The sequence below is a fragment of the Oncorhynchus keta genome, chromosome 14 (genome assembly GCF_023373465.1).
Source record: "Oncorhynchus keta strain PuntledgeMale-10-30-2019 chromosome 14, Oket_V2, whole genome shotgun sequence".
Classification (NCBI taxonomy): domain Eukaryota; kingdom Metazoa; phylum Chordata; class Actinopteri; order Salmoniformes; family Salmonidae; genus Oncorhynchus; species Oncorhynchus keta.
The window spans coordinates 28,605,080-28,893,437 of NC_068434.1; the positions used below are offsets into that span (position 1 = coordinate 28,605,080).

A 288,358-nucleotide genomic window follows, 5' to 3' on the forward strand; every position below is an offset into this window, starting at 1 on the left:
CTGTGATAGCAAAACAGTCCTGTAGTTTAGCATCTGCTTCGTCTGACCACTTTTTTTAGACCGAGACACTGGTTCTTCCTGCTTTCATTTTTGCTTGTAAGCAGGAATCAAGAGGATAGAATTATGGTCAGATTTGCCAAATGGATGGCAAGAGAGAGCTTTGTACACGTCTCTGTATGTGAAGTAAAGGTGGTCTAGAATGTTTTTCCCTCTGGTTGCACATTTAACATGGACAGTAGCAGGATTGGACAGTAGCGGGTATTTTATGTACCATCACTTTGCAAAGCAAAAATAAATGGTTGGGCATTCTAAACAAATGTATTTCAGGTATTTGTTGTTCTATAGTATATATGCATATTCATGGTGAAATGTTAAAAATTGCATTTATCGTCATAGTCACAGTAAATGATAAAACAGCACATTAAGAGATGGCCTCTATCACAACAGTAACTGCTTAGTACATCCGTGGTGAGGTTAACTTGAACATTCATGTAAGAAGGATCCTGTTTTGAAGTAGGCTAGCATCTGCCATTGAGTAGATGGTACAGTAATCTTTCTGCCCCTTCTGCCCAGGACAAAGATGTGGGGAGGGAGTGTTGGTGGTGCTGTGAAGATAGCCGTCTCCTGGAGTGTATCTTTAATTAGGTCCCAGTGGGTCTTAGTGTAATCCACCATGCTGATTAGAATATAAGCATTAACTTGTCTCAGATATAAAATATATAGCTCTGGAAAATTCATATTGGAGATTTCTATTGAAAGCAAAACAGCACTGTTTCTTTTCGAATCGTGTTTTTGGATTAAGAAAAATTCTCTTATGTTCCCTTCAGGAAAATCCATCTGACTTTTAATCCATGCCTGGGTGCCTCCACCACTGAACTCCCATTGTTAGTGTGGTATGAATGACACATTTGATACAAGTATAGGATCACCAGGATTAGTTAAACCAAGGCATTTATTAAATACAGAGCTTCATCAGAACACCCTCCCCACTTCTTCCTTGATTCTCTGTCCTTCCTTAAAGGCATCACTAAACATGTTCACACTAGTCTTCCCACTGCTGTGAAATAAATTGTTACAGTAACTCAATATGAAGTGAAATAGAGTAGAAAGCCCTGAATTCACTTGCACTGACAGTGCTGTTTAATTCCATCTTGTGCCAGCCTGACATTTCTGCTGCCACTAAATATTTAACATGTATACCTGTTTCATTTGCATCCGGTAATGAGGTGGGAAACAGCGCCCAACTGGTCAAGCCACTGTTATCCTACTGTGCCCGTGCTCCGCATGAACCACGTGGCCTACGGTGAACCAACAGAAATCTTTAGTAAGGTAAAGAAGTAGAGCGAAAGACAGGCAGAGTGTTTGTACAGTACCTCAGCATTCTGGTACCAAAGAGTTCCAGAATGGTTCTTCGGCTGTCCCAATAGGAGAACCCTTTTTGGTTTCAGGTTGAAGAACCCTTTTGGGTTCATTGTAGAACCCTCTGTGGAAAGAGTTCTACGTGGAACCAATGGGTTGTTCAAAGGGTTCTCCTATGGGGAAAACCCTTTTAGGTTCTAGATAGCACCTTTTTTTCTAAGAGTGTATCATCCTAAACTGACCTCTACTCTAACACCATACCTGCTTCTGCCAACATGCCAGCCTGTAACTTAGGACGCATTTCTTCATCAGTGGAGTGCCGAAAAACACAGTCACAAGAGAGGGGGTTAAATGTGATTGCTCTAAATGTTATCACATCTTTATAATGCAATATATATTCATGATCTGGCAGTCCAGGAGGGCAGATGCCAGAATTATGTTCAGTAATTCAAATGGTTTCCCTCGAATGGTATCATCTGAGTATCCCTTTGCAGGTATTTCAAAAACTGATATTTATCTGTGTTATTTGTTTAATATATTTTGTAGGGGTGATGGTATGTGTAATTGTAATTGTAGATTTTGTGAAATAGGATACATTTGTAAGGGAAACATTGGTAAACACAAATCATACAATAGCTGTTTAGCCAGGTATGGCAATATGTATTTTATCTCTAAACTCCTCTGGGGCATCTAAATCACGAGGGCCATGCTCCCTCTCCAGAGGTGGTTAATCAAAGGTGCTTTGTTTGCCTTGTGCTTTTTAATTATTATTATTTATTTTTTACTTTTATTTAACTAGGCAAGTCAGTTAAAAACAAATTCTAATTTACTTATTTACTGCCTTGTTCAGGGGCAGAACGACAGATGTTTGTTTACCTTTTCAGTTTGGGTATTTTATCCAGCAACCTTTCGTTTACTGGTCTAACGCTCTAACCACAAGGCTACCTATCGACCCCAAAATGTGATGCATACCAAAGCCATGGTGCTTTGTAGGAATAAAATTATTCAAAATAATGAACTGCATTCTCTTTACTCTGTCAAGACTTTGTAGGACTATATCAATTTCAAAAGGAATCATCTATCAGGGACCAGCGTGAAGAAACTTTACAAATTAATTTCCCTTGTGAGACACTTCTTGGCAGGATTTCTGTTCTGTTCTGTTTTTTTTCTACACTCTTGGAAAAAAAGACCTAGATGGAACCATGTAGGGTTCTTTGGTTTGTCCCCATAGGGGAACCGTTTTTGGTTCTAGGTAGAACCCTTTGCAGACCCTCTATGTAGGTTTCTTCATAGAACCCCCCGCATATTGTTCTACCTAGAACCCTCTATGAATGGTTCTACCAAGAATAATTTTATCACCAATAGGTTATGGCTAGAACCCTTTATGAAGGGTTCTACCGAGAACCATTTTGTCATGACTTCCGCCGAAGTTGGCGTTCGGAGGTCGAAGTCGCCGACCTTCTAGCCATCACTGATCCACTTTTCATTTTCCATTGGTTTTGTCTTGTTTTCCATCACACCTGGTTCCAATTCCATCAATTACATGTTGTGTATTTAAACCTCTGTTCTCCCCCATGTCCTTGTCCGTAATTGTTTCTTATAGTGCTTGTGCATGGTATGCTGGTATTACCGTGTTTTGTTTGACCCATTTATTTGTATTGTTCTGTTGGTTTATGGATATTAAACAAAACCATTGTAAATCAGTTTTCGCTCTCCTGAGCCTGACTTCTCTGCCGCCAGTACGCAACTCACTACAGAATTACAGACCAAAACTATAGAGTCAGCAGGAGCAGGTACTCCGGGTATAGGGGTGGAGGAGCACATCCGGGAGCACGCAGCAATGCTCCACCATCTTGGCACCGCCATGGACCGCGTTGTCCAGACAATGGACCGCTGGGAGAGACAGGGAGTTCTTCCAGCACCTCCACCAGCACAACCCGGGGTCTCCCCTGAGCACCCCTCTTCCTCCTGGTCCCAGGAATATGACGGGAAGGCTGCGAACTGCCAGGGGTTCCTTCTACAATTGGACCTATACCTGGCCACTGTCCACGCGGCTCCGTCGGGCCGTGAGAGGGTGTCCGCCCTCGTCTCGTGCCCACTCTAGGGTGGTCCATCTAAGGCAGGAGACGAGGAGTGTCCAGATGTTCGCCCTGGAGTTTAGGACCCTGGCTGGATGGAACGACAGGGCCCTGATCGACCATTACCACTGCAGTCTGCGCAAGGACGTCCGTCGGGAGTTGGCCTGCAGAGACACCACCCTCACATTCGACCAGTTGGTGGACCTGTCCATCCGGCTGGACAACCTGTTGGCTACCTGCGGACATTCAGATCGGGGTCTGGTGGTTTCATCCACCCGCACCCCCTCTCCGATACCCATGGAGCTGGGAGGGGCGGTGCACAGGGACCTCGGAGGGGGTTCCAGCTCGTAAACCATCCGTGGCCGCAGAGGTCACACTGCCGGTTGGTGACGGGTTGGTTCCTCTGGGGATCGAGGCAACAGGCAGGGCGCTCTGGCATCACCCCAGGTGAGCCGGCACCATTCTCACCCAGGGCCCCCTGTTGCACATATGTTTGTGTATATCACTTTCCCTGAGTTTTCCACGCATTCCCAGCATAAGGAGCTCGTCGATTCAGGCACGGCTGGGAATTTTATTGACAGACCATTAGCCCATAGTTTAGGGATCCCCAATATTCCCGTGGCTGTGCCCTTCCCCGTTCACGCCTTAGATAGTCGACCATTAGGGTCAGGGTTGATTTGGGAGGTCACCGCTCCTCTGGGCATGGTGACGCAGGGGGGTCACAAGGAGAGAATTAGTCTCTTCCTTATTGATTCTCCTGCGTTTCCCGTGGTGTTGGGCCTACCCTGGTTAGCTTGTCATAGCCCCACTGTTTCTTGGCCACAGAGGGCTCTCACGGGGTGGTCGCGAGAGTGCTCGGGGAAGTGTTTAGGGGTTTCCGTTGGTGCTACTATGGTGGACAGTCCAGACCAGGTCTCCACCGTGTGCATTCCCCCTGAATATGCCGATTTGGCTCCTGCCTTCTTCAAAAACAAGGCGACTTAATTACCACTCCTTCGACGGGGCGATTGTGAGATAAATCTCCTGGTAGATGCTGCATTTCCCAGGTGTCACGTGTATCCCCTCTCACAGGCGGAGATGGAGGCTATGGAAACATATGTCTCTGAATCCCTGCATCAGGGGTACATTCTGTCCTCCACTTCACCCGCCTGCTCGAGTTTCTTTTTTGTGAAGATGAAGGAGGGAGGTCTGAGCACATGTATTGACTATCGGGGTCTGAATCAGATCACTGTGAGGTATAGTTATCCACTATCTCTCATAGCCACAACGATTGAGTCAATGCACGGGGCGCGCTTCTTCACCAAACTAGATCTCAGGAGCGCTTACAACCTGATATCCGGGAGGGAGATGAGTGGCAGACGGCTCTCAGTACCACCTCAGAGCACTATGAGTACCTCGTCATGCCGTACGGGTTGATGAATGCTCAGTCTTCCAAGCCTTTGTAGACAAGATTTTTAGGGACCTGCACGGGCAGAGTGTAGTGGTGTATCTTGATATACTCCACTACACGCGCCGAGCATGTGTCTCTGGTGCGCAAGGTGCTTGGTCGCCTGTTGGAGCATGACCTGTACCTCAAGGCTGAGAAATGACTGTTCTTCCAACAGTCCGTCTCCTTCCAAGGGTATCGTTCTGTTGATGGAGAATGACCGCATTTCAGCCGTTCGTAATTGGCCCAATCATACCACGGTAAAGGAGTGGCAGCGGTTCTTAGGGTTTGCCAACTACTACCGGAGGCTTATCCGGGGTTTTGGTCAGGTAGTGGCTCCCATTACCTCACTGCTGAAGGGGGCCCGGTACTCTTGCAGTGGTCAGCTGAGGCGGACAGGGCTTTTGGTCACCTGAGGGCCCTGTTTATCTCGGCTTCCGTGCTGGCCCATCCGGATCCCTCTTTGGCGTTCATAGTGGAAGTGGACGCATCCGAGGCTGGTATAGGAGCTGTGCTCTCTCAGCGCTCAGGTATGGCTTGAGGGGGCTAGACACCCTTTTCTCATCTGGACTGACCACCGCAATCTGAAGTACATCCAGGTACCAAGGAGACTGAACCCTCGCCAGGCAGGGTGGGCCATGTTTTTCACCCGGTTTGTGTTTACCCTTTCCTACAGACCAGGCTCCCAGAACGTGAAGGCAGACACATTGTCCCGGCTGCATGACACAGAAGAGTGGCCCATGGATCCCACTCCCCTCCTCCTGCCTGGTGGCGCTGGTAGTGTGGGAGATGGACACGGACATTGAGCAGGCGTTACGTGCAGAGCCCGCTCCCGTCCAGTGTCCCGCTGGGCGTCTGTACGTCCCGTCTGCTGTTCGTGACCGGTTGATCTATTGGGCCCACACGTCACCCTCCTCTGGTCATCCTGGGATCGGTCAGACAGTTTGAGTGGGAGGTAGTGGTGGCCTACCTTGGCTAAGGACGTGAGGGTTTATTTTTCCTCCTGCTCGGTGTGCGCCCAGTGTAAGGCTCCTAGGCACCTGCCCAGAGGTAAGCTACACCCCTTATCTGTTCCACAGCAGCATTGGTCGCACCTGTCGGTGGATTTTCTGACTGATCTTCCACTCACACAGGATAACACCGCAATCCTGGTTGTTGTGGATCGTTTCTCTAAGTCCTGTTGTCTCCTCCCTCTGCCCAATATCCCTACGGACCTACAGACTGCTGAGGACTTGTTTACACACGTCTTCCGGCACTACGGGCTGCCTCAGGATATAGTGTCTGATCGGGGTCCTCAGTTCACGTCTAGGGTCTGGAAGGCGTTCATGGAACGTCTGGGGGTTTCGGTCAGCCTTACTTCAGGGTTTCACCCCGAGAGTAGTGGGCAGGTGGAGAGAGTGAACCAGCATGTGGGCAGGTTTCTGCGGTCGTATTGCCAGGACCGGCCGGGGGAGTGGGCTTAGTTCTTGCCCTGCACGGAGATGGCACAGAACTCGCTTCCCCACTCCTCCACTAACCTCTCTCCCTTCCAGTGCGTACTGGGGTACCGGCCGGTTCTGGCACCTTGGAATCAGAGTCAGACCAAGGTTCCTGCTGTGGACGACTGGTTCAGGCCCGCGAAGGAGACATGGGAAGCTGTTCGTGTTCCCCTTCAGCAGGTCATGAGTGAGGCACCGGGGGACCGGGTATGGCTCTCGACCCGAAACCTGCCCCTCCGCATGCCCTGCCGGAAGCTGGGTCCGCGGTTTGTGGGGCCATTTAAAGTCCTGAGGTTTGTTGTAGTTTACAGCTTCCACCCGATTACCGAAATTAACCCCTCGTTCCATGTGTCTCGCCTCAGGCCGGTGGTGGCTGGCCCGCACAAGGAGTCTAAGGTGCGGGAGGTTCCTCCGCCCCCTCTGGACATCGGGAGGGCCCCGGCGTACTCTGTTCGCTCCATACTGATTCCATCAATTACATGTTGTGATTTAACCCTCTGTTGACCCCCATGTTCTTGTCCGTAATTGTTTCTTGTAGTGCTTGTGCACGGTATGCTGCTATTACCGGGTTTTGTTTGAATCATTTATTTGTATTGTTCTGTTGACAATGGTTTATGAATATTAAACGACACCATTGTAAATCAGTTTTCGCTCTCCTGAGCCTGACTTGTCTGCCGCCAGTACGCACCTCACTACACATTTTATCTTTGAAGGGTTCTTCCTAGAACCGTCTATGAACGGTTCCACTAGCCTTATTAGCCTTTAAAATTGAATGATTTGTGAAAATAATTACATATATCATGAGGCCTTTGTCTGAGGGCCTAGTTATACACTTACACAGTGGTGTTAGTAAATTCCTAGTTTACATACCACATCAGACCTGGAAGTCATTTTATGCTGGCTTGCAAAGTGATGTGTAATTCCTATTGGAATCCAGAATCCAGGATATCCAACAAGTGGGATTTTTTTATCACCTGCAACCTGCATTCAGAATGACTGATGTCACAGGAAGGCCATAAAGATCATCAAGGACAACAAGGCCTGTTCACCCTGCTATCATCCAGAAGGCGAGGTCAGTACAGGTGCATCAAAGCAGGGACCGAGAGACTGAAAAACAGCTTCTATCTCAAGGCCATCAGACTGTTAAACAGCCACCACTAACATTGAGTGGCTGCTGCCAACATACTGACTCAACTCCAGCCATTTTAATAATGGAAAAATTGATGTAAAAATGTATCACTAGCCACTTTAAACAATGCCACTTAATATAATGTTTACATACCCTACATTACTCATCTCATATGTATATACTGTACTCTATACCATCTACTGCCTCTTGCCTATGCCGTTCTGTACCATCACTCATTCATATTTTTTTTAATGTACATATTCTTATTCATTCCTTTACACTTGTTAAATTAAATGTAAATGTAACTTGTGTGTATAAGGTAGTTGTTGTAGAATTGTTAGGTTAGATTACTCGTTGGTTATTACTGCATTGTCGGAACCAGAAGCACAAGCATTTCGCTACACTCGCATTAACATCTGCTAACCATGTGTATGTAACAAATAAAATTGGATTTGATTTGATTTGCCTGGGTAGGGATAATTTAATACTGAGACGACCTCAATCATCTAACCTGGAACAACCATCCCAATAACGGGTGCAATAAGTCGTTTAACTACTAACAGATTGGATTAGTGTAGAAAAATGTAGTTTATTTTTATTTTTGTGTAGCATAACATTAATCAACGTACATGTACATGGAAAAACACGGATATTAAAACAAACTGAAAATCACCCTGCAATAGAGTTTGTTGGGAAAGATGGCTCTATGTGGAACCCTTCTTGCCTTCCAAAGACCCTTCTTGCCTTCTTGCATCCCACATGTATTTTTGCCTTCCAAAGAATGATTAAAGAACCCTTTCTTCCAAAAACGGTTCTTCAGATGGAAAAAAACAGTTCATGGTAGAACCCTATCCCTCCACAAATAACCCTTTTGGAACCCTTTTCTCTCAGTGTACCAAATGAAGTGCCGTGGCGTTGTCGTTCTCTACTGTACATTCCTCTCCAGCAGTGGAGCGTGGAGATTCCTACCTCCTCTCAGTGGATTTGTATTGCTTTAACAATATGTCTCAGATATGTCAAGGGAAATTAAACCTTTATCAAAACCAAAGCTGACTGTCTTAGAGAAGCAGAGAAACATCAAAGACGTGAGATTGTGCAGGTAGGGCTGGTTGAAGTGGGGGCTCTTCTTCTTGCTTGTTAATTCTCACTATAAGTGTTTTGTTAAACATATAAAACACGTAGATTAATCACTGAGAATGTTGTCCAGTCTTGGGCCTCCAGTGGGACTGCGTGTCCTGAGCTCTACTGTTGCCAGATTGTCATGTTCACGTTAACAACGCTTATCGCCATGCGTCTGACATTTGTAGTGACGGCTGTATTGATACACAATCCAAAGTGTAATTAATAACTGCAACATGCTCAAAGGGGTATTCAATGTCTGCTTTTTTATTTGTACGCATCTACCAATCGGTGCCCTTCGTTGGAAAACCTCCCTGGTCTTTGTGGTTGAATCGGTGTTCGAAATTCACTGCTCAACTGAGGGACCTTCCAGATAATTGTATGTGTGGGGTACAGAGATGAGGTAGTCATTCAAAAATGATGTTAAACACCATCATTGCAAACACAGTCCATGCAACGTATAATGTTACTTGTTAAGCACATTTTTACTCCTGAACTTTTTTAGGTTTGCCATAAAAAAAAGGGATTGAATACTTATTGACTCAAGACAGTTCGGCTTTTCATTTTTGAAAAACACGATTCCACTTTGACATTATGGTGTATTGTGTGTAGGCCAGTGACAAATAATCTCAACATAATTCATTTGAAATTCAGGCTGCAACACAACAAAATGTGAGAAAAGTCAAGGGGTGTGAATACTTGCTGAAGGCACTCTGCCTGTTTGTCTTATCTTGTTTCTCCTTCCAAATCGGTCACATATCGTCTTTACCTAACATCTCACAGACTGTCCCTCTCTAAGAACACTGTCAGAAACAGAACACTATAGGATCGGACAGCAGCATGGAATGGCAGTTGATCAGTATGACACATTGGGCAAATGTCAACAGTTGATCAAGTAGAGAATGAACCCCCCCTTAATCACAATATTAATCACGCCAAATCATACCTTTTGTTTTCTGTTAATAAGAATGACTCTGCCACACACTCAGTCAGACCTTCTGTTTATTTCTTTAGTTTCCCAGTTATTGTCTTTTTTTAAGTAAGCGTGTTGGAATGAAAACAGTGCACTCCATACAGGAGACATGGACTATTGTTGACACATTTTAGCTTCCCTCCCATTGTCCTCAGCAAAAACTTTCTATTATTTCAATAAGCACTTGGTTTTAATACATTATTGATCTTTGGGTTGAACTAAGGGGCATTGCATTAGAACAAGGATTCTAAAGCCCATCATCGCATGACACTCATGTACTTGTGAAAAATTATACCAATTATGAAATCAACCAACAACTCCCTCAAAAAGGAATCAATTGTCACAATGGAAAGCATTTTGTCCCACAATACTATTGGCTTTGTGGTTACACAGAAGAAGTGGGTGTTGGTTGTTTAATGACTTCCAAATACCAATTTCTCTTTTATTTTTTTAACTTCCATTACTATTCACAATACCCTTGCTTTGGATTTGGTCTGCTCCCACACAAAGCAGAGCAATGAGGAAGCATGATGGTATGTTAAGACTGTATTTTTACTCCACATAGTGTTTGAAATTGATTTGAATAAAGCCTACTGCCGGTAGGTGGTATGTTTTGTCACTGGTTATGAAATTGCCACACCAGGAATTTGCCTGCATGTACTGTACCTTCTAGTATTATAGCAATGTAACAAGTATTTTGAAGGGAAAATGACTGATGAGACAGTAGATCAGGATTGTCCACTTGTGAGACATAGACCAGCTCCTAGACCAGCCCCTTACCAACAAGCACAGCTAAAGTCAAGGTGATTAACTATAATCTGTATCATGACAAAAGGAATGGATTTATTAATTCATATTTTTCAAGTGCTTCTGAAGGGGAGTGATGCCACGAGCTGAGGAAAGGGAGGCGTTTTGAGGCTCCTGTGATGTGGTGGGGGTGGGTGGTGCATGGGGGCTGAGTGCTTGTGAGGTCAAGTGCAAGTTATGTCTTTGACAATAGCTGCCTGGCTGAATTTCCATTTCACAGCGCTCAATCTTGCAGTCCCCTCATGCAGAAACCTTTAACTCAATGCCTATAAATGCAGGGAACCAAGGCTTACTGTTTACTCCAGCACCAGCAGGCTAACTTCTATGATAGTATTTGCTGTAATCAATGTGCATTAACATTGGGTTGGTATGTTAGTGAGGTTTACCATTTACATTTTTTTTAAAGCTAATATGGTTTTCTGTCCATGTTTGAAATAGATGCTTTATTTTGTGAATCTCTTACTGAAATAAATAACCACTATTTTTTAGGGTGCAACAGGGGAAACAATGGGGGGAAACAGGCGAGTGTCTAAAAGATGCAACAGGGGAAAAAATTGAGGGAAACAGGCGAGTGTCTTTGGGGGGACAAGTGCCTTGACGGGCGTGTGAAATCTGAGCAAAATAAATGAAGTGGGGATGGTATTACAGTGTGTTACAGTGGAGAGTGACAAGCCATTCCTCCCATGAAGCAGTTGAGCTGGTATTAAGCAGACAAGACATCCCACTCAGTCAGTTATGGGCCCAGGAATAATGAAGGAACAGGCCGGCGGAGCAAGACGACTCGCCCTAGTCAGCCAAGTGGAGAATTTAATTTTGTGCAGGTTTCTCTGCTGCCAAGCATTTCCCCATCGGAGGTTCACTGGTGCTCGGGTGAACAAGGACAACCCAGTGCACTCTGAGTCCCCCTGGTATTGACAGAGATGGGTGATGGGGTTGGTGGTAGTGGTGGAGGGGGGTGGGTGGGTGGGTGGGTGCTAGACTGTCAGAGTAGGGGTTGGATTTTTTTGGGAGAGTAGGGCAGTTAAAGAGGCGAGAGCGATGACAAACACTGTTCAGAGAAGGACTAAGAAAGAGATCACTTGTGTTTAAAAATTGCCAGAGTATAGATTTTATTATAAAATAAAAGACAGTGAAATGGGTCTTGTAATATCTAACACAATCCACTAATATAACCCTCATATGCACAATACCAGTCAAAGGTTTTAGAACACCTACTCATTCAAGGGTTTTTCTTTACTTTTACTATTTTCTACATTGTAGAATAATAGTGAAGACATCAAAATTATGACATAACAAATATGGAATCAGATAGTGACAAAAAAAGTGTTAAACGAATCAAAATATATTTTATATTTGAGATTCTTCAAATAGCCACCCTTTGCCTGGATGACAACTTGTGTATATGAACCCCTTATTGGAGTATCCTTCCCGTATGTTTGTTCCTTCTGTTATACAGCAATCCAACTACTTGCAATCAAATTAGGCCTACCGGTAAACTAATTGGTCCCGTTAAACCCTTCTGACGAGAAAGAGCGACTCACCAAGGGTGACCAATCTTGCCTTTAAAAATGTATTGTTAAAACCTCTCTGGGGTAGGGGGCAGTATTTTGACATCCGGATGAAAAGCGTGCCCAAAGTAAACTGCCTGTTACTCAGGCCTAGAAGCTAAGATATGCATGTAATTGGTAGATGTAGATAGAAAACACTCTAAAGTTTCTAAAACTGTTAAGACTATGTTTGTGAGTATAACAGAACTGATATGGCAGACGAAACCCCGAGGACAAACCATCACAAAAAAAAAAATAATAGCTTTCCACTATTTTCAATGGCTAGTACTATAAGTAGAAGCCCAAGTCCTCCCAAATTGCAGTTCCTAGGGATTCCACTAGATGTCAACAGTCTTTAGAAAGAGTTTCAGGATGGTTTTTGGAAAAATTACCCAGAAATGGTAGTTTTTCTAGGTGGCTCCTAGGTGGCTGTAGTGTTTCCAAGCGAGTGGAGGAAAGCGCGTTCTTTCTTATTTATCTCCAGTAATGAACATACTATTCTCCATCTTAAATTGTATAGTTTATTTGCATATTAGGATACCTAAGGTTTGATTATAAACGTTGTTTGACTTGTTTGGAAAAGTTTATTAGTAACGTTTGGGATTCATTTTGTATGCATTTTGATGTATGGAAACTGAGTGGATTATTGATCAAGCGCGCCAGCTAAACTGAGTTTTTATGGATATAAAGAAGGACGTTATCGAACAAAATGACCATTTGTGATGTAACTGGGACCTTTTGGAGTGCCAACAGAAGAAGATCATCAAAGGTAAGGCATTTTTTATATCGCTATTTCTGACATTTGTGTCGCACCTGCCTGGTTGAAATATGATTTTCATGTGTTTGTATGCGGGTTGCTGTCCTCAGGTAATCGCATGGTTTTCTTTCGCCGTAAAGCCTTTTTGAAATCTGACACAGCGGCTGGATTAACAAGAAGTTACGCTTTATTTTTGATGTATAACACATATATTTTCAAGAATGTTAAATATTTTAATTTAGTATTTTTGAATTTCACGCATTGCAATTTCACTGGATGTTGGCCAGGTGGGACGCTACCGTCCCACGTACTCTAGAGGTTTTAACAGTGCCAGGTTTGATTTTGACCAGTCTCTGTAACACTGGAACTGATCTGTAAACTTTAGGTGCGTCCAGTGAAATGCATAGTAACTGAATACAGACTTACTCTTCTAATACAAGGCACTATTGTCTTTCTTACATGCCCTTAATCTGACCCAGAGTCTTCTGGTAACATGACCGTATGCCTGTTCCAGAGGATGTCAGATGATTGTCAACAACATTGCCAACTGATGCTTCCGGCCTCTGCTCTGCCCCTGTATTCAAGTTTCCATGTCCTGAAGCCAGCCAACGTGCTTTGTGTTCACCACACCCAAGTGCACTTTTGCAGATGTGCAAGGTCTGCAGCACATTGGCCTTGCAGACATGCTGATTAAGCTAGTGTTGTCCTAACACAGAGGAGTAGAAGTTCAGCTTATTCACCTGCTCTGTGGCACTCAAATTAACCTGGATCATCTCTGGCTTCGGCCTGGTCTGCACTGCAGGTCAGGGGAGGGTTACCCCCAGGGCATAATGCCACATGGCACTAAAGGCTTTCTCTACATGTCATTGGGAATCCACATTGCTTGATTATAGATAAGCTTACCACTTACTCAAACTCAACCCAGTTTGAGGAGGTGATAAAAATCTTATTTTTGATGTCCTCTTAACTGATTAAGTATGATGAGGGGTTATTTATCCGATTAACCACAAGCAAAGAGATGAGGTGGTGATGGTGCATTTCCGCTGCTATTATTGAAATCACATTCAGAACGGTCCACTGATACCTCTAAGAATGAACGGGAACCTACATGGAGGTGGGATATGTCCATACAATCACTATGCCACAGAGATAAATGGTGTGCAAGCTAATCCAAGGTCTATGGCTGTAAAACCTGCTAAGGGTTCAGGTTCTTAAAGTGGAAGTAATTGCAGAAGTGCACGCTCCATTAAAAACAACTGTTTAATACAATAATAATTCAATTAAAAAGCCCTTGTAGCAGCTGCCATGGATGATTTGTATCAACTGAACATTTTATTTTTCAGCATGAAGAAAACTGTATCACCAATTGTCAACATCAATACTATAATAATAATATTTGGTGGGTGCTAATATTAGTCCTATTTCACACATGTACAAGTGTGTACTATACTCGCAGTTTGACATTTATTGGGATGAGTCTTGTTCTGTAGACAGATCTGAGCATTTTCTGCCAGATGGACTAGCTGCAAAGTCAAAATTGGCTTTATTGTAGAAATGCAAGTTTAGGGTTAGGCAATAGAGTTAGCAGTGTGGTTGAGGTTAGGGTTAAAATCAGACTGTATGACTTTGTGGCTGTGCCAGCTGGTGACCACTCTGCAAACTTATTCCAGAACAAGATTAATTATGAAATACGCTAACCTGCATTATACCCATGTGTGAAGTGGAATTACATTTTTTTTTTAAATTTTTTAATCATATTTCCCTGAGACAACCTCAGAGAGTGGGGTCCCGGCCAGGGTGTGCCATTATCAACAGCGACCCTAGAGCAACTAGGGTTAAGTGACTTGCTCAAGGACATATTGACTGGTTTTTCACAATGTCGGGCAGGTATTTGAACTAGCAGTCTTTTGTTTACCGACCTAACACTCAAATTGGTAGGCTAACTGCCACCCCTGGCTGCTAGAGAGTTTCTAAAAGTAATAATAATAATAATAATTTTTATTGTGTAATTTCAATAGACAATAATGTATTGAAAGAACAATAATAACCATACGAATAACATCCCATTCATATTAATATCCCCAAAAGAAATAGTTTACAAACTTAAATGCAAGCCAGTTAAGTTATAATACCCGATATTGGCACGGGTGTTGTTAGGCAAACCGTGTCACTATATACACCAAACACTGGCTTTGAGGGCATTATCACTTTTATACAACAGGTTACCAACATCTTCCACTAATGATTGACATATTTTCATTAAAAACGTTATTTTGATGAATTTATTTATACTACTGTATTTCATGCTTCCACAAGATATCGTCCCAACACAAATCTAGGGTTGCTACGCAAGCCGGCTGGTCGTTTGTTCTATCAGTTGGGTTTGCTAGAACTACGACCCAGTTATTCAGTCTTTTTGTTCTGTATCTATGGACGCAACCCAGTTGTTAGTTCTAAATGTTCCATTGCCATACTGGCTGGCAATGTTCTTATCCCTTGCTTGCTAGCAAGCCAACTACAGTTGCCTATCTGTCTCGTCCCAACTCCCGATTCCCGACACGTTCATTACTATTGGACAGCTGGAGATCACATTTGAATATTGAAACAATGTTGCAAATGTCGAAGAGACAGACAGCAAGGTTTATACAAACCTCCGCTGTTGAAAACTTGATGTTAGTCTAAAAGAAATGTGAGATAATGTCTAGATGCAAATTTTTATGTATTTCACACACTTTTTCATGATATCCAACTGCAATCCAATTAAGATCTTTACCGATTGCTGCAACTCCCCAACGGGCTCAGGAGAGGCAAAGGTCAAGTCATCCGAAACATGACCCACCAAACCACGCTTCTTAACACCCACCGGAAGCCAGCTGGCTCAATGTGTGAGAAGAAACACCATTCAACTGATGACCGAAGTCAGCCTGCAGGAGCCCAGCCCGTCACAAGAAGTCGCTAGAGCGCGATGAGCCAAGTAAAGCCCCACCGGCTAAACCCTCCCCTAACACGGACGACGCAGGGCCAATTGTGCATCACCCTATGGGACTACTGGTCACGGCCGGTTATGACAAAGCCTGGGATCGAACCCGGGTCTGTAGTGATGCCTGAAGCACTGCAATGCAGTGCCTTAGACGACTGCGACATTCTGTAGGCCCGTCTAGATGCTTTTTATAGTGGAGATCAAGTATATAAATTGCTTGGCTGGGCTCATGAGACAGTGGATTGCGCAGTCAGACGAAACAGAGTAAATAGGCATTTTTACGTCATAGATTTAGCCGGTGGAATAGACACTGGCTGAAATGCACTTTTAACCAATCAGCATTCAATATTAGACCTACCCATTGTAAAAAATGTAAATATCCAACGTAATTGGTCCTAAGTTCCATTAAAAGTACTTGTGTATATTTGTTGAATCCGTCAAACATGCCTTCCCAACTTCTGTGTATGTAGACAAAGGATCATCCAATTAGTTATTTGCTCAAAGCAAAGCTTCCCCTGTGTACTCTAGCATATGCAGTGATGTTGAATTGCATGCTCTAACATAAAGTCATGCTGGGCACATACATATCACCTCTGACTCTTTACCCGGACTCTGATCCTTAGTACGGTCACCAGATGTGGCCACTTGCCTCCAGCCAGCCCTGCCAGCTCATTTGCTTTCCATTAAGAAACTGAACAGTGAAGCTCCTACTCAGCATTGTAGGACTACACCAAGATAAAAGGATAAGAGTATAACGATGGCTGAAATGGTAGCAATTTCCAAATTTAACGCTGACAGCAAATTAATCTCTATCCAGTTAAATTAACAACTATAATCTACATTATATTTCACATTTACGGTATTATAACACCATTATACAAGCTTGTCATGAGTATAATAATAAAGATATTCAACATGTTTTACAAATAGATCACTTCTGTATGAGGCCTTCAAAGCTTTGTTGGCATGTTCAGAAAATCTTATTATGGCATTTGTTTATGTTTCCCAAGCGCTAGCTAGCCACCTAAATATGTTTGTAAGTATGTTCCCATGAATGTTAATACCACAGATATAACTTTACTCGTGAATTGAGGAAATTAATAGGTGAATAACTATCACAGAAAGTCAAAGAGAGACACTAAATGCTGGTGTTTCATCCATACAGTTTTACAATTAGGAGCACAGTACCCTTTCAATTGGGAAACATGAGAGGTTATGCCACTTGTTTGCATGCAAGCCCATTCTTCATATCTATAAGACAGCATTGTATTTTCCTCTTGCTGGGTGCTGATTGAGCAAAAGGAGCACATTACTTCTAGTCTTTGGTTTATTGTGTTCAGCAAATTAATAAATGGGGAGCGCACTGGAAAAAATAGATATGAAAATGTGTACTTTGCATTATTAAAAAGCATATTCTCTAAAGGTTACAAGCAGCTATTGTAGCAGTACAATCTGTGAAATGTAATTAAAGAGAGTGTGTGAGAAGAGTGCAGATAACATTACTGGCTCCCTCTCATAACATTTGAGCTTTCCCCCAGAAACTTATTCTCTGGGAACAAATTTTCCATGACATATTGTATTTCTGAATAGCTATCATGAGGCTACCTGTGAATTATACAGGGTTTGCTATATAGCAAATTCACAGATTACATTTTGGACATGCAGATATCTCATATTTTCTGTGATTTATTAATTCAAGCAAGACAAAACGTACAACATCACTTACAATTGCATTTGTCAGTGTCCCATGGATGCTTGTGTGGATGGAATAATTATACAAATGGAGAAGAGAATGGAATGTTAGGATGGACATATTCATGAATGGAATACTGTAAAATGAATAGAAGAATGTAATCATGGGTATTTCTAAGAGAAGTTCTGACTCTCACTACATGTATTTTAATAAAGATGTTAGTAACCGTCTTCATGTAAAGCCTGTGTGTATAATTCATTATGATGCTGTTATAACACCATGTTCATCCTACTGTCCCTAATGTCCTTTAAGTATGTCTTTTGGCCACTCCTGAACTGCATACAATTCTTTATATCACTGTGTGATGCCAAGCAACTATTCAAAGTGGATAGATTGGTGAATGTACTATAGAAAATGTTGATTTTTTTTCTCACTGGTCTACACACAATACTTTATAATGTCAAAGTGGAATTCTGTTTTTCCAAATGTTTCCAAATTAATACAAAATTAAAAGATTACATGTCTTGAGTCAATAAGTATTCAACTCCTTTGTTATGGTAAGCCTCAATAAGTTCAGAAGTACAAATGTGCTTAGTCAAATCAAATCAAGCGTTATTTGTCACGTGCCGAATACAACAGTGCTTACAAGTCCTTAACCAACAATGCAACAAAAAAAAGAAGTGATAAAAGTAACAAATAATTAAAGAGCAGCAGTAAAATAACAATAGCGAGGCTATATACAGGGGGTACAGAGTCAGTGTGCGGGGGCACCGGTTAGTCTATGTAATTGAGGTAATATGTACATGTAGAGTTATTAAAGTGACTATGCATAGATAATAAACAGAGAGTAGCAGCAGCATAAAAGGCAGGGCGGGTGGCAATGCAAATAGTCTGGGTAGCCATTTGCTTAGATGTTTAGGAGTCTTATGGCTTGGGGGTAAAAGCTGTCTCGAAGCCTCTTGGACCTAGACCTGGCGCTCCGGTAGCAGAGAAAGCAGTCTATGACTAGGGTGGCTGGAGTCTTTAACCATTTTTAGAGCCTTCCTCTGACACGGCCTAGTATAGAGGTCCTGGATGGGAGGAAGCTTGGCCCCAGTGATGTACTGGGCCGTACGCATTACACTCTGTAGTGCATTGCGGTTGGTGGCCGAGCAGTTGCCATACCAGGCAGTGATGCAACCAGTAAGGATGCTCTTAATGGTGCAGCTGTAGAACCTTTTGAGCATCTGAGGACCAAAGTCAAATCTTTTCAGTCTCCTGGGAGGGAATATGTTTTGTTGTGCCCTCTTCACAACTGTCTCGGTGTGCTTGGACCATGTTAGTTTGTTGGTGATGAGGACACCAAGGAACTTGAAGCTCTCAACCTGCTCTTCTACTACAGCCCCGTCGATAATAATGGGGGTGTGCTCGGTCCTCCTTTTCCTGTAGTCCACAATCATAATAACTCACATAATAAGTTGCATGGACTCACTTTGTGTGCAATAATAGTGTTTAACTATGACGACCTCATCTCTGTAACCACACATACAATTATCTGTAATGTCCCTCAGTCGAGCAGTGAATTTCAAACACATATTCGCCTACAAAGACCAAGGAGGTTTTCCAATGCCTCGCAAAGAAGGGCACCTACATTATTGGTAGATGGGTAAAAAAAGGCAGACATTGAATATCTCTTTCAGCATGGTGAATTTATTAATTACACTTTGGATGGTGTATCAATACATCCAGTCCCTACAAAGATACAGGCGTCCTTCGTGACTCAGATGCCAGAGAGGAAGGCCAATGGTGACTTTAAAACAATTACATAGTTTAATGGGGGTGATAGGAGAGGATGGATCAACAACATTGTAGTTACTCCACAATACTAACCTAATTGACAGAGTGAATAGAAGGAAGCCTGTACAGAATACAAATATTGCAAAACATGCATCCTGTTTGCAAAAAGGCACTAAAATAATACTGCAAAATACGTGGCAAAGCAATTCACTTTTTTTGTGCTGGGGAGTTTTTCAGGATAAAAAAGAAACGGAATGGAGCACAGTCAAAATCCTAGCAGAGAACCTGCTTCAGTCTGCTTTCAACCAGACACTGGGAATTGAAGTCACGTTTAAGTAGGACAATAACCTAAAACACAAGGCAAAATCTACACTGGAGCTGCTTAGCAAGAAGACAGTGAATGTTCCTGAGTGGCCGAGTTACATTTGTGACTTACAGTGCCTTTCGGAATTTATTCAGACCCCTTGACTTTTTCCACATTTTGTTATGTTACAGCCTTATTCTAAAACTGATTAAATATATGTTTTTACCATCAATCTACACACAATATCTCAAGGATGATCAATGGAGACAGGATGCACCTGAGCTCAATTTCAAGTCTCATAAGCAAAGGGTCTGAATACTTATGTAAATAAGGTATTTCTGTCTAAAAACATGTTTTCGCTTGGTCATTATGAGGTATTGTGTTAAGATTTCTGAGGATTTTTTTTATTTAATCCATTTTAGAATAAGGCTGTAATGTAACACAAAACATGTGGAAAAAGTTAAGGGGTCTGAATACTTTAGGAAGGCACTGTAAATCCGCTTGAAAATATATGATAAGACTTGCAAATAGTTGTCTAGCAATACATTTACATTTACATTTAAGTCATTTAGCAGACGCTCTTATCCAGAGCGACTTACAAATTGGTGCATTCACCTTATGACATCCAGTGGAACAGCCACTTTACAATAGTGCATCTAAATCTTTTAGGGGGGGTGAGAAGGATAACTTATCCTATCCTAGGTATTCCTTAAAGAGGTGGGGTTTCAGGTGTCTCCGGAAGGTGGTGATTGACTCCGCTGTCCTGGCGTCGTGAGGGAGTTTGTTCCACCATTGGGGGGCCAGAGCAGCGAATAGTTTTGACTGGGCTGAGCGGGAACTGTACTTCCTCAGTGGTAGGGAGGCGAGCAGGCCAGAGGTGGATGAACGCAGTGCCCTTGTTTGGGTGTAGGGCCTGATCAGAGCCTGGAGGTACTGAGGTGCCGTTCCCCTCACAGCTCCGTAGGCAAGCACCATGGTCTTGTAGCAGATGCGAGCTTCAACTGGAAGCCAGTGGAGAGAGCGGAGGAGCGGGGTGACGTGAGAGAACTTGGGAAGGTTGAACACCAGACGGGCTGCGGCGTTCTGGATGAGTTGTAGGGGTTTAATGGCACAGGCAGGGAGCCCAGCCAACAGCGAGTTGCAGTAATCCAGACGGGAGATGACAAGTGCCTGGATTAGGACCTGCGCCGCTTCCTGTGTGAGGCAGGGTCGTACTCTGCGGATGTTGTAGAGCATGAACCTACAGGAACGGGCCACCGCCTTGATGTTAGTTGAGAACGACAGGGTGTTGTCCAGGATCACGCCAAGGTTCTTAGCGCTCTGGGAGGAGGACACAATGGAGTTGTCAACCGTGATGGCGAGATCATGGAACGGGCAGTCCTTCCCGGGAGGAAGAGCAGCTCCGTCTTGCCGAGGTTCAGCTTGAGGTGGTGATCCGTCATCCACACTGATATGTCTGCCAGACATGCAGAGATGCGATTCGCCACCTGGTCATCAGAAGGGGGAAAGGAGAAGATTAATTGTGTGTCGTCTGCATAGCAATGATAGGAGAGACCATGTGAGGTTATGACAGAGCCAAGTGACTTGGTGTATAGCGAGAATAGGAGAGGGCCTAGAACAGAGCCCTGGGGGACACCAGTGGTGAGAGCGCGTGGTGAGGAGACAGATTCTCGCCACGCCACCTGGTAGGAGCGACCTGTCAGGTAGGACGCAATCAAGCGTGGGCCGCGCCGGAGATGCCCAACTCGGAGAGGGTGGAGAGGAGGATCTGATGGTTCACAGTATCGAAGGCAGCCGATAGGTCTAGAAGGATGAGAGCAGAGGAGAGAGAGTTAGCTTTAGCAGTGCGGAGCGCCTCCGTGATACAGAGAAGAGCAGTCTCAGTTGAATGACTAGTCTTGAAACCTGACTGATTTGGATCAAGAAGGTCATTCTGAGAGAGATAGCGGGAGAGCTGGCCAAGGACGGCACGTTCAAGAGTTTTGGAGAGAAAAGAAAGAAGGGATACTGGTCTGTAGTTGTTGACATCGGAGGGATCGAGTGTAGGTTTTTTCAGAAGGGGTGCAACTCTCGCTCTCTTGAAGACGGAAGGGACGTAGCCAGCGGTCAGGGATGAGTTGATGAGCGAGGTGAGGTAAGGGAGAAGGTCTCCGGAAATGGTCTGGAGAAGAGAGGAGGGGATAGGGTCAAGCGGGCAGGTTGTTGGGCGGCCGGCCGTCACAAGACGCGAGATTTCATCTGGAGAGAGAGGAGAGAAAGAGGTCAGAGCACAGGGTAGGGCAGTGTGAGCAGAACCAGCGGTGCCTTTTGACTTAGCAAACGAGGATCGGATGTCGTCGACCTTCTTTTCAAAATGGTTGACGAAGTCATCTGCAGAGAGGGAGGAGGGGGGAGGGGGAGGAGGATTCAGGAGGGAGGAGAAGGTGGCAAAGAGCTTCCTAGGGTTAGAGGCAGATGCTTGGAATTTAGAGTGGTAGAAAGTGGCTTTAGCAGCAGAGACAGAGGAGGAAAATGTAGAGAGGAGGGAGTGAAAGGATGCCAGGTCCGCAGGGAGGTGAGTTTTCCTCCATTTCCGCTCGGCTGCCCGGAGCCCTGTTCTGTGAGCTCGCAATGAGTCGTCGAGCCACGGAGCGGGAGGGGAGGACCGAGCCGGCCTGGAGGATAGGGGACATAGAGAGTCAAAGGATGCAGAAAGGGAGGAGAGGAGGGTTGAGGAGGCAGAATCAGGAGATAGGTTGGAGAAGGTTTGAGCAGAGGGAAGAGATGATAGGATGGAAGAGGAGAGAGTAGCGGGGGAGAGAGAGCGAAGGTTGGGACGGCGCGATACCATCCGAGTAGGGGCAGTGTGGGAAGTGTTGGATGAGAGCGAGAGGGAAAAGGATACAAGGTAGTGGTCGGAGACTTGGAGGGGAGTTGCAATGAGGTTAGTGGAAGAACAGCATCTAGTAAAGATGAGGTTGAGCGTATTGCCTGCCTTGTGAGTAGGGGGAAGGTGAGAGGGTGAGGTCAAAAGAGGAGAGGAGTGGAAAGAAGGAGGCAGAGAGGAATGAGTCAAAGGTAGACGTGGGGAGGTTAAAGTCGCCCAGAACTGTGAGAGGTGAGCCGTCCTCAGGAAAGGAGCTTATCAAGGCATCAAGCTCATTGATGAACTCTCCGAGGGAACCTGGAGGGCGATAAATGATAAGGATGTTAAGCTTGAAAGGGCTGGTAACTGTGACAGCATGGAATTCAAAGGAGGCGACAGACAGATGGGTAAGGGGAGAAAGAGAGAATGACCACTTGGGAGAGATGAGGATCCCGGTGCCACCACCCCGCTGACCAGAAGCTCTCGGGGTGTGCGAGAACACGTGGGCGGACGAGGAGAGAGCAGTAGGAGTAGCAGTGTTATCTGTGGTGATCCATGTTTCTGTCAGTGCCAAGAAGTCGAAGGACTGGAGGGAGGCATAGGCTGAGATGAACTCTGCCTTGTTGGCCGCAGATCGGCAGTTCCAGAGGCTACCGGAGACCTGGAACTCCACGTGGGTCGTGCGCGCTGGGACCACCAGATTAGACAGACACATAGTTGACAGGCTACAGAAGAGGCTACGCTAATGCGAGGAGATTGGAATGACAAGTGGACTACACGTCGCGAATGTTCAGAAAGTTAAGCTTACGTAGCAAGAATCTTATTGACTAAAATGATTAAAATGATACAGCAATGATCAACAACCAATTTGACAGAGCTTGAAGAATTTTGAATATAGTAACGAGCAAATATTGTACAATCCAGATGTGCAAAGCTCTTAGAGACTTACCCAGAAAGATACACAGCTGTAATCACTGCCAAAGGTGATTCTAACATGTATTGACTCAGGGGTGTGAATACTTATGTAAATTAGATATTTCTCTATTTCATTTTCGATACATTTGAAAATACAACAAAAAAAAAACATGTTTTCACTTTGTAATTATGGGGTAATGTGTGTAGATCAGTGAGAGAAATAATATATTTCATCCATTTTGAATTTAGGCTGTAACACAACAAACTGTAGAATAAGTCAAGGGGTATGAATACTTTCTGAAGGCACTGTATGAACACTTTTATCTAGAGGTTATCCTCAAGCAGTAACGTTCTGACAGCAGTAGGATGCACTGCAATCAAATACAAATAGCATTATGACCCAAATACCATCATTTCCATGCACCTCCTTTCCTTGATAAGCCTCCCCATATTTTAAAAGCTCATCTTCATGAAACACAGTGATAATAGGAGGCAACTGGGCCAAAAGTGGAGGAAAAGGTAAAATTATTAATTAACCTTATTAAAAGCAACCTTGTAGAATCGGACACGTGCTGGAGAGCACATAATGAGACCTGATCCGTTTGAAATGAAACCACGGTTACCCGAACACTGCGAGAAACCTGAGTAGGGTGACAATCATGGAGTGATACTGCAAACTTGTTAATAACAAGAAAATTAGAAGGGGCTCATGCAAAGAAAGCAGATTAATTTAGCTGGAGTCCAACCCGCACAAATTGCAAAGTTGTGAATATGTTCTCAGATAATGAGCCTTCCTACTTGTCAGCTCACTTGTCATTTTCTGTAATTAATGTTAAGGAAGACTCCTTCCTGATGGTTCGTATTACTCATGTACCAAGAAAATTTCTTTGGAGAAATAATTTACATTTATTATCATCAGTCTGTTTGTGTGGTTTATTCCACACCGGAGTAATTTATTGCAGCACCATTTCGCTTGCCTTGATTAGTCACTCGTCAGACTGAGATGTTATTTTTTTCTTCAGATGTCTGGGTCGGGGAAAATGTAAAGTGTTGCAGCATCACGTGTGTTCCTAGATGCTTTATCTTCCTCCTGCCCCCCCCCCCCTCTCTTTGGGACACACACACATATACATTGTCTTGCACCCACCACTCTGTGCGAATGTAGTGTTATTGTTTCTTCCAAAGACGCACTTCATTTCAGAATAGTCCCAATAATCAGTCTTGTGAAATTGCAGGTTTGCAGGATATAAATACAGCTCCGAGAGTAGATTATGAAACAAAGCTTTGCAAAACTATCATCCCCTAATTGATCATTAACCTGCTGGAATGATTGACTCTGGATTACATGAATACTGCTAGCTATAAATAACACAGCACACTGTCAGTATAAATGACTGAGGAGAGAGGAGAGGTAAATAGGTTATGGCCAGGCACAGTTGAGCACAGGTGATGAGGCATGGCTAAGATCTACATTTAGAATACTATTGATAATTATAACGGTCTGTTCCTTTTATAACGTTGAATAAAATCAATGTTTTGTTGTGTTACTTTCAGAATACATTTGGTCACCATGGACGGTACCTGAGGTAAATCCATAATGGACTAAATATTGGACTAACAAACACAGACAAAACTAAACCAACGATTTACATTGAAGGCTGAATCACATCACATAATCATATACCACAGTAACATATTTCTACTTTTCTTTAGACTATAGTTTTAACGGGTCATTTGTAAGGGGGAATGTATCTATTCCCCTGTGTTTTACTGTGGTGCAGAAAAAAAATGAGTGCTCCCACTCTGCTGTAACCATAACTCAAATAATATCCATCAGAGACATATATTTAAATCAGCCTTGCTTTGATTCTAAGCTTTGCTTTGCTTTGTGTCGTTAAATTTACAAGCCTACTTCTTAAATGTATTATTCATTGAAGCATGTAAATAATGCATGCTTGGTTCATAGTAAATTAACCCTTTACCTTACCAGGGGTACAGGAGTCATTGTTTTGAAAGGCAATTATGTCATTTAATTAATGCTGTAATTAATACTGTAATTAGCTTAAATACCCTGAAACTGGTGCCACCACTAAGCTGTCTTAATTAAACAGATTGAAAGGTTTTATATATTTTTTTGCACAGTCAGTTTACGTGCAGTATAGTAAAATACTGTGGTTCACTAAACATGTATGTAGACCTACAGTATGCAGTAGAGTCAATTGTACCTGTCTGCATCTCACTCTATCTTTTGACAACATGCAACCAAACTTAAACTATGCAAAAAAATCCCCATATTTGATTGTTCAAGCCAGGCAATTACCAGAATTAGTGTATTCAAGCCTTATTCAAGTATGAAATAATTATGCAGCTTGATGGACACCCGCAATCAATCTGATTCTATGACTCCTTTAGGGTCACAGGCATGAGATCTATCACCACGAACTCAGTTTGTAGTTAAAAAAGAATCAAGGAAAATACATAAAGTTTCAGAACTTTCAAAATAAAGGCCTGGTGCTGTATAGTAGAAGACAGTGTAGTCCAGTATTTTATTACTTGGGGGCAGCAGTGGAGCAGGGAGACAGCTAATCCACTAGTGGAGGTTTTTATCCTTGCCCAACCTGACAGTGATAGAAAGTGTTTTCCCCAAACTAGAAAAATAGTTGAGAGAAGATGAAATAGCGGAGTGGTCAGTGAATACTGAAGGATTTCCAACCCACTATACTCCACTACCAGAGTTATCCTTGTATTCATAGCTTGTGAGCCTCCATACACCTTATATTGTACACATATGTCAGAATCGCATATAAGGAGCTCTCTTATAATTCCTTAGAATGTGTAGGTTCTCCCTTTTAAAACTATGCTAAATCTTTCAGACCGGCTTAAATTAACATTGGGAGAATATGCTAACTCAGTAGCAGATTAGCGTTTTCATCATGAACCTTGTTCTGGAGACAGTTTTGCAGAGTGGTCACTAGCTGGCACAGCCATAAAGCCATAAAATCAGGTTTAAAATCAAACCCTAACCTTAGCCCTAACTTTAACCGCACTGCTAACCATGAAGCCCTAAGCTTAAATGATGACAAAAAATGTACAATATAGCCAATTATGACTTTGCAGCTGGCCCATCTAGCGGAAATCACTCAGTTCTGCCTCAAGTAGAAGACTCACCCCAATAAACATCAACCTGCAACTCAGTAGGCCATATCAGACTATTAAAATGGTTGTTGTCTTTTTGCCTTTTGTTGTTACTAAAGAATTTAAAATTGCATTATTACTCTGCAGATATTTGAATATCTTTAGGTCAGTCTAATATGTGCATAAACATACAGAAATAAAGCATTAAACACTGTGCTCTGGTGCACAAAAAAATACATATTATATAAACTTGTTCTGTTTACATAAAAAAACAACTCGCCATCGCTGGGTTACCAATTCCTTCTATTTGGTTGCAAGGGATTTTATCAATGTCATTAGAACATTCATTGAACTAAGTGAGGAATCCATCAAAGCTGACAGCAAGCTGTAGACTAATGCCTGTTAGGCTATAATATTTTTTAATATGATTTTTATTTCACTTAATTTCATCTTCTCTTAACGGAGGTCCCAAGTCAGTAGAGAGCTGCTCAGAGCAGGGAGTTTATTTGTGATCTGCCCCCTACAGTTCCCAGTTACACTATGTCCCCCAACACAAAAACTCAATGTCAGGGCCGAGCCAGAGGATGGTTCTTGTTCACTTTGTACAGTGCCTTCAGAAAGTTTCACACCCCTTAACTCTTTCCACATTTTGTTGTGTTAGAGCCTGAATTTAAAATGGATTAATCTGAATGTGTTGGTCACCGGCCTACACACAATAGCCCATAATTACAAATTAAAAATGAAAAACTGAAATGTCTTGAGTCAATAAGTATTCAACCCCTTTGTTGTTGCAAGCCTAAATAATTCAGGAGTAAAACTTTGCTGAACAAGTCACATAATAGGTTGCATGGATTCACTCTGTGTGCAATAATAGTGTTTGACATGATGTTTGTGTGTGTACCACACACATAAAATTATATGTAAGGTCCCTCAGTCAACACAGATTCAACTACAAAGACCAGGGAGGTTTTAAAATGCCTTGCAAAGAAGGGCACCTACAATGTACATGTAGGTGTACAGGTTGAGAGATATTTGAGTAATCAAGGTGACAGACATTGACACAATCAATGCCACCTTGCACAATCTTGCCTGCATCTAGCTGATCTATGATGTAATCATTAGTCCAATAGTTGCAAAAGAAAGTTTCTATTAGACAAATTCAGGTAGATGGGAAAAAGAACACAGACACTGGACAGAGGAACTCTGCCTAGAAGGCCAGCAACAGTCAACATCAACAGTGATGAGGTGACTCCGGGATGCTGGCATTTAAGGCAGAGTTCATCTGTCCAGTGCCCATCTTAATCTTTTAATTTTATTGGCCAGTCTGAGATATGGCTTTTTCTTTGCAACTGCCTAGAAGGCCAGCATCCCGGTGTCACCACTTCCCTGTTGACGTTGAACCAGTCTTTTGTGGGTACTATGTAATGAAGCTGCCAGCTGAAGAGTTGTGTGGCATCTGTTTCTCAAACTAGACACTCTAATGTACTTGTCCTCTTGCTCAGTTATGCACCCGGGCCTCCCACTCCTCTTTCTATTCTGGTTAGAGCCAGTCTGCACTGTTCTGTGAAGGGAGTACTGCACAGCGTTGTACGAGATCTTCAGTTTCTTGGCAATTTCTCGCATGCAATAGCCTTAATTTTTCAGAACAAGAATAGACTGACGAGTTTCAGACTAAAGTTATTTGTTTCTGGCCATTTTGAGCCTGTAATCGAACCCACAAATGCTGATGATCCAGATACTCAACTAGTCTAAAGAATGGCAGTTTTATTTCTTCTTTAATCAGACAACAGGTTTCAGCTGTGCTAACATAATTGCAAAAGGGTTATCTAGTGAAAAATTGCCTTTTAAATTCTAAACTTAGATTCGCTAACACAACATGCCATTGGAACACAGGAGTGATGGTTGCTGAAAATGGGCCTCTGTACGCCTATGTAGATATTCCATTAAAAATCAGCCGATTCCAGCTACAATAATCATTTACAACATTAACAATGTCTCCACTGTCACGAACCCCGCCAAAGATGGTGCCTCTTCCTGTTCGGGCGGCGCTCGGCGGTCGTCGTCACCGGCCTACTAGCTGCCATCGATTCCCTTTCCTTTTGTTTCTGTTAGTTGGGTCTAATTGGTTACACTTGTTTTGAGTTTAGTTTTGTTTGTAGGCTATTTAAGGGCGCTAGGCCCGCTTGTCACGAATCTCGCTGAATATGGTGCCTCTTCCTGTTTGGGCGGCGCTCGGCGGTCGTCGTCGCCGGCAGATTAGCTGCCATCGATTCCCTTTCCGTTTGCTTCTGTTTATTGGGTTTAATTGGGTACACCTGTTTTGAGTAATTGTTTGTAGGCTATTTAAGGGCACTAGGCATGCTGGGTATTTGTGCGGGCTTGTTCTCTGTTATTTGGTGTAGGTGTATTAGTGTGATCTATATTTTTCCAGACAGTTTTAGTCCTTTGTATTTTGGACGGGTTGTTTCATGCGCCCTTGTGTTTCGCATGTCCGTTTTTCCGCTGTCATTGGAATAAAAGATCCAGGTACGGAATTACCTGCTCTCTGCGCTTGACTCCTCCACCCACCATTCATAGAAGTCATAACATACACTTTATTTCTGATCAATTTGATGTTATTTTAATGGACAAAAAATGTGCCTTTCTTAAAAAAAAAATGATATTTCTATGTGACCCAAACTTTTGAACGGTATATATTTGAGTATATATGTATTTTTTTTAAACATAATTCCTGTTTATGTCCTTTGTTGTTTGTTGGGGTAATTGCTTGTTTGTTTGCTGTTGTGTGTCTACCAAAACCAAGTAGTGGGCTGAAGTGGGATGTATGTGGGAGGTGTGGTGGGGAGTCTGTGGGAGGTGTGGTGAGGAATCTAGGGGAGGTGTGGTGGGGAGTCTGTGGGAGGTGTGGTGGGGAATCTAGGGGAGGTGTGGTGGGGAGTCTGGGGGAGGTGTCGTGGGGAGTCTGTGGTAGGTGTGGTGGGGAATCTGGGGGAGGTGTGGTGGGGAGTCTGGGGGAGGTGTAGTGGGGAGTCTGTGGGAGGCGTGGTGGGGAATCTGGGGGAGGTGTGGTGGGGAGTCTGGGGGAGGTGTGGTGGGGAGTCTGTGGGAGGTGTGGTGGGGAATCTGGGGGAGGTGTAGTGGGGAGTCTGGGGGAGGTGTAGTGGGGAGTCTGGGGGAGGTGTAGTGGGGAGTCTGGGGGAGGTGTGGTGGGGAGTCTGGGGGAGGTGTGGTGGGGAGTCTGTGGGAGGTGTGGTGGGGAATCTGGGGGAGGTGTGGTGGGGAGTCTGGGGGAGGTGTAGTGGGGAGTCTGGGGGAGGTGTGGTGGGGAGTCTGGGGGAGGTGTGGTGGAGAGTCTGGGGGAGGTGTGGTGGGGAGTCTGGGGGAGGTGTGGTGGGGTTTCTGGGGGAGGTGTGGTGGAGAGTCTGGGGGACCATGAACCTTTATCACCCACTTTCCTATTGTAGGATGTTTCTTTGTAACGGCTGTTAATTGTATAACATGCCTACAACTTTTTTTAAAGTGACTTCAAAAATAAATAAAGGTATTTGATACAAAAGTGGTTGTAGGCTATATTCAGAAAATATATATTTGTTCAAATAATGAGGACTTAACTTTTGTGTGGGATAGTGATGGACAAATGCTAAGCATGCAGCATACTGGGTGACAGTTTTATATCTCCACATTCTGCTTTGGAACTGTGCTTCCATGCACTCTAAATTAAAAAGTAGATCAGTGGGTTTCAATTTTGCGCTGACATAAACCTAAAACCTCCCTTCAGCAGTTGCCCCTGTTGTTACATTTCTTATCTCCTGAAACAACCAGACACCGTACTGAAATTGCCTGAAACATAACGAAACAAATGAAATGGAAATTAATTTCTCGCAACAGGATTATCTGCCCCTGTGACTTTTATTTTTCCTTGTTGTTTACTTGTATAAGAAGGAGAAAGATCATTTTACAATTAATAGTAGAGAGGTTTCAGGACTCCTTCTATAATCATTAGATGACATCTTCAAGAAATACCCTTAAAATATCCTAACCTCGGGTTTCAATGATCTTGATCCTGGATATATTAATGGATGAGTTAATGGCCTGCAGAAATCCTTTAATTTATGCCAAAGAAGAATTAATGGATTTGCTTTTTAAAATGACCAGACAGGCATTTCCATTGAGCTTATTTGAGAAATCAAATGATCATATCTCTTTGAATGGGCCTTCTGAAGCCATTTTTCACACCGTCTCATGGGAATAGTTCTGACATTCATTACATGACTCTTGCTTTATTGTGGCCTGGTAGTACATGCTATTACAAAGGAGGATAATCATTTTCGAGCCCACAGTGAAGGGGACGACCATGAATAATAACTTGGGATAAAAAAAAAACAAATCAAACATTCAGCAAGTAACCCAATGTAAATACAAATGAAATGCCATAATGGAAGGTATAATTAAAAATCCAGGACTTTTGTAAGATGGGGAACCACAATTATTCTTCCTGTAGCCTATTCCTTTTCGTGATTATAAGGATAGAAACTATGCTCCCACATGTGTTGTTGATATTGATGGGAAAGAGTGAGAAACTACCACAGTATAAAATACAACGATCCATTCCAAATGAACAGCTTTCTCCTCTTTTTTTCTTTAGTAGGTAGCCAGGAAAACTGGACAGGGTGACGGTGTGATGAGAAATATGATCATTCTGTTGCACGTTAATTTCATCTCCTGTTGGTTCTGCAATATGACTTATTATTCGTAACTAATTAAATCCCTGTTTTACCGAGTATCACCCTGTGTATCAAATAATCATCTTCACTCCTGGTCAAATTAGCTCTATTCTTACTCCCACACACTGGTTAAGTATATCATAACATTTCCTTGGAATTGTAATGGGTGTGAAATTATATGGAGATATGTATGACAGTACATAGGCTCATTTTTCAAAGTGCCCTGTGACGATGAAGTCATCCGTATATACTTGAGGGAGACACTTTTTTTTAAAGAGACCACCTTTTCCTGCCACCTAATGTTGTACTCAACCCAGGGTTTCTTATTGGTATTATAAGTGAACTTGAGCCCCCCCTGTCAAATAGCAGTGCAACACTGGCAGTTATTTGGGGTTTGTTTGTAATTTTTCAAGGCGCTTTGTCAGGCAGGCACAGTGATATTAGTGCGAGTGCACAAAATCCCCAGATTGGTGTCAGGCACAATTAATGTCCCCAGGTAGCAACTACATTAGTCTTATGAACTCAAGTCGCAGTGGGGAATGCTAATGGTGGAGGTGCCGTAGGGCATTAGGAGAGAGTTCAGAGAAAGCCCCCACATTTCCCCTTCTACTTGACCAACACCCCCAACATTGTGCGACCAAGTTCAGCATTTCAGTGAGATGATGTTGAACAGCAATCGGAATGTAAGGAGTTCACATACAGTACAATGAACCGAGCTCACACATACAGTGCAATGAACCGAGCTCAAACATACAGTACAATGAACCGAGCTCACACATACAGTACAATGAACCGAGCTCACACATACAGTGCAATGAACCGAGCTCAAACATACAGTACAATGAACCGAGCTCACACATACAGTACAATGAACCGAGCTCACACATACAGTACAATGAACCGAGCTCAAACATACAGTACAATGAACCGAGCTCAAACATACAGTACAATGAACCGAGCTCACACATACAGTACAATGAACCGAGCTCAAACATACAGTACAATGAACCGAGCTCACACATACAGTACAATGAACCGAGCAACATACAACCGAACCGCTCACACATACAGTACAATGAACCGAGCTCACAATGAACCGAGCTCACACATACAGTGCAATGAACCGAGCTCAAACATACAGTACAATGAACCGAGCTCACACATACAGTACAATGAACCGAGCTCACACATACAGTGCAATGAACCGAGCTCAAACATACAGTACAATGAACCGAGCTCACACATACAGTACAATGAACCGAGCTCACACATACAGTGCAATGAACCGAGCTCAAACATACAGTACAATGAACCGAGCTCAAACATACAGTACAATGAACCGAGCTCAAACATACAGTACAATGAACCGAGCTCACACATACAGTGCAATGAACCGAGCTCACACATACAGTACAATGAACCGAGCTCAAACATACAGTACAATGAACCGAGCTCACACATACAGTGCAATGAACCGAACTCACACATACAGTACAATGAACCGAGCTCACACATACAGTGCATTTGTAAATTATTCAGACCCCTTCCCTTCGACCACATTTTGTTACGTTACAGCCTTATTAAAAAATGTATTAAATAATAATTTTTCCTCATCAACACACAGAGCTCCGAGACAGGATTGTGTCGAGGCAGAGATCTGGGGAAGGGTACCAAAAAATGTCTGCAGCATTGAAGGTCCCCAAGAACACAGTGACCTCCATCATTCTTAAATGGAAGAAGTTTGGAACCATCAAGACTCTTCCTAGATCTGGCTGGCTGGCCAAATTGAACAATCGTGGGAGAAGGGCCTTGGTCAGGGAGGTGAACGGAGCAAATTACAGAGAAATCCTTGATGAAAACCTGCTCCAAAATGCTCAGGACCTCACTTGGGTGATGGTTCACCTTCCAACAGGACAATGACCCTAAGCACACAGCCAAGACAAGGCAGGAGTGGCTTCGGAACAAGTCTCTGAATGTCATTGAGTGGCCCAGCCAGAGCCTGGACTTGAACCCGATCGAACATCTCTGGAGAGACCTGAAAATAGCTGTGCAGTGACGCTCTCCATCCAACCTGACAGCGGTTGAGAGGATCTGCAGAGAACAATGGGAGAAACTCCCAAATACAGGTGTGCCAAGCTTGTGGTGTCATACCCAAGAAGACTTGAGGCTTTAATCGCTGCCAAAGGTACTTCAACAAAGTACTGAGTAATGGGTCTGAAAACTTGTGTAAATGTGATATTTCAATTAGTTATGTTTCATACATTTTCAAAACTTTCTAAAAACATGTTTTTGCTTAGTCACTATGGGTATTGTGTGTAGATTGCTGAGCGGAAAAAAAACATAAATTTCATACATTTTAGAATACATCTGTAAAGTAACAAAATGTGCAAAAGGTCAAGGGGTCTGGATACTTTCCAAATGCACTGTATATTGTGCATAATTAAAGTGGTTTTGGTGTTATGAAAGCCAATGATACAATTCAACCAATGCTTCAAATAACAGCTATTCCTCAAAATCTCACATTTTATCCAAATTTCCCCTAATCAAGTCAATAATGCCCTCATGGCCTCTCTCTAAACACTGTATGATTTCATCCAATGGCATGTTCTTGTAAAAGCCTAAATCTATTTTCCATGCGCTTTAAGTGAGAAAGACCTTCATGCGGTTAATCAGTGTCAGGTTTCATAACATGTCAGGTTCCATCGCTATGGTTTCCAATCCCACTTGGGCACATGACTTTCCACAATTCACTGACAATTCCCACGCTGACCTTGCTCGTGTAGCCATATCCACTGGTAGAGCTGATCTAACAGGCCTACAGCTGCGCTAGCTAGCCCCAAGGGTGAGGCATGTTTCCCTGCACTGTGCCCGCTCTAGCATGTATGTATTTAGGACGGCTCATAACTACATATATATCACAGCTCAATAAAATGATGTTGCCTGCAATCGTACATGTCAATTCTGTGTCACGCAGCCTATGAAGCATAAAAAAGAGACTGAAGTGGTCTCAGATAAAGCAATTAAAGTGTGAGCTGACAGAAAGCAGAGCAAAATAGTGAGGACAGTAGAAACTCAGTAGTTTGGGAGACTGAGCCACAACATCAACCTCCATTCCTAGATGAAAAATGTATCCCTGCAAAGTCACTGCAAACCCAAAGAAGTCACACTGCACTTATTCAAACCCTTTATTATATTATCAATTACACATTATAAATATACTCCAGACGATTTTGTTTTCTGCGGCTTACTCCATCATATTGTTCAGTCATCACTCAAGCTGAGGCCCACACCTTGGGCTCCCTCTCACCGTTGCTGCGTGGAACGCAGTGCCTGCTTTATAGCTAGTGGCAGTAATTGCACTTATGTTTGACAGTCCTTTGTTTGGATAAACCCCACAGCTGGCTTTATTTCAACTCCTACTGTAACCATACAATTGCAGTCAGCCAGCTTTTAACATCCTTTTAAAAAGTGGTTATGGTTGGTATGGCTTTGAGTTGCTGTGGTAGTTTGTTCCACTCTGCAAATCAAATCAAATCAAATCTAATCTAATTTTATTTGCCACATACACATGGTTAGCAGATGTTAATGCGAGTGTAGCGAAATGCTTGTGCTTCTAGTTCCGACAATGCAGTGATAACCAACAAGTAATCTAACTAACAATTCCAAAACTCCTGTCTTATACACAGTGTAAGGGGATAAAGAATATGTACATAAGGATATATGAATGAGTGATGGTACAGAGCAGCATACAGTAGATGGTATCGAGTACAGTATATACATATGAGATGAGTATGTAGACAAAGTAAACAAAGTGGCATAGTTAAAGTGGCTAGTGATACATGTATTACATAAGGATGCAGTCGATGATGTAGAGTACAGTATATACGTATGCATATGAGATGAATAATGTAGGGTAAGTAACATTATATAAGGTAGCATTGTTTAAAGTGGCTAGTGATATATTTGCATCATTTCCCATCAATTCCCATTATTAAAGTGGCTGGAGTTGGGTCAGTGTCAATGACAGTGTGTTGGCAGCAGCCACTCAATGTTCGTGGTGGCTGTTTAACAGTCTGATGGCCTTGAGATAGAAGCTGTTTTTCAGTCTCTCGGTCCCAGCTTTGATGCACCTGTACTGACCTCGCCTTCTGGATGATAGCGGGGTGAACAGGCAGTGGTTTGGGTGGTTGATGTCCTTGATGATCTTTATGGCCTTCCTGTAACATCGGGTGATGTAGGTGTCCTGGAGGGCAGGTATTTGGCCCCCGGTGATGCGTTGTGCAGACCTCACTACCCTCTGGAGAGCCTTACGGTTGAGGGCGGAGCAGTTGCCGTACCAGGCGGTGATACAGCCCGCCAGGATGCTCTCGATTGTGCATCTGTAGAAGTTTGTGAGTGCTTTTGGTGACAAGCCGAATTTCTTCAGCCTCCTGAGGTTGAAGAGGCGCTGCTGCGCCTTCTTCACGACGCTGTCAGTGTGAGTGGACCAATTCAGTTTGTCTGTGATGTGTATGCCGAGGAACTTAAAACTTGCTACCCTCTCCACTCACAAAGCCGATATATAAAAATGTGTTCTTACCAGATAGACTCTAATATTTAATACAAAAGTGAATGTTAGCCTATCTGGTATTATGCTGGTAGACATATCTAACAAATGAAAAATATGTAGGTGTATAGGTACCTGTATATTGGGGGCTGAGTCTGTGATCATTCTGTGGACCAGACCAAGTTGAATTAAAACTATTTTGTTGTCCACAGATAGCCAGCCCAGCTGCTTAAAATGCTCGACCTCCAGATGAGTGTGAGGGCGGAGTTTAAATACAATTCTTACAAGCTTGTTTTGGCTGGTCTGTAGCTTATTCTTTAGATGTTTGGGGCTGCTGGTGAAGCAAGATGTGCAGGCATAATCAAAGTGACACTGGACTAGAGCACAGGCCAGTCTTTAGGGTGTCTATAGCTAGGTTTATATCCAATTGGCAACAGATTTTCATGTGAATATTCAAAAATCTGCAAAAACACAGAATGCACATTTTCCATTAAATTGACTTGTTGTGATAAATATGTAGTGTACATAAACATTTATTTTGCAGATAAATTCCCATGTACTGAATAGAAAATACAAGTTAAATGTTTTTCCATTGCATTTTCAACTCTAGGTCTACTGATGGTTTAGTCACAAAAAGTGTTGTGTACATTAGGTACAGTATATGTGACAGTTTAGTGTGAACCTCTTTTTACTCCAGCCAACACAGGATGTATTGTTCTCCAGCACACAACCCCAGCACAGAAGACCAGGACAGGTAAGTATGCTCAAGGTAAGTTTTATTTTAAATTCATGGGTTAACATGGACTGGACACCAGTTCCCCACCTACCACAGCAAACTGCACGATTTCCCGGAGTGTGTCGACACAATAGAGTATCCCCTCAGGTAGGTTACATTCCCCTTGACTGCCTCAGGTATATATTGCACATGCAAAAGTGACACATTGCAACACAATGCACATTGAATTATTCTGATATGGTACAGCAGCAATATGGTGAAAGGCACTACAAATCTCACTCCACTACACACTGATAATTATTCTGATATGGCACTGCAACAAGACAGTTATTCTAAGGAAAGGCACTGCAAACAATATGGTGAAAGGCACTAGAATCTTGCTCTGGTATTGCACACAATATAGGACCCACCCTTGGCTCTGCTCTACTCTGCCAGCCCCTCTAACAGACTTTAGTGTTATCTCTAGTGTTATGGGACAAATAGGGAGGGGGAAAGAAAAACAAGACAACATATAGAAAGGTTGGGGATAGGTTCTCGATTTATAGGGCCTAACGAGAACCATATCCCCACAAAATAAAATAAATGTCTCTGTATGGCGATATCCAGATCCGCACAGCTCCCTGTCCAGGAACGCGCCCGGTCTGAGACTCTGCTTGGCGACGTCACCGTTGGCCCCGCCTCCGGTGCTAAATGAAAGGAAGGCAGATGGCAGGGAAACCTACAATAGTGGCTTTCAATGACGTGCCAAAACGGCCCAGAGAGAGAAAGAGTAGTGTAAGGGGAACACAGGAAGAATCACGTACCTTACTTGGTGAAGCTAACGCTCCTAGATGTGCGTTGTACCAAAGCCTCTCTTAGTCCTCTTCTCTCAGATCACCCTTCAGCTCAACAGCGCCTGTTCATCGTTAGGGCAGCTGCCCACTTCCTCACTCGAATTTGCCAGTAAGACTTCCCGCAGACACTGTCCAGTGCGATCACCGCAAACACCCAAGCAGACAAGACATGGAAACTTCCATAGGGGACAGATCCCCACGGAGAGACATTCTCTGCTCAACTCCCAGCCCCAAACACAACAAAACACAGGGCTTTTAAAGGGCATTACAGCTAATCCCCAGTTACCTGATTGATTAGCTAACTCGCCGCAGGTCCGACTGATCACACCAGCCCCTCCACCCACTTATCAACCAATCCATCTTGTTAACTCTCCCCCTTTCTCTATAGTCGTCCTGACTATACTGAACTAGCTAACGGCATCCGGTACCTAAGTGGGGGCCGTCAGTTCTACGGACTGGCCCACCTCCCTCCCGATCTCTGGGCCCCACCACCTCACCTCTAGCATCCTGAACCCTTGGGGGAGCAGCGGGCTCTTCTCTGGCAGGCTCCGGCAGGCTACGGTTGCCATTGGGGGGATAGTTTACCCTGATCACGTCTTCAGAAGTTCTACAGGAGCACCCGATCATCAGTCATCAATGGAAGGTCCTTCGTCCGCTTGTCCTACTGCTGTTTGTCTCACTACTGCTGATGTCGGGTCCTTTCCTCGACCTGAATGTAGGCCTGTGTTAGCTGGTCATAGTGCCTCACCCTTCCATCTAGGTACATCTGCAGCATCGGGGCCTCCACACCTGAAATCACATCAACAGGAAGATGGGCATGCCTGCCACACATTACAAAGAGTGGGGTAAGCCAGGTGCTGCAATGTTCAGTGTTGTTGTATGCCTGGAGAAGCATTAGTATCTGCTCTGGCCAATGCATCTGCTCATCTTACTACAGAGACCCAAGAAGAGATAACAATGTTTGATTAAACTGCTCACAGACCCTGTTTCCCTGGGGGCGGTAGGGAGTGATTCGAATCTTGGCACAACCATATAACTGGCAGAACTGGGCTACAAGTGTGGATTCCAAAAGCTGCCCCCCGATCGGACAAAATCCTCTCAGGACAACCCCAGTATTGCACAACTGCTGACCAGAGGTCTTTTACAGTGGTCTCTGCAGTCTGGTATTTTGTGGGAACAGCCCACCCATATCTAGAAAACAGATCTGTCATGATGAGCAGGTAAGGGTAAGTTTCACTAGGCCAACCCAGGGATAGATAGTCAATTGCCAAAATCTCCAATGGGTAACTGGTAGTGATTGGCTCAAGGGGTGCGCTTACCTCTGGTCCCGGTTTCCTCTGCACACACTGGAGGCACTCAGTAATCCAATGTCTTACATCATCTCCTAGCCGGGGCCAGTAGAATCCCTGCCTCAAAGCGAGTTTGGTAGACCGGCAAGTGTCCAATTGAGGTGTGGTATCTCTCCCACAAGTTTTTGGTTGGAGTGTTAGGCACCAGGATCTGCCACCTCCAGGTATCCTCAACTTCATCCTGGACTCTCTGGCCAAAAATACCATCCTGTAGGGCTAAATTCTCTCCACTATCGCCTCCGCCTCTCCTCCACCATGAAATAATAGTCTTTGGAAGAGCTCCCTCCAATAACTCTGGCCCACAGCAACTTCTCACTTCTAGCTGGGATCCCATTGGGGTCCCTCAAGGACAGGCGTGCTGTACCTGGTTCCCCCTCAGGCTCATCGCTCTGCATGACTTGTCTGCTGACAGTGAAAGCACTCCTTCCTGGCAGCTTCCCCAAAGGTGGTGTTGAACCCAGTGACATCCTGGGAGACTCTTTGGAACAGCTCCTTCCAGTATTGGGCTATAACGTTCATCCCAAGGATTCCTTGGTCTGCCCCCAGACAGTCATCCTTGACAATCCCAACCCCCTTGGCTGGAACTTGCACTCCTGCCACAACAAAATCCACGACCGCATGGCCGACATAGGGGATGTGTAGGCCATTGGCTGCCTTCAACGTGAGCCAGTGGAGGTCTGAAGAATCCCTCAAAGGGAGATGGCCAAGCCACTTTTGAAAAAAACTGATACATGGTCCCTTTACTTGGGAACCTGTATCCAACATGCATGGTGTGCTTCTCTGGTATTGGCACGTGCGCGCTAGCCAACAGCTTGCAGATACAGTGCGAGTATAGCCTACATAATGAGATTATTATGGACAAAAGTGTGAGATTCTTATTTTTTTGTCAAATGGCAGCCAAGCGTCACTCACCATGTTAACAGAATAAGACCCTCAATATTTCACCAACATGTGAAGTTAACCATGATTTACACGACATGGCCAAAAGTATGTGGACACCCCTTCGAATTACTGTATTCGGGTATTTCAGCCACACCTGTTTCTGACAGGTGTATAAAATCGAGCACACAGCCATGCAATCTCCATAAAGAAACACTGGCAGTAGAATGCCCCGTACTGAATGACTTTCAACTTGGCACCGTCATAAGATGCCACCATTCCAACAAGTCAGTTAGTCAAATTTCTGCCCTGCTATAGCTTCCTGGGTTAACTGTACAATAAGTGCTGTTATTGTGAAGTGGAAACATCTAGGAGCAACAACAACTCAGCCGCGAAGTGGTAGGCCACACAAGCTCACAGAACGGGACCGCCGAGTGCTGGACTACCCCCACCCCAGTAAATTCCAAACTGTCCCTTACCTGAGACTAACTCAAACTGTTTGTTTACATAATCTCTCTGCATTAAGATATTTTGTGGGTAGTCAAAATCTAAAATTACAGATAGCAATTTACCTGAGAACAGCAATGAAACAGGAATATGTGTAGCTAGATTGATCTCAGAAGATTCAAGAGATCCAAGGCTGTTTTGATGAAAAACAAGTATAAGCATGGGATCATAATACTGATGCTATATGATTGGCGACTTTACGGGGAGAGTTTTTTGGATGTACCTGTAGCATATAGATCATTGAAGGGCAAAGGAAAAGCAGGTTGACATTTATTGTAATGAATCTTGCCCTGGAGGCAGAACTGTTTCCACTCAATGTGCCAGTTGCAAAAAAATTGCTAGTGTGAAAATTTATGAAAACAAAAATGTGCTTTTTGCTCTTAATGTAAGGTTAGGGTTAGCAGTGTGGTTAAGGTTAGGATTAGGTTTAAAATCTGATTGTATGTATTTGTGGCTGTACCAGCTAGCACTCCAGAACAAAAACATCAACCCACAAAGGAAAATTATAGGTAGACTCTAATGATGATACTGATATGATCTACCGGTTCTTGTTCTGTCTCAAGTATTTTTGAGAGACCTCGTTGTGACTTTCTGTGACATTCTCTACTGTAGGTGTATAGATGTTTGCTCATTCAGTCACATACCAAAGTCTTCTACACCCAGAGAGTAAAGGAAAATGATTCCGGTGGAACCCGATGGTAAAGCAGGGATGGTGTGCTGGAGAATTATAGCTGTGGGAGAAATGAGATGTGCTTTCAGCCCCCAGGCAGAGGAAAATCAAAATAAATACTTTAAATGGAGTGTAGAATTCATATCCCTAAGTCACATCCAATATATAACTCTTAGACAATGTGTCTAGTATACATGGTGGTTTACACTTTGTGTTCATGTTTTGTGTATTTTTGCCATGACTGATACTTTTTGTTTTGGTTGCACATTAAAGCATTCACTTTTATCACAAAATGGCTTGCTGCATCTGATGGATGTCTTTTCCCTTGATTACTATGGTAACATTTAATAATTGAAGAACACAGCCTTCACTGAATGCAACATTTAACATGCACTGGGCTTTTAGAGAGCACTTTGACTCTTATTGTTCCTCAACTACTATGGACATTGGGCCAAATGTACTGATACAATGACTAGTGAGTAATTGACAGTAAAAAAAAATATCAGAGGAAGAAGTGTCTGGTTATGTCATGTTTGTGAGCAAAGTTTGGAAAATGGTGACTCACAGAAACAAGTTCTGGCTCCTTTGTCCACTCTGACACTGTTATTTAAGATGGCCAACAACCGCAGCCTTTTATGGATCAGATAGCATCCCACTGCTCACATGTTTGATTTTACGACCTTCCTATGAATGAGCCAAACAAGTGTTCCCATTGATTTGCACATTAAACATATTAGTAATAAAACAACATCCTGCAGCAAACCAATTGTAAAATCAATTGTAATTGGTACCAACATATTATGAGTGCTTGGTCTGCAGTCTTATTGTCTCTGTAACTGACCACTAAAATCCTGGATGTTTTCACAATAAATGTGATAAATATTGATGACAATGTCAAATAAATGTATGGGTGTAATTCTGAGAGCCTAAATATAAATTGAATAAAATCTGAAAAGGCACTCGTAGATAAAACAGTGTTTTTTTAAATCAACAGAGCTGGTACATTCGACATACATGTATTACAACTGATATTGATCTGAGGAAAATTTGATTTTTTTTAAAGGGAGAAATGTTATCCCCACATTCATCATATGGGAGATTCACAAGGGTGGTGCTACACACTATAAGGGTCTAAAACCACTGTTTATTTCCTCTGCCATCAACAAGGCCCCAGCCCTTCCCCCATGACTAGACATCTGAAGCAGTGGAGGATGAGGACATGCTGGGGGGAGAGGAGGGGTTGATGAGACAGGGTATGGGGAGAAGGAGGAAAAATCTAAATGTTTGGTCTATATTGGTTCCAGTCCTCACTGCATCAGAGCGGATAATGAAAATGCATCACATTCCAAATAGTTATGATTGGGCTTTTCAAGATAATTGTCTACGTGGAGTTTCCATCTGTTCTTCTCCAAAGCTTTTTAATGTTAGGATGAGATTGGGCTCAACTGAGCTTGGCAAACCACACGTACTACCTTGGATATCCATATTGCTCTGTAATGTCTATCACAAATCAGTCAGCTCCAACTGCATGTGGCCCATGAGCCCAAGGTAAACCAACATTATCACCACAGAGACCAATCATCGGAAACGGCCCTGGAAATAATGCAATCTTCATTTAACCCATTATTTTATTACGGAGGCTCCTCAAGAGTAACAACATACATTTGGACGATAAGGAAAACATTTTATCACCATTTAATTTGACTGCATTTTATTTCACCTTTATTTAACTAGCTAGGCCAGTTGAGAACAAGTTCTCATTTACAACTGTGACCTGGTCAAGATAAAGCAAAGCAGTACGACTAAAAACAACAACACAGAGAACACATAAACAAATGTACAGTCAATAACGCAATAGAAAAGAAAAATAGAAAAATCTATGTACAGTGTGTGCAAATGTAGAAGAGTAGGGAGGTAAAGGCAATAAATTGGCCATAGAGGCAAAATAATTACAATTTAGCAATAATACTGGAGTTATAGATGTGCAGATGATGATGTGCAAGTAGAGATACTGGGGTGAAAAGGAGCAAGACGGTAAGTAATAATATGGGGATGAGGTAGTCAGGTGTGCTGTTTACAGATTGGCTGTGTACAGGTACAGTGATCAGTAAGCTGCTCTGACGGCTGATGGTTAAAGTTAGAGAGGGAGATATAAGACTCCAGCTTCAGAGATTTTGGCAATTTGTTCCAGTTATTGGCAGCAGAGAACTGGAAGGAAAGGTGGCCAAAGGAAGTGTTGGCTTTAGGGATAACCATTGAAATATACCTGCTGGAGCACGTGCTACGCGTGTGGGGGGGGGTTGCTATGGTGACCAGTGGGCTGAAGTAAGGCAGGGCCTTACCTAGCAAAGACTTATAGATGACCTGGAGCCAGTGATTTTGGCGACTGATTTGTAGTGAGGGCCAGCCAACGAGAGAATACCGGTCGCAGTGGTGGGTAGTAACTGGGGCTTTGGTGACAAAACGGATGGCACTGTGATAGACTACATCCAGTTTGCTGAGTAGAGTGTTGGGGCTATTTTGTAAATGACATGGCTGAAGTCAAGAATCGGTAGGATAGTCAGATTTCCCAGTGTATATTTGGCAGCATGAGTGAAGGAGGCTTTGTCTGCAAAATAGGAAGCCATTTCTAGATTTAATTTTGGACTGGAGATGCTTAATGTGAGTCTGGAAGGAGAGTTTACAGTCTAACCAGACATCTAGGTATTTGTAGTTGTCCACATATTCTAAGTCAGAACCGTCCAGAGTAGTGATGCTAGTCGGGCAGGAGGGTGCGGGCAGCAATCGGTTGAAGAGCATTCATTTAGTTTTACTAGCATTTAAAAGCAGCTGGAGGCCACAGAAGGAGCGTTGTGTGGCGTTGAAGCTCATCTGGAGATTTGTTGGCACAGTTTCCAAAGAAGGACCCGATGTATACAGAATGGTGTCGTCTGCGTAGAGGTGGATCAGAGAATCGCCAGCAGCAAGACCAACATCATTGATATATACAGAGAAAAGAGTCCGCCCGAGAATTGAACCCTGAGGCACCCCCATAGAGACTGCCAGAGGTCTGGACAACAGGCCCTCCGATTTGACACACTGAACTCTGTCTGAGAAGTAGTTGGTGAACCAGACGAGGCAGTCATTTGAGAAGCCAAGGCTTTTGAGTCTGCCGATAAGAATGCGGTGATTGACAGAGTTGAAAGCCTTGGCCAGGTCGATGAAGATGGCTGCACAGTACTGTCTTTTATCAATGGCGCTTATGATATAGGGTAGCCTAGTGGTTAGAGCGTTGGACTAGTAACCGGAAGGTTGCGAGTTCAAACCCCCGAGCTGACAAGGTACAAATCTGTCGTTCTGCCCCTGAACAGGCAGTTAACCTACTGTTCCCAGGCCGTCATTGAAAATAAGAATGTGTTCTTAAATGACTTGCCTGGTTAAATAAAGGTAAAATAAAATAAAAATAGTTTAGGACCTTGAGCGTGGATGAGGTGCACCCATGACCAGCTCAGAAACCAGATTGCATAGTGGAGAGGTGGGATTCAAAATGGTCGGTGATCTGTTTGTTAACATTGCTTTCGAAGATTTTCGAAAGGCAGGGCAGGATGGATACAGTTCTATAACAGTTTGGGTCTAGAGTGTCTCCCCCTTTGAAGAGGGGGATGACCACGGCAGCTTTCCAATCTTTGGGGATCTCAGACGATACGAGGATATCAATAGAGATAACTGTCCACAGAGAAAGTTGTGAGAGAGTCTCCTGTCCCCTTGCCCTCTATTTTCTGTGGTCTCTGTCTGCCATGGTGTGGGATCATTTTAACCTGTGGAGCAGAGGAATAACATGGGGCAGAGGAATAAGCTTGCTGCCATCCTGGAGGCTTTGAGTGATTTATAACTCTGTGCACAAAGGACCAGCTTCACACAGCCTAGTCATTTACAAGTGGGCAGTAGTGAAATCAAAGCCGGAGAGAGGTCTTCCACTGTCCTGCCACCACACCTGCTTCCAGGCTCAGAGAGCTCAGGGAGCCAGCCTGGCCTTTTTTGTTCTCCAAACTCCCGGGAAAGCATTCAAGCCTCTGCTTTCATTTAGATCATTCAACGAGGAGATTGAGCACATCCGACAACAATCTTTGTCTCAGACCACAAAAAGAGCAGAATGGACAATTGATACAGTCAACATAAGGCCTAAACGAGTTGGCTGCTTATAGATTACAATCCTTAGGATGCAAATTGAGCCATCACGTACGATTAAATCCTAAAATACACACTTGAAACTCTGAATTTATGCAAGTCTGCCAAAACATTATTTACCCAAATGTTTTTGAGATAAAAATGACTACAAAGAAATGTCCATTTCAAATTCTCATAACTCCATCCAATAATGAACCACGGTGTAATTATGTCTGGAGAAACAGAGCAGCATCATTATCCAGAAATCAATGTGTTGATTGCTTCATTATGTTTGTCGATGCTTTGGATCAGTGGACTGCACAGCGGAACATGTGAACCCTTTATACGAAGGACCATATCTCTCCGTTTTGGAAATATTGGTGATATGGTGTATTTCTAGATGTATATTTCTAGTCATCCAAAGTCTTGCTATTCTGTACAGACTATAAATAGACAACATGTACAAGACATCCCCATGTCAGTTGACAACTCTGAACAGTGAACTTATGATAAGATACAAAATCAGTAATCATCTGTATACGGTTCTTCGGTTGAAGGGTTCATGTGAGGTTAGAGGTAGGCTTGAAAAACAAAAGGTGTCTTGCCTGAATTACTACAGACCTGTAGCGCTCACCTCTGTCATCATGAAACCTTCGAGCACATGGTACTGTCCCATCTCAAAACCATCACTGACACCTCCCTCCACCCACTACAGTTTGCCTATAGAGCAAACAGGACGACGCTGTCAACATCCTCAAATACCTCGATAACCCAAAGACATCCAAGGATATTGTTTGTGGATTTTAGCTCTGAGTTCAATACCATCATCCCAAAACTGCTGCAAGACAAACTCTCCCAGCTGAACGTGTCTAACTCCATCTGTCAGTGGATCACTGACTTCCTGACCAACTGGACGCAACATGTGAAGCTGGGAAAACACCTTTTGGACTCTTTATCCCTCAGCACTGGAGCGCCACAAGGATGCTTGCTCTCACCTCTACTCACTCTACACCAATGACTCCACCTCCAACAACGCAACGCATCTGTCAAACTAATCAGGTTTGCAGATGACACCAACCTGGTCGGTCAGTAATGAGTCCATGTACCGTGGAGAGGTTGACCGCCTGGTGACCTGGTGCAGTCCCAACAACCTGGAACTCAACACAGACAAAACCGTGGAGATGGTGGTTATAACTTCAGAAAACTCCTCCACCATCTCTCCCCCTTGAGAGTGATGGCATTGCTGTTAGCATGGCTGAATCATTAAAATCCTGGGGACCATTGTCTCCCACAAACTCAAGTGGGAAGTTGACATAACAGCAGTCACCAAGAAGGCGGATGTACTTCTTACAGCAGCTGAAATATCTCCAAATCTCCAAGTTAATCCTGATCCGGTTTTACGCATCAAGTGTTGAGTCCATCCTCACCTCCTCCATCATCATCTGGTTTGGGTCTGCCTGCTCAATGGGCAGACTGCAATGCATTGTCCGGTTTACAGAGTGGGTCATCGAGGGTGTAGGAAAGATTATCGTCAACCCCTCCCACCCCTGTCACCCCCTCTTCCAAAATTATCCTTTGGCAAGTGGTTCAGGTCAATCATGACAAGACTTCCCGCCACCTGAACAGTTTCTTTTCCCGTGCTGTGGGCCTCACCAACTGGCCATCTGGTCCCTAGAGACTAAATAACTATGCACTCTATGCTACACACTGCATCAAGCCATCTCTGAACTGTACACAAAATAACTGCATAAGTGCATCTCTCTGCACTTAGATGTATTCATTCTAGTAGTAGTATTTATTGGGATCCCCAATTAGCCACTGCCATGGCAGCAGCTGCTCTTCCTGGGAGCCAAACAGGAAACAAAACAACAACAAAAAATACATAATATACATAACACTACATAATATACATAATGTAAAATAATATACATAATACTACATAATATACATCATATAAAATAATACCTTTCCGGCTCGCCCAAGCCAACAATTTGTGCAAGGCCACCCACCATATCAACTGTATATCCACAATATATTTGTATATCCACTGCTCATCCTCTTATAGCTCTATGCTCACTCTACCCAGTTGTGTATAATATACAGTACCAGTCAAAAGTTTGGACACATCTACTAATTCAAATAGTTACTATTTTCTACATTGTAGAATAATAGTGAAGACATCAAAACAACGAAATAACACACATGGAATCACGTAGTAACCAAAACAGTGTTAAACAAAACAAAATATGCATTTGAGTGTCAAGCCCTGACCGTAGATCGCTTTGTATGTTTCTATTTTTGTTTGGTCAGGGTGTGATTTGGGTGGGCATTCTATGATTGTATGTCTAGGTTTTTGTATTTCTATGTTTCGGCCGGGTATGGTTCTCAATCAGGGACAGCTGTCTTTCGTTGTCTCTGATTGGGAATCATACTAAGCCACCTTAGGTTGTGGGTAGCTCAGAGGACCAATGTTTTTTCCATGGTACCACTTTAAGGTACTTAACAAAACAAGGTTGTGGGTAGTTAATTTCTGTTTAGTGTTATTCACCTTGCAGGACTGTTTCAGTTTACCTTTTTGTTGTTTTGTTTATTCAGTGTTCAGTGCAATTATTAAAGATGAACACATACCCTGCTGCATTTTGGTCCGATGATTCCTCTTAATGACAGCCACCATTGCCTTAATGACAGCTTTGCACACTCTTGGCAACCAGATTCACCTGGAATGCTTTTCCAACAGTCTTGAAGTTCCCACATATGCTGAGCACTTGTTGGCTGCTTTTCCTTCACTCTGCGGTCCAACTCATCCCAAACCATCTCAGTTGGGTTGAGGTCGGGTGATTGTGGAGGCCAGGTCATCTGATTCAGCACTCTGTCACTCTCCTTCTTGGTCAAATAGACCTTACACAGCCTGAAGGTGCTTTGGATCATTGTCCTGTTGAAAAACAAATGATAGTCCCACTACCAGCGAATTCCTACTTCTTATTGGTGTCCTATAGTAGTGGTTTCTTTACAGCAATTGGACGATGAAGGCCTGATTCATGCAGTCTCCTCTGAACAGTTGATGTTGAGATGTGTCTGTCTCTTGAACTCTGTGAAGCATTTATTTAGGCTGCAATTTCTGGCTGGCAACTAATAAACGTATCCCCTCCTCAGATGTAACTGGGTCTTCCTTTCCTGTGGCGGTCCTCGTGAGAGCCAGTTTCATCATAGCGCTTGATGGTTTTTGCGACTGCACTTCAAGAAACTTTCAAAGTCCTTGACATTTTCCTTATTGACTGACCTTCATGTCTTAAAGTAATGATGGAATGTCATCACTTTGCTTATTTCAGCTGTTCTTGCCATAATATGAACTTGGTCTTTTACCAAATAGAGCTACTTATATTCTGTATACCACCCCTACCTTGTCACAACACAACTGATTGGCTCAAACGCATTAAGAAGGAAAGAAATTCCACAAATTAATTTTTAACAAGACACACCTGTTAATTGAAATCCATTCCAGGTGACTACCTCATGAAGCTGGTTGACAAAATGCCAAGAGTGTGCAAAGCTGTCATCAAGGCAAAAGGTTGCTACTTTGAAGAATCTCAAATACAAAATAAATTTTGATTTGCTTCACACTTTTTTGTTTACTACATGATTCCATATGTGATATTTCATGGTTTTGATGTCTTCATTATTAGTCTACAATGTAGAAAATAGTCAATATAAAGAAAACCCTTAAATGAGTAGGTGTGTACAAACTTTTGACTGGTACTGTATGTCTACTTTCTTTAAACTCCGCTGTCTGTATTATGTCTCTAAATGTTGTCAATCACTAGCAGCAGCATATCACCAAGTACAATTCAGAGTATAAAGGTGATTCTGATCAGTATTAGATAGTATCAGTGTAAAATCATATTATCTGAAGTGTTTTAAAGCCCATAGCTTTCACAAATGTTGGTGCTTGGTTTTATTGGCAATGTCAAGTATGCAATGTCATATTATATAAACTGTAAATCAAAGGGGTACACACTTCTTGTTCCTTAAAATGACACCAGAGGATGTGAGGCAACATTTACTTTACCTCAACCAGCCTCAAACACCCATCCTGCTATTTGCTCCATGTGCAATGTTGATGGAGATAGATACATCACAGTCTCAACTGGACTAAATGTTGATGGATGTCAGCCGGGGGACTGGTAGATTGGAGAATGAGACCGGATGTGTGACATTTACTTACATGGAGCGCTCGCCAGCAAGCAGCAGTGTGAATTAAATAGCACACCTGTCTGCCCATCGACATCCCAGGTTTATGGAAAAATCTTCCTTTCATTTGTAATATCAGCACACCATTTTGTACCATCTGTGGTTTTATTTGTTCAGCCGACTGAAAAGAACGGACTTATGTTTTGGTTGATATTATATCAAACTGATTTTGACCATTGATTTTCTTAAAATGGTATAATAAACAGCACGCTAGGAAATAGACTCGACTCACATATGACAATCATAACTACTTTGGGTCTTTATAGCACAGATCTTGTTTGGTGGCATATCTCAATCAGACTCCAGCTCCCAGAGACACTATTGATTTCCATCAGTACGTCACTATGTCATTGGAGCATGCCAACAAAAATGTACCAGATAAAACAAGACATGCTGTACCTTATAACCATTCCCCCTTTCAGTCACTGGTTTTTCCAATATACTGTGCCATGGCAGTCAAGCAACATGGATTTTTTCCCCCTAAAAGGAATGGTGAAAAATGAGAAAGAGCAGGTAGGAGAAGGAGGTGATGGATTGCAAGACCATCAATTTGGAAGAGCAGTCTCTTCTCAGCCAAGCAAGTCACTGAAATGTACATTATTAATCTTATGTAATAATCTACGGCATAGACAAAAGCTGGGCAAACCTTTTGGAAATTGTAATCCTCTCTTCTCCAAACACATGCAGGTGGATATGAATATCTTATGTAAATAACAGCCTCTCCTCACTTTATTTCCTCTTAGGTTAAAATGTCCTGCTTTTGTCTCTGTAATGATATTTGTTTCATCAGGTCCTGCAGAAATGTGTTGATGAAGAAAATCCATTGTGCCCGCTAACAATGAAAAATGTATATATATATATTTGTTTTTTACATCTCTCGTCTCTCTTGCTCTCTCTTCTCCTACTCTCACCCTCTCTCTCTCTCTCTCTCTCTCTCTCTCTCTCTCTCTCTCTCTCTCTCTCTCTCTCTCTCTCTCTCTCTCTCTCTCACTCTCTCTCACTATTTCTTATTCTGTGACATATTTAAATGTTAATAACCATTAATAACCAACCTTGACACCATATCTACCAAGCTCCAAGTTTAACAGAAAATATTTAATCTGAAGAATTTCATTACATGATCATGGCAGAAGCTGAAGGCTGATGGTACTAGATAGAGGGGAAGCAGAGAGAGAGAGAGAGAGAGAGAGAGAGAGAGAGAGGGAAGAGAGAGAGAGAGAGAGAGAGAGAGAGAAGAGAGAGAGAGAGAGAGAGAGAGAGAGAGAGAGAGAGAGAGAGAGAGAGAGAGAGAGAGAGAGAGAGAGAGAGAGAGAGAGAGAGAGAGAGAGAGAGAGAGAGAGAGAGAGAGAGAGAGCAGAGAGAGAGAGAGAGAGAGGGGGAAGCAGAGAGAGAGAGAGGAAGCAGAGAGAGGGAGAGGGGAAGCAGAGAGAGAGAGAGAGAGAGAGAGAGAGAGAGAGAGAGAGAGAGAGAGAGAGAAGCAGAGAGAGAGAGAGGAAGCAGAGAGAGAGAGAGGGAGCAGGGAAGCAGAGAGAGAGAGAAGAGAGAGAGAGAGAGAGAGAGAGAGAGAGAGAGAGAGAGAGCAGAGGAAGCAGAGAGAGAGAGAGAGAGAGAGAGAGGGGGGAAGCAGAGAGAGGGAGAGAGGGGAAGCAGAGAGAGAGAGGGAAAGCAGAGAGAGAGAGAGAGAGAGAGAGAGAGAGAGAGGGGAAGCAGAGAGAGAGAGAGAGGAGAGAGGGGGAAGCAGAGAGAGAGAGAGAGAAGCAGAGAGGGGGGAAAGCAGAGAGAGAGAGAGAGAGAGGAAGCAGAGAGAGAGAGGGGAAGCAGAGAGAGAGAGAGGGAGAGAGAGGGAAAGCAGAGAGAGAGAGAGAGAGAGAGAGGGAGAGAGAGAGAGAGAGAGAGAGGGGGAGCAGAGAGAGAGAGAGGGAGAGAGAGGGGAAGCAGAGAGAGAGAGAGAGAGAGAGGGGAAGCAGAGAGAGAGAGAGAGAGAGGGGAGCAGAGGGAGAGAGAGAGAGAGAGAGAGAGAGGGAAGAGAGAGAGAGAGAGAGGGAAGCAGAGAGAGAGATAGAGAGGGGAAGCAGAGAGAGAGAGAGAGAGGGAAGCAGAGAGAGAGAGAGAGAGGAAGCAGAGAGAGAGAGAGAGAGAGAGAGAGAGAGAGAGAGAGAGAGAGAGAGAGAGAGAGAGAGAGAGAGAGAGAGAGGGGGAAGGAGAGAGAGAGAGAGAGAGAGAGAGAGAGAGAGAGAGAGAGAGAGAGAGAGAGAGAGAGAGAGGAAGCAGAGAGAGAGAGAGAGAGAGAGAGAGAGAGGGGAAGCAGAGAGAGAGAGAGAGAGAGAGAGAGAGTAAGAATTGGCAAGGAGAGGATACATGAAAAAATTAATCAGAGAAGGAGATTGTTTGATTGGATCGTTGTGCATTGAGCAACGTAAAGGGAGAGAGTTGGAGGGAAGGCAGAGAGAGAGAAATAAAGAATGGGCAAGGAGAGGATACATGAAAAAATATATTCAGAGAAGGAGATTCCTTAATTGAATCGTTGTGCATTGAGCAACGTAAAGGAGGCATATAGACTCTTGCCTCTTCCTCTTTTTGAGTAGAAAATGATTAAATGTTTTATATTGTGCTATACAGCTGAAAGGAGAGCGTAGAAACCCCTCACACCCTCAGTGCTTTTGACTGCATTCCAAATATTAACTCCTTTTTAAGGCCATTAAAAGATTATCTCTGATTTAACGAATTGTCTGTTCAGAGCATTAGCAACCGACTGTTCCCAAAACCCCCAGAACACCATTCTCCCTTCCTGGCCCTATTATCTCATCCACCAGCCCTATTTCGTTGAATGAATATGAATATGCAATAAATGTAATTTTGAACACTATTTTCATCTGCTCCTGTAATCACAAAAAATGCCAGTGTAATTTGTTTCTAATTACTTGCTTTAATTGTTGTAGTAATCATTTTAATTACCCAAATGCGCAGACATTAGACGCTAAAAGGAAAATAATCTGCTTGTACCTCCTACTGTGTCTCTCATTCTCCAGAGTTTGATATCTAGATTTTGACATGGTCTGCCTCACACACAAAGACGGGGCGACAGGGGGTGCAGTGTGTGGACGTTTGATGACACATGAGAGGGGCTGTGAGTATAGGGAGACAGAGGGAAAGAGACAAACAGACGGGACATGGCTTACATTGTAGCATCTCTGCAATCTGCTGTGTGGAAATGTGCATGCCCGAAAAGCCATTAAGTTAAAATATACCCTTATTGTACCTTTCTGGGACTGGCGCCATACAAATGCTTATTGCATGTGCTTATAGCTCAGTCTAGCAGATGGTAAATCATGAAATGTTATGAAATTATTGTGCCAGTGAGGTGTTTTGAAAAGGACCAGCTGTGAGGGAGATGGGACATTATAAACACTCACAGGTGTTCTGTCTTTCCCCACCGCCAGCCACACCATAAAAAATTAAATTACAAATAAACCAGCAAATGTTGTAATCTCCTTCATAGACACAGTACTTACAGGAGAAACTGCTTAAACTAAGCAAAGAATTACATTTTAATTTTGCATCAAATATTTATCGAGGCTAAGAAAATTCATAGTGGGGCCCACTCATCTGCCAAGTTTTGGAAATTGCGGAAATGTACATAGCACTGGCATCTCGGTTATATGGATGAAGATCCATCAGGGATAGCACTAATGGGCACTTCACCCAAGCACATATGGACAAGTACACCTAATAAGAGGGACGTGGTCAGTGCCAAACACCACAACAAGCTTGTGTTTCTCATTAAGATTTTATTCCTACCGTAGTATTTAATTAACCATGCCAGCAGAGGGACCAAGGAATATGGACCCACTGTTGCTGTTGCCATCTTCCAAGTCTACAGAATATAATATAAACTGGAAGCCTCCTGGTACTTTCTCTTACAAGCTGAACATTATCCCTGCACTTGTTGCTCTGAAACCGGTAAGTTCTTGGCAACCCTGAGACATACTTATAGCCCTGCAGCTGCCCTATGGTCAAAACCAATGTCAAACGCTGGAACTAGAGGTAGATTCTGTGCGAGGGTAATGGAAAATACCATGCAAGCTATTAAAGGTTTAGATTTCTAGTTTACACTGATTGATCAATAGTCAGGTCTATCTTATTCAATGTATTTTGTCCTCCCAGCTAATATTCAAAGAAGTATTTTGAAGGGGCACTTGGGTAACACCTTAATGAACCCTGTCATAAGACATTAGCATGACAGCTGGGAAAAATCACTTGGATCTTCAAGCACATGCAGGGAATGTTAAAAAAACAACTATAATGTGATAGTATGACCTGTAGGCCTGTATGTACATTATGCACAGTTGGAGGAACAGGGGAAAACTAAAACAGCTCTAGAAAAAATGTCATGTGGCCAAATGGAAGATGAAATGTGTTGATCTGAGAGTAATATATGTGGTGCTATGAGCGAAGACTGACTTTGTGCTGATGTGTGACATTCAGCTCTGCTGCAGAGAAGATTGTAATGGTGTAATTGATAAGAATACAAGGTGTACCACAGGGCGTGTTTGCAACCCTTGTAAATATAGTAAGGACACCATAAACATCTGCTTCAAAGTGTGCCCTAACAACTGGATGTCATTTGGAATTTATATGTTGCAGGATTCTTCCCCCTTCCAGTTTGTCAAATAAAAATGTCCTTTTTATGGGTATGTATTAGTTGTGTATGACAGGATTCTGTGCTAACATATTCAAATGAGATGCATGTGTATTCTGTTTCTGAGAATGTCAGTGCTTGAACACAGGGGCTGTGCTGCAAGGGAGGCTGGGATACTCATGCATATTCAAATCCACTGCTGGACATGGCTGCCCTAAATATGCAAGGAGCGTGCAGTGGTTTGTTTTCCATGTTTATCCAGTACCTCCAGCGCATTCTGATAAAGCCCCTCTAAGGCATGTATTTCATGTTAGCTGTAGCACCCCCCCGCCTGGTATTGTAGCCCTAGTGGAGTGGTGCCAGGAAAATAACCTCTCCCTCAACGTCAACAAAATGAATGAACTGATCGTGGACTTCAGGAGACAACAGAGGGAGCACGCCCCCATCCACATCAACAGGGCCGCCCTCCAGGACATCTACAGCGCCTGGTGTTACAGGAAGGCCAAGCAGATCATCAAGGACCTCAGCCACCCGAGCCACAGACTGTTTACCCTTTTAGAAGGCGGAGACAGTAGTACACGTGCATCAAAGCTGGGACCGAGAGACTGAAAAACAGCGATCTCCAGGCCATCAGTCTGTTAAATAGTCACCGCTACCTTAGCCTCCGCCCACGTTCCTGCCCTGACCTTTAGTCACTGTTACTAGCCAGCTACTCAACCCTGCACTTTAGAGACTGCTGCCCTATGTACATAGAGTCATTGAACCCTGGTCACTTTAATAATGTTTACATACTACTGTATTTTACCTTATATGTGTATATTGTATTCTAGTCAAGGCTCGTCCTATATAACTACTGCTGCACACATTTGCTATTCATATACTGTCCATAATGTCTATACACACAATCATATACATAAATATATATATTTATATTCTAATATGTCTATATTTGTTCATTCATTTTTGTTTTTCTTCTGGATTTGTGTGTATTGTTTTGTATTGTTAGGTATCACTGCACTGTTGGAGTTAGCAACATAAGCATTTTGCTACACCCTCGTCAACATCTTCACAATATGTGTCCGCTACCAATACATGTGATTTCATTAGCAAACCACGAAGAGAGCATTATCAATGGATTGTATCCCAAATTAGGTTTAATTGCAGCAATATATCATGCACTCTCTCGCCGGCATTTACAAGCACAGGACCAATAGAAAAACTCAGATTCTAGCTGCCATCTGAAATCAAGGCAAGAATTAAACAAAGACCAAACAACAGAGGACATTCTTAAAGTAACACACAAACACGGAAGTTATGGTTCATTTAATCGCATCCACCTATTTTTATTATGAAAGGGAAAACAAGGATGTGTTTATTATTTCAATAAATATACGGGGCTTAAATTAGAAATACTATAAAAGACTGTGTGGTTTATCCTGCGGAAGAGAAAAGTAGGTCCTGCTGCTTGTTTATGGCGCTCTAAACCCAAGCTGCTTCTCCATCTCTACAATGCCTCACCAGGAGAATCTCATTATGACCTGTAATGACAAATTCACCCTTTCCAATTATTTGCTGCCATTTCAATGCTATCTTGTGGGGAGAGAGTGTTGTTTGTGCTATAAAATATAAAACAGGCAAGGTAGTGCAGTGATGGTGATATTCTCTGGTAATGGCGGCATTGCAGACAAATGAAACCAGGCACACAGGAGAACTACACTGGCATTGCAGACAAATGAAACCAGGCACACAGGAGAACTACACTGGCATTGCAGACAAATGAAACCAGGCACACAGGAGAACTACACTGGCATTGCAGACAAATGAAACCAGGCACACAGGAGAACTACACTGGCATTGCAGACAAATGAAACCAGGCACACAGGAGAACTACACTGGCATTGCAGACAAATGAAACCAGGCACACAGGAGAACTACACTGGCATTGCATAAGTTGTTGCAGGTATTTTCTAATATGTCCTCCTCTGTATGGGTCAGAGATAGTTTGATGTTCTGAAACTGGTTACTTAAAATGTGTAGCAAAAGGAATGGAACGTTGTTGCTTTTGAATCCTTACTAAAAAGACTAACAAGAGGAACTAACTGAATATGATATTCAAGCATGCAGAATATGGTAATCAAATGTGCTTGAAAATTACCTCAAACTCATCAACAAGCGCATTTTAATGAAATAACATCCTTAGATGAACACTGGGAGAGAGTCAAACGTGAGCAATGGCTTTTCAGGGTAGTTTGAATTTTTAATTGCCTGTCGGGAGAATATTAGATAAAGCTTGATTAGAAATAAATTGAAGATCTCTGCTGAATGCATCTGCTGATCAAATTATTCAAAGAGACTGTGAGGGAGGGCCATCCATAAAATAGACCCAGAAGAGAAGGACATTTGATTGATTCAACATACTTCTTTTTTTTTACTTCTTTTAACTCGTTCATACTGTGAGAGTTAATATATTGTATTTTAAATGGTATTTTCAAGTATACAGTGCATTCGGAAAGTATTTAGACCCCATGCATTTTCCACATTTTATTACGTTACAGCCTTATTCTAAATAAAAAATTAATCCTCAGCAATCCGCAAACAATACACCATAATGACAAAGCAAAAACAGGTTTTTAGAATATTAAAAATGTTTAAAACATAAAAGATAGAAATACCTTATTTACATAAGTCTTCAGAACCTTTGCTATGAGACTCGAAATTGAGTTCAGGTGCATCCTGTTTCCATTGATCATCCTTGAGATGCTTCTACAAGTGGATTAGAGTCCACCTGTGGTAAATTCAATTGACTGGAAATTATTTGGAAAGGCACACACCTGTCTATATAAAGTCTCAAAGTTGACAGTGCATGTCAAAGCAAAAACCAAGCCATGAGGTTGAAGGAATTGTTCGTAGACCTCCGAGACAGGATTGTGTCGAGGCACATATCTGGGGAAGGGTACCAAAAAAGATCTGCAGCATTGAAGGTCCCCAAGAACACAGTGCCCTTCATCATTCTTAAATGGAGTAAGTTTGGAACCACTAAGACTGTTCTTAGAGCTGGCCGTCCGGCCAAGCTGAGCAATTGGGGGAGAAGGGGCTTGCTCAGGGTGGAACACGATGGTCACGCTGCCAGAGCTCTAGAGTTTCTCTGTGGAGATGGGAGAATATTCCAGAAGGATAACAATCTCTGCAGCATTCCACCAATCAGGCCTTTATGGTAGTGTGGCCAGATGGAATTCACTTCTCAGTAAAAGGCACATGACAGCCTGCTTGGATCATGCCTAAAGGAATCTAAAGACTCTCAGACCATGAGAAACAAGATTCTCTGGTCTGATGAAACCAAGACTCTTGAACTCTTAGGTCTGAATACAAGTGTCACATCTGAAAGAAACCTGCCACCATTCCTATGGTGAAGCATGATGGTGGCAGCATCATGCTGTGGGGATGTTTTTCAGGGGCAGGGACTGAGAGACTAGCCAGTATTGAGACAAAGAACAGAGCAAAGTACAGAAAGATCCTTAAAATCAAAACCTGCTCCAGATCGCTCAGGACCTCAGACTGGGGTGAAGGTTCACCTTCCAACAGGAAAACGACCCTAAGCACACAGCCAAGACAACGCAGCCAAGACAATGTCCTTGTTTGGCCCAGCCAGAGTCCGGACTTGAACCCGATCCAACAGTTTGAACTACTAATTTTGAAAATTACTCTCTCCAGAAACAAGTCTCTCACTGTTGCCGCCTGCTACCGACCCCAGTCAGCTCCCAGCTGTGCCCTGGACACCATTTGTGAATTGATCGCCCCCCATCTAGCTTCAGAGTTTGTTCTGTTAGGTGACCTAAACTGGGATATGCTTAACACCCCGGCAGTCCTACAATCTAAGCTAGATGCCCTCAATCTCACTCAAATCATCAAGGAACCCACCAGGTACAACCCTAACTCTGTAAACAAGGGCACCCTCATAGACGTCATCCTGACCAACTGGCCCTCCAAATATACCTCCGCTGTCTTCAACCAGGATCTCAGCGATCACTGCCTCATCGCCTGTATCCGCCACGGAGCCGCAGTCAAACGACCACCCCTCATCACTGTCAAATGCTCCCTAAAACACTTCTGTGAGCAGGCCTTTCTAATCGACCTGGCCCGGGTATCCTGGAAGGACATTGACCTCATCCCGTCAGTTGAGGATGCATGGTCATTCTTTAAAAGTAACTTCCTCACCATTTTAGATAAGCATGCTCCGTTCAAAAAATGCAGAACCAAGAACAGATACAGCCCTTGGTTCACTCCAGACCTGACTGCCCTCATCCTGTGGCGGACTGCAACAGCATCGAATAGCCCCCGTGATATGCAACTGTTCAGGGAAGTCAGGAACCAATACACGCAGTCAGTCAGGAAAGCTAAGGCCAGCTTCTTCAGGCAGAAGTTTGCATCCTGTAGCTCCAACTCCAAAAAGTTCTGGGACACTGTGAAGTCCATGGAGAACAAGAGCACCTCCTCCCAGCTGCCCACTGCACTGAGGCTAGGAAACACGGTCTCCACCGATAAATCCATGATTATCGAAAACTTCAATAAGCACTTCTCAACGGCTGGCCATGCCTTCCGCCTGGCTACTCCAACCTCGGCCAACAGCTCCACCCCCCCCCGTAGTTCCTCACCCAAGCCTCTCCAGGCTCTCCTTTACCCAAATCCAGATAGCAGATGTTCTGAAAGAGCTGCAAAACCTGGACCCGTACAAATCAGCTGGGCTTGACAATCTGGACCCGCTATTTCTGAAACTATCTGCCGCCATTGTCGCAACCCCTATTACCAGCCTGTTCAACCTCTCTTTCATATCGTCTGAGATCCCCAAGGATTGGAAAGCTGCCGCAGTCATCCCCCTCTTCAAAGGGGAGACACCCTGGACCCAAACTGCTATAGACCTATATCCATCCTGCCCTGCCTATCTAAGGTCTTCGAAAGCCAAGTCAACAAACAGGTCACTGACCATCTCGAATCCCACCGTACCTTCTCCGCTGTGCAATCTGGTTTCCGAGCCGGTCACGGGTGCACCTCAGCCACACTCAAGGTACTAAACGATATCATAACCGCCATCAATAAAAGACAGTACTGTGCAGCCGTCTTCATCGACCTCGCCAAGGCTTTCGACTCTGTCAATCACCATATTCTTATCGGCAGACTCAACAGCCTCGGTTTTTCGGATGACTGCCTTGCCTGGTTCACCAATTACTTTGCAGACAAAGTTCAGTGTGTCAAATCGGAGGGCATGCTGTCCGGTCCTCTGGCAGTCTCTATGGGGGTGCCACAGGGTTCAATTCTCGGGCCGACTCTTTTCTCTGTATATATCAATGATGTTGCTCTTGCTGCGGGCGATTCCCTGATCCACCTCTACGCAGACGACACCATTCTATATACTTTCGGCCCGTCATTGGACACTGTGCTATCAAACCTCCAAACGAGCTTCAATGCCATACAGCACTCCTTCCGTGGCCTCCAACTGCTCTTAAACGCGAGTAAAACCAAATGCATGCTTTTCAACCGATCGCTGCCTGCACCCGCATGCCCGACTAGCATCACCACCCTGGATGGTTCCGACCTTGAATATGTGGACATCTATAAGTACCTAGGTGTCTGGCTAGACTGCAAACTCTCCTTCCAGACTCACATCAAACATCTCCAATCGAAAATCAAATCAAGAGTCGGCTTTCTATTCCGCAACAAAGCCTCCTTCACTCACACTGCCAAGCTTACCCTAGTAAAACTGACTATCCTACCGATCCTCGACTTCGGCGATGTCATCTACAAAATCACTTCCAACACTCTACTCAGCAAACTGGATGCAGTCTATCACAGTGCCATCCGTTTTGTCACTAAAGCACCTTATACCACCCACCACTGCGACTTGTATGCTCTAGTCGGCTGGCCCTCACTACATATTCGTCGCCAGACCCACTGGCTCCAGGTCATCTACAAGTCCATGCTAGGTAAAGCTCCGCCTTATCTCAGTTCACTGGTCACGATGGCAACACCCATCCGTAGCACGCGCTCCAGCAGGTGTATCTCACTGATCATCCCTAAAGCCAACACCTCATTTGGCCGCCTTTCGTTCCAGTACTCTGCTGCCTGTGACTGGAACTAATTGCAAAAATCGCTGAAGTTGGAGACTTTTATCTCCCTCACCAACTTCAAACATCAGCTATCCGAGCAGCTAACCGATCGCTGCAGCTGTACATAGTCTATAGGTAAATAGCTCACCCATTTTCACCTACCTCATTCCCATACTGTTTTTATACTGTTTTTATTTATTTACTTTTCTGCTCTTTTGCACACCAATATCTCTACCTGTACATGACCATCTGATCATTTATCACTCCAGTGTTAATCTGCAAAATTGTATTATTCGCCTACCTCCTCATGCCTTTTGCACACATTGTATATAGACTGCCCATTTTTTCTACTGTGTTATTGACTTGCTAATTGTTTACTCCATGTGTAACTCTGTGTTGTCTGTTCACACTGCTATGCTTTATCTTGGCCAGGTCGCAGTTGCAAATGAGAACTTGTTCTCAACTAGCCTACCTGGTTAAATAAAGGTGAAATAAATTAAATAAATAAAAATCTCTGGAGAGACTTGAAAATAGCTGTGCAGCAATGCTCCCCATCCAACCTGACAGGGCTTGAGAGGATCTGCAGAGAAGAATGTGAGAAACTTCCAAAATACAGCTGTGCCAAGCTTGTCATACCCAAGAAGACTCGAGGCTGTAATTGTTTTGAAAAAACTGTTTTTGCCTTGTCATTATGGGGTATTGGGTGTCGATTGATGAGGGGGGGGGGGGATTATTTAATCAATTTAACATGTGGAAAAAGTCAAGGGGTCTGAATCATTTCCTGAAGTCACTGTACGGAATGTGTGTTACAAAAGTTGTTTTCTTTTGACAAACAAACACATATAATGAGACAGACAGACAGACAGACAGACAGACAGACAGACAGACAGACAGACAGACAGACAGACAGACAGACAGACAGACAGACAGACAGACAGACAGACAGACAGACAGACAGACAGACAGACAGACAGACAGACAGACAGACAGACGTGAACATCTGTCAAAGTGCAGGAGCTAGCCTGCTGGTACTCCCTTCTTATGTCTCCCTCATGTATGATTTTGACCTCTGACTCTTCCTCCTAATTTATTTTACGTGTCTGTTGTCATCATTGGTTCCTTGGCGCCGTTAGCACCCAATTAAACTTAAAGGTCTACAGGAGGAATTGGATAGAAAAATTATTTGAGCCCCTAATTATGTAATTTCCACCTCTGCCTCACATAAATTCAAGCTACATTTTTAATGGCCTTTATTACTTGTTCAGCAATTTATACATTTCCCTGGAAAAATTAGAGTCACCCTGCTTTTTCTACAAATCTCCCCATTCTGGAGCAGTCTAATGTTTCCAGGTGACCTTTGGACTGCAGGTCTGATTTATTAGCCAACAGCGTTTTTGACTGCTGGAAACATCCCAGTACATAGAACACTTTCCTTCGTGTAACGTTACTGTGTATGCAATTTCTTCTATTTTATGATAAAAAAATGTGAGGAAATTTTACACCACCACCGTACCAACCTCACATTATAAGGAGGCATCATTGATGTGGATCAGCTCTGATTATGTTGGAATTATCGCCAATCCCAACATCATCCAACTTCCCCAAACAAACTAAAACACAAAAACACACTCCACCACTTTTAAGGAGCCTTAACTTATTTATATCAGAATAGGTATGGCTTTATATAAAATATTTAAATAAAAGCCAAAAGGAACAAAAGGTCATCTATGTGAAATAACTCGTTCTAGATAACATCACCGTGACAGGCAGGTCAAGGGTCGGCAGACGGCAGAGCATGTTCAGTGGGGTGTGTAAAATAGAGGACACGGGACGCTGAGCTCAGCTCAACTGACCAGACACAGAGAAGGCTCCCTTCTAACCGGACAGAGTCCACAGGAAACAAAACATTTAAACAATGCAGAAATAAAGCACAACCAGACAGAGTAAACTATTTCTATCCACAAGTTGAGTTGATAGCTGGTGAGAGACACAGGGGAAGTGTTATTAAACACTGTATTTAAGGCAGCTCATGAATGACATTTGTGCTAATAATTGTGGGTGCAAAGCTGTGACATAAGCACTTGAATATACAGTACCAGTAAAACAATAAGTATAGGCCAACGTATGTGCATGTGTGAACAAGAGATAATGTTTCTGTGCGTCAGACTTTTTTGTGATAACATAGATTAGACAAACAAAAAAAACACAACATTGGGCCAAGACAACACAGTGCACAGATGATGATATTCTATCACAGTGGACACATATTGACTGGGACTCTGAAAGTAGTCACTCACTCATCAGTGTACGGCAGGCTGATTGAGTTGCCAGCAGCCAGTAAATGAGGCTTCCATCCACTGTGGGTCGAAATGAACTGCACTCTTTTCAGACCTTGTTGTTTGGCCAGCAGAAATACATTTTAAACCCAGGAGGATTCCAAATAAGTTTATTGAAAGAGAGAGAGAGGGAGAGAGAGAACAAAAGAAGGAACTAGCACAAAGAGAACAGACATGGCTAAAGTATAGGCCTGTTCTCCCCATTCGGGACAGTAGATTGTATGTTTTATAGGGGTATTATATGTTGATTAGGTCTATTACTACAATAGTATTCAACAATACTGCATATTTTGAAATCCACCCACAACAATGTTTAAGAGCAATAGGATAATGTTGTATTGGAATAGGACAATGTTGTATTGGTCCCGGTGGGATCATGGTAAATATATAACCAGGTATGTGGACACCCCATCAAATTAGTGGATTCGGCTATTTCAGCCACACAAGTTGCTGACAGGTGTATAAAATCGAGCACAGAGCCATGCAGTCTACATAGACAAACATTGAAAGTAGCATGGCCTTACTGAAGAGATCAGTGAAATTCAACGTGGTACTGGCATAGGATAACACCTTTCCAACAAGTCAGTTTGTGAAATGTAAAACATTTCATTGCTGTTATTGTGAGTTGGAAACATCTAGGAGCAACAATGGCTCAGCCGTAAAGTGGTAGACCACACAAGCTCACAGAACAGGACTGCCGAGTGCTGAAGCGCATAGCACGTAAAAATCTTCTGTCCTCAGTTGCAACACTCACTACCGAGTTCCAAACTGCCTCTGAAAGCAACTTCAGCACAAGAACTGTTCGTCAGGAGCTTCAAGAAATGGGTTTCATGGCCGAGCAGCCGCACACAAGCTTAAGTTCACCATGCGCAATGCCAAGTGTAAGCTGGAGTGGTGTAAGGCTTGCCGCCAATGTACTCTGGAACAGCGGAAACGCATTCTCTGGAGTGATGAATCGTAATTCACCATATGGCAGTCTGACGGATGAATCTGGGTTTGGCAGATGCCAGGAGAAAGTTACCTTCCCGAATGCATAGTGCCAACTGTAAAGTTTAGTGGATGAGGAATAATTGTCTGGGGCTGATTTTCATCATTCGGGCTAGGCCCTTTAGTTCCAGTAAAGGGAAATCTTAACACTTCGGCATATAATGACATTCTAGACAATTCTGTGCTTCCAACTTTGTTGCAAAAGTTTGTGGCTAGCCCCTTTCCTGTTCCAGCATGACAATGCCTTTGTGCACAAAGCGAGGTCCATACAGAAATGGTTTGTCAAGATCGGTGTGGAAGAACTTGACTGGCCTGCACAGAGCCCTGACCTCAACCCCATCAAACACCTTTGGGATAAATTGGAATGCCGACTGCGAGCCAGGCAATCGCCCAACATCAGTGCCTGACATCTCTAATCTCCATATTAATGCCCATGATTTTGGAATGAGATGTTCGACGAGCAGGTGTCCACATACTTTTAGTAATTTAGTGTATCTCTTCAAGTATCTCTTCAAAGATCCAAATACCAGTTTAATATCACTCCTTTTTGGTGTGAAAGTGTATTATGATGTTATCAATGTTATCACCATGCAGCCTGGTTGAGTATCCAACATGTTTACATTCCCGTCCAAGCCTCTCCTCCTCAATACAGACGTATATGCTGATGGTCGAAGAAGGACAGAAAGCATGCAGTTAATTATGGCTAATGAAAGCTCGTTTGAGCGGAGAAGGAGGGGTGTACATTAGGGGAGGGAGTCAAGCAGCTTGAACCAGGTTCCACGCACAATTTGTTTGAACCTGGGTCCTCCTCACACTCTGCATGTTAATTTACCTTGGGGCTGCACCGCCTGTTTTTAAATATCCTTAATTGACTTAAGAGCTCATCAGCGTGCTTCGTCTTCATTAGGTTAATGAAAAGGCCCCATGTTTATCTTTTTATAACAGATTGTGGAAATGGCATAATCTAATTGGTTACTTCCACTTTCTGAAGAATTGACTTTCCCTGACACGTGCCATTGCAACCATTCGAATGCTATGTGTTTGTGTATGTCTGTCTGTGTCAGGGGAGAGATGGGGTTAGGAATTAGAATAAGCCCATTTAGCCTTTGGCATGAAAGTATGTTACACTTCTCTAATTGACAGTGTGAACTAACAAGAACATAATGGTAGCTGTGTGGGTTGTTGGGGATGTGTCGGGATGGGGAGGGTGTGCCCCTGAAAATGGGAGGAGGGAGTGTGGATTTATCTCTTTAAACCTAACGGCGAGAAATAAATCAGTTACAATCTTGAAGCGGCCGTGACCTTGACCCTGACCCATTAGCCTTGTAAAAATCTGACAAGCAGCATAATAACTAAAGAACAAAAGGCTATGTAAACTGTCTACATATAGGACACTATATAAAGGAATATTACTGAAAACTGGACTTTAGACCACAAATCATATATCTGACAATACACTCTTTTCTTTTAGAGCAAATCCATTTTCCTGCCCACGTTCAGCTGTTTCAAATTTACTATATCAGTTTCTATTAGCAACAGAATTAACAGGAGAAAGACAAACCAATACTGACATAAGCAACTTCATTAAGAAGTTGAGAGATAATTGTCACATGCCCAGAATTCCTGTGACTCCTGTCACCTTATTCTAATGCATCCAGTGACACGACCTGAATTGAAATTTAGCTACAGATCCTGAATTTTAAGCTTGGTAGATAAAAACATGACTTTCCCCAAATTGTCAACCCTTAGTTAAGAATTGTTACCTAGCTATGTGATTCCACAGCCAGACACATTTATCCTCATTTGCATTCTTCTCTTGGGCAGCATTGAGACATGAATGTCTTACATCCTAAAAAGGCATGAACCTTGTATGGATAAATACAGAGAGCCAGGAGGAGCACACAGTGAGTCCATTTGTCTGAGTTGCCGTAATGCTTGCTAGGGAAAGCTGTGCACTTATAGTGCTGTCTGATATTCCTCCTGAGGATGGTAACATTTGAGGCAGGTTCTCATGGTGTGGCCCATAAAGAGGGACGTGATGTGGTGGTCAAATAAATCAGGCCTCCTTGCCCCCCTTTTAACTGTCTGAGCTGGGCTGGCTACCCATTGGAAGGCAGCAACAGCTCATCAGTGAGCTCTTGAGAATCCTCCTAGGGGCTGTTCTGGGTTCAGTTCAGCCTCTATACACCATAAACGGTGCTCCCTGCAGTTAGGTTCATCACTAACTGTTTTCCTCCCCTTTTCCTCACTGTCCATCCATGCACTCCCTCTCTGTAGGACCCAACAGCAGACGTTTCCAATTAATCATTTTGCAGCCCCCTCCTCTCGTTCCATGTCCGTCACCTCCTGTCTGTCCCCGAGATGATGCGTTGTGCTGAAGTCGCTTAAATAAAAAGATCGCAGTGGGAGACTAAAAGTGTTAAAGTAATACGATGGTCTCCGGCAGGTCACAGCCACTCTCCCTGCTCCAGTGCTCTTGCTGAGGCTCTTTGAGATAATGGGCAGTGGTCAGTGCACTGGTAGGCCATAAAGGCTGCACTCCACCACACAAACTCACTCCAGACTGTGAATCCTCAAAAAGCCACTAACTGGCCCATCTAGATAACAGCACACCAAGCACTATTTCCACAGCGCATCTGACACTCTGTGTACCTGTAAATCACTTGTATTTATCATCTCTTGTTTTACCTCTTCTCGCTGTCTGCCACTACAACTGCCCATCAATGTCATCTCTAGGTAGCTTTCATAGCCAGCTCGTTTCCTGAATCGCCATCATGAGTCCTTTTGGAATCTTTTTCCATCTGAATTCCTTTGTTTGGTTTCCTACCACAACATTTTTGGGACGCAAGTGAATCATGAAAGATCCCTTTTTCTATGCATTTTCTATTTGCATTGTTCTGCTTTAGCCTACATTTCAACAGTGTTGGGGAGTAGTGAACTACATTTAGTTCAAATAGTAATGTAATTACATGTTGCAGTAACTTGTAACCGGGACCGAGAGACTGAAAAACAGCTTCTATCTCAAGGCCATCAGACTGTTAAACAGCCACCACTAACATTGAGTGGCTGCTGCCAACACTCTGTCATTGACACTGACCCAACTCCAGCCACTTTAATAATGGGAATTGATGGGAAATGATGTAAATATATCACTAGCCACTTTAAACAATGCTACCTTATATAATGTTACTTACCCTACATTATTCATCTCATATGCATATGTATATACTGTACTCTACATCATCGACTGCATCCTTATGTAATACATGTATCACTAGCCACTTTAACTATGCCACTTTGTTTACTTTGTCTACATACTCATCTCATATGTATATACTGTACTCGATACCATCTACTGTATGCTGCTCTGTACCATCACTCATTCATATATCCTTATGTACATATTCCTTATCCCCTTACACTGTGTATAAGACAGTCGTTTTGGAATTGTTAGTTAGATTACTTGTTGGTTATCACTGCATTGTCGGAACTAGAAGCACAAGCATTTCGCTACACTCGCATTAACATCTGCTAACCATGTGTATGTGACAAATACAATTTGATTTGATTTTATTTTATTTGAACTAAATTCAAATATTGGTAGCGTTTTCAGTAGTTAATAACTTGTTTGCCATGTAGTGGTATACTGTAGCTAACTACTAGAACTACACACTACTGTTTTTCTCAAAAATAAAATACAGGTGAAGTAGGCCAGAATTTACTTTCTTTTTTTTGCATCAGACCTGCCTAATTCTCACTTGAAATACTTTTTGGGTGCCTAATTCTACACACTACACATTCTGTTAACATCTGACTCCAGAGTGATCTGTTCTTGCAATTTGTAGTCATCTCAGATTTAGATATGATCATTTTTCACAAAGTAGTTTGGATCTATTCAACTAATTTAATTTAAGTATGCTTTGTTTTCTTAAGGGTAGTTTTAGTGTAGCTTAACTTCTTCCAGTGTGAAGTAATTGGTAGCTTGGTGAACTATATGTGACTCGATTATTTATCAAAATGCATTTTTTGGACAGAAACGCCTTCTCAAACATGTGAACTTTCATGTGCCTTAATAACAAAATTGTATGCCATCTGTAAATATGAATTTAAAAAAATAGTTACGAGCCTTGTTGGTTAAGCCACAGAAAAGCCAGCAACCTTCCCACTAGCCATGATTGGCTAAAATAATGAGTGGGCTGGACATGCCGAGAGAGGAGTTCGGATTGGTCTGCCATATAGCAGGATTCTGTCTATTTGATCTGGTCAATCTGTGTTGGTAATCATGTCGAACAAGTCTTTTTTTAAATGTATTGTGTAGTGGAGCTGCATAAGTGTTGCTCGCCACTTTCTGGAGGATGACGTTTTGAGTATGATAGCTAAAGAGATGGAGAAAACACCTCTCCGAATTACATCTTCAAACTAAGGGCAACTGTGGCATGGCATTCGTGACCGGGTGCATTATGACATATACAGGTAAGATAGCCTAGCATTAGCTAGCTCCATTTTCAGATATTACACGTTTCTAATTTTGACAGAAAGTGGTTTAATTTCAAGCTAAATTGTACTGTTAGCTAGCTAGCTAACATTAGCTGGCTGGCTGCCTAGCTGACGTTAATATTCATATCCCAGAGCCGTTTGCTTTTCTAGTTAAAGCCTAATGTTAGCTAGCTAACATTGAACCTTGTTGGTTAGCTCCCAGCATATTCATGCAGGGTAGTAACGACATGATTTGTCACTGTGTTCATTGTTGTTAAACTAGCTAACGTTAGCTGGCTGGCTCGTTAGCTAACGTTACGTGACATGTGTGATCTTACACGTTGTTTACCTAGCTAGGTTCATTGTTTATCTAGCTAGCTACATGTTTTAAGCTAAAATGAACAACACCCGTTGAATACGGCTGGTGTCAGTAAACATCTGCAAAAAGCATAATGAAATTATTGCCAGCAGAGCTGGTTAGGCTGTTTTCATGTTATCCATAGGTTAACAAATCATCGGCCAGAGCGTTAAGTGGGCACTCTGAACGCTCCGAGAGCTAAACAAGATGGGTGGGGCTAAAGCTTAAGAGGGTGTGAACGATGCTGAATGGGTGTAGACAAAGAATAGTTCTTCACAAGATACCGAAACATTCAAAGGACATTTTGTCAAAAATGAGTTTACAAGTTTATCAATGTTCAAAACAGAATTACTTTCCCATTGTTCCTCAAAAATGCAGTGCATAATATACCATTTTGTAACTCTGAGTCTCTGTTTTATCCAATGTAAAACATATTTATATATTATAATATATAATATTTATAATATTTATAATATTTTTGCTACATAAGACTGAATCCAGGTGGTGAGTCACATATATACAGAGTAGCTTCCCCAACACTGCATTTCAAGTCCATATTAACTGATAGGTCAATCTATTTATGACTGATTTCAAGCGAACACATCGTCACCACAGTTAACAAAACATTGTGTCAGCTTAGGAAGTAGACAGACAGCTTGCATATTACAGTCCACCTCCTGGAATTAGAGCAGACTACTTTCACACCAGTGGAGACCCCAAATCAGACATAGTACATTTGTAATCGATCTGAGACCACCTCGTACTGGTGAAGATGTGATCTATGGTACACACTCAGATGCGGAAACTACATTTGCGCCTGTCAAAACAAAATCAAAGTAAACACATCCTGATCCAAAACAACCCTTCCAATGAGCCAGGTTAGAAAGCCACCTGAAACCCAGTCGCATATTGGTCTTCAATGCTTGGCTAATTTCACAGAGTTCCATTCTGATGGCTGAACTGGGGATGCGGCATTAAGAAGCAGAAAGTAGAGAAGAGGAGGGAGTGACCGTTAATGAATGTAGCTTGAGGGATTAATGAGAAGAAGCAGAGGACGTGTCATGGAGAAGTGTTTTCCCCTCATGACGACGGGACCGCAGCCCTGTGCCTCTTCACTTACAGTGATTACAAGTGAACCCCTGTCACAGGATATAAGTGGTTTTATGAAATTGTATTAAATTCCATTGTTAATGTTTCACTTTTCACTTGGTGTTCATCCGCCTTCTGTTTTGGTTTGTTGTTTTTTGACGCCTGTACGTTTAACATGGTACATTTTCTTTTCACTTTAGCATGTCAATACAAATTAGCATGTTAACACAAATTAGCCTTTTTTTATTTTGCCAGATTCATGCTAACTTTCATTTCAATTTAAAGTTTTTAGTCCATTGAAAAACTTCTGCATGTGTGGCTTGGATGGCTCTCACCAGTAACTGTGTGGAACTGGCTGAAGCACCAGGTGAATTTACCACTGTGAAACCTTTACCAATAGAGTTTCTGTTCAGTTAAGCCTGAAAAACGATCCAATTGTCAGCTTCCTGGTGACAAGCTCTGAAGCCGAGGCAGAATGAAGACCTACACTAATATATCTAATGTGAGACACAGTCCAGCCACACCAGTGGGCTGCCAGAGTAATAACCATCTAATATAAGGCTGGGAACAACAAAAGGCATTTACACCACATCTCTCTGTTCCAAATAGCTTAGCCATAGCCTACAGTGTTAGACAAAAACCTTCCTCTCATAACTTAAGTCATAGTATATTTCCGGACAGGTATTCCTAGATGATAAACTAAGACAGATGGGAGAGACAGTTGTGATCTGCCTTTGTCTACGCACTCATAACGTTGTTTGTTGATATACAATGGAAATGTCATGCATTTCATGCCAGTAAATGTGGTGAAATGCTCTCAGATTGACTGTCTTTGTTTGAATCAATAGCAAAAACGAATACATTCATTGATTTGTGCATTTCATCATCAAATGCTTAATTGTTGATATTCATTGAACATAGTCAGTGCGCGTCGGCATGTCATCCGTGGAGTAGGTGGAACTGTCATCTTGAGAAAAGAAACCAATATGTCCATAATGACACATTGCCATCGACCTGTCTCTCCTCTGTATGGAGCTCATGTACTTCATCACTGTGCTCTCAAATTGATCTGGAACAATCAAACCATGAGCTGTGCAATTTAAACTTCTCACCTTTAAAACCATGTCATCCTTTTTCCACACCCATCGTTTGTGTAGAGAGCGGAGTCATGTTGCTCATCTTACTTTTAAATATCCAGTCTCTACAAGAGTATCTCTTCCTCTCGCTCTCGCACTCGCTCTCTCGCTCTCTCTCTCACATACACACACACAAACACACATGCACGTACTCACACGCACTCCTTCACACACTGTCCTCTTTCCGGGATGGCTATAATAGCCTCCCAATGTTGAGGCTGACTCTCTGAGAGATATCCTTGAGCCTCACCTCCATCTCTCTAACAGGTCACGCCGAGGCAAGATTCAGGAGATAGTGAGCTATAGTTAAGGTCCAGATCTACTATCTGGACTTGAATGATGGAGGAAACCATGCAGGGACATGTTTATTGTCACCCAGATGGTCCAGAATGCAGTTGCCTGGCGAGCCACATCCATCCCTGATATAATTAATGGGGTGACACCATTGTAAGGTGACTGATAAGGCCTTCACTTTGGCCTGTGCTGGTCACTTGTCTCAAGGAGACTCCAAAGAAACTTCACTCTGTACAAATGGTGGCCAAAATATCTCATCCCACGTAGGGTTGCACTTTTAGTGCTAAAAACGGTAGAGAGGTTACAGCATTGAGAAAGACCATTTATAACCAGAGAATTCTCCATTTACCATTTTGGTTCCTACAAAGGTATCTTTTAGAAAACATTGTACTGTTGTTTCGACAGAGGGTATACTATAACCAAGTAAAATGTGTGGACCCCTCTCAGGAGAGTTTTATGAGCATTGATCATGCAAATCAGAGATGATCAAACTTGTGTAGATCACAAACTTGTGTTGACTCCTCATATCTGTTTTCCATCAAACAGTGAAGGGTCTTGCTCTCCAGAGAACACCCCCTGACAAGGAAAATGCATTACAGCATTACAAGCGGTTTAGTAATCTGTTCCAGTAATTACAAGTGGCATGCAGACTGGTAGCTTATGTGATAATCATGAACCATTGTGTAATGTTTCACTTTTATCTTTGGGAAAATGAAAGGTTGGTCTTGATTGTGGAAAATGAATCCTCAAGGACCATGGCCAGGAGCTTTATTGTGTATGCAGTGTGTGGCCAGGTTCAAATTGGCAATCAATTATCCAATTAAGGCTGACAGAAATGTACATCAGGAATTCCAGCCCATCAGTCCAGGCTTCTGATTGGAACACGATTAGAGGGACTTAATTAAACCCGAGGTGCTGGGTGTTTAAACATCATTTGTGTGGCGTCAGAGGGGTTACAAAATAGAAATCTGGACTCTTTGGATTCTCTACACACACATGCTATGTCTGGGGGGAAAAGTCACTCCCATCCTGTTGTAAATCTTAACAGTACAGGGAGCATTGCATTTCAGAGTAAAAAAAAAAACGTACCCTCGGGTGTAGATAAGAAGCAAGAGATAAACATTCAGTAAAAAATCTCACAATTCCCCACAATAACAATACTGTCAATGATATTGCTTTACATTAGTCTTAGAGCATTTCCCATTGTTTTCTTGGTTTGAATAATTCCAGGCCATCGTCCTGTATCCATAATACCATACTATGAAAACCACAACCCACTGGACAAAAACTGGTTGAATCAACGTTGTTTCCACATCATTTCAACTCCCCAAAATAAACGTGATAACTTTGAATCAACGTGGGAAACGAATTGGATTTGTCAAAAGTAATCAACGTAAGGACGTTTAGTCTTTTTTCACCCAACTTTTAACCTAAATCCGATGACAAAGTGATTTGTTTGTTGATGTCACGTTGAATTCACGTTAGTTGACAACTCAACCAAATGTAAATTAAAACTAGACGTTGAACTGACATCTGTGCCCAGTGGGTATGTGGTACATATGGAACAAAAATGCACCATAACTCTTTTATTCTTACAGATATTTTCAAATGGTGTGCACTTGCCTCACCTCCCTTCTCCTGAGTCGTTGTTTGGTGTCCATATTGATTTCTGAGCTGTGTCTTCCCGTACGTCAGACAGTGTGAAATGGAAGGCACTGCATTTTAAATTGGGGATTGTGAATTAATCATTTCCCTTGATAGCACATCTCAGCTCGGTCCCTGTAGGAGAACACCTTATCACAGCAAATAGGATTCAAAGGAAGAGGGGGGGGGGGGGGTATATAATCCACAGATAATTGGATGAAATGGCTCTGCACTTTCCCTCCTTCCAGTGGCTGGCGTCCACACAGCCTCATCCACAGGGACCTTGGAGCCACTGAAGAGGTTATTACAGTGTGTCCTTAGGGAGTATTAATACCTCAGCCCTTGTTCAGACATGCAAATAATCTAATTCAAGGTCTACCTAATTATCAACTCAGCTACAGTAAAGATAAAGAGGCTCAATAATAAGAATGGGCTTCTTTTTTGGAGGGGAATACACCACCACCTCCTTGAGTTGCACCATAGTCACAATAACAAAGATGAGGCTATGAATAACCCATATATAATGATATTATAACTGCATCTTTAATAAAGAACAGTTGCATGAACAACAACAAAATATACGTATAAAAAATGAATCAATCAATGGCACAATGCCAACCATGTATGTGTCACGCCTTGGTCTTAGTATTTTGTGTTTTCTTTATATATTTGGTCAGGCCAGGGTGTGACATGGGTTATTGTGGTGTGTTTTTTGACTTGGGGTTTTGTGGGGTGTCGACGTAGTCTATGGCTGCCTGAGGCGGTTCTCAATCAGAGTCAGGTGATTCTCGTTGTCTCTGATTGGGAACCATATTTAGGCAGCCATATTCTGTGAGTGTTTTCGTGGGTGATTGTTCCTGTCTCTGTGTAGTTGTTCACCAGACAGGCTGTATAGGTTTTCACATTCCGTTTGTTGTTTTGTATTTATATAGTTATTTCATGTATCGTCGATTCTTCATTAAAGAACATGAGTAACCACCACGCTGCATTTTGGTCCGCTTCTCCTTCAACAGACGAACGCCGTTACAGAATCACCCACCACACACGGACCAAGCAGCGTGGTAACAGGCAGCGACAGCAGGAGCAGCGAAAGGAGGAATGGACATGGGAAGACGTGTTGGATGGCAAAGGTTGTTACACTTGGGAGGAGATACTGGCCGGAAGAGATCGCCTCCCATGGGAACAGGTGGAGGCACTTAGGAGAGCAGAGGCAGCCGACGATACGAGGGAACACGGTTGGCAAGGAAGCCTGAAAATCAGCCCCAAAAATGTATTGGGGGGAGGCTCAGGGGGAGTGTGGCAGAGTCAGGAGACAGACCTGAGCCAACTTCCCCTGTTAATCGTGATGAGCAGCGATCAAAGGACTTCTGGACTTGGGAAGAGATATTGGACGGAAAAGGACCATGGGCACAGCCTGGTGAATATTGACGCCCCAAAGAAGAACTGGAGGTGGTGAAAGCGGAGAGGCGCTGGTATGAAGAGGCAGCACGGCGACGCAGATGGAAGCCTGAGAGTCAGCCCCAAAAATGTATTGGGGGGGGCTCACAGGCTAGAGAGACCGGGCAGGCACCGTGTTATGCTATGGAGTACACGGTGTCTCCAGTGCGGGTACATAGCCCGGTGCGGTACATACCAGCTCTTCGTATTGGCCGGGCTAGAGTGGGCATCGAGCCAGGTAAGGTTGGGCAGGCTCGGTGCTCAAGAGCTCCAGTGCGCCTGCACGGTCCGGTCTATCCAGAGTCACCTCCACACACCAGTCCTCCGGTGGCAGCTCCCCGCACCAGGCTTCCTGTGCGTGTTCTCTATCCAGTTCCACCTGTGCCAGCACCACGCATCAGGCCTACAGTGCGCCTCGCCTCTCCAGCGCTGCCAGAGCCACCCACCTGTTCAGCGCTTCCAGAGCCTTCCTCCTCTACAGCGCTGCTGGAGTCTCCCACCTGTTCAGCGCTTCCAGAGCCTTCCTCCTCTACAGCGCTGCTGGAGTCTCCCGCCCGTTTAGCGCAGCCAGAGCCTTTCTCCTCTCCTACGCTGCCGGAGCCTCCCGCCTGTTCAGCGCAGCCAGAGCTGCCAGCCTGCATGGAGCAGCCAGAGCTGTCAGTCTGCATGGAGCAGCCAGAGCTGCCAGGTTGCATGGAGCAACCAGAGCTGCCAGGTTGCATGGAGCAGCCAGAACTGTCAGTCTGCATAGAGCTGCCAGTCTGCACAGAGCTGCCAGTCTGCATAGAGCTTCCAGTCTGCATAGAGCTGCCAGTCTGCATAGAGCAGCCAGAGCTGTCAGTCTGCATGGAGCTGCCAGTCTGCATGGAGCAGCCAGAGCTGCCAATCTGCATGGAGCAGCCAGAGCTGCCAGTCTACATGGAGCAGCCAGAGCTGTCAGTCTGCTTGGAGCAGCCAGAGCAGCTAGATCCGCCAGTCAGCCATGATCTTCCAGATCTGCCAGTCAACCAGACTCTTCCAGATCAGCCAGCCAGCCAGGATCTGCCGGAGCCAACTACCTGCCTGAGCTTCCTCTCAGTACTGGGCTTCCTCTCAGTACTGGGCTTCCCCTCAGTACTGGGCTTCCCCTCAGTCCCGGGCTTCCCCTCAGTCCCGGGCTTCCCCTCAGTCCCGAGCTTCCCCTCAGTCCCGAGCTGCCTCAGTCCTGAGCTGCCCCTCAGTCCCGAGCTGCCCCTCAGTCCCGAGCTGCTCCTCAGTCCCGAGCTGCCCTTAGTCACGAGCTGCCCCTCAGTCCAGTGGGGTTCTGGGTGAGGACTATTAGGCCATGGTCGGCGGCGAGGGTGGACTATCCCAGGACGTGAAGGGGAGGAACTAAGACATTTATGGAGTGGGGTCCACGTCCCGAGCCAGAGCCGCCACCATGGACAGACGCCCACCCGGACCCTCCCTATGGTTTTGAGGTGGGGAGGGGGGGGGGGGGTTCTGTCGCGTCTTGGTCTTAGTATTTTGTGTTTTCTTTATATATTTGGTCAGGCCAGGGTGTGACATGGGTTATTGTGGTGTGTTTTTTGTCTTGGGGTTTTGTGGGGCGTCGACGTAGTCTATGGCTGCCTGAGGCAGTTCTCAATCAGAGTCAGGTGATTCTCGTTGTCTCTGATTGGGAACCATATTTAGGCAGCCATATTCTGTGAGTGTTTTCGTGGGTGATTGTTCCTGTCTCTGTGTAGTTGTTCACCAGACAGGCTGTATAGGTTTTCACATTCCGTTTGTTGTTTTGTATTTATATAGTTATTTCATGTATCGTCGATTCTTCATTAAAGAACATGAGTAACCACCACGCTGCATTTTGGTCCGCTTCTCCTTCAACAGACGAACGCCGTTACAGTATGGTTGTCTTTATTGTTTCATTTCTCCATTATGTATTAGCCCTGTAAGAGTAGCATGGTCAAACACTACTGAAAATCTACAGAGCGGAAATGTTGTTACTCTTGGGATTTACTTATATATAACTATAAACTAGTTGACGTCTCTTTTCAGCCAAAGATTTGATTTCTATGTGTTAATTGTTTTGACACCTAGCATGCTTAGGACTAATAAGAGTTTCTCCTTGAGTGGTCATGGAGCATCCTGTGGCCATTCATTTGAATAGCCTCTGTAGGCTGTTGTCTCATAATGCACAAGGAAAACGGAACATGTTTTAAGGCATCTCCGTCTTTTCCCGGGTAAAATGTTAATCCAGCTTTAGCAAGGTTACATGGTCAAGGTTGCCAAATTACCGACAGGCACTAATCACACTTGCCTCGGAGCGAGTCTGGCTCAGAAGCAAACCCTATGAAACCAGCCCCCTCTGCAATGTCTCGCCAATCTACCAGCCACACTCCTTTCCTGTTTCTGAAATGGTGATTTACTACCTCAATTTACATCTGCCAATACCCAATAACCTTTCCTTAAATAAGAAGAGTGGTGAGTTTTTCCTTTGAGGAGATTTCTCTGAGATGTGCATTAAGCCATACATATTGAAGCTGTATCAGAATCAGACTTGATAAACATCAACATGATAATTGACCTTTGAAAATACAAGGATTGACCATTACCATTGTCAGAAAATAATTTACATTTACAACGAACAATGAAGGAATATTCCACAGTATATGAAAAAAAAGTATAATAATAAAATGAATTAGTTTATTTATTGTTGATTCTATATTAAATACTTCATGTAACCTGGCCTGACATTTTACTCATCTGGAATAAAAGATTGGACATTTAGGAGGGAAGGGCAAACATGTTTGAGTAAACTGACCACTGATCTTTATGACTTATGATGCATAACATAACTAATGGTTTCTGAGTGCAAGTAAATAGTTCTGAAACACTACAGTGTACAGAGTATGTTGCAAGAGCATGGTATTGTTTTACAGAACCGAAGTGGTCTGGTTGAGGTGAGTGGAGTTAGGGCACAGAAGACAAATTACTAAAACAGACGGCCGTTAAATTGTTTTCCTCTCATCCATGATAGTTTTAAGAGAGTAAGAAAGGCATTTGTATGTACATTTGTGTTTTTCACTCAAGTTAAATATTTCGAACAAACTGAGAGCATTCAAAATAATGTACTGTACAGACAACAAAGAGAGTCACACAACATGGTACATATAGTCTGGCTTAAACTGCTGTAGACGAGGACAGGGAGAGTTTGAAGTTCCCCCCCGACCTCACATCAATCTGTTTGAACACCTCAGCATGCCACTTTGCATCTCTCTTAGCAAAACTCATTACATAAGGGTGGAGAGAGCATGCAACATTTTTCTTAATGATGGTTTAACATAAAATATGGTATACTAAGTCTTAGGGTTCAATCACTCTTTTTAATAGCTTCGTAGAGGCCAGAAAATAAACTATTCATGAAGATTGAGGAAGATGATCCAGTGAACTTCAATTTAATTGGTGCAAATTAAAACAATCCATCTTTTCCAGCTGTCCATCTCTCTGCTATCACCACTTCATTGCTCGTCCTGCACCTTGATTACAATTATCTTTTAATAGCAAAACTTGTCAGCAATTTCTACCCCTTCTGATTTACGCCACCTCAACAGAGTGTGGATTCGCAAACATAATTCATGTTTTGCTGTTAGAATAAACCTCCACTGGGCAGACACAAGATATACTGACACCATCACCTCATGTACCATGACAAATGACAACACGGCACTCTACAGTCTTACAAGGAATCCTTACCCATTCAAACACAGTGAGCGAGGGGACTTTTGCGTGCTTGGGACTCTGTCTTTATGGAGTGAGGCCCTTCTACAGATGAAGAAATAACTGTACATGCGGACACGGTTTTCTTCAGTGTCCAATAATGGTTCCAGGCAATTAGAGCAGAGGATAAAATGCTGACTTTTAAATTGGGACAAAGTGATCTCTCTCTCTCTCTCTCTCTCTCTCTCTCTCTCATAACCATCTCTCTTTCATCCTCCCTTGCCTCCCACCTGAAATGCTGAGGTAACAACTTTGGAAAGATACATCTTCTTTATTTTATCATGAGATGGGATCTTGCTATTTCTGCTCTTCATCCTGACAGTAAGTTAAAATGCTCATTGTAAGTGACTGTAGATTGGGTAGATGACGCTACATGTAGCTCTGGGATTGGAACACATCAATAGCTGTTGAGCTAAGCAGAAAGCATCCACATAACTCATTTAAAAAGGTTTGCAGTCAAAAAAATAATTAAAGTTCAGTTTTAAAAAGTATTTTGATTATGGCAAAAGAGAAACAATTATTTTGAGAGCATACACACTTGAAATTCAATTTCATATAGACATTATGCATGTTTCTTTCGAAATATCAACAACAGACTCATATTGCTGCACCTATAAAATGGATTCAACTACCAAGTAAACAATACTAGAAACAAGGCATATTGATTGCTAAATGAGCCATATTTCGGTCATTCATTATCACAGCAGAGTAGCAGAACAATCATGGGAAAACTACACCAGAATTGATATGGAGATATGGAGATTTTCCCTTATTATAGACAGTATATTCAACTTCTATGAGATGAACAGTGCATGGCCCTAGTCTAGAACATGAATTAATCTACATTAAAAAATACTTCCAATTCTGCTCTAACATGTCCACGTCTCACCAACAACGGGTCAACCCTCATGGCGAAAGCTGATGTATCTCTGTCACAGTTCCTACACTAGGTTATGGGCTGCTTGGTTGCAAGTGATCTCCTCAGATGGACTACATTTTTGTCTATAATCTAAATTACATTTGAAAACATTCAGTCTGTCAGACCACCCAGTATGAATTGTGTAGGCATTCCTGGCAAAAATATTTCATTTTTTTCAGGACCAATCAATCAATGTAAATGAAGTTGTGCTAATCTATGTCTAAATGGTGAAATTCTAAACAAGCCCTTCTGCTGTAGTGGTCTTTTTAAAAAAGCCTATAGGTGCTTTGGGGAATGGGTCCGACCATTTTCACTCTGTCCCAAATATACGTGGATGTTCTCCATCCATCAGGTGACTACATAGAGAGCTGACCTGTCATAAATTCACTCTGTGGGGATGATGACAGGGCCGGAGCCAATCTTCATGAAAAAAATAAAATAAAATGGCACTGGCTCCGTCCTACCTTCCCCCATTCCCTAAGCCCCATCCCCTGCTCCCTAACCCCAGCTCACCCTTTACCCTCAACTCGAGCTCCATCTCCCCCTCTCTTTTTCCTCTGTCTCTATCTCTCCCTTTGCCCATCTTCCCCCTTCCTCTCTCCCCCTCTCTCTCTCACTCGCTCTCTCCCTCTCTCTCCCCTTTTCCCTCCATGGGTAAGCAGGTAATCATGAGCTGTCACAGAAAGGTGACCCATTAATGTGATGGATACGGTGTGAAAAACAAATGGTGTGAAACGTGTGGATTGCTGTCCTTACTGCACCTTGGCCTTTTGTTCTGTCATATCAATATCCACACAGGGCCTCATTACACCGCTGCACTACACAATGAGTGGAGCGCCAGGGTCAGGCCTGCGCCACGCTCCCTTTGACTGGCTCCGACTGGGCTTTTCAGCTAAACCTTGCCCCATAGGACTCCCAGGTAAACAGGAAGAGGGGAGTCCCTGGAGCTGCAGACAGAACACATCAACACAGGCTGAATAGGAACCACAAAACAGCCATATTTTTGGAGAGGGGCCATCAGTGTTGCCAAAGGGCTCCCTGTCTCAAAACAAAACCAGTATGTCCGAGATAAGCAGATGCAATGGATTCTTTGTTGATGTTGGACACTTGTGTTTCCCCTTTTGTTTGGGTTGAATTGAATTCAACAGGAACAGAGAGCATTTCTCAGAGAGATTGGAGCATGTCTTTGTGGTCATTGTGTATGTGTGTGTGTTCAGGCTTATACATACACATTTTTACTTCTGTGCCAGTGTGTGTTTATTTCACGACAGCAAAAATGGTGTTTGTCACAAATGATTGAAAACCGTAGATATTATTTTACATGATCTGGTGTTAGGAGCTCCTTCCTACCTTACACTGCAATCACCCCAGCCCCCTGGACATCTTATCCACTACATAGAGCAACAGTAAACTTCCCACACATGTTCTGCATAAGAGGGGAGCGCTTGCTACAATTGATGAATAGTTATATAATACCATTATGAAACACACACACTTCATAATTAAGCATTAAGGCACAGGAGTGTGGTATATGGCCAATATACCATGGCTAAGGGCTATTCTTGCGCACGATTCAATGCGGAGTGCATGAATACAGCCATTAGCCGTGGTATATTGGCCATATACCACAAACCCCCGAGATGCCTTAATGCTATTATAAACTGGTTACCAACATAAATATAACAGTAAACAAGTATTTTTCCGTCATAAATGTGGTATATTATCTGATATACCACGGCTTTCAGCCAATCAGAATCCAGGACCCTAAATACCCACTTCATAATATTTCATAATGGTTTTAGTCAACAGGTTCTCCATGCTAGAATCACAGAGGACCATGCAAATATTGTACTAATTCAACACTTTATACATAAATGTAGGCTGTATCTGTACCATTTCTAAACTATGTTCTTAACATGTTGGTGCATTTTGAAGGGATCAATGATCCAGCCATATACTGTACTATAATACTGTATGAACAGCTATTGTTCCTGACTCACTGCAGGATGTGCAGTTTTTAAAGAGACATCCTGCCACTCAAGGTCAGGAGGACAGGCAGAGAGGAGCTATTCCAGTCCTGGGTTAACAGTCCACTGTTCATGACACTTCTCCACTGGATGGTCAAGCTCTTACTAAAGACCAGGGCTAAGTTTGCAGCCAGGACATGTGATCCACAAAGTAACTGCTAATCACCAATTAAGAAATACTATAGATATAAGATCTGTGAAGACACCTGGAGGGATATTGTTAAGGGATTTTTTTTATCAATAATGACTAATTATACATTTCAATCAGGACTGACTAATCAGAATACTATTATGTTACTGTATAGATGTATGAATTTTCTTTTAACCCTACTACTGAATATAATGTGTGTAAATATAATCAAGAATTAGAACAATGACTGTCTGTTCCTTGGTAGAAATGAATGAACTTATAGCCAGACTGGCTAGAATGCTTATCTACACAGGCAGACCTTGGCTCTGGTCGTAAATTATCTTAGTAGGGAGAGACGATGTGGGAAGGCTTGAGAACTATACAGCCATTTTACTGGAGCGGAGATGAGACGGGGTAGTACGAAAACTAATGATGTCATTTTCAGTTTATAACCTGTGGTAAACTGTATCATGTTCAGTACTCTCGAGAATAAACGCTGCTGGTTGATTTTGAGGCTGGTCTCTGTCCATTTTATGCAAATAAGAGTCTTATAAATTCTTAGCAATTGACAGAGTGTTTAATTTTAATTGGGTATTAAAACATTGAGGAATTTAATTCCTGTAACAGATATATTGTACTGTGCAAGGCTCAACTCTTTTACATGCCAGTTAGTCTCACACTTGATGACAGAGGTGGGACCAAGTCTTTGTTTTAAAAGTCTCAAGTCTTAGCACTCAAGTCCCAAGTCAAGTCCCAAGTCAAGACAGGCAAGTCCGAATCAAGTCTCAAGTCAATTCCGTCAAGTATCAAGTCAAGTCTCAAGTCCTAAACTTTGCGTTTCGAGTCCAAAACAAGTAATAATGTGCTCTTCACCAAATGTAATACCATTTCATATTTTTAACATGAGTAATAGTTAGTATATTACATTTAAGCAAATCATGAATGGATTTAAAAATATCTATATATTTATTACTTCCCAAATAAATGTTATATTTCCATGGAAATACATGGGGAGCCATGAGAAAGACCCCCCAATAGTGATCGACTATCTAGGATCGCTATGGGGCACTATCGGGCGGATATAGGCTTGTACACAATCGCCCAACCTTAACACACACACACACACACACACACAGTAGGCTAACATATGTCAATGGTTTTAGGAACAGCAGTAACATCAGGCAGGATTTAGGCTAACAACTGCCTAGCCAGTTGTAGCTCAATCTGGGGTGCAATGATCACGTTCCCGCACTGCCTAACTGTGTGGAGGCTCATTGATTTAACGTTACATTTGCCTACATGATACACTAGTAAAGTAATAAAATATATAGCTGTCGGCTATATTAACCACAACTTACCGTTCTTTGTGCAGCTTCAAATGTTGAACAAAGTTGGAAGTTGTTGCTCCTCCGTCTGTCATTTTGTTCCTGCATGTTTTGCAAGTTGCAATACGTTTTTTGTTGATACAGCGTCATATTTATATCCGAAAATAATAATTTTGGTTATCATCTTTCCAACGTCTCCATCTGAATTCACCCGCCAACATTCCTCTGCATTGCCACGCACAACTTTTCTCAGCTGGCACAGTTTCATTGGCTGCTGTCCGATTCAAACTGTAATTCGTGAAATGAAGAGTTGTTGCGCTGCACACTTTTTTTTTAATAGGATAATTTTTAATATTTGGGCTTGGGGAGGGTATCAAGTCAGGTCGAGTCATAAGGCTCAAGTCCAAGTCATGTGACTCGAGTCCACACCTCTGCTTGATGACCATGAAACGGTACTGACGTCGGAAAATGCTTATGACAGCATCTTCCAAATGTCCAGAGAAAAAGGTTACTTTTTTTTCTTCTAAAAAAAGACAACTGTAAATGACCATAGTTCCTTGACTTTGATCACAGACAGTAAGTGCTAGACTATTCTGTAACAGTGCCTCCCCACGAGTGAGCACAACTCATGTCAATACACACAGCCGTGTTCCCCGAGGTCTCCAGTGGTGGTCTCGTGGACACCTCACATGAAACGGGGGAGACTCTATTAAGGACAGTGGTTACAGGCCACAGACTAATCTAGTATGACAAACTGGAGGTGTCCTGTTATTTCCAGACCGGGTGATGAATAGATAGACGTAGTCCCCGATGCTGTCAAGTGAGGGTGGAACTGAAACAGATTGAGAGGGTCCGGACAGACAGCAGATTGATGCTCTGGGCCCCCTCTCTCTCTCTCTTCTAAAACCCACAGTCCATTAACCCTCCTCCTATTTGCCTATCATCTTACACTGTTGGGTGCCAACACATTCAAATGTATCACTGGGATTTTCTAAGAGCAAGCATAAAAACAGACCAATCCCTGCTCTTGTCCTTTAATGTGGCAAGAGTGCCTTAATGTAGATGAACTATATGATAGTAGGACTACTTGTTAGCAATATAAAATGTAGTGTACAGTAATAGTTTTGCAAATGATTTGCAAGCTTTAATCATCGATTATTTTTTTAGTGACCTGATAATGTTTTTTCCTCTAGAAGAAGATTGGCAGCCATGTTTCTGAAATTCACATTCAGTCATATTCATAATGACCCCATATTGACCTGCACAATTAATTGTTATAGATTTGGTTATACATATGGATTAGATGATGAGCTTTAATAATCTATGTTTGATTGTTCCTCTCTGATGAAGCACTTAAAATACTGTAGCTAACCCAGGCCTCATAGGCCCAGTGGTTTTATATTTTAACCTGTTGCTATTATAAATTAGCCATGCAGGGACAGACCTTAATTTAACTGGTCAAACAACACTACCTCCACCCTTATTCACTATTTTATCAATCAAGACCATTGAGTGAACAGCAGCTATTTCACAGTTGAATTCATAGCATGTTTGACATACATTACACTACTACAGTATTAACACTGGTGCTCCAGAGCACCCATGGCCAGCAGGTAAACCTTAGCATCTCTCTGTAGCCATGAGCAGCACTAATGGGGGAATGATGACAATGACATCTCTCCCTGTACTCGGTGGGCCCCGGTGTGTCTGTCTGGTAAGTACTCCCCCATGTACACTCACTCCCCCCTCACCACCCCTCCCTGTAAAGAACACGTGTGTGTGTGTGTGTGTGTGTGTGTGTGTGTGTGTGTGTGTGTGTGTGTGTGTGTGTGTGTGTGTGTGTGTGTGTGTGTGTGTGTGTGTGTGTGTGTGTGTGTGTGTGTGTGTGTGAAGGACATCCCGGCAGGGTGGCAGGGCTATCACAGACACAATCTCACAGCACTTTAATAACTTTGAGAGCGGTCAGCACCCTGCGCTTTAATAACACTCCCTGTCAGCTCGCCCTGCACACCGCAAAATTGTCTCGTTGGAATTCTTTATGGTGGAGGCCAAAGAACTGTGGTGATGGGGATGGAATATAGCCACACTCAAGCCATTCTGCCTCCAGATGGGTTTTCCAAGAGCACATTTTTATCTGTGGGTCAAAACAAAACAGGAGAAAATAAATGTACATGCTCTGTGATGCAGCAATAAGCTTCTAAAATCAGTGTTGTCAAGTGATTTTCTGAGAGCTTCTGCTTAAGCTCAGTACACTTGCCCATGTGATAAAATGACACAGTTGACAAAAGGCCCCTAAGTACATACACAGATTAGATGCATTCTAATATCTGTATCTGTTGTTCAGACTGAACTATGAGGGTGCCCCTAGGCCTTTCCTCATCATATGCAAACATTTAATGTGTCTGTTAGGGAAGATTAGAGACAGTGGATTTAAAATGCATCATGTTTTTTTCCCATAAAGAGAGATCACATCAAATCAAATCAAATTTTATTTGTCACATACACATATTTAGCAGATGTTATTGCGGGTGTAGCGAAATGCTTGTGTGCCTAGCTCCAACAGTGCAGTAATATCTAACAATTCAAAACAATACCCACAAATCTGAAAGTAAAATAATGGAATTAAGAAATACATTAATATTAGGACGAGCATATTAATACTAGGAATTAGTCTGAAAATATTAAGGTTAAATCAGCTTGCGGCCACCCGGGTGGCGCAGTGGTTAAGGGCGCTGTACTGCAGCGCCAGCTGTGCCACCAGAGACTCGGGTTCGCGCCCAGGCTCTGTCGTTTTCCTCCGACACATTGGTACAGCTGGCTTCCGGGTTGGATGCGCGCTGTGTTAAAAAGCAGTGTGGCTTGGTTGGGTTGTGTATCGGAGGACGCATGACTTTCAACCTTCGTCTCTCCCGAGCCCGTACGGGAGTTTTAGCGATGAGACAAGATAGTAGTTACTAAAAACAATTGGACACCACAAAATTGGGAGAAAAAGGGGTAAAATAAATAAAAAAATGTAAATAAAAAAAAATCAGCTTGCTTGCTTGGCCAAACAAATTATGTGTTTCAGGGCTAATGATGGGTTTGTGGTGTGTCTGTGATTATAGTCTATCCAGCATCAGTAGTGGTACACTCCTGGTCATCACTGCCTCCTAGTATTACTTATTAACATAATCAGCCAGCGTTAGTTATTCATGTGATGTGCAGAAGTGCTCTGGGGGTCAATTCTTTGTTTCGTCTAATAACCTGTGTTAAATTTGAAAGAACACGGCCTGACTGATTTACACGCCTCTCATTCTGCATTTTAGGGAACTGACTTCAGGCCTGTTCCAAATCAAAATCAAAACAAATCAAATTTTATTTGTAACATGTAAATCTCTGAACCAATGTGATATACTATAATACACTGAAAATGCATTGCTTTGAAGAGTATATTGAAATTAAATATTCATAGACCATGATCGTCTACATTAGATAATAATGGATAACATATGTGAATGTTTCCATGTCCAATCACTGACCGGTCACTGCCTCACAGCAGACAGACAATCAGTGTATTGGGTAAGAGGCCTGTGTACTGTACGTGTATGAGGCTTTTCCACTTGGCTTCATCTGCCTGTCTGAGAATAAGGAGCCCACTGGGCATGCATGGCTCTCTGCGTCCTTCTGCCCCCGGATCCTGATTAAGGACAATGAACGTAGAGGCTTGCCAAGCGTTGAGCTGGCCAGGGTGCGGTGGAGAGGGGGAGACCCAGGGCCAGAAAGAAGGAGGCTGCTGCTGTGAACCCTGAGGAGGTCATTAGCAGACCAGTGACCTCACTGGTACAGTGCTTTGACAAGCCACCCACTGGCATGATGTCATACTTCACATGTCATCACTCATCACGGCCACACACTGAAGGACCCCAAAATTATATTTCATATCTCGTATCTTTACCTTTGTTACTATTAAAACGATACACGATTTTCCCCTAAAAAAGACTCTTACTTTATATTCTCCATACAACAGAAAATTACATAAACTGATTCAACAGCAATGCAATATTATGTAGCATTAGGTTTCCAAACCTGGTACCATATTGGCATAAGATATAAGTAAGTATACAGTACACCGAGTATACACAACATTAAGAACACCTGCTTTTTCCATGACATAGACTGACCAGGTGAATCCAGGTTAAAGCCATGATCCCTTATTTCACTATGTCACTTGTTAAATCCACTTCCATCAGTGTAGATGAAAGGGAGGAGACAGGTTGAAGAATTATTTTTAAAGCCAAGAGATAATTGGGTATGTGTGCCATTCAGAGGGTTAATGGGCAAGACAAAAAATGTAAGTGCCTTTGAACGGGGTATGGTAGTAGGTGCCAGGTGCACCAGGTTTGTGTCAAAAACGGCATTGCTGCTGGATTTTATTCCTGTGTGTATCAAGAATGATCCACCACCCAAAGGACATCTAGCCAGTTTGACACAACTGTGGGAAGCATTGGAGTCCATACCCCGATGAATTGAGGCTTTTTCTGGGGGGAAAAGAGAGGGGGTGCAACGCAATATTAGGAAGGTGTTCCTTATGTTTGATATGCTCTGTGTAATCTACTGAAGCCTTAAAAAGAGCAAAGAGGAGGGTCCTCATTAACAACTTTAAGTCTGAATTTGAACAGATGCACTATTTATCACATATATTCCCCACACCCTGTAGGACCAGGAAGGCCAAGCATGTAGACTAATGACCTGGAAACAGTCCTCTAGGCTTCCCTCTGTAATGATGCAGCTACTTGGGATTTATTTTTTAATTTGGTCCTTAAGAAAATAACAATCCTCCTTGGTGCTGCTCATTACTGTATTGCCGCGATGACCATTAGGAAACGGAAATAACCTTGTTCATTTATAGAAAGCAAAGCATTTTAGCCAAAGGCCTCAAGGCCAAGAGTTTGAGTAAAGAATTACATTTCCAAATATACCAATACAGCTCTAAGGTAACTAGTCTCCAATGTGAAGAAATTTGCTTCTGCATCTTTCAAAGTCAGATCTTCTGGACAAATTCATTCCTGAATGTTTGGACATCTAAATAAATTGGTTGTGTTATTTATCAGTGAATAAGAGATGTTGTAGTCTATCAAAAACCAGATATAAAATGAAATATTTCATGATCTTATGAATGAATAATAATGCTTTCTATGAATAATTTCTGTATTATAACAAACACTGCATTACTGTAGCTATATACAATATTATTTTATGAGGCTTTATAAGCTGTTATGAAGGCTTATAGCATGTCTTAACGGCACGATTTATAATAGTTTTTCATACAGGTGGTTCATAGAAAGTTGCATCACCCAGATGTTGCCAATTATCATAAAGTGTTGTGATCTCTTCAGAATCATCACTCTGAAATCATATCTTTAAACTTGATTGATTTTTGAAAGATTTTTTTCTATTGTGTTATTGACTGTACATTTGTTTATGGGTAACTCTGTGTTGTTGTTTTTGTCGCACTGCTTTGCTTTATCTTGGCCAGGTTGCAGTTGTAAATGAGAACTTGTTCTCAACTGGCCTACCTGGCTAAATAAAGGTGAAATAATGATAAATATCGTTTTTTAAATCTACAGTCAAACAATAACTTTCACAGAAATTGCTCTGAAAGTAAAAGTAATTTTTTCATAACAGACAAACTATTGTACACATATTTCAAATATATAGTTTCACAACAGCGTATAATCCAAATATAAATGCACTAGAATGGTACCCAAAAGTAATTGGGTGAGACCAATATCCAGTGGTCGCTAGATGGATGGGCTACAATATTGCATCGAGTATACCCTCAGATCCAAGGTGGACTGTTTAAATCAAGCAGTGGTCACACTTGGTGTGTACATCACCACTCAGGCATGGTGAGCAATGAGACACTTGTACAAGGCCCCTGCCTGCCTATTGCAGGGCTGGCCTGCTGAGGCCCGTGGGCTGCCTAATCAAATCTGAAACCATCACATTCACTTGGCTTTCAGGCAGCTATGCATGCAAAAGAAAAACATAGCCTAAGCTACATAACCAATCACACCCCGATGGCCCTTAAAGACAGCCATTAGAGAAGGATTATAAACAATACATGGATGGATCATATATTACCATATTTATTTTAGTTTCCCTCTATAACCATAGGAACCATGCTTGCAGTTACTATTGAGCTGAGGGAGGTTAGAACATTTCAAATGCTGACTCATCTGAACAGTTCAAGAAAAAGCTCATGCTGATGTACAACAAAACAAAACCATGTGTTACATGAATGTGGAGCAACTATAGTCTCCAACTATATTATATGCCACAAACCCTGAACATAATATTGATAATAATAATACCAATAGTGCTGATTTTGCTCAACCAACCTAAAATGGAGCTGTTATTGCCAGCTCTGAAGGGGAAAGATGTAAGCCTCTCATGCATTACCTTGCAAGATAATGGTTTCCTTTGATGGAGATTTGGGCCGTACAAACTTAATTAGGCAAGCTTGAGCACTGATCACAATAGAGTGCAGAGTACTAATTAAAACACTACAGCGTTACAGCGTTTTAAACATGACAATAAACATAACAGGAGTTCCCAAATGTACCACACACTATAGATGGCAGACTTCCAGAGGAACTGTACGGTAATGAAAATATGTCTGAATGAATGAGACACAGTGTGAAACAGGGGCCAACTGTATTGTGTAACAATCTGTTTACTGTACGTTAATCCTAATCCTATTAGATTGTTAGAAGTTTGTTTATGTAAATGCTGGTCATAGAGTAGAGTAAATGAAAAGTATTTGAATTATTCTTTGAATCTCCATTAATGAAGGAAGAGGATATACATGTACATTGTTGCATTAGCCTCCAGAAACCCGGTATCATTTACTTTTATTTTTTTGAACTGGGTTCTCCCTGGTTTATATCTGCTCTGCTCATTTTGTGAATATGTTCAGTCTGTTTGGGGTCTTTCTCTACATCAATAACAACAATAAATTGTAACTCAATGTAACAAAACACTGTACACATACATACACAGTTAAATTAATACCATTAGTTATACAGGTTTTAGAAATACATGTAGTCAAAGAGAACTTTGTTTATCCAATGGTCTTTTTCCTTCATAAAACATGTCCATAAAGACCCAGTCAACATTCCACACCAAAATGTGATATCAGCATATTACTGTGTTCATTTCTAGCCACTCCAATATTTTAATACATGTACTGTGGCACCTTTTAATAGGATTTGTTTCTCCGAAGATCAAAATAAAAGAGCGTTTGAGATTGAGGAAAGGCATTGCTTTTTTTTTAAAAGCCAGTCTCCTGAGAGGAGCATTGATTCCTTAATGAATGCAAGGGCAGAGAAAATTGATTTCTTCCTTTATATGTGTCTCTCTATCTATCCTTTACCATCCCTGCAGCACCTCAATTGCATTTGATTACACATTGGATGGGAAATCTTTGCATCTCTTGAAAATATGCATTTGAGTGGATGTGAAACAGTGCTCTGTGGATTGTTTCTGGACTTGGGGATGGGGAAAATCCTTCAAGATTTGGTGGATTGATCGGTTGGAAACAGATCATGGATTTAGTAGTAATAGGAAGAGGGAATTATGTGATTTTTCTCCCTAAAAAATATGAGCAGTTTTATAGTAATCGTGTGGCCACTGAAGTTGTTTTGCAAGATCTTGTTGTGTTTGGAGGCAGATTTATTCTCTTTAATAATCCGCTCATGAAAAAGGGTGCAGTGAGAAATCCATTGGAGTGTATGTGTGCAACTACTTACCATATTCTTGAAATTGCTGTACGATTATAAAAGCCTTTCGGGCAGTTACTGAGGCTACATTCAATTATATTGTGAAAAAAGACAGAGAAATCATTCATTTATCCACGTTACTAATTTTCTCATTCCCAAAACATTGCCCTGTGTCTCCAAATTCACAAATTAAAACACATTTTCAGTAAAAAAAGACATCATCACAAATTGATTTTAATGCCTGGCTTTTAACGTGCCTTAATATGTCTTAATTGGGTAGAAAATTAAGATGGATTGTTAAATGCAAAATGTAATACAATTAAAAGGATTCATGTTTACATCATCTGACAAAGTTTGTGATTGGATAATGAAAGATGTGTTGTATTGTCTCCAGGGTATGGGTCTACTTAATGGTAAACATTATTCTAGTATTGATATATCTGACCAGTTTCAAGAAGCTAGGAGTTTGTCGCACATCACTACTTCACAGGAGAGGTATTGTAATGTTTGTTTGTTTTTTTATATGTAAATGCGTTTTTTGACAGAAATGCTTTCTGGAACATGTGAACTTTCATGTGCCTTAATAAAAACTTGTATGCCATCTGTAAATACGAATTAAATTACAAGCCTAGTTGGTTTAGCCATGGAAAAAGGCAGGAGCCTTCCCACTAGCCATGATTGGCTGAGATAATGGATGGGCTGGACATGCCGAGAGATGAGTTCGGATTGGTCTTCCATGTAGCAGGCTTCTGTCTATAACATAAAATTCTCAGTATGTGTAGATAATCCTTGCTACTGTGGCTTTTTGAAACATGTATCGTTAGCCATGGACAACTGCAAAGTGTAGCTACTGCTCTCAACAACATTGCTGCCCAAAATGTAGCAGGCACTATCGACAAAGATCAGTGGGGAAAAGTTGTGATGGACTACTTTCTGCACAAGGTCAGTGATACCCAGAGTGACTTGACACAACAACGGGCCCAACAAGCTGTAGCTCCAAACCCAACAGAAAACACATTGCCATGAAGCATTCATCCATGTATACGGATAAGAGTCTAGCTACATTTTCAGATATTATAGCTACTTTTCAAATTCTGTCCAAAAATCATTTTCATTGCAAGTTAAAGCATACTGTTCGCTAGCTAGCGGAAGTTAGCTTGCCGGCTCGCTAGCTAACGTTACATGTATGATCTTTATAGTAATATTATTTGTATCCTAGAAATCCATTTGCATTACTAGTTATAGCCTAATGTTAGCTAGCTAGTTCGCATTGAACCTAATTGGTTAGCTTTATCTACCCATAGAGTCATACTCCAGCATTTCATGCATGGTGACTAGCTATGACAATCCGTTTGTACTGTAGCTAGGTTGGGATTATGCTTAACTGTTTAGCTAGCTTGCTCGTTAGCTATATGTCTATACAAAAGATTGATTAAATGACCTATCAAGTTAGCCAGGTGTGTCTGGGGGTGATTACGGTCATTTATTGTATTTCATGAACATGTGTACATATCTAGACAACAGTGACCCATCCACTTAGCTAGATGTGCCTGGGGGGTGGTTATAGCATTTCTTTCACTTGACCCATCAATTTAGACAAGTGTCTGGGTAAGCATTATCTAATAATTATTTATAAGAAACTGGCTTGCCTAGTTAAAAAAAAGGTTAAATAAAAAATACAAATAAATTATTTTTTATTATAGCATATTTATACAATAATTTTAGCATGACATTTTCAAAGTTAGATTAGGACATAGGCCAAGGACTAGATGAAGTGTATATATATTTTTGTCATATTGTAGGCTACTACTTAAACCACCGTTAGTCTTGAAATCTTTGGCTGTTTACTACACTACCTTACTCACTCTGTTAAGTTATTGGCCTCACATGTGATTCCTTAAAGAGATGGGTGGGGCTTAGGCTCAAGAGGGATGCTGAATAGGTGTAGACTAAGAAGAGCTCTCCAGTAGGTGTACCAAAACAAAGTGGGGTTACAAGTTTATCAACTTTCAAAGCAGAATTACTTTCCTCAACTGCAGTGTATGATATCTCTACAATTATCCAATGTAGAAAACACAATAAAAATGTTTGCTACATAGGTCTGAATCGAGGCGGTCGGTGACAAAATGATTGTGCTACTTTTAAATTTGATTGATTATCTGTATGGTCTGATTGTTATTCATCATTATCTTCACAAATTGAAAGACATGAGACATTATATTAACAAATATTTCAGGTCTCAGGACTGGACTAACTCACTACATAGCATTTCTAGTTTTGTATGAAACTTCCATTCATTAATTTTATAAGTAAATAATTGGACAGGAAAATGTGCAACGGTCGCTCACTATTAAAACGCTGTAGTTTTAGTTTAAAAAAAAAACGTTTTTTTGCAAGTTTTAAAGATTGACATTTCAGGCTTCAATGGCCTTCTTCAGAATCAAGTAAATAACTACACAATAATTACACAATAAATATATTGGTTTCCTGACACTTTGCTCGATGATTAATATGAACTTTTGAACACATATAACTTTTCTGGATTGTGTTTAGAGTTTGTAGGGTGCCAGAAGGTGTCACTGTTCATGCAACACTACCAGAAATGTTATGCATCAGATGAGGATGGAATCATTCCCTCGTGCGAGTATGTGGTCCAGTTGATCATGTTGTACACTCTCAATTAAAAGCCAGGAAATAAATCAAAACTCAATTCATACGTACAGTATAGGTAAATATATAGCAGATGACACAAAACTCAGAAATGACTGTTGAAATAAATAATGAGAAATAGTCAATGAGGAAGAGTTTGCTTATGAATGTGCAGTAATTCAGATTCCTTTCAAACTAGATGAATGGGATATCCTACTGCATTTCAGTATGAATATTGTGTAAATCATAGCGATCATAGTATTAATCATGCCGACATGGGAACCACAGGGCTGTCTCTCAGGCAGGGTGGTGTGGGCTGGAGAGACAGGAACAATGTGCACATAGAGAGTGAGAGCTGGAGATTGTCAAAGGAATAATACTACTTGCTTGGTATCTTCAAAACTGACTAGATGACAAACATGTCTGTCAGAGCTGTGCCAATATAGTTTAGGGCCTCTCGTGATGGGGCACACACCCAATGACAGAAGCAGGTCATTTCCGCTGCCTGGCGCCATAAATCCAGTGTCTGGCCCCTGTCCGGGTGCTGATGCTGCAGAACACCACACGCAGAGGGCCTCTCTTGACACCATGAGCTACAGTCCGTACATCATCTCTCTCTCTCTCTCTCTCTCTCTCTCTCTCTCTCTCTCTCTCTCTCTCTCTCTCTGTCTCTCTCTCTCTCTCTCTCTCTCTCTCTCTCTCTCTCTCTCTCTCTGTCTCTCTCTCTCTCTCTCTCTCTCTCTCTCTCTCTCTCTCTCTCTCTCTCTCTCTCTCTCTCTCTCTCTCTCTCTCTCTCTCTCTCTCTCTCTCTCTCTCTCTCTCTCTCTCTCTCTCTCTCTCTCTCTCTCTCTCGCAACAGCTATCACATTAACACCTGTGTAATGCATTGGCAGAAAAATCCAAATGTTTTCACAAACTATAGTGCTTGCTGTCACTGAAACTTTTTGAATATCCTGTGTCACCAGAGGCAGTTTGGTATTTAATGCTGGATATGTGGTAGTTATACAGTGTCAACAAATGTTGTACAACCCATTGCGTGGAAATATACACCTTAGCTATGACAAACATCTCTCGCCAGGGGTACAGTAGTATGTGACAATATTTCACTGTACATCCATAGTCTGGATTTCCTGGAATTCTGTGCTTGTGCCTGTGACGTGAGCTGTCTTCTGTGCTGGCAGTGAGGCTAAGCAGCTACCACACTGCAGCATGTCAGAAAGGAAGTGTGGAACATAGTGGAGGGGTGAGGGATATTGTCTGTAATATATTCATGTTTGTTAAAACCTATGCTCGCCAATAGAGGAAAAATAAAAGATAAATAAGGAAATATTTTCACAACCTTCCATTGCCCAACCCCTTTGCTCTTTTATCTTACACATATAAATGCAAATAGCCCTTTGGGTTTCACCCATCTTATGCCTTAACATGCATTGACAGAGTCTTTATATTCCCACTTTCCTAGACATAAAAAAATAGGCAGCAGTTTCGTTTAATATGAAACGGTATTAATGTTTCAGTATGTATAGGTAGGGATCAAATCTGTGCTTTAGGATGCATGGCCAGGAGTTGAGTGGAATGCTAAATGCCATACATCCTCAAGGTTATCTCTGCAGACAGGAATCCACCTCTGCTTTATTTTATTCAGTGCATGCAACAAGTCAGCCAAGATTGTTGTACGGAGAAGATGAAGGTGACTTTTAAAACAAGCCAAATCCTCCCTCACTACATGTATTAAATTAGGTTCACACCTTGCTGTGACCACAATGAATGATAATCATTTGGAGGGTCCAGTTGTGCTCTCCCAAAGCTGTGTGTGGGGTTTGTTTGGCTTGGGGGTGAGATGAGGCAGAGATAGAGTAACCGAGGGGTTATTACAAAGCACTGACACATGAAAAGTGCCATTTCCCCCAACGAGTGCCCAGCCAAAAATTAAAATGAGGTCATCAGTACAGCACAGGCCCATTTTTGCCCTCATAGATCACTGCTGCCCTTGTAACCAAGATCTCATTATGCCATAATGGGTCAATAAGAAATTAACATACAGTAGTTCCAAGATGGCGTAACAGTCGGACGTGTGTTTTTGTCTTGTCTCGTGTATAAATCGTTCTCTTCATATATATTTCGAATATATTTTATATTTTAATCTCATTTTCCATCTATAGACTGAATATACTCTCCGGCAACCCGCCTCACCCAATGTAGTACGGATCTGCTAATTTTATGCTTTAGAACCGGAACCCACATCCGAAGCTAGCCAGCAAGCCTCAGCCTGGACATCAGCCAGCCTCAGCAAGGTCAATTCCTGCCAGTCTACACAGCGCAATATCAACCCAGAGCATATAGGATTGCTTTTTCTCTACCACATCTCCGGATTCCTACTGCAAGCTCTGAACCTTTACACTGGAGGGTTGAGGAGGCAGAATCAGGAGATAGGTTGGAGAAGGTTTGAGCAGAGGGAAGAGATGATAGGATGGAAGAGGAGAGAGTAGCGGGGGAGAGAGAGCGAAGGTTAGGACGGCGCGATACCATCCGAGTAGGGGCAGTGTGGGAAGTGTTGGATGAGAGCGAGAGGGAAAAGGATACAAGGTAGTGGTCGGAGACTTGGAGGGGAGTTGCAATGAGGTTAGTGGAAGAACAGCATCTAGTAAAGATGAGGTCGAGCGTATTGCCTGCCTTGTGAGTAGGGGGGGAAGGTGAGAGGGTGAGGTCAAAAGAGGAGAGGAGTGGAAAGAAGGAGGCAGAGAGGAATGAGTCAAAGGTAGACGTGGGGAGGTTAACCTGTTAGTCCTATAGGGGCAGTATTTCATTTTTGGATAAAAACACGTGCCCGTTTTAAGCGCAATATTTTGTCACGAAAAGATGCTCGACTATGTTTGGAATTGATAGCTTTGGAAAGAAGACACTCTGACGTTTCCAGAACTGCAAAGATTTTCACTGTGAGTGCCTTAGAACAAAAGCTTCAGGCAAAACCAAGATGTTTGAGCGACCAGGAAATGAACAGGATTTCTGAAGGTACGTTTTCCATGATCGCCTTATATGGCTGTGAATGCGACAGGAATGAACGGACACTTTCTAGCGTTTCCCCAAGGTGTCTGCAGCATTGTGACGTATTTGTAGGCATATCATTGGAAGATTGACCATAAGAGACTACAATTGCCAAGTGTCCCGCACGGTGTCTACGTGGAAATTGGTGCGCAAAAGTCAGCTACCAGTATTTTTCCATCCGAATCAGAGAACAAAGAAGGCTTCTAGGACTGCCATTTCAATGAAGAGATATATGACAAAACACCTTGAGGATTGATTCAAACAACGTTTTCCATGTTTCAGTCGATATTATGGAGTTAATTCGGAAAAAAGTTTGACGTGTAGGTGACTGAATTTTCGGTTAGTTTCGGTAGCCAAATGCATAGTAACAAAACGGAACGATGTGTCCTACACAAGAATCTTTCAGGAAAAACTGGACATCTGCTATGTAACGGAGAGTCTCCTCATTGAAACATCTGAAGTTCTTCAAAGGTAAATTATTTTATTTGATCCCTTTGCTGGTTTTTGTGAATATGTTGCGTGCTAAATGCTAACGCTAAATGCTAAGCTAGCTATCACCACTCTTACACAAATTGACAATTGATTTTCTCTGGTTCTAAAGCATATTTTGAAAATCTGAGACGACAGGATTGTTAAGAAAGGGATAAGCTTGAGAGCAGGCATATTTATTTCATTTCATTTGCGATTTTTAGAAATCGCTAACGTTGCGTTATGTTAATGAGCTTGAGGCTGTAGTCACTATCCCGCATGCGGGATGAGGCGTACTAAGAGGTTAAAGTCGCCCAGAACTGTGAGAGGTGAGCCGTCCTCAGGAAAGGAGCTTATCAAGGCATCAAGCTCATTGATGAACTCTCCGAGGGAACCTGGAGGGCGATAAATGATAAGGATGTTAAGTATGAAAGGGCTGGTAACTGTGACAGCATGGAATTCAAAGGAGGCGATAGACAGATGGGTAAGGGGAGAAAGAGAGAATGACCACTTGGGAGAGATGAGGATTCCGGTGCCACCACCCCGCTGACCAGAAGCTCTCGGGGTGTGTGAGAACACGTGGGCGGACGAAGAGAGAGCAGTAGGAGTAGCAGTGTTATCTGTGGTGATCCATGTTTCCGTCAGTGCCAAGAAGTCGAGGGACTGGAGGGAGGCATAGGCTGAGATGAACTCTGCCTTGTTGGCCGCAGATCGGCAGTTCCAGAGGCTACCGGAGACCTGGAACTCCACGTGGGTCGTGCGCGCTGGGACCACCAGATTAGGGTGGTCCCAGATTGATGAATCCGACCACAACTCTATCCTCCTGCTTACAAGCAAAAATTAAAGCATGAAGCACCAGTGACTTGGCCTATAAAAAAGTGATCAGATGAAGCAGATACTAAAGTACAGGACTGTTTTGCTATCACAGACTGGAACATCTTCCGGGATTCTTCCGATGGCATTGAGGAGTACACCACATCAGTCACTGGCATTATCAATATGTGCATTGAGGACGTTGTCCCCACAGTGACTGTACATGAAGAACTTCAGATGTTTTCAGTGAGGAGACTCTCAGTTAGATAGCAAATGTTCAGTTTTTCCAAAAAGATTATTTGTGTAGGACAAATCGCTCTGTTTTGTTCATCACGTTTGGCTACGAAAAAAAAACTGTATCCAGGAGTGTAATTCTCTTCGCACGCTCATTAGCATAACGCAACGTTAACTATTCATGAAAATCGCAAATGAAATTAAATAAATATATTATCTCTCAAGCTTAGCCTTTTGTTAACAACACTGTCATCTCAGATTTTCAAAATATGCTTTTGAACCATAGCTAAACAAGCATTTGTGTAACAGTATTGATAGCCTAGCATAGCATTAAGCCTGGCATTCAGCATGCAACATTTTCACAAAAACAAGAAAAGCATTCAAATAAAATCATTTACCTTTGAAGAACTTCAGATGTTTTCAACTCTCAGTTAGATAGCAAATGTTCAGTTTTTCCAAAAATATTATTTGTGTAGACAAATCGCTCCGTTTTCTTTATCACGTTTGGGTAAGAAAAAAAACGAAAATTAAGTCATTACAATGCAAACTTTTTTCCAAATTAACTCCATAATATCGACAGAAACATGGCAAACGTTGTTTAGAATCAATCCTCAAGGTGTTTTTCACATATCTATCGATGATAAATCATTCGTGGCAGTTTAGTTTCTCCTCTGAAGAAATGGAACGCGCATGGACCTAGAGATTACGCAATAATTTCGACGCAGGACACCGGGCGGACACCTGGTAAATGTAGTCTCTTATGGTCAATCTTCCAATGATATGCCTGTCACAATGCTGCAGACACCTTGGGGAAACGGCAGAAAGTGCAGGCTCATTCCTGGCGCATTCACAGCCATATAAGGAGACATCTTGGTTTCACCTGTAGCATTAGTTCTGGGGCACTCACAGATACTATCTTTGCAGTTTTGGAAACGTCAGAGTTTTTTCTTTCCAAAGCTGTCAATTACATGCATAGTCAAGCATCTTTTCGTGACAAAATATCTTGTTTAAAATGTGAACGTTTTTTATCCAAAAATTAAAAGAGTGCCCCCTATCTCGAAGAAGTTAAGCTGCAGACCCGTAGCACTCACGTCCGTTGCCATGACGTGCTTTGAAAGGTTGGTAATGGCTCACATCAACACCATTCTGGGAAACACCATTTTCCCAGAAACCGACCCACTCCAATTTGCATACTGACCAAACAGATCCACAGACGATGAATTCTCTATTGCAGTCCAAACTGCTATTTCCCACCTGGACAAAAGGAACACTTATGTGAGAATGCTGTACATTGACTACAGCACAGCATTCAACACCATAGTACCCTCAAAGCTCATCACTAAGCTAAGGTTCCTGGGACTAAACACCTCCCTCTGCAACTGGATCCTGGACTTCCTGACAGACCGCCCCCAGATGGTGAGGGTAGGTAGCAACACATCTGCCATGCTGATCCTCAACACTGGAGCTTCCCAGGGGTGAGTGCTCAGTCCCCTCCTGTACTCCCTGTTCACCCACGATTGCATGGCCAGGCACGACTCCAACACCATCAATAAGTTTGCAGACGACACAACAGTGGTAGGCCTGATCACCGATAATGACGAGACAGCCTATAGGGAGGAGGTCAGAGACCTGGATGGGTGGTGCCAGAATAACAACCTATCCCTCAATGTAACCAAGACAAAGGAGATGATTGTGGACTATAGGAAAAGGAGCACTGAGCACGCCCCCATTCTCATCGACGGGGCTATAGTGGAGCAGGTTGAGCGCTTCAAGTTCCTTGGTGTCCACATCAAAAACAAACTAGAATGGTCCAAACACACCTAGACAGTTGTGAAGAGGGCACAACAAAGCTTATTCCCCCTCAGGAAACTAAAAAGATTTGGCATGGGTCCTGAGATCTTCAAAAGGTTCTACAGCTGCAACACCGGTTGCATCACTGCCTGGTACGGCAATTGCTCGGCCTCCGACCGCAAGGCACTACAGAGGGTAGTGCGTACAGCCCAGAAAATCACTGGGCCTAAGCTGCCTGCCATCCAGGAGCTCTACACACCAGGCAGTGTCAGAGGAAGGCCCTAAAAATTGTCAAAGACCTCAGCCACCCCAGTCATAGACTGTTCTCTCTACTATCGCATGGCAAGTGGTACCGGAGTGCCAAGTCTAGGACAAAAATGCTCCTCAACAGTTTTTACCCCCAAGCCATAAGACTCCTGAACAGGCTATCTGCATTGTGTCCCGCCACCCACCACCCACCAACCCCTCTTTTACACTACTGCTACTCCCTGGTCATCATATATGCTTAGTTACTTTAACCATATCTACATGTACATACTACCTCAATCACCCTGACTAACCAGTGTCTGTATATAGCCTCACTACTTTTATAGCCTCGCTACTGTATATAGCCTGTCTTTTTACTGTTGTTTTATTTCTTTACTTACCTATTGTTCACCTAACATATTTTTTTGCACTATTGGTTAGAGCCTGTAAGTAAGCATTTCACTGTAAGGTGAAATGTTGTATTCTGTGCACGTGACAAATATAATTTGATTTGACCTATATCCATCCTGCTCTGCCTTTCTAAAATCATTGAACTTCAAGTTAACAAACAGATCACCGACTATTTAGAATCACCGTACCTTCTCCACTATGCAATCTGGTTTCCGAGCTGGTCATGGGTGCACCTCAGCCATGCTCAAGGTCCTAAACGATATCATAACCACCATCGATAAAAGACAGTACTGTGCAGCCGTCTTCATCAACCTGGCCAAGGCTTTCGACTCTGTCAATCACCGCATTCTTATCGGCTTCTCAAATGACTGCCTCTTCTGGTTCACCAACTTCTTCTCAGATTGAGTTCAGTGTGTCAAACCGGAGGGCCTGTTGTCCAGAACTCTGGCAGTCTCTATGGGGATGCCACATGGTTAAATTCTCGGGCCGAATCTTTTCTCTGTATATATCAATGATGTCGCTCTTGCTGCTGGTGATTCTCTGATCCACCTCGACACAGACGACACCAATCTGTATACATTGGGCCCTTCTTTGGACACTGTGTGGACACCTCCAAACGAGCTTCAATGACATACAACACTCCTTCCGTGGCCTCCAACTGCTTTTAAATGCTAGTAAAACTAAATGCATGCTCTTCAACCGATTGCTGCCCGCGCCCAACTAGCATCACTACTCTGGACGGTTCTGACCTAGAATATGTGGACGACTGCAAATACCTAGGTGTCTGGTTAGACTGTAAACTCTCATTCCAGATTCACAGTAAGCATCTCCAATCCATAATTAAATCTAGAATCTGCTTCCTATTTTGTAACATGCTGCCAAACATACCCTCGTAAAACTCACTATCCTACCGATCCTTGACTTCGGCGATGTCATTTACAAAATAGCCTCCAACACTCTTCTCAGCAAATTGGATGTAGTCTATCACAATGCCATCCGTTTTGTCACCAAAGTCCCATATACTACCCACCACTGCGACCTGTATGCTCTCGTTGACTGGCCCTCTACATATTTGTCGCCAAGCCCACTGGCTCCAGGTCATCTATAAGTCTTTGCCAGGTAAAGCCCCGCCTTATCTCAGCTCACTGGTCACCATAGCAACACCCACCCGTAGCATGCACTCCAGCAGGTATATTTCACTGGTCATCCCCAAAGCCAACACTTACTTTGGCCGCCTTTCCTTCCAGGTCTCTGCTGCCAATGACTGGAACGAATTGCAAAAATCACTGAAGCTAGAAACTTATATCTCCCTCTCTAACTGTACGCATCAGCTGTCAGTGCAGCTGTACACAGCCAATCTGTAAATAGCACACCCAACTACCCAGTATCTCCACTTGCACATCATCATCTGCACATCTATCACTCCAGTGTTAATGCTAAATGTATAATTTTTTCACCTATATGGCCTATTTATTGCCTTTACCTCCCTATTCTTCTACATTTGCACACAGTGTACATAGATTTTTCTATTGTCTTAATGACTGTACGTTTGTTTATGTGTAACTCTGTGTTGTTGTTTTTGTTGCACTGCTTTGATTTATCTTGGCCAGGTCACAGTTGTAAAATGATAACTTGTTCTCAACTGGCCTACCAGGTTAAATAAAGGTGAAATAAAAATAAAAAGTAGACAATGTGTAATTTAACATGGACTAAGAAAATGTTTCCATGCTTTCTCACTGTTTTTGTTTGTGTTGGTTCCAAGGCAGTCAGGCCCCCTATCAAACAATCATGCAGAGCAGATGAAGCAAAAAAGACCTGGAAAAACAGACTTGGGTTCAATGACAAACCTGCTTAAAAAATAGTATATTTTGAGCTCAATTTAGGCATAACAACAATATGTGAGGTAAGTCTCACTTGCTGGCCTAAAATAAACCTAGGCATCTTTTGGACTCCTGTACTCCCTTAATTTAATATGTGCTGCAGAACTTTGTTTATAGAGAGGCCTTTTTTTCAGCATCAGTTTTTTCATATGATTTTCATTTGGAGGAAGCTGAGCTGCATTAACAAACAGCGCCCTAAGGTACCACTGGCTAGTTAAACAACCACAGGCTATTTCCCCCTTACTGTATTGCCTTGAACATTCTGTGTAGAACAACAACACACTCATAAAAATATGTATTTCACAAAAGTTTGATCCCTCCCAACAAATGTTTTTATAAAAGGCTAGATATGACAGATGAAAGGCTATTACATTTATTGTTAACAGTATAATACTGTAGCGTTATATCCTATACACAGGTACAGATGTTATGTAGCGATGTGTCTTTTTATACTGCCACAGTAAAACGGATACCTCTTAATGATATCACTCATAATTCATACTTGCGGAGTATCTTTACAAATAGGACAATACCTATACATAAATGGTGCCCCGTGTGAGGACGATTTCCCACAGCTATGTAAAGTTTACATGTCAATTATTAGATGAGATGTGCTAACAAGAGGTAATATCAAATTCACCCATGCATTATAACACATGAGCAAAGGAACAAGTAATGTAATTTATTATACCTGCATTTGAGTCATGTTGTGGTTGCTAAAACTTCACAATTACCTTCAAATGAGCAGGAGAATCAACATTCTCTGTAACAGAACAAAGCATGGCTCACAGCTGTAATATAAATTGGGGAAATTATTGTCACAGCCCATGTTTCTCTCTGCTTTAACATAGTTACATGGCTGTACTAGGACATTTATGGACTGCTTGATCCAGTGGTGGTAGATTAAAACTAAATCTAGCAAACTGGTTTGAACAACCTTCACGAAGGAGTCTCACTGCATACTATGCAATAAATAACATATTATGAACACTGAAGCGTTGTTATAGTTTATTTTCCTTTTCTGATTTAATCTATTTTCCTCCATTTTTTTCTTGAGGACCTTCTTCCTGCTTGTGAAAATGAGGTTTGTATTGATGAGCTGGGCCCAATATTGATTTCCCATCATTCCTGGTGTGGACATTTTCTTGTCTATTATACTACAGTCGCAGCATATTCCCCTAGCAGCCGTAAAGTGGATATATGGACAACCTGACCTTGGCAATATGGAGATAATGAAATATCCTTAATGACCCTTCCTGAAAGATTTTACAGGCCCGACTATAGAGTGCCAACCCATGTACAATAATAGTTAGTGGTGGGGGATTTTAAAGGCCTACCTAAATATATAGCTTGCTAAACGTATTGGTGGAACTGTTAACTCTTATATTTGGCAAAAGTAATGTAACCATTAAGGACAGATGGGTACATATTAGGCGCTAAAACATGAAACATGACCAGTGAATGAAGTTTGTTTTGAAGGGTACTGTTAGATGTGGACAATGCAGGGAGAGTATTGGAAGAGTTACCTCTTGGCTTGCACTGTTTAGCATTGGTAACTACAACCTTTGTTTAGTGGTGCTTTCATGTAACTTTCATTCAATGAATACCTAAGAAAAATGTTTTACTAAGAGGAGAAACATAAACACTGATGTTAATGATTTAACCCACAATCATATAAATATACCCCAGTGGCATACTAGTTTCGGTTTAGACCTAAGCTGAGCATACAGCATGCAGGTGAATACTGTAGATCATTATTCACTCTACTATGTGACAGACGTTTCAGCGATAGGTAGTGATAGAAGATAATCATCCACAGAGCTGAGCAACAATGAACTCGCCCCCACCACTACACTATCTTGAGGAGAGCACTTCAAACATGTTTCACATCAAACACAAAAGCAGCCATCTCCTTTGATGTCATTGTCAAATAATGAGTTTTGCTCCATCACATTTAAACTCTACCTCTCCCACTGGGAGAAGAGGTACATCTGACATGTAGGTAAGAGATGTGCTAGAAACAGATTTTGAACATGAAAAGAGCAGCGGTGTTGTCTGATGCATCCCTCCATCCAGAGGCAATCTTACAAATAATGTGCATCACTTCTAACATAGTCACCATAGGATAATATGAGCCTCACTATCATTATACTGGATAGGACATCACATTTAATAGGTGTTGATGAAAGTGCTAATGTAATTATGTGAAGCAAGAGTTGTGTCACATATTTGTAAAGTTACTGTTATACTTGCACTTATTGAGTTTGAACCCCTTTACGAGTTGGCTTCTGGTTGAAATAAGGTCCTAACCACAAGTCTGTATGGCTTTTCTGGGTCTAACTTGAGGAGGTGGTTGCAGAGGCAGGTGGCTGAGCATGGCTGGTTCAGATGAAATCTTGCCATAGACACGGCTGGTACGTAATGACTATAATCACAGCAGATAAGCAACTGGTGCATAGGAAAGAGGGAGGGAATGAGGGGTGAGGGAGATAAAATGAGAAAGAGTAATTGAATCTTTTGGACTCATATGTATGACATCTGCGGGGTTTCTGGGAGATGCCTTTCATTGAATGACATTTAGATTACAGAGGCACCCCTGCTCACACCACTGGCAATGCCCCCCTCTCCACAATAGAGGTTCTGATACTCAGCAACACCATTCTCAGACTAAAGCCTGTAAGCATTATATATGGACATGATCAGGATTTAGGATGAATGAGAAGAACATACATTACAGTGGAATCTATTTTTTAAAAAATCTATTTCAAATCCATTGCACTCACTTTGAAGGTTGTTTAGCAAAGCATGGTGTATTTGATTGTTAAAAACATGAAACGCTAATGTACTATGCAATTCTGTATTACATCAGCTGTAAAGTGGGATTATGGGCAATTTGAACCACGGTGTAGAGGCCAAAACGTGCATTTGGTAGAGAATGCCATCTTCATCATCATAATAATGATCATAATCCTCATCATAATTGTCTTCGTCATCCTCACCATCATCATAATCATAATTTAACTATTCTCATCAGTGTAAGACACAACACCTTAGTCCTTTGTGCCTTCCCTGTTTCCTGGTGTTGACATAAAACAGGATAATCACTGATATTAGAGAGATCACATGTTGCACTGCTGACATATTTCAAATGTATCTAGGATTAATGATATATCATGGTAAGGGATCTATAATATAATATATAATAATATATGCCATTTAGCTGACGCTTTTATCCAAAGCGACTTACAGTCATGTGTGCATACATTCTACGTATGGGTGGTCCCGGGAATCGAACCCACTACCCTGGCGTTACAAGCGCCATGCTCTACCAACTGAGCCACAGAAGGACCACAAAAAGAAGGATCTACAAAAACCATTAGTAAGCCTGACACTTTGATGTCAGATTTTTTTAAATCCACAAGTAATCTTTTTGATTTATGAAAATGTGTCCAGGTTCATCGCGAGTGATTTCAGATTTATCACATCCTGGTTAGAAATCTTAATGATTTTCAATTTGTAAATCTGATGCTGCCATGTTCTGAAGTGCACCGCAGAATCATCAAAGGCTGATATCAAGGTCTCGAGCTTGTTCCTGGAACCATGATTACTTTATCAAAATATCACTACCTACAGTATGAGTTACATTTCACTTATTTTCCTCTCTTGCACTCCCCACCCGTTCATTTCTTTCTCGTCACGTTTAAGTGTTAAACACATTTTTCAAAAAGTGCCTCAAAACACCACAGCCACAACTTATTTCATTTCTCGGATAATCTTTCAGGTAAATTAAACATGCCTTTTATATTACCGCTGACTACATTAAGTTATCTGACCTTCATTGCCTCAATAAGATTTTACACCACTAATTTGCAGTGGGAGAGAAGCCACAAAGTTTGCATAAAAGAGAGAATGACAGATCAAATATTAGACAATTATGAGTTACCTTTCTGTTTATGCCTCAAATATATTGTTATTACCATGTACCATTAAGATAAACAAACAAGCTAAATTCCTGACACATGCACTTTTCCACACATGCCAAACTTTGAAGTGTAACATGCTGGACACCTGTACAATGCAATCTTTGTAACAATGCTGATGAGCAGCAAAGCTAGATCATCACTTTTGAGATGGTGGACAATGTCTTAGTGTTGAAGTTTACTAGATGTTGATGGCTAAGACATGTTAACACGTTCACACATCCCTTTCACTCTCGCATACTCATGGCAGCAACTCAGAGCTGTACTCACTTGTTATGAAGGCTCTGTGGCATTCTGTTCACAACATGCCCATGACAGACATGAATAAGAATGGCACTTTGCGAGTTGGTAGTTTTACAACACAAACATGTATTGTTGTGACACCTCTGCTGAAAGGTGCTGTTTCAAAAGAGTCATGTGTAGCTAACGGAGGCCAAGATTGCTCTTACCTGTCACAATGTCCATTTGAAGGCCCTTTTGGTTTGCTTTATTACGCAGTAATTTTTGCTGCATGTTGTCTGTATAATCAACAGAGGAGGCTGGTAGGAGGAGCTATAAGAGGATAGGCTCAAACATGTGGTTTCCATATGCTTGATGTGTTTGATACCGTGCCATTTATTCCCTTCCAGCCATTAGAGTAAGCCCATCCTCCCATAGCTCATCCGACCAATTTAAGAGGAAGTCGTCAACCCTGTTACAGTCAACCCTGTTACAGTCAACCCTGTTACAGTCAACCCTGTTACAGTCAACGCTGTTACTTTATTAGACACTTAATAGATGGGAATTTTTTAATTATTAAGTTGAACACCAATTTGTTTTAACAAGTTACACTACTCAAAAGGCACCTAATAGTGAATAATACATAAACGGTGCCCCATGTGAAGAGAATCCACTACACTTTGATGTCTGACTTTTTCTTGTTTCTCTGTTGCAGGAATTTGCCAGTTGGTAAGTCAGTGTGATACAGTGTTTATTGCTTTTTAGTAAAGAGCCTAGGGGAGTTTGTGTGTCCTAGTGAGGGTGATTAACAAACATGGAGGGGTGGCGGGATACAACTGCAGGCAGGGGCGGACTGGGACCATTTACTGCCTCCATTTTTTCTAGAGGCCCTAATTTTGTTAATTGAAGCCCTATTTTTTTCCAGATAATGATCTATTCGTGAAAAAAAAAATGTAGACAGGCCCCTGGTAGCCTGGTAGTTAGAGCGTTGGGCCAGTAACTGGAAGGTTGCTGGATTGAATCCCCAACCTGACAAGGTAAAAATCTGTCATTCTGCCCCTGAGCAAGGCAGTTAACCCACTGTTCCTGGGCACTGAAGACATGGATGTCAATTAAGGCAGCCCTGCACACCTCTCTGACTCCAGAGGGGTTGGGTTAAATGCAGAAGACACATTTCAGTTGAAGGCATTCAGTTATACAACTGACTATGTATCTCCCTTCACTAGGCTAAAATTGACCAGCCCATCTGGCATTTGCCCAAAAGCCAGAGGGCCAGTCTGCCGCTGACTGTGTGAGTTTACACAGGCAGCCCAATTCTGATCTTTTTTTTCACGAATTGGTCTTTTTACCAATCTTTTTCAGAGCTGATTGGTCAAAATACCAACTAGTGAAAAAAATATCATAATTGGGCTGCCTGTCTAAATGCAGCACTAATGATGGCCTATCTCCCTCTCTAAATGATAACCCCATCTAAGACACAACATTTACTTCTCTATAAGATACTATTGCTGGACACACTCTCAGAGATGCCCTTGCCTTTTGCATGAAGTGTAAACTTGTCACACCCTGATCTGTTTCACCTGTCTTGTGCTTGTCTCCACACCCCACCAGGTGTCTCCCATTTCCCCCCATTATCCCCTGTGTACTTATACCTGCATTTTCTGTTGGTATTGTCTTGTCATGTCTTAACAGCATGTTCTCTTGTTTTCCAGTATCTCTGTTTTCTGTTTTCTAGTCCTCCAGGTTCTGAACATTCTGCCTGCCTCAACCCCGAGCCTGTCTGCCGTTCTGTCCCTCATTGACGCTGTCTTGGATTACTGACCTCTGCCTGCGCTGACCCTGAGCCTGCCTGCCGTTCTGTCCCTCATTGACGCTGTCTTGGATTACTGACCTCTGCCTGCGCTGACCCTGAGCCTGCCTGCCGTTCTGTCCCTCATTGACGCTGTCTTGGATTACTGACCTCTGCCTGCGCTGACCCTGAGCCTGCCTGCCGTTCTGTCCCTCATTGACGCTGTCTTGGATTACTGACCTCTGCCTGCGCTGACCCTGAGCCTGCCTGCCGTTCTGTCCTTCATTGACGCTGTCTTGGATGACTGACCTCTGCCTGCGCTGACCCTGAGCCTGCCGTTCTGTCCCCCATTGACGCTGTCTTGAATTACTGACCTCTGCCTGTTTTGGACCTGTCATTTGCCTGCCCGCCATTTTGTAATAAACACCTGAGATTCAAACTGTCTTACTCCTGTGTTTGCATCTGGGTCTTATGCTAGTATGAACTGACCATAGCTGACCCAGCAGACTTGGACCAGCTCTACAATGCTTTCTCCTCCCAAGGTGCCACCATTGGAAGACACAAGGAGTTACTTCAAAATCTTATGAAAGGATTTCAGACCTTGGTAGAACGCCATGACTGCACTTTCAATACATTTCTGGAGCAATTCCGCAGATTGTCTGTTAGGCAGCCAGCCACAACAGTAACCTCCCAGCCTCTCTTTAACCCCGTTGTCAGCAATGCGTCTAGTCAGCCCGCCCCAGCTTCCCGAGAACCCCGCTTACGTCCTCCGGGGCACTACGCTGGAGTTTCGGGAACCTGTCAGGCTTTTCTCTCCCAGTGCTCCCTCATCTTCGAGCAGCAGCCCTCTTCTTTTCCCTTGAACCGCTCGAAGATGGTGTACCTTAAAACGCTGGTGTCCGGGTGGGTTTGTGTGTAGGTAAGTAAAGAAATAAAACAACAGTAGAAAGACATTTGAAAAAAGAGTAACAAGGTGATATACAGACTCCTGTTAGTCAGGCTTATTGAGGTAGTATGTACATGTAGGTATTGTTAAAGTGACTGTGCATATATGATGAACAGAGAGTAGCAGAAGGGTAAAAAGAGGGGTTGGCGAGTGGTGGGACACATTGCAGATAGTCCGGTTAGCCAATGTGCGGGAGCACTGGTTGGTCAGGCTAATTGAGGTATAGTTAAAGTGACTATGCATATAAGATAAACAGAGAGTAGCAGCAGCGTAAAATAGGGGTTGGGAGGGGGCATACAATGCAAATAGTCCGGGTAATCATTGGTTACCTGTTCAAGAGTCTTATGGCTTGGGGGTAAAAACTGTTGAGAAGCCTTTTTGTCCTAGACTTGGCACTCCTGTACCGCTTGCCATGCGGTAGTAGAGAGAACAGTCTATGACTGGGGTGGCTGGGGTCTTTGACAATTTTTAGGGCCTTCCTCTGACAGCGCCTGGTGTAGTGATCCTGGATGGCAGGCAGCTTAGCCCCAGTGATGTACTGGGCCGTACGCACTACCCTCTGAAGTGCCTTGCGGTCAGAGGCCGAGCAATTGCCGTACCAGGAAGTGATACAACCGGTCAGGATGCTCTCGACGTTGCAGCTGTAGAACCTTTTGAGGATCTCAGGACCCATGCCAAATCCTTTTAGTTTCCTGAGGGGGAATAAGCTTTGTCGTTCCCTCTTCACGACTGTCTTGGTGTGTTTGGACCAATCTAGTTTGTTGTTGATGTGGACACCAAGGAATTTGAAGCTCCCAACCTGCTCCACTACGGCCCCGTCGATGAGAAAGGGGAGTTGCTCGCTGCTCCTTTTCCTGTAGTCCACAATCATCTCCTTAGTCTTGGTTACATTGAGGGATAGGTTGTTATTCTGGCACCACCCGGCCAGGTCTCTGACCTCCTCCCTATAGGCTGTCTCGTCGTTGTCGGTGATCAGGCCTACCACGGTTGTGTCGTCAGCAAACTTAATGACGGTGTTGGATTCGTGCCTGGCCATGCAGTCGTGGGTGAACAGGGAGTACAGGAGGGGACTGAGCACTCACCCCTGGGAAGCTCCAGTGTTGAGGATCAGCATGGCAGATGTGTTGCTACCTACCCTCACCATCTGGGGGCGGTCTGTCAGGAAGTCCAGGATCCAGTTGCAGAGGGAGGTGTTTAGTCCCAGGAACCTTAGCTTAGTGATGAACTTTGAGGGTACTATGGTGTTGAACGCTGAGCTGTAGTCAATGAACAGCATTCTCACATAAGTGTTCCTTTTGTCCAGGTGGGAAAGGGCAGTGTGGAGTGCAATAGAGATTGCATCATCTGTGGATCTGTTTGGGCGATATGCTAAATGGAGTGGGTCTAGGGATCCTGGGATAATGGTGTTGTTGTGAGCCATTACCAGCCTTTCAAACACTTCATGGCTACGGACGTGAGTGCTACGGGTTTGTAGTCATTTAGGCAGGTTGCCTTTGTGTTCTTGGGCACAGGGACTATGGTGGTCTGCTTGAAGCATGTTGGTATTACAGGCTCAATCAGGGACATGTTGAAAATGTCAGTGAAGACACCTGCCTGTTGGTCAGCAGGATTATTGGAGGATGTAAAAGAGATCTCGCAGCCCGGGAGCAGCCCATGGATCTCAACTCTCTCATCACCTTGACCATACAAATCGATGGGCGGCTACAGGAATGTAGGAAGGAGAGGAGGTCTGTTCCCAGTCACACTTGCTCGGGCCAAGGATCCCACCTCGCCTCTGAGGAATCCCGGAAGTCCCCGACGTCTACATTACCAGAGAGAATCCAAAGTGACCCGAGTTCCCCCAGGAATCACTGAGGTCTGCCGACTCGCCTCCCCCGAGCCTATGCAACTTGGCAGAGCTAGATTGTCTCCTGCCGAACATTCATGCAGACTGAACACCTAGAGCTGTCTGTATTGTGGTTCTACCGGTCATTTAATTTCTCTGGTCCATTAAAACACCAGGCTAATCAGTAGGTAAGAGTACACTGGTGGGCCATACGGCAAATTTCCAATCTCCCAGTACTTGTACCCTTCTCCATGCCATCCTGCTATGGGGTAACCAGTCAAAATCTCTCCGGGTACTGATTGACTCTGGGGCCGTCGATAGTTTTATGGACACTACCCTGGTGTCAGAGCTGGGAATCCCTACTCAACCCCTCTCCATTCCCATAGACTTCAGAGCGCTTGATGGGCGCTCTATTGGCAGAGTCACCCACAATACGGTTCCTATCAACCGGCGAGTGTCAGGTAAGCAATAGAGTCCATGCAATTTCTGCTCATCAAATCTCCTCAGGTACCCGTGGTTTTGGGTTTTTCACGACTCCAGAGGCACAATGACCGGATTATTGTCCCGGACTCTGCCTCTCCCCGGTCGTGGAATGGGCTCCTTCCTCCAGACTTGCCTGCCATCCTGGCTCCCATCGGACCCTGGCCTTTGTACGACAATGTTTTTGGTGGACCACCATGGTTCCTGATGTCTCCACGTTAGACGCTACCTGCACTGTGTGTGCTCAGAATAAGACCCAGCAGCAAGCTCCAGCTGGCCTCCTACAACCACTCCCTGTTCCTCACCGCCCCTGGTCCCATGTATCCCTGGACTTCGTCACTGGTTTCCCTCCATCAGATGGCAACATCACTATCCTTATGGTGGTGGTTTTCCAAAGCAGGCCATTTCATTCCCCTTCCGAAGTGACCCTCGGCCAAGGAGACGGCCCAGCTCGTCAGCCAGCCTGTCCTCCGTTTTTTCCCCCCAGACCAACAGCCAGTCAGAGCGAGCCAATCAGGACCTGGAGACGGCTCTTCGTTGCCTCTTCTCTGCCAACCCCACCAACTGGAGCCAGAAACTTGTGTGGATGGACCACCCTTCCCTGCTCGGCTGCTAGTCTCTCCTTTCAAGTGTTCCATGGGATATCAGATGTTCGTCCTCCGCTGTCGCCATACCTGGAAGAGAGCCCGGTCCGCTCTTCTCAAGACCACCTCCAGGTATCAGAGACAGTCGGACCTCCACCGGAACCCTGCTCCCCGCTATCGTCTCGGGCAGAGGGTATGGCTGTCCACTCGGGATCTGCCCCTCCTGGTGGAGAGATCTTTCCCCATCTCTAAGGTTCTTAGCCCCTCTGCTGTTTGTCTTCTGTTGCCCAGCACCCTCCGTATAGATTCCACTTTTCATGTGTCTAGGATTAAACCTCTCTATCACAGCCCTTTGTCTCCTGAGAATCTAAATGTCTGCATCTGGGTCTTACCCTGAGACATGTTAAACTGATCAGAGGACCAATTTGTGTTTATAAATTCAACAGTTCAGTATTCTGAAAACGTACTAATAATGAATGTGTGATATCATTAATCAATGCAGGATATTACCTTCACTCCATTAACCTGAATAAATAGTGTGTTTATTTCAGCTACAATGCATTAATTGTAAAACATTTGTTTAACATTACCAGATTTTAATTGTGAAGGTCTTAATTTAATAATAATATAATATATATGTTATTTGGATAGCTCTAGAGCCACTCTGTCCCTGTACCAGCTCCCTCTGTGGTGGGGATGGAGAAGGACTTGTATTCCCCACCCTCTCATCCCATTTCCGTTCATTGTGCTTGCCTGGGGATATAAGGCCACGAACCCTCCAGAGCAGTCGGCTCTTTCTGTTAATGAGGGTCTGGTGCTACGACAAATGCTGTCATCCATATTGCTCAGCTTCTCTGTGTTAGATTTTAAGGTGATTTAGGCAATCTGAAGAGAGATGGGGTTGAAGAGAGATGGGGCGTCTGATCATTACCTTTATTGCAAAAAGAAAATTCCTCGCTTACACAGCTAATACACTGAAAATACGTGAACATTCCTTTGCGTGTGTGTGTTTTACGGGTTTGAAGTTGCACACTAAATACAGATAAGCTGAACAATCCCATTTTCAAACAACATCCTGACTCTCATTCAGACATGCTGGTTACTTTCTCATAAGAAATCAATAGGAGGATGGAGAGTGAACAGAGATGCGTAGATGTGAAAAGCGGCTGCTCTGAGAAGACTCAGAGACAGGCTGATTTCTCTAGAGGGAGAGAGAGGAAAAGCGAAAATGTGTTCCATACCCCTAGCTAGATACCATTTGGAAATGGAGTTGGAATGCAAAACTCTCCATTGCCCCAGCTCCTCTCTGAGCTGTGAATTCTCATTTGTTAAAAACCTGTCTGTGCTAATTTGGTTTGATGTGCCTCAGTCTGTATGCCTACCTCCCTCTTTGGTCATGTTTCCCACAGGGACTTCAAAGGTCAAGGGTGACAGACAGTACTACTAGTGGGATTGTATATTTAATTCATAGCTGTAGGTGCTAATTAGAGAACTGTCCTGGAGGCGTTTTGAGGTTGAAAAAGTCAAGCGAAGGATCAGTGTGTGAGTAACCATCCACCCACTTCCAACCAGCCCCTGCTGCCCTGACATACTGTGACAAAGAGAGCTGTAAACGAACAGGCTGCCCCTCGCTACAGACTTGACAACAGCAGTCTCTGACAACCAAACAAATTAAGGATGGCTTATGATGAAGTATGGTGGTCTGAGAGGGTAGACTGCAAGTGCCAGGACTTAATTTGTGTCAGACTAGCAATGATGGTAATGAATTCCTGTGGTGTGGCCGGACACTGTACCAGGTTTTGATATTCATGCCATGAAGATACGAGACACAGATTCTGGACAGGCCATGCTGTCATTTCTAGTTGCATCACTTCCTAAATGTATTCACCTCATATCCATACATGTGGATGAGACCTTCGATTTTAAGTCCAGATCAATTTTTGCACACAACAAACAATAGCATTTGAACCACGTCTTAAAACCACAAAGTGCAAATTCTTTTGATTCTTCATGTAGTAAAGCGCCTCAGACGTCTATAAGGCTGTGGGGCCTGAGTATTTTGTAGATTCTGTAAATATCCTTTTATTGAGAATGTCGATGAGGAGATCTGGTTACCGATGCTGGGCTTAATTGCGCCCAGAGAGTTCTGTCTGAGGACGTTTTAGACCCCCAACTACTTCACAATTTCTTCATTAGTGTGGCGACGACCTTCCTCCAGTCATGACTGAAATCAGGCTGGTGTCACTTCATGTCGACCGGTCTCCTGAGAGTCATGCATCAGTGATCCTCTAACCTACTAGCTGTATTTATTCCATTTTAAGTTCACATTGTTCCCCAGTTAAAAAAAATATACATTCATATCAGGACAATTAATCAAATCATTTTTTGTGTTTTGAAAAAGAAAATCATATTCATTTTTAAATGATTAGATGTCTTCCAGTCATTTTCTTATTCTGTGACTGAACAGTAGTATCTTCACTCCTGTATTTGACTAATTTCATCTGTACTTTTGTATAAAATAAATACAAATAAACATGACTGAGGGAGCTGAGGATAGAAAGAGCTGTTTCTCTTTAGTGTACTTTTGCTAATTGTATTACATCAAGGAAAAAGAGGAACTGCAGCCAGCATAAAACAATTGAAATAATAAAAACAATAATAGCACTCAACTGAGCCGCCTGCCATTAGCAAGATGAATTAGTTGGGTCCATACTAGTGACAACAGCTACAGAGGGAAAATGATCCTGGTGCCTTGAAGACCTGAGCTCCCAGACACCACCAGGAAGCAGACAAAGGGCCAGGCAGACTGCTGAGACCCAGTGGACACACACACACACATGCACGCACACACAGCAACATAGTTGGCACAGAAAAGAAAAGTGCCTACATGCAATGAAAAATCTGAGAAATTGAATACAATAGAAAATTATATATTTATTTTTGCAATAATACTTGCAGGAACTTCCAGTATTACCTTTCATACACCATATGAAAAGTGCTCACTTTGGTACTTTGACAAATGAAACAGTGAACACAAAGAAAAAAAAGCATACTATACAGAATAAAAATATAAATGCAACATGCAACAATTAGTTACTGTTCATAAAAGGAAATCAGTCAATTGAAGTAAATTCATTAGGCCCTAATCTATGGATTTCACATGACTGGGAATACAGATATTCATCTGTTGGTCACAGATACTTAAAAAAAAAGGTAAGGGCGTGTATCAGAAAACCAGTCAGTATCTGGTGTGACTACCATTTGCTTCATGCAGCCAGTGCGACACATATCCTTCGCATATAGTTGATCAGGCTGTTGATTGTGGCCTGTGGAATGTTGTCCCACTCCTCTTCAATGGCTGTGCGAAGTTGTTGGATATTGGCGGGAACTGGAACACGCTGTCATACACATCATTCCAGAGCATCCCAAGAATGCTCAATGGGTGACACGTCTTGTGAGTATGCAGACCATGGAAGAACTGGGACATTTTCAGCTTCCAGGGATTGTATTCAGATCCTTGCGACATGCCGTGCATTATCGTGCTGAAACTTTGAGGTGATGGCGGCGGACAAATGACATGACAATGTGCCTCGGGATCTCGTTAACAGTATCTCTGTGCATTCAAATTGCCATGAATAAAATGCAATTGTGTTCGTTGTCTGTAGATTATGCCTGCCCATACCATAACCCCACTAAGACCATGGGGCACTCTGTTCACAACGTTGACATCATCAAACTGCTCACCCATACAACACCATACACGTGGTTCTCGGTTTTGAGGCTGGTTGGTCGTACTGCCAAATTCTGAAAAATCATAACCATTTGATTACCTGTTCAGGAGTCTTATGGCTTAGGGGTAAAAACTGTTGAGAAGCCTTTTTTTCCTAGACTTGGCACTCCGGTACCGCTTGCCATGAGGTAGTAGAGAGAACATTCTATGACTGGGGTGGCAGGGGTCGTTGACAATTTTTAGGGCCTTCCTCCGACATCGCCTGGTGTAGAGGTCCTGGATGGCAGGCAGCTTAGCCCCAGTGATGTACTGGGCCGTACGCACTACACTCTGTAGTGCCTGCGGTCGGAGGCCGAGCAATTGCCGTACCAGGCAGTGATGCAACCGGTCAGGATGCTCTCGATGTAGCAGCTGTAGAACCTTTTGAGGATTTCAGGACCCATGCCAAATCTTTTTAGTTTCCTGAGGGGGAATAAGCTTTGTCGTTCCCTCTTCACGACTGTCTTGGTGTGTTTGGACCAATCTAGTTTGTTGTTGATGTGGACACCAAGGAATTTGAAGCTCTCAACCTGCTCCACTACAACCGCATCGATGTGAATGGGGGCGTGTTTGGTGTTCATTTTCCTGTAGTCCACAATCATCTCCTTAGTCTTGGTTACGTTGAGGGATAGGTTGTTGTTATTCTGGCACCACCCGGCCATGCTTGAAACATGTTGGTATTACAGACTCAATCAGGGACATGTTGAAAATGTCAGTGAAGACACCTGCCAGTTGATCAGCACATGCTCGGAGCACATGTCCTGGTAATCCATCTGGCCCCGCAGCCTTGTGTATGTTGACCTGCTTCAAGGTCTTACTCAAGCCGGCTACGGAAAGCATGATCACACAGTCGTCCGGAACAGCTGATGCTCTCATGTATGCCTCAGTGTTGCTTGCCTTGAAGTGACCATAGAAGTGTTTTAGCTCGTCTGGTAGGCTCGTGTCACTGGGAAGCTCACGGCTGTGCTTCCCTTTAGTAGTTTGCAAGCCCTGCCACATCCGACGAGAGTCGGAGCCGGTGTAGTATGATTCAATCTTAGCCCTGTAGTGATGCTTTGCCTGTTTGATGGCTCGTCGCAGGGCATAGGAGGATTTCTTGTAAGCTTCCGGGTTAGGCTGCATGTTGGCGAATACTATTGATGGTAACGGCAGCTTTCCTACTCGCCTTCTGCGGGTCCTGATGAGGCATCCGGCTCTTCATCCTCTGTACCTGCGTCGCTTTCCTCTTGCGAATAACTGAGATGTCGGCCCTGCCGGGTGTTTGGAGGGCACCATGTGAGTCTTGCTTGTTGTTGAAAAACTCTTAGTCTAATCCGAGTTGAGTGATCGCTGTCCTGATATCCAGAAGCTCTTTTTTCTGCCATAAGATATGGTTGCAGAAACATTGTGTACAAAATAGGTTACAAATAACACGAAAAAAACACATAATAGCACAATTGGTTGCTGCAATTTCCTCCGGGGCCATTTTAGCATTCCAATTGCACGCTCCCTCAAAACATGAGAAATCTGTGGTATTGTGTTGTGTGACAAAACTGCACATTTTAGAGTGGCTTTTTGTTGCCCCCAGCACAAGGTGCATCTGTATAATGATCATGCTGCTCTTGATATGCCACACCTGTCAGGTGGAGGGCTTACCTTGGCAAAGAAGGAATGCTTACTAACAAGGATGTAAACACATTTGTGCACAAAGTTTGAGAGAAACAATATTTGTATGCATTTGGAACATTTCTGAATTTCACATAAACACGTTTGTTTGTCATGATAGTATGAATGGTCAGTATCTATGCTCGTCATTGTTAATGCCAGCGGGATGAGTGATGACATGTGAAATATGACATCATGCCAGTGGTCATGCCAGTGGTCTCCTAACAACGTCCTCAGGGTTCACAACACAACCTCCTTCTGTCCAGCCCTGGGTCTCCCCTTATCCACCCCACCCTGGCTAGTACAATGCTTGGCTAGCTTCTACGCTCATTGTCAAAGTTGCCTTTGTGATAGCATAACATCTTTCCTGATACCTCATACTATTGAGAATAATGTATGTATTTTTCTGCACCTGAGCTTTACCCGGTCAGGTCACAAAAAACTCCTGGACTTCAAGGATGGGGTCAAATCGAATTGAAGGCAGTCAATTCAGGAAGTAAATACCGGAAATAAATAACCATTCAGAATTTGAAAAAACACCATCAATTGTTCATGACTCGTGAAGACACTGAGGAGTAGAAGGTATTTATTGATAATAAAAACAATCAAACTGACTTCCTGAATTTATTTCTGGAATTCAGGGCATATCTGTAAAGAGACCTTGGTCTAGGGTATCAATCCTTGATCAAATAAAGGGTAAATAAAATAAAAAGATGCATTTTCACAAGTCCTGTGCCATGGTTATCCTTTCTGGAGAGAGCTACTGTATAGCCTTTATGGTGGTCACTAAAGGTGTTGTTGTCACACAAACATTGCCTCTAGCCATCGCCACTAGCCACAGCCTCACATCAGTATTTGTTCTGCTCTGAATCATAGGTGGCCCAAAGCTGTCTTGATAAATAGCTACTCCAGGCAAGTATGGAGTATGCTCTCTGACACTATAGGTCACATAACCTTGTTGTCGGGACTAAGACTAATGCAATGTGAAGTGTCAAGTTATTATACTGAAACTAGACTGAGGAATCTGAGCTATTCTGGTGATAGAAAATAGGTGAAACAAGGCAAGGTGAATGTAGAAAGGTCACAGAACAAAGAGATAGTGAGGAGCAAATGAGAGCGTACGGTCGGGGAAGTATTACATATTAACGGTGGCCTGTTGGAGTTAAGGGGCAATGGGGGTACTTGCTAGTTGATATGAATAATAATTGGCTGCACAGAACAATTGAACACGTGAAATGTAATAGCTACACAATGCAGACTTGGTAGCACACAATGTTTGTCAGGAACTTGTTTGTTTATTTCAAGACTAAATAATGCAATAATAATTCAACTCTCTGTGTCTCCTGAGCAAATGCCTCATCACCTGTCAGAGATTGTGGTATGGTGCCTATTGAGAGAGATGCTAGATGAAAACATGCTATTATAACAAAGCCAAGTAAAGTCAAAGTAATTGTCTACAGATGGTGAAAACAAGCTGCAGCTGTTAATACTGTGTGAAACATGAGATATAAAATATGAATGTAACAGCAAGGGATTGAGAACACACAGCACACAGACCCAAAGCTAATGACTTCCCATTACAGAATATAACCTACTGATCTGACTGTGCTCTAGGTACACAGAGCATTTAAAGAGGACAGTCCATGACCTGCTCGTAATGGTGGTGGTGGGGTGGGGGGGGGCTTTTTCCCTCTTCTATTTTTGGGACTTGATGTCAGTGTACTTTACCAGCACAAAGGCTTGCTGACATGCCTCTGCTGAGAGGTAAAGAGAACATCTGTCTGCTGTCACAAGCCTTCACAGGTCTGCCATTACCCAACAAGGTAAGATAAGCCACCATCAATTTCGGGAGGAGGCCACTTGAAACCTTGTTGCAATACTCATATAACAGCATATGTTGTACTAGCTCTAGGAGGGCAAGATGGCTGAATGGGTTCAGTAGGCTTTGAAATGGAATTGAGAATGAACATCATAGATGCAAGGATAGGTGGGATCAAATGTTAATTAACTGAACTGTTTAAAGCTCAAAGGCCACTCAGGACTCATCTCTTTATAGAAATCAGCACTCCAGATCTACTCAGTATAGCGAGTCCATGCCCCATTATGCTCACACTCAATAAATCAAACTAGTCTATAGCTTGCGCGCTATGTATGACAAAACAAGTTCTGGTAAAGTAAGAGGAGTGTATTATAATAAAACCATATCCACTGAAGGCAAACTGCAGTTCTGTGTAATGAGTGATGACTACATCCAGACTGGCAACATTTTCTCTATAAATATTAACTGACTTCTGTATAACTATCCCGTTATCAAAATGCAAGAATATTGCAAAATACATGCTTTTCAAATAGTATTATGACAACTCTTTCAGAAGTCTTTACCTACTAGTAAGGGTGGTGGGTAAGCCTACTGTAGATTATTTGGTGACAGGTGCCAATGTTAAACAACAGAATAAGCCTACACAATGCTAACATACTTAACCTAGGTCATTTACATATGCATAGAACCAAACAGAAAACAGCAATACTTTTTCAGCTTCATCGCTATTTTCCTGCAATGGAGATGTCTGTGCACATTGTTAATAAAATGTGTGGTGGAAAAGCAATGCATTTGTCTATACATCACCCACCAAGCAGGGAGAGGCAGGCCCTGTGTTGTAATGGGAGTGTGGTACTTCAATGAAATATTAAAGGATCCTAATGAAAAATAGGAAGATTGCCTTTCTCTGTACACTTTCAAATGTGTTTATTAATTTATGTTTTAAATCATACCGATTTCATTTGGTGAGTAGAGCCAGGCATACAAGAGTAGTTTACATTTTAACGTATAAATATTGTCCCCTATTGAAATGTAACATGGGTCTTTGAACAATGTACTAGCAGCAATAAATCAAAAAGAGTAGAATATTGCATTTCACATTTACATTTAACAGAATATGAACTCTACCTTAATAAAATAAATGATATCTTTCTTTAATTTTAATAGGCACCATCTCAGATCTTGCCGATTGCTAGTATAATTCAGGATTTCCATATTTAATGATGCATGATTTTCATTGTAAATTTTACTTGGAAAATCTTGTCTTTAATGAACCTTAGAGAAAAATCTAGTAGGCATTTCTGTGACAAATATTACTTCTAATGGTGTTTTGGTCCTTTTGATTATTTTAATACAAAAGCCCAATGAATAATATTTGAACAATAAAGACAGACTTAAATGTGTGTTATTTATTTATGTTACATACCACATAGGGTTCCTACGGTATGTGCAGTACTCATTCAGAGTTTTGTAACATTACTATTGAGCTATATAATATCAATACAACAGTAGCAAATTATCTATTGTCACGCTTGGGTCATACTGCCTGATGTACAGTGCAGGTGTGGCTACAGTAGCTAGTTTGTCAGGTGCTAGCCTAAATTAAATAACGCCATATGTTTTACATTTGTGATATTTCATTCATCCATTACCGCTGAAACTGAGATTTCATAGTAAATAGATTTCTTGGTGAACAAGAAATCAAGGGGCTCCCTCTTTGGTTCTCAGTTGAAGCATTGATGACGGAGCGGAACTGTGTACAACAGTCCCGGCACTCGTGATACGGTTTTGGAAACCTTTGGACTTTACTTTCATATAATCGAGAAATAATTTTCATAAAACAAAAGGTACAATTCCATGTCCAATCTAGTGTCTCCACCTGTCTATCAGAGAAAAAGGACACGAGGAAACTGTTGTAAATGAGAAATACTGTTGGCTGCAACTGTGTTAAAACCATGTCCAATCTAGTGTCTCCACCTATGTATCAGAGAAGAAGGACACGAGGAAACTGTTGTAAATGACAAATACTGTTGGCTGCAACTGTGTTAAAACCATGTCCAATCTAGTGTCTCCACCTGTGTATCAGAGAAGAAGGACACGAGGAAACTGTTGTAAATGAGAAATACTGTTGGCTGCCACTGTGTTAAAACCATGTCCAATCTAGTGTCTCCACCTGTGTATCAGAGAAGAAGGACACGAGGAAACTGTTGTAAATGAGAAATACTGTTGGCTGCAACTGTGTTAAAACCATGTCCAATCTAGTGTCTCCACCTGTGTATCAGAGAAGAAGGACACGAGGAAACTGTTGTAAATGAGAAATACTGTTGGCTGCAACTGTGTTAAAACCATGTACAGTAAGTGTAAATTTGTCTTTTGTAAAATGATTTTGATGTGAAATTAAAGTAAAGGGCTATGTTCGCAATTGAGTATTTGGCTGGTTTGGCTGCCAGAGTCAGTTTACCTCTGAACTTAACATGTAAGGTCCTTGGGCGTTAAAGGAGTAGCATACAACAGTTAGCTCTTAGCTACTGTTACTAAAATGGAACACATTGCTTCAGGGGTTCATACTATAAACACAGCCCTTACATAGCTGCATGCTTCCCTTTTCAGTCACAGTGAATGCATGGTGCTTTTACACCTGCATTGTTTGCTGTTTGGGGTTTTAGGCTGGGTTTCTGTACAGCACTTTGAGATATCAGCTGATGTACGAAGGGCTATATAAATAAATTTGATTTGATTTTGATTTTGATTTGATGGTTCATTTTCAAGGAGTCTGCTACGAAAATAGGAATACATGGGTGTCAATTTCCATTTTATATTGGTAACCAAGGACCCATTGAGACAGCCTTTCTACCACAGACAGAAAGAATAACTGGAATTAGAAGTGCCTGACATTTCAGTTAATTGCAGAAAGCATGCTGGTTAAGCAGTAACCTCAGAACCAGGTTCAATGAAGTCTTCCCCTTCCAGCCACAGTTTCAAATGAGAGGCCACTTAAACAGTCCTATGAAATAAGAGGTGTACTATATGATAGGGTAGCAGTCTTTTGAGACAAGTTCCTGTAGGAAAACCACATTGGATCATTGGATTTTGTACACTCAATTCTGTCTCTGATCATCAATTTTCTGATATTCTATTAGACAGGTGATTTTGTCTATTTACTCACTCTAATCTTCACACCAATCTTCATAATTGGCAGGCTCTACAATACCCAACTCATTGCATCTAAATGCATTTCCATGCAGACCTTCATGAAAAGCTTACTTCATTGTCCAATGGTTTACATGTTGTTTATTTAGGATAATCCAGGATTTGGGATAATCCCAGATCTCCAAACAGCCTAATTACTTGAGGTAATTAATTTAGTTGCATTTGTCAGAGGGCTCAGGCAACAATTAGCACTATTAATATGATCTTGTCACATGTCAGCCTACCACATGTAACAAACAGCAAGCTGTTCCTCATATTTCTATCAAAGCAAATGCCTGAAATGAGCCCTGAAGTCTTAAAGTCTTTGACGCAGGCCTGTTCCTGTGGATAAACCATGCTTCTTTTAAGGGCTGAATTCACTCAGAAATCCTACCATGGTCTAGTGTGATATTTCAGCATAGTAATTCTTCGTGAGATCATTTTTATAAAGATGGCTTCCGTTAAAAATGATTGGTTGGTTGATATTTATTTAGTTTTCCACAATAGATTGAAGTATCCAGACTGGTCATAATTTAGGCAATGACTGTAGGGGTATAATGAGCCATATACAGTCATGTTATTACTTTTCACTGTATTAGTTTATGTAATGCATTCTGGTCATGACAATGTCAGTCAAAGAAACTGAAATGATCTACCTTAAGAGTACAAAACATCAAGAAAAACAGATTTCTTCCATGACATACACTGACCAGGTGAATCCAGGTGAACTCTATGATCCCTTACTGATGATGTCACTTGTTAAATCCACCTCAATCAGTGTAGATGATGAGACAGAATAAATAAGGATTTGTAAGCCTTCAGACAACTGAGACAAGGATTGTGTACACTATGTGTGCCATTCAGAGGGTGGGAGTTGGGGGTGTAACAATATTAGGAAGGTGTTCCTAATGTTTGTTATACTCAGTATACATGGAGAAGGACTGTTAGTAGTAATGTATAAATTAACAAATCAATAATAATAATAAGAGGAATTTCTGTCTTGAAAGCAAAAAGTTTATTCATGTTTGAAATTACACAACTACCACAAGGAAGACTTTTCAGTCCAGGGTGTAGTCTGGTTAGAAAGAAACACTAAACATTTGTAATACATTAGAATCACTGCCACAAATCATTTGTCATGACTTTTCTGTTTCAGAATCACATACAATACAAAAAAGACAAAGAAAGTTTGAACCCTGTCAAACAGAGCTTGAAATGTACAGTTCAGAATACTGAAACCGCTATGCATTACAATTTTTATGTTTTTTTGCGTGAATTAGTAACAAGATGAGAAACATTCAAAATGTTCTTCAGTATTTACAACAGTTTTACTGTTTGGTGTTAATTTATGACCAACATTCTCCCAACCCTCCCTCAAAATCCACCAACCAACAATTTTGCACCTCTCCCTCTTATTTTTATGTAATTGAATTTTTTCACTATTCTTAGTATTAATATTATTGTTAACATCATCAATGTTCTTGTTTTTGTTTTTTTACAGTTGCAACAAAGCAACTTTGTTTTCTTAAAAGATTAAAATATACATTAGATTACATGAACAAAAACAAAGAGTTAATTACAAGATATAATCAAAACAACTAAATAAAAATGTTAAATAAAAAGTCAAAAACTATGGTCGTGATATTGTTTAGAGGTAGTAAGTGAGCACTCTAAGCTATAGAAATGTTGAAAATCTATTGGTTTCTATGATTTTGAATGAGGTAATAAAGCTGTGTATTGATTTTGTGGGATGTATAAATACTCTTAAGCTATATTATATACAACATATTTTGTGTGACTGGTATCTTGTCACATGCCAAAAGGAAGTGCTATAACTGGTTGGATTTACGGTTAGACCCATGACTATGTCAACCCATAGCAAAAACAAAAACATATTTAAATATCACATGACTTTCATGCTTTTCTATGTTTGACAATCACCACAGTCTTTTTATGCTTTTTTTGTTGATAACTGTCAAATATGTTGCAAGTTTGTAAAATACAGAGTTATCCCATTAGCATTGTCAATGAATTCTACTGTCAATTACTTCTAACGCATTTCAAACTGGTGGTTGTAAAGCAAAACTAATATTGAAAGTAACTCTCCCAAGCTGCCATAGAGTTTACAATGGGAGCCTTATTTAGTTGCTGTACAACATTACAGACAAACATCACTCCTGGCATTCAGTGATAGAACCGCTAGGTTGTTAGTCAATATACGGAAAGAGACCAAGAAACAAGGTAATTGTTTGATCAACAAACAAAAAAATGGATAGAAAATATATACAGTACCAGTCAAAAGTTTGGACACAACACAACTGATTGGCGCAAACGCATTAAGAAGGAAATCAATTCCACAAATCAAGGTACACCTGTTAAATGAAATGCATTCCAGGTGACTACCTGATGAAGCTGGTTGAGAGAATGCCAAGAATGGGTAAAGCTGTCATCAAGGCAAAGGGTGGCTACATTGAAGAATCTCAAATGTAACGCTTTTTTGTTACTACATGATTCCATATGTGTTATTTCATAGTTTTCATGTCTTCACTATTATTCTACAATGTAGAAAATAGTCAAAAGGAAGAAAAACCCTGGAATGAGTGGGTGTGTCCAAACATTTGACTCGTACTGTATATATATTGCATTTCAAAACCAAAACGTTTTAGAATACCTATGACAACACATAATGTCATACACTCAGCACTGGGAATCATTTCAGCTTGGGAAAGATCATTTCTTAAATCAATTGTCAATTGAAATGAATGTTGCACAATAAAGAGCTGGGTCTTGTTTGATTTGTACAGTACGTGCTTACCCCTTCAAATGACAAACATAACTATAGCAATGGTGAATTATAATCATGAGACTGATGAAGTTTGAGTGACAACTTCACTGAACTACCAAGAAAACATCAGGTGTCCACATTGTAGAAAGTCATTGCGAGGGGAGTTGAGGACTCTGGTAGATGCAGCAGACAATTAGTTCTGAAAAAAAAGTTTTGTTTATCCTCTCTGGTTGGTCAGTCAGTGAAAGTTCAGGCTCTACAGCTTGGGGATCAGATGCATCGATAACAGATCAATTTGAGGTATCAGAGTGCACACTTCCAGGTCCTTCTGTTGGGGAGATTACAGCAGATGGAGTAGTTGTATCGTGCCATCCCCCATTAGCCTAGGAAGGAAGCAGAAGAGAAGGGATCACAATTAAATACTTAGTAATATAATATCTCACTACAAATGAAGAAGTCCATGTTAACAACCTAATGCAGTTGTAAGGAGCCTCTATTTGTAATCAAGACCAGTTATTATTCCCCAAGACATTTTCATGTGAGGGAGAATAAGATATCTCTGTACAATAAAATATATTTAGTAGAATACAGAACCAAAACATAAGGTATAATAGTCATTCTCATTGTGTACACAGTATGTGTGTGTACGTATGCTCATTTACTAATGAATTAATAAAAAATAGGTGTCACCTTTAGGGCTGGAAGATATGACTTAAAAATCATAGCTACATATTTATATACTTGGGCGATTCACGATATATATGAACAATTTTCTAAATAAGCTCTGTTGTACAATGAAATGTCAACACACTGCATTTTAAACAGTCAGCAATAAACAAATGAATTCAGGGCTTGTGAAATGACACCTACAATAGACTAAATATAAGCATTGCAAAAACCAAAAGTGACAGTAATAATTGTATTATTTCATCAAAATAGTTTAACCTGGGATTTTTTGGGGCAATAATCAGTGATCTGGCTTTCAAGTCTGTTTATGAAAATGCACTTGTATTACTCGTGTTACATATATTTTCATTTGAATTATTTTAAACATAGTTTGGAATTCCTCGTAAGCAAGCATTTCACGGTAAAGTCAACACCGGTTGTATTCGGTGCTTGTGACAAATACAATTTCATTTGATTTTGATTTGACTAACTTCTTGCAGCAGGCATGATAGAAAATGAACACAGGTCTCATAAACAATCAGTCAATCACAAGCTTACATTTCAGTGAGTAGCCAGATAATCTTGATATTTAAAGTTGAGCAAAATTGTATCTTTTTGCTAGTTAACAAGTTTGAACAGTTGAATTGTTGTTAGCATGCTAGCCTGTCCACTTTGTTCAGATGTTGAAATCAAGTGGCCTACCTTATTTCTCAGAATGAGAACGAGTTGCCAATTCTTTATATAATTGTGTTTTATGTTAATTGCATATCTATAAAACACAAACTAGACAGCTAGTATAACTGCTGCTAGCTGGACAAACTGAGCATACATTTTCCACAATCATGTGAATTGATACTCCTGTTTTAGTAGCATCTGCTCTGCGCACAATTTGAGGAGTTGAGACACAAAGTGTATCGTTAGAAAGGTTAACTTTTCTATTACAGTAAAATGTCTCAATGTGTTTCTGTGTCCATATTCTGTTGGACCAAACCTCAAATGCAAATGGCGAGTTGAAACCGCTTGTCAGAGAGGAAGAAGTGCTCTCTCATCTTTGTTGTTGTGAGTGGCAGGGGGAGTGCTTGCTTACATTGTAAACACCACAAAAAAACTGTGTGCTTATTTAAATGTTGTTCCAAATACAGTTGAAGTCGGAAGTTTACATACACCTTAGCCAAATACATTTAAACAAAATTTTTCACAATTCCTGACATTTAATCCTAGTAAACATGCCCTGTCTTAGGTCAGTTAGGATCACCACTTCATTTTAAGAATGTGAAATGTCAGAATAATAGCAAAGAGAATGATTCATTTCAGCTTTTAATTCTTTCAAAACATTCCCACGTGGGTCAGAAGTTTACATACACTCAATTAGTATTTGGTAGCATTGTCCTTTAAATTGTTAACTTGTTAACTTTAACTTGGGTCAAACGTTTCAGGTAGCCTTCCATAAGTTTCCCACAATAAGTTGGGTGAATTTTGGCCCTTTCCTCCAGACAGAGCTGGTGTAACTGAGTCAGGTTTGTAGGGCTCCTTGCTCGCACAAGCTTTTTCAGTTCTGCCCACACATTTTCTATGGGATTGAAGTCAGGGCTTTCAGATGGCCACTCCAATACCTTGACTACGTTGTCCTTAAGCCATTTTGCAACAACTTTGGAAGTATGCTTGGGATCATTGTTCATTTGGAAGAACCATTTGCAACCAAGCTTTAACTTCCTGACTGATGTTTTGAGATGTTGCTTCAATATATCCACTAAATTTTCCCTCCTCATGATGCCATCTATTTTGTGAAGTGCACCAGTCCCTCCTGCAGCAAAGCACCCCCACAACATGATGCTGCCACCCCCGTGCCTCACGGTTGGGATGGTGTTCTTCGGCTTGCAAGCCTCCACTTTTTCCCTCCAAACATAACAATGGTCATTATGGCCAAACAGTTCTATTTTTGTTTCATCTTACCAAAGGACATTTCTCCAAAAAGTATGATCTTTGTCCCCATGTGCAGTTGCAAACCGTAGTCTGGCTTTTTTATAGCGGTTTTGAAGCAGTGGCTTCTTCCTTGCTGTCGATATAGGACTCGTTTTACTGTGGATATATATACTTTTGTACCTGTTTCCTCTAGCATCTTCACAGGGTCCTTTGCTGTTGTTCTGGGATTTATTTGCACTTCTTGCACCAAAATATGTTCAACTCTAGGAGACAGAACGCGTCTCTTTCCTGAGCAGTATGACGGCTGCGTGGTCCCATGGTGTTTATACTTGCGTACTATTGTTTGTACAGATGAACGTGGTACCATCAGGCGTTTGGAAATTGCTCCCAAGGATGAACCAGACTTGTGGAGGTCTACAATTATTTTCTGAGGTCTTGACTGATTTCTTTTGATTTTCCCATGATGTCAAGCAAAGAGGCACTGAGTGTGAAGGTAGGCCTTGAAATTCATCCACAGGTACACCTCCAATTGACTCAAATGATGTCAATTAGCCTATCAGAAGTTTCTAAAGCCATGACATTTTCTGAAATTTTCCAAGCTGTTTAAAGGCACAGTCAACTTAGTGTATGTAAACTTCTGACCCACTGGAATTGTGATGCAGTGAATTATAAGTGAAATAATCTGTCTGTAAACAATTATTGGAAAAATTACTTGTGCCATGCCCAAAGTAGATGTCCTAACCAACTTGCCAAAACTATAGTTTGTTACTGTAACAAGAAATTTGTGGAGTGGTTGAAAAACGAGTTTTAATGACTCCAACGTAAGTGTATGTAAACTTCCGACTTCAACTGCATGTATCCAACTTTTATACAATGAATTGGGACTTGAGTGATTGTCAAGTTTGAAGAAAATAATTATAATCGAAACGGTTGACCAAGGTTCATAATGTCGAAAGTATTCGGTTTATCTCTTTGTATTACTGAAAATGTATTTTATATAATTTTATATGATTATGATTATTATATGATTATTTTAGACTGTACATATAAACTCATGATATTCAAATTCCTCTCAATAACAATAGCTGTCATGATGGGAAGCTGAAGATGAGCCTTCACTGTACCAACCATGGCAACATAAAGACAACAAATGGTAATATTTTCTCTCTGATATTGCTAAGGGAAATATGTCAGTAGCCATTTCTCATCCTCCCTCTGCTTCTCTCTTTTCTTGCTCTCTCTCATCAAATAAATGAATCTTTACTCTGATGGCTTCAGATTATGCACTGTATTACAAAAAAGCACCATATCAGGCCTCATCAAGGAAGATGGAATTCACGTCTGTAAAAGTCTGCAGGCGATCTCACTTTCATATTTTATCATCATGATAAGGATATGGCGATGTCTCTGAAGCATTTCAAAAAAGCTAAACCAAACAGATACACAACTAAAAGCCTACTAATTTCATTTTGATTTCAGTCACATAAGGTATTACAAGATGTTTATAAAAGCAAAAACAGGGGGATTTTATTCCACCTGCACTATGATCTATGTGTGCTTTATTAAACTATGCTTTTATCCTCCTGCAATGAATATATACCAACATACCTACAATCTCTGATCTCCTGTGTCACATGTTCGCTTCATCCTTTAAGAAGCTCAATCATTTGCTATGGCAGTGCTGAATGGAGTTTCTCACTTCCCTGGCTCACTGAGCTCAGATTAGCCATCTATTCTTACTATGTTCCTGACAGCCTAGATTTCCATAAAACCTTTTCTAGTAACATTCAAAACTTTGTTCTGAGAAAATGAAATGTATAACGTGTCAAGAAAGAAAATAAATGAGTGCAATTCATTTGCCTAAGCTTTTACTTTTATCACACAGTTGGAAGCAAGTCAAGGTGAACTGTATCCGAGCTTACTACTAACATACTGTGACTAATGTTTGCAGTAGAATGGATCCAGTTTGGACAAGGTCTGCTCAAGGTATAACCACTGTCTCCAGAATGGTACCTACAGAAAGAGGAAGCAGAGACACTTACATCCAAGCCGTGTGGACTGTACATAGTGTTCACCCCTAGAGCTTCACTGTATCCTGCCGTCTGACTGATAACATGGCGCAGGGTATCCACCTGATGGGAGAGAGAGGGTGGGCATGGCTGTCAACTCACTATGGCATGGGGTTTTACATTAACACACACGCTCAATGCCATGTTTCAAAACATACAAAACTTACTCCATGTGGGAAGGGACTATGAGACACAGACAACACGTTAACCAGACTAATCTCTCCATGATGTTATGATTGGTGTGTGCACTTTATGAAACCATGGCAGCTGGAAGATTGGTGGTGGTGCTGTTGTTGGGAGGGGGGGGCACCCTCAGCACCCCTACTTCCTGCGACTATGTCCAAAACCATTCATCTCTAGTTCTGATGGGGGCATATGACATGTTTATGGATATGTTTCTCTTTGCCAGAAGATACTGACCCTACCGTTACACTTGTTTACACTGAGCTTCATTGGGGTCGGAACACAATCATGGTTACATTAAGACACCAGGGAGCCGGCGCAAGATACTGGTCGGGAAACGTACCTCAATGCAGGGATGGGATATGCCACTGTACTCCAAATTTGATCTTTATCCATACTGATACACTGACAAGAATGAAATGCTTCTACTTTTCGGGGAAAACTGCCCTTTTCATCCTCAATGTTTGTTATCATTTTGGAATGGCAGTGTCAGCCAATCAGCTCCTTTGTTGTTCAACGTCACATGCCATTCAACAATGGCTGATGTGGCTAATGCTAGCTAGAAGGAGGGCAGGTTTCTGGGAAAACTGGTAGTATTCCAGTCTTCTATATGGAGCAGTGTGGATAAAGGTAACATTTTTAATACAGTGGCATATCCCATCCCTGCATTGAGGTACGTTTTCCAACTCATATCTCACGACGGCTCCATGGTGTCTTAATGTAAACCATGATTGTGTTCCGACCCCAATGCAGCTCAGTGTAAACAAGTGTAACGGTAGGGTCAGTATCTTCTGGCAATGTTTCTCTATATCTGTCTCTGAACCTGAAGAAATAACATAATGGATGACAACAACATCAACAAAATGCAACACAACCAAAATGAGACAAAGACAGGAAAGAATACAAGACAGGACTGTAGGTTGAATACAATACAATAAAAACCCAACACCAACCCATGAGCTCAAGTCAAAGCCAAATGCATTCACAAAATGGGAATCTTCAATCTAGTCAGTTACAGAGATTAAATAAATAAATTTTCTGGAGTATTTTAGAAATGATTGTTGATAGCAATGGGGTGGGATATTTTTAGGTAAGCCAGAATATTCCATCCAAAGCGAATTACAGTCAGTAAACACTTTCAATGTTCTGAAAATAGACAATGGAGCCCACATTGTCACTTTTACAGTAGAGACTGTGACACTGGGAATCTGAGCTGGCCCAATGTGGGAAGCATGTCTTAGTTACTGTACTTCAAGACTGCACTGTGGACGGCTCAGCACACAGGCAAAACCGGGACGGCTCTGTGCACTTGCACATAAGACCTGTCCCTGTTTGTGGCTCCTACCTGTGACTGCACATTGGCTCCGACTTGTGCCCCTTGGTAAGAATCCCCATTCAGAGACTGCATGCTCAAGAACATGTCCCCAGAGTTTGGGAGGTTAAAAGAACCTGAAGAACCTGGAAAGGGAAGATGTAAGTAGCTGAATAACTATATAGAGGGCTACGAGGAAAGAGTACATACTAACTAAACACACACACACAAGCACACAGAGAGACACAAACACACTCTACTGTACATACACAACACCCACTACTACACTCAGTTACTAGATTCCCAAAAAGCAAGCAACTACAAAAGCAAGGGAAGCAAGGAAACACATGATAAAGGAGAGGATAGTGGTCATGTCATAATTCTGAGGAGGGTAATTCAGATTGTCCACAAAAAAAGGAGGTAAAACAGATTGAATAAAAATCACATGAAACAAACAGTGATCCAACATGTGGCTGATCGCTTTAAGCTCCCAATTTTTTCCACATCCCTGACTTCCTATCTACTGTTAGTGGGGAAATATCATATACCAATGACAAGGACAATAAGAAGCTTATGAAAAGAGCAGTACCAGTAAACATGTTGGTTAAAAGAGTGTTTTTGCTCTCTGCAGAGTCCAGCTGAAATTCTTCATCTTTCATCTGGAATCCTGGGTGCAAGAAAAAGGGGACCACTTCAAATAGCTATCGCTTACCAGATCACATCCCTTTGTCAGGTCAGCCAAGTCCAAAATCACAGTCATTCTCCTGGACTATACATTGTGTTGGATGTCTTTGTACTGTCATTTGTGAGTCCCATTATTCATTAACAATTGTGTGCATTGCTGTTGTTATTTCACATTGGTGTAACCTATACAGTCTACTCTAACTGCTCCCAGCTATTATTTTCAATCTCTCTTAGAATAAAATGCACTACCATACAGTGGAGCTACAGTTTGACAAATTAGAGTGGGGGCTGAGGAAAAGTCGAGGGAAAACAAAACCTCAGTGACATCATTTTGAATTGTCTTTTTGTCAGATACACATCTGTTCTCGGGTTCACAAACCAAGAATGCACTCTTTATGCATGAGTTTGCTTGTCTTATTTGGCATCGACTGTATCAAAGACAGGAGACTCTGTGATCCCAAGGCTGGGAGCAGTGCCTGTCACTCCTGCGTGTGAATGGTGCGTGAGTGGGGGTTGAGCATGGGGGGCTGGGGGCTGAGGGCTGGGGGTGGATGGCAGAGTTAGGGCCTGCACAGGGGTGCCTACCGGAGTTGGGTGTGGTAGGGGAGTTGGTCTGGCTGTTCTGCACTGCGGCGGCCACTGCATGCGCTGCTGTTACTGCAGTCTTAGCAGCGTACAGGTTAGCTTCTTCCTGGAACTTGCCTATGTTCTTCTTGTACCGGATTCTCTTGTTGCCGAACCAGTTGGATACCTGGGGGAGAGAGCAGAGGGAGAGCCGAGGTGTCAGACGTCAAGCAGCCAAGGCACTGTGCACTGAGCAGTGTGATTGTTTCAAGATGTCACGTTTGGGTCCATCAAGTACTCAATTCCCAGCCCCTGCAGTAATGTCCACTGGGTATGCAGGCTAATTAAGCAATAATCAGGAATCACTTGTGCGTTATCATAGAAAGGAGCATGACATGCTCTCTGTTTGTCTCTTGACAAAACCAACACACAAGGGGCTGCTTCTCTCCCACAACACACACTGAACATGTCTCAGATTGTATTACATTGCCAGGCCTAAGGAAATAAGTTCTGACACGTTATGTGTAGACTTGTTTGCTACTGCACTGGTGGTAGAAGTTGCTTAACAGATAGACAGATGAATATTAATGAAGATGATTTCTTAGTCCACCAGTGCAGAGCATCAAACCCATGTCTGGCCACTGCACATTCAGTCAGCCAGGCTGCATAATACAGGACGCAGGCGTTGTGGTTCTCTGGTGAGGTCAACGAGTTACAGTGAGGCCTACAACACAACGTTCATGAGGAACTTTTGTGTCCATATGAAATACAATCTCAGGGCAAAATGTTTGCTGTGTCTCTATTCATTGAAAATCTATCATCACAGTTTAGCTAGCACTTTAACAACAATACATGCTAACATTAAAATCTGTAAAAAGTGTAGCTTCTATAATTAAAAAGTGCAGTTCCTATATTACTATTTCTAAATGCTTATATTTGTATTATATCATTATGACTAATACTACAGTATTACAGCACAGTGGCAGAAATAAATCGTTCCAACCTCATGGTAGAAAGAAAGAAAATAAATGAATAAATGTTCCAGGTTGTGAGGGCTGGCTCTGCAATAAGAGTGGAATAATAAAGAGATTAGGGTTGTGTTTTAATAGGCCTATAAATTAGAGTGGCCTGTCGCCGTGCTATGGCTCCCCCCTCAGCTCCTGCAGCCTTCTGCCGGACCAGCCAAAGAGCAGCTGCCCCTAATGAAGCTTTATTTCATTTCCACCCCTGCGCTTACATTTTAATATCTCCAGCAACCCGCCAATGCTGCAGCATGCGCAAACCAACTGGATTTGCATGACATCAGATCATTTCTATCCTGCATGTCTCTGTGCTTCTAAATCTTTAATATCTAGGCAATTAAAATGAATGACCATTCAGGCGAAGCCACTGTTGGCAGGGTTTCCTTGACATCAATTGTTTAATGTGTTTACCTAGAGGTTAAACTAACAAGCTAGGTTTAATTGGAGGCAATGAAAGCCCTAGCCATCATCCTTTTTACTTAACCAGTGGCTGTTAAGGGCAGTGAGGGTGCAGGCAGTCTCAACCTTTGAGCCAGATCACAGCACTGCAGAGCATAAAAACCTCTCTCTGAGTGGTATCATTATTGGGATATTACTGTGAATATATATATACACACACACAGTAATATCCCAATAATGATACCACTCAGAGAGAGGTTTTTATGCACTTATATATATATATATTTAACAGGAAATAAAAGCACATTACCATGCTCTGAGAAATCACTTTAAGACAAATACAATGGCATTGTTATATTTCAGAAAATGTAGAACTATAATGCCTTTAAAATATCAGTAATGATTCTGCGGTACAGTACTTGGGCTAACATTTAAGAGAGCTAAAACAAAGCATAGGTAAAAAGAAGCCTCCAGACAGCTCTCTAAAGCCTCTGGCCTGTTTCATCTAATAGTAACGACTGAGTTGAGTTGCCTGTCTGTCTGCCTATGTGTGTGTGTGTGCTGCTGGGTAATGGCTGTAGCAACCTTTAATCGATTCTTTATGAAATCACATGGAGGACCGAGGCCGTACCTGTCTGCTTCAATGGCATCTATGGGCCTCACAGCGCATCATAAAGAAGTCACTTATCAGCAGCGCTGTTTTAACACAAGGGCCACAACATAATGAAAACTACCTAGCCACACCACAGCCAGACACTTTTATGAATCCCATCTACATGGCATTATAGTGCATAATAAACACAATGATAATGACAATGAGCTTGGATTAGCAATATATTAGAGGCCTTTGAAAAATTGTTATAATGGTAATCACCATGGTGACTATCGCTGGATTTGGTTTTGCTATAGTTCTACTGGGGTTATAGTTCTACTGGGGCTATAGTCCTACTGGGGCTATAGTTCTACTGGGGTTATAGTTCTACTGGGGCTGTAGTTCTACTGGGGCTATAGTTCTACTGGGGTTATAGTTCTACTGGGGCTATAGTTCTACTGGGGCTATAGTTCTACTGGGGCTATAGTTCTACTGGGGTTGTACTTCTACTGGGGCTGTAGTTCTACTGGGGCTGTACTTCTACTGGGGCTGTACTTCTACTGGGGATATAGTTCTACTGGGGATATAGTTCTACTGGGGCCGTAGTTCTACTGGGGCTGTAGTTCTACTGGGGTTATAGTTCTACTGGGGTTATAGTTCTATTGGGGCTATAGTTCTACTGGGGCTATAGTTCTACTGGGGCTATTGTTCTACTGGGGCTGTAGTTCTACTGGGGATATAGTTCTACTGGGGCTGTAGTTCTACTGCGGTTATAGTTCTACTGGGGTTATAGTTCTATTGGGGCTATAGTTCTACTGGGGCTATAGTTCTACTGGGGCTATTGTTTTACTGGGGTTATAGTTCTACTGGGGCTATAGTTCTACTGGGGCTATAGTTCTACTGGTGCTGTAGTTCTACTGGGGCTGTAGTTCTACTGGGGCTATAGTTCTACTGGGCTGTAGTTATACTGGGGATATAGTTCTACTGGGGCTATAGTTCTACTGGGGCTGTAGTTCTACTGGGGCTGTAGTTCTACTGGGGCTATAGTTCTACTGGGGCTGTAGTTCTACTGGGGTTATAGTTCTACTGGAGTTATAGTTCTACTGGGGTTATAGTTCTACTGTGGTTATAGTTCTACTGGGACTATAGTTCTACTGGAAACAGTAGTTCTCAAATATATTTGCTTCTGATTATTGATAGAAATAATGAACTCTCCAGTATTCAACATTGTGTTACATGTATGCTTGAAATATAAAAGTATTACAATCAATTCAAAAACAGAATTGCTTTTGACAGATCATGGGGAAATTCTATTGAATATATCAGTTTGTGAAGACCTGGTCAGTGTTATTCTATTATTCAGGACAGTTGTTATGACTGTGTTTAACCACTGTACGGTGTTGTTAGATTGCACAGCCTCAGCGGTGTTAGCATCCTCTACCCTGGGTATTAAGGGACCACTTCCCCTGGTCACACACATTTTTCTCCTGCCCACTCAACTCTGGCTTTGGTGATTCACAGTTGAGCTAAACATTGTGTAAATGCAGGCACCGTAAGGTAGGGACCACAACCCAATCCACAGAACTAATTCCCTTTTATCTTGTGACAGACCGTGCATTCAATTGACTTCCCTGTGTAGTGGGAGCCAAGTTGAAAGACTGAATTACCTGACCTCAGCAGCTGCATCAAAAGGAGCGATTGTATAATGGTCATGCAGACTCCTTGCAAGAACACGACACCGGGTTTGTTCTCAGTGACCCACTAGAGGGGGCATGTAACAGTAGTTAATAATTCACTAACATTTCTAACCCACTCCGGGTCAATACACTGCTCTTGTCATTGAAAGGGAATAGATGATCTTTCCAAGATCTCAATACCACTGGATTCATAAGGTCTTCTTCGGGAGACTCTTTAACGAAACCTAAAACATGTGTCTTAATTATACAGACGAAGGTGGTTTCAGTGGCCATCCTGCTGCTAATATTATCAATAATAGAACAGAGAACATGAATACTTAACACCTTAACCCAAGGCATCCCTCGCCTAAATATATAATGACCTGAAATATTGATGTGTGAAGACTGTGAGCTCTGAAATTGGTAAACACAGATTGTGGTGCTGAATCGGCCCTGTGTTTGGAGCTTTCTCTCTCTCTTTTGTCCGTTTAGAGGGCTGCCTGTCCCTGTCTGTGCCCTGGGAGCAGAGTGCCCCCTCACAGCAGCATTGTCTGGAGATTATATCAATTATGGCCCCTGACACATCCATAAACACTGACAGAAACCACTGCCGTCCAATCCCAAACCTTTATTGTCACACATGCATACTGACAGAGTGAAATAATACAGTAAGACTGCATCCTGAATTTAGAGGGCCATTGCTTCATGAAGTGAGGTAATATCTTGACCAACAGAATTATAGATGTAGGATCTTAACTTTAACACTCTTTTGGTGCTGAGGATTTTCCTGCAGATCAGGAAATGCAAACTTGTCGAGTATTCAAGGTTTTAAAATGCTTCTAAAGTTTGTAATATCCACTTTAAAATGTCAGACTTGATTTTCCCTAAGGAAATATTTATCAACCACTACAAAAAATGTCCATGAATTATAATACAAATAATAATTCACATTTCCTGTTGATGCCGGATTATTTTCCTGCTGTAGCAAACTGGCTCAAATTATACTGAACAAAAAAACAAATGGAACACATACTCTCAAGGTGCATCTGTATAATGATCACTCTGTTTAATCAGCTTCTTGATATGCCACACCTGTCAGGTAGATGGATTATCTTAACAAAGTAGAAAGGCTCACTAACAGGGATGTAAACACATTTGAGCACAACCTTTTTGAGAAATAACCTTTTTGTGAGTATGGAACATTTCTGGGATCTATTATTTCAGCTCATGAAACATGGGACCAACACTTTACATGTTGCATTTATAGTTTTGTTCTGTATATGCTCATGCAATGAAACACACACTCAGTTCCCTCTAGTCAAAGAACACTATTTGCATTGTGTAATGTCCACCTAAACCTACTTAGTCAATCCATAAATCAAAGCAGTAGATTCCACCTAGACATCTGTGATAACCATCTGACTGATATCTAATGCTTATTGATTGACATATTTATACTACAGTCACTGTAGTGTATATGAAAGAACGTTCTATAAGGAAGTATACAAAGGTACTGTAATACTGTACATAATGCCTTTCTTAGTGAACAAACCTCACCATTGAGTTTGAGAGTATCTGGAAATACCCAAACACGCCATTACTGCCCATTCTCGGGAGTAACTCTTCTGACTTCACCAGGCTCTCCTATGCTTGGGTAAGACAACAAACTCAGAGAGGACTTGACATAGTCTAACTCACTAAGACTGAGCCAAATCACTACAAAGTAGTCAATAGGAGTGGCTGCAGTGGACTAGGGTTGTCAAGGAGAACCCTGCTAATGGGGCTTGAGATGAGTTCAAGTGAATTCTTAAAAGGCCTCTTATTTCTGGACTGATTTGTCCTCCTGGGAACTCCTACAGTGCCCTGTTAAGTCAAGCACTCAGAACAGAGAACTGTTCCACTTGTGAGGGTCAATGCCCACTCCTTCAACTAACATGAACCACACTGGCAGAAAGCAGAACATTAGACACACGCTGCATGTTCTAAAACCAAGAAGGACATAACTAGCAGACGATCTACAACTAACAAAAAATGCATACTGTGTAGAAAACAAATGATTTGTGTTATATAAATAACAAAAAAGTAAAATTATATGACATGAGACATCAAAACCAACATATAATGTGGTGGTATGGTTGTTGTCTTTTAATGGTATTTAGCAATCATAAAGAATGATCAAAAGTGTGCTGAAAATACAAGGAAAATGTTGTATGATACCTAGTCTTGGCATATGATTTGCTCACCCAATAGTGTGTGATATTCAACAGCAAAATAACACACATTCTATGTATCACAGTGGAACTTGCTTGGTGCCAAACTTACAGTAAAGCTGTAAGCATGGTACGCCTACAGTAAAATAGCATCAGACTGATTTTTTGAATGCCAGGATATCAGTCCATTTGTGTGAGGAAGGGGATCTGTGTGCAGTGGTAGACTGTGAAGGTGCACATACAGAAACCAAGAAAATATACAAAAGAATGAAAACAACAACAGTGGATCAGGAGAAGTCATGACATACCTGTGATACTGTGATGGTGCTTCCCACCCCCTGAAGGCAAAAAAGAATGGGCTTTTACAGTATCTGACTCTGCATGACTACACTCAATACACCCCCCACGCCCCCTCCCCACAGACAAGAGAGAACATTGCAAATCAGTGTTTATTGTATAGGTCATTCTCAAATTGGAACAACCATGGATTAACATCTGAACTAGAATACACAAATCTAAATTATCCAAAGTTGAACAATAGTAGCAGAACAGAGTGAAGGAGGATAACAATGCTGAATTGGTTTGGGTGTGGGGGTTGGGTGTGAGAGATTATATTGCCTTCAGGTTAACCCATCTATTAGATAAAAGGTCAAGTGGGAAAGTCACATAAATTGTTTGTAAAAATAAAATGTTTATTGGGTGAAGCAGTGTCGTCTGCATGTACAAGTCTAAGCCTGAGCACTGTGACTTAACATGTACCTTAAACATCATATGGATTACCTGGATAACCTATACAGGTTGACATCCAGCCACCTGGACTGATTGAGCAGACAGAGAGAATGACAAAGAAAATGGCAGGAGACCCAGAGTGGACATCTATGGAGGACTAACAGGCCCAGAGTGGACATCTATGCAGGACTAACAGGCCCAGAGAGGACATCTATGGAGGACTAACAGGCCCAGAGAGGACATCTATGCAGGACTAACAGGCCCAGAGAGGACATCTATGGAGGACTAACAGGCCCAGAGTAGACATCTATGGAGGACTAACAGGCCCAGAGAGGACATCTATGGAGGACTAACAGACCCAGAGTGGACATCTATGGAGGACTAACAGGCCCAGACTGGACATCTATGCAGGACTAACAGGCCCAGAGAGGACATCTATGGAGGACTAACAGGCCCAGAGAGGACATATATGGAGGACTAACAGGCCCAGAGAGGACATCTATGGAGGACTAACAGGCCCAGAGAGGACATATATGGAGGACTAACAGGCCCAGAGAGGACATCTATGGAGGACTAACAGGCCCAGAGAGGACATCTATGGAGGACTAACAGGCCCAGAGAGGACATATATGGAGGACTAACAGGCCCAGAGAGGACATCTATGGAGGACTAACAGGCCCAGAGAGGACATCTATGGAGGACTAACAGGCCCAGAGAGGACATATATGGAGGGCTTACCCACTGTAGGCCTCTGATTGCGGCCAATATTAGGACGCTGACCTCCCCTCCCCGTGGCCACTGCTGTGATAGGCTGAACCTGCCCTAGCTGGGGTGTCATTCGGCTCAATGTCAAGGTAAGATAAGGACATTGTTCTCTGATAGTGTGGCCTAGCCGTCCTTCCAGAATGGTATTGAGTTGCAGCCAGGGGCCTCGTATACTGCCTTTTCTCCCCTGAATACCCACCAGCCACTGCGTCTGAGATAAGGAAGCTGCACCCACCTGGGATACTGTAATGCTGCACTTTTTGGCCAACTCCTCTTTGGCTTCTTCACTGGGATATGGGTTGCTGAGGTGCGAGTAGAAATACTCGTTCAAGATTTCCGTCGCCTGCTTGCTGAAGTTTCTCCTTTTCCGCCTGAATAGTGAACAAAATGAGAGAAAGGCCAAGGAAGCTCATTAGCGAAACCAGCATTAACTCATCCATTTGGATCGGACAAATAGCACAATCAATCTCAAACATAAATGGTGAAAATAATGAGGAATGGGGGTCTCAGGAGCGGAATATTGTGTCCTCCTTTCAGCACCATCCTCATCAACACACACCAAGCCATCCCCCAACCGCTAAACCCGCAAACACACACAACACACACAGAAACACACAAACACATGCATTGCTTAATTTGGTCTGTTGGTCTCTGATCTCCAGGCCAAGCATGTAATGTGTAGTGTTTAGCACAGCAGATGGACAGGCTTGGTGATGGAGTGCTAGGCCCAGTTGCATCTCGGTACATTATAGAAATCAAGACATGCCCAGCTGAGCACTGTTCCTGGAATGCCACAGTCCCAGGGAACTCCAGTGGGGAAAAAAATCCCCTCTAACTAGATCTGGGTCTTCTTTACCCCCCCACTTCACACAAGCAAATGGGCAGCAACTGTGCATCTGCTTGGTTTCTGCTTCCTCCCACTCTCCTTAGAGCTCCACTCCACAACAGGGAACTCCAGTGGGGACAAACCAACTCTAACTAGATCTGGGTCCCCTTCTACCCCCCAGGGAACTACTTATCATGTTATTTAGCATTTGCTGCTTATTTTGCCTTGTTTACTGCACTTCACACAAGCAATGGGCAGCAAATGTGCTTCTGCTTGGTTTCTGCTTCCTCCCACTCTCCTTAGAGCTCCACTCCACAAACGGTTTGTGATTACAGTAATCCAGCACACCTGCTGATTACATATGACTTTGTTCCCACTTCATTTAATCTAAAATGCTTTCAGGTGATAGCGGATGATTATCTTTAAAGGTGGCTATAACACATAACACGTGCGCTTTATGGCAAGATCATCTATGAATATTTGCAGTGTACTGTTTGGCGCTGTATGTTGTTGATTCGTTTTTCGCAGATATAGAAGTACATTTTATAGGAAGTGTTGTTATTACGATCATATGTCTCCATATAGTTCTGTCTCTGAGTGCCTTCCTACTGTAGGCTCTAGGATAGAAACATTGGTTTTGTGGGTCTAGAAACATTGGTTTTGTGGGTCTAGAAACATTGCTTTTGTGGGTCTAGAAACATTGGTTTTGTGGGTCTAGAAACATTGGTTTTGTGGGTCTAGAAACATTGCTTTTGTGGGTCTAGAAAACATTTATTTTGTGGGTCTAGAAAACATTTATTTTGTGGGTCTAGAAAACATTTATTTTGTGGGTCTAGAAACATTGCTTTTGTGGGTCTAGAAACATTGGTTTTGTGGGTCTAGAAACATTGGTTTTGTGGGTCTAGAAACATTGCTTTTGTGGGTCTAGAAAACATTTATTTTGTGGGTCTAGAAAACATTTCTTTTGTGGGTCTAGAAAACATTTATTTTGTGGGTCACGGTCTAAGAAAGGTTTTGGAACACATGGACACACAGTAACACACATGCACGTCATATATACACACTGACCTGGCATCAAGGAATCTAGAGCGCAGGATCATGACGGCCTCACAGGTGCTCTGCTTGAGCTGCATCTGGATGGAGCTGAATTTGCGGTGGATGATGCCAACCATGCGTTCTATCTCTTTGGGAGAGATGGGTCGCGTGCGGGACTGCTCCCTCAGCAGGTTCATCACATGGGTGGTGAACTCGTTACACGCCTGAAGAGAAATCACAGAGCCCAACCCAGCCCTGTTAGTACCCTCCTGGCTAGTATCCTTTGGTTAGGAACAACTTTCAGTAGCTGAATGTGTTTATTAGCCTTCTCCCTTAGTTGAAAGTATCTTCACTGATCGTGCTTTTGAAAAACACAGCCCAGTATTTATACGACTGCTGAGCACTTCAATTACTTAGTTGGTGAAGTCATCTATAAATGCAAATGCCGATTTGCAATTTGGCTTTGGCCCAGCACAGAGAGAATTTAAACAGCTTTTCGTTAAACCAGTAGTTCATACATGATTAATTAGAATAACTCATTTACGTAGTGCACACTTTAGCTCATTACTCTGAGTAAAATTCGTTAAGTATTTACATTTAGATAATTAAAACCTGGAAACACCCCTAAGAAAGATGCATTCACTCCAGTCAAAGTGTTGTGTGTCCTCTTCTCCCCTCCCTCCTCTCCTCTCCTCCCTCACTCCTCTCCTCTCAGAGTGCCGGGAGTAAATTAGTCTAATTCACCTCGCTGCACTGCTGAGGCATCAGTGTTCCACCTTTCATTTTCTCTTATAATGTGTCTGTTTTATTGCTGAAGCTCAACAAGGCACCTGAATGAGTTGATCATATTCTCATTTTACTGAGACGACGACATTACTTAGACTACACTACTTCCCATACTTAGTTAACTTAGACTTAGACTACATAACTCCCCAGACTTAGTTAACCTAGTTACCTTAGACTTACAGTGGGGCAAAAAAGTATTTAGTCAGCCACCAATTGTGCTAGATGAGAGAGGCCTGTAATTTTCATCGTAGGTACACTTCAACTTTGACAGACAAAATTAGGAAAATAAATCCAGAAAATCACATTGTAGGATTTTTAATGAATTAATTTGCAAATTATGGTGGAAAATAAGTATGTGGTCACCTACAAACAAGCAAGATTTCTGGCTCTCACAGACCTGTAACTTCTTCTTTAAGAGGCTCCTCTGTCCTCCACTCATTAATTGTATTAATGGAACCTGTTTGAACTTGTTATCAGTATAAAAGACACCTGTCCACAACCTCAAACAGTCACACTCAAAACTCCACTATGGCCAAGACCAAATAGCTGTCAAAGGACACCAGAAACAAACTTGTAGACCTGCACCAGGCTGGGAAGACTGAATCTGCAATAGGTAAGCAGCTTGGTTTGAAGAAATCAACTGTGGGAGCAATTATTAGGAAGTGGAAGACATACAAGACCACTGATAATCTCCCTCGATCTGGGGCCCCACGCAAGATCTCACCCCGCGGGGTCAAAATGATCACAAAAACGGTGAGCAAAAATCCCAGAACCACACGGGGGGACCTAGTGAATGACCTGCAGAGAGCTGGGACCAAAGGAACAAAGCCTACCATCAGTAGCACACTACGCCGCCAAGGACTCAAATCCTGCAGTGCCAGACGTGTCCCTCTGCTTAAGCTCCAGGCCTGTCTGAAGTTTGCTAGAGAGCATTTGGATGATCCAAAATATAACTTTTTGGTAAAAACTCAACTCGTCGTGTTTGGAGGACAAAGAATGCTGAGTTGCATCCAAATAACACCATACCTACTGTGAAGCATGGGGGTGGAAACATCTGCAAAGGGACCAAGACGACTGATCCGTGTAAAGGAAAGAATGAATGGGGCCATGTATCGTGAGATTTTGAGTGAAAACCTCCTTCCATCAGCAAGGGCATTGAAGATGAAATGTGGCTGGGTCTTTCAGCATGACAATGATCCCAAACACACCGCCTGGGCAACAAAGGAGTGGCTTCGTAAGAAGCATTTCAAGGTCTCTAGATCTCAACCCCACAGAAAATCTTTGGAGGGAGTTGAAAGTCCATGTTGCCCAGCAACAGCCCCAAAACATCACTGCACTAGAGGAGATCTGCATGGAAGAATGGGCCAAAATACCAGTGTGTGAAAACCTTGTGAAGACTTACAGAAAACGTTTGACCTCTGTCATTGCCAACAAAGGGTATATAACAAAGTATTGAGATAAACTTTTGTAGGTGACCAAATACTTATTTTCCACCATAATTTGCAAACAAATTCATTAAAAATCCTACAATTTGATTTTCTGGATTTTTTTTCTCATTTTGTCTGTCATAGTTCGCAAGGCTGCAGGCCCAGACGGCATCCCCAGCCGCGCCCTCAGAGCATGCGCAGACCAGCTGGCCGGTGTGTTTACGGACATATTCAATCAATCCCTATACCAGTCTGCTGTTCCCACATGCTTCAAGAGGGCCACCATTGTTCCTGTTCCCAAGAAAGCTAAGGTAACTGAGCTAAACGACTACCGCCCCGTAGCACTCACTTCCGTCATCATGAAGTGCTTTGAGAGACTAGTCAAGGACCATATCACCTCCACCCTACCTGACACCCTAGACCCACTCCAATTTGCTTACCGCCCAAATAGGTCCACAGACGATGCAATCTCAACCACACTGCACACTGCCCTAACCCACCTGGACAAGAGGAATACCTATGTGAGAATGCTGTTCATCGACTACAGCTCGGCATTCAACACCATAGTACCCTCCAAGCTCGTCATCAAGCTCGAGACCCTGGGTCTCGACCCCGCCCTGTGCAACTGGGTACTGGACTTCCTGACGGGCCGCCCCCAGGTGGTGAGGGTAGGCAACAACATCTCCTCCCCGCTGATCCTCAACACGGGGGCCCCACAAGGGTGCGTTCTGAGCCCTCTCCTGTACTCCCTGTTCACCCACGACTGCGTGGCCACGCACGCCTCCAACTCAATCATCAAGTTTGCGGACGACACAACAGTGGTAGGCTTAATTACCAACAACGACGAGACGGCCTACAGGGAGGAGGTGAGGGCCCTCGGAGTGTGGTGTCAGGAAAATAACCTCACACTCAACGTCAACAAAACTAAGGAGATGATTGTGGACTTCAGGAAACAGCAGAGGGAACACCCCCTATCCACATCGATGGAACAGTAGTGGAGAGGGTAGCTAGTTTTAAGTTCCTCGGCATACACATCACAGACAAACTGAATTGGTCCACTCACACTGACAGCGTCGTGAAGAAGGCGCAGCAGCGCCTATTCAACCTCAGGAGGCTGAAGAAATTCGGCTTGTCACCAAAAGCACTCACAAACTTCTACAGATGCACAATCGAGAGCATCCTGGCGGGCTGTATCACCGCCTGGTACGGCAACTGCTCCGCCCTCAACCGTAAGGCTCTCCAGAGGGTAGTGAGGACTGCACAACGCATCACCGGGGCAAACTACCTGCCCTCCAGGACACCTACACCACCCGTTGTTACAGGAAGGCCATAAAGATCATCAAGGACATCAACCACCCGAACCACTGCCTGTTCACCCCGCTATCATCCAGAAGGCGAGGTCAGTACAGGTGCATCAAAGCTGGGACCGAGAGACTGAAAAACAGCTTCTATCTCAAGGCCATCAGACTGTTAAACAGCCACCACTAACAGTGTGAGTGGCTGCTGCCAACACACTGTCATTGACACTGACCCAACTCCAGCCATTTTAATAATGGGAATTGATGGGAATTATGTAAATATATCACTAGCCACTTTAAACAATGCTACCTTATATAATGTTACTTACCCTACATTATTCATCTCATATGCATATGTATATACTGTACTCTACATCATCGACTGCATCCTTATGTAACACATGTATCACTAGCCACTTTAACTATGCCACTTTGTTTACTTTGTCTACACACTCATCTCATATGTATATACTGTACTCGATACCATCTACTGTATGCTGCTCTGTACCATCACTCATTCATATATCCTTATGTACATATTCCTTATCCCCTTACACTGTGTATAAGACAGTAGTTTTGGAATTGTTAGTTAGATTACTTGTTGGTTATCACTGCATTGTCGGAACTAGAAGCACAAGCATTTCGCTACACTCGCATTTAACATCTGCTAACCATGTGTATGTGACAAATAAAATTTGATTTGATTTGATTTGATAGTTGAAGTGTACCTATGATGAAAATTACAGACCTCTCTCATCTTTTTAAGTGGGAGAACTTGCACAATTGGTGGCTGACTAAATACTTTTTTGCCCCACTGTAGATTACACAAATCCCCAGACTTAGTTAACTTAGACTACACTGGGCCTCCCAAGTAACGCAGTGGTCTGAGGCACTGCACTGCAGTGCTAGCTGTGCCACTAGAGATCCTGGTTTGAGTCCAGGCTCTGTCGTAGCCGGCCGCGACCGGGAAACCCATGGGTGCACAATTGGCCCAGCGTCGTCTGGTTTAGGGGAGGGTTTGGCTGGCAGGGATGTTCTTGTACCATCGTGCTCTATTTACTCCTGTGGTAGGACGGGCGCAATGCACGCTGACACGGTCACCAGGTGTACGGTGTTTCCTCCAACACATTGGTGCGGCTGGCTTCCAGGTTAAGCGAGCATTATGTCGAGAAGCAGTGCGGCTCAGTTGGGTTGTGTTTCGGAGGACACACTGCTCTTGACCTTCGCCTCTCCCGAGTCCGTACAGGAGTTGCAGTGATGAGACAACACTATAACTACCAATTGGATACCATGAAAAAGAGGTTAAAAAAAATATTATAAATTATATATATATATATATTTTTTAACTCAGACACTACTCCCCAGACTTAGTTAACTTACTAAGACTACTCCCCAGAGTTAGTTAACGTAGACTTAGATGACACTACACCCCAGACGTAGTTAACATAGACTTAGACCACATAACTCCCGATACTTAGTTAACTTAGACGTAGTTAACGAACCACAAAATATTTACGTTTCCAATATTACAACAAATATTTTGTTCCTGGTTTTGTACTCTAATAATACGTCTATGAAGCTTAAAGATGTGATGTGAAGCTGGTTAAAGGTGTGATGTGAAGCTGGTTAAAGGTGTGATGTGAAGCTGGTTAAAGGTGTGATGTGAAGCTGGTTAAAGGTGTGATGTGAAGCTGGTTAAAGGTGTGACTCACACCAACCTGTTCGTATTTCTCCAGCTCTGTGTGGTAGATCTGTCTGATCTGGGTGAGTTTGGCTCTGTAGTCTGAGTGTTCGATGGAGTTGTCTGAGGCCCCTCCCGAAGCTGCGGCTGCAGCGGCGGCAGAGGCGGATCCACCCCCTTTCTCTGGTCCTGACACGCCCTCCGCCAGCAGCATGTTGTCCAGACGCATGAGCTGGGGGTCGGGAGGGTCCTCCTCCTGGGCACCACGGATGCTGAGGCCTGAGAGACATCAGAGAGAGAGTGACAGTTAGACATGAGGACGTCCAGACCTCCAGACATGACACAGACACAAAGTAGTTTTGATACTGTTCTTTTGTTTGATAGGGCAGAACCTCCATGGTAACTGAATAATAAGTTGTGATATGTTTAGTGTTCATTCTATACCAGAGGGTGGGTTTGATGGACTCACCAAGAACCACACCGAGACACACCCTTAAACTGACTTCTCCATGGCTGACTGGCTGATTTCCATGAGGGTAAAAAACATACAACAGCCCAGATTATGCAGTGCCAGCCTCACAAGTATTGTCTTGTACAGTATCCTGAGCAGTGAGCCGCTAAAGCCAAAATTATTTTCTATAGGTACCTTTCCCTGGATGTCTGTCATATAGCCAAAGTGCAGTGCGGGTAATCCCCTGTGGGAATGGATTGGGTACCTCCTGTGTACGTGCTGTGTTCCTGTCGCCTAAAGCCCGGGCCTGCCTTATTTTATCTACACTGCACTGCACACTGTGTGTACAGGGAGGCTTACATGACAGCAACATCCATAAACTGACAAATGCTCAACTGCGAGGTGGCACTTCTATTCTCCGAAAGGATGCTAAACAGAGGAATAAACCTCAAGCATGTGTCTGCCTTTTCTGCATGATGCAAAGCCTGAAATCACAACTGTCTGTTGGTTTTCTGTGATTAACAACAGAGCCAGGGTTCTTCCACATTCTTAACGTTAACATATTTAGCATTATTCTACTTCATTTACAACTACTCATAGACAATATTTTCCCTTTTCCTCTTCTAATTGTGCACTTGATTACTGTGCAACTCTAAGATACCTCAGGGCTCGCAAGCAACCACGCACACACAAACACGCGCGCCCGCACGCACATACACACACACAAACAAATCATTGAGCGCTGACTTTCGCTATTGTTATCGGGACATTCTGTTTCCTTTTCTCTTTTCATTCTTTCCTATATATTTCAATCCTAATTAGCCATCAGTCAGCATAGGAGTACACCTGCATGCATAGAGAATGTTGTCATGACGGCGACAATGAAAAAAAGACTGCAGCCAGTCAGAATTACCAGCCAAATAAATCTCCATTATTCAGTCCAATAAATTAATAAAAAGGGCACCCAATCTGCAGTAAACACTGAGTGCCCACTTAGATGTTATGATTACCAGGGTTATCTCTATTCAATAATCTGTCAGAGATGTAGGGATTTAACAGTTTCTTAAGGCTTCATTAAGATATGGTGAGCCCTTGAATTTTAAATAAGAAGATTAGTCATTCTATTGTGTGAGGCAGTAGCCTAGCAATCAGAGAGGGGCTCTACCAGGCACTGACTGTGACCCAGCACACCATACTATATGGATATTTAAAGTAACATACTATCTCGCCTCTCTCATTACATACCCCATTAACAATCCCCATCGACATTGGTGTGTGTCTCAGATGTGGAGATGCAACTGCAAGACAAATTTGCGTCTATCTGTGGATCTATTGGCTGGATGTTTGTCTTGTGGTTGTAATGGTGTTAAAGGATGCATGTGGCCATTTGTGTTGGAGACATTGATGCTGGAAGAGTTGTAGCATCAGGCAAGCCAAACCAAATCCGCCATGTGAACAATATGCCATTACTCCACTAACTTTATCCCATTACCATAATATCTTTAACCCCATCACCATCATATCTTTAACCCATCACCATCATATCTTTAACCTATCACCATCATATCTTTAACCCCATCACCATCATATCTTTAACCTATCACCATCATATCTTTAACCCATCACCATCATATCTTTAACCTATCACCATCATATCTTTAACCCATCACCATCATATCTTTAACCCCATCACCATCATATCTTTAACCCCATCACCATCATATCTTTAACCCATCACCATCATATCTTTAACCCATCACCATCATATCTTTAACCTATCACCATCATATCTTCAACCCCATCACCATCGTATCTTTAACCCCATCACCATCCTATCTTTAACCCATCACCATCATATCTTTAACCTATCACCATCATATCTTTAACCCCATCACCATCGTATCTTTAACCCCATCACCATCATATCATTAACCTATCACCATCATATCTTTAACCCATCACCATCATATCTTTAACCCATCACCATCATATCTTTAACCTATCACCATCATATCTTTAACCCATCACCATCATATCTTTAACCCCATCACCATCATATCTTTAACCTATCACCATCATATCTTTAACCCCATCACCATCGTATCTTTAACCCCATCACCATCATATCATTAACCCATCACCATCATATCTTTAACCCATCACCATCATATCTTTAACCTATCACCATCATATCTTTAACCCATCACCATCATATCTTTAACCCATCACCATCATATCTTTAACCCATCACCATCATATCTTTAACCTATCACCATCATATCTTTAACCCCATCACCATCGTATCTTTAACCCCATCACCATCATATCTTTAACCTATCACCATCATATCTTTAACCCATCACCATCATATCTTTAACCCCATCACCATCATATCTTTAACCCCATCACCATCATATCTTTAACCCCATCACCATCATATCTTTAACCCATCACCATCATATCTTTAACCCATCACCATCATATCTTTAACCTATCACCATCATATCTTTAACCCATCACCATCATATCTTTAACCCATCACCATCATATCTTTAACCCATCACCATCATATCTTTAACCCATCACCATCATATCTTTAACCCCATCACCATCATATCTTTAACCCCATCACCATCATATCTTTAACCCATCACCATCATATCTTTAACCCATCACCATCATATCTTTAACCCATCACCATCATATCTTTAACCCCATCACCATCATATCTTTAACCCATCACCATCATATCATTAACCCATCACCATCATATCTTTAACCTATCACCATCATATCTTTAACCCATCACCATCATATCTTTAACCTATCACCATCATATCTTTAACCCCATCACCATCATATCTTTAACCCATCACCATCATATCTTTAACCTATCACCATCATATCTTTAACCCATCACCATCATATCATTAACCCATCACCATCATATCTTTAACCTATCACCATCATATCTTTAACCCCATCACCATCGTATCTTTAACCCCATCACCATCATATCATTAACCCATCACCATCATATCTTTAACCCATCACCATCATATCTTTAACCTATCACCATCATATCTTTAACCCCATCACCATCATATCTTTAACCCCATCACCATCATATCATTAACCCATCACCATCATATCTTTAACCCATCACCATCATATCTTTAACCCATCACCATCATATCTTTAACCTATCACCATCATATCTTTAACCCCATCACCATCGTATCTTTAACCCCATCACCATCATATCATTAACCCATCACCATCATATCTTTAACCCATCACCATCATATCTTTAACCCCATCACCATCATATCATTAACCCATCACCATCATATCTTTAACCCCATCACCATCATATCTTTAACCCATCACCATCATAGCTTTAACCCATCACCATCATATCTTTAACCCCATCACCATCATATCTTTAACCCCATCACCATCATAACTTTAACCCCATCACCATCATATCTTTAACCCATCACCATCATATCTTTAACCTATCACCATCATATCTTTAACCCATCACCATCATATCTTTAACCTATCACCATCATATCTTTAACCCATCACCATCATATCTTTAGCCTATCACCATCATATCTTTAACCCATCACCATCATATCTTTAACCCCATCACCATCATAACTTTAACCCCATCACCATCATATCTTTAACCTATCACCATCATATCTTTAACCCATCACCATCATATCTTTAACCTATCACCATCATATCTTTAACCCCATCACCATCATAACTTTAACCCCATCACCATCATATCTTTAACCTATCACCATCATATCTTTAACCCATCACCATCATATCTTTAACCTATCACCATCATATCTTTAACCCCATCACCATCATAACTTTAACCCCATCACCATCATATCTTTAACCTATCACCATCATATCTTTAACCCATCACCATCATATCTTTAACCCATCACCATCATATCTTTAACCCATCACCATCATATCTTTAACCCCATCACCATCATATCTTTAACCCCATCACCATCATATCATTAACCCATCACCATCATATCTTTAACCCATCACCATCATATCTTTAACCCATCACCATCATATCTTTAACCTATCACCATCATATCTTTAACCCCATCACCATCGTATCTTTAACCCCATCACCATCATATCATTAACCCATCACCATCATATCTTTAACCCATCACCATCATATCTTTAACCCCATCACCATCATATCATTAACCCATCACCATCATATCTTTAACCCCATCACCATCATATCTTTAACCCATCACCATCATAGCTTTAACCCATCACCATCATATCTTTAACCCCATCACCATCATATCTTTAACCCCATCACCATCATAACTTTAACCCCATCACCATCATATCTTTAACCCATCACCATCATATCTTTAACCTATCACCATCATATCTTTAACCCATCACCATCATATCTTTAACCTATCACCATCATATCTTTAACCCATCACCATCATATCTTTAGCCTATCACCATCATATCTTTAACCCATCACCATCATATCTTTAACCCCATCACCATCATAACTTTAACCCCATCACCATCATATCTTTAACCTATCACCATCATATCTTTAACCCATCACCATCATATCTTTAACCCCATCACCATCATAACTTTAACCCATCACCATCATATCTTTAACCCCATCACCATCATATCTTTAACCTATCACCATCATATCTTTAACCCCATCACCATCATAACTTTAACCCCATCACCATCATATCTTTAACCCCATCACCATCATATCTTTAACCTATCACCATCATATCTTTAACCCATCACCATCATATCTTTAACCAATCACCATCATATCTGTAAGGATGCTGAGCTATTAGTATAGTACCTCTGGTGGTGGTAATATCTGGAGGTTGATTGAGCAGGTTTGCTCAGTGCAGTACCTTTGCCTACCCTTTGCTGCAGACACAAGCTCAAGTCCGCACTTTCCTTTGTGATGGAGGTGATAGTAAGTAGTTAGGCATGTTTTTCATGTCAGGTACATTAACTAGAACTCTGAGAGCAGCAGTGCACATTTCCACACCAAACCCATGTTGTCACTTTTACTCCACTCACTCTTTATCCAGGGGAAGCACAGCTGGGGGAATTTACAGGGTTTCATTCAAACCAAATAATCACAGGCCATAAAGAGCTACTTGTCTCAGCATATATTACAGTAAAGTTCCTGTGAGCAATAATGTGTCCATTCAGAGCATGGGCAAACAGAGCGAGACATTAGGAAGTGACGTGCAATCCTATTAGGAAGCTAACGTGTGGAGTGGCCATGACATTTTTATCATACATGTCCATTTCTATTTGGGAAATCAGCGGGATAAAAATGATTACTCCACTGGTCTGAGAATTGTTCCGCTCCTCCAGCAGCCCACTAGCGTGTGTTTGTGCCAGAGCAGCTATCAAGGCCCATCCATAACAAACGGGTTTGGAAACACTTCCCCCCCTCCACCTGCCTCAACATACAGCAGGGAGCAGCTCCCAGCCAAAAGACCAAGTGCTGTGAATTTCCATGATTTCTCTCTCCTTGGATTTCTGTTTTTCTCTCATTGAAATCTGTGTTCATATTGTTTATCTAATTTCTACTCTAGGGTTGAAAGGAAGTCAACATTGTGATTAATACATTCATATCAGTGAGGTGTGGTTTTACTTATTATTTTTTTTACATGTTTCAATGTCATATCTGATCCGATGAAATAACACAACTGACAGATGAAGACAAAGCAGGCCTTTCTCTCCCCTCCACTGTTTACAATCATTTCCGGTTTAGTGCCATTGTCTCGTTTATCACCCCTGCTTGATGTTCTGACAGTGATTTGAGCAATGCCTCTGGCCACTCTCCTTTCCTCCCACCTCTTTCCCCCTGTGCCTTCTTTTATTCCGGGGGCTTAGCTGACCTTTGGCACAGCGTTTGTTTACTCTCATCACTGAAGTGTGAGCAGGAGGGTCATAAAGGCAGAGCCCTGCTGGGTTAATGTGAGCTGCTGAGGAGAGGAGCAGGATCAGGGGCTGGAGGAGGGTTATCCACCAGATCATACTGCAGTACTACACTGTCACAGAGAGAAGACCATAACACCTCAGTACATCACAGAGGAAAAGAGAGAGATTTTTATTTAGTGAGATGATTTTCCCTTTTTACATTTACTTTGTTTGAATATTTGTTCCACATATTTAATTATATACCTATTTATTTTCTCACTACCGCATTTGGTTATATAGAGGGATAAAAACATGAACAAATACAAACTGCACAATAGTGTGTTGCAAATTGATTGTGAACTGTGTGCCTTGTTGTATTTTAAAGAACACATTGTATCTCTGTTACTTCCACTGCTTTCAAAATATCCTGTTCGATACACCTAACCCTGACCCCATGCAGTTCCTTTCCTACTCAATGCGTCCACCGAAAAGGCCCAGCGAATATCGACACACTGTGCATCTAATTGCATTGATCCACAAAGGTCTCCTAAAGCTAACTAATCGAAACCAAATTTATTTTCTGTCAATATTTGCAAAGGTCATCTCTCTTAGAGCAGGATACAATCCCAAGCAATACAGAGACAGGCAGGCCGTGGCTCTCCTCTCAGCCTGCTGAACAGATCCCACCGAGGTGGCCCCTCTCTGGGTGAGTATTAGTGAGGATCCCTGAATCTTAACCCACCATGTGATTAGAACACAATGCCAAAGCAACACACAAGAGAGAACAGAACACAAAGAACACTGTGTCACTACAGACTTGTTTCCATGTCTCTTTTGACTTAATATCATCTCGTTTTCAAAGCCTCCAGATTAGTGGCTCTCGCTTTAGAAGCAGAGAAGTGCATCAAATTACCATTGAAAATCTTTTGTTCTGGCCAATAAAACATAAAGATTATATTTCATTGATGTCCTTAAAGTCTTTTTTAAGCTTGGCCTACATCCACATGGCACAGAGAATCTGGAAGAATGCCTTCGGGCTCTCTCAAGCATGTACAGTAATTAACACATTAATACACATTAGCTATTCCCAATGTTAATGGTAGGGTAATTACCATACCTGATACCACACTGAGGGAAAGCTAGCACGCATTAGCCACATTTGGTTTCACTTTCTTTCTTACGATTAAAAAGCTGAAAAGGATTCTGTCTAATTCAGGGGCTAAATCATTATATTTCCCCACAGACAGAAACGGTGAATTTGACAGTTCCCTGCACATCTGTCAATGCGCGCTCATGCTACCTCTTTCAAACTGCATCAATAGGAAAAGATACACACCTTACATTACTATTCCATCTCTATAAAAGAGACTTCAAAGCATGTGAGTTCTTGTTGTATCCACTGTAGACCGCAGAGGGTTTGACTTTAGAGTTGAGGCAGGCAGAGATACTGTGGGGATGAACAAGTGAGCATGCAGATAGATTAAATACAGAGTAATAGAGGGCAGGGAAGGGACCCTAAACTGGGGAATCCCTGTCTAGCATGATGATGTATTTCCTCCCAGTGCGGTGAGTGATAAGGCCCATTGACAGTGAAGTGTTACAGCCCCCCGGTGCTGGGTCAAGACTTCTCCCATCATACACCACCAGCACACTCTAAACGGACAGCACAGGGGGCGGGGAAGAAAACGTGACAAAAAGTGGCTCCGGTCAAATAAGAAGATCCTTGTCAGTTCAGGTAGACTTTGTCCTTCGATGATGATGCTGTCCTCTCCCAAAGTCCTTGACAAGGGAATGGGGGGGTCGGGCTTCACCGAATCAGAGAGATGGGAGAGGGGATGGGTTAGGGGGTGGGAAAAGATAACCCAAACAAACATCTTGTAGACATTTTGCCAAACACACCAAAATGAATCACTGTCCCATTGTGGCACTAACATTTGTGGAAAGTGACACATGGCATGACAGACCACGGGGAGAGGATGGGAGACAACTGAGGGAGGGACACTGGGTAAATAAGGCCTACTGTCACTTGCTGTGTTTGTGTGTGTGTGTGTGTGTGTGTGTGTGTGTGTGTGTGTGTGTGTGTGTGTGTGTGTGTGTGTGTGTGTGTGTGTGTGTGTGTGTGTGTGTGTGTGTGTGTGTGTGTGTGTGTGTGTGTGTGTGTGTGTGTGTGTGTGTGTGTGTGTGTGTGTCCACTCTGGATGTTGTCCTCTCAGACTTTGAGTGGGCAGGTGGCCAAGTGGCGCAGTGATGGCTGACCAGGCCTGGCTGTGGCGGCCGCACGCAGTGGTCAGGGAGACTGGCCAAATGAGTGGACAGGACCTCCTCTACAGATCATCACACTGACTGACCCTACAGAACACATACAGCATGGGGCTCAAGCACAGGGATGCACTAGCAGCCCAGAATAAGCACCAATCAGTAACTGCCTGTTAAAGCATTTACCATCAATACTCAAATAAACCTAGAATACAAAAATACCTATTTTTTTTTAAATGGTACCTTCGTGTAATTATTTAGTAACAAAGAAAATGAGATTTACAGTAAAGTAGTATTATAGCATTTCAAGATAACTAACAGAATTTGCTGCTTTTTCCTCTCTTATTTCATTTCATATCTGATGTACTTTTGTTTTTTAGCTACTAGCCTCAATTTACTGCAAATGTACCCTAATTCTTTATTCAGACCCCAAGCACATAATGCAAATGTGGCACTGAAAGCCAGTTATGAAATACCCAAAGGCAACTAATCGCTCCTTCCTTTGCAGCCTTCTCTGCAGCTCCCTAATTAGAAGATGGAGATTGCACGAAACCAGGTCACACAGCAGGTCCTGTACACACAGACAACCAGGCACATATAGATACCACTTCATCTAAATATAATGTGCATGAAGCCATGCATACATTACTCTAAAGGCTAAGGGTGAAACAAATAATACTACTTCTGTCATTAATCCCATGTTTTTACTGTATTCCTCCAAATAAATGGTTTCGGCTTGAGGCATTTGTGTGTATTTGTGCATGAGTCCACGCATGAATGCGTGCAAGCTTGTGTTTGTGTGTGTGTGTGTGTTCGTGTGTGTGTGTGTGTGTGTGTGTGTGTGTGTGTGTGTGTGTGTGTGTGTGTGTGTGTGTGTGTGTGTGTGTGTGTGTGTGTGTGTGTGTGTGTGTGTGCTCATGAACCATAAAGCAGCATTGGGAACATACAGCAGACCATGATCCAGTGCCAGACACAATATTCTTTGCAATGGCATTTCTACACGAGAGATGACAGTCCATCATTTAGATTTGTTTCAGTGAATCCACGGGAGAGACTGCACTGCCTGAAAAAGAGGGAGCTGTTTCCCTCTGAAGAGTGCATTTTATAGGGAAGAATATCCCTACAAATTATAGATTAACATTCTCTTCCCAGACGAGCTAACATATATAGCCCCAATTGCAGGTGGGGGCATAGGCTGTACTGTTGGAAATGGGTGTCTTTGACAGCCATCATACTGCTGAGCGGTGAGACATGTTGAGATGCTCACCAATGAGAACACATATACATTTGTTTTTTACAGTGTTTATAACCTAAGGTAAATAGTGGCTGTGATTTGGAGGGACAGAATGTTCAGCCAAAGTCTCATGTACCTGAAAAGGAGCATCATGGCTGCTGGCGTATTGTTGTGCCTGATGCTGCAGGTTGCGGTGGTCTGTAGTGTGACAGTGAGGAGGAGCTAGTCAGATCGATGTACAGTGCCAACAACACCATGTGACAGATGCAGGACAGAGAGGATGGACATTAGAACAGAGACTACCAGGAAGGCTGCCAACCTACTCTTTAATTAGCTCCACTTTTACTCAACACATCACATCATATCCATCGCAAGAACTGTGACAGTACTAAAGTGGTACTGTGGTTTAATACAGACTATTATAATAGCGATTCACAATGGAATAACCGTTTGAAATAATAATTTCAACAAAAAATTGCTACACGGAAAAAAGTTTGTGTTATGATGGTGCTACTCCTCGTCTAATATCCAATGGAAAAGGTCAAAAATATGATTTGTTTCCAATTATTCTAGGAGTGTATTTTACACACCATTTAATTAGTTAGTCTGGAGACATGGCCATGGGCTGTGACTTCCTTCCCCAGTTATCCATGATGAACTGTGCAGTCTCCACCACATCACCCCCATCAAGTGAATCAAGTCCCTATCCCCACTCAATTCCCTACAAAGGGCTTCACCGGAGCAGAGAAGACGCACAACTGAAGCAGCACAACAGCTACCGTGCCATTTTGTCTCGACGTACCGGGAGAGAGGGAGGTGGGGGGGACAGAGCGAGGGGCTCGCTCCCATAATTACAGTAATTAACAGTTGCAGATTTAATTGGAAGGGAAGGCATTAACGGAAGGAACATTGCAGCGGCGCGTGCAGAGGGAACCTTTGCGGCACGGGGCTTTTGTCTGGTACACACCTAATGGAGCCCTGGCTTGATGGCTGGCTGGCTGCAGTAGCGCTGCATCCCACTGCTGACACAACAAGCGTTGGGTTCAGACGCCGGGGCTTGTCACGACTCAGACTGGAGGCAGATAATTAGGTGCCAGGTTAATGAGAGCATGGGCCCTTGATGGCATTTGGTTACTGTATGTGGGCAATTAATGATTTTGTTTTTGTGTTTTTTGTTGCCCACTTGTGTGTGAAAATATAGCCCATTACTCACCTCGGCCTCTGAGTTGAATGTAGTGATGGAGTGGCAAAGGGTTGTAGCTATGAGCCTTTTTAAAATGGCTAACGTTGAATACCTCCAGACAACCTAGAATTTTAAAACAGATGTGTGGAAACATACATTTAATCTCAATTTCCTTGAAGCAACCAGCTGACCTTTTCAGACTGTATTGCCCCATGTCACCGCTTTCTATGTACAAAATCCCTATAGACATCAAGCAGACCATGAGGTTCCAGGTCAAATACAGTATATTGCCATGCACACACAAGAACAAAGAAACTGGGCACAAAGAACCCCCAAGTGTTAAGGTATGGTATCGACTTTCATAATGTGTTTGTGAAATCCCATACCCCTTTGAAAAGCACTGCTTTTACATTAATTAGGATTAATTGGCAATAAATCCACAGAGAGAACTTAAGACATCCTCTTTCTCAGGCAAACGGCTCCACACCTTCTATTTTGGAGTGTGTTGTTGTCTTGCCTGTGGTGGCTAATTAGTGATATTCGACAAATGGGCACCTATAAGCTTTGGTTAAGATGGCATCTGTGTGAAAGTGTAGGCTCGGCCCTAATGTATGTGCTCTCCGGCCACATGGCAAAATGACTAGACAAAACACAAGACAATGTCCAAGGACCAGTCAGCCCTTCCACCGTCAAGGAGCCAAAATATATTTCTCTCTCAACAGTATCCAGAGGATTGGCTATTGTAATGTGTGTTAGTGATGCTAATGTATCCATGTTTGATATAAAGTGCATTCAGAAAGTATTCAGGCTCCTTGACTTTTACAACATTATTCTAAAATGGATTTCATAGTTTTTTTCTCTCATCAATCGACACACAATACCCCATTATGACAAAGCCAAAACAGGTTTTTAGATTTCTTTGCTAGTTTATAAAATAAACATTTTTTTAAAAGGAAATATCACATTTACATAAGTATTCTGACCCTTTACTCAGTACTTTCTTGAAGCACCTTTGGCAGTGATTACAGCCTTGAGTCTTCTTGGGTATGACACTACAAGCTTGGCACACCTGTATTTGGGAGTTTCTCCCATTGTTCTCTGCAGGTCCTCTCAAGCTCTGTCAGGTTGGATGGGGAGCGTTGCTGCACAGCTATTTTAAGATCTCTCCAGAGATGTTCGATCGGGTTCAAGTCTGGGCTCTGGCTGGGCCACTCAAGGACATTCAGAGACTTGTCCCGAAGCCACTCCTGCGTTGTCTTGGCTATGTGCTTTGGGTCGTTGTCCTTTCGGAAGGTGAACCTTTGCCCCAGTCTAAGGACCTGAGCGCTATGGAGCAGGTTTTCATCAAGGATCTCTCTGTACTAAGCTCTGTTCATCTTTCCCTCGATCCTGACTAGTCTCCCAGTCCCTGCCACTGAAAAACATACCCACAGCATGACGCTGCCACCACCATACTTCACTGAAAGGATGGTGCCATATTTCCTACAGATGTGACGCTTGGCATTCAGGCCAAAGAGTTCAATCTTGGTTTTATCAGAGAATCTTGTTTCTCATGGTTTGAGAGTCTTTAGGTGCCTTTTGTCAAACTCCAAGCGGGCTGTCGTGCCTTTTATTGGGGAATGGCTTCTGTCTGGCCACTCTATGATAAAGGCCTGATTGGTGGAGTGCTGTAGAGATGGTTGTCCTTCTGTACGTTTCTCCCATCTCCACAGAGTAACTCTTGAGCTCTGTCAGAGTGACAATTGGGTTCTTCTTCCATTTAAAAATGATGGAGGCCACTGTGTTCTTGGGGAGGTTCAATGCTGCAGAAATGTTTTGGTAACCTTCCACAGATCTATGGCTCGACACAATCCTGTCTCTGAGCTCTACGGACATTTCCTTCAAACTTTGGCTTTGTTTTTGCTCTGGCATGCACTGTCAACTGTGGGACCTTATATAGTAAGGGGTGTGCCTTTCCAAATCATGTCCAATCAATTATATTTACCACAGGTGGACTCCAATCAAGTTTTAGAAACATCTCAAGGATGATCAATAGAAACAGGATGCACCTGAGCTCAATTTTGAGTCTCATAGCAGTCTGAAAACTTATGTAAGTAAGGTATTTCTGTTTTTATTTTTAACACACCCTTCCTGTCTCAGCCTCCAGTATTTATGCTGCAATAGTTTGTCGGGGGCTAGGATCAGTCTGTTATATTTCTCCTGTCTTATCCGGTGTCCTGTGTGAATTTAAATATGCTCCCTCTAACTCTCTCTCTCTCTTTCTCTCTTTTCTCTCTTCTCTCGGAGGACCTGAGCCCTAGGACCATGCCTCAAGACTACCTGGACTGATGACTCCTTGCTGTCCCCAGTCCACCTGCTGTCCCCAGTCCACCTGCTGCTGCTCCAGTTTCAACTGTTCTGCCTACCCTGACCTGTTTACCGGACCTGCTACTTTGCCCCGGACCTGCTGTTTTCGACTCTCTCTCTCTACCGCACCTGCTGTCTCTAACTCTGAATGATCGGCTATGAAAAGCCAACTGACATTTACTCCGGAGGTGCCGACATGTTACACCCTCTACATCCACTGTGATTATTATTATTTGACCCTGCTGGTCATCTATGAACATTTGAACATCTTGTCCATGTACTGTTATAATCTCCACCCGGGACAGCCAGAAGAGGACTGGCCACCCCTCAGAGCCTGTTTCCTCTCTAGGTTTCTTCCTAGGTTCCTGCCTTTCTAGGGAGTTTTTCCTGCCACTGTGCTTCTACATCTGCATTGCTTGCTGTTTGGAGTTTTAGGCTGGGTTTCTGTATAGCGCTTTGTGACATCGGCTGATATGAATTAAAAGAGCTTTATAAATACATCTGATTGATTGATTGATGAGGAAAATGTTTTATTTAATTAATTTTAGAATGAGACGGTAACATTACAAAATGTGGAAAAAGTAAAGTGGTCTGAATACTTTCCGAATGCACCGCATATCTGAAACTTGTCCCCTGAGGACAACTCTGACACTATCGACATGGATGTATGATCTCTGTGGTAACTTGTAACTGTACCGGGTAATTCTAAACCACTCTATGCAAAGGGGTTTTAGTGTCTTTAGGAATTCTGCCTTATCTGCACTGTGCTCACTCCCCCCACACAAGCCTTTAGATGCTGTGACATCTTGTGGAGATTGACTGATTAGGTTACTGTAACTTGGTTTAGTTTGATTGGTCAATGGTGGTTGGTTTCGGATTTAAAGAGTCACACATTTAGATGTTATAAATGGAATGAAATGCCTTTGTTCTGCCTCTTGCTGCTGTTATCCACTCTGCAGAAAGGTTGTATGAACATTTTTCTCTTGTAGGCCTGTAATGTTTTTATGCTTTGCTTTGTAACTCTGTGATCTTCATGCCTAGATTGTGAATGCCTTGTGATGCTAGTATTGCCATGTAACTTAAGCTTAATGGCTTGTATGTGATTCCATCCATTTTACAATGTAATTCAATATCAGCCTTTGATATAGACAATTCTTAGACCTTTCTCGACCTTCCAATTCCTGTAACTCAACTATAGTCTCTCCATATTGCTAAATTATCTTTATGGAGTCAAATAATTCATTTAATAGGCATATAGTCTTATTACGGGTCGCATGTGAGGTATATACAGTATAATATACACATATCAAATATTACCCCACTACAAAAGGTTTCAATATCCTCACAGCTGGAAATAAAAGGGGTTTATTCAGAAATAAAAAATAATGTAAATACTGTCTGAGGGTTTAGGCTGGGATAGGGATCATCACTTCCACTGTGACTCATGAATTGCCCAACATACTGGACATCTTAGTTGTGCAGATTAGCCAGGGAGAGATGATGTTTAGAGCGTTTCCAGATCTTTACTTCTATTACTCAGACGCATGTGCAAATAATATATATTCAACTACGATGTACAATCCTGAAGAAAATCATGTAAAGGGCTTCAAATATTTCCTTATTTGTGCATATTTAATGCATGGGCAAAATCATTGATTAAAATCAATATAAAATCATCTAAAAAAACGACAAACTACTATAGTAGTGTAGAATATATAGCTATGTAGCATTTCTGTATGGTTAATGTGTAGCCTGTAACACACTGCACAGTACATGGCGATATGATAAAGTGCTTCTGAGAATATGTGCCGGGCTCCCATACATGTGTGAAGTGCGCACACCTGCTCTGGCCTGCGGACGTGCCCTTGTATATGTGTGTGTAACTCAGCCAGGAATAATGTAAACGTCTAGAGAGTCTTAAGACTGAGCAGGCCCGTATAAAAGCGCCCTATTTAAGGCTAGTAAAACAAGTCAATAAATACAGGAAGCCCGAGCTGTCTGCTGCGACTCTCCTGAACGAAAACAGGTGAACTGCTTAATTTCAACATGGCACCACTGGATGACAGCAGTATTATGAGCCCTCATACATTCTGACTATCACTCGCCACTAGCTACACATACAGTACCAGTCAAAAGTTTGGACACACCTACTCATTCAAGTTTTTTATTTATTTTTTAAATTTGTACTATTTTCTACATTATAGAATAATATTGAAGACATAAAAACTATGAAATAACACATGGAATCATGTAGTAACCAAAAATGTGTAAAACAAATGTAAATATATTTTAGATTCTTCAAAGTAGCCAACCTTTGCCTTGATGACAGCTTTGCATTCTCTCAACCAGCTTCATGAGGTAGTCACCTGGAATGCATTTCAATTAACTTCTTAAAAGTTAATTTCTGGATTTATTTTCTTCTTAATGTGTTTGAGCCTATCAGTTGTGTTGTGACAAGGTAAGGGTGGTATATAGAAGATAGCCCTGTTTGGCTTAAGACCAAGTCCATATTACGGCAAGAACCGCTCAAATAAGCAAAGAGAAACGACAGTCCATCATTACTTTAAGACATGAAGGTCTCTCAGAAAATGTCAAGAACTTTGAACTTTTCTTCAAGTGCAGTCGCAAAAACCATCAAGTGCTATGATGAAACTGGATTTCATGAGGACCGCCACAGGAAAGGTAGACCCAGAGTTAGTTCGGCTGTAGAGGATAAGTTCATTAGAGTTAACGGCACCCAAGATTGCAGCCCAAATAAATGCTTCACAGTGTTCAAGTAACAGACATCTCAACATCAACTGTTCAGAGGAGACTGCGTGAATCAGGCCTTCATGGTCAAATTGCTGCAAAGAAACCACTACTAAAGGACACCAATAAGAAGAAGAGACTTGCTTGAGCCAAGAAACACGAGCAATGGACATTAGACTGGTGGAAATCTGTCCTTTGGTCTGATGACTCCAAATTTGAGATGTTTGGTTCCAACCACCGTGTCTTTGTGAGACACAGAGTAGGTGAACGGATGATCTCTGCATGTGTGGTTCCCACAGTGAAGCATGGAGGAGGAGGTGTGATGCTGTGGGGGTGCTTTGCTGGTGACACTGTCAGTGATTTATTTAGAATTCAAGGCACACTTAACCAGCATGGCTACTACAACATTCTGCAGTGATACGCCATCCAATCTGGTTTGTGCTTAGTGGGACTATCATTTGCTTTTCAACAGGACAATGACCCAACACACATCCAGGCTTGTGTAAGGGCTATTCGACCAATAAGGAGAGTGATGGAGTGCTGCATCTGATGACCTGGCCTCCACAATCACCTGACTTCAACCAAATTGAGATGGTTTGGGATGAGTTGGACTGCAGAGTGAAGGAAAAGCAGCCAACAAGTGCTCAGCATATGTGGGAACTCCTTCAAGACTGTTGGAAAATAATTACAGGTGAGGTGTTTTGGTTACTGCATGATTCCATATATGTTATTTCATAGTTTTGATGTCTTAACTATTATTCTACAATGTAGAAAATAGTAAAAATAAAGAAAAACCCTTGAATGAGTAGTTGTGTCCAAACTTTTGTCTGGTACTGTATCTGTCAACAGTACACTAGCCTGCATCCTAGGAGTAAACAAAGCATCCACTTCCACAGAGAGGACTGTCAGTCCACAGCTGGATGTGTTGGGCAGTGACGCTGCCTAGTTACTGACCCAGGCCGTGAACTTTCTCTCCATCACTCTCTCCCTACCCTTTTTCATTTATTCTCTCATAAGGCCCAGCAGCATGAGGCAGTGCAGGTAGGAAGGTATAGTTCCCTTCCTGTTTGCTCTCCAAATAGGAGGGGTATGACACAGACTCACCTAAATCGAAACACCATTACGAAGGCAAACACTAACTATAAAAACTGTTACCTAATTACAGGTGAGAACAAACCATGGCTTTCAATTTTTTACATTATGCCAACACTTCAGAAAAGCAAATATTCTTGGGTCCAGTCCATTTGGTGTTCTTTCCCTTGTCTCCATAGCTGCAAACCACAGAGGATATGTTTACCAATGGGAAGAGTTCCGCTGCAAACAGGCTACAGGACTGTATGTTTCATATTTCTGACTTTATGTATGAATACACACAGGTCGCATATGACATTGAGGCCAACCTCAGTCCTTTAAAAACCCACCTGATATTCAATCGCTGTATGTGTTTACCCATTTCCATTTCTTTCGCAGGTTTTTAGGGGGGATTATGTATGAAGTATCATGACTGCATGTACTGCACACGTCTGCACAACAATGCAACATACAGTAGTAGATCTATCTCTATGGAAATGTATGGAGTGGGAGATGCCGTAAGACAAATCTACAGGAACAAATATTAGGCATTTTTTTCCCCTCAGACAATACCACCACCGGTACTATACACCAAATGTTGCAAGCCTACAATCCTGCGGTAAGCGATACAAATCCCCTGGACAAAATGAAATGTATTAAACATGTGGATTTCATAAATCTAGCCTCCCTCGCTTTGGGTCAGAGGTAGAGTCACTATAGAGCCCAGCACGCAGTTTCTCTGAGCTCTGTTACTCAAAGTCAGAAGTGCTCTGTCAGCTATTAAACTGAACACCAGCAAAAGCAGCAAGTGTATGACAATCAGGAGAAGCCTATAAATCATGCATCTCAGTCCAAGAGTTGTTGTCTTACAAACAGGGTACATTGACTTAGTAGGATGTTACAGGGTAACTATTATAGATTCCAATGGTAGTGACTCTACAGCAGTAGCTGTAACCTCCCTGTTTGCGCTGGAAATGGCAGTAATGATGTTGTTTGCTCTTTTCTAGCTCCCATATTGATGGTTGAAAACCACCATAAAAACCATCTAATTCAGACCCAAAGACAAACAGTTCACCCGGAAATAGGAGGGAGATATTCCTCAAGGTCCAGCACCCGGCAGCATTGCTCTTCTTGTTCAAGATAGCTAGTATTAGTGTTGTCCCGGGTCTAAGCCGTGTGCAGTGTTAAACACCCAACTGGGATCCTTTTAACCTTGAGCAGCATACCAAAGGTAGAGGCAGCCTGGGGCTATGGGGGGACTGTTCCACAACTCCCAGTGCCATGCTGCTCCACAGTGGGGGCCCAACATAGCCAGATTGGTAGAGAGGCCTTGTGGTAATAGGGCTGTAATAAGGCTGAACAGGGAGGGGGTGGGGGCTAGGTGGGAGGTGGGGGCACCAAGCCCATTCATCTGGACCAGTGGTACTACATTCATTTGAGTTTTTCATTATTTATCGTCTGACCATCTCACTAAGCAGGGATACAGGAGGAAATTGCAAACACATTCACCTTGGTAGAAACAGTGGTGCTATTTGAGCATCTGCTCCCAGTCTGTTCACAAGACATTTAGGGTAATTATTTCTCTAGCTTGATGGACAATCTGTGATCACTAAAGATCAGAACGGTTAAGAAAAGACAGACAGTAATTGTCATTGTTCTGTGACCCTCGCTGATAGTTGAATGACTTTTGAGTATCTCGTAAGTCAACTGTACAACTTGTTTTAAGGAAACAAGCACAGAAATCTTCAGATTCAGTCAGATCCTTGGCAACAAGCTCACTCTAACAAATGCAAAGTATTTCCTACTAAAAGCTCTTATTGGAGACACGGCATCTGCCATGTTGACTACAACTCAGATCGGAATACTTTAAAGACATTTCTGAAACAGACGCTGTCTATAAGGGGGGTTCATACAAAAAGGCATAGTAGAAAATATCACAAATGTCACATCAGTGACTAGACTGCCATGTACATGACATTAGTAGCTAGCATGTTCTTTGCTAAAATTGCAAACCAATAGCATTTGTGTCAAAGTAGGGAAAAGAAAGGAAACAATAAGGAATGTGTGGAAAAACTGTAGTTTAGGGCAGAAGTGCAGTGGTCTAATAGATGCCCAGTACAGTAGTCCTATGAACTCCATTACTTTGATTTCCTGTGTCCCTCTCTACCAGGCTGTCCTTAGAGCACACTGAGGAAATGAGGGATGCTCAACAACAATGACAAAAATCATTAGAAGGGCTTACCAAGAAAAACTTCCAAAAGGACTCATTCAAGGCAGAAAGCAGTTGGACCACTCAACAAAAAAAAGCAGAGATTGATTTATTTTAGCTCACTTTAATCCTTTGTACAGGATGTGAATAGGTGACTGACATTTTGAGGTCAAGCTGACATCTTCCTCAGAGTGACCTGCCCATTGGGTATATGTGGTGTATTGGGTATATGTTATGAAATGGTTAGATATTACTTGTTAGATATTACTGCAATGTTGGAGCTAGAAACACAAGCATTTCGCTACACCCGCATTAACATCTGCTAAACACGTGTATGTGACCAATAAAATTTGATTTGACATTTTCACTTAGCTCCTATTTATAGCCTAGTGGCCCATTGAGAAACAACAATGTAATAAAATAATCATCATTATATGTTTCAAGGTAAATGGCAAATTGTAGCACAAAATAATACTTTTTTATAAGATAAATAATGTGTCTCGTTAATCAATAGGCCATGTCAAAATATACATAGATATATTTTATGCCATAGGGAACTAATCCATATTTTATGCCATAGGGAACTAATCCATATTTTATGCCATAGGGAACGAATATATATTTTATGCCATAGGGAACTAATCCATATTTTATGCCATAGGGAACTAATCCATATTTTATGCCATAGGGAACTAATCCATATTTTATGCCATAGGGAACTAATCCATATTTTATGCCATAGGGAACTAATCCATATTTTATGCCATAGGGAACTAATCCATATTTTATGCCATAGGGAACTAATCCATATTTTATGCCATAGGGAACTAATCCATATTTTATGCCATAGGGAACTAATCCATATTTTATGCCATAGGGAACTAATCCATATTTTATGCCATAGGGAACTAATCCATATTTTATGCCATAGGGAACTAATCCATATTTTATGCCATAGGGAACTAATCCATATTTTATGCCATAGGGAACTAATCCATATTTTATGCCATAGGGAACTAATCCATATTTTATGCCATAGGGAACTAATCCATATTTTATGCCATAGGGAACTAATCCATATTTTATGCCATAGGGAACTAATCCATATTTTATGCCATAGGGAACTAATCCATATTTTATGCCATAGGGAACTAATCCATATTTTATGCCATAGGGAACTAATCCATATTTTATGCCATAGGGAACTAATCCATATTTTATGCCATAGGGAACCATATTTTATGCCATAGGAACTAATATTTTTATGCCATAGGGAACTAATCCATATTTTATGCCATAGGGAACTAATCCATATTTTATGCCATAGGGAACTAATCCATATTTTATGCCATAGGGAACTAATCCATATTTTATGCCATAGGGAACTAATCCATATTTTATGCCATAGGGAACTAATCCATATTTTATGCCATAGGGAACTAATCCATATTTTATGCCATAGGGAACTAATCCATATTTTATGCCATAGGGAACTAATCCATATTTTTATGCCATAGGGAACTAATCCATATTTTATGCCATAGGGAACTAATACATATTTTATGCCATAGGGAACTAATCCATATTTTATGCCATAGGGAACTAATCCATATTTTATGCCATAGGGAACTAATCCATATTTTATGCCATAGGGAACTAATGCCATAGGGAACTAATCCATATTTTATGCCATAGGGAACTAATCCATATTTTATGCCATAGGGAACTAATCCATATTTTATGCCATAGGGAACTAATCCATATTTTATGAACTAATCCATATTTTATGCCATAGGGAACTAATATTTTATGCCATAGGGAACTTTTTTTATGCCATAGGGAACTAATCCATATTTTATGCCATAGGGAACTAATCCATATTTTATGCCATAGGGAACTAATCCATATTTTATGCCATAGGGAACTAATCCATATTTTATGCCATAGGGAACTAATCCATATTTTATGCCATAGGGAACTAATACATATTTTATGCCATAGGGAACTAATCCATATTTTATGCCATAGGGAACTAATCCATATTTTATGCCATAGGGAACTAATCCATATTTTATGCCATAGGGAACTAATCCATATTTTATGCCATAGGGAACTAATCCATATTTTATGCCATAGGGAACTAATCCATATTTTATGCCATAGGGAACTAATCCATATTTTATGCCATAGGGAACTAATCCATATTTTATGCCATAGGGAACTAATCCATATTTTATGCCATAGGGAACTAATCCATATTTTATGCCATAGGGAACTAATCCATATTTTATGCCATAGGGAACTAATCCATATTTTATGCCATAGGGAACATATATTTTATGCCATAGGGAACTAATCCATATTTTATGCCATAGGGAACTATTTTATGCCATATTTTTTTATGCCATAGGGAACTAATCCATATTTTATGCCATAGGGAACTAATCCATATTTTATGCCATAGGGAACTAATCCATATTTTATGCCATAGGGAACTAATCCATATTTTATGCCATAGGGAACTAATCCATATTTTATGCCATAGGGAACTAATCCATATTTTATGCCATAGGGAACTAATCCATATTTTATGCCATAGGGAACTAATCCATATTTTATGCCATAGGGAACTAATCCATATTTTTTATGCCATAGGGAACTAATCCATATTTTATGCCATAGGGCCAACTAATCCATATTTTATGCCATAGGGAACTAATCCATATTTTATGCCATAGGGAACTAATCCATATTTTATGCCATAGGGAACTAATCCCATAGGGAACTAATCCATATTTTATGCCATAGGGAACTAATCCATATTTTATGCCATAGGGAACTAATCCATATTTTATGCCATAGGGAACTAATCCATATTTTATGCCATAGGGAACTAATATATATTTTATGCCATAGGGAACTAATCCATATTTTATGCCATAGGGAACTAATCCATATTTTATGCCATAGGGAACTAATATATATTTTATGCCATAGGGAACTAATCCATATTTTATGCCATAGGGAACTAATCCATATTTTATGCCATAGGGAACTAATATATATTTTATGCCATAGGGAACTAATCCATATTTTATGCCATAGGGAACTAATCCATATTTTATGCCATAGGGAACTAATCCATATTTTATGCCATAGGGAACTAATATATATTTTATGCCATAGGGAACTAATCCATATTTTATGCCATAGGGAACTAATCCATATTTTATGCCATAGGGAACTAATCCATATTTTATGCCATAGGGAACTAATATATATTTTATGCCATAGGGAACTAATCCATATTTTATGCCATAGGGAACTAATCCATATTTTATGCCATAGGGAACTAATCCATATTTTATGCCATAGGGAACTAATACATATTTTATGCCATAGGGAACGAATATATATTTTATGCCATAGGGAACTAATCCATATTTTATGCCATAGGGAACTAATATATATTTTATGCCATAGGGAACTAATCCATATTTTATGCCATAGGGAACTAATATATATTTTATGCCATAGGGAACTAATCCATATTTTATGCCATAGGGAACGAATATATATTTTATGCCATAGGGAACTAATCCATATTTTATGCCATAGGGAACTAATCCATATTTTATGCCATAGGGAACAAATACATATATTTTCCTCCAGGCCACCTACTTTGTAATAAAGGACTGGGAGTCTATAGATGTGCTAATGTCGCCGAGCAGAATTAATATGGGAGAGAAATTGCTTTCAATGATGTCAAAAGGAATATGTCACTGTATGATCATGTGGAATAAAGATACGATTTTTTTTCTCCATGAGTGAGTATTTTGTTAATGGGTTCATTATTCCCTTTAAGAATAAAGAAACCAGTCCTTTTTATGAACCTTGAATCAGCTTCTATTGAAAGTGGTTAAAAGCATTTTATTTTTCAACAGGGATATTCAGTTGAAAATGTAACAGGTTTCTTATAAATTTAACAAAAGAGTAACTGACAAGTGACAGTTATGGTATGGCAATTTTCGAGAGATGAGTTTATGTAGAAGTACAAAGCCTGGATGCAAGAGGGTTAAGGCTTTATATAGACAGCAGGGTGGTCCTATGTTACACAACCAACATCATTGATTCTAGGAAACAATGCCTGATCAATTCCCACATTACAAGCCTCCTCCTAACAAAGACCTGCATGCAGATTTCATGTACAGTATGTACAGTATCATGTCTCAAAAACAGATAGTTCTGGATAAATACCGTAAGACTCATTCCACAAGCATACTTCAATAGCACATACTATACCCACTGTAACTCTGTAACTCTCCACTGTAACTCTGTAACTCTCCACTGTAACTCTAACTCTCCTCTGTAACTCTGTAACTCTCCACTGTAACTCTGTAACTCTCCACTGTAACTCTGTAACTCTCCTCTGTAACTCTGTAACCCTCCTCTGTTACTCTCCACTGTAACTCTGTAACTCTCCACTGTAACTCTGTAACTCTCCACTGTAACTCTGTAACTCTCCACTGTAACTCTGTAACTCTCCTCTGTAACTCTGTAACTCTCCACTGTAACTCTCCACTGTAACTCTGTAACTCTCCACTGTAACTCTGTAACTCTCCTCTGTAACTCTCCACTGTAACTCTGTAACTCTCCACTGTAACTCTAACTCTCCTCTGTAACTCTGTAACTCTCCACTGTAACTCTGTAACTCTCCACTGTAACTCTGTAACTCTCCTCTGTAACTCTGTAACCCTCCTCTGTTACTCTCCACTGTAACTCTGTAACTCTCCACTGTAACTCTGTAACTCTCCACTGTAACTCTGTAACTCTCCTCTGTAACTCTGTAACTCTCCACTGTAACTCTGTAACTCTCCACTGTAACTCTGTAACTCTCCACTGTAACTCTGTAACTCTCCTCTGTAACTCTCCACTGTAACTCTGTAACTCTCCACTGTAACTCTGTAACTCTCCACTGTAACTCTGTAACTCTCCACGGTAACTCTGTAACTCTCCACTGTAACTCTGTAACTCTCCTCTGTAACTCTGTAACCCTCCACTGTAACTCTGTAACTCTCCACTGTAACTCTGTAACTCTCCACTGTAACTCTGTAACTCTCCGCTGTAGCACAATACTCAACAGTAGCACAATACTGTTTTCTTCTGACCTATGGTCATCTTTAGTTGTTATTTGTTTGTTTTGTCTATCACAAGCTTTTCCTTTCAGTAACTGTTACTCATACTCACTCTCATTTCCATACACACTTCCTCATGCAATAAGCATCATTGTCACAGTTCCTTCCCTTCCAAATGGCTCTGCCTCCACCATCTGCAGGCATTCCCAGAAACACTGCTTTGAATCTGCCATAATGATGCATGACTAACTACAGTTAAAGTGTTGCAGTCTGTTGGCAAAAAGCAGTCAAGCACTTTGCCAGTGTCACTCCGGATATGTGAGACAGTTGAAGGTTGACGTTGAATAAAAGGCAGTGACAGGTGCTGTGTGTGTGATTGTGTGTGTGAGTTTATGTGTACACTGCATTTATGTATGTGTGTGTGTGTGTGTGTGTGTGTGTGTGTGTGTGTGTGTGTGTGTGTGTGTGTGTGTGTGTGTGTGTGTGTGTGTGTGTGTGTGTGTGTGTGTGTGTGTGTGTGGATCATGGCCCAACAGCTCTGAGTGTGTTTTTCAGTGGCACATGAGATGAGGTTGGACACACAGTAAAGAAGTGCTGCACTGGGGTATATTAAATCTGGGACATGGTTTAAAATTAGCACCTCTGCCAGGGAGTGTGGCCACAGTTCTGCCAGTGCAGCTTGGTCACGCCACTGCCACTGGCTCAGTACAGCAGTTGGGCATCACCCCCCACACAGGTGGCAGGACCCAGGTACCACTGGCACCATCTCTTAGGCAACCACAACACCTCTGATGATGCTGGACTAGAGCTACTGCTCACACACTCCGATGAAGGAAGTGCATTGTGTAAACACATGGTAATATAATTGAAACTATCACATTTATAACATAAGACATCTATTGGAGAAGGCAACGTTACTCTACTGTTACTGTAATGCACAGAGTGCCCCATCACTTTCAGTAAGCCTGTGAACAAAGTGCAGCTTTTCCGAGTGCACTCCTCATTAATGCAGTTCATTTGGCTTCTTACGCTGGGCTGTGAGAGACGGTCTCTTTGGTGAGTCTATGGAGCAGCTGAGGCCTGCTCTGTTTGACAAAGCAATCAGAGGGCTGGAGGTTCACTCAGAGCAGGGATTTTCTTTCTCTCTCTCCATTGCCCTGCTTCTGCCACAAGATATTCAACTTACAGTCAATGAAAAGCAGACAAAGAAACACCCGCTCCCCTCTCTTTTGCCTGGGGTTTAGTGTCTACAGTAAATGCTGCATAGACTCACTCGCTCCTTTACCAATTGTAATGCCTCTGCTGCTTTCATGTAAATGATCTTGAATGATATTTTTTAGGAATGCTTTTTTAGTAGAAATGCTCATTTTGCCTCTTCATTCTGTCACAGACCCTATTCCTATCCCTCTTCTCCTTTCCTCTCTCTTTCCTCTCTGCCGCCACAGACTACATAATTGATGCAAATGCTGTCACGTGTCAGGAGTGGAGGTTCTTCTGGTTTACTTCTGTGCAACACTTTATCTAGGAATATTAACTAGAGAAAGCAGTCTGGCGCCAGGGGTGGAAAATCAGCTTGTCAGGGGTCTCATTCAAGCAGCCATTCAAGAGTCTCCTTCAGGATTGTTTCATCAAGGTGATTGAGAACAAAAAAGTACTGAAGCAAATTCCAGCTTATGTTTAGGAGCCTCAGCACATACATTACATTGGCCCACCCTAGCCTCTCCACCTTCAGAATACATCACTGTCTGATTGTCAAATAGTTCTCCAGGTTTCATCCTATTTAAGCTATATTCTTTTCACATCAGGCCCGCCAAACCATTAGGCACAGACAGCCTGCTTTTTGTGTGTGACACAGACCTGGAATTATGAATTGCTGCTTTCATGTGGGAGCAGTTGGGGCTTGATGGGAAGTCTCTTATGATTGGTGAGCGACAGGGATGCAGTCAGGGACACAAACCGAGTTCCATCTCACAGAACAATGTTGGAGGAATATTGTATTCAAGCCTGTTTGTAATGAGATATACATTGTTTTCACAAACCGAGTACCATCTCACAGAACAATGTTGGAGGAATATTGTATTCAAGCCTGTTTGTAATGAGGTATACATTGTTTTCATTTATGCAATTACCAGTATTGAGATTCAGTATATTCTTATGTCCATGTAAAAAATGTAGCAGCTTAAAACTGGTTAGGAAAGATAGCTGAGAGCCAGACATTTGCAGTTCTCTAGTCTGCACATTGGGCTGCTCCTTCCGACCTTCAGCAGAGTGCCGTGCTCGTCTGCTCCTGCCTCTCCCTTTCTCTCACTCTCTCGCCCTCTCTCTTTCTCTTTCTCTCCCTTGTCCTCTGTTTCTGGCCCTGGCCTGTGCTACAGATTAAGTGACTTGATCCTGCAAACATCTGAGGAATTCAGTTGCACAAAGGGGTCAGAGCGAGGCCAGGGGATAGCCTTACAGATCCTGGTCCATTAGCAGATCAGCAGAGGTGTCATCTGCACGGCTCTACCGGCAGGGCAGGAAATAGGTCTCTTACAGGCTACCATTCAACAACACTCATTATCATTACAACCATAACTTCAGCGTGCTCACACACATGATCACACAGATTGTGGAGGAAATGAATTAGATCCACACAATAGTTGTTTATTCTGTAACACGTGTGTAGCTTTATCTGTTGTATTTAAGAAGCATACCTTTGGAGATAATACTTTAGTAATTGAAATGACATAGATTTGAAAAGTGAACAATGAAATATTGCAATATTTTTCAATTGAGTTCTTATTTTTGAACTGCACAACTCAAACTCACTAGGCTGCTAACTGGTTCTTTGTAGGTGCTTCTTGATATAAACACATAGAAATACCCTATATTTCTGGGTAATAACGTTCACAAAGAATATCTGGGACTCCTAGAAAAACATTTCAACCATAATAAGCTTTTTTCTCCATGAGAGGCTCAAACGCTTCAGAGAGATTCTTTGAAGCTCTCACTGTGTTGACTGTTCATTCATAGATGGCTCTTAGAAAGCCTGAGCACCATATCGCTGTAACCTCTCACTGTTACTGAATTCATATTTGATTGGCAATGTGAGTAAACACCACTGTAGATACAAGAATGCCCCTAGCCACACACACACACACAAGCCTGTGGGCATGCACGCACGCACACACCCTCTTAAAGGTCCTTCTGTAGCACAGTTGGTAGAGCATGGCGCTTGTAACGCCAGGGTAGTGGGTTCGAATCCCGGGACCACCCATACGTAGAATGTATGCACACATGACTGTAAGCCGCTTTGGATAAAAGCGTCTGCTAAATGGCATATATTATTATTATTATTAAAGCGATAGACTCAACAAATTTGGTTATGCCTGTGCATACATGCCAATGTTGCAAAGATTCTGTGTACAGACTAATTGTACGAAGCAAATTATCGTGTTTGGAGGACAAAGAATGCTGAGTTGCATCCAAAGAACACCATACCTACTGTGAAGCATGGGGGTGGAAACATCATGCTTTGGGGCTGTTTTTCTGCAAAGGGACCAGGACGACTGATCCGCGTAAAGGAAAGAATGAATGGGGCCATGTATCGTGAGATTTTGAGTGAAAACCTCCTTCCATCAGCAAGGGCATTGAAGATGAAACGTGGCTGGGTCTTTCAGCATGACAATGATCCCAAACACACCGCCCGGGCAACGAAGGAGTGGCTTCGTAAGAAGCATTTCAAGGTCCTGGAGTGGCCTAGCCAGTCTCCAGATCTCACCCCCATAGAACATCTTTGGAGGGAGTTGAAAGTCTGTGTTGCCCAGCAACAGCCCCAAAACATCACTGCTCTAGAGGAGATCTGTATGGAGGAAGGGGCCAAAATACCAGCAACAGTGTGTGAAAACCTTGTGAAGACCTACAGAAAACGTTTGACCTCTGTCATTAACAACAAAGGGTATATAACAAAGTATTGCGATAAACTTTTGTTATTGACCAAATACTTATTTTCCACCATAATTTGCAAATCAATTCATTAAAAATCCTACAATGTGATTTTCTGGATATCTTTTTCTCATTTTGTCTGTACCTATGATGACAATTACAGGCCTCTCTCATCTTTTTAAGTGGGAGAACTTGAACAATTGGTGGCTGACTAAATACTTTTTTTGCCCCACGGTATATTGTGGTAAGCAATTTAGGTACGCTATTTAGCTTGCTTGTTTTAGGGCCTTTACATTGCTCATGATTGGCTCTGTGGCAAAGCTTATGGGTGAAAACATGCCAGCACGGAGAAATGCAGTTAAGGCCGTGAGGGCCATCTCTGATTCACAAAGCTTTTCTCAGGACCCCTGCATAACATGACCTGCTCAGGAGGAGATTTGGAAGCATTGCTCCTGTGCAGTTACCCTGTAGCTTACTGGCGACACGCTGTGAGTTTACGGCTAACCTAGCCTAATTTATTTGATTTATAGAGAGGACCCTGGGCATGTTCTGTAGAACATGCTGACCTTGTCGTTCTGGGGGTAGGCTGGCTCCCTCCCTGGGCTGCAGGAGGCTGTTGGTGCTAAGGTACTGCTACCCATCCTCCCTCTGGTCCATCACAACACAACAAAAAAGAGACAGGGTTTTTGTGTAACAGCAGAAAATATGTCTGTTGTAGGGTTAGGCATAACTAGCCTTGTTGTATAGTAAGATAACATTGGTTGGTCTTATCATTATATCAGATGACTAGGACATAATGGGTATATCTGGTTTTGAAAGAAGATAAATATTTCCTTATACATATGCTGAGTATAAGAGAACCTAAGCATACATTACATTAGTCTTAAAGGTGCTTTAAAATGATACCAATGAGCCTTAAGGAGAGAGGAGGATGTAAGTCAGGATCAAAGAGAGCATCTCTTAGCGCCCTATACATCCTTATTATTTCAAATAGCATTTTTGAAGGCAGTCACTGACAGACACAGCCAAGTAATATGGGTTAACGTAATATCACAGTTGGATGCCTCCCCATGCCACTTAAACTCCCTATTAGTAAAACAGTCCTTCTATGCACAGAAAACGCGAAAAGTAACATTGTCTAGGCTACTTCAGGGAGTAGACATATAGGGAGGAGATAAGGGAGAAACAATGCACAATCGATTGTAACAAACATTATATGAAAAAACAACTGTACAACACATGTAATAATACTGAGGTTGGTAAAACAGCTTGTAAAAAATAATCACATTTATATATACACTACAGTTCTAGCTATTCTTCACTAACTGAGAAATTCATAAACCCAATTATGGTCATAGGAGGAAGTTAAACAAAGTAGCCAATGGAAAAATGGAGTGTAAAAAAGCCATGGTCCATCTAGTGGGACTGGCATATCAATTAGGATTCTGAATAAGAGTGTAATTGGAAGCAACAGGAGCAGAAAGAAGCGGAAATTCATCAAGGCAAGCACGGAACAGCACAAATGGGTTCTGAACAAAACAGAGAGAGACGCTCCTCCACTCTCCTACTCCTACAATAATAAAATCACCTACTATCGCCAATGCTTACCAAACAATTAAATCAGCAACCAGAAACCAGTCTTGTTTAGTTGTTTCCTTCCCTGGAGAGTTAATGGTTTTGCAACAAATATTGGTGAATTATTTCAGAACCCTTGGTCCTTCAAGCCACATCAACTGAGATTAAACTGGATCTTAATAGCAAATTTGGCATTCAAGTTTTAAAGCTCAGGTGCTCCACCAAGTTTTAAATTCAGTTTTTATTAAAATAAAAAAAAGATAAAAGGGAGTACATTAATCTAATGACTGTCTGATCCTGATTGGAGCAGCTCTCAGCATCTCTCCCTCCAAATAGGATGTAATTTTGTAAAAACTGAAAATGCTATGTGGTGTTCCAGGGTGTTTTGTAGGTAGGTGGATTTTATGGGGTGAGTGTGGTGGTGGACATACACACACACATAGACACACACAGCCAATGAGCCCTTTACTTGTGCTTGCAGAGCAGGACTGGCTGCACGGTGACAGAGGCCCACTGCCTAGGAGCATCTGTGTCTCCACACGCCCTGCCCCTGCTGCCAAACAGGCACACTGGTGCAAGCTCAATGTGCCACAGCTCCACTGTCACTAAATGGCACGTTCGCTCAGCCCCAGTCCACCCTTTTCCAAGGCACAGGCTTCTCCAGCTGCAGCTTAATTTCCTGTGACTTGCCTAATTACTGTAATTAAGGATTAATTGCCATTAATTATTCACACATAAGCTCATCGCAAATCATGGGGTAAATGTCTTATGAAAGCTGCCATACAAGCAATGTATAAACACACTAGGATGCTCCAGACTTCTGACTCGATCACTCAGCCCTCCAGCAAATATCCACGCCACACTTAAGAAAACAGCGATAACTCTCCCCAAAGTCAACAGCCTATCCAGGTAATGGAGGAATCAATCCAAATGCTTTATTTGTCTCTGTTTCAATTCATTTATTTCCAATGGTGCATCCAAACATCTAAAACATCCAACAGATATATGTTCCAGAAAGTGTTACTTCAACACAACCGTAAACGATGGTGTAACAAGGTTTTGGTTAACTAGTGAGTCGTGGTCAGAGATGCTGCATGATGGTACTAAACACAGGAAAGCTACGTCGGCAGAAAGCACAGACTAGAGGAACCAAGAGGAGAGAAATAAAGTCAATGTGTGAGAATAAACATGAGCATATGAAAGGGCTAATTTAGCTTCAAACGCTGCTCCTCATCCTCTCCCTCCAGGTCAACAGCATGAGGATGGTTTATTCACGGCTATCAAAAAAAGAGAGATGCATGAAACACTGGGAGAATTTACACCATTCTGTCATGTTCAAGGTTATTCCCTGAAAACTGGCAGAATTTATCTTTGTGTGGCACATGGGGAGAATTAAATCAGTTTCATTTTTTCCCGGAGGTTTCAGGGAGTCCGCTAGGAGAAAGAGATGGGGGGTCATGCAGCAACAACCTCTCTCACTCTTTTACTGAGATGGCTTTTAGTCATGAGCTCCTCTTCAGTGGGGTGTCTGTTTGGCTTTGGTCAGAGCTACACAGACATAGACAAAGATTTACACCGGTCTGTGCGGAGCCTGAGATATCCCCATGCACTTTTAAAGCAATAGTTTTAAATGCTCATGGTTCATAAAATCATAATAATGGCCATAATGTAAATCTGCTGAATATGAAATGTCTTCCAGGGGGTGGCATGCAAACAGTATTTAAAATCAGACACTTTTACTAGCACTTAAATCAGTCGTTCCAGTTTGGCCCAACTACCTATGTGGCGAGCCTTCTGTGTGTTGAGAGAGAGATATAAAGATAAACTCTCTAGTCCTTTACAGCAGCTCTGCACAACCTCACAGCAACTCAACAAACTCAGTCATAATATACAAGTCTGACAATTATTTTCAGATTCCTGGAGTGGTGTCTGGCAAAGATGCTGCTTCAGCAGTGACATGGCACTCCAAATCTGCTGTCCCAGGTAGTTTCTACATCAGGAGACCACCTCCTTCTGTTGTTGTTTTTTTCTGGGGGGACTCAGTCAGGGTATCAACTTCCTGTTGTGAGTTAGAATAGTAGAACACACGGCAGGGTAGCCTAGTGGTTAGAGTGTTGGACTAGTAACCGGAAGGTTGCAAGTTCAAATCCCCGAGCTGACAAGGTACAAATCTGTTGTTCTGCCCCTGAACAGGAAGTTAACCCACTGTTACTAGGCCATCATTGAAAATAAGAATTTGTTCTTAACTGACTTGCCTATTTAAATAAAGGTTAAAAAATAAAATAAAAAACACAAGGTGAAATTTGGTATTGCATCAGCAGTTTTTCTCTTGTTTTGTCAAGTCAATAAGCCCATGTCAGCTGAAATGTTTCAGATAGGTAAATTAGTCTAGCCAGCTATCTAATCATGGTCAATTTATCGACCGGGGGGCCCCACTGATTTTGTTAGTCAGTCTCACTCAGATATCGTTTTAAAATCTGCAAACATTTCTCCTCAACCTACCACAAAATATGTAGAATTGCAGGAAATTAACTCTAAAATGTTTTGATCACAAGGTGGGGGGGACCACATTTCACTTAGGGCCCCCATAAGGTTAGGGCTATGTGGGTATGGATGTAAGTACGCAGTTCCACGAGCCACTGCAGCCCCTCATGATGAGTACATATTTTCTATGGCCCCCACCCCCATCAAAGTAGCCCATTCCTGTTTTACATAAACACTACTGGTACTACTAAATGAGCACTGGGTGGGGTGAGTGTGGGAGGGGTGGCAGAGGGGGCACTAATTGTAAGGCTGGTGCCGTCTGTGCCAGATTAATGCAGGGAACATTTTCATTTGGGTATATAAGTTTGTTTGTCTGATTTAAACATTTATGTTAATGGCCTTCTGGCAGCTCTTTAATGCTTTACACACTCTTGTAAACAACTCCTTAGCAGATCCATCATTTAGCCATCCTTTCCATGCTATCCTGCTAAACCCGGGTATTGTAGAGAAAAGAGAGCAGATAGAACAGCATTTGAGATTGAGAAACGTGGATAATAAGACATCCTAACAGAGCTGACTGGAGCCAACACTTCCAGAATTTTATAAGATCAGCATTATTGCAGCCAGTGTTTAATTTATAGAGCCGACCCGGGCCTGTTTCATGTGTTTGCTAGATTCATGTACAGAGTCATACTTTTTTACTGCTGTGGTCTTTGATCAAGTTCAATTTATTGGGATTAACCTGCGGTTCAAGCTTGGTCTGTGATCCATTCAAAATCATTATAAGAAGCCACTATTTTTTTCCTCACTATGATTGAGTCTGCAAAGCACAGTTATTATATAGAAACATAAACGGTCAGGTTGTCTGTCAAGCCACTATGAAAACCTCCCCGTAGGGCTATTACTGTACATTTTGAACAAATAAAATAAATCCAAGGTAATCGTAATAAAAAGTGAATCGGGTGCTAATCCTTACACACACAGACACGATCACCTAAAACAACACCTTAAAAGAAGTGTCTGGGGTAACGTGCTGTTAAAGCAGCAAAGGGATATGCAGCCAGTGTGTCATCACCACCACAGAGTATGTCAATGTGTGAGCTAGAGGAACCCCACAGCCTCTGTCTATAGCTAGCTATCTGTAGACCCTTCTGCCCCCGCCCGGAACACTCCTCACTCCTACCTCCACCCCATGCATGACACCTCCCAGCACGCACATGCATCACTGTCACTGCCTCTACTTAATTGATAGTTCCCTATTTATCGGCACCTTCCTTCTTTGTCAGCTGGCTAGGTTCTCCATGCCGCTTTGCATTTATGGACTCCCAACTGCCGTGATCTGGGTAATTAGAGTTTATGTGTTAATTGATGTAAATACAAAGATGGGAGTTGCAGCAGGCGAACATTTCACATTGCCAGCCATAAATTTTGGCTCTGATAAGTGTGGGCTGTCTTTTTGGAGGGACAGCAGAAGTGTTTACAAAGGAACAGAGTGAGATTTCTGTCGCAGGTTTTTAGATCTTCTCCTTCCAACTGCAGCAACAAACTTGATGATGTGATTGTCACAAAGTGTTTCCATACGTATGAACACATGGTGAGTGGGGATTAATATCTACATTACCTTCTTCATAAAATCATCAGATATTGTAAATGTAATATACGATTTCTTTGTATTTCTGTACAAGAAAATGGACAATGATCAGCAGAGAAGCAAATAAAACAATGGAAATTGATGTAAAATATATCACTAGCCACTTTAAACAATGCTACTTAATATAATGTTTACATACCCTACATTACTCCTCTCATATGTATATGTATATACTGTACCATATAACATCTACTGCATCTTTATGTAAAACATGTATCACTAGCCACTTTAAACTATGCTACTTAATATAATGTTTACATACCCTACATTACTCCTCTCATATGTATATGTATATACTGTACCATATAACATCTACTGCATCTTTATGTAAAACATGTATCACTAGCCACTTTAAACTATGCTACTTAATATAATGTTTACATACCCTACATTACTCCTCTCATATGTATATGTATATACTGTACCATATAACATCTACTGCATCTTTATGTAAAACATGTATCACTAGCCACTTTAAACTATGCTACTTAATATAATGTTTACATACCCTACATTACTCCTCTCATATGTATATGTATATACTGTACCATATAACATCTACTGCATCTTTATGTAAAACATGTATCACTAGCCACTTTAAACTATGCTACTTAATATAATGTTTACATACCCTACATTACTCCTCTCATATGTATATGTATATACTGTACCATATAACATCTACTGCATCTTTATGTAAAACATGTATCACTCGCCACTTTAAACTATGCTACTTAATATAATGTTTACATACCCTACATTACTCCTCTCATATGTATATGTATATACTGTACCATATAACATCTACTGCATCTTTATGTAATACATGTATCACTAGCCACTTTAAACTATGCCACTTTGTTTACATACCCTACATTACTCATCTCATATGTATATACTGTACTCGATACCATCTACTGCATCTTGCCTATGCCGTTCTGTACCATCACTCATTCATATATCTTTATGTACATATTCTTTATCCCTTTACACTTATGTGTATAAGGTAGTAGTTTTGGAATTGTTAGGTTAGATTACTCGTTGGTTATTACTGCATTGTCGGAACTAGAAGCACAAGCATTTCGCTACACTCGCATTAACATCTGCTAACCATCTGTATGTGACAAATACATTTGATTTGATTTGAACAAATAACAACGGGGAAATGCAAACACCATAAAATGTTTGAAAGCTATCAATTAAATAAGAAAAAAAATTATAATAACATGATCAGATATAATATACAGATCAATCACACAACTTGGAGCTGATTACAAACATGCAGGTTGACCTTAATTGTCTTGAGTCTTGTCCTGGAGGCAGAACTGAGCGATTTCCCCTTAAAAATGGGCTATGTTGTAAAAAAATAATGAAAACAAAACATTTGTTTTTTGGTCTTAATTTAAGGTTAGGGTTATGCATTAGGGTGAGCAGTGTGGTTAAGGTTAGGGTTAGGTTTAAAATCAGATTTTATGACTTTGTGGCAGTGCCAGCTAGTGACCACTGCAGAGCTCCCTCCAGAAATCGATTAATGACAAAAAACACTAACCTGCTACAAAGGTGGCCCAAGTAATGTGGCCAATGCCTGTGCTTTTCACATGCAAACACACAGATGGATGTTTCTTTTCACCCCCTTTTCATTCTCAACTTGGTTCATTTTAAACTCTGTGTTGTCAGCAGATGTTCTTCTAACGGAGACAAAGAAAATGAGAAGGGGCTGGATATATTCAGCATAGGAATGAGGCTCCTCTTACTGCCCCCTCTAAGGCACAGCCACAGCACCACTCCAGCCACTGCACTACCTTTCAACTTGCAAATGACAGTGTCACCAAATGCTATCCTTCCATCAATCAAGTCGGGGGGGTCATGAATATACAAAAGGCAAAACGGAGACTGGCTGCCTCCTACCGCTCTACTTGGCCCAATTATACAGGCTCAGCTTTCTCCTCTGCACTCTCACTTTTTCTTGCAGTTGAAAGGGTACAGTCCAAGGCAGCCCTGGGCTTAATCAAGGTAGGTCATGCATACTGGCCCTTTCAAGTGGACTGAAAATGCAAGTTAAATGTAGACACCAAATGTCATATTTCATTTACATCATTAGTGCTATGGGGCAAAGACAGGAGGGGACAGTTGTGTACCCCTTACCTAGACACATCCTATATACCACAGTCCTCCTCTTACACCAGAACCACACCAAAATCCTACACCTCCTACACCTCCTTTCTGATCCTTCCTCTGGCCCAGCTGTCAGATCATAGTAGAGAATTAGCATTCTAACGGATGCACTGCAATCCAGGGATGAATTAGTGCACTGAGCTAACTGATGACCTCCATGCTGAAAGTGGAACTGATAGTCAATGGCACTGCTGATCAATACCCAATGCTCAGCTCTCCGTTTTTTGTTTAAATCTTTTTGTTGATTTCCCAGGCTCATAAGACACAGTAGATGCATCTTCAATACAAAGATTAAATCCTTTGTTATCATGAAAGTCATAAGCATGAAACAAGAGGGAGAGAAATTGAAGATGATCAGGGCTGTGTAATCAAGAAAACTATAGAAACTATTTGTGACTTGTTTCAGGAAAGCGTATGTCCTTTCACAGGAGAGGCATTTGAACGTAAAAATGTTTTTTTTTTAAATCAAAATGCGTTTTTTGGAAGAAATGCCTTCTGGAATGTGAATGTTCATGTGCTTTAATCACAAACTTTTATTCCATCCGTAAATACAAATGAAATTGTTAAATTATGAGCCTAGTTGGTTTAGCCACGGAAAAAGTCAGGAACCTTCCCGCTAGCCATGATTGGCTGAGATAATGGATGGGTTGGACATGCCAGGAGATGAGTTTGAATTGGTCTGCCATGTAGCATGCTTCTGTCTGTAATGTGAGCTGCTCAGTATGTGTTGATAGTGCTTTCTACCACGCCATTTTTGAAAGATATCATGAAGAACTGCAAAAGTGTTGCTAAGGCTCTTTACTTTCTGGAAGGCCGAGTTTTGAAATCAGTGGAATGCCCAGTGGAAGCAGAGTATGATAGCTAAGGAGATGGAGAAAATTCAAGTGTTTGACTGCAAAGAGAACACAGGCTGTTGTATAAAACACCTGTCTCTGGATTATATCTTCAAACTAAGGGCAACCATGGCATATGTGATATGTTTCTAATTTTGTCAGAATGCAAGTTAAAGCATACTGTTAGCTAACTAGCTAACATTAGCTGGCTGGCTCGCTAGATAATGTTACATGTATGATCTGTGTAGTAATATTATTTGAATCTTGGAGCCATTTGCATTGCTAGTTATAACCTAATATTAGCTAGCTAGCTAACATTGAACATACTTGGTTAGCTTTAGCTACATGTAGATTCATGCAGGGTAGTAACATTATGAGTAGGGATTATGATTAATTGCTAGCTACATGTCTAAACAAAAGACTACATTATGCAAGTAACCACTTCACTCTACTGTAAGGATTTAACTGTACACCTTCTGTATCCTGTGCATGTGACAAATAAACTTTGATTTTATTTGATATAGTATGTGTTTACCAGAGATGGTAACCAACATGACCTGCACCAAAGTCAAATTAGGATATAAAGCTAGGCCAACAAGACAGTGTCCAAGTTTTACAATTCTCCAGTAGAATGCCCTGCTTTTATTTAGTCATACTCACAACCGTAAGCTATTTTTCTGTAATTAGCTCGCCATTAACTTGTAAATAATGATCGTGTTGTGAGTTTATTTTCCTGTAATAATGAATACAAATTAGATAGCATGGCTAATAGAGTACAAGACATCAATCACCAAATACAGCAACAATTTATGTACTGCATTGACAAAGTTGTAGTCTGAGATGAGTAATTTATCATCTTATTAAAAGTGATGGCTCTAATTGCTTTGATTAGTGCAGCTCGGAAACAGAGGTTAAGGCCCTTTCTTTGGGCTCAGCCCAGAGTGGCTGATGTGCTACAGTATGTCGGAATTTGACACGTTTGTGCACATTTGTGCTTTACTGATGGAAGGGGAGTAGATGTTCCTCCGCGTCTGACCTGGTAGGCTACGCTTTGTTCTGACATGACGATGACCACTCCCTGACCTTAGTCGGTTTGGCATTTCCTTGAGAAGTTTGCACTCCCTTTCTCAGATCACTCAGACAGACAATGTTATCAAGAAAAACATAAAAGCATATTTACTGTTAAAGGAGGAGGATTACACCAGTATTTCTCCATCTTCACAACAGGCCGTCTCAAAAAAATCTAGATAGTGAGCGTCTGAAATATATTTGACAGGGTCTCACCTAGCTTTGATCATAGCTTTGATCATCTTTTGGTATGTGTTAATGTGGCAGCAGCACCCTGGTAATTAACAAAGAGACAGAGTCCCACAGGAGAATGAGAAAGCACACAGTTAACGTAGTCCCAGGGCTGAGAAAATAAATAACTTTAAATATTTAAGTGGACATTGGAATTACCCCTGCAAGAGTGGAGTGGGTTTGGGTAAACCAACAGTCTGTCTCCAGTAGTTTATAGACAGCTATGATAAATACTATTTGTCCATGACAGTCACATGAAATAATAAACCTTGTCTTGCTATAAACATTACCAAATCCTGACACTATTGATTTATAATGTCTAACAGTGACATCAAACGAAACAACTGACAGAAACAATGCCAGGGCTTTAGGAGCAGTTTGTCAACTATTAATTCTGTCAAATGCTGTTTCGCTCTAAACTGGAAGAGCTTTTCTTGCAGTTGTCAATCCCTGTACTGAAAATGAGTGCAGTACGTCCGCGGGTAAGGGCCCAAGGCACTGCTTCGTTAGCCCTAATTACCCACAGTCCTGCCTTGGCAACCACAGGGCCAGCCTCTGTTAAAAATGCATGTTAATTATGCAAATTATTAATTGGGCTGGTGCTTGAGGATTTGTGTTTATGCCCGGATTACAGGTAATAACTGTATCAAGCTGCATTTTAAACCTGACCTATGACAAGTAATGCAATATTTTCCAATACATTACCTTCTCTTCCCTTCCAAGTCCATTCCCCATTACTACGAGCTGAATAAATGGCATACGCATTTTCCAACATAGTGGAAGGAAACAGGGCATGAATACCCTCCTGAAATGCTATGGTAAGTACATTAGTTCTTAAGAATAAATAGCTCATATTGTGTAATATTATCTATAATTTGTATAGTTTATCAAAAGCCAGATGTTTATTGCTTGTGCACATGCATGCATTCTAGAAGAGGTCCTATTTCATGGCTGTCCAGGATTAGCTGTCAGGCTAATTGCACACACCTGTGTCGGGGACCACACATGCCCTGTCACCACCTGCCATAGGGAGCAGACTGAGTGCACGCTGTAATCCCCTCACAAAGTCCTGCCACTCAGCCCCAACCCCAGCTCCAATTCTCAATGTCTATAATGGAGTCTTATGAAAGCAGATGTATGTCCCTCTTACTCCATACCAAACCTACATGCCCTCTCCAAAACTCTCAACATCAGTCCTGTGTCCCCTGATTCTGACATTCCCAACTGCAGCTCAAGCTCTCCTGTGCCACTATGCCAGTATGAAAACTAGTGCCCTGGCCTTCAATGCTGAGCAATAATACAATAGGGCAAAGTTATGTTCTATGTCATAGTGAGCATGGTTATGACTACACTCTTAGAAAAAAAGTTGCTATCCAGGACCTAAAAGGGTTCTTCGGCTTTCCCCATAGGAGTGCACTTTGAAGAACACTTTTTGGTTTACAGAGATTTCTACATGAAACTCAAAAGGGTCCTACCTGGAACCAAAAATGGTTCTATCTGAAACCAAAAAGGGTTCTCCTATGGGGACAGCTGAACAGCCCTTTTGGAACCCTTTTTCTATGAGTGCAGCATACCTTAATCCTGGCAATGACTCACTCACACAGATCTTGCTGGAGCTTGCAGGACCCTTGGGATGGGGTTTCCTGGATGAGGTTAAAGCATGATTTGGTGTGCAGACATTCATGCATGAGTGAGAAAGTGCTACACAATACGCAAGAGCTATGAAAAGAATATCCTCGACATTAGGGGATCTTCAGTGAGCCAGGACACCATAGAAAGACATTTAACCCTATGATTCAAAAACACATATATAATAACAGCCAGAAGACATTATCTGATGTTAAATAAGAAAGCATTGTCAAATGTACAGATACTTAATGGCATTACTTCACAGCAATATGGGTTTCACACATTCCTGACAAATCTATTAACCAGAGTTAGCTAGCTAACACAGAGGCCTATGGAAGGGAGGAAGCAGTACGACTAGCCCAAAGGAGAGTTGCTATGCTGTTGAGATTGCATACTGTAGATGAACACACTGAGAGTCACAGTGTGGGTACTGTTCCTTGGTTCAAGTGCCAGCTGGCCAGCAATAAGCAGCAGTTCTTCTAGTTGCTGCCAGCGCTGAAATGGTTAAGAGAGCATTAAGCCGTTTTGCTCAATGGCCCTTGACCAATAAAGAAATACTGGATTGCATGTCCTGATTTATGCCCTGTGAACACATGCCTATGCATGTATACAAACACAAACAAACACTTTGCTCCAAAAGCCTCGTTATAACACACTACAATTGTTATAAGTTCATAAGAAGGAAAACAAAGGACTGATATGTTAAAATAAACCTTCCCAAGGACTTGTGTTATATCACATTTGAATTAGAATTCTAACCATTCGCTCAATGGATTTAAGTTATGGTTAGATTAGAGCCTAGTAGAAGGCTACTGTAAATCCTACTCTCCTTTAATGTTTGCCGCAATTCCTCTCAAATAGTCAATATTGATCAACGTGATTTCCCTGGGTACCCCAGGAGCCAGAGCCAGGCAGAGCGAGTGAGATACATTATTTAAGGGACATGGAGCCAAAACGTAGAGTTGTAGAGGAGATGTTTGTGCAGACGATTTATACATCCCAACACTCCTGTCAACAAGACGACAGATGACAAGCATAATTGCCTCATACTATATGTGCTGTATGTGTTGTGAATTTGCAACAGGCAACAGGGACTGTTGGCTACACTGTCTCTAGCTCAACATCTAATGGATGCAATAGGAAAAGCTATTTACTTCTTCCTTCTAAACTGTGGAGAGGAATATGCCATTATTTGCACTAGATCAAAGCATGTGATCCTGTTTTAGAAATCAATCATTGCAATTCTGTTTGAGTTGCCTGTTTTTCTTGTCTGAAAGAGAGTGGAGGGGCTTTAGCTGGTCAGGTATAGGGCATGCATCACTGCCTGGGAACTAGTGGGTTGTGATTTCATGTTGGTATTTCATTATTCATTTGAGACACACAAGGTCATTGGGGCCTGATAGTCCTGGGAACTGGTTGTTATCTTAACACAGTTGTCAACCTGCATTGACTGATATGACACTGATTGATAACACAGGGCTGTGCTGCGCTTCTGGGTAATCTTTGGTGATCTCTGAAATGTAAATGCCAGACATTTTGGTCTAAAAACAAAAAAGTCATTTTTTTAACATTGAAAACAAATGTTTATTCAGTCTGCTTGATGGCAAACTGCCAGAACTAAACATACAGTATTGCCCCCTTAAATATAGCTTAAACAGAAATGGAAAGGGAATATTGTCAAAACATCTGTCCAATTGGAAGAGACAGCACGTCTATTGTTAAAAGAAGAAAAATCAAATCAGAAAATAAACATTGTTAAAACCTGCAAAATCTTGAACAAAAGGGTTGAATCCTGAGCAGCTGGCATGAAATGAACTATTCTGGAGAGGGAATGCCAGTTTCAGAGCGCCCCGAGCATCGATTTAGAGCCAAGGCAGTAAACAGCTTTTATCAGCAATAATGATGGCATAATCCCAGCTAAAGAGGAAAGTAGCATATGGCATCAGGCTTACAACTGCAATTCCATCTAAGTGTGTGTGTGTGTGTGTGTGTGTGTGTGTGTGTGTGTGTGTGTGTGTGTGTGTGTGTGTGTGTGTGTGTGTGTGTGTGTGTGTGTGTGTGTGTGTGTGTGTGTGTGTGTGTGTGTGTGTGTGTGTGTGTGGTGACGGGGGGGTGGTGGGTCACAACGTCCACTTGAATGATATTCAGCCAATACCATTTTTTTAATTGCACAGGTTATCATCAACACTGTCAAGAGATTAACCTGACTAATGGGAATGTACAGGTACTGAGGATCTTTTTGTTGTCCTGATTTAAATCTGGGATAATAAAACCCATAAAGATCATGTCAATATACATCACAAGAGCGTAATACTGCAACATAAGCGCTATAATGCACCATGGCACCATATGGTTAATAGATTACAACTGGCACAAGTGGGGAAGTATCCATGTTGCCCATCCTACCATGTAATACAACTTGTCACAATGTATCAGTAAAATAAATCCTTTGATAGATAAAAACTATATAGAAAAGTATAATACCTCAAAATTGCAGTGATGGCTGTTGCCTTGTGAGCCCCTGCACTGACAAGCTACAGTACTGTATGTGTACGCAGAGCAAAAGCTGTCTCTTAACTTCCCTTAAGCAGCCAATTAAGATGTATTATCAATCTGGCCTACTGCATTGCTGGGGCTTGCACAGAAGTAGAAATGCACTGTTCTGCAATATCTATATTTCTGTTGTCAATTGAATAGTATCTCCCTTCATTAAACCTATCAAGTGTTCCCTTTGATCATGCAACAAAGGCCAGAAGACAGATCTGTTCCTGGAACAGCGTGCGCCTGCCAAGTTGCTCTCAAGACCGACTTCAACCTCCTACATTGATTTTCCTCCAAGCTGCGACCATTCATTGTTTGTGACATTCTCCTGTCGCCTCTTTAACACTCTTCAACCAAATCCATTTCATATTTTTGTCAAAGCCTTGCAAGAGGATGAGCCCAATGGAAAGGGACTTCACATGATTTAGCATTTCGATTTTCTGCAACAGTTTTATCTGCAGTTTTTACAAGACTTATAAAGCTGGCACTACGTGTTCATTTAAGGACATATAATAGAGAGGAGGAAAAATGTGCTGTCGTTTGCCACAAGCTACCCATAGTCCTCTAAACCACCTGTCTAAAGAAATGGTTCATGGAAAAAGGTAATAAAAACATGTTATTTCTATCAGACAAGAGATACATTATTTGTGTACGTGGAGCATGAAAAAAAACGCCAATTTTATTTAATAATTTAAAAACCAAATAGTCCCTAGTTTTGAACCAAAATGCTAATTAACTAACTAGCTGAAGGTAATAAATACTTGTATTATGACTAGAATGCACTTATGTTGTATGCTTTACATTGTAGGAATTGTTTTTCATCTTCAGTTTTTCTCCCTCGTCTCAGCGTATGCCATATTGCTTTGTCCTCTATTCTAGTATTGATACCAGAGTCAAAATGACAACAATAATACCAAAACTGACCTTGAATTCCAGCATGAATTCTAAGAGTACTATTTGATAACAATATTAACTGCAGCCATAATGAGATGAATATTCCCTATTTAGCGTGGACAGCATTAGGACAAATTCTGAGGGGAGAGCTGCCTGCTCCAGATACATGCTGGTCACTCTTAGTTGTCAAAGCTGATTTATTGCCTCCGAGCTATTCAATTTCACATTTTGTCCTCGTCATATCCCCGACTCATGATCATTCTGCGATGACCCTTGTAGGGCAGGAAGGGAATATTGATAAAACAATTATCATTTGATTTTCCATTTCAATTACGGATTGGAGAAGGCAAAAATAAAAAGATTGCAGCATTGATTTTTCCCTACCTTACAACAGGAAAGAGCCTGGCTTTGATGGGATGCTTTGTTGACATGGGCTTTCTACATCTCCTTTTCTGTTGCAGTTGTAAAGGCTTTACTTCATGGCCTGTTCACAAACTAGGTACAAAGGTTTCATGGGGACCAGTGATGGTATTTTAAAATGCAACAGGGTGGCAATCATAAAGATACAGAACGGTTACACGTTTACCAATTGAAAATCTCAAACAAAATCTATACCCAATTTCTGTCCTACTCTATAGGCAAATGGTTTGATGGCTACCGTCTCCACCAGCAGAGTCTTCCTGCGATGGGATGAGCTGCTTTCCATGAGGGAGCACCGTGTTCGCACCACTGCTGACCTGAGGTGAATCTGTGCTTGGTTCTCTGGAAGCAAGGGGCCCTAGAGGTCAGGGCACTTTGTCAGTGGCACCATTCCATCCTCTCCCCCATCCTGATTGTCTGCCAGTGAGTATTTGTCACTATGAAATGACAACATAGCTGCATCATACTAGTACTCCCCATGGCGCTGACACAATCCCTCCTCAACATGGGGCTGTGCTATGGATGAGAGGCTACACTGTGAACAGACCAGACAAGAGAGCCTAATGTATTCCAATAAGAACTAAACAAATAAAGGCTGCAGGCTGCTGCAGGCATTTGAGTGCAAATTATGAATGACTGAATCTTCTGTCATACATAATGTAAATGTACAGTACCAGACAAGTATGGACACACTTACTCATTAAAGGATTTTTCTTTATATTTACTATTTTCTACATTGTAGAATAATAGTGAAGAGATCAAAACAATGAAATAACACATATGGAATCATGTAGTAACCAAAAAAGTGTTAAACAAATCAAAATATATGTTATATTCTTCAAAGTAGCCACCCTTTCCTTGATGACAGCTTTGCACACTGTTGGCATTCTCTCAACCAGCTTCATGGGGAATGCTTTTCCAACAGTCTTGAAAAAGTTCCCACATATGCGGCAGCGTAGCCTAGTGGTTAGAGCGTTGGACTAGTAACCGGAAGGTTGCGAGTTCAAATCCCCGAGCTGACAAGGTCATTCAGACATTCTGCCCCTGAACAGGCAGTTAACCCACTGTTCCCAGGCTGTCATTGAAAATAAGAATACGTTCTTAACTGACTTGCCTGGTTAAATAAAGGTAAAATAAAAAAATGCTGAGCACTTATTGGCTGCTTTTGTTTCACTCTGCGGTTTGGTGGGTTGAAGTCGGGTGATTGTAGAGGCCAACTCATCTGATGCAGCATGCCATCACTATTCTTCTTGGTCAAATAGCCCTTACTGTCACGGTTTTCATATGGTGAAGGAGAGTCGGACCAAACTGCAGCGTGTCGATTGCGATCCATGTTTATTTAAACAAACGTAAACACGACTAAACACGAACACTACAAAACAATAAACGAAACGAAAACCGAAAACAGCCTATACATGTGTCAACTAACATCAAACAAGGACATCAAGACACTCAGGACAATCACCCACCACAAACTCAAAGAATATGGCTGCCTAAATATGGTTCCCAATCAGAGACAACGATAAGCACCTGCCTCTGATTGAGAACCACTCCAGACAGCCATAGACTTTGCTAGATAACCCCACTAGCTACAATCCCAAATACATACACACCAAAACCCCAAGACAAAACACACCACAATACAAAAACTCCATGCCACACCCTGACCTTACCCAATACATGAAGAAAAACACAAAATACTTAGACCAGGGCGTGACAGAACCTCCCCCCTAAGGTGCGGACTCCCGAACACACCTCAAAACAATAGGGAGGGTCCGGGTGGGCGTCTGTCCATGGTGGCGGCTCCGGCGCGGGACGTGGAACCCACTCAGTCAATGTCTTAGTCCCCTCTCCTCGCGTCCCTGGATAGACCACCCTCGCCGCCGACCATGGCCTAGTAGTCCTCACCCAGAACTCCACTGGACTGAGGAGCAGCTCGGGACTGAGGCAGCTCGGGACTGAGGGGAAGCTCGGGAGTGAGAGAAAGCTCGGGAGTGAGAGAAAGCTCGGGAGTGAGAGAAAGCTCGGGAGTGAGAGGAAGCTCGGGAGTGAGAGGAAGCTCGGGAGTGAGAGAAAGCTTGGGAGTGAGAGAAAGCTCAGGAGTGAGAGGAAGCTCAGGCAGGTTGATGGATCTACCAGATCCTGGCTTGCTGGTGGTTCTGGCAGATCCTGGCTGACTGGCGGATCCTGGCTGACTAGCAGATCTGGCAGATCCTGGCTGACTGGCGGATCCTGGCCGACTGGCAGATCCTGGCCGACTGGCAGATCCTGGCCGACGGGCACTTCTGGCGGATCCTGGCTGACTGGCAGATCTGGCGGATCCTGGCTGACTGGCGGATCCTGGCTGACTGGCGGATCCTGGCTGACTGGTGGATCCTGGCTGACTGGCGCTTCTGGCGGATCCTGGCAGACTGCTGGATCCTGGCTGACTGGTGGATCTAACTGATCCTGACAGACTGGCGACGCTGGGCAGACTGGCGGCGCTGGGCAGACTGGTGGCGCTGGGCAGACTGGCGGCACTGGGCAGAGGGGCTCTGGCGCCTCTTGGCTGAGGGGCTCTGGCGCCGGACAGGCGGGAGACTCCGGCAGCGGCGCCGGACAGGCGGGAGACTCCGGCAGCGCAGGAGAGGAGAAAGGCTCCGACAGCGCAGGAGAGGCGAGGCGCACTGTAGGCCTGATGCGTGGTGCTGGCACTGGTGGTACTGGGCCGAGGACACGCACAGGAAGCCTGGTGCGGGGAGCTGCTACCGGAGGGCTGGGGTGTGGAGGTGGTACTGGATAGACCGGACCGTGCAGGCGCACTGAAGCTCTTGAGCACCGAGCCTGCCCAACCTTACCTGGTTGAATACTCTCGGTCGCCCTGCCAGTGCGGCGAGGTGGAATAGCCCGTACTGGGCTATGTAGGCGAACCGGAGACACCGAGCGCAAGGCTGGTGCCATGTAAGCCGGCCCAAGGAGACGCACTGGGGACCAGATGCGTAGAGCCGGCTTCATGGAATTTGGCTCGACGCTCAATCTCGCCCGGCCGATACGCGGAGCTGGAATATACCGCACCGGGCTATGCACCCGCACTGGGGACATCGTGCGCACCACTGCATAACACGGTGCCTGCCCGGTCTCTCTAGCCCCCCGGTAAGCACAGGGAGTTTGCACAGGTCTCCTACCTGGCGTTGCCATACTCCCTGTAAGCCCCCCCCCCCAATAAATATTTGGGGCTGATTCCCGGGCTTCCGTCCGCGCCGTCGTGCTTGCTTCTCCAACCTCATTCTCCTGTAACCTTCCGCGCACTGCTCCATCGAATCCCAGGCGGGCTCCGGCACTCTCCCTGGGTCGACCGCCCACCTGTCTATCTCCTCCCAAGAAGTATAGTCCATACTGTACTCCTCTTTGGGCTGCTCCTGTTTCCTCTTCTCCTGCTGCACCTTTGGGCGGCTACACTCCCCTGGTTTAGCCCAGGGTCCTCTCCCGTCAAGGATTTCCTCCCATGTCCAGAAATCCTTAATACGCAGCTCCTCTTTGGGCTGCTCCTGCCTGTTGACACGCTGCTTGGTCCGTTTACGGTGGGTGATTCTGTCACGGTTTCATATGGTGAAGGAGAGTCGGACCAAACTGCAGCGTGTCGATTGCGATCCATGTTTATTTAAACAAACGTAAACACGACTAAACACGAACACTACAAAACAATAAACTAAACGAAAACCGAAAACAGCCTATACATGTGTCAACTAACATCAAACAAGGACATCAAGACACTCAGGACAATCACCCACCACAAACTCAAAGAATATGGCTGCCTAAATATGGTTCCCAATCAGAGACAACGATAAGCACCTGCCTCTGATTGAGAACCATTCCAGACAGCCATAGACTTTGCTAGATAACCCCACTAGCTACAATCCCAACTACATACACACCAAAACCCCAAGACAAAACACACCACAATACAAAAACTCCATGCCACACCCTGGCCTAACCCAATACATGAAGAAAAACACAAAATACTTAGACCAGGGCGTGACACTTACACAGCCTGGAGAAGCGCAAACCAGATGGGATGGCGTATCATTACAGAATGTAAATGGTAGCCATGCTGGTTAAGTGTGCCTTGAATTCTAAATAAATCCCAGACAGCATCACCAGCAAAGCACCTCCACACCATTACACCTCCACCTCCATGCTTCACGGTGGGAACTGCACATGCGGAGGAGATCCTCTGTTCACCTACTTTGCGTCTCACAAAGACATGGCAGTTGGATACCAAAAAACGCAAATTAGACCAGATTTCCACTGGTCTAATGTCCATTGCTCGTGTTTCTTAGCCCAAGCAAGTCTCTTCTTCTTAGTGGTGTCCTTTAAGAGTGGTTTCTTTGCACAATTCAAGCATGAAAACCTGATTCACGCAGTCTCCTCTGAAAAGTTGATGTTGAGATGTGTCTGTTACTCAAACTCCGTGAAGCACTTATTTGGGCAGCAATCTGAGGTGCAATTAACTTCTTCGAGATAGGGGGCGCTCTTTTACTTTTTGGATAAAAAACGTTCCCGTTTTAAACAAGATATTTTGTCACGAAAAGATGCTTGACTATGCATGTAATTAAGATGCTTGACTATGCATGTAAAGCTTTGGAAAGAAAAAACTCTGACGTTTCCAAAACTGCAAAGATATTATCTGTGAGTGCCCCAGAACTAATGCTACAGGCGAAACCATGATGAAGTTTCATACAGGAAATGCCCCAGATTCTGAAGGCGCTGTGTTCCAATGTCTCCTTATATGGCTGTGAATGCGCCAGGAATGAGCCTGCCCTTTGTGTCGTTTCTCCAAGGTGTCTCCTTCATTGTGACGGATTTGTAGGCATATCATTGGAAGATTGACCATAAGAGACTACATTTACCAGGTGTCCGCCCGGTGTCCTGTGTCAAAATGATTGCGTAATCTTTAGGTCCATGCGCGTTCCATTTCTTCAGAAGAGAAAGTCAACTGCCACGATGGATTTATCGTCGATAGATATGTGAAAAACTTTGAGGATTGATTCTAAACATCGGTTTGCCATGTTTCTGTCGATATTATGGAGTTAATTTGGGAAAAAGTTCGCGTTTTAATGACTTAATTTTAGTTTTTTTTCTTACCCAAACGTGATGAAGAAAACGGAGCGATTTGTCAACACAAATAATATTTTTGTAAAAACTGAACATTTGCTATTTAAAGGAGTCTCCTCATTGAAAACATCTGAAGTTCTTCAACAAAGGTAAATTATTTTATTTGAATGTTTTTCTGGTTTTTGTGAAAATGTTATGTCAGGCATAATCCTATGCTAGGCTATCAATATTGTTACACAAATGCTTGTTTTGCTATGGTTGAGAAGCATATTTTTTTAAATCTGAGATGAAGGTGTTGTTAACAAAAGGCTAAGCTTGAGAGCAAATAGATTTATTTTATTTCATTTTTACGATTTTCATGAATAGTTAACGTTGCGTTATGCTAATGAGCTTGCGGATAGATTTACACAATCCTGGATACAGGTTTTTTTCGTAGCTAAACGTGACGCAGAAAACGGAGCGATTTGTCCTAAACAAATAATCTTTCAGGAAAAACTGAACATTTGCTATCTAACTGAGAGTCTCCTCATTGAAAACATCCGAAGTTCTTCAAAGGTAAATTATTTTATTTGAATGCTTTTATGGTTTTTGTGAAAATGTTGCCTGCTGAATGCTAACGCCAAATGATACGCTAAATGCTACGCTAGCATATTTTGAAAATCTGAGATGACAGTGTTGTTAACAAAAATCTAAGCTTGAGAGCTAGCATATTGATTTCATTTAATTTGCGATTTTCATGAATAGTTAACGTTGCGTTATGGTAATGAGCTTGAGGCTGTATTCACGATCCCGGATCCGGGATGGCTCGTCGCAACAGGTTAATAGCCAATTTCTGAGGATGCTAACGCCAATTAACTTCTCTTCTGCAGCAGAGGTAACTGGGTCTTCCTTTCCTGTGGCAGTCTTCATGAAAGCCAGTTTCATCATAGCGCTTGATGGTTTTTGCAACTGCACTTCAAAGTTCTTGAAATATTCCGGATTGACTGATTGACCTTCATGTCTTAAAGTAATGATGGACTGTGGTTTCTCATTGCTTATTTGGGCTGTTCTTGCCATAATGTGGACTTGGTATTTCACCAAAAAGGCTATCTTCTGTATACCAACCCTACCTTGTCACAACACAACAGATTGGCTCAAACACATTAAGGACAGAAATTCCAGAAATTAACTTTTAACAAGGCACACCTGTTAATTGAAATGCATTCCAGGTGACTACCTCATGAAGCTGGTTGAAAGAATGCCAAAGGGTGCCTCCTTTAAATAATCTCAAATATAAATATGTTTTGATTTGTTTAACACTTTTTGGATACTAGATGATTCCATACAGTTGAAGTCGGAAGTTTACATACACCTTAGCCAAATACAGTTAAACTCCGTTTTTCACAATTCCTGATATTAAATCCTAGTAATAATGCACTGTCTTAGGTCAGTTAGGATCACTACTTTATTTTAAGAATGTGAAATGTCAGAATAATAGTAGAGAGATTTATTGATTTCCACTTTTATTTCTTTCATCACATTCCCAGTGGGTCAGAAGTTTAAATACACTCAATTAGGATTTGGTAGTATTCCCTTTAAATAGTTTAACTTGGGGCAAATGTTTTGGGTAGCCTTCCACAAGCTTCCCACAATAAGTTGGGTGAATTGTGGCCCATTCCTCCTGACAGAGTTGGTGTAACAGTCAGGTTTGTAGGCCTCCTTGCTCGCACACGCTTATTCAGTTCTGCCCACAAATTTTCTATGGGATTGAGGTCAGGCCTTTGTGATGGCCACTCCAATACCTTGACTTTGTTTTCCTTAAGCTATATTGCCACAACCTTGGAAGTATGCTTGGGGTCATTGTCCATTTGGAAGAACCATTTGTGACCAAGCTTTAACTTCCTGACTGATGTCTTGAGATGTTGCTTCAATATATCCACATAAGGGCGCTGTACTCCAGCACCAGCTGTGCCATCAGAGACTCTGGGTTCGCGCCCAGGCTCTGTCGTAACCGGCCACGACCGGGAGGTCCATGGGGCGACGCACAATTTGCCTAGCGTCGTCCGGGTTAGGGAGGGCTTGGTCGGTAGGGATGTCCTTGTCTCATCACGCACCAGCGACTCCTGTGGCGGGCCAGGCGCAGTGCGCGCTAACCAAGGTTGCCAGGTGCACGGTGTTTCCTCCGACACATTGGTGCGGCTGGCTTCCGGGTTGGATGCACACTGTGTTAAGAAGCAGTGCGGCTAGGTTGGGTTGTGTATTGGAGGACGCATGACTTTCGACCTTCGTCTCTCCCGAGCCCGTACGGGAGTTGTAGCGATGAGACAAGATAGTAGCTACTACAACAATTGGACACCACGAAAAAGGGGTAAAAAAAATAAAAATAATAATAATAAAATAATAATAAAAAAATATACATCCACATAATTGTCCTTTCTCAAGATGCCATCTATTTTGTGAAGTGCAGCAGTCCCTACTGCAGCAAAGCACCCCACACAACATGATGCTGTAAGCCCCCCCACCCCTTTTTTCCTCCAAACATAACGATGGTCATTATGGCCAAACAGTTCTATTTTTGTTTCATCACACCAGAGGACATCTCTCCAAAAAGTACAATATTTGTCCCCATGTGCAGTTGCAAACCGTTGGTCTGGCTTTTTTATGGCGGTTTTGGAGCAGTGGCTTCCTTCTTGCTGTCAATATAGGACTTGTTCCACTGTGGGAATAGATACTTTTGTACCTGTTTCCTCCAGCATCTTCACAAGGTCCTTTGCTTTTGTTCTGGGATTGATTTGCACTTTTCGCACCAAAGTACGTTCATCTCTAGGAGACAGAACGCGGCTCCTTCCTGAGCGGTATAACGGCTACGTGGTTACATGGTGTTTATACTTGCGTACTATTGTTTGTACAGATGAACGTGGTACCTTCAGGCATTTCTAACCAGACTTGAGGAGGTCTAAGTCGCTCTGGATAAGAGCGTCTGCTAAATGACTTAAATGTAATGTAATGTAATGTCTACATTTTTTTTCTGAGGTCTTGGCTGATTTCTTTTGATTTTCCAAATGTCATAAAATTTTTACAGAAAATCATGAAGTACATACAGAAGAAATGGGTGATATAGGTATGAAATGCTGACTTTCATGAGCATTGAGCAAGCCATGTCAAATTAATTAATTACCATATAAATAGATGATTCCGTAAATTATTTGTAACATTGGTAATGGGTTAAGACCTAATGGGAATCCTGGTAAAATAGCCTTCAGGGAGTCTGGGAAAATATGCCTCAGTGAAGTGGTCGGCTCCAGGCCAAAACACTGTGTAGAATGGAAGGGGAGGGGAGGAGCAGACTTCACAGAGATGGCAGGGTTGTGTGAGAGAAAAAAGGGGGACTGGGGATTGAGAGAGGGAGAGAGAGAGAAATAAAGAGAGAGAGAGAGAAATAAAAGAGAGAGAGAGAGAGAGAGAGAGAGAGAGAGAGAGAGAGAGAGAGAGAGAGAGAGAGAGAGAGAGAGAGAGAGAGACTGTTCTAAGAATTTTCACCCATGGATGATGTTAAGTTCCAGTGTTGAGCATAATCGTGTAAAAACGCTGAAGACTTGAAAGGTGATGATAATGCTATTGCTGGCCGGTGATCCAGCACGGTCACAGGCAGCAGCAGCAAGGCACACAGTGCTCTACAACCTCCTATACTGCAGTTCGCTTCAGCGCACACAGTAGCTCCAGGGGAATTCACATGGCTGACCTTAAGGAAGTTTGGCTTTGATCAAAGTTTAGCGTTAGCATGATTGGGCTGCCTCCTGCAAATTCGGCCAGGGGATCAGGGGATGAAGCCTGGGCTAAGATCTGTTCCCAAAGCTCCAGTGCACCCTTCCAAAACAGGATTATGTTTGGCAATTAAGGTAATGAACTGGATAACGTAAGAGCGCATAATGACCCTCTTTATCCCGATCCATTGCGGTGCCTCTCCTACTTCTTCCAACACGCTTACCACTCTATCACAACTGATACTAGGAGGGCTTGACATGTCTCTAACTGAGGACTTCCCTATGCTGTATTACACAGTATGATCATCACTATGATCATCTTAACTGGTATTCTCACATATGATACACAGAATTACATCACAAGTGCTGAAACACAAACATTGTCCAGCGTGAGCATCTGTAAAATAACACTTCCTTGTAGACTGTTCATCAGCAGGGGTGAAACACAGCAGCCCTTGTTCAGAGAGCAGCCAACAAGGAGAGGCCATGGAGAGAGCAAAGGGGCAGACAGAAGAGACAGAGGAGAAACAGAAGAAGACCTCCAGTAGGGAGAGAGGTAGTGCTTCCAGGGCATATGATGTGTGTGTGTGCATTAGTGAGAGAAAGATAGAGCCCTGTGTCCATCTGTGTCGCTGTGAGTGCCCATGCTCTCGTTCCCCAATTCAACCTCCCACCTCGTCAATGCACAACTTGTCTGATCGCTCCCTTTTCATTTGAACACATTATCTAGCCCCAAATTTCACTTCAATCTCACCTCATCTCTCCATACTACATTAACCCCTGGCAATTGCCTTCCAAATGACCCCATTAGGCTGTAATTGCCTCAGCAGGCCTGCTCCCTCGCTTGTAATTCTGTGCAGCTCACCTACCAGACGTTACCCAGGCATTGTTTCATGTTCTGGCTCCCATCAGCGAGTTCAGCCGCTGACCCCCCTCCATCGGGGCCGGAGCCGCCGCTCCACTCACCGACTGCTAGCTAACAGTGGCACTGTCAGACGACTACTACTACCCCCACCACGCCACAGTGAGCTCACTCACACTGGAGGCGCCATGCAGTCACTTCCTCCCGAATGACCAGACTCACAGCCAATTTCACAACCTTGCAGACAATACAGGAGCCACTAATACAGGGCCAATGAATCTGAACTTCAACTTAGACTACCTCATACTCATGAACTATTTCAGTATTATACTCCATTTATGATACCTGCCGATGGAAATATGCTATGGACGTGTGATGTAAACTCTTTTCAAATCAAATCAAATTGTATTTGTCACATGCTTCGTAAACAACAGGTGTAGACAGCGAAATGCTTACTGATGGCCCCTCCCAACAATGCAGAGATAAAGAGCATGGTGAAATACTAGAAAAGTATAACAAAAGTAATCATAAATACACAATGAGTAACGATAACTTGGCAATATACACGGTGTACCAGTACCGAGTCGATGTGCAGGGTTACAACGTTACATCTGTGCCTTTATCAGCTATATTGAAGATGGAAATCAAGAAACAAAGCCCAGATATTCATGCGATACGTTCAGTATTAAACATAGACGGTGAATGGTGTGGTATTTGTGCATTAACAGCCAATGAGCTAACAATCCATTTTTGCCTTCAGTATTAATCAGGTTTGTGTTGGGAGAGAGTGCAGCCAGCAGTGACACCCGCCATGACACCTCCCAACATCGCATCACCTTTCATGTTCCCACCAGGGAGCTTGTGTCAGGACTGCTCAACTTTTTTGACGAGGGCCTCCATGGGTAACTAACGTGCAAATGCAGATGGGTGGTGAAAGCGATCCTGACAGTGATGTATTGCAACTGGTTGCAGGTGTCAAAAAGAAGAGAGAGGCTTTGTGTGTGTGTGTGTGTGTGTGTGTGTGTGTGTGTGTGTGTGTGTGTGTGTGTGTGTGTGTGTGTGTGTGTGTGTGTGTGTGTGTGTGTGTGTGTGTGTGTGTGTGTGTGTGTGTGTGTGTGTGTGTGTGTGTGTGTGTGTGTGTGTGTGTAGAGGGGGTTATGGTGGAGTAGGACTGATACCCTATTTACCATCCCCTCCCCTCTTAGCCACCATGTTCACACTGCCTCCCATAACTGGTTCATTACCCCATCACAGCCCTCCTCTCCTCCCATCACAAACCCCTCTCTCCTATGCTCTCTCTCTCTGTGGAAAGATACTGTACTGTTACCTGCTGTCTCACTATGCTTGTTAACAGCACTACTCAGCTAACAGCCCATTTCACCTCAATATCCATATATTTGCCTTTTGAATACTGAAAACTGAGAATGACAAATAAATACTTCAGGACTGTTGCAAAAAGCAATAGAGCCTCACCGTAGAGGCTATACACCACAGGTGTCAAACTCATTCCACACCATACACTACACAGCACACACATTCATACAGTGTAAACACACAAACATTCACAAGTCGTTTAAATCCATTTCATTGTTTCTGTTTTCTGTTTTCAGATAGCTCATTTAATTTCATTCTTTTCCTTAGCAAAATGTTCTCTCGGAATATCAAGGTGTTTTTGTTTCAAAGCTCTAACTGATCCAGGGGGATTTGGTTCCAACAGCCTGTCTCTCCCTGGCCTTTCAACACAAAACTCTGTGCTCCAATCAAAATGAACCACCAGGGACCCCCCTCCCCTCCCCCGCAAGCTATGCCTGCTCCAACTGCTGTGATACCAGCCTCTTTGCCATTGATCGCAGAGTATCGCAAAGAGCATGCATGCTAGTATTAGCAGAGAACAAAGGCCTGTGCTGCCTTGTTAAACTACTGCACACGATATGTGCATCTAAGTTCTCAAATGTTTATCTCTTCTTCAAAGAATAAAAGAAAGCAGATGACTATTAAAGAGGTTACCTATGTTTTCACAATAGTCACAACTAATCTTTTTACAGAAATTGTATGACCCCCCCCTCCCCCCCAAAAAGTGATATTTTTTTGGTTTATAATTGACTTGTCATATATGATAATAAAGTGTATATACAGTATGTAATACATATACAATGTTTTAGTGTGATGCCATTGTATGCACTGTAATTGCTTTTATTATGCACAATGTAATTTCAGGCACTGAATACATGAAATGAAATACAGTTTTATTGATCTATAAACTGACACAAATCAAGGAAATCTCATCAATTATAATTGGGATAAATCACAATTAACCCATGGCAAACTCAGTTACTGGTCCACCACTGGATGGTAATTCTTTTTCAAATCGGTGTAATTCTTCCTGGCAAAGTTTAAAAATAACTCTTCTATAAATACAGTATGTGCTCGTTTATTTAATCAAAGGCTAATTTACTTCTGACAGAGAGTAAATTCCACTATTTTCTGTGGGGCTCTTAAAAATTGCCATCATTTTTAATTAATTCTTAATTAAAATATATTACACCACAGCTTCTACTCATCTCTCTTGATATTCTAACATAATCAATTCAGAACCATTTACATATCATTAATTAAAAGCTTTCCTCTCTCATGCTTAAAATCATAATGAGGGCCTATTCCTCATTAACAACATATAAGGTAGAACATAACAATGCTGAGTAGGATGGATGTCAGATTCAACAATGTGTCCTCCATCTCTGGTTTTCTGGAGAGGTTAACTAAAATGTTATAGCGTAAATTTAAAGCACTGGAGACCTATGAGTAAAACATAATGTTTATAAATCACTATCAGAATTGTCCAAAAAGTAAACCCATTGTTCCCAATTTTGCAATTCAAAGAAAGGGGAGTTGAAACTAATTACATATATTTATAATGCAAAAATAATTGACAGCTCAATATCAGTAGTCCGGCATTTTACTGTATAATGAATTGTGCAGTAAAGAAAACTGCAGTGCATTCATTAGCCAGGCTTTAAAAACGCTGCCACATTTCACATATCTCTCCATCTTGAGCTCTCTCTTCAGGAAGAGTAATAATATCAAGTAATGATAGGTATTGTTATGCCGAGGATCAGGCATATCCTGATTTTTATCGTCAGTCTCTCACAGGTGCACCAGCATTACTTGTCACGACTGCATGTCTGGGTCTTCTACACGTCAGATAAAAATCGCTGCACTTGGTGTTTCGGCAGCCTGACAGCAATTTATTTGAATGTTTTGTCACAATGGTCGGTGGTGCATTTTGTGATGGGCTGCCTGCACACTAGAATGGCAACAGCTCATACCATTCTGACACACACATGCCCGTGTGCACCACACACACACACACACACACACACACACACACACACACACACACACACACACACACACACACACACACACACACACACACACACACACACACACACACACACACACGTACACTGTAGTGCTCTCACAAGTCCTGTCAAATGAGCCAAATGGCCAGTGAGGAGGTGACACAGTTTTTAATGACTTATCCACAACCCACACCCCGGTATGTCTTATATCCAACCATCAAAACCACAAAAATGACAGATTTGTGCTAAATAAATTGAGTCAAAGACACATTGACATGTTCCACCAATGTAAGGCTTAGAGACAATAATCAACACAAGAATGTTTGTGTGTTATATAGCCTCAGTCATTGTTGAATAGTAGTATTGAGCAGCTCTAGCACGTGAAGATCATCAGTCTCTCTGCACCTCTGGGTTGTACAAACACCTTTACCCTCATAAGTATAGGCGCATGCTCAATTACACGTCTGTAAAGTCACACCCATGTAGAGAATTATAAACCGAACATACTGCAGTCTCACCCTCACACACTCTTAACAACACATGCCCAAAGCAAGGTAGCTGGCATACACATGCACACACACACCAGACATATACAGCCAGCTTGAACATTGCTGTACATCAATCTGAAACCACAAACTCAAGTCTCTAAGAGCAATAAACAGAGTAGGTTGAATGTAATAGGCATTTCATTCCACTATGTGAACTGTTCTTGGCTTACAGCCTGGTCAAACACGGTGGCTTTATGTAAATAGAAAAGAATGATAATTTTCAAGATTTAGAAAAAATATATCTGGAGATTAAGTTGTTGTGGCCAGTAAAAAACAAGAAAGGATGTGTGTCATAAAACTATTATGTATTGGATTCACACCTAAATGAAATATTTAACTTACTTTACATTACAACTTGAAAGCCAAAATAGTTTAACACAAGACTGTCAGCAAATGTCAAGATCGTTGTTGACTTTGGAAGCTGACATGAATATGTTGTCTCTATTTTAGGATCGGTGCTTATCTTTCACTTGCCAGAATAGCCCTGTGTCATAGGCTGGCTGTGTCATTACATACATGTACCTACAACTACATCATGTAAATCAAATGAATCTTATGATTATGGAATAAAAAATGAGCACACACAGGATAGTCAGTAAGTTAATGAAATCCTCTCAAAGACAGGAACTCTATTTTAACACTGTGATAATTAAAGTACTGTGCAGTTGTAATTTACAGCCCTTGCTTAATTGCATAGGAAAAGTAAAATGGGAAAGGTCTATGAGGAGATTAAAATGGTGTGTGTGTGTGTGTGTGCGCAAGTGTGCATGCGTGTGTATTTCTGCTCTTGATGCCAGGCTGCAGCCTTAACAGGGGATTTCCATGCACCTAAACAACAAGATCATATATTTTAGCATCATGGAATCAATCAAAGATTAGGTAATGAAATATGTACTGCCCTATTTTTTTCTGCTACCAGGCCCTTTGACAAATCGAGTACAATCCAAAATCTCCATAAATCACTATTAAAGACAAGTATATCATCACCACCGCATATATCTTCCCCAGCCTGACCCGTAGAGTAATGAGAAAAGGCCTAGACTATCTTGTCTGATTAATTAATTCAAAATGTCGGCTGTTATTCAAATGTGAGGCTGCTATTTGAACAAGACTTGACAGCAATGTCTGAAGAAATCATTTCTGGTTTGTGAGGCTGCTGCTGCATTACTGATGATGGCTTATGGAAATGTTAGAAGCAGGGAGTATTTTCTCCCTCTACGCCACTTCTCTCCCCCTCTCTCTCACCTCTCTCCCCCTCTCTCTCACCTCTTTAGTCATGATAGCTCGGAGAAGTATGTCATTACTTCAACCCGTTCACAATTAGGGCTCTAAGCACTTATTTCCACAGTCCTCAGTGTTTTTGCATTCCCTCCCACAGCCAGTCCAGATCTACAGGGCAGTGCTTTGGCTCCACAAGAGACATGCTGGCAGAGAGCGAGGGCATGGTTTTTACAACCGCAGCTCCCCCACTGCTGACAGCCACTGCTGCCAAAGTGACACACACTGTTCGGCTTTCCCACGTTCATACAAATCTTCATCTTGATCACACAGCTAATCACAATTACTCCTCACTCGGATTTCCCAGCATCGCTCGCTTTAGCTCACCATACTAAATTATAGATGAGGTACACTACAAAATGATCACCGGTGTACAGCCACGAATTGTAAAACACCTCACTCTATGGCACCTCACTCTACACCTCACTCTATGGCACCTCACTCTACCCCTCACTCTATGGCACCTCACTGTACACCTCACTCTATGGCACCTCACTCTACACCTCACTCTATGGCACCTCACTCTACCCCTCACTCTATGGCACCTCACTGTACACCTCACTCTATGGCACCTCACTCTACACCTCACTCTATGGCATCTCACTCTACACCTCACTCTACACCTCACTCTACACCTCACTCTATGGCACCTCACTCTACACCTCACTCTATGGCACCTCACTCTACACCTCACTCTATGGCACCTCACTGTACACCTCACTCTATGGCACCTCACTCTACACCTCACTCTATGGCACCTCACTCTACACCTCACTCTATGGCATCTCACTCTACACCTCACTCTACACCTCACTCTATGGCACCTCACTCTATACCTCACTCTATGGCATCTCACTCTACACCTCACTCTACACCTCACTCTACACCTCACTCTATGGCACCTCACTCTACACCTCACTCTATGGCACCTCACTCTACACCTCACTCTATGGCACCTCACTCTACACCTCACTCTATGGCACCTCACTCTACACCTCACTCTATGGCACCTCACTCTACACCTCACTCTATGGCACCTCACTCTACACCTCACTCTATAGCATCTCACTCTACATCTCACTCTACACCTCACTCTACACCTCACTCTATGGCACCTCACTCTATGGCTCCTCACTCTACACCTCACTCTACACCTCACTCTACACCTCACTCTACACCTCACTCTATGGCACCTCACTCTATGGCACCTCACTCTACACCTCACTCTATGGCATCTCACTCTACACCTCACTCTACACCTCACTCTATGGCACCTCACTCTACACCTCACTCTACACCTCACTCTACACCTCACTCTACACCTCACTCTATGGCACCTCACTCTATGGCACCTCACTCTATGGCACCTCACTCTACACCTCACTCTATGGCACCTCACTCTATGGCACCTCACTCTACACCTCACTCTATGGCACCTCACTCTATGGCACCTCACTCTACACCTCACTCTACACCTCACTCTATGGCACCTCACTCTACACCTCACTCTAAGTTTTTTCCCTAAGCCTTGTTTCTGATCTTTACTGAAGGTTTGGGGAAAGTGGCGGAGACAGATAGAGTGGGGGTGGGGAGGAGAGAGGATGGAGGAATCGGAGCCTGTGGGTCTACGTGCATGAGGCTGGTGCACACCACTCTATCGCTTCTCTCATCAAGCAAGGATTATAATCAGGGCTCGGGAGATATAAGACGCTCAGTCATTAAATAAATTAACTCTGCCACTCCATGCTCTCCTTCAGCACCCGGGAGGCCAGGCAATGCTCGGCATACTTACAGACAGAGGCACCAAGTGCCCTCGAACCAAGCCTTCACACCGGGACCTGACAGGCTGGCTGACTTGCGCACATGCACGCACACACGCACACATGATGTTAGGGTCTATTTTTCAGTATTTAGAGAAAGGGGGGAACCACGCCTTCTGTCCTAACACAGCTATGTTTACCCTTGCATGGGAGGCCTCTCAATTTACATAATTATCTTCAAAGTCCAAAAGCAAATTGAGGACATTACAGTACAAAATACAGACTGACATGTGCAGCAACTTACTATATAGAAAGGTAAAGGGGGACACCTAGTCAGTTGTACAACTTGAATGCATTCAACTGAAATGTGTCTTCCGCATTTAACCCAACCCCTCTGAATCAGAGAGGTGCGGGGGGGCTGCCTTAATCGACATCCACATCTTCGGCGCCCGGGGAACAGTGGGTTAACTGCCTTGCTCAGGGGCAGAACATATTTTTTCCAACTACCTTTCAGTTACTGTGCCAAGGTTGAAATAGTCAACAAACCCCTGCAACTATGCTCATTCATTGACTTTATGAGATCTTGTTGATGTGGGCTTTGAGTCTTAGTACACTGCAGTACAAATCATCAACAGGAAACAACTGAAATGATGAATGCTGAGACAGTAACTGTTCAGATAACTGAGAACCAAAATAAAAGCTGACATTGTCTTCCTACACACCCATCTGAGAGCAGAGACAGACCGTTATGAGGCTTAGTGATAGACTGTTTAAAACGTTGATATTTCTGCTGCTTGCATAAACTCCTACCTTCCACAGTAGTACGAGGGGAAAAAGGCTACCTAAATATGTATCAATCATTCTGAAAGAGCTAGTGTTTATTTGAGAAGCAGACGTGAGAGAAATACTCTGCGTCAGCAAAATGTCCGTTGTCAAAACTTGCTTTTTGAATTTGTGCAGAGACACGTGTCCTTAGAAATCGGTTACAAGGTGCCTGGTATCCTCCTAATGCATGCTTTAATTCCACATTACGTAGAAATGAAATACCTGGGAAGGTGGAAAAGACATTAGTGAAAGTAAAGCCTGAAAAGAAGGGTCTGGGGATCTCTATGGCAGACTGGATTAAATATTAATGTGTCTCCTGCTAGGACACAACAGATACTCAAATCATGGCTACTGCACATCAGTTCATTGTGTTCACACATTGGGCCCTGAATCGTTCATTTTCAGAAAAGCCTCAATGTTGAAGATGTTAAAGGCCCAGTGCAGTGAAAAATGTGATTTCCTGTGTTTTATATATATATTTCCACACTATGAGGTTGGAATGACACTGTCCAATTGTGAAAGTGTTGATAATGGCATTTTAGTGTATGAGCTGTTTGAAAGGAACACTTGAAATTTCTGCCTGTTTTGGTGGGATGGAGTTTTGGCAGTAAAAAAAGTGAATAGACCAACAAGAAAGACAGTTCGTACTAGAGGTCGACCGATTATGATTTTTCAGATCCGATACCGATACCGATTATCGGAAGGACCCCAAAAAAAAAGCCGATACCGATTAATCGGACAATTTTTTTGCTTTTTTGTAATAATGACAATTACAACAATACTGAATGAACACTTATTTTAACTTAATATAATACATCAATAAAATCAATTTAGCCTCAAATAAATAATGAAACATGTTCAATTTGGTTTAAATAATGCAAAAACAAAGTGTTGGAGAAGAAAGTAAAATGCAATATGTGCCAGGTAAAAAAGCTAACGTTTAAGTTCCTTGCTCAGAACATGAGAACATATGAAAGCTGGTGGTTCCTTTTAACATGAGTCTTCAATATTCCAAGGTAAGAGGTTTTGGGTTGTAGTTAATATAGTATTTATAGGACTATTTCTCTCTATACGATTTGTATTTCATATACCTTTGACTATTGGATGTTCTTATTGGCACTTTAGTATTGCCAGTGTAACAGTATAGCTTCCGTCCCTCTCCTCGACCCTACCTGGGCTCGAACCAGGAACACATCGACAACAGCCACTCTCGAAGCATCGTTACCCCATCGCTCCACAAAATCCGCGGCCCTTGCAGAGCAAGGGGAACAACCACTCCAAGTCTCAGAGCGAGTGACGTTTGAAAAGCTATTAGCGCGCACCCCGCTAACTAGCTAGCCATTTCACATCGGTTACACCAGCCTAATCTCGGGAGTTGATAGGCTTGAAGTCATAAACAGCTCAATGCTTGAAGCACAGCGAAGAGCTGCTGGCAAAACACACGAAATTGCTGTTTGAATGAATGCTTATGAGACTGCTGCTACCTACCACCGCTCAGTCAGACTGCTCTATCAAATCATAGACTTAATTATAACATAATAACACACAGAAATAGGGGTTTTTGGTCATTAATATGGTCGAATCCGAAACTATCATTTCGAAAACAAAACATTTATTATTTCAGTGAAATACGGAACTGTTCCATATTTTATCTAACGGGTGGCATCCCGAAGTCTAAATATTGCTGTTACATTGTACAACCTTCAATGTTATGTCATAATTACATAAAATTCTGGGAAATTAGTTCGCAACGAGGCAGGCGGCCCAAACTGCTGCATATACCCTGACTCTGTTGCAAGAGAAGTGACACAATTTACCTAGTTAAAAGAAATTAATGTTAGCAGGCAATATTAACTAAATATGCATTTTTTTTAAATATATACTTGTGTGTTGATTTTAAGAAAGGCATTGATGTTCATGGTTAGGTACACGTTGGAGCAAAGACAGTCCTTTTTCGCGAAAGTGCACCACATCGATTATATGCAATGCAGGACACGCTAGATAAACTAGTAATATCAACCATGTATAGTTAACTAGTGATTATGATTGATTGATTGATAGTTTTTTATAAGATAAGTTTAATGCTAGATAGCAACTTACTTTGGCTTCTTACTGCATTTGTGTAAAAGGCAGGCTCCTCGTGGAGAGGCAGGTGGTTAGAGCAGAGCATTGGACTAGTTAACTGTAAGGTTGCAAGATTGAATCCCCGAGCTGACAAGGTCAAAATCTGTTGTTCTGCCCCTGAACAAGGCAGTTATCCCACTGTTCCTAGGTCGTCATTGAAAATAAGAATGTGTTCTTAACTGACTTGCCTAGTTAAATAAAGATTAAATAAAGATGTAAAAATAAAAATGGCCAAATCGGTGTCCAAAAAAAACAGATTTCCGATTGTTATGAAAACTTGAAATCGGCCCTAATTAATTGGCCATTCCGATTAATCGGTCGACCTCTAGTTCGTACTCTTTGCCAATAACAGCTAGTTTTCTGTTTTTACCTACCCACTCAGACCTATCCGCGACAGTACTAGCTACATTCTTGTTTGAGAAATTTTTTAAAACCATTTTAATTTAAAATAATCACAGTAAGATACATAATTGTTAACCAGAAATTATTTGAGATAAAAATGGCTGCATCGGACCTTTAAATAAAATTTATGTTGGTCATTTCAAAAACACAGATACTATGAAAAAGCACATTGTCATCATTCTTTTTTCACAACATTGAATATATTTTATTTTAGTTTTCTGTTCTTTTTCCAAGTGCACAGACACCATAAATCATTTTGATATATGGATATAGGTTGCCAGCATGTCATTAACTGGTTTATAATATCTATAGACATGTAGTAAAGATGTTAATAAGAGAATCTGATAATCAAATGAAACATACATTTGTCAATAACTGTTATGTTGTAATATTAGTAATTATCTATATCAGTAGGTGCTTTTCCTTTCCCATGTAGTTCCTAACAGCAATAACTCCAAGGAAGACTGAGTACTCCCACCAGCTTGCTACTGGACAGGATGGGTCAACTCCCAAATCAGGGTAGCGGACCCATCCTAAATTCATTAGGAGGGACCATCCAATCCCCCACCTCATTCCTCTTGAGGAAAAATGGGAAAGAAAAACAGCAGTAATGTACTCTGGGTGACATCCACTTTCTAAAGAGAAGAGAAACCAGCCTCTTTCGCTTTTCAATCCCCATCAAAGTGGAGTAAGAGGAGGGACAGCGTTCCCCTACTCGCCGTCATTAATCATGACTTTCTGGGAGCAAGCGCGTATTAATTTCTGTCATCCCAAACATCACTGCATATTGTTATGGCACGGCTTAGTCCTCATTCACCACCAGACGTTACCCGCTTGTCCTGGCTGAGGGAAGACTATGACGGTGTGGCTATGTTCAGAGCAAGAGGCCTTTATCCCTGGGGCTCTGACACCAATTAAGCCATTTTACCAAGAGAGGAAAACAGGACCTGCCGTTTCACTTTAACATGAGCCATCACCTAGCCTTTGGCCACTTGCCACCTTTCCGTTGCTTCAGCCCACAAAAACGAACTTCTAGGAAGAAAAGGAAAGGTACATTTAGAGTAGTCTTATACATTCACCAACCAAAAAGAAAATATGACGATAGAAGTGGAAGGGCTTTTCAGTCCCTTGTATATTGTTTTAGGAGTAAAGATAGTAATTCTGAATCACTCAATAATATAAGGTTTCTCTGTGTTCAACACCAGGAGCCAATAAGTTGCCTTTAAAAACACAAATACGAGGCCATCAAGGAGTTTCAGTGAAATGATTGATGCTATGTTCCATCTGACCTGGCAAATATTCAAAATGTTCTGTTCTCATTTTAATGTTAAGTAAAAAAAGACTATCAATTGATAAACAATCTCTGCCCCTAATAATAGTTAATAATGCAAGGTAGTACCATTTAGTGATGACTTCAAAACTGGCCATCCAGATGCCTTCAGACATTTACATCTGCTTTTAAGTTTTTAATGTTGCCTTTTGGCAGGCAGCAGAGTGGGGCTTGTCAGGGCAGGGGCAGAATAATGCAAGGTTTGGTATGAATTAAATATTAGAAATCTTAACACAGCAGCCAATAAGAATTATTTGCCTTATTAAAGCAGCAGAAGACGCTGATTAAATTTTCATTGCATTGCAGTCTTTTTCCCATTTCTGCCTTCAATATATCATTCTAATGTATGAACCGTGTAGAACAATGGCTTGTGGAACAATAGAAGAAGGGATTCAATTACAGATGAACAAATAAGGAGAGAACTTTAGAAAACACCTTTTGTGAAAACAACACATGTGATGAGGGCAGAAATAGACAGCAATAACAAACACATTGTTCTGTTTTCTATAATAGCTACATAACGTTACTCAACATTGTACAGTATGTGTGTGATAACACGGATAATGATTTGAAGCCTTGCAATGTTCAAATGTTAGAACTGCTCAAATAAAATCGGTAAATCTAATAATCTCGATGAAATTGAAAATGCCAACACTTCTCTGAAGGAAAAATGACCACCTGTAAGAGTTCCATTCACTATACCCTGTTACTGTATTACATGGATAATATGATATGTATCATCAAACCTCTAAAGATGAGTCAGTCAATCATAGAATAGATCAACACCAAAACAAATAACATCCAAATATATTTCCTGTAATAGCAGAGGGGCCCCTCTTTACTAAAAAACATTCTGGCATGTTGGTTGTCCACATTTAATGTGTATGGGGAGTAAATGAACATCAGGCATCTATTGCCCCATGAGAAAATATATTCTCTGAAACACTGGAGCTAATGAAATGAGGACCTATAAATAGCAGTATCATTACCAAGAGAGGACTTGCTTTGTACCAGTCTCTCCATCTGACACTCTTTATACTAATAACACTCTATGGAAATATTGTTCCACCCTCTAATGATACTGCGTTAAAACATTAAGACCAGGATTGGACTCAGATAAAGAAACTATAGGAAACATCCGGTAACCAAACCTTTGCTCTGTTTCTAGTTGTATCGTTCATATTACTGTGTAACAGTCTGCCAATTGCATTGGTCCAGTGTCTCTGTTACCTGACCTGATCTGTGATTAGCTCTTACTCAATCAATATCACTTATCGCTCCATAAGATACATTCAGACTATTCCTCAATGGGCTTGAACTGAATAGTACCAACACAAATCTGGCATACTAATGTATACTTATGACAACATCAATAAATAAACATAAAACTAATTGATTTAACAGAATTACTCGCTGTTCAATCTATATCTGACAGGAACCGTCCAGCAAGGTGAGCATGGGTAAATGGTCATTTTATATTTTGCTGTGGTTGGATGGCTTTTCAAGCTTTTATGCTTTCTGACAAAATTATTGATGACAACACATCACAAATTGTACTTATGTCATATGCATGTCAGGGGAAAAGCATAAAATATTGAAAACAGCTGTGGCTGGCTTAACATTCACTTCATTGAATGAAAATGTAATGTTTCATACTAAGCACAATTTGGTTAACCTGCAAAGAATAGCTGACAAGTCAAAGGTGATATTGAATTTATCAGCCGGTCTCTTTCTGGTCTGAAGGGCGCACAACTCCAGTAATATATTAGAGGAGACGCCTCGCTAACAGATGCCAGGGTCCTGATGGGGAACAAGCTACCTCCATGTTGCAAAAAATGTCTCCAACATGAACATAAAGCACCAGGAAACGGGGAAACATTATGACATCTGACCACTGGAGAGGAGGGCCTAGCTATATGCAATGATCACAGGGAAATAAGTGTGTTAAAAAATAGATTATGATCAGTTATACAGGGGTTGAACATCTTGAATTAACTAACATGACAGACAAAACTTATTCCCATTGACAAAAAAAAAAGTTTTGAAGCCAGCTGAATTAATAAAGTCCAATGAAATTCCAATAACAGAATTCTGTCTATGAGGTAATATTCTACATGTTCATATTCACTGTATTTTCTTGAATAACAAAGAATGGAGCAAACCCGAACGATCTGAGGTAGAAAGTAATTAAATGAAACATGAGCTCATCTCCAGAGTTGAGGGTGGGGGTGCAGGGACCACATTTATTAAATGAGATTAGCAAATATAAGACAATGTCATTGATACCCAGACTGGGTCAATGTGGGAGGAGCCTTTCTTCCTGATGGATGAGGCCGAACAATGCTGAGGAGGATCTGAGAGATTTATTCTAATTTTCTTTTCTATTATTCATCACGCTTCAGCAGCATGTTGGTTCAGGTGGGATACTCTGTTTGGTTAGCTGAGAGAGGGACCAGAACACTGAGGATAATGGAGTGCACAGAAAGCAAGCAAGGGCCATGCTGCTCCAAGCTTTACCGATGTCAAACGTTTCAATCAAGCTTTCCCTTTTGCATCCCGAGCAGCCTCTCCTGGCTGCCACCGCCTGAAGATAACTATTTCACCAACTGTACAATTGAGAAATGTTGCAATTAACCTACTAAAATATTGTTGGAGGATGCACATTTTTATGCCAGTTGCCATAAAGACTAATTGGTATAATGTATGGGCAAAAATACAATTATGGGCTGCTGTTCGCACAGGAGCCCACAGAAAATGCTTCCAGCTATAGAAGAGGTAGCGAGAGAGGCAAGCATAAGATGGGGTCTGTGTGAGTACAGACGGAGGGTCATCAGCACCAGCAGGTTATCGTATCAAAGCACCTCATTCAGATCAGAATCAGATTCAGGTGCTGTTATACTGTTGCAGTCGGGAAAACAAAATATGACAAATACTGAGAGAATGTGAACATATGACATTCCAGATTCCCTTCCCCATCGATACTGATACGCACCCCACCTTTTCTATTTTCTCTCTTTATCATATGTTTTTTTTCTTTGCTGTTAGGAGAAAGCAGGGGATTTGGGAGCTGCTTAGATAACCTCCCCATCTTCCAAATCCCCTACCCGCTGCAGAGGAAGCACAAGTAGCCCTGCCATTGAGACGGCCAGGAACCCAGCTGTGAGCGAGCCATTCTGCCGAGCGCTATCTAGTCGCTGCAGCCGCATCACTGAGGCACTCTCGAATAAAAAGCATCCAAAAGTCAATTGTCTGTCTGTTGAATGGATTTCTGTTCCACGGCATACATTGACTGTGGTATTTTGCACAAATCAACACTATAAAAAGCAAAGGGTAAAGAACAAGGCAGTCTTCACAAATATTGACATTTGATCTTGGGCCATGGTAAGGATTGTAACACTGTTAACTTCATTGTTTTCTCAATTTAATATAACTATAATCATAATATTCATAATAATCATAATGGCATGTCAAATTAACAACAAACTAGATTTAGGGGTCTCATTAACTCTTTGTCAGGGAGCTTTAAAATGAATGTTCCCTAAAGGTTTGACAAACGTTTACACCCTCAATCCTAACTATATTTACTCAAGGTAATGCTTTTAGTCAGCCTTGCATGTGGTTAATTACAACCTCAATCTGAAAGTTACTCAGCCAGTCCACTGTTCATAACCACAGCATGCACATAGATGAACTAACAGACAAATACTGTGGCATGTTCAGCAGTGGTATCAGCAGTATGAGGAGGCTAACATGTCGGCTAACCCTACCCCCCTAGTCAGATACTGTAACTAGTCTTTCTAATCCACTGCTCTACACACTGGATCTGGGCATTTATCAGCCTGAGCCTCCTGCAATCTCCTACCTCTCCAGACCAGACCTCCCATTTCTGAACTTGATGAGTCAAAGGTCAGGAAAACAACAAGTCAATACACAGCCAGGAGGAGTGCAGTGCAGCTGAGAGAGCTGTGGAGAGGACTAAGCCTCTGTGGCGCGCTGTGATTTAGCCTGTAATAGTTTTCTGTAATCTCTTTCTATTGATTAAACCTCACATCAAAGAGGAGTGCTTTTGCAGAACCTTTCCTTTTCCTGGTCAGAAATACCATATGGAGGTAATCTTTCACCTTTGTTATTCTTGCTGCTCCCGCTGCTGATGCAAGCCTCGCTTCCAGGGCAAGAGAGAGAGGAGAGGAGAGAAAACAAACTCAGCACAGAGAAACTACTGCAAAACCCATCTGATTAGCACTGAGGTCTCATGCCCTTCCTCAAGCTACAGTAAAAATAAAAAAACTGCAAATGTATCTTTTTAGAGTTTACTTTTCTTTATCTACCTCTGACATGCTGGGCACAATTCAGAAGATGTGTGGACAAAAGGAATGTGTCGAAGAACAAACACGTGTCCTCATTTGCAGATTGCTGGTATCAAACATGATGAGTGAGAGAGAAAATAAACAATGGACAATAAAAAGGTAAAGAATTGGAGCAGTTTCAGCAATATCTCACATTCAGCTCATTGAAATGCAAAAACAAGAGAAAGTGAAAAAACAAACCCCTCCTGCTAAAAACACTCAATTTACTGACAGGCAAATGACTTCATGCTGCCACTTAATCTAATTTCTTGCATAATGCCCCCTAATTAGCATATCAAAGTGAATTAATATTTCTAGGGCACTAGCGATGAGGAAATCTGCTCTGGGTCTACAATAAGAGTAAGAAGAGTGCCAAAATTCCTCTGAACACTACAAATAGTCTGTTCACCAGTCAAGTGCATCCCACTTTCTTTCCCAACCACACAACACGGGCTACTGAGCCTCCCCCCACCGCCATGCACCAAGTTCCCTAGTGAGTTTCTGAGATTCTAGGTGAGTTAAAATGGCCTTCTTTACTTCTAACATACATATGAATGTAAAAAAAAAGAATGTTCTGCACAGTATTGAAGCATATCCTGTAAACATAAAGTAGTTACAGCCATATTTGTTTGCTGCACTGCTGTCAAATTCATGGTTGGATATGGTTTTCCCCGGATGGGATCATTGGGTGGCTAAATGACATTGAGATTATGTGCCAGTGAACAGACATGAAAGGAGCAAACAATCCCTCTATATGATGCCACGGGGGCATGTGAATGACCCACAGTGGGAGAGAAAAACAGTTTGGTTAAGAAGGCCACCAGACCAGCTGAGCTCTGTCAATGGCTAAGAGGGGGAAGGCTGTGACTCCAAACCGCAGAATAACCACACACACACTCACAGACAGACACACTCTCTCACACACAGAGATATATGCACATACACACACAGACAGACACACACATCATCCATTACCTCTTCAAACAGTTGTAAATCCAAGTATGTTTGCTGTCATTGTTTACATGGCTACAATACAAACACTTCAGGTTTGATTTAGCCTGTTTCTATTTACAGCTGGTACAATGTGATCCAAGAATAATAATAAGCATTTTATATTTTCAAAGATTTCTCTCTCCTTACATGTACATTGTACTAATTGCATTTAATTGTATTATGAAACTACTGATAGTTATATTACGTATATATTGATACAGTATAATTAAATAAAGCACTGGATTATCTGATTAAAATTAGATCAATAATGTTGATATGTTAAAACACACACACACACATCTCAATTCCAAACTAAAACTGGATTTAAATTCTCAATAGTAAAAACAAAGACTTTACAGCTACCCCATACTTCACACAGCACACAAAACACATACTGATCAGAGGGACTGGGATAGAGAAAATGTACAACCAGAAGCATTGCTACACACAGGCTTTTCCAAATTGAGTGCTCAAACAAAGTAGCACAGAAGTACAGTATATTATTTACTGGTTTAGTTCTTGTGGAAAATGACATTGAAACAAAGACCATCAAAGGGATTAAAGAAGATTACAACAACTGGAATAGTAAACAAGCTCATTTAAATAATTAGCATACTTAGAGACTCTATTTCTCATGCATAATTAATTTGATATTTAATGTCATATAAAATATAAAAATGTCAAAAGTAATCCAACATGTGCCCACGGAGATAAATCCTACAGGTGGGGTTTAGATCTGAAAGCGTGTAGGGATACATGCATATCGTGTGTGTTAATACTAATGCATGGATTAATCTATGATGCACACTCATACAGTATAAAACATACAGTATACTCACAGTTGCTCACACATCGTTACATAGAGCTAAAACATCCAGTGATCAGTGATCATGTTCCCCCTTTTTCTTACACAATCACTCTCTCACTTTCCCACTTTCTTCTCGACAGGCATAAAGAATACCTCAAGCAGGCTAGGCAGCCACGAGGGCCCTTCTCCTGCCCCTGCAGACACCTCCTGTGGCCGAGAAGTTCATTCAGTTTTATGATCTCACCCAAGTCACTTCTGCTTATAAGCCACACAGAGGCCATGAATCTGACACCTCGTCACTATTTAAAAGCAGTAGCAAATGAATGTCATTTAAGGGGTTTCTGTATGATAGGCAACTTTCAACTGAGTTTAAGAGTTTACCGGTATTTGACAACTGTCATCCCTCTCTCTCTCTCTCACTCTTTTAAATGATACCAAAATACCAAACGTGGCCTTGACCAACATGCAGGGGAAAATGCCAAACGCTTGCACCACTGTTGTAATACTGTCTTTTCTAGTCATAAACGACTGGAACTTGACATAATATGATTCACCATTGGTATCGAAGATCACAGTTCACTAGCGAAAAGTGGACAGCTTATAATGCTTCTGCAACCGCTTGATATAGAATAAAACATTTCAATTAACTTGAAATTATTTAAATGTTAAATACATAAAATAAAGTATTGTGTATCTGAAACATTTTACTGATGGCCTACCTACACTTCAAGTCATGTCAAATATTTAAAGGGCAATATAAATGTCTCTGTTGGCCCCTGTGATGTCAACTACAAACGAACTGGGACAAGGATAAGATCCAGATACTGAGCGCTCTCCCTGTCTCTCTGTGTGTGGAACCAGACACAGGATCATACATTCTATGGTATCTATGTGTGAGTGACTTTGAACAACAAATATTGAGTAAATATTGTGGATAAAAATGAAGAGCCTCTGCCTTTTACACTGTATAAAGTATCCCCCAGAAAATCAGCCACACACCCTTTAGCAATGACTCAACAGCAATATTTTTAATACGTTTTCATATAGGCCGTCATTGTAAATAAGAATTTGTTCTTAACTGACTTGCATAGTTAAATAAAGGTTCAATTAAATATTACAAATATAGACACTTACAATAGTGAAAATTATAATTTTGTATATTGCATTGCGGTACAAACACATCTTTGTAATAGGTTTATATGTGAGAAGTTGACTAGCACTAACCTCCTTTTGGCTCATCAACATTTTCAGAAGTATCCTATCCACAACGACTGGTCTAGGCTACCTACCCTAACAAAAGCGTATTCAAGATGCACACCGTCACATCACTGACTGTAGCATGTGGTTCGTGTCTTCTTATGAGCAATCTCCTTTCGGCAAAACCCTCAGGCCCACTAGAAAGACTTTGGGCAAAAAAAACAGAAGTGAAAATGTGCATTATAATAAAATAGTGTTCTATCGATGTATGGTGTTTGATTTGCTGTGATGTCAGGATTGCATGGCATTGCGACGCACAAGAACGATTCATAAGACAGGTTGCACAATTAGTATGCTAACCTTAGTAGCTTGTGGATTTATCATGGTTAGAATTTGAAAAGGGTCCACAATTGTTCACTCATGCGCTCATGCAGACTGGCATGCACAAACTCACTCACACAGCCTGTACACACACACAATAGTGTTGTTTGGGGGAAGCCTATTTAACTTTTTGAGTTTAACTCATCACCTTGTAGAAGGCTACTAAGGACGACCAAACCAATTTCCTGTTTAAAAAAATATACCAATCTTAAATCAAGTCCTATTTTCTAACAATATATTAACCCTCATACAGTTACTCCTTCGTAGGCTGCCCATTTGTATTAGGAAATTAATATTAATGTGGGCAAGAGACTGGTTCTAAAATCTGTGTCCCCACATGCTGGGCAGATATTTGAATATTATGTTTTCTATTAGGCTACACAATGCTCTTATATATACTTTCCACAGTATCATTGCACTTAGCTTGTCACGTTAGAAACGGCTGGCTCTATTGATCGTCTGAATGCTTTATGTGCGTTACAGAAGGCAACAATGGTTAGACTCGTGCCAATAATGCCAATAGTGATCCATCCTTTGGACAGCAAACCTCATTAAGCACGAGATTACAATCTAACTGACTAAATATAGGATTAATAATTACCATCACTGTTGGCTATACTTTCCATTTTAATAAAAAACGAGATGCATGGCGCTGAAACGGCTCATATAATGCACATGGTGTGGTGTAGCCTAATAAAACCAAAGCAAGTGAATTTCCTTTATTTATGATAAAATATGGAGGAATGTTACGCACCTCATTGTCCATTCCACCCCTATGTAACCATCGGACAACAACCCTATATCAATTTCTACCTGAGAGCACCGAAACCTTTTTGCGGAGATCTGCAGATGCTTCTCAAAGGCTGTAACGTTAACCATAAGCGGAATTTTCCCATTTAAAATGTCATAACGGACGGGAGCTGATTCTGTCTCCCGCTTGATAACTTCGGATAAAGCTGCCAACGGGGAGAGTAAAGATGGCGGTGTGCAAATGCGTTGGGGCTCAGCAATGTTGCCTATTGATACAGTCCTCCTGTTGTTACATCTTCCACTTGAATTCATGTGAAGTCTTACCTGTTTTCTCTTTGATCTCGCAGAGGACGCTGAAGAGTGCAGGTTTCATTCTGTGGCAGTTCAGTCCATGTTTCCTGTTTCAGTTTGAGACAAGAACCAACATTGAAATATAGTCACTATAACACCTCAGTTGTTAAAACTTTTGAGATGATAATGTGTCTTTGTTCTTTACAATAACGTCGAGGTCTTGCTCATTTTGCACATGTTGACATGCATCGCAAAGTTGTAGCATAAACAGTGATTTGTCAACACGAATGACGATGGATGCATTGTTTGTTGAAATGCTATTTTGTAAGACTTCAAAGTTTGTTTTTAAAAAGTTTATTAGTAGAAAATGCTCAATTGAAACTAAGAGTGTAGGCCTACATTCAAAATGGTTGTTATTGGTAAATAACTTAACATGGAATTAAATTTGGACATTAGCCAACGTTATTTTTAAATATCAGGAGTTACTGTAAAACAGTACTTTACAAATACGCATCAATGTTTACAGGAGCCCCAACCTACCAATTCGCAGCATTATATGTAAATGCAATGTAAAGCCTGCACTTTGCACATACAAGTTTTTTTTGCCTCCCCCCCAGCCAGAAGCAAGTTTCAAAACTATTAGAATTACTGGGTGACAGGTGTTACCTTTTTAATCTACATTGGCCCCTGCAAATAACTTTGACCATGGGATTGCCATATGGATCAGCATTTTATAGCCAGCCTTTTATTACATGGATGTTAATGTTAATTAGCTATAGTGAGTAATGGTGCGTAAAGTGTTTTGTAAAGAAAACATATAAATGAACCAACTTTGCTTGCGCCTCGTCCAGACTTTGGTCAGTAATGGTCATTATTTGATGCAGAATGTCACCGATATCTTGTTTTCTCCCATCATCTATCCCATCGTGTCCATGTGGAGGCGGCAGTGCCATGCCTCCTTGTATCGAGTGGCCAGCCAAGCTGACACCGCCGAGAGCCTGCATGATCCGGGCTTGTTCGTCCATAGTCAGCCGAAACAGAATCACGAAGCCACACAAATGGAAACTTGGCTTGAAAAACTCACATACAAAAAAACAACTACAACATGTGTTGCGTTAGAGAGCTGTATATTGCTGATATTGCGTTTACGCGTAGCCTATAAGAAAAAATAAATAGGCTAACGTTAGTACCGGTAATGGTATCAATATCGCGTGTCCAAGTAATCACTTTCTTGCAATCTTCCTTCTTTATGCACGGTCCGAAGTGTGAGTATCTATAAATGTTTTTGTCCGAAAATACATATGCTATAATTGTTCAAACTTATTTGTCAAAATGACAGCCGCTGTCCCTCGTATCCTGCAGGAGTCCTCTTGTCAATTCGTCTTTCTCTTTTGAGTTGACGAGTTGTGTATGATTGCTCCTTGCTGATCTGTCATTTATTAGTCGTCTTCTTTTGATTATGTTTCCTCGTACAATTCCTCTTGAAAGTGTTCAAATCCCCATTATTGTCAGCAGGAAACAAAATATCCAGTGAAAATTAATAATAAACATGTGAATGAAAATATAAAAAATAGAACACTTAGGCAGTAAATTAGTAGGCCTATCTGCTACCTGTAAATGTATTGCAATTGTTTTTTTAAATGTTTTGCATTAGTGGAAAAATTATAGAAAAAAAGAACAGCGAGAAATTAATTAGGCTACACGCTGTAAAGCGATGCGCAAAAATATCTGCCTGCTGAAATTTATGAGCGCGAGCCTCTGCCTCTGTGTGCTTTATGTTGTTTGATGGCAGAGGTAGTGAGCGATTGAAAGTGTGCCAATGCCACTCACTCAGTGCAAACGTGTCAGAACAAGAGCTGGAGAAAAAAAAGACAACATCGAAATACAAATGCACGCTCCGCCCATCAGAGGAGGGGTCTATATTCTTGTCACTTCTCTGGAACCCCGAAAGCTAAAATTCTAGTGCATTGCTTGAGATGGTGATTATAATGACGAAATAACGGTGTAGTTCCACTTGTCGTATGCCTCACAAGTGCACGTGCACCAAAATACTGTCATTCCATTAAATGCATAGGCCTAATCAGATCTTTATATAGTTTAATACAGAACTGATAATGAATTGCACAGACTTTTTCCTTTTCAGGGCTATGGTATAGTCATCTCTACCAAGCCGAGGCTCATAGGGTAGGCAAGCAGTAAAAATGTTTATAATATTTGAAATAAACCACTTCGACCAATCAATGTTGTGTTTGAATGCGACTGACGACCAGAGTCTCCTATTGCTGGCAGATGCATGGTCCTGAAAGCCCACCCATCATATCCTCTATCTTCACTGTGCTTGAACAAAAGGATAGAAACTTCTGATTGGTCGTTGCTATGGGTGACATGCATTGCACAGGCAGGCAGCACTGCTCAGCGCTCCCCTGCAGTTGCTATGGCAGCAGACAAGTTGTTGAGCTGGATGCATGGCTACAACATTTAAGCGTCATATACCTACACACCATTCATATAAGACTGTTTCATTGAAATCATGCAAACACCCCAGAATAGCAAGTGTGGGATGAGTATATAATATACAGTGCATATGGAAAATATTCAGACCCCTTGACCTTTTCCACAGTTTGTTACATTACAGCCTAATTCTAACATGGAATACATCATTTCTTTCCTCATCAATCTGTACACAATACCCCATAACGACAAAGCGAAAACAGATGTATAAAAAAATTTATACAAAAATAAGTATTCAGACCCTTTGCTATGAGACTCCAAATTGAGCTCAGGTGCGTACTATTTCCATTGATCAAATTTATTGGAGTCTACCTGCGGTAAAATCAATTGATTGGACATGATTTGGAAAGGCACACACCTGTCTATATAAGGTCCCACAGTTGACAGTGCAGGTCAGAGCAAAAACCAAGCCATGAGGTCAAAGGAATTGTTCGTAGAGCTCCGAGATAGGATTGTAGGATTGTGTTGAGGCACAGATCTGAGGAAGGGTACCAAAAAATGTCTGCAGCATTGAAGGTCCCCAATAACACAGTGGCCTATGTTCAAGATTCTCTGGTCTGATGAAACCAAGATGGAACTCTTTGGCCTGAATGCCAAGCGTCAGGTCTGGAGGAAACCTGTCACCATCCCTACGGTGAAGCATGGTGGTGGCAGAATCATGGTGTGGGGATGTTTTTCACCAGTAGGGAATGGGAGACTAGTCAGGATCGAGGGAAAGATGAACATAGCAAAGTACAGAGTGATCTTTGATGAAAACCTGTTCCAGAGCGCTGGGACAAAGGTTCACCTTCCAACAGGACACCGACCCTAAGTACAAAGCCAAGACAACGCAGGAGTGGCTTTGGGACAAGTCGTTGAATGTCCTTGAGTGGCCCAGCCAGAGCCCGAACTTGAACCCAATCGAACATCTCTGGAGAGACCTGAAAATAGCTCTGCAGCTACGCTCCCCATCCAACCTGACAGAGAATGGGAGAAACTCCCCAAATACAGGTGTGCCAAGCTTGTAGAGTCATAACCAAGAAGACTTGAGGCTGTAATCGCTACTAAAGGTGTTTCAACAAAGTACTGAGTAAAGGGTCATCAGAGGGCTGATATAAATACCATGCATGTCAGTCTCTCTTGGCTAAGAGTTGAGAAGAGACTAACTGCATCACTTCTTTTTATAAGAAACTTTATTGTCTCAAATCCCAAAGTATTTGCATAGTCAACTTACACACAGCTCTGACACACTACTTATCCCACCAGACACCAGACTTTTCACAGTCCCCAAATCCAGAACAAATTCAAGAAAGCGTACAGTATTATATAGAGCCCTTATTGCATGGAACTTCCTTCCATCTCATATTGCTCAAATAAACAGCAAACCTGGTTTAAAAAAAAGAGATAAAGCAACACCTCTCCCCTATTTGACCTAGATAGTTTGTGTGTATGCATTGATATGTAGGCTACGTGCGCCTTTTTAAAAAATCTATGTAGTTCTGTCCTTGAGCTGTTCTTGTCTATTGATGTTCTGTATTATGTCATTCTGTATTATGTTTCATGTTTTGTGTGGACCCCAGGAAGAGTAGCTGCTGCTTTTGCAACAGCTAATGGGGATCCTAATAAGAATCCAATACCAATACATATGTAAATGTGATATTTCAGTATTTAATTTTTTATACATTTGCAAACATTTATAAAAACCTGTTTTAGCTTTGTCATTATGGGGTATTGAGTGTAGATTGATGAGGGGGAAAAACAATCTCATCCATTTTAGAATAAGGCTGTAATGTAACAAAAGTCAAGGGGTCAGAATATTTTACAAATGCACTGTATGCCATTAGCAGACACTTTTATCCAAAGCGACTTACAGTCATGCATGCATAGATTTTACGTATATGGGTGGTCCCGGGAATCGAACCTACTACCCTGGTGTTACAAGCACCATTCTGAACTACAAAGGACCACACCCTACCTTGGTGTAAACTAGACAGAAAGCTCAACATGTTGGTGATAGTGAAGTTCACACAAACTCTGTCCTGGTGGCACCATATGAACCATCACATAACATGTTATATTATCTTAATTAATTGTAAGACTGAATTAAAGAGGCCATACAGAGATTTTGCCTCTGGAGGTGCTCTTGAGCCAAAAGGGGTCCCATAAATGGACAGATATTCACCAGAAATGACCTCATTAGACAGAAAGGGGCTCATCCATGCCAATGAGCAAAAGCCCTGTTAGCCTAAAAGACAAGATTGTATGGTTTCATTAGTTAAGAAATCGATTTACTGTTTTGAGGTAAAACAGTAACTAAACCTACAGACTCTTTAATGACAACTGAAGGGCACACCTTTTGACTCAAGAGCATTCCCAGTGCATTCAAAACTCTTGAGATAAGTTACAAAATGTTCTTGGATCAAACAACCATCATTGCACATGGACAAAAGTGGTTTAGTGTTATCAGAATGGAACACCAACTATTTTTGCATCACTTCATTGAACACCGTGCAGGTAAAAAAAATGTTTTGCATTCCTTTTTTGAAAGAAATCATGAAATACATTTAAGAGAGATTTGGTTCTAGACTCAGTCAAGAACCTAAGAGGTCTTAGGGTTGAGATCGCGGCAAGCAGCTTCCACTAAGTCAAAAAGCAAATGAGATTCTCTTCTTTAGCGAACTGTGTGGTTCCGCTCTTTCTTATTCACTTGACCTTGAAGTATCAGCTCAACACACTCTTGAGTTTAGTGAATAGGGAGTCCCAGGACTACTGCATTTATCATTGAAATACTGAGCTGTCAAGTCAGACTGCATACCTGTCAAGGAGGGCTCAAAGGTACAGCTCGAGCTCCTCTCCTCTGTTGCAGTGCATGATTCTTCATTGCATTGCATAGCATGACTTTTCACCATTGTTCTCAGCCATATGTCAACATAATTCATTTCCGTACCATGACAGCCCCCTGCAAAACGACACAGTAGCATTGTACGTTCACCGCACAGTTTACATAACCAGGAGCGCATTATTGTCATAAAACTATGATTTCAATTCTGAAACCATATTACTAATCTAAAATGAATAATTTCTTCTTCTTCTATTAACTTCCCAAATCATCTGCAGTAGGAAACCACTGCTTCTGAGGGATACAAAAAAGCACCTTTTAATGCATTTGTAATTCCACCTCAGTTGGTTTAAAGAGGAGTTAGTCATAACTGAAAGTTCATTATACTGTATTCCTGCTTTTGGTTGATCTGGATTCATTGAAACAAGCCCCACTTCTATAAAGGAATACCTAGGATAGGGTAAGTAAGGGTAGGTAATCCTTCTCCCCCCCAACAAGATTTAGATGCAAGTGGCTGTTCCACTGGTTGTCATAAGGTGTATGCACCAATTTGTAAGTCGCTCTGGATAAGAGCGTCTGCTAAATGACTTAAATGTAAATGTAAATGTAATAAAGAACATATTAACATTTGAAATAAATTATTGCTGTTACAGCTACACCACTTGAGTCCAGGGCAAGAAATCTACGCATCACATTGCATAATGAAATATTTTGATGATCTATGATTTACCTTCTGTGGATTTTGTTGGGAATGGGCATGGCATAGTTGGAAAGGATGTGTGGTAAAAAATGTTTAAAGGACTTTCAATTACTGAGCCAAATGAACTCATCACTAGTAATGAAACGAGTACTTTTACATAGAGAATGCTAGTCTGTTTGAACTACACATGAGTGTGCATATACAACACTTCGTCATCTGTTCAAATTGATATTATGCTTCATCTGTTCAAATGTATATTATGCTTTTCAATGTGACATCTTAAAAGACCCACAGGTGCCATAGAAAGCAGTGACTGTGTTGACATATTTCATTTAGGCATCCTTCTGCAAAGCTGTAATTGCCTAATTAGCTTGTTAATTAGGAGATTAGCATGCACTGATATAATGGCTTGCTTTGTTGTGATGGGAGGATAACGTTTAAGTGAGGATGTTATGGGTGTATGATTTTAGAAGCCTGGAGTCTGCAAGGGGTCAGGGAATACTAAAGAGTTTTTTTTTTAAACATGACAATTCTGTAAATCTTGTTGAACACAAAACGAATGAATTCAACAACATTTCCAAATTAATTGAATATTCAAAAGTTTGTGCTTTAATATGTCAAAATGATAGGTATTAACAATGTATCATTTGTTATTATGACTCAATCTTTTTAGATTCAAAAGGAACTAGAACTACTGGTGATGTGTCCACCTCTTTTACCGACGGTCGTAAGGAGACTGTGAGGTGGATCCTGGTCTGAGTGGTGGCTCTGTGATCCCCTTGCTGAGGGAGATTTGAGTAAATGACCAAATGACCAGAGAAATTACGAACAGTATTTTCTTTGGTTTGTGTACGTTGTTCATTTATTTCATGGTATTTATCCCACTGGAGAGCTAGGCCCAGCCAATCAGAATAAGTTTTTTTCCCCACAAAAGAGCTTTATTACAAACAGAAATACTGCTCGGCAAATGAGAAATGCTCATTGACAGGGATGTAAACAAATTTGTGCACAAAATTGTAGAAGAACATTTCTGGGATCTTTAATTTCTGCTCATGAACAATGGGACCAACACTTTACATGTTGTGTTGATACTTTTGTTCAGTATACAAATAAAGTGGGCAAAGAAGTATGTAAACATTATTAAAGTGACCAGTGTTCAATGATTCTATGTACATAGGGCAGCAGTCTCTACGTACCAGGCTGTAGCCTGCTAGTAACATTAGCTAAAGTTCAGGGCAGTGTACTGGGTGGAGCCTGGTTAGTGGTGACTGTCTGATGGCCTGGAGATAGAAGCTGTTTATCAGTCTCTTGGTCCCAGCTTTGATGCACCTGTACTGTCTCCGCTTTCTAGAGGCCGTGGCTCAGGTGGCTGAGGAGGCGCTGTTGCACCACTGTCTGTGTAAACACACAACAGTGCCTTGCAAAAGTATTCATCTCCATCTCCCTTGGTGTTTTTCCTATTTTGTTGCATTACAACCTGTAATTTAAATTTATTTTTTATTTGGATTTCATGAAATGTAGTGAAATTTAAAAAATAACTACAAAAAAACAAAAAAAAGTGGTGTGTGCATATGTATTCACCCACATTGCTATGAAGCACCTAAATAAGATCCGATGCAACCAATGCAACTTTCAGAAGTCACACAATTGGTTAAATAAAGTCCAGCGGTGTGCAATCTAAGTGTCAAATGATCTCTTGCATGATCTCTGTATATACACCTGTTCTGAAAGGCCCCAGACTCTGCAACACCACTAAGCAAGAGGCACCACCAAGCAAGCGGCACCACCAAGCAAGCGGCACTATGAAGACCAAGGAGCTCTCCAACCAGGTCGGGGACAAAGTTGTGGAGAAGTACAGATCAGGGTTGGGTTATAAAAAAATATGCGAAACGTTGAACATCCCACAGAGCACCATTAAAACCATTATTAAAAAATGGGAAGAATATGGCACCACAACAAACCTGCCAAGAGAGGGCCGCCCACCAAAACTCATGGACCAGGCAAGGAGGGTATTAATCAGAGAGGCAACAAAGAGACCAAAGATAACCCTGAAGGAGCTGCAAAGCTCCACAGCGGGGATTGGAGTATCTCTCCATAGAACCACTTTAAGCTGTACACGCCACAAAGCTGGGCTTTACAGAAGAGTGGCCGGGAAAAAAGCCATTGCATAAAAAAAGAAAGAAACAAACACGTTTGGTGTTCGCCAAAAGGCATGACGGAGACTCATATGGAAGAAGGTACTCTGGTCAGATGAGAATAAAATGTAGCTTTTTGGCCTTCAAGTAAAATGCTATGTCTTGCGCAAACCCAACACTTCCCATCACCCTGAGAACATCATCATGTTTTTCATCGGGGGGGACGGGGGGCGGGGGACTGGGAGACTATACAGAATTGAAGAAATGATGGATGGTGCTAAATACAGGGAAATTCTTGAGGGAAACCTGTTTCAGTCTTCCAGAGATTTGAGACTGGGATGGAGGTTCACCTTCCAGCAGGAAAATTACCCTAAACACACTGCTAAAGCAACACTTGAGTGGTTTAAGGGGAAACATGTCTTGGAATGGCCTAGTCAAAGCCCAGACCTCAATCCAATTGAGAATCTGTGGTATGACTTAAAGAACTTGAAGGAGCTGGAGCAGTTTTGCATTGAAGAATGGGCAAAAATCCCACTGGCTAGATGTGCCAAGCTTATAGAGGCATACCCCAAGAGACTTGCAGCTGTAATTGCTGCATAAGGTGGCTCTACAAAGTTTTGACTTTGGGGGGGTGAACAGTTATGTACGCTCAAGTCTTCCATTTATTTGTCTTATTTCTTGTTTGAAAAATGGTAGATGTGCAGAAGATGAATGTGCAAGTAGGTATACTGGGGTGCAAAAGAGCAAGATAAATAAATAAACACAGTATGGGGATGAGGTAGTTGGATGGGATATTTACAGATGGGCTATGTTCAGGTGCAGTGATCTGTGAGCTGCTCTGACAGCTGGTGCTTAAAGATAGTGAGGGAGATATGAGTCTCCAGCTTCAGTGATTTTTGCAGTTCGTTCCAGTCATTGGAAGCAGAGAACTGGAAGGAAAGGCGGCCAAAGAAAGAATTGGGGGTGACCAGAGATATATACCTGCTGGACCGAGTGCTACAGGTGGGTGCTGCTTTGGTGACCAGTGAACTGAGATAAGGCGGGGCTTTACCAGAGACTTGTAGATGACCTGGAGCCAGTGGGTTTGGAGGCGAGTATGAAGCGAGGGCCAGCCAACGAGAGCATACAGGTCGCAGTGGTGGGTAGTATATGGAGCTTTGGTGACAAATCGGATGGCACTGTGATAGACTGCATCCAATTTTTGGAGTAGAGTGTTGGATGCTATTTTGTAAATGTCATCGCCAAAGTCGAGGATCGGTAGGATGGTCAGTTTTACGAGGGTATGTTTGGCAGCATGAGTGAAGGATGCTTTGTTGCGAAATAGGAAGCAGATTCTAGATGTAATTTTGGATTGGAGATGCTTAATGTGAGTCTGGAAGGAGAGTTTACAGTCTAACCAGACATATAAGTATTTGTAGTTGTCCACATATTCTAAGTCAGAACCTTCCAGAGTAGTGATGCTGGACGGGCGGGGAGGTGCGGGCAGCGATCGGTTGAATATCATGCATTTAGTTTTACTTGCATTTAAGAGCAGTTGGAGGCCACGGAAGGAGAGTTGTATGGCATTGAAGCTCGTCTGGAGGTTAGTTAACACAGTGTCCAAAGAAGGGCCAGAGGTATACAGACTGGTGTCGTCTGCGTAGAGGTGGATCAGAGAATCACCAGCAGCAAGAGCGACATCATTGATGTATACAGAGAAGAGAGTCGGCCCGAGAATTGAACCCTGTGGCACCCCCATAGAGACTGCCAGAGGTCCGGACAACAGGCCCTCAGATTTAACACACTGAACTCTATCAGAGTAGTTGGTGAACCAGGCGAGGAAATCATTTAAGAAAATAAGGCTTTTGAGTCTGCCGATAAGAATTCGGTAATTGACAAAGTCAAAAACCTTGGCCAGGTCGGTGAATACGGCTGCACAGTAATGTCTCTTATCGATGGCGGTTATGATATCGTTTAGAACCTTGAGCGTGGCTGAGGTGCACCCATGACCAGCTCTGAAACCAGATTTCATAGCGGAGAAGGTACAGTGGGATTCAAAATGGTCGGTAATCTGTTTGTTAACTTGGCTATCGAAAACCTTAGAAAGGCAGGGGAGGATAGATATAGGTCTATAGCAGATTGGGTCTAGAATGTCTCCCCCTTTGAAGAGGGGGATGACCGCGGCAGCTTTCCAATCTTTTGGAATCTCAGACGATATGAAGAAGAGGTTGAACAGGTTGGTAATAGAGGTTGCAACAATTTCGGCAGATTATTTTAGAAAGAGAGGGTCCAGATTGTCTAGCATGGCTGATTTGCAGGGGTCCAGATTTTGCATCTCTTTCAGAACATCAGCTATCTGGATTTGGGTGAAGGAGAAATGGGGGAGGCATGGGCGAGTTGCTGTGGGGGGTGCAGGAATGTTGATCGGGGTAGGGATAGGCAGGTGGAAAGCATGGCCAGCCGTAGAAATGCTTATTGAAATTCTCAATTATAGTGGATTTATATGTGGTGACAGTGTTTCCTAGCCTCAGTGCAGTGGGCAGCTGGGAGGAGGTGCTCTTATTCTCCATGGACTTTACAGTTTCCCAGAACTTGTTTTAGTTTGTGCTACAGGATGAAAATGTCTGCTTGAAAAGGCTAGCCATAGCTTTCCTAACTGCCGGTGTATATGGGTTCCTATTGAAATAGTATGTACTATTGGGCTAGTATGTACATGAATGTATAGTTAGAGTGACTATGCATATATAATAAACAGAGAGTAGCAGCAGTGTGAAAAGAGGGGTTGGGGGAGCACACAATGCAAATAGTCCAGTGACTATGCATATATAATAAACAGAGAGTAGCAGCAGTGTGAAAAGAGGGGTTGGGGGAGCACACAATGCAAATAGTCCAGGTAGCCATTTGATTACCTGTTGACGTAGCACTCCGGTACCGCTTGCCATGTGGTAGTAGAGAGAACAGTCTATGACTGGGGTGGCTGGGGTCTTTGACAATTGTTAGGGCCTCCCTCTGACACCGCCTGGTGTAGAGGTCCTGGATGGCAGGCAGCTTAGCCCCACTTATGTACTGGGCCGTACGCACTACCCTCTGAAGTGCCTTGCAGTCAGAGGCCGAGCAATTGCCGTACCATGAAGTGATACAACCGGTCAGGATGCTCTCGATGTTGCAGCTGTAGAACCTTTTGAGGATCTCAGGACCCATGCCAAATCTTTTTAGTTTCCTGAGGGGGAATAGGCTTTGTTGTGCCCTCTTCACGACTGTGTTTTTGGACCGTTCTAATTTGTTGTTGATGTAGACACCAAGGAACTTGAAGCTCTCAACCTGCTCCACTACAGCCCCGTCGATGAGAATGTGGGCGTGCTCGGTCCTCCTTTTCCTGTAGTCCACAATCACCTCCTTAGTCTTGGTTACGTTGAGGGATAGGTTCTTATTCTGGCACCACCCGTCCAGGTTTCTGACCTCCTCCCTATAGGCTGTCTCGTCGTTGTCAGTGATCAGGCCTACCTACCACTGTTGTGTTGTCTGCAAACTTAATGATGGTGTTGGAGTCGTGCCTGGCCATGCAGTTCTGGACACTTTAAGTAGTTTAACAAGATGGCGTAGCAGTAAGACGTCCTGTCGTGTCGTGTCCCTTGTATATATCGTTTTTTTTCTTTTTCGTTTTTACATATTTTTCTTCGCATATCTTTTAAAACATTTTACTAAACCTCAGCTTCTAAATACTCTCCTGCAACCCGCCTCACCCAATGTAGCTATTTTTCCTAAAGTATTTATATTTACTTCGGAACCGGAACCCCTCAACTGAAGCTAGCCAGCTAACTACCAGCTATGCTAGCGGTCTTCTGCTAACCGGTCATCAGCTAACCTTTAGCTCGGAAAGCTCTCGCCAGTTCGAACAACGCAACTCTAACCAGAGCATAACGGACCTATTTATTTTTTTATCCCCGGATTCCCACCGCAAACGAAACATTTTCAGCTGGATCTTCACAACTAGCTATCTAGCTAAAACGCAACCCCGGATGATTACTCCTGGCTAGCGTTTCCACCCACTTAGCTTGAAGCTAGCCCGGCCAGAGCCCCTGTGCTACCACCGTAGCATACTCCTGGGCTACAATACCCGGACCCACGACCGGTCTATCGATGTCACCGCATGAAGAGGAATAAACAGACTCACCCCATCGCGACGTCTCCCAAAGGCTAACTCTCTAGCCCTTGCTATCCCCTTGCTTGCTAATTCGGCCTGCTAACTGCTAGCTTGTTTAGCCCCGGTCCGCTACCTGCTACCTTGTTTAGCCCCGGCCTACTAACTGTTAGCTTGTTAGCACAGGCCTGCTAACCGCCCCAAACACTCACTGGACCCATATTTACTTTCTATCTCTTTTAGATTTTTTATTTGTTTATACCTTCCGGTAACCTGCCTCACCCAATGTGATACGGAATCGCTATTATTTTTAAGTTTTAGAACACACTCAAGAACCTCCAGAAGCTAACCAGCTAACTAGCTACAAGCTATTTAGTCATTGTTAGTTTTTTAAAACCTGGATAACACTAGCCAGTCCAGCTTCCCTGCCCCATCCACCGCTGCCCCCTGGACACTGATCACTTGGCTACATAGCTGATGCACGCTGGACTGTCCATTAATCACGGTACTCCATTCTGCTTGTTTATTTTTTATCTGTCGGCCTCGTTGCCTAGTCAACGCCATTTTACCTGCTGTTGTTGTGCTAGCTGATTAGCTGTTGTTGTCTCACCTACTGTTTTAGCTAGCTCTCCCAATTCAACACCTGTGATTACTGTATGCCTCGCTGTATGTCTCTCTCAAATGTCAATATGCCTTGTATACTGTTGTTCAGGTTAGTTATCATTGTTTTAGTTCACAATGGAGCCCCTAGTTCCACTCTTCATACCCCTGATACCTCCTTTGTCCCACCTCCCACACATCCGGTGACCTCACCCATTACAACCAGCATGTCCAGAGATACAACCTCTCTCATCATCACCCAGTGCCTGGGCTTACCTCCGCTGTACCCGCACCCCACCATACCCCTGTCTGCGCATTATGCCCTGAATATATTCTACCATGCCCAGAAACCTGCTCCTCTTATTCTCTGTCCCCAACACTCTAGGCGACCAGTTTTGATAGCCTTTAGCCGCACCCTCATACTACTCCTTCTCTGTTCCGCGGGTGATGTGGAGGTAAACCCAGGCCCTGCATGTCCCCAGGCACCCTCATTTGTTGACTTCTGTGATCGAAAAAGCCTTGGTTTCATGCATGTCAACATCAGAAGCCTCCTCCCTAAGTTTGTTTTACTCACTGGTTTAGCACACTCTGCTAACCCTGATGTCCTTGCCGTGTCTGAATCCTGGCTCAGGAAGGCCACCAAAAATTCTGAGATTTCCATACCCAACTATAACATCTTCCGTCAAGATAGAACTGCCAAAGGGGGAGGAGTTGCAGTCTACTGCAGAGATAGCCTGCAGCGTAATGTCATACTTTCCAGGTCCATACCCAAACAGTTCGAACTACTAATTTTGAAAATTACTCTCTCCAGAAATAAGTCTCTCACTGTTGACGCCTGCTACCGACCCCCCTCAGCTCCCAGCTGTGCCCTGGACACCATTTGTGAATTGATCGCCCCCCATCTAGCTTCAGAGTTTGTTCTGCTAGGTGACCTAAACTGGGATATGCTTAACACCCCGGCAGTCCTACAATCTAAGCTAGATGCCCTCAATCTCACACAAATCATCAAGGAACCCACCAGGTACAACCCTAACTCTGTAAACAAGGGCACCCTCATAGACGTCATCCTGACCAACTTGCCCTCCAAATACACCTCCGCTGTCTTCAACCAGGATCTCAGCGATCACTGCCTCATTGCCTGTATCCGCTACGGAGCCGCAGTCAAACGACCACCCCTCATCACTGTCAAACGTGGCCGAAAACACTTCTGTGAGCAGGCCTTTCGAATCGACCTGGCCCGGGTATCCTGGAAGGACATTGACCTCATCCCGTCAGTTGAGGATGCCTGGTCATTCTTTAAAAGTAACTTCCTCACCATTTTAGATAAGCATGCTCCGTTCAAAAAATGCAGAACTAAGAACAGATACAGCCCTTGGTTCACTCCAGACCTGACTGCCCTCGACCAGGACAAAAACATCCTGTGGCGGACTGCAATAGCATCGAACAGTCCCCGCGATATGCAACTGTTCAGGGAAGTCAGGAACCAATACAAGCAGTCAGTCAGGAAAGCTAAGGCCAGCTTCTTCAGGCAGAAGTTTGCATCCTGTAGCTCCAACTCCAAAAAGTTCTGGGACACTGTGAAGTCCATCGAGAACAAGAGCACCTCCTCCCAGCTGCCCACTGCACTGAGGCTAGGTAACACGGTCACCACCGATAAATCCATGATTATCGAAAACTTCAACAAGCATTTCTCAACAGCTGGCCATGCCTTCCGCCTGGCTACTCCAACCTCGGCCAACAGCCCCCCCCCCGCAGCTACTCGCCCAAGCCTCTCCAGGTTCTCCTTTACCCAAATCCAGATAGCAGATGTTCTGAAAGAGCTGCAAAACCTGGACCCGTACAAATCAGCTGGGCTTGACAATCTGGACCCTCTATTTCTGAAACTATCCGCCGCCATTGTCGCAACCCCTATTACCAGCCTGTTCAACCTCTCTTTCACATCGTCTGAGATCCCCAAGGATTGGAAAGCTGCCGCAGTCATCCCCCTCTTCAAAGGGGGAGACACCCTGGACCCAAACTGTTACAGACCTATATCCATCCTGCCCTGCCTTTCTAAGGTCTTCGAAAGCCAAGTCAACAAACAGGTCACTGACCATCTCGAATCCCACCGTACCTTCTCCGCTGTGCAATCTGGTTTCCTCGCCGGTCACGGGTGCACCTCAGCCACACTCAAGGTACTAAACGATATCATAACCGCCATCGATAAAAGACAGTACTGTGCAGCCGTCTTCATCGACCTTGCCAAGGCTTTCGACTCTGTCAATCACCATATTCTTATCGGCAGACTCAGTAGCCTCGGTTTTTCGGATGACTGCCTTGCCTGGTTCACCAATTACTTTGCAGACAGAGTTCAGTGTGTCAAATCGGAGGGCATGCTGTCCGGTCCTCTGGCAGTCTCTATGGGGGTGCCACAGGGTTCAATTCTCGGGCCGACTCTTTTCTCTGTATATATCAATGATGTTGCTCTTGCTGCGGGCGATTCCCTGATCCACCTCTACGCAGACGACACCATTCTATATACTTCCTTGGACACTGTGCTATCTAACCTCCAAACGAGCTTCAATGCCATACAACACTCCTTCCGTGGCTTCCAACTGCTCTTAAACGCTAGTAAAACCAAATGCTTTTCAACCGATCGCTGCCTGCACCCGCATGTCCGACTAGCATCACCACCCTGGATGGTTCCGACCTTGAATATGTGGACATCTATAAGTACCTAGGTGTCTGGCTAGACTCTAAACTCTCCTTCCAGACTCATATCAAACATCTCCAATCGAAAATCAAATCAAGAGTCGGCTTTCTATTCCGCAACAAAGCCTCCTTCAACTCACGCCGCCAAACTTACCCTCGTAAAACTGACTATCCTACCGATCCTCGACTTCGGCGATGTCATCTACAAAATTGCTTCCAACACTCTACTCAGCAAACTGGATGCAGTTTATCACAGTGCCATCCGTTTTGTCACTAAAGCACCTTATACCACCCACCACTGCGACTTGTATGCTCTAGTCGGCTGGCCCTCGCTACATATTTGTTGCCAGACCCACTGGCTCCAGGTCATCTACAAGTCCATGCTAGGTAAAGCTCTGCCTTATCTCAGTTCACTGGTCACGATGGCAACACCCATCCGTAGCACGTGCTCCATCAGGTGTATCTCACTGATCATCCCTAAAGCCAACACCTCATTTGGCCGCCTTTCGTTCCAGTACTCTGCTGCCTGTGACTGGAACGAATTGCAAAAATCGCTGAAGTTGGAGACTTTTATCTCCCTCACCAACTTCAAACATCTGCTATCTGAGCAGCTTACCAATCGCTGCAGCTGTACATAGTCTATTGGTAAATAGCCACCCATTTTCACCTACCTCATTCCCATACTGTTTTTATGTATTTACTTTTCTGCTCTTTTGCACACCAATATCTCTACCTGTACATGACCATCTGATCATTTAGCACTCCAGTGTTAATCTGCAAAATTGTAATTATTCGCCTACCTCCTCATGCCTTTTGCACACAATGTATATAGACTCTCCTTTTTCTACTGTATTATTGACTTGTTCATTGTTTACTCCATGTGTAACTCGGTGTTGTCTGTTCACACTGCTATGCTTTATCTTGGCCAGGTCGCTGTTGTAAATGAGAACTTGTTCTCAACTAGCCTACCTGGTTAAATAAAGGTGAAATAAAAAAATATATAAAAAAATGTTGATGTTTCCTTTATTTTGGCAGTTACCTGTACATGTTTATGAAATTAAACATTTAATATGGGATTGTGTATTGAAATCCAAAATTAATCTATGAAATGGTCTTATTCATGATAAAGGGTTAACCTGCAAAGAAAATATTCCATGGTGCCTACTTTAATGTTGATTATCTACAAGTCCATGTATGCTCTTTGCAAAGGTAGATAAATATGTTTAAAATACTGCATCTGCCATTGTCTGTTGTTAACTCCCACTGCAGTCATTAACTAATTTCAAGTGCAATCTTAGTGTAGGAGGTAAATTAACAAACCATTAAGAATGTTATAAATGCACAATTAGCATACCGACATTTATACGACATGTTCATAAGACAGCAGTAATTTTTGAGAGGGAATTTGCAGACCCTTTTCTAAACACCATCTAGTTTGCAGTCTGTTTGAAAAAGAGGTCTCAAGATGTGCCCTGATTTAATGGGTCATTAGAAATGAGTAACTACCCAATAGATTTGGGTTCGAGCATGTGCATTTCACCCCTCATTTCTTTATCTTTGGTCATTCCTGCTTTGTAGACCATGGCTGTTTTACACCGCTCCTCCGTAGACTCCCCTAAAGGCACGGATACTGTATATTGGCAACCACTGGAATTTTAAAATAATAAGATGAGGGCGGTATGTTTTTTTTTATTTGACATGGTTGCTGGGTTTTATGACAGGTTTTACAATTGAAGCAAAAAGGAGAATTGTAGTCAATACAAAATGAAGCTTGAGGTACAATTTGATGTTTTCCGTTTTTGGGCAAACTCTTGCGAACCGGTTACCATATCGCTAACCCTAACCCTGAACCAGACCCTAATCCTTACCTTAACGTACTGTAACCCTAAAACTAACGCTGAACAATACAACAACATGTACAATTTAAAATACTGGAAATCACAAAACTATGGTTTGAATGTCTTGTCTCTAACCCCAAAGTTCCTCTCACCCATAAAAACAGAGTTAGGAATGTAACTGTGAGAGGTATCCTGGGGGACTGTTTCTTTTGGAAGTCAAGACAGATGTGAGAGATCAGAACCAGGCAATAAGCACGAGGGGAAGGTGAGAGGTACACAGCTATACTGCTCCCAATGATCAATCATACTCTACTTGTCCTCCCTAGACTCCAGCTGTTACACCGTCTCCACTGAATGCACTGGTTTCTTTGCTTAAAATGATTACACAGACCATAAACCCTGAGAGTGAGGAGTCCATGTAGTCGTCGCAGTAAGCTTTAAGACTGGCCAGCGGTGGGATGGACACAGGCAATATTTCCCGTCCAATACAGGATCAAGGTTTGACTTGAGGAACCATTTTAAGGTCTTTCCCTTTAATTGCCATTCGCTGACTGTTTACTGCAGTTTCCTTGATTGTCTTATGACTACATTGGACTCAGGTCTTTATTTCAAGGCTGCACTGGAGAGCAAATAAAGAATGTCTGGCATCGTAAAACCGATCATGAAATATTGGAGGAAATTGCACTGCATTGTTGATGAAGTAATTATGCATATAATTAGCCTAACATGACAGTATTTTCCCATCAAACAATGCATTATAAATCAATGAGTAATCAATATGCCAGATATGATTCACAAGCAAGTTTTGTGAGATAATTGTTGTGTATTTATCATAGAAGCTGTGAGGATGCTAACTAGCAATAATGATAATCGTGAGAAGGGTGTGAGTTCTAGTTATTCAGTTGTTTTAATTGTTTAGTATGTGTGTTAGGGTGATATGATAGATTTGGTTTATTACTAAAGTATCTTCCCATCAAGAATAAAAGTTGTTTGCCTTGTCAGTGATGTGCTGTAGCCTATAATTATGTGAAACATTCTGATAACAGTGTATTTATTATTCAATATACTCTGTTAACAGCTTGGAACGTAAACTTTGAATATCCATCATCTTATTCAAATATCATCAGACAGATATCTAAAAGATTAGAACATTTGGATGACTATGAGAAATAGAGCAATTGTGTTACCTGAATGATACACCCACAATTCATATCAAAAGTGTGATCACGCTCTTCGCAGCTGATGTGAGTAAGACCTTTAAACAGGTCAACATTCACAAGGATGCAGGGCCAGACGGATTACCAGGACGTGTACTCCGAGCATGCGCTGACCAACTGGCAAGTGTCTTCACTGACATTTTCAACCTGTCCCTGTCTGAGTCTGTAATACCAACATGTTTCAAGCAGACCACCATAGTCCTTGTGCCCAAGAACACTAAGGTAACCTGCCTAAATGACTACCGACAAGTAGCACTCACGTCTATAGCCATGAAGTGCTTTGCAAGGCTGGTCATGGCTCACATCAACACCATTATCCCAGAAATCCTAGACCCACTCCAATTTGCGTACCGCCCTAACAGATCCACAGATGATGCAATCTCTATTGCACTCCACACTACCCTTTCCCACCTGGACAAAAGGAACACCTATGTGAGAATGCTATTCATTGACTACAGCTCAGCATTCAACACCCGGGGACTAAACACCTCCCTCCGCAACTGGATCCTGGACTTCCTGACGGGTCGACCCCAGGTGGTAAGGGTAGGTAACAACATGTGATGTGAAGCAAGGACAACAGTCTCTCCCACAACGTGATCAAGACAAAGGAGATGATTTTGGACTACAGAAAAACGAGGACCGAGCATGGCCCCATTCTCATCAACGGGGCTGTACTGGAACAGGTTGAGAGCTTCAAGTTCCTTGGTGTCCACATCACCAACAAACTGGTCCAAGCACACCAACACAGTCATGAAGAGGGCACAACAAAATCTATTCCTCCTCAGGAGACTGAAAAGATTTGGCATGGGTCCTCAGATCCTCAAAAGGATCTACAGCTGCACCATTGAGAGCATGTGGGATCACTGCCTCTTTTACGCTGCTGCGGCTCTTTGTTATTATCTATGCATTGTCATTTTAATAACTCTACCTACATGTACATATTACCTCAACTAACCGCTGCCCCCGCACATTTACTCTGTTACTGGTACCCCCTGTATATAGCCTTGCTATTGTTATTTTACTGCTGCTCTTTAATTATTTGTTACTTTTATTTCTTATTCTTATTTTTTGTAGGTATTTATTTTAGTATAAAAAAAGTAATTGCATTGCTGGTTAGGGTTTGTAAGTAAGCATTTCACTATAAGGTCTACCTACACCTGTTGTATTCGGGACGTGTGACAAATACGATTTGATTTGATTTAAAATGCTACAGCATTTTTTTCCCTGCTACATGAATTAAACATTGTGCAAAGGTCATAGCACAGTGTGTCTAAATCACTGTAGCCAGGCTGCCCTCAACTCTACTTGAGTATTGACATCATGCCAGATATGACACCATAACTCAGCCCACTGCGATGGTCATTTGATAAATTGTACCATAAATTTATGACAAAACAATTTGTGATGTATTATGTTACCGATGATTTGTACTGCTTATCAAATCAAGTAATCTGGCAGTGTGCTCCATTCATCAGTGTAATGCAAGCACTTGTTTGGGTGGGATAGAGACAACTTTCCTGTCCAGTGGACATAAAGCCCCACAGTGGAGGTGTCATAATACCCATAGAACCTAGCGGTCAAACAGGGAAATGGTTCCAATCATTTTTCTACCATTAACTTTTCCCATAGGGAATATTAGAAACACTTAAAATAAGGTCTGTGTCTCGTGTAGGCTTACCCTGGATTGACGTTTGGATAAGCATGTTAATCTCCCTCGGACAAGGTGACTTTTATCAATATACTCTATTTACTCTCAGATTCTAAAATGCTAATTAACCTCAAAGTAGATATCATGCAAGACTACAAATCCCTGCAACTCCTGCACGTCATCTCTAGTTGACACCTTTGCTAACAGGTATTGTGTCAATTTAAAACTTGCACAAGACAGTTCACAGAATTGTCCATTTAAAGCAATGTAGGCAATTTATTAATTACAACATTTTGCTTACATTAGTATACATTCTTACCTTTGCTTCGATTTGGCAGTCTCGTCCAGATCATCATGGCATTTGTAGTTCTTAATGATAGCCACATTAGCAGTTAATTAGCATTTTCGTTTTGGGGGGTAAATACATGAGATTTACACAGTTATCAAAACGTCACGCCAGGGTAAGCCTACACAAAACACAGCCCTTATTTTAAGTGTTTCTAAAATCCCCTGTGGGAAAAATGAATGGTGGAAAAACGATTGGAACCATTTCCTTATTTGAACGCGAGGTTTTATGGGTATTATGACCCATACTGTGGTGCTCTTTTACAGATCTTCTTGGCCGGATTGGCAAAATGTTGTAATCATATTTTTCATATTTCATTTTTTTTCACAAAAATAGGTTCAGTAGAACAGAGGAATACAAGAAACCTGTATTTTTGTTAATTGTAATTTGTCTTTTTTTAATACTTCAGCGTATAAAGACAAATTAGATTACCTATTTTTCCCTGTTGTTGTCTTTATTATGCTATGTGCCGAATCATCACTTCTAATGTATTCTTCAGGACTTTTACTATACTGTATACTCTAGGTCTAGGACTTGGATTTGGTTGTCATTGTAAGACTGTTTCTCTCGCTGGACTGGCACTGTTAAGCAGTAGACAGATTCACTTCATTTGACCCATATCACCAGTCATCTTTCATGAGAAATGCCACAGATGCCACAAAAGCACACTTTATATTTCACAATTGATGAAAAATAGTTGATCAATGTTGGACAGCACTGTGTGATAGTCACGTTTGGTTTCAAGTCTTTCTTTTGTGTCCTCGTCTAAAAGCTCAAAGACATAACAAGCAGAAAGGCAGGCAATAGAAAGGTAACAGTGACTGAAAAAGAAACAGCTTGTCTGAATGAGGTGTCTGTGCATTCAGGTACACTTACAGCATCATACATGTTAACAACAATCCCCTTATTTTTTGTTCTCATCAACAGAAAATGCTTTCTATTGTCTCTATACTTCAAACTCCTTTGTTGAGCATGTCTGTTAGTATCATCATTGTGACTGGTTCGTCTGTTGGCTACTCATTAATGTGAAACGTGAACAATAGTAGTGCTACTCTAAAGCCATTCAGCCCATGCAATAGTTTGTTTGAAAAAATGAAAGAATTTATTGTAAAACAATGCCATTGCTCAATAGCGGGTGCATTTTCTTGATCAAGAAAAATGTCTGCATAACGTCTCTTCATCATGTCTTTGATGGAAGTCGGCTGCCCATTCTTTCATATATAATGTGCAGTATCTGCTCGGCTGACAGTGGCTGACCTGTGGGCTTCAAAGACACATTGTTCAGCAAATAATCTGTCTATCATGGAGACTGGCAATGATCACACGATTTATCCAAAACATCAACGACCTGTCTACTGTTGGCAAAATTAATTCAAATTTTCATCATGACTACATTTTCAACTTGCCTCTCCCTATTCCTCCTGCATGCTCTGTCACCTGGTTAATCGTTGACTTTGTTTTAATGCAATCTTGTGTGAAAAAGTGATCAGATGATCTCCTGACCTGTACTTATTAGTGTCCAGCAAAAAGGGCCAGGGGATTTATGAAAGGGTTCATAATGACACCCATAAGTCTTACTTAGGCGTAGAGTTAAAGTCACACAACCTTGAGAGCGAGCGAAACAGATTGCTAGAAAAAAGTTCACATAGTGCATTCTGCCTAGATTAATTAATAAGGCAATTACAGTACATTTTTTAAGTAGACAAATAAAAATGGAAGTTTAGATTGATTCTTTTCACTATATCTTGAACATTAAGGTAATTTTCCCTTTAGCTTGTGGAATATGTGTAATTTGTTAGGTGGTGATATCATCATGCTATTATTATTTTTCTTCCTGTATTATGTGATTGAGAGAAAATGGATTATTTGAAAGCTTTGTGGTCTGCCAGTGAGAGCATCTTTAAATGCTGTAACTAAGCCCAGCTGTCAGTCTCTGGAGGAAACGGAGGGGTGGAGGGAGTAAAGTTGGACAATGGATGGGATAGAAGGTGGTGTGGTTGGAAGTTGCAGACATTGGTGTTCTTCCTTCACAATGGAGTGAGTTAGGCATCTATTTGCTGATCTGGCCTGTGGCAACTCTGGGCAGACCTGGTTTTAATATATCTTACAAGACTGAGAAAGTTCTCACTAGAGTGAGAAAACTCAGCTCTTAAACTATGAACAGTTTCCTAGTTACCAAACATTTCTGACCACACTATGGCAGTCAAAATGAGGGGATTCGAATAAACTGGCCCGGGCAAAGCCGGCGAGGGAGGCACGCCCTGCTCAAATCAAACAGTAATCTGAACCGCTCTGTCATTTTGTCAACAAGGCAGCATGATGCATACATCTCTTTCCGTAAAATATGTGTTCACATTTTCAAACTAGGTTTTATTTAAACCATTTTTGGATATAAAAACATAGAATCCTACGCATTACTCCACGTACTTAACGTCACTTTTGTTTTAAGCCGAATTCGACGTCAGCCAGAACGGGGCGCCTGGCTCACGCCCGGTTCCGCCAAACCCAGGCACCATGGGCCAGCTTAATCAAATCCCCTAAATGGCTTCTCCCCTTCCTGTCAAACCCACTCTCTATTTCAATAAAACCATGAAGTGACTCATAGCCACCACTACTGTATATCACTTGCTGGTTTTACCATCGGTTCTAGTGGGTGTTTTTAGCGTCTCTGTCCCTAAAGTCAAAGTAATCCATAACACATTCCATAAGAACATGTAAAGTGTTCTGCAGCTTCTTGTTAAAAAACACGAACATTTGATTTGTTGTCAAGCAAACCTTGAATACCAATGTGATGTAAAAGCCCTTGTGCTGGCCTTTTATACAGTCATTCTTGGAATTAGGCTTTTACCTCTTGAAATAGTGCCGGAGATGAAGAGGCCAGCTTTAAGTGCTCTTAAAGTCTGTGAGAAGAAGATAACATAGAGTTCAACAGAAGGATAATACAGTAGTATGGTGATTACAGTAATAGTCATTGGATTGATTTTATTTTATTAGGAAAATAATAATAATATTTTTAGTCATCATTTGGACTAATCTTCCAAGAGTCCTTGAAAATAAAAATACCATTTATAATACGTTCACATTTTCCCTGTTACAAACAGACATAATACACTGACATATTGACCAGATAAATACTTTGGAGAGTTGAATCAAGCAGGCTGATAACAGTTTGATGGGTGCCCCCTTTAATATCAGTGCTCCACATACTAATGCATGTGCTGCATATGTGGTATAGAGACCTGGGGCACAGGTCGTAACTGTACTGGAACTAGGAATTATTGAAGCTCTAGAAAATCAATAAAAATACATTTTATTGTCACATGCACCGGATAGGTGTCGTGAAATGTGTTGTTTTACAGGGTCAGCCAAAGTAGTATGGCGCCCCTGAAGCAAATTAGGTTTAAGTGCCTTGCTCAAGGGCACATTAACAGATTTTTTTTACCTCCAGTATTCAAACCAGAAACCTTTTGGTTACTAGCCCAACGCTCTAACCGCTAGGCTACCTGCTGATGGCACTCATTCATAGCTTTAAATAATCTTCTTCAGAAAGGATATAATGATGAATGCTATTGAATTTAAATTGTATCTACATAATTGACTTTAAGGTTTTTATAGATAGGAAGTAAAAGAATGAGGGACATTTGTACCCTTTTTTCTTTTCCTCATTTATGGGGAGTGTCGTTTATGAAGTAGGCTTCGACTGATTCAGACAGAACATCTGAGACTCAATTCCATTCTTTAAAAATAATGTTCCTCGTTTCCCATTTTTGATATTGGGGGTTGTGCAACTGAATTCCTTCAAGATTAGTTTCTTTAGTGTTAGAGGAGGACATTATCCTTGTGAAAAGAGATAGCTGTTGACCATGAATACTTTTTTTGGACAATTTTGTTACTCTGGCATATCCTTCACTAGGCTTTCAGCATTAAATTAGAATAGTACCAGTTTCCAATAGTAATTAACTTGAGTATATCAGGAGGCCATTATTCACACTAAAGTAACCTTTTAATAGCTGAGCCTTTAACTCTACTGCAGGTAATGACTCTAAAGAGCGTTTATTAAAAGTGAAATGGTAATGAGCTTTAATAAAGCAGAACAACTTTGAAGCGAAGAGCAGTTTTCAATAGAAAAGGATGGAGGGATAGGACCCATGATTTCATTAAGGAGACTAATGATTCTTTATCAGCCCTCTTATGTGTACATGAAGTTAACATTAACCGTGATTGAGGATGAATCGACATGGAAATGTCCGAGGACTGATAACACAACTCACATGACCTAGACTAGTAGTTTAACAAAAATCTCTTTCAGTAGTTACATGGACTGTTACAATACAGTACTTATGTAAATGGTATCATTATAAAATGAATCTCTTTCATTATTCTGAATATTTTCCAGATAAAGAGAAGTTGATTAAGCAAGTGCGTCAAAGGGTTTCCCATTAAGGTTTAAGGAAGGTGAATTAGATCTTGGCTATCACACATACTGTATGTCATTTGCTGCTATGATTTATTCTACAGGAAATCTATACAGTCAATGTGCATGGTTAATTCTATAAACTATTTATTCAAATCTGGATAGAACAATGAAAACATTTACATTTTGTATAGCATTGTACAATATTGTTGTATTACTGCATATTTAGGAAATGTAACATGTATAAAAGTATAGGGATACACACTTTAAATACATTATGATAAAGACAATACATACTGTATGCATTGACATGCTGACTGTTTGGTTACACTTTACATTCAGTTTATCTATACCTGTGTTATAACTAGAGGTCGACCGATTAATCGGAATGGCCGATTAATTAGGGCCGATTTCAAGTTTTCATACCAATCGGAAATCTTTATTTTTGGACACCGATTTTGCCTATTTATTATTATTTTTTTTACACCTTTATTTAATCTTTATTTAACTAGGCAAGTCAGTTAAGAACACATTCTTATTTTCAATGGCGGCCTAGGAACGGTGGGTTAACTGCCTCTTTTAGGAGCAGAATGACAGATTTTCACCTTGTCAGCTCGGGGGATCCAATCTTGCAACCTTACCGTTAACTAGTCCTTGTGCACTCCACAAGGAGACTGCCTGTTACGCAAATGCAGTAAACCTAGGTAAGTTGCTAGCTAGCATTAAACTTATCTTATAAAAACAATCAATCAATCATAATCACTAGTTAACATGGTTGATGATATTACTAGATATTATCTAGCGTGTCCTGCGTTGCATATAATCTGACTGAGCATACAAGCATACAAGTATCTAAGTATCTGACTGAGCGGTGGTAGGCAGAAGCAGGTGTGTAAACATTCATTCAAACAGCACTTTCGTGCGTTTTGCCAGCAGCTCTTCGTTATGCATTAAGCATTGCACTGTTTATGACTTCAAGTCTATCAACTCCCGAAATGAAGCTGAGGTAACCGAAGTGAAATGGCTAGCTAGTTAGTGTGCGCTAATAGCGTTTCAAACGTCACTCGCTCTGAGCCTGTGGTTGTTCCCCTTGCTCTGCATGGGTAACGCGGCTTCGAGGGTGGCGGTTGTCATTGTGTTCCTGGTTTGAGCCCAGGGAGGAGTGAGAAGAGGGACGGAAGCTATACTGTTACACTTGTAGTACTAAAGTGCCTATAAGAACATCCAATAGTCAAAGGTTAATGAAATACAAATGGTATAGAGAGAAATAGTCCTATAATTCCTATAATAACTACAACCTTAAACTTCTTACCTGGGAATATTGAAGACTCATGTTAAAAGGAACCACCAGCTTTCATATGTTCTCATGTTCTGAACAAGGAACTGAAACGTTAGCTTTCTTACATGGCACTTTTACTTTCCCCTCCAACATTTAGTTTTTGCATTAACTAAACCAAATTGAACATGTTTCATTATTTATTTGAGGCTAAATTGATTTTATGTATGTATTATATTAAGTTAAAATAAGTGTTCATTCAGTATTGTTGTAATTGTCATTATTACAAAAAATAATAATAATAATCGACCGATTAATCGGTATCGGCTTTTTTGGTCCTCCAATAATCGGTATCGGTATCGGCACTGAAAAATCATAATAGGTCGACCTCTAGTTATAACACCGTAATTACTACAGTTCTACAACAGGCACAATATTCCGTAACTATCCATACATTACAGTGATTTTGATACAGGTGTTTTGAAGACCCAGGGAAAGTATCGAAGTAGACAAACAATAGACAGAAAGAGAGAGCAAAAGAAACACTGACAGAAAGTAGACAAAGAATTAAGGAAAATAAGGAGAGGACAGAAATAACAAAATAATTAAATTAATCTGTGTGAGCAGCTGGATTCCAGCTGACACCAGCACCTGGGTGTGCAGCTCAGGCTGCCTGGAGCTGGTGAAGGACCCCCTCCAGCTCCCCTATGCCTGCTGGAGCTCTGGCTGCGCACCCCCCCCCGCCCATACCAGCCTCAGATAGAGGTAGCACCGCCACTAATTAAAGGGATGATTTGTGAAACACCTTTTTTATTGAATTAATCACCAACACAAAGCCATAAAACCCATCATTTAAAAAATATTCTTCTTAGTTTGCCATGTGCCTAATAGATGATGTTACATTAAAGATGTGACATGACGATGTATTTTAAAATGTAGCGCCTGGAAAGGTTGGCAAACTTCCCAATATTTTTAGGCACTGTCAATCCGTTTGGTGTGTCAGCATTAGCGAAACAATACAAATGCTTCGGTCTACCTATTAGTGATGACTGTGTGCTCTGTTCTAAGAACATCACTTTTTATTTCTCTATAAGTTACAGAAGACGATTATACATCTAAATGAATGACTATGCAATTTGCAAACAATGCTTTCCTCCTTCAATGTGCCTCTTCCCCACTGGGAAAAGACGTCAATTCAACGTCTATTCCACGTTGGTTCAACGTAATTTCAACCCGTGTGTGCCCAGGAGTCCCCTCGACATATATGAATTAGTCATGAAAAATGAGTTCATTTGGGAGATAAATAACATGAGCTATGCATGCCTGTTTCCTTATGTCAGAGCTAAAGATGTGTACATCTCAGGGGTGTTTTTCTCTGCATGGGCTTTTTCAGGGAAGTAATTGAGAGACTTAATTTGCATATACCTCATGAAGTTTCCGCTAGGCTCTTTTTTACAGTCTGTTATTTACCTGGTATTCAGAAATGTAATAATTTAGTAATGACCTATACTTCCTCCCTTGTTTCTCTATTCATTCTAACAAGCACCATTACCTACCATTTGGTACCAGGTAAGTTACCCATAGTTTCCACAAACTTCCTTAATAAATAGCGGGAAAATATTAGCTGAAACATGACTGTAAAGTAAAGTGTTACCACAATTTGTATTCTGATCAAGTGTTTGTTCGTTGTTTCAATGAAAAAGTGTATTAACATGATAAACTTATTGGTTGCCTTTTAGTGAACAATCATCTACCACCTGACAATTAAGAGTTTAAATAAAGCATGTGAATATGGAGACGACACATGGGGGATGTCTACAATCAGGGAGTATGTGGAGAGAAAGGTAATTCATGTTATTAATGTTATCATTACTGTGATGCGTCTACCGAGGTACTGGTCAGTGAAACCACGAGTTGTAGACTTCCAACTACAATGCATAGCACTCGTCTCTGCTGTGTCTGTATAACATTTAAAACTACTAGTGAATCTCAACTATCAGCTCATTTTTATGTAACTTGTCTTATCACACATCCATAATTACCATAGGTACCAGAAATGTACAATACACATTTGTTCAGCGCTTTTGATGAACAATGTGTGAGCTAAAGTAATTTAGTATCTAGCCTATCAAGATTAATTAAGTCAGGAACATGATGAATGCAATGGCAGACAATACTCCGATGCATCAGTGTCATTCCAGCCGCTTCTCTAAGATTTTTCATGGAAGTTGAGCATTTCCAAGATTAAGTGCAGTATTAGTCATTGTTTTGGAAGAGGACTTGTTCAGTAATTTACAGAAGGAGTGACAGTCTGTGGGGGAGTTTCCATTAGCCATGACAATGAACTAAAGATATAAAGTAAGAGTGGGAAAATGTGATTATCACCCCTCTCTAAAACAGTAACTCATTTCACTGGAGGTTGGGAAAGTAAGTCCACACTTGCAGGAACATATTACAGCTCTTTTGTCAACATCAGTCTCTCTCTTCAGCAGGAGTTTTGTCATGCTACACTGAAAGCGACCAATGACAGTAGAGAATGAATGATGTGCTGTTTATGGAAGTTGACTAAACAAGTAAGTGTGGGGTGCATGGCATGAACTAACAGAAATATACACCATCTGAACAACAATATCAAAAGTGAGCTATTTGTTTTTGAATTTAGAAACGCATTAAGTCTCCCTTCCTTCGAGCAGTATAATGTGCCATATATTACCTGTGTGGCGATGATAGAGCAAAATTGTTTTCAAACAAATGACAAAAATATGCCTGCAGCAAACATGGAAAGTAGGGTAAAGCATGTTAGCGAAATGAGATTTTCTGATTAAAATCTGTATCATTATCTCCCTATGATCTCATCCACCGTGACTTCAATAAATGGATAAATGAAATACTAAGAAGCAAATATGTTAGTTGTCTTTGTGATTGCAGGATTGACCTCTGAGAAAATGTCACTGTTATTTCTTCTTTCCTCGGTGGCATTCCTATTGAGATGCTCTGAATGATTCACAGTGGCAAACTGCTGTCAGTATTGATACTTACTTCCCTTGGAAAATATGATGTTGAAATAGTCCCCAAGCAGATAAGTGTCTTTACACATGAACACCAGATTTGATTGCCTTCTGTAGAGGAGTGTGTTTGGATTAGACCTCAACGCGTGCCACACTGTATCTCTATATACCTCTCACAGACCCTCCATCTGAATTGGAGTGGTCCTTTCATGCTTGGCTGTTTCAGAGGGGGAAATAGAATGCACACTGAATTGGTTCCGGTTGTTTGCTTTGCACAGGGGTATTCACTCCTCACCTTCTCATCGTAACGGAACTTGTGACCTTTACATGATAGATGTCTGCTTATTTGTATGACAAATGTTTTTTCCATGCATTCATTGTGCACTCAGAATGGCAGTCTCCTTTTAACTTAACATGTGTTGCCACTATAATATCAGATAGTAGCTAGTTGCAAAACACATAGTTGTCTGCCACTATTACAATAGTCATGCATAGTATATGTGAAATACTGTATAGGAGACATGTATATGTCATGCATGGTATATATGATGTACTGTATAGGATACATGTATATGCATACAGTATCGAATGTATGTGGTAGTGTATGTTGTCATGTGGATTCAGTAGCAGACTTGATTGTAGCCTCTCCACACAACTGTAAAATAATACATTTTGGGCTATGGAAGTCTGGCATTGTGTTGCGCTCAGTATAATTAAACGGTACATTAGAAAAAGGGCTGGAATAAAACATGAGTATGTAAATGCAGCCTGGAGCTGATGTTGTAGTGATTATTACAATGCAGATACCGCATTTCTCATAACTGCCTGTGTCTACTGAAGCCTCCAAAAACATCTGGACCTTTTAATTGAAAAATGGCATGGTGCTCTGCTGTGTTGGTACTTCTGCTAAGTGAAGTCAACAATTAAGACAAAATGTAATTGATAAAATTGCATTATTTGGTGTTCCAGTCACATGAGACAATTGAATTATCATTGTTTATGGATCACAGAAAAGGGGCAACAATTGTTCCCAGTCACTAAAGAATTGAAATATATTTACAGATAATACTCAAAACTCCAACAATATATGTAATGCAAGATAGCTAAAGGAATTTTATGTATTTTGGTTAATAATTTTCAATTTGAATTCATTTGTACTTGATTTTACTTAATATGGCACGCATAATGATTCAATTCTGTATTCCGTTTTGAGGTACATATGTAAACAACCACAAGTCATTGGCCTCACAATTGAGGTCAAAGTTCTACAGTTCACCTGCTTGATCTGACTGTACAGTAGGGCAGCAATATTGTCTTACACTTTCTGGTCATAGAACAAACAATTTGCCAAGGTGTTAACTACACAATGTTCTGAACGGTTTCTCCATAGATGTATCTCCCTACTTTACATTTAATTCAACCTAAACTCTGAGAAGATAGAAATCCACATGTCCTTTGGCTGAGTGAGGAGAGCAGCACACCCCAACCATGTCAAATAAGAGCTACAGTCTGTCCGTCTGGTCTGAGCCAGGCAGCGTCACTCCTCTGTCATTGTGATGCCACGTGAACATTCCTTCAGATTTGTGGTCCAGGGGCAGTTCATCTGCCAATATTGCACCGCTTTGAGTGATGTGCATGTGCCGATGTCACTAATGATCAGGCCTAATGATTCTCTGACAGGAGAGGAGAGCAATAAAGCGTCACACGGGGAAGCTAAAGAGGTGTGCTAATGATCTATTCGCAGACACAGCCAGAGGCCCTCCTATTTCACCCTCGTTCCTCCCAACGTTACTAATCGGGCTCCTCTGCAGTGGAGGGGGGCACCATGTTGTCTTAATGCCGGCTCACTACGTAAACATCTGTCTCCTCTCTATCTATATTTTAGGCCATTACCTTTTAAGCCTAGGGTTGAGCACTGTAAGCTTCAGGGAAGTTGATTGCCACAAGCATGATCCTTCAACTGAGGACGGATCAAGTAGTAATCATTGGGTTGTACGCCAGTGTTTTAGCAGCGTATGTCCTATATAGCAACATCCCAAGTGGGCCCATTTCTGTAGGACTCAGCAAAATGAAGAATACCTTACCATGACCTCTATTTTTATCAGATGCTCTGTTACCTGTCTCCCTTTTCTTTTTCAAGTTCTTAACCCCTTTGCAAGTACAGTATGTAGCTGTCAGGCTATAATTAATGAAAAAATATACACACAAGGCCGGCCACAAATTGACTATATTTTTGTATACATACCGTGTGCATTACTTCATCCTAGTATGATGATTAGCATGGCTGACTTGCTAAGGGCATTGTGACATTTTCAATCTTCCTAGACAAACACACATTTTGAGAGACATGGTCAAATTCCAACCATTTTGTAATGTTCGGATTGCTTTGTTCTAATTAAATATTAAATAAGTATGAAAAAGGAAAAAACAGGGTAAGCTTTAATGCTGTTCATAAGAACAACAAAAATTACACTGGAATTTGAATCTCTTGAACAGCTAGCCAGCCACCTGTACTAACTACAACAGATTCACCAATAGTTTTGAGCTTCCATGATTTTGACATGGTTTGATAGATAAGTGTGCCACCTGATTTTGATTCATGGCAACATTTCCAACCAGCCTTGCCAGAGAACACTTTAACATCAGTGTATTTAATTATGCCTGGACTAGATTCAACGCCCCTCCCCGCAATATTATTTTATCTTATTTAAGGCTGCAAGTACTTTTGTAATTTAAGAGTGTTAATGAGTGGCTGCTAACCTTTCCCAGTTATCCATCATCCGATAATGGAGGAGAGGATCCCTTTTCCAACCTGCTTCATTAAAAACGTTGTATTAAATCTAAATATGACGCCATGTACCGCTGAAATTAATAGAGTTTCCATATGTGTAATTTATCCTTACGGTGTTGAAATCCTTCTGGAACATTTTAACTACATTTATTTTATTATACAAATATGATTTAAGGAGACAGAGGTCCTTAAAAGTGCATCTGAAATATAAAAATGCTCAACTGAAATCAAGTGGCATTTATGTTGCATCATTAGTATAGAATTTGGCATTAACAAAATAGATCACCTTCCAGAGTGAATTATTTATGAACTCAATGGTCTCTTGATGCCTGTACTTCATGGGTGATTGAAAAACAAACTATAGTACATTTGTCACTCCTGTTTGAATGTGCCAGGGGTCAAAGGGCACATAGCTGGCACACACAGTGCACTCAACCTCAGCATATAAAGCAGATGAACCTATGGGTACCAACAGGACATGTGATGTCTTCAGCAAAATGAAATACACAGTTTTGAATTCAATCTGAGAGCCTTCTTGGTTTGTTTATTTGGTTTGTTATTTAGGCTGCCTGTGTACAGCTGCTTCCTGCCAAGTCTGTCCTGACACAGATGTGTCTGCCAGCCATCAATGCCACAACCCTGTATGGTGCTCTTAATTAACAACTCTCCTTCATTAGGGAAACAACATCTTACCTGTCAGAGTTTGCACAGACAGCAACTGCTTACTCCGAGCTACAATTTGTCTGCTTGGATTGTGTCCACTTTTGTTCCAGAAGGGTCAGAACATTGGGTATGGATAAGAAATGTTCACTTAAAGTTATCACAGATCAAGACCCACTTGGGGTTATCAGTACTGAATAACAAATTATTTGTGGCCATTAGTATTACCTAAAGGTTACAATAAATGGGACCTTTAAATCAATTAGCAAGTTCAGACACAAGCTGCCAATATTGTAAATTTGAAAAACGCAGATGAAAACATTTAAATTAGAAACACATGGAAATGCTTAGCTCTGTAGCAGTTTGAAGGCGAGTCTATTATGACAGCCTGTGGGGACATCATAAGTTGACTGGCCTTTTGAGCTTTGGGTCATGTTTTCTGAAAGAGGGTGTCACGCCTTGGTCTTAGTATTTTGTGTTTTCTTTAATTATTTGGTCAGGCCAGGGTGTGACATGGGTTTATGTTGTTGTATTTCGTATTGGGGTTTTTGTATTTGGGATCGCGTCTGTTTTGGGGTGTTGTATAGGCTTGGTTGCCTGAGGCGGTTCTCAATCAGAGTCAGGTGATTCTCGTTGTCTCTGATTGGGAACCGTATTTAGGTAGCCTGGTTTCGCTTTGTATTTCGTGGGTGATTGTTCCTGTCTCTGTGTAGTTTCACCAGATAGGCTTTAATTAGGTTTCACGTTCCGTTTGTTGTTTTGTATTTTGTATATTACATTATTTTCATGTATCGTCATTTCATTCATTAAAGAACATGAGTAACAACCACGCTGCATTTCGGTCAGACTCTCCTTCGACAAACAAAGAACAACGTTACAGAATCACCCACCACACACGGACCGAGTGGCGTGGTTACAGGCAGCGACAGCAGGAGCAGAAAAAGGAGGACGTTATGGACAGCAATGGCATGGAGTATACGACGTGGGAAGAAATAGACAGGTGGGCGGCCGACCCAGAGAGAGTGCAGGAGCCCGCCTGGGATTCGATGGAGCAATGCGAAGAGGGCTATAGGCGAATGGAGTCAAAAAGAAAAACACGGTTGGCAAGGAAGCCCGAAAAGCAGCCCAAAAAAATTATTGGGGGGGGGGCTTAAAGAGAGTATGGCTATGCCAGGTAGGAGACCTGCGCAAACTCCCTGTGCTTATCGGGGGGCTAGAGAGACCGGGCAGGCACCGTGTTATGCTATGGAGCGCACAGTGTTTCCAGTGCGGGTGCATAGCCCGGTGCGGTTCATACCAGCCCTTCGTATTGGCCGGGCTAGAGTGGGCATCGAGCCAAGTAAGGTTGGGCAGGCTCGGTGCTCAAGAGCTCCAGTGCGCCTGCACGGTCCGGTCTATCCAGAGCCAACTCTCCTTGTTTATCGTGAGGAGCCAAGGAGGAGACCTGAACCAGAGCCGGTGTTAGAGGTGAGCGAAGCAGAGACTGTGAAGGAGTTAATGGGGAAGGTGGAGTGGAGAGTAATGAGGGAGTTGCTAGTTTGGTGCTTTAGGTACAAGATTCGTCTGACGGTGCGTGTCGGGGATTTAATGGCACCTGGGTCAGCGCTCCATACTCGTCCTGAGGTGCGTGTTAGTCGGCTGGTGAAAAATGTGCCAGCCTCACGCACCAGGCCTCCTGTGTACCTACCTAGCCTTGCACGTCCTGTGCCAGTCCTGCTCTCAGGCTCTCCAGTACACCTTCACGTTCCAGTCCATCCTGTGCCACCTTCACACACCAGTCCTCCGGTAGCAGCTTCCCGCACCAGGCTTCCTGTGCGTGCCCTCGATCCTGTAGCACCAGTTCCAGCACCACGCACCAGGCCTTCTGTGCGCCTCGCCTGTTCAGCACAGCCAGAGCCTTCCTTCCCTCCTGCGCTGTCGAAGTCTCCCGCCTGTTCAGCACAGCCAGAGCCTTCCTTCCCTCCTGCGCTGTCGGAGTCTCCCGCCTGTTCAGCGCTATCAGAGCCTTCCTCCTCTACAGCGCTGCCGGAGCCTCCTGCCTGTTCGGAGCAGCCTGAGCTGTCAGTCTGCATGGAGCAGCCTGAGCTGTCAGTCTGCATGAAGCAGCCAGAGCTGCCAGTCTGCAAAGAGCTGCCAGTCTGCAAGGAGCTGTCAGTCTGCAAGGAGCTGCCAGTCTGCAGGGTGCTATCAGCCTGCATGGAGCAGTCAGAGCTGTAAGTCTGCATGACGCAGCCAGAGCTGTCAGTCTGCAAAGAGCTGTCAGTCTGCATAAAGCAGCCAGAGCTGTCAGCCTGCATGGAGCAGTCAAAGCTGTCAGTCTGTTCGAAGCAGCCAGAGCTGTCAGTCTGCATGAAGCAGCCAGAGCTGTCAGTCTGCAAAGAGCTGTCAGTCTGCAAGGAGCTTTCAGCCTGCATGGAGCTGCCAGAGCTGTCAGTCTGCAAGGAGCTGTCAGTCTGCATAGAGCAGCTAGATCCGCCAGTCAGCCATAATCTTCTAGATCTGCCAGTCAACCAGATTCTTCCAGATCTGCCTGTCAACCAGATTCTTCCAGATCTGCCAGTCAACCAGTCTCTTCCAGATCTGCCAGTCAACCAGTCTCTTCCAGATCTGCCAGTCAACCAGTCTCTTCCAGATCTGCTAGTCAACCAGAATCTTCCAGATCCGCCAGCCAGCCAGGATCTACCGGAGCCTACTACCTGCCTGAGCTTCATCTCAGTACTGGGCTTCCTCTCAGTACTGAGCTTCCTCTCAGTACTGGGCTTTCTCTCAGTACTGGGCTTTCTCTCAGTACTGGGCTTTCTCTCAGTACTGGGCTTCCCCTCAGTTCCGGGCTTCCCCTCAGTTCCGGGCTGCCCCTCAGTTCCGGGCTGCCCCTCAGTTCCGGGCTGCCCCTCAGTTCCGGGCTGCCCCTCAGTCTCGAGCTGCCCCTCAGTCCCGAGCTGCCCCTCAGTCCCGAGCTGCCCCTCAGTCACGAGCTGCTCCTCAGTTCTGTGGGGTTCTGGGTGAGGACTATTAGGCCATGGTCTGCGGCGAGGGTGGATTATACCAGGACGCGAAGGGGAGGAACTAGGACATTAATGGAGTGGGGTCCACGTCCCGAGCCGGAACCGCCACCATGGACAGACGCCCACCCGGACCCTCCCTATGGTTTTGAGGTGCGTCCGGGAGTCCGCACCTTAGGGGAGTGGGTTCTGTCACGCCTTGGTCTTAGTATTTTGTGTTTTCTTTAATTATTTGGTCAGGCCAGGGTGTGACATGGGTTTATGTTGTTGTATTTCGTATTGGGGCTTTTGTATTTGGGATCGCGGCTGTTTTGGGGTGTTGTATAGGCTTGGCTGCCTGAGGCGGTTCTCAATCAGAGTCAGGTGATTCTCGTTGTCTCTGATTGGGAACCGTATATAGGTAGCCTGGTTTCGCTTTGTATTTCGTGGGTGATTGTTCCTGTCTATGTGTAGTTTCACCAGATAGGCTGTAATTAGGTTTCGCGTTCCGTTTGTTGTTTTGTATTTTGTATATTACGTTATTTTCATGTATCGTCATTTCATTCATTAAAGAACATGAGTAACAACCACGCTGCATTTTGGTCCGACTCTCTTTTGACAAACGAAGAACGACGTTACAGAGGGAGAGATAATCAACTTCTCTGACAGCAGCAACTTGATAATTACCACAGAAGTAATGTTTTGTTTATCTCTAAGATAATATTTTGAGCTTAATTAGAGAAAATGTTGCAGAGGAAACGATTCATCTGACAACACCTCCGACGTGGCAATTACGTGGAGTAGAAGGTTTTACAATTCAGCATCAGATAATTCAAACAGTACTAAACTTGACATGTAGGCCATTAAGCCATGTCTTGTCAAGTTGATCACTTGTGACAAGTACAACTTAGCATTTAGAGTTTCATTCTTTAATTTTGAATATGATGCTGCAAAGTTACTAATAATTCACTCAAAGTCTTATGTCAATGGCTAGCATATAGAGTTAACCCTTTAGACCCCTATGTACATGACTTGCATTATGTTATAAAGCTTGTACTAAAACACTGGTTGGTAAGATTACTTGAGAATGTCACCTCAATAGATGTGTAAACACATAAACATGCTAATGAATGCATTGCAATGACATTACATTTCTAAACCCAGGGATATTTACACATTAGTGGATGCAATCACATCACATTCACATATAGTAAAAACAACAACATCACCAGAGAGCGAGAGAAGATATGGGATTGATCTGGCCTCTTCCTGGCTTGGCAAGAACTAAACTCAGCAAAAAAAGAAACGTCCCTTTTTCAGGACCCTGTCTTTCAAAGATAATTCGTAAAAATCCAAATAACTTTACAGATCTTCATTAAAAGGGTTTAGACACTGTTTCCCATGCTTGTTCAATGAACCATAAACAATTGATGAACATGCACCTGTGGACTGGACGTTAAGACACTAACAGCTTACAGACGGTTGGCAATTAAGGTCACAGTTATGAAAACTTATGACACCAAAGAAGCCTTTCTACTGACTCTGAAAAACACCAAAAGAAAGATGCCCAGGGTCCCTGCTCATCTGCATGAACGTGGCTTAGGCATGCTGCAAGGAGGTATGAGGACTGCAGATGTGGCCAGGGCAATAAATTGCAATGTCCATTTTTTTCTTCTTTTTTTTTCACCTTTATTTAACCAGGTAGGCTAGTTGAGAACAAGTTCTCATTTGCAACTGCGACCTGGCCAAGATAAAGCATAGCAGTGTGAACAGACAACACAGAGTTACACATGGAGTAAACAATGAACAAGTCAATAATACAGTAGAAAAAGGAGAGTCTATATACATTGTGTGCAAAAGGCATGAGGAGGTAGGCAAATAATTACAATTTTGCAGATTAACACTGGAGTGATAAATGATCAGATGGTCATGTACAGGTAGAGATATTGGTGTGCAAAAGAGCAGAAAATAAAATAAATAAAAACAGTATGGGGATGAGGTAGGTAAAAATGGGTGGCTATTTACCGATAGCAGATGTTTGAAGTTGGTGAGGGAGATAAAAGTCTCCAACTTCAGCGATTTTTGCAATTCGTTCCAGTCACAGGCAGCAGAGAACTGGAACGAAAGGCGGCCAAATGAGGTGTTGGCTTTAGGGATGATCAGTGAGATACACCTGCTGGAGCGCGTGTTACGGGTGGGTGTTGCCATTGTGACCAGTGAACTGAGATATGGCGGAGCTTTACCTAGCATGGACTTGTCGATGACCTGGGGCCAGTGGGTCTGGCGATGATTATGTAGCGAGGGCCAGCCGACTAGAGCATACAGGTCGCAGTGGTGGGTGGTATAAGGTGCTTTAGTGACAAAACGGATGACACTGTGATAAACTGCATCCAGTTTGCTGAGTAGAGTGTTGGAAGCAATTTTGTAGATGACATCGCCGAAGTCGAGGATCGGTAGGATAGTCAGTTTTACTAGGGTAAGTTTGGCGGCGTGAGTGAAGGAGGCTTTGTTTTGCGGAATAGAAAGCCGACTCTTGATTTGATTTTCGATTGGTGATGTTTGATATGAGTCTGGAAGGAGAGCTTACAGTCTAGCCAGACACCTAGGTACTTATAGATGTGCACATGTGAGTCGCGTAAGACAGCGCTACAGGGAGACAGGACGAAGAGCTGATCGTCCTCGCAATGGCAGACCACGTGTAAATCCACCTGCACAGGATCAGTACATCTGAACATCACACCTGCGGGACAGGTACACGATGGCAACAACAACTGCCCAAGTTACACCAGGAACACACAATCCCTCCATCAGTGCTCAGACTGCCTGCAATAGGCTGAGAGAGGCTGGACTGAGCGCTTGTAGGATGGTTGTAAGGCAGGTCCTCACCAGACATCACCGGCAACAATGTCTTCTATGGGCACAAACCCACCATCGCTGGACCAGACAGGACTGGCAAAAAGTGCTCTTCACTGATGAGTCACGGTTTTGTCTCACCAGGGGTTATGGTTGGATTTGCGTTTATCGTCGAAGGAATGAACGTTACACCGAGGCCTGTACTCTGGAGCGGGATCGATTTGGAGGTGGAGGGTCCGTCATGGTCTGGGGCGGTGTGTCACAGCATCATCAGACTGAGCTTGTTGTCATTGCAGGCAATCTCAACACTGTGCATTACAGGGAAGACATCCTCCTCCCTCATGTGGTACCCTTCCTGCAGGCTCATCCTGACATGACCCTCCATCATGACAATGCTACCAGCCATAATGCTCATTCTGTGCGTGATTTCCTGACATGGCCAGCGAAGAGCCCACGTCTCAGTCCCATTGAGCATGTCTGGGACCTGTTGGATCAGGGGGTGAGGGCTAGAGCCATTCCCAACAGAAATGTCAGTGAAATTGCAGGTGCCTTGGTGGAAGAGTGGGGTAACATCTCACAGCAAGAGCTGTTACATCTGGTGCAGTCCATGAGGAGGAGATGCACTGCGGTACTTAATGCAGCTGGTGGCCACACCAGATACTGACTGTTACTTTTGATTTTGACCCCCCCTTTGTTCTTTGTTCAAGGACACATTATTCAATTTCTGTTAGTCACATGTCTGTGGAGCTTGTTCAGTTTATGTCTCAGTTGTTTAATCTTGTTTTGTTCATACAAATATTTACACATGTTAAGTTTGCTGAAAATAAACGCAGTTGACAGCCAGAGGACGTTTCTTTTTTTGCTGAGTTTAGATCTGAGGTAGCTACAAGAACAAACTGGCTTCTACTGGAAACCTCTAGAAACAGAATGTATACAATGGCAGCCTACAAATACAGTAGTAACATGGAACACTAGCCTATACATCGCTAGCGGGTGAGCAATATAAATACACTGCGGATGATTGCGCTTAACCTACTTAGGTCTATAGCGAAGGCAATACGGAATAGCATGCACAGGACACATATAAACGATAGTGGTAGCCGCTGGAAGCTAGCAACAACACTGCAAACGTATCTTGCAAACTCTCAACCTTATCTTTTTGGCCTGATCACACATTGCACACCCCAATAATATAATCCAAATCATTTGCACTGGATGCACAGCACTTCAAGATGGCAACAAGTGGAAGTCAGTCAGCTACCCAACTTGTGGTTTCCACTATATAGCCAAGTCAAAATTGGCTATATCGTAAATATTTTCACCCATGAGCCTTTGTTATTGCTTTTGTTTTGTTGATGTAATGGAAGAGAAACAAAGGAGAGCCGCATGGTAAGCATTGTAAAATCAGTACCTATTCTGCTGTTTTTTCGCGTGTACAATGTGATGCCCGAGGGGGAAAAAACTATGATCATTGTTTGCAGTTCTTCATTGTTGTTGTAATATCCCAAACCGACATGGCAGTTCCACCAATTAAGGATTCCAGCTTTAAATGAACTACATGTAAAACAAAACCCCTTTGTGGAAACTAGGCAAATTGCAACAACACTTAGCTTAAAAGCCTCGCAAACTCCTTAAATTTAGCTTTTTTAAGTATTTTACTTTCAGGTTTTTTCCAGCAGCTTCAAACAGAAAATACAATATGTTTTCGTCAATGTAAAGATATTTAAGAGCGATTAAGATGGTAAAACGATTCTCTATACTATGCATTGCTTATTGTATGACAAACTGAAATTAGGCGAACAATGTATAATTGTTCACTTCATTTTAGTTTATGCCCAAAATAAGCAATTTGCTTGGTGGCTTGCAAAAAGCATTCACCCCACTTGGCATTTTTCCTATTTTGTTGCCTTACAACCTGGAATTAAAATCAATATTTGGGGTGTGTGTATCATTTGATTTACATAACATGCTTACCACTTTGAAGATTAAAATTATTTTTTTGGGGTGACACAAACAAGACAACTTGAGTGGCCATAACTATTCACCTCCCCAAAGTCAATACTTTGTAGAGCCACCCTTTTGCTGCAATTAAAGTTGTAAGTATCTTGTCTCTATAAGCTTGGCACATCTAGCCATTGGGATTTTTCCCATTCTTCAAGGCAAAACTGCTCCAGCTCCTTCAAAATGGATGGGTTCCGCTGGTGTACAGTAATCTTAAAGTCATACAACAGATTCTAAATTGGATTGAGGTCTGGGCTTTGACTAGGCCATTCCAAGCCATCTAAAGGTTTCCCCTTAAACCACTTGAGTGTTGCTTTAGCAGTATGCTTAGGGTCATTGTCCTGCTGGAAGGTGAACCTCCGTCCCAGTCTCAAATCTCTGGAAGAATGAAACAGGTTTCCCTCAATAATTTCCCTGTATTTAGCACCATCCATCATTCCTTAAATTCTTACCAGGTTCCCAGTCCCTGCCGATGAAAAATATCTCCACAGCATGATGCTGCTACCACCATGCTTCACTGTGGGGATGGTATTCTCGGGGTCATGAGAGGTGTTGGGTTTGTGCCAGACATAGCGTTTTCCTTGATGACCAAAAAGCTCAATTTTGGTCTCATCTGACCAGAGTACCTTCTTCCATATGTTTGGGGAGTTTCCCTCGTGCCCTTTGGCGAACACCAAACAGGTTTGCTTTTTTATTTATTTTTAAGCAATGGCTGTTGTTCTGGCCACTCTTCCATAAAGTTCAGCTGTGTGAAGTTTATGGCTTAAAGTGGTCCTATGGACAGATACTCCAATCTCCGCTGTGGAGCTTTGCAGCTCCTTCAGGATTATCTTTGGTCTCTTCGATGCCTCTCTGATTAATGCCCTCCTTGCCTGGTCGGTGAGTTTTGGTGGGAGGCCCTTTCTTGGCAGGTTTGTTGTGGTGCCATATTATTTCAATTTTTTAATAATGGATTTAATTGTGCTCTGTGGGATGTTTAAAGCTTCTGATATTTTTTATAACCCAACCCTGATCTGTACTTCTCCACAACTTTGTCCCTGACCTGTTTGGAGAGCTCCTTCCTCTTCATGGTGCTGCTTGCTTGTTGGTGCACCTTGCTTAGTGGTGTTGCAGACTCTGGGGCCTTTCAGAACAGGTGTATATATTTTTTTATTTTTTATTTTACAGTGGGTTAATTGCCTGTTCAGGGGCAGAATGACAGATTTGTACCTTGTCAGCTCGGGGATTCGAACTTGCAACCTTTCGGTTACTAGTCCAACACTCTAACCACTAGGCTACCCTGCCGCCCCGATATACTGAGATCATGCGAGAGATCATGTGACACTTAAATAATGTGACACTTAAAGTCCACCTGTGTGCAATCTAACTAATTATGTGACTTCTGAAGTCCAGGCAATCGTGTGGGTTTGAAAGTTCTTAAATGTTAAGAAGTCTTATTTGTTTTAATAATGACAGCACACACAATTAAGGCTTTCAATTTTCCATTACGGAAAAAGTTGTCGATTGTCCTAGTGGCCAAGAACAACCGGCCAAAAGGAAATAACAATATACGGACTGTAGCCCTGACATCTGTACCTATGAAATGCTTTGAGAAAATAATTCAAAAACATATTTTCTCTGGTGTCTCATCCCTCCTAGACCGAAACGAATTAGCCTATCGTGCCTCTGGGGGCGTTGAGGATGCGTTACTGGTCATGTAGTCTCTCTGGTAGCATAGAATATGTGGAGAAGGAATGGGATGAGTGGGATAATGAGCAGCACTAGTTCCGGTGTTTGGTTATTTGGACAATTCACGATTTCACAGGTGTTAGCATCTTTCAAATTTCAAAAAGGGAGGGGACATTCGGCATGCAACAAGAGAGGGTGGGGCTCCTCATTCTAGCATCTCTTCAACTCTTCTCTTAACACATATGGAGCTTGACTGAGAACTTAATTAAGCAGCTGACCAATTATGCAAGACTTTAGTTCTGTCTAAGTGGAAATTGTATACATTCAACCCCATCTTCTGGGTGTCAATATTCGACTGGTGAAATCAGTAAGCAGCTTCCTTGTGAACCAAAAAGTGAGATTTAACTCCACCATTACTCATCCAGATCGGTAAACAAGGGAGCCCCACAAGGATGCATACGTTCACTGATACTGTACACACTTTACACAAACCATTGCCAATCTTCTGACCCAGCCCATGCATTTTTTAAATGTGCAGACGACTCGAGTTCTTTTGTTTCAGAATTGTTGCACTTGACTTGTTGCATTTTACATTACATTTAAGTCATTTAGCAGACGCTCTTATCCAGAGCGACTTACAAATTGGAAAGTTGAAGATGTTTGCTAGCTAGCCAGGTTGGCTGCAATAAAAGTCGTTATGGAATTTATTCCTTCATGTGGAATTTTCACAGTTATGTTTTGAATTGGGTATCATATTTTATAGGCCTACCTGCCACTGCAAGGCCCCCCTCTCTCTCCTTGACCAATGGCCCACTTGCACACACACAGGTGAGACACGCTAAAGGTTCATTCCGTTCCTGGCTGATATGTTGAGTGATTTCTAAAATATATATTTTTAAAAAGTGTGCCTTACTGAATTACATGAGCAAAACAATGTATATAAAATATTTGCATGACTTTTCCAAAAGATTTCAGATTTGATTATTTTCCAAAACTTTTCCAGCCCTGAAAACACAACATTACACTGCCATGACTTTTCCAGGATTTTCATGGCCCTACAAACACTGTTCACGGTCAGCTGTTATTCCCCCCAAAAATAACAATAATAGCCAGCAAATCTGGCTTGCTACTGATGGTATTAGCTATACAAATAATAATTATAACTGACAGGGATTCTTTGAGTGTGTTCCCCTCTGTCTCGATCAAAGGTTTAGTTCCTGCCCAGAGATGAGCAGGCTCTCACAGTTGAAGTGTACCAAACAATGGTTGCGTGCCTTAAACCACCTCAATTTGGCAGAGAGGAAAGGGTGGAGTTTGGCGCAGGGAAATCCATCCAGAGCTCTACTATAAACATTTGCAGTAGCTAGCTAGATAGAGCTTGTGGAGGACATTTTCAATTAATGTATTTCGCAGGTAAGTAGTTTGCATGGGCCTTGACATTACGCGTATGTTCCCTGACTGTCTGTGGCTAAAAATAGCATAGTTATCTGTGTCCACCTCTTTCATGTTTCCAAGGGGATTTTTTTATGCCCTGACTACCCAAACTCGTGATTTGTTGGGAGAATTGTTTGTCTAAAAAGCACCCTCCATGAATTGGTCAATAAAATCTCACATGATTCCCAGACAGTGCTGTTGCTCTAGGTCTGAGATTTCCGAGACGTATTGGTTGATGCCATCCAACGCCTGCGCAAGTAGACACGGGGGAGCACAACCATTCATTTTAAGTTGCAGAGACCTATACAATTTTGCAAACTACCAAGCACACTTCTAGCCAAGATAGAATCCACAATGATGTTCACGCTGTCTATTGGTTTCACCGCTCTCCCCGTCCTGTCATCTCCATCTGGGGTAACATTTCATTTGTTGCCTGATGGATATATTCCTGAGACGACAGTGGTTGGCGACAATATAGAACACTGCCTTTGATGGGAACACTCCCATGGAGAATTGTCCAAATGTCCCTGTTTGTAGCCAACACTTTCATGCCAGAGGATATCGAAACGGACCTGAAGTCTTAAATGAGGGGTTGCCAGGTCATCAAAAGTTGAAAAGTGAAGCTATTCCATCGATTTTCCCCTTCAAAGACAAAAGCATCTGATCAGCCAACAGTTAAGAAGTAAAGAAGTCGAGCAGAGGTAACGTAACTAACTTAGCTAATTTCCTAGCAAACTACATTGGGGAGAACAAGTATTTCATACACTGCCGATTTTGCAGGTTTTCCTACTTACAAAGCATGTAGAGGTCTGAAATGTTTTATCATAGGTACACTTCAACTGTGAGAGACGGAATCCCCCAAAAAATCCAGACTCCAACCTCTCCACAATGGTCAAGGACATCAGGGATAAAATTGTAGACCTACACAAGGCTGGGATGGGCTACAGGACAATAGGCAAGCAGCTTGGTGAGAAGGCAACAACTGTTGGCGCAATTATTAGAAAATGGAAGAAGTTCAAGATGACGGTCAATCACCCTCGGTCTGGGGCTCCATGCAAGATCTCACCTTGTGGGGCATCAATGATCATGAGGAAGGTGAGGGATCAGCCCAGAACTACACGGCAGGATCTGGTCAATGACCTGAAGAGAGCTGGGACCACAGTCTCAAAGAAAGCCATTAGTAACTCACTACGCCGTCATTGATTAAAATCCTGCAGTGCACGCAAGGTCCCCCTGCTCAAGCCAGCGCATGTCCAGGCCCGTCTGAAGTTTGCCAATGATCATCTGGATGATCCAGAGGAGGAATGGGAGAATGTCATATGGTCTGATGAGACAAAAATAGAGCTTTTTGGTCTAAACTACAATCGCCATGTTTGGAGGAAGAAGAAGGATGAGTACAACCCCAAGAACACCATCCCAACCGTGAAGCATGGAGGTGGAAACATAATTCTTTGGGGATGCTTTTCTGCAAAGGGGACAGGACAACTGCACCGTATTGTGGGGAGGATGCATGGGGCCATGTATCACGAGATCTTGGTCAACAACCTCCTTCCCTCAGTAAGAGCATTGAAGATGGGTCGTGGCTGGGTCTTCCAGGATGACAATGACTCGAAACACACAGCCAGGGCAACTAAGGAGTGGCTCCGTAAGAAGCATCTCAAGGTCCTGGAGTGGCATAGCCAGTCTCCAGACCTGAACCCAATATAAAATCTTTGGAGGGAGCTGAAAGTCCGTATTGCCCAGAGACAGGCCTGAAACCTGAAGGATCTGGAGAAGGTCTGTATGGAGGAGTGGGCGAAAATCCCTGCTGCAGTGTGTGCAAACCTGGTCAAGAACTACAGGTAACGTATGATCTCTGTAATTGCAAACAAAGGTTTCTGTACCAAATATTAAGTTCTGCTTTTGTGATGTATCAAATACTTATGTCATGCTATAAAATGCAAATTAATTACTTAAAAATCATACAATGTGATTTTATGGATTTTTGTTTTAGATTCCGTCTCTCACAGTTGAAGTGTACCTATGATAAATTTTACAGACCTCTCTCTACATGCTTTGTAAGTTGGAAAACCTGCAAAATCGGCAGTGTATCAATTACTTGTTCTCCTCACTGTACATTTGCATATGTAAACTAAAATCAAGCTAGCTAAGTTTCATAATACGCTAGACATTCCAAAACAAATCAATGTTATTAGCCAACTGCTACGTTAAGTTACTTAAGCTACAGCCTACCGGACCGGACCATATCTAACCATTAGCTAGCTTGCTAACTAACTGCCACAGAGGCTTATGTGACTGGCCTATGTGTTCTATCCCATCAACATCTGCAGCTGCATCAACATCAAGCTCAGCACCAGAAGCTAGTGTAAGTCACCTTTGATAAATCATTTTCATTTTCATTTTAATAATCTAATCTATCTTTAATGTTTTCTTTTTCACATTTCACATTTTACAACATAATATATTCATTAATATAAATACAAATCTGTTTTCACATGAGTTTATTATTAGGCAACTTAACATTATTTACATATTTAATATTGTCTATGGAAGTTTTTGTAGGTCAACTTGTTTTTTGGAGTCCAGCTTTTATCTTCGTATTCTTTCTGTTTTGATGAAAAATTGTGTTTGAGGGGACAAGTTGTTTTACATTGTAATACATATTTTCTTCCAAATCTTATTGTTCACAATGCATATTATTGTCTACCATAGATCTTGTCATCCATGTGAGTATCAAAAACATTGTGAAAGATTGGCATATTTTTTTGTTCTGTAGCAGTTCAATGAAAGGTGTTCTAAACTCTCTTCATTACTACAATTCGGCATAGAACCAAATGTACTTTCAACAAAACAGCTCCACTTTGTAAACGTTTTACAGAAGTCATGACCATGATGAGCATGGTCGGTGTCTTGTTGTCATAGTTGGTGTGTTTATAATGTAAGTAGGCTACAATTTACACTGCAGTTTTCTGTATTATGGAGGCTTAGCTGATTGTTTATGCTAAGCTTGAAGTCTAAATTGGAGAAAAGCAGAGCTATTGTTGTGGGTGACTGGTGTTTGTTGGTGGTGGGTATTGTGTGTGAAGGTTAGTATGCTATTGACATGAGGGGCATGAGTGGATATAGTACCTTGTTTGACTAGGGTAAGGAGTGGATATAGTACCTGTGTATTGACTAGGATAAAGTAGTAAAATGTTGGCTGATTACTGATGAGTGTGTGTCCTGAAGACTAATCGTGCTGTGGACATCCTGCTGTCCTGGAGCATCATGAGAACGTGAGTTGCAAACAAGCCCAGACAGCCAAAGGTGTTTATGAAAGCACACACCAAGTGCTCCTCAAACTTTTCACACCCTTGCATTCTGTTCTTTGGCATGGGGGAGAGGGGCTGGTAGTAAAATCTTCTGGCCTTTTCACTGAATTGTTGGCAGCACTTTGTCCATTCAACAGCACAACTGTAGGTGCTCACAAACAACAATACATGACTAGACCGTCTACAAGTCAAGCCCGCCTCAAACTTTTCATCTCAAAGCCCCATCATTGACTCTGAGAGTAACAAAACACATACAGTCAACTGTACCCTTTTTTGTTTACAGATGAACATGGTTTGTACTGTTTGGCTAAATTAGCTATGTGGCTAAATTAGCCATGCTAAGATCAAATCAAATCAAATGTATTTATATAGCCCTTCGTACATCAGCTGATATCTCAAAGTGCTGTACAGAAACCCAGCCTAAAACCCCAAACAGCAAGCAATGCAGGTGTAGAAGCACGGCAGCTAGGAAAAACTCCCTAGAAAAGCCAAAACCTAGGAAGAAACCTAGAGAGGAACCAGGCTATGTGGGGTGGCCAGTCCTCTTCTGGCTGTGCCAGGTGGAGATTATAACAGAACATGGCCAAGATGTTCAAATGTTCATAAATGACCAGCATGGTCAAATAATAATAATCACAGGCAGAACAGTTGAAACTGGAGCAGCAGCATGGCCAGGTGGACTGGGGACAGCAAAGAGTCATCATGTCAGGTAGTCCTGAGGCATGGTCCTAGGGCTCAGGTCCTCTGAGAGAGAGAAAGAAAGAGAGAAAGAGAGAATTAGAGAGAGCATACTTAAATTCACACAGGACACCGGATAGGACAGGAGAACTCCAGATATAACAAACTGACCCTAGCCCCAGACACATAAACTACTGCAGCATAAATACTGGAGGCTGAGACAGGAGGGGTCAGGAGACACTCTGGCCCCATCCGATGACATCCCCGGACAGGGCCAAACAGGAAGGATATAACCCCACAAGACAATTAGCAACAAACCTTCAGCAAACAGAAATGTATATAAAGCAATGACAAGTCCAAAACCTGGATCTGTTGATGTCCAGCAATGTTTTTGCATACAGGGAAAATACAACTTTGACCATGGAGAGAAGTGTGAGTGGTAGTAGTAATGATTTATATACAGTTGAAGTCGGAAGTTTACATGCACCGAAGCCAAATACATTTAAACTCAATTTTTCACAATTCCTGACATTTAATCCTAGGAAATATTCACCATCTTAGGTCAGTTAGGATCACCACTTTATTTTAAGAATGTGAAGTGTCAGAATAATAGTAGAGCAAATCATTTATTTCAGTTTTTATTTCATCCATCACATTCCCAGCGGGTCAGAAGTTTACATACACTCAAGTAGTATTTGGTAGCATTGCCTTTAAAACCTCGTAGGGATCCCTTCATCGTGAATCCCGCTCGAATCACGTTAGCGGGATTGATTTGACAACAGCCAGTGAAATTTCAGCACGCCAAATTCAAACTACAGAAATATCAATATTCAACATTCACGAAAATATAAGTGTAATACATCAAAATAAAGCTTAACGTCTTGTTAATCCAGCCACTGTGTCAGATGTCAAAAAAGCTTTGCGGAGAAAGCAGACCATGCGATTATCTGAGGACAGCGCCCCGCATACAAACACATGAAAATAATATTTCAACCAGGCAGGTGTGACACAAAAGTCAGAAATAGCCATATAATAAATGCCTTACCTTTGAAGCTCTTCTTTTTGCAATCTCAGATGTCTCAGTGACACAATGAATGGTTGTTTTGTTCAATAAATTCCTTCTTTATATTCACAAAATGTCCATTATATTTGCCGCTTTTGATTCAGAAATACACCGGTTCCAACATGACTACAAAGTATCTAATAAATTACCTGTAAACTTGGTCCAAACATTTCAAACAACGTTTCTAATCCAACCTCAAGTTTCCTAAAATGTAAATAAATTATAACATTTAAGACGGAATAAACTGTTTCTAATACCTGATAAAAAACTATGTGAAGCGCACTCCAGTTCACGCGCAACAAAAGACTAAAGCTCTTCAGAGTGACACCTACAAAAAACAGCCCTACTTCTTCATTTCTCAAAAGAAAAACGTTGACCAATTTCTAAAGACTGTTGACATCTAGTGGAAGCCCTAATAAATCAGGTCTCACATAGAAAACTATTGGAAAACACAATGACCTCAAAAAATGTTTTCCCTGGTGGGATTGTGCTCAGGGTTTCGCCTGCCAAATCAGTTCTGTTATACTTACAGACATTATTCTAACAGTTTTAGAAACTTAAGAGTGTTTTCTATTCAAATCTATATAGTATATGCATATCCTAGCTTCTGGGCTTGAGTAACAGACAGTTTACTTTGGGCACGCTTTCATCCGGATGTGAGAATACTGCCCCCTATCCAAGAGAGGTTAAATTGTTTAACTTGGGTCAAACGTTTCAGGTAGCCTTCCACAAGCTTCCCACAAGAAATTGGGTACATTTTGACCCATTCCTCCTGACAGAGCTGGTGTAACTGAGTCAGGTTTGTAGGCCTCCTTGCTTTCACACGCTTGTTCAGTTCTGTCCACAAATTTTCTATAGGATTGAGGTCAGGGCTTTGTGATGGCCACTCCAATTCCTTGACTTTGTTGTCCTTTAAGCCATTTTGCCGCAACGTTGGAAGTATGCTTGGGGTCATTGTCCATTTGGAAGACCCATTTGCGACCAAGCTTTAACTTCCTGACTGATGTCTTGGGATGTTGCTTCAATATATCCACATAATTTTCCTGCCCTATGATGCAATCTATTTTGTGAAGTGCACCAGTCCTTCCTGCAGAAAAGCACCCCCACAACATGACGCTGCCACCCCCGTGCTTCACGGTTGGGATGGTGCTCTCTGGCTCGCAAGCCTCCCCCTTTTTCCTCCAAACATAACGATGGTCATTATGGCCAAACAGTTCTATTTTTGTTTCATCAGAACAGAGGACATTTCTCCAAAAAGTACGATTTTTGCCCCCATGTGCAGTTGCAAACGTAGTCTGGCTTTTTTATGACGGGTTTTGGAGCAGTGGCTTCTTCCTTGCTGAGCGGCCTTTCAGGTTATGTCGATATAGGACTCGTTTTACTGTGGATATAGATACTTTTGTACCTGTTTCCTCCAGCATCTTCACCAGGTCCTTTGCTGTTGTTCTGGGATTGATTTGCACTTTTTGCACCAAAGTACGTTATTCTCTTGGAGACAGAACGTGTATCCTTCCTGAGTGGTATTACAGCTGAGTGGTCCCATGGTGTTTATACTTGTGTACTATTGTTTGTACGGATGAACGTGGTACCTTCAGCCGTTTAGAAATTGCTCCTAAGGATGAATCAGACTTGTGGAGGTCTACAATTGGTTTTCTGAGGTCTTGGCTGATTTATTTTTATTTTCCCATGATGTCAAGCAAAAAGGCACTGAGTTTGAAGGTAGCCTTGAATTAAATCCAAAGGTATACCTTCAATTGACTCAAATTATGTCAATTAACCTATCAGAAGCTTCTAAAGCCATGACATCATTTTCTGGAATTTTCTAAACTGTTTAAAGGCACAGTCAACTTAGAGTAGGTATTCTTCTGAACCACTGGAATTGTGATACAGTGAATTATAAGTGAAATAATCTGTCTCTAATTAATTGTTGGAAAAATGACTTGTGTTATGCACAAAGTAGATTTGCCTCAACTATAGTTTGTTAATAAGACATTTGTGGAGTGGTTGAAAAACGAGTTTTAATGACTCCAACCTAAGTGTATGTAAACTTCCAACTTCAACTGTACATCATTGGGCAGTAAGCAATAGCTATCTTTAGCTAGCCGGCTCGCTACCCAGACTTATTTATCCAGACAAAATTACATTTCCAACAAACAAGTCGATGAGTGTCAATATTGCCAATTAATACTGGCAGGGTCATTTGTTTTTGCTAGACATTTCATGAGTTGATGGATTTTCATCTATGAAGCATACAGTATTGTAAAGCCAATCTGGTATGAAGAACGGATTGTGAGGGGGATCTCATTAAAATAAAATATCGCTTCTCAACGAAAAAAAAATATTAACTTATCATTTAAAATTCTTAGATTTAGTTTTAGACACTAGAGAAAGGTTATTTTAGGCAAAAAAAATCTGCAAGCATGTTCTAGAATTATTTTAAGGACTCTCACAAACCACTTCCCAGTAAATCAAACATTTTGTCACATGCGCCGAACACAAGCGTAAACTTAACCGTGAATGCTTGCTTACGAGCCCTTCCCAACGATGCAGAGTTAAAAAATAATACATTCTATAGCTAGAGTACTCCTGATATCTCCAGGAGTGAATGGTATATTTTTTGTGTTATTATCTGTTGTGGTCTAGTACTGTCTTTTTGCTAGCTAGGGCCATCTACTTTAAGTGCTGCCTGCCTTCCCAGTGGCCTACTTGGTGTGTGGACTGCTCATAGCCTAGTGGTTAGAGCGTTGGGCTAGTAACCGTAACGTTGCAAGTTCAAACCCCTGAGCTGACAAGGTACAAATCTGTTGTTCTGCCCCTGAACAGGCAGTTAACCCACTGTTCCTAGGAAAATAAGAATTAACTGATCTTAACTGATCTTGCCTAGTTAAATAAAGGTAAAATTTAAAAAAATAGTTGTGGACACATCAACCAGGATCAAGGGACGGGGCAATTTGTGACTTCTTTTGGTAATCAGTGGCTGTATTGGAGGGGGAGTGGTTTCATCTATTTTCTGAGTGTATATAACCAGCTTCTCAAGCTCCATCTCAGTGTGATTCATTCTATAACTAGAGGACTCCTGATATCTCCAGGAGTGATAAGTATATATTTTTTGTTTTGGTCTAGTACTGTCTTTTTGCTAGCTAGGGCCATCTACTTTAAGTGCTGCCTGTCTTCCAAGTGGCCTACTTGGTGTGTGAACTGCTGACTGCTCATAATTTGCAGACACATGTAGTTGTTGACAAATCAACAACGGTCAAGGGGTAGGGCAATTTGTGACTTGTTTTCGTAATCAGAGGCTGTATTGAAGGAGGAGTGGTTTCACCTAGCTTCCCGACAACAGGCTCGATCAACCAATGGTCAGCAAATACTACAGGGAGGTGTGCTCTCCACCTCTGCTAGGCAATTAATGTAGTTCTTCAGTCTCCCCTGGTTTCTCAGCAGCAGCTTTAAGCAGTGGTTGTGTCAGTGGTGGTTTTGTGGCATAACTAAGCCCGTTGCTGAAACAAAGTTCTGCGGAGTTGTTCGAGACAGGAAAGAGAGGAAGACTCCACACCACTCTCTCACTTGAGTATCTTACCTAGTTATTTACAGATTATCTCATTTATCACTTTTGTAGCTTTGTCAACTATGTGTGTGTTTTCAATACCTGTTCACACCTCTCCCTGTAGGCTTTACAGATGCTCCCCACCCCTTGGCTGCAACCCTTCTAATTTAGTGTACCCTGCACGCTCAACCCATGTGGAATTCTGAGTCTCTGGCAGCATTTGGAACTGCCCAACTGAAGTCAATAACGCTGAGTTCACCTCAGCCTATGTTGCTCTTAAGTCCCTTGACATTTTGGCCCTGACAGAGACATGGATCACCCCAGCGAACACTGCTAGTCCAGCTGCTCTTTCTTCATTTGACTATGTTTTCTCTCATAGTCTGAGAGCATTGGGTCGTCGCAATGGTAGCACAGGGCTACTCATTTCTCCTAAATGGATATTCTCACTTTTCTCCCTCTCTCACCTTCCACCTCCTCATTTGAATTCCATGCTGTCACTGTCACTACCCTATGCTACCCTTGACCTCTTTTTCCCCTTTCTCTCCAGATTATATCCTGTGGCTAGTGAGGTCCGCCCGCCCGACCGACCCCATCCCGTCCTCCCTTCTCCAGACCATCTCTGGAGACCTTCTCCCATTCCTCAATTCCCTCATCTCTGACCACTGGCTGCAGGGCTTGGTTCTAGGCCCTCTTCTCTCAATAGATCAAATAACTTTGATCCGTCATTTACTCACATGGTCTATCATTGTTATGAGGATGACTCTCAACAACTTTTCTACTTCTCTTCCTTCTGACACCCAAGTGGCGAGACGTTTTTGCTCTGACATTCGCTGTCAACTGTGGGACATTATATAGCCAGGTGTTTGTCTTTTTATAGCCAGGTGGACTCCAATCAAGTTGTAGAAACATATCATGGATGATCAATGGAAACAGGATGCACTTGAGCACAATTTTGAGTCTCATAGCAAAGGGTCTGAATATTTATTTTTTGCAAAAATTTCTAGAAACCTGTTTTTGCTTTGTCGTTATGGGATATTGTGTGTAGATTGCTGAGGATAATAGAAAAAATATATTTTAGAATAAAGCTGTAATGTACATTTTTTGGGGGAAAAAGTCAATGGGTCTGAATACTTTCCGAATGCACTATATATAAAGGCAAAGTAAAGTGACTAGACACCAGGATATATAATAATACGAGTAAAATAAAGAACAGAGTAGGAGTAGTGTGTGCGTGTGTGTGTACAGTTTTGAGTCAGTGCAATGTAGGGTCGATGCAGATAGTCCGGGTAACCATTTAATCAACTCTTTAGCAGTCTTATGACTATTTAGCACTGTTATGTCTTGGGGGTAGAAGCTGTCTCGGACCCTGTTCGTCCGTTTGCTGGACAGTAGCAGAGTGAACGGTCAATGGCTTGGGTGGCTGGAATCTTTGTAAAGTTTTTGGGTCTTTCTCTGACGGTACCTGATAGATCTCCGGGTGGCGCGGCCGCAGAGATGCAATGGGCTGTCCACACCACCCTCTGTATAGCGTTGCAGTCGAGGGTGGTGTATTTGCCATACGAAGCAGTAATGCAGCCAGTCGATATGCTCTCGATGGTGCAGCTGTAGAACTTTTTGAGGATCTGAAGGCCCATGCAGTCTCTTCAGCCTCCTGAGGGGTGTTGTACCCGCTTCACGACTGTGCGGGTGTGTGTGAGCCTCCAAGAAACTTGAAGCTCTCAACCTGCTCTGTTACAGCCTCATCGATTTGGTGGTGGTCTTTAGCTTCACTCGTTCTCCTGTAGTCCACGGTCAGCTCCTTGGTCTTACTGACGTTGAGGGAGAGGTTGTTGTCATGGCTCCACACTGCCAAGTCTCTGACTTCCTCCATGTAGTACTCTGGATGGCCAGAGAGGGATTCAGATGGCAGACTACTGTATGTAGATCTACATCTTGTCAGATGTGTGCAGTTACTTTGTCAATTAGATGCCCCCCAACCCTTCTTAGACACTATGGACAGGAGTGGGAGGCCCAATGGCAAATGCTGAAGTCAGAGAGTACCCCCTTGTCATAAAGCATGCTTGGCAGCACAGAATAAGCTACTGGCACTACCCATCGCCATTCATTACCTCACACAAAACACAAATAGCCAAGCAAAAACTGCACCTCCACCTCTGTGACCCCTAACATCACTACCCCCACACTGAGTGCATTTCTCTGCCAGCCTAGCATTCCATTTATTTGCGGCTCTACCATAGTGGCAGATAAGCCTGTCTCAATCCTTTGCCATGTGTCTTCCCAAATCACAGAATACCTTTTTTTAGATTGCTGTGAGAAGGATTTAGAGACCAGTACTTCACTCAACTGTGACATATCAAGTCTTAGATTTATTTTGGAAACCCAGCTAGATCAACAATAAGACAAACACAAGCCTGGTGGATTGATGTTGAGGCAGGACCAACCAGAAGTGCATAGCAGTGTGATGATTTCTTGGGATCCCTGAGACACCTCTGCGGGGGGGATGTATGGGTCTCACTACAAATTAGCAAACTTTAACCTGCACCTAAAATGACTGCTGTTTGTCATTTTCGCCAAATAGAGCTGACGGCCATGGCAGTAATGGCACTGATGAATGCCAGAATAAACAGACGGCGGGAGACAAGACAAAGAAGAAGATGAATGTGTCCGACGGTAGAATTCTTGGCAGTTCAGAATTCGGACTAAATCTGGGATTCATAATCTATTCACTGACAGACTGAAAAATACTTTATGATAGGTATGACAGCATACATAAGGTTCTCCCCTTACTGGTATAGCTGTAATACAGCATAACTACACTATACATATTATCCAATCACCCAGCCATATTGTAACTACTGTATGCCTATGGTGTTCCTGTGAGATCCTGTCTCTTTTTCTTTATCCTCAAACATCTGCTTTTGTGTACTGTCATGAAGACAAGGCAGGTACATGCAGTGAACAATGGCGCTCCTCACAGCTTCTGTCCTGGTGATAAAAAACGGAGTTCTCACCCATTACGTAAGAAGGGAGTGAGGAGGTCCACTCTTAATATCCTTATCAGCGAGAGGAATGTCTCCATTCTCCAGTATCATTGTATCTCAATTAAGTGAGGTGTGGAGATGCACGCATTTGATACTGTTGAAATAGTTTAATTTCCGGGAAGACATTCTGAGTTTAGAGGAGCGACACCATAGTGAAACGGATCAGCAGTTCAGAACACACACAGGACCTGTCTGTGATCAAAGTGCTGGGAAGCCTTGAGCCCAGACACAGCTAGTCATTAGTCCCTACACTTCATCATAGCTCCACACTCTCCCTGGCACCGGCACTTGGTGAGCTCTCTCTGGGGAGGAGTTGTATGGGGGCAATGGCGCCTTACTTTGCCAACATTATTGCACTGCTGACTGATCCAGGCCGGTCTTTGGCTGGTGAGGGATGCCTTCGGGGAGGGCATGACGGAAATGGCAGCCTGTGTCTCCCAGGCAGGGGGCAGATGTGTGGTGCCAGGGCTGGACATAGGTGCTGCTGGTTTGTGCTGGGACTTTGCCATGTTAGTACAGTGTATGGAAGGGGCCTTCTGGGCCCTATTTCCCACCTTCTGTTCCATCATGGGTTCTTTTTCTGCGAGGGGCCAACTGCTTTCAGTGCTTATCCGCACAGCGTCTTAAAACTCTGCAGTAAATCAGTGCCAGGGAAAGTGCAACGAAAAAAAATCTTGTTAGATTTATCGGCTTAGAGCCTTGTAAACAAATATTGAAATATGCCTTAATGCATACCGAGTTATAAGTCTTTAAAGGGTTTTGGAGCAGTTTGTCATTCTTTTTGCTGAGCTTTTTGTCTCTTTGGTCATTCTGGAGAGTGAGCAATAAAAAGCAGCATTTTCCTCATTTAAAAAGGACTGCTGTATCTTAAGAAATTGTAGGGGTTTATGGAAGAGGACCTTAACAATTAGAAGTATTCATGCAAAATGCACTTGCCTAGACATGAAGCTTCTCTTTTTATAGGAAGGAAGACCTTACCTGTGGCTCGAAGACAGACAAACTTTATTCTCATCAGATACTTGACCTTACCAAAGACCTCCACATTAATCTACACTTGAAATGTGGAATTTAAATGGATTTACAATGACAAATGCTCTGCGTTTCCATGAAGCCAGCCCTTATGAGAATTTACAGTTGGCATTAATATTAATGCATCATTATCACCTGTCTGGTTTCATAAATAAGTGCAGTTGTGTCAGGTCTGGTATAGATCACCTGGATAGGGCGCACTTTGCAAAACCACTCTTTAAAGAGCTTTGTGAATTAATTGGGGGAATTGCAAATCAGGTAGTCAGCCAAATAACTCATTGTCACCTTCAATCAATAAACTTTGTAAATCAACTCATTTAATTTATAAATGATCTTATGTAGATCAAGCGACCAATTAAACAATTAGCATACATTCAGCAATTAATTAATATAACCATTAATCACACCATTACAGTTCAAACCAAAGCCAGCAAGTTTGGGAACAGGCAGCCAGGCAGGCTGTCATTGAGGCAGTGCGTCATGTCATTGAGTGCAGCTTGTGACACAGCTAGATTTACTGTGCTAAAAAGCAATGCAATTAGGAGAGAGGTTGGGAGGCAGGACTGGGGTTCACCATATATCCCCTGGTTTCAGAGGAGAGGGAGCTAAGGAGAAATTTGACAAACACACTCACACTCTCTCTCTCTCTCTCTCTGTCTCTCTCTCTCTCTCTCTCTCTCTCTCCTTACACTTTCTTCTGATGGGATGTAAAAAAAAAAATAGGACCTTGGTTAAAACACACTCAAGTTAATTTGATAAGCAGTACACTGCTCCAAGCAGTTTTACATGTACATATACATGTGCAAGATCATTGTGCAAGATCATTCTGTAGCACAGTTGGTAGAGCATGGCGCTTGTAACGCCAGGGTAGTGGGTTCGATTCCCGGGGCCACCCATACGTAGAATGTATGCACACATGACTGTAAGTCGCTTTGGATAAAAGCGTCTGCTAAATGGCATATATTATTATTATATTATTATATTATACATACAGTAGAGGACACGCTAGTGTCAAAATCATATAATAATAGATCTGATATAGATCACTGAAGGTCATAAAAACAAGTTGTTTTGTAATGATTATGAAATAATGTAATATATTTAAACTAATTAGACACTGAGTGGAAGTTAAAGGTCCAATAGGTATGTTGACATACAGTATCAGACTGCCATATGTGAGGCAGTGGTGATGAATCCAGGTTGTGCTCTGCTCTGGCGCTGTCCAGTCCTTGAGGTGCTGATTGCCTGATTTGTCTTCGCTCAGTCAGCGGGAGGTGACAGCCGACCTCTCCCTGATACCCACTGACCACTGGGCTTGGCATGCTCTCTACCCACCTGCCCTCTCCCCTCCTACCCACCTGCCCTCTCCCTACTCCCTGTTCCTTCATTCACATGTTTCTCTTTGCCTTTGCAGCAGGAATGGGGACAACTGCCCTGGTGCTGGAGAAGAGAAAATCAAGACGAACTAAAATCTTTCTGACTATGGACTCCTGTGTATCAATTTGGCTTTGGCTCTGGAGAAACCCTTTTCTTTCAGTCTGGTAATGAATGTGAGTTGCCCACCTGGGTATCTTCTTATGAATTACTGAACAACTATTTACTGTATGCTAGCTGCATGAACGTACTTGTACATGCACTAAGACGTTTTAGGTTGAAAGTTTCTTGTCGAAAGTTATGTTAACTGTTTGCTGTCTTCAAATATGTGCTTACACATTTTCCTCTTTAATTTACTCTTACATCATTGCATGTAATCTCTTTTTGTGTTTACTACTAAATTAGAGACATTATTGGAGTGTAGGTGGGAAGAGTTTCCCCCCATTGTTATTCATGTTATGCCAGCAAGCTTCCATTGTCACAGATGGACCCACTCCGTTCCATTTCTAAAGGCTCTATCAGGTCAACTCAGTGTGTCACTATGTTTCTGTGCTTAGTCATGGTAGACCTCTGTGAATGACCATATGTCCCAGTCTTCCCCTGGTCCTCCTGTCTAATGAGTACCCATTGCAGAAAGATTATGGTGTGGTTAATAACTACCCCCATTACATGGACCAAGTTTAATTCTTAAATTCTTCCGAGTTCGAGATTTGGAAGGTATCCATTGTCACCACATAGTTTCTCAGTAAATACCAGACAAATATCAGCTGAAAGGACTGTAAGATAAGGCGTTGATAACTTTTCAAATATTATTATTTAAGTCTGTGAAAATTAAATTAATAGGCTGTTTGATTCTTTTCAAATTCTACATTCTGAATTTGTATCCTTTTTGGAAAGGTTCTGGGTGTCTTCAGGGTTTTGTAATTACCTCCCACTTCCTCCCCAGAAACTTGATTTCATTTGAGACTTTAAATAGTGACAAAAATAGGACCATCAGGGATAATAGATATGTGTAGATGAACAGTGTCAGGTAAAGTGCTGTGAAAGACGTGTTTTATATCTGTGTGTCTGAATTATCCAGAAGCACTTGAATCACTCAGTTTTAACCAAATACGCTGTAATGAGACTTGCCTCTTCTCATATGAAGACACATGTCTTTCTGCTGTCACTCAGGCTAACACAAAGGGGGAAAAAACGCTTGAAAAGGCTTTCAAGTCTTGTAAGGCACTCTCCTTTTATGATAGTAATGCACTATACATTAGGAATTGGTCCTGCAGGATTATTTCATGTTTCTAGAATGAGGGCTGAGGTCACAGTTCTCTCTTTGGAGCTCATTCAAGAAAGTATGAAAATGTGTGAAAAGGTGTGCACGCAAGTTGCTCTGGATAAGAGCATCTGCTAAATGCAGTTCCACAAGACAAAATAAATAAATGAAACAGAATTATGAGACTGAAATATTGTGATTTAAGGTATATTTGTTTCTGACCACTTTTGGTTTCACCGGGGAAATACGGAGGTAAAACATAATGCAGAACGTGGTATTTTTCATGTACTTCAAATCCAATTTTATTTCTCACATACACCAAATAGAAAAGGCGCAGACTTTACCGTAAAATTCTCACCTACGAGCCCTTTCAATTGCAGTTGTTTCCTTTGTTATCTTTGTGGTTATGGTGCATCAGCTCTGATTTTAATGCAACCCACAACTGCCTTGCTGTGAAATACACTACAGTATATGTTTTGTATTCTCTTTGTGAGCATTATCTGCCAGTATTGCCTGCTGTGATCCAACCTGACTGGTATGATCTGCCATATTTTGTAATAACCTCCCAATCTCTCTGCCTCATGCTTTGGCTGCTCTCTTCCAGCTAGTCAAGGCAGCCTGGCCCGACAGTGGAAGGTCTGGTTTGGGACTATGTTTTCAGCAGGACGTATGTGAGGGGAGTGTCTGTTTGGGAAACTTTGCATTGCTACCGTCGTTGCCAACACAAATTGTTACCCACCTAGGATGGTAAGCAGTACCCAGTGGTATCAAGTGGGAATGGGCTCACGTGGTTGTTTTCTGGAGGGTTGATGGGTTGGGGTTCTGGAGGGGGTGGGCACAGCATGCAAGCATCCTTTCGGTTGTCACAACTGGTAAAGAATTGACTTTGAGCGGGGAGAGATCTCTAATTATCCCCACCTGTGCCCAGCTGCAATGGGAGGGTCGAGATGAAGCCATTAGCTGTCTCTACACTGGCACCACCAAGACTTTGTATACATCTGTGTCTTATTTTATTTTCTGGCACAATCAGTCCAGCAAGCTAAGCAGGCATGACTGGATTTGGCAAGTTCCAAGGACTGGCAAAGTTATATGAGAAAGAGGCTTGAGAGGGGGGTGTTGACGGGGGTCTTGTGTCAGTTTTCTCTCTTGTTTGTTACTTTAGTTGAGTGTTGCTTGGAGATGCCTTTGTGTTGCTGAAAACAATCGGATAGACTGTTGGAAGAGGGAAATGGGGAAGAAATAGAGAATACTCTGAGGGAGGATGCTCACCAAAATGAGATGTATCTCAGAGGAAATCAAAACGAAAGCCCAAACTTACAAGACTTATGAATGACACTGAAGGAGACACACTGTAGGAGACACCGTGCACTAACAACAGATAGTGTACTAGCAGACTCACCATGTCTTGAGTAAACTACTATACAGCAGACCGAACAGTAGGAGGGTATTGAAGCTTTTACAACTTAAGGTACAGTATGTGTGTAAAATGTTAAGCAACCAATTACACCATTATGAACTCAGAGATACAGTAAGGCCAAGATTACTTACAATAATCAACTAGGCAGTGTTAATTCTATCAATAAAAGTAGTGACAAACGTTTGTCAGACCTATTTTTCAGTAGTAACTGACTAAATATACTATTTTTTTTCTTCATTTCAGTTTATATCTTTGACTAAAATCTGACTAAGTGAACTGGACAATAGTTTTTGGAGCGATTTAGAGCTTTACACAAATAATATTAGCTGCACAGATACGCAAGGCAGTTCTGTTCAGCTATGGAAAGGATGTGCTACACTCTGCATCAGCCTGTGAGCTGCGGGGGAGCAAGCATGAGTGTGGGCAGACAGGCTACGTCTGCGATTATACACATCGCGCAGGCGACTCTCTTGCTTTCCCGTAGCCAACCAGTCACCACCAGCCTTCTAGTTAGCTACCCTTTGCCTGGTTATGAAACACAAGCTGCTTTACTAAATTAAAGACAATAGCAGCATTGAGTTTAATAGTAAAGCAACAGTCTAGCTATATTTTTCTCTTCCTTATAGAATAGAAAAGTAGCCTGTCTTTGTATTTGTAGTCTCACTCAACCCTCCCACGTTCCCCACTGCATTTCATAGTCAGGTTCTGTAGCCAAGTCTCTCTTATTCCTCCGAGAGAACTACTTTGAGAGATTGCCATTCAAAAGATATGACCCATAATACTGGCATTTTATATTCAAAAAGCATATCGCGGGCTGTTTTCTATTTGCGGACCGGACCGTTAACCATTTATGTAGTCCTTGTTCAGTCATGTTACCTATAGCCAACATTTCGGGGCACATTCCATCCAGTAGGATGCAAAGTTTTGGAATGCTCATATAGAAATATGCTATGTAGAACAAACATGTTCCTCTGACATGTTCTATTCATGGAATTTCTATCTGCAATGTTCGAGAATGTTTTCCAACTGAACATGACCCTAACATTACTTGTAGCCTATGTAAATATTTGGTGGCACAGAAAGAAAGAAAAAGGGATAGCAAAGAATTTAATGACTGAATTCGTGTTGCCACAACACTGTATCTGACTGGGTAAATAACTTTATTTGGAATATACTGTATGTGGACCCAGTGACTCAGACTTGAGTACTTGGACCAGGACTCAAAAGCACTGGGACTCAGACTTGAGCACTTGGACCAGGACTCAAAAGCACTGGGACTCAGACTTGAGCACTTGGACCAGGACTCAAAAGCACTGGGACTCAGACTTGAGCACTTGAACCAGGACTCAACAGCACTGGGACTCAGACTTGAGCACTTGGACCAGGACTCAAAAGCACTGGGACTCAGACTTGAGCACTTGGACCAGGACTCAAAAGCACTGGGACTCAGACTTGAGCACTTGGACCAGGACTCAAAAGCACTGGGACTCAGACTTGAGCACTTGAACCAGGACTCAACAGCACTGGGACTCAGACTTGAGCACTTGGACCAGGACTCAAAAGCACTGGGACTCAGACTTCAGCCATAGGGACTCGTAATTTAACTCGTGACTCAACTATTTCTGACTTGGACTCAGACTTGAGCACATGGGACTCGATTCAGACATGAGGTTTCGTGACTACACTATATCACTGGGCAAAACAATCGTTAGCTCCATTTCAAAGTGATTAGCCCCCATTCTACTTTTGGACACCAATGTGGCTGAGGCCTATGATGTACCTATGATGAAAATTACAGGCCTCTCTCTGTGGAACGTTGATAACAATGACATGACCGAGTGACAGAGGTGCAACCCATACTTCTTTGCCAATACTTTGTGGCACCATCTGATGATTGTGCTACTCTCCTTTCTCTTTCTCTCTATCACTCTCTCTGCACTTGTGTCTGTTTTGTTTTTTATGTATGTGCTATATCTAGGTAGGCTGAGTTAGGAATTTACATGGTCAGATAATTCTTATATATGTTTGTCATATTTCTGCTGTTGGGAATAGAATAGGATGTTATGAAGAAAAATATGTTGGTAGGACATCATTTGCAAATAAATTCATTAAAAATCCTACAATGTGATTTTCTGGATTTTTTTGCTCTTATTTTGTCTGTCATAGTTGAAGTGTACCTATGATGAAAATAACAGGCCTCTCTCATCTTTTTGAGGGGGAGAACTTGCACAATTGGTGGCTGACTAAATATTTTTTTGCCCCACTGTATTTTTCTGAAGTAAAATATTCAATAACCAATAATTAAAGAGCAGCAGTAAAATAACAGTAGCAATGCTATATACAGGGGCTACCGGTACAGAGTCAATGTGCGGGGGCACAGGTAAGGTTAGAGCACAGGTTATTTTGTGAAGTACAATTGTAGGCTCTTAATTTGATCACCCTGTTGCAGGAAATTTAGAACTTGTAGTGTATTTAAGGTTTAAAAATGCTTTGATTTTCCATTCTGAAAGATGTATCAACTCCTACGAAAATTTCCATTAAAATCCACATACTGTAATAATTCACATTTCCTGCCATCCAACCACTAAACACCAGACATCTCCAACAATTATCTGTGGGTTTGATCCTCCCAACACCATTAGAGTGCATGTGCATTCATTTCTATGGATTTTATTTTTCTCTGTCCGATGCTACCTTAATTTATTTATATCCTTACCTTAAGTGTTTGTTTTCATTTTAGTCCCTTGAACCTTGCCATCTTGTGTGTGACACGCAGGCTGTGAGGGAAGATGGAGAGGCGGACTGGTTCAGAATGATCACTATCATTAACATTCACAGGGGGTTCACTTATCATCCCTGACTGGAGGGACATGGTAGCCATTATGAGACGTCCGCAGGTGGAGCGCCATGATACATATTGCATTGTGTGACAATGGATTTATGTATTTGGTAACAAAAGAAAAGTCTAATGAAAAAATAAAGAAGGCAATCCTTTATTCCTCGCTCCACTTCAAGTAAGGCCATGATGTCCTGCGACGAGGAGGAGGAGCATGGGGAATTCCGCGACTGTGCACTGTCCTGTCACTCAGGCTCTGTGTGAGAGACCACACCACACTAAAAACCTGGGCTTTTATTGGGGCTTGCCTGTCTGCTCTCAGGGCTCCTTAGGACACTGGCAACAGAAGGGACACTGCAGTCTCACACCAGGCAAAGTCAGCTGTACTGTAATAGGTTATCTGAATGATTCTGCATTCATGTCCAGCAATAATCTTTTCTAATTCTTCCTGATGGATTGTGCTATTTTTGTAGTTCAAGTAAGTAGTTTCATCACAAACTCACTTATGAGACAAATTAATCAGACTTTCATACACATAAATCAAATTTGATTCGGGGCACACATTGTGTGTGCAAAATGTTATAAGAAAATTATCTGGTTGACAGTTATCTTAGATGAGAGACCTTGATTTTAGGTTTTAATTCCAATGTTTACTTGAAAATGAAGGAAACCTCCCAAAGCAGTAATAACCTAATTGGTATGAAGCCTCTAACTGGTGCTGCTCCTCTGTGGAGCAGTATAAATAGAGTCTATAATGGACTGGAGTGTGATGCCATCATTCATCTCTCCTCATTTTCCTAATGATGCTCTTGTTTTAGGTATGTTTTTAGTTTAAGGTTTGCAGTATCCCATCTTAATGGATACAATTTATCAAAGGCCTGTGTACCCAAGTCCAGTTTACCCAGCAAAGTTGGGTGACAAAACAAACTGCCAAATTGGCTTATTTTTCAAATCAATAGGTAAATGGAGAAAAAAAACACGGTCCCCCTCCACTGCCTCTCCACCAGAGCCTTAACATGGTCTGCTCTCCTCCCACAGATACTAACTACTGGGATTGTGTATGGATTGCAGCATCATTGACAAAGACATTCAGTTATTTTGCTAATTTCCTTACATGGCAATGTGATGCTCTTTTTAATTATGTATGTTCATTGACTTGAAGGTTTTCTGTGCCAGAGAGCATTGCCACTCAACAATGGGAGTTTTTCAAAACTGTTGTCTTGGTGGAAAATATCCCAGACTGTAGCCCCCGGTTATGCCATGCCTCTATGCGGTAGATTACTCCCTGGCCCTGGCCCAAAGAAGCCTGCTTTTTAACCAGTGCTCCTCCCATTTGCCTGGGACACTCATGGGCTGGCAGGGTGCACAACACAATACCATCCTGCAGCAGTTCTTAAAACACATTTTAGCCCTGGAAAACAGCTGGCATCTTGGCTAGCGATGCACTCTTGAGCAGGAAAGGACCAAATGAGGGGAAAATAAATCAAATGGAATCCAGATGAAATAATGTGTATGGATCAATCACAATCTGTGTACCCGCGATATCTAGTCTCTGCGGACCAATGAACTGTTTATTGTTTGGCGCTCACAGCTTTTAGTCCCTGGAGGACTGACTGTTTGATCATTTTGTTGGTCCTTAGGACAGACATGATTGTGCCTTATTTTTGACAGAGTGGCTGCGGTTCCGGATTTCCTGGAATCTGACTTGGGTTGTGACTAGAGAGATTATAGCTACGACTAGAAGTGACTTTTCATAGCAGGTTAAGAGAGCATTTTAGCTAATCCTAACCCTTTTCCCAACCTTAACCTAAATCTCCAAACATGCCACATTAATTATCCTAACCTGCTGTGTCAATTCTCCTAATCTGCTATGAAAAAGTAACATCCGGTCGTAGCTGTACTCCCTTTAGTCAGAACCGTCCCACTTGCTGTTACTAAAAATCCTGAGACGTGCAGAACGTGATTCTAATCCTTAGATTTGAGAAAGATGTTTCTTGAGGGGTGGAGTAGGGGCAAAAATTCAGTATTCGTAGCCTCTGTCTATTTTTTATGAACAAGAAAGTATACCGTAGACATAGAGGACAATGTAAAAATTGTGCACTCATCTCAAACAATAGCATGGTATTCTTTACCTGTAATAGCTACTGTAACTTGGACAGTGCAGTTAGATTCACAAGAATTTAAGCTTTCTACCAATCTCAGATATGTCTATGTCCTGGGAAATTTTCTTGTTACTTACAACCTCATGCTAATCGCATTAGCCTATGTTAGCTCAAACGTCCCATGGACGGGACACCGATCCTGAAGACGTTTTAAGAAAGTGTACCTCTGTGTGCATGTGTGTGAACTGTATGTGTGCTCCTGAAGCCATGCCAAACTCTGTGGAGTAATGTGTATCTCGACATCACTGACAGCCAACAGGCCTGTCTGAAGCCTTTGGTTTTCAATCTCATGCTTCACGTCCACTGCACCTCCATCATGCTCTCTTATTTACTGGCTGGACCCTGAGTCAATCCCTAGCCTGCATGCCATCCTGTCCCATCTAGTTGCTCTGGGGAATAGGACTGTAGTGCTCTATATTCAATGCAGTGCTGTTTGATAGCTACTGTATACCCAGGCAGTTCTTAGTGTGGCCACTCCTCATCGTTCTGTGGCAGTGTAGCATGATTTGTTTTATCACGTTCTTTGATTATGGATGGGTATATATGAGCTATTTCTGTTTAAGAAATCACACTCAATTTTGTGCTATCACAACAGTGTGTGTTATTTATCTGTATAATATAATTACTGGCATTGACTGATTTTCATTGCACATTTCTGAGCCAGGGTGCTTTTATTTAACAGAGCGTGCACATCATTTGAGTGAAAGGGTTCAGCAGGTCTGCTCCATATTCTCTCTTTTTAAATGCATCATAAATAGAATCCTATCTTTAAAAGGGGCCAAAATGAAATGTGCAGACAGTAAATATGAACCATCCGGTGGCTGCTTCTCTCGTCCATAACATCCAGACAAGGGCTATCAAAGCTTCTGGGATAACTAATTGTGTCGGGCTGGTCCTGAATAAAACTGGACGGTCCTGGTTTAATCTTTAATGATAATACTACGTATCCCCCTCCACACACACGTACACAAACACACACATGCACACACACTACATTATCAAGACTAAAACAGGCCATTGTCAAATTATACCCCACACTCCATAAAAGCCGTCAGGGATTTATTTTCATATAGTATGAAGGTGACTACTGTAACTTTGGATATTAGGGGGCTCTTAAACAGGGGACATGTTGATAGAAATGGAATGGACATAATATTATGTTTGGTTACAATTTCTGCATGATCCACAATTGCATTGTGCATTGACCACAGGTACATTTTTATTAATCAACAATTACTCAAATGTAATCAACTTCAATATCCTTATGGATCCTCCTGTGAGTATATCATAGTTTGCTATAGCAGCCCAATGTGGCAAGGTAAAGGTGGATATACCACAATGCAACGGCCCGCAACCTCCTATTGTTTTGATAGGGGAGAGATGTACACTGGCCTCGTGGAGCTGGCATCTGGTGCCCAATTTGTCATGCCTGAATTACCCAGAAGCTGATAAAGGCTGAAGTTTTAATAACAATTGGGTGTAGCAGATAGCAGAGTGAAGGACACTGATAAAGTGTCTTGGGGCCTATTTCCAACTACAGATAAGAACCTAAAGAGAGCGAGGTGGGTCGAAGGGGTCTAGAGCACGGTGATATTATGCTGATGTGTAGAAAATTAAAATGTGCAGTTGAAAAGCAACACACATAATAGAAAAAAATCATAAATAAGCAAATAAATAATGATGATGATCTAAACGAGGAGAAGCCGGGGTGGAGGCAGCGGAGTCCTGAAGCGCCTCTCCCTGTAATTTGGACGCCCGCCAGCAGCCATTGCTCACCCTCAGCTGCGTCGGCAAGCTCCAGATGTGCCAAAGGCACGTTTCGGATTTTGCCAGCTGACTGCACCGTTTGATAGCCCGCTCTCTGGATGCCCATCACAGGCCGCAGAGATAGAATTAAATGATGATGATCTTCCCACAAGTTGGGTGAGGAAACAACGCATATAAATCTTGATTTCATCTCAGCGTGAGAAGTCTTTATCCATCATCACTCTTAATGAACAAGTCATTAGCCACGATGAATGGCGCTCTGCGTTCCCGCTCGCCACTGCTGCTTTTGTTTGCAGCTTTCAGGGGCAACTTCCAGTGCCCTTTGATAGGGTCAAATTCACCTCTCCAGATGTGGGGGTAACCTCTTCACTCCTAGGATGGCTGCACACCCATGTAGTAAACAGGACTGGGAAAAATGAGTAAATTGAAAGATTTTTGGTTTTGTTTTGCTTGATTGTCTGTTCCTCCCTGAAGCTCTCCACATCCCATCATCCAGACAGCCACATTAGCAGTCTCAGTGGCCGTCTATTATGGTAATTTTATGTGCACAATTCCCCACTTGATTCAAGCTTGCAATGTAAATATAAATTGGCTTTTTGTACTAATAACAAACTCCAGAGGAGCTGTGAAATCACACTGTTATTCCAGTGAGATCCCCTCTTTAAAATACACTATGTTGAAGACCACCAAAGAGGTTTGCAGTTTGTAGTATTTGTTTTTAATTTCACTCAGTCGGTTGTCTATCTTTTATTCCAAGAAGAATGTTCTGTTTTTGATAACGGTTCGAATGGTTTTATATGTGAACATAAGAACTGCCTTTGTTTGAGCAAGACATGATAGAGGGCTTCTATTTCATCACTTAAACGGCTTTTTGAGAGTCTTTTATTTTGAATCTCTGTGTAACTAAAAGCCTTCTTAAAGAATGGAACAGCAGGCAGTGTATACCCCCAGGCTAGCAAAAGCAGAATCTCTACCACCTACTTCAAATTTCAATGAAACTGTTGTGATGTCCTTTTCCACTCTCTGAAGTAAAAACAATGCTTATTTTATATGAAAAGAGGCAGCATCAATCCAATTGGACTATACAACTGTGTGAGTGAAAATAAATAAAAGTTGACACAGTATAATTGAAGGTAACGTGTTATAATGTAGTAGTGCATGTGTTTGTATTTGAACACAAAGGTGAGGACTGGCACATTACTCTCCCTGTTAGTGACAGCTGCCATGTTCTCC

General features: G+C 42.1%; 2 protein-coding genes across 7 annotated transcripts; both read right to left on the bottom strand.

Annotated features, from left to right (window-relative positions):
- Positions 1-29,191: 29,191 nt before the first annotated feature.
- Positions 29,192-29,755, bottom strand: LOC118394055 (uncharacterized). Its single transcript, XM_052460755.1, has one exon. It carries the CDS (start codon positions 29,753-29,755, stop codon positions 29,192-29,194), a length of 564 nt encoding a protein of 187 aa, XP_052316715.1.
- A 92,400-nt stretch (positions 29,756-122,155) lies between these two features.
- Positions 122,156-221,868, bottom strand: pbx3b (pre-B-cell leukemia homeobox 3b). 6 transcript variants are annotated; one of them, XM_035785509.2, is made up of 11 exons: positions 220,761-221,865; positions 219,963-220,036; positions 145,827-146,068; positions 140,631-140,821; positions 138,972-139,107; positions 137,551-137,580; positions 131,365-131,530; positions 130,685-130,762; positions 130,129-130,241; positions 128,574-128,663; positions 122,156-124,325 (listed from the first exon to the last, which is right to left on the bottom strand). In XM_035785509.2, exons 1-11 carry the CDS (start codon positions 220,952-220,954, stop codon positions 124,233-124,235), a joined length of 1,407 nt encoding a protein of 468 aa, XP_035641402.1. In that variant the 5' UTR covers positions 220,955-221,865; the 3' UTR covers positions 122,156-124,232. The 6 variants fall into 6 exon arrangements, with proteins under 6 accessions (XP_035641402.1, XP_035641404.1, XP_035641406.1 ...); XM_035785511.2 differs by lacking the exon at positions 137,551-137,580 and having other exon boundaries at positions 220,761-221,863; XM_035785513.2 differs by lacking the exon at positions 130,129-130,241 and having other exon boundaries at positions 220,761-221,850.
- Positions 221,869-288,358: the final 66,490 nt, after the last annotated feature.

What these genes read in the sequence shown, in the direction of transcription:
- pbx3b (XM_035785509.2), bottom strand. Translation starts at nt 220,954, where the DNA reads ATGGACGAACAAGCCCGGATCATGCAGGCTCTCGGCGGTGTCAGCTTG. An exon ending in GCAGCATTACAGTATCCCAG is followed by an intron (nt 137,581 to 138,971) that starts GTGGGTGCAGCT and finishes TTTTGCCTTCAG; the next exon opens with GGGGTGGGAAGCACCATCAC. An exon ending in GCACCATCACAGTATCACAG is followed by an intron (nt 131,531 to 137,550) that starts GTATGTCATGAC and finishes TCTCTCCCCCAG; the next exon opens with GTATCCAACTGGTTCGGCAA.
- LOC118394055 (XM_052460755.1), bottom strand. Translation starts at nt 29,755, where the DNA reads ATGGTCCCCCAGACTCTCCACCACACCTCCCCCAGAAACCCCACCACA.